The sequence below is a fragment of the Nesoenas mayeri genome (assembly GCF_963082525.1).
Source record: "Nesoenas mayeri genome assembly, chromosome: 1".
Lineage (NCBI taxonomy): Eukaryota > Metazoa > Chordata > Aves > Columbiformes > Columbidae > Nesoenas > Nesoenas mayeri.
In genome coordinates this window covers 140,708,411-140,938,005 of record NC_137541.1, presented here as the reverse complement: position 1 = coordinate 140,938,005, position 229,595 = coordinate 140,708,411, and the positions used below count along the sequence as shown (strand labels likewise).

The window sequence follows — 229,595 nt, the reverse complement described above, 5'->3', positions numbered from 1 at the left end:
AAAGGGAATTTAGAGCTCGATCTTATCGTGCCTGTGTGGAAACCTGTGCATTAGCCAGCTGCTGTATCATTTATTCACTCTTACACACCCACTGAATTATTCCTCCTCTTTTTATTCCCCCACTGCCTCAGGTGGAGTCCCAGAGGATGAGAAAGGCCACTGTTTCTCTGAGCATAAGCCCCTCCATCTGCTTAGCTGCAACTAAGTGAGGCCAAGATTTAAACTGGGTTGGGCTAACCATGGTGGGAGGCTGAGGCAACTCATAGGAGCAGCTGAGAGCTGTGGCATTCTGGTTTTCATAGGAACACAGAATAGTTTGGGTTGGAAGGGACCTTCAAAGGTCATCTAGTCCAAACCCCTGCAATGAGCAGGGACATCTTCAACTAGATCAGGTTGCTCAGAGACCCGTCCAGCCTGGCCTGGAATGTTTCCAGTGATGGGACAACTACCACCTCTCTGGGCAACCTGGGCCAGTGTTTCACCACCCTCATTGAACACTGGAACAGGCTGCCCAGGGAGGTTGTGGAGTCTCCTACTCTGGAGACATTCAAAACCTGCCTGGACGCCTTCCTGTGTAACCTCATCTAGGTGTTCCTGCTCCGGCAGGGGGATTGGACTAGATGATCTTTCGAGGTCACTTCCAATACCTAATATTCTGTGATTCTGTGATTCATTGTAAAAAATTTCTTCCTCATGTCCAGCCTCATGTTTTGCCAAGGTGCCACTGGTTTTGAAGGAGGAGAGGAATTACTTGACTGGACAGTTTGTCAGTATCCTCTCTCCTGGACTGACACATGTAAGACCAATGTCTGGTGACACATGTAAAACCAGTGTCTGGGCTTTGCTTAAATCTGGTGAGGACAGGGCAGCCCATCTGGACGGGACTGGTCCCAGTGTATGCCCCTCCAGTGAAGCACGCCTGGGGAAGCTGAGTGTGGAAGTCTCACTGAGGTTCTCATGAGGGTCTCGCAGGGTTTAACGTGTAAGTCAGTAGATGGCCTGAAGACACAGCCCTGGGGAAGCCCAGCAGGACTGAGAGGTGAAGCAAGGGAAGATGCACACCTTGGTCTTTGCCTGGGACACCCCAGTCTTGTCTTGTCTACCTTGCACAGGGATCCTTTTGCCCAGTAAGCTTTGTCCTTCATGTTGAGCGCAGATGAGTGATTTCAAGCCTGAGAAGGCCGCTTGCTAGCTGTATCCTCCTTGCTGCATTGCCTTCAGCTCCACACTTCTCACTGTGCAGCTCCCTCACCCTGTGGACCTCCCCTGGGTCAGGACAGGGTGTCCTCACTTCACACCTGAGCCCCTGGGCTGGGGTGGACCAGGTGAGATTGTCAAAGTTCGCCACAGGCTGCCACAAGCATTTTGCTGAGACTGACTCCTGGCCTGAATGGCTTAGGTGATCCTAGGGCTTCTTGCAGAGCTGCCATGGCCCGAAAGGACAAAGCTGTGTAAATTTTCCCTGGTAATGTTTCAACCTCTGTGGCCTTCAAAAAGACAAAGATGACATGAAGCTCCCAGCTCTCTAATGAGCAGATGCCTGCACTTGGTTTTCTGCTTTGGAATTTCAACCCTCTGCCCCTGCTGTTTGTTTCTGCCCTGCTGTCTGGCTGTGGCCTGGTATGATGCCGGCAACATTCCTCCTGGGACAAGAGACACGTTTCTCCTCATAGCTCATTAGTAGGAACTATCATATCATCTTCAGCCATCTGAGAAAGTATCCTCCTCATCTCCTTGCTTGCAACTGGCTTGCAAGCAGCTTCCCCACAGGGTTGGATGACAAAGGATCCTGCAGCTCTCCTGCCTTAACATGGACACATGAGAAAGAAATCAATCCTGAGTGCTTCACAGTAGGGATGTAGCGCTGGAAGGGATCTCCTATTTTACGATGGCTCGTCCCTTGCAATTGTCAGCAATCACATAATGCAATCTTTTGCACAAATATGAAGCTCCAAACAATCCTAACAAGTTTTAAGATTCTCCCACTACCCCAATTCTGTCTTCCAGAACTTGACAGCTCTGAGGCTTAAACCATTCTTATTTCCAGTCTCAATTTATTCCTGGCTAGAGCATGCCCACTTGTTCTTGCGCCAACATTGTTCCAGGGCTTAAATAGCTCTGCTCCCTCCCTGGTGCTTATCCCTCTGATGTGTTTACCAAGAACAATCATATCCATTCTCAGCCTGTATTTCGCTGTACAAAATAAATCAACAATCTCCTGCCCTGCGATAGGCGCCCTCTTCCCCTGACCATCTTGGTAGCCTTTGTCTGCATCCCCTCTCTTCTCAGTTCTTCTCTTTCCAGATGGAGGGTTCTCCATTGCCTGTTCCCTCAGTAGGGTCCTGAGCAGGGCTTGGATTTTTGCTGGTGCCCCAGCAGCCAGAGAAGGTCTGGGTGTGGGCATTTTTATAGGCACAAACTGCCTTGGCTAATGGATTCTGGTTTTGACCCTTGAGTGTTGTCCAGAGTGGTGCCTTGTCTTGGGGCAGTTTCTCGACACCACTAAGGAGCCCCACTCTGCTCTGAAGCTATCCTTGCTCAGCTGCCAGTGAAGCATGCACGGCTTTCTTGCAGAACCGTAGGTATAAAGTTACTCCTGAGGTTTTGACTCATTTGGTGGCACTGGCTGTTAAAGTTGGCTCTCCAATTTCCCAGCACAGCAAGACATCCCGAACTGCATCACTGGATAGCTTTAGCAGAAGGTTTTGTTTATCTGGTGGTTTTCTTACAGAATAAGAGATCCATGTAGGTTTTTCCTTTGATGCTTTCCTGGACACCCTGAATTCCTGTCAACAGGATACTGAAAGGCTCAAATAAAATTATAATAAGTGTGGGTGTGCTTTTTACATAATTTAGTATGTATCTGATCCCCTACCTCATCTATAACACTTGATTTTTCTCTTAGGAAAGGTGTGCAGAATGCAGATGACAGATTTTAGGCTAGGATACACTGCAGTACAAAGAAACAAACAGGTCAGCTTTGCAGTTAAGCCAGACCTGGGCTTCTGCATGGTCTAGCAGAGCAGGAAAAAAAACAAGCCAGTTTAGGCTCCTCAAACTGTAGGAACTCAGCCATGCCTCTGATTTTTTTTGTAACTCTGTGACTCAACTCTTCTACACAGGATACTCTATTAGTACCGTGCCCTTTTGATTTGGGAAGGGCTAGCAGCCGTGGAAGTACAGTGCAATATTACTTTAGGAACTGCCATTAGAAGTGACTGGCCAAAAGGGAGAGATACACAGGCTGCAGACCTTGCGGGTAGATGCTTCCCACCAGGTCTTGCTTGCAGTCTTGCATTATTCTCACTTTTACAAGGGTGATATGTAGAAGTCTTTTTCTTGGTGTTATTATTTTTTTTTTTAATTCCCCCTGAAATATCTTATTTTTGTCTGCAATGGACCTTTCCACCAGGTCTGCAGACTTATGCGTATCTATCACTATGCTGTTTTGAAGGTTTGGAAATAACGGGTTATGATACTGAGAGGTGTTGAAAGGCATCCTTCTTTCTGCAGTTGTTCTACCACCTGAGAAGCTACGAGTTAGAGAAATTTTTCCTTACTGTTCATCACTTTCATTCAATTCTGTTTTGTACATCTGTAACACCACTTCTTGTGTCTTAGTCAAAATCCTATCTTCTGAATTTGCTGTGTCCCAAGATCTCAGCAAACACTGTGTTACATAGAAGGAACAGCACAGAGATCTGCCCCTTGATGGATTGACTCGAGAAAATGGGACTATCTGAGAGGGCACATGTGGCTGAAACTGATTTGGGTCTTCCCCAGTGCCAAGCAAATGCTAGTTTTGCACAATGGCATGCTGTCTGTCTGCACAAGGAGGCAGAGGTACAACAGGAAACAAGACTCAGAAACCTAAAGAGCTTCATTTTTCCCCTGAAGTCTTTTGTTCCTGCAACCAAAGCACAGTAAATCAAGGGGTTCTGCCTTAAATTAACATGAAGTGCTCTTTATAATAGAAAAAAACAACCCCCAAAACAACCAAGTCCCCAAGTCCCCAAAAGGAAGAGGAGGAGAAAAAGATGGGACCTCAGAGAGGATTCATAAATCACATTTCAATGGACCTGGTACAGATGTTCCTGCATTCAGCCCACCAGGCAAGGCGCAGCACCATAATGGGAACGAGGGGCCACGTGTGAAAGCAGATAGAATGCAGCTGACTTGGAGGAGACGTGCTCTCTCTGGCACACATAACACATGCTCAGTCCCTGCCCCGGCCTCCCTTGGTTCCTCCTGCCAAAAAATAAACAAGCCAGATCAAACCTGTCATGGTCTGGAAGTCTTCAGCTATCCCTTTATTTTAACGCGATGCAGCATGGTCTGGTTTCCCAGTGCTTAACACTTTGGCACAGTGCTGAAAAGCTGTTAACTCTCCAGCACTTGGACTGTGACTCCCATGGGGTTGTCCAGGGAATGCCCTGGCCCTGGGCAGCAAGAAATTGGAAGGAGAGCAAGGAAAGAGCCAGGTGTTCCTCCACATCCAGGCTTTTCTCAGATTTTTTTTTTTTTGGGGGGGAAGGGGACTCCTTACTGTGTTGCTCAGGAAGCCCTAGCACTGCAGCACCCAAAGTCAGAAGGCCTCCATGCCCTGAAGCAAGCATCCAAAGGCTGAGGTGAGCACTGGACAGAACCATCCAGGAGAGACTGGTGGCTGTGGGGCTGTGGGCTGGGCAGACCCAGCCCCGCGGGGGTCCAGAGGCACATCAGACTGTGAGTCCATTTCCTGGGCTGGGGCTGCCCAGCGCTGCCACCGCTCTACCTGCACACCAACCACACACACAAAGGCACAGTCAGTCCCAAAATCCTTAGTCTCAAAGAGTCCTCATCCACATCTAAGGCTTTTGCAGCTCCTTCCCTAGCTCTCCAAGCAACCAGAAGACCACAGACTATAGAAGAAAACAGCTCACATATCATCCAGCAGCCATGCCCTCCATCTGGGAACAAGTGGAGTAGGTGGCAGACGAATTTTAAAGCCAGATTATTCTGTGGTTTGCTTCAGAAAATGGCTTGTCCTATTGCACTGCAGATGCCTGAAATGCTGCTGTTGTCAGAAATGGCCTCAGGACATTCACTACGGTTTCCCTCAGTGTCCTCTGGTGGGTACTCGCAGCAACCAGATTGGCAAGAAGCTAAACCTAGGTCTTACCTGTGCTGCAACAAGCTGCACAGCGATTATGATTATGTTTCTTGTGCACCCGGGTACCCACCTGCCAGCACCCCAGGGCCCTGGTGAATGCAGAGACAGGCAGCCACCTTGCCTTTGGCCCCCAAGAGGCACAGAAGCAGACAAGCATCATGTGATTCAGGCATGCCACAGTGGGATATGCCATTTTTCTCTGTTTTCTTTTTTTTTTTTTTTCCCTTTGATTTGTTCTCATTTTAGGAAGAAGGACTCGCTCTCATTGGGACTGTTTTGTCCTTTGTGTAAGGGGACGAAAAGACACATCAGGAATTCCAAGAGGCTCTGGGGCAGCCAACACCTGGGTGGTGCATTGTGTTTAAAATGATCTCCAAAAATAACCAGGACCGCAAAAGAGGAAAACTTAATAAGGATAATTAACTGGTTTCCATCTCCAAGTGCTTTGGAGACATGAGCTAATCAGTCTGTAGACACATACAAGCACACACAATGTCTGTAATTAGTTTGCTCTTCTACTTCCTTACCTCTTCCCCAAGCAGATTGCCCACCAAGATCCCTATCAGGCAGAACAGGTTTATTTCTGCCCCTTCTGCAGAGGCCTGACAGTCTTGCCTCTGCTCAAAGTGCACCGTCTCCCTGTCAGTCTGTCTGTCTACTTCCCTCCCCTGCTGGCCACGATCAGATTTCACTAAATGAATCATAGTCTAGTGGAAACTCCCTCCGATCTTTGCCAAGAATTGCAAACTTGATGAAAATGGGACTCACAGCCAGAGGGAGTTTAGCATGGTACCTTACTGATTCCAAACAACTGGGTTCCCAGGGCAGTTGGTTGCTTCTCATTGTCCTGTTTCTGCTTTCAGCCTGGCACCTTCAGCACCTGGCAGCCTGACACAAAGTGCCCACCTACCTATCCAGATCACAAGTGTGGGTTTAAACATCTTCTCTGTTCCCAGTTATCTGGTGCAGTTCTGCTGCTAAACCTTGCTTCCTTCTTTGAATGACTTTACAGCTCTGATGGTTCTTCATGCTAGATCTGCATGGTCTAGCAGAGCAGGTACCCTCTGACCAACAACCACAAGTCCTCTCTTGGATAGGGCCTGGATTCTTTGTGGAACCCTAGGCACCTCGACAATGTTACTTTGCTTTTCTGACTCTCATTTTCTCCACCAGTAAAATGAGTGTAATAAACTCCCTTTTCAAAGGGGAAGACACTGGATTTAGTGCTGGAGGGGTATCTCTGATGGAGAGGAACCTGTGTGGTCTCCTGGGACCCTCTAGCACAGATAGGAGGTAAGGACTCAATAACAATCTTTTCCTCAGCCCGAGGAACAGTAACAATCAGTAACAATCTTTTCCTCAGTCCGAGATGGTGAGGCAGAGCTCCTGGGGCTGTAGCACTGCAGGTCTTAAAATTCTCAGTCCAGACCAAACTGGAGTGGCAGATCATTTTGAAGAGCTACTGAGAGAGAAAAGCTCCAGTGCTGTCAGCCTTAGCATTTCCTCTCTGTGATCACCAGCAACGTGCTATGGAGTGTCACCATGGCCCTGCAGGAGAAGCCCAATCAGATTCCTGTCTGCTTGTACACTTTAGTTTCTTTGTGATGGTGTTGTCCACACATCCAGAAACAGACCTGCACCTCAGGCAGCTCCTGGGAAGTCATTTATCCTGGTTTCAGTGGAGACAGAGTTAATTTTCTTTCTAGTAGCTGTGTTTTGTATTTAGTATGATACAAATGTTGGTAACACACTGATGCTTTGGTTGTTGCCCCAGTAGTCTTTTTGGCTTTGGTGCTCCAAGTGCTCTTCGGTGCACAAGAAGCTGGGAGGGAGCAAAGCCAGGACAGCTGACCCAAACTGGCCAAAGGGGTACTCCTCACCATATGACATCAAGCTCAGTTTATAAACTGGAGTTGGCCGGGTGGGCAAATATCATTGCTCAGGAATCAATGGGCTATTGGTGGCACGAGCAGTGAGCAATTGCATTGTGAATCACTAGTTTTGTGTGTATATATATATATATATATATATATAATTTATTTATTTTTTACTTCCTTTGCTGTCCTATTAACTGTTCTTATCTCAACCCATGAAATTTTTTTCTATTTCCAATTCTCTCCTGCATCCCACTTGGGGGGATGGTGGGCAAGCAGCTGCATGGTCCTAATTGCCAACTGAAATTAACCACAACACCATTGAAGAGGAGCCCCTGGAGGTTTGCGTGTTCATAGGAAGTCTTCACCCCCGTGGCTCTGCAGTGGGGTCCCAGGGCTCCAGGCCAGGACAGCATGTACGATCTCCTTGGGGCTCCTGGACTCAGGGGATGTGAGGAGGCTACAGCCCACTCTGGCTGCTAGTGCAGCCTCTCTGGCCAGCAGTGTGGCTGTTGTAGGCTGCACAGGAGCAATACTGATGCACCATACCCCATCTCCTTCTTCTCCAGCCTTCACTCCTCCTCCTTGCCTTCTGCTCTTGTTTTTTCCCTTTGGGAAAACTCCTAGTGTCTCTTTTTCCTCTCAGCCTGTTTCTTTTCTTATCCTGCCTGCTCTCACCTTCCCATCTTCCTTCCCTCTTATTTTGTCTCTTCTGCTCTTCACCTCTGATCCATATTCAATTGCCTCAGCTGGCTATTCTTCTCCTGGAAGCCACCAGCAACATGTGACAGATACCACTGATCAACAGGGAGCAGCAGCTCAGGCTTGGGCCCTGGCTCTCAGCTCTTGTCCCTCAGCTCTTCATTGGGAAAGCTCGAGCCTCAGCTAGTCCAGGAACTGGTAAAGCCCAGGTATGCCACTGGTCTGCCTTGTCACCCCAACCCGAGCGTGAGCCTTCCCCTCGGAGAGGGGAGCAGCCCCTGAGGCAGGAGCGGGGGCTCCAGCAGGAGAAGGCAACGTGCCTCTGCCGCCTGCCCTCCCACACACGACCACCTCGCCCCGGGTGACAACCACAAGCCCTTATCAGGATTCAGCCCCTTGCTGTGAGGAGGAGGGATCATTTTCTTTTCTGTGTCTCCCTGCTCTCCCTCAAACCCTCTGCTCTCTCCTTCCCTCTCATCCATTTCCTTTGACACTGGTCCCAGGCCCACTGCCAAGTCTCAGATCCATTAGCGAGGTGCCTTGCTGACTGAAGCACAAATCAGGACAGATCCGGGTGCAATTAGCAGCTTCGAGCACCTCATCTGGAAGGCATTAGCTTGGCTTTTGGGGGAGGGGGTTATGGGTTGGGAGGAGAAGAGAGAAATAAGAGGGAATGGATATAGATGCCAAACAGAATAAATAAGTTATTTCTACCACTCTTAGGAACCACCATGCAGCATCTGACAGTAACACACAAACACATGTGCAACAGCCATCTGCAGGGGACAGAGTTACTGCACCAAGTCAGTGTGATCCCTAGACCTTCCCTCCCAGGAGGACGTGGTTATCCGGTCCAAGAAAGTACCAAGATGGCCAGAAGGTGTGCAGTTAGCCACAGCATGTGAGTGATGTCCTTCCGGTTTTTCCCTCACAAACCAAGGCTTGTGGTTATGGTGCCTGTAACACCACTTTGGTCCACCTTATCCTTCACTTCCTTTGATGCTCTGCTCCATCTGGCTCCCAGTGCACTAAAATCACTAACAACACAAAGATGTGGTGTCTGTCTTACACTTGAAGAGCCAAGATAGACTAGCATGTATTAGTTATGATGGCCCATATGTGTGTTGTAGACACAAGGCACAGATAATATAGTTCTCATCAAGTCAGGACTCTGTGCAAAACATACTGGTCTTAGTTTTCTTCACCCAGCAGCACAGCAGATAGGGACCTGGGGGTCCTAGTGGACAGCAGGATGACCATGAGCCAGCACTGTGCCCTTGTGGCCAGGAAGGCCAATGGCATCCTGGGGTGTATTAGAATTGGGGTGGTTAGTAGGTTGAGGGAGGTTCTCCTCCCCCTCTACTCTGCCCCGGTGAGACCACATCTGGAATATTGTGTCCAGTTCTGGGCCCCCCAGTTCCAGAAGGACAGGGAAATGCTGGAGAGAGTCCAGCACAGAGCAACGAAGATGATGAAGGGAGTGGAGCATCTCCCTTATGAGGAAAGGCTGAGGGAGCTGGGTCCCTCTAGCTTGGAGGAGACTGAGGGGTGACCTCATTAATGTTTACAGATATATAAAGGGTGAGTGTGACGAGGATGGAGCCAGGCTCTTCCCAGTGACAACCAATGGTAGGACAAGGGGTAATGGATTCAAATTGGAGTACAAGAGGTTCCACTTAAATTTGAGAAGAAACTTCTCAGTGAGGGTGACAGAACACTGGAACAGGCTGCCCAGGGGGGTTGTGGAGTCTCCTACTCTGGAGACATTCAAAACCCGCCTGGACACATTCCTGTGTAGCCTTATCTAGGTGTTCCTGCTCCGGCACGGAGATTGGACTAGATGATCTTTCTAGGTCTCTTACAATCCCTAACATTCTGTGATTCTATGAGATACCTTTGATGAAAACCCTGATATTGCTCTCAGCAGAGACACAAGCCATCCCCTGCTTCCTTGTCATCTTTCTCTGGTCTACAGCCAGGGTGCATGGATGCACAGGAGGCTGTGGCTCTTGGGCAACCTCAGTCCCAAACTAACAGGACAGAGCAAACACACTCATACAGTGTTGCCTTCAGGTTCCCAGAAAGGTCCTGCTCTTTCATGGACATAACAATGCTGTCACAGAATATGTCTGTGAGAGATTAAGATATTGCTGACCATTAGAAAAGGTGACCGTCATAGTGAGTTTGAAAGCATCCTTTTGCTCCAGAACAAGGGCTGACAACACATACACTTGTGCTCTGTCACCTCTGCAGAAAAACAGATGGTGCATTTTCCTTTACTTTGTCCTCTGTTCCCTACTTTATAAAAGGGGATGGAGCCAGTCCGTTCGTTCCCTCTGTGTTTGCGTTCTGCTGGAACTCAGCTTTGGAGAGAAGGCGTGTTGGAACTGGGGGAGCCAAGGCTGTCCTGCGCCCCTCTGCAGTGACGGAGCAGTCTGCGGTGAAGCGGGACCCCGAGGGCTCCGAGGGGCTGCTGGCAGCCAGGGGCTGCAGCAGCAGGTGGCTGGCATGCCTCTGAAATGGCGCATGTCAAGCTGGGAGCATTCAGGGGAAAAACCAAACACCGATCGCAGTCTGCTTGTGCAGGAGAGCCCACTAGACAGCAAAGCAAGAGGGGCCAGCTTTTATTTATTCATCTGGGTATGATCCCAGTACCCAGATGCCAGATCCTCCTGACTGTAGCACACACAAGCCATTCCACTTCCCAGGGCCACCTGCTGATGGCTAGGGACTGAGGAAGCCAAGGCTTCCTCTGAGCCGGTGATCTCATGTTATTCCTGTGCAGGCAGCAGCTGGAAGTAGCTGGAAACATCTTTAAGAGTAATTTTTCCTATACTGGCTGTTGCCAGGCAATGGTCTATGAAGCCCTGCTGGTTAGTGAGCTCATGGAAAGTGGCCTGCACCTGGGCTCAGGGGCCAGTCACCTTCTGAAAAGGCTTCCAGCCCCAAAACTGTGATACCATAGGCATGGCGGTGCCTGGGAGAAATGCAGAGGGCTGTTAATATTTGTTGGTTCAAAGAGTTTGGGATATGTTGTTATATTCTGTGTTCCCTGTTGTTTCTCCCCCTGGTAAATATGTGTACACCAAGGCAAAGGTGGTTGTGGTTTATCCTGCCAAGAGAAACAGGACTGGCAACGGATCGTGTTGGAGTAGCTTAGTAGGACAGTGAAGTGGTTTGAGGGACCCTGTGCAACTGCCCTCTCTGCTTTTGGTACAAGAAGGCAGAAATGCAAGGCAAGAGAAAAAGACTGTACCTCCTCTTGCCCCATCCATGCCTCTTGCTAGCAAGCTGTGGTGGTAGACGTGGCAAATTCCCCGAAGCCAGGGCCACCAAAACATTTTCTGTGAGGGCAGAAACTGTGACATGCATCCTTTCAGCATCCTTGTTCTTCTGCTCAATGTGACAAGAAGGTGCCCCTATGGTACTCTGTGTGTTTCCAAGCACACGAGCAGTCGGACACGCCTGAAGAAAAAGGGCATAAGACAGCATCTGGGAGCCTCCTCCAGGTGAAGAACACCGGGTAGATGGGAGAAGGGCAGAAAGTGGTGACTGGGTGTGCAGCGCAGGGCGTGAGTGCTGCAGTGGTGGGAAGCGCACCCATCCCGGGTGCTGCTGTGCAGGAGCAGGGGTGAGGGAGGCTGCGTGCCCCAGGGCTACTGGAGTGAGCCGCTGCCCTCCCTCTGGTTGCCACTTGCCCACAGGCTCAGAGACAGAGGGTGACACCCGCATATGCTCCGCCAGCAGCTGCCTGCACATACTCTCTTATTTTCCTGGCTGGGGTGGAGTGAGAAGGCCTGGTTTTGGTTAAGTGCTCAGTCACACAAAGATGCCTTTCCTATTACTCTTTTGTTTTTCCTTCTAAGCAACGCTCCCATTTAACTCTTTCCTCTTGGCATAGACTGCCCCGCCTGAGGGCCAGCCCAGGTCAGAGGCAATTTGGGAACAAGGGGGGAGGTGTTGTATTCTGGGGCTGGAACCCCCGCAGCCCTGCAGAGGGTCTTTGGGAAGCTTGGTGCATGGGACAGATGACACCATTGAGAAGAAATAGGAGGCCAGGATGAAGATACTCCAGTGGAGTACTGCTGAGCATGGTAGAAATACCTAAAGAGTCCTTTGTGGCATTATCATGACTGAAGTTGGCTCCAAACTTCAAATCTGCAGAGGGGGAGTAGGGCAGGCGGAAAAGAAAACATGCAAAGGCCTTTTCAAAACCCAAGACCACAAGAAAAAACTTCCTATAAACAAATCAAATGGAAATATTTTTTTAGTTCTATAAACATTTCCCCTTGAAGCGTTCAACCCAAATATTGCATCACTGTGCTAAGACATAAACAAATCTTGCAGTGAAAGAGATGCACACCAACAATAGACTAGCCTGTTTGCCTTGTCTGGGCAGTGAGAAGTGCAAAAAATAAACAAACAGGGCCAAGAGTGACAAGCAGAAGAGAGATGTCTGAGGAGTACTTGTTTGAATATTCAAGGGAGGGAGGACCACCTCCCCCCAAATCCCAGCGAGGTTCAATAAGGAAATTCAACTCCTTCATGGTACTTAGAAAGTCACAGCTCTGGCAGCTGGTAGGATACCAGCCAGATTGGTCTTTCAGAAAGCGAGGTAGCTTCTGTTTTTTCCCCAAATATATTTTTAAGAAAACATATTTGACACTTATATCTTGACACTTGGATAGAGATGTACTTATTTTTGCAGTGATTATAGTGGTGGCAGGAAGAACAAAACTGGCCAAGCTGTGCTGTGTTTTATATTGATGTCATGCTTCCCCTATGGGGAGCCCAGCCACTTGCCCATGGGAAGGCCGTTGTCCTCTGAGCTGCTGTTAGCAGCTTTCAGCAGGAGGCATGGGAGTTGGGCCTGGCTTTTGGTTGTTGAAAGTCTTTAGAAGCACTCTAGAAGAAAGAATCTGGCACAAAGTTAGAAAATGTGAGGTAGCCTACAATAAACACACACCCAAGGAACAGTGGCATAAGGTGATGCTGTCAGCTTCAGGGCTGCTGTTTGCTCTGTCTTCCTGGGGTATAGGGACACCTAATCTGTCTTCATCCCCCGTTTCTCATATTCTGGGGATGTACTATGACTCTGCAGATGGAGTACCTCATTGATGGCACATGAAGAGACCCGCTTCCAGTCCCTTCTCTTGCTCCTGTGCAGGGAGAGCTCTGTCCCTGTGTGCAAAAGGGGAGCTGGGCAAGGATGGGCTGAGGCGGAGGCAGCGGCAGAGGCATTGTCAGGCATTGGAACAGGCTGCACAGGGAAGTGGTTGATTCACCATCCCTGAAGGTGTTTAAAAGATGCATAGATGATGTTCTTAGGAACATGGTTTAGTGCCAGAGTTAGGTCAATGGTTGGACTCAATGACCTTGAGGGTCTATTCCAACCAAAATGATTCTATGATTCTATAGCATGCCTGCACTCAACAATTTAGGGACAGTTCAGTATCATGTGTTCAGTCACAATACCATGCTGGGACCAATATATGGCTCATCCTTCACACAGACACTGTAAGAGCTGCCAGGGATCTCCTGGCTTTGTGTCTCCCACCAAGAGAGAGGCGAGAAGCTGCACAAGTGACTCTGGTAGGAGGGGATTTTAGTGTGGGTCCAGTTCAGTCTCACGGGAAAGTTTCACTACCAGAAAGCTAGTATAACTTGAAACCTCTTGGGCAGATAAACTGGCTCTGTATTCCACTGAGATGAAACAGAAATATGATTATGCTTGATCCCTCAGCGAGGGTCACGCTGCTCTGTCAGTGCAACAAGCAGAAGCAGCTACGATATCTCTGGTGGCTTAACGTCCTCCTTTCCCGAGTCCTCCTGGCGCCGAGCAGTGCTGCACATGGTCCTCATCCTCAGCAACCCTGGCCGAGCTGCCCGCAGCGCCACAGGGAACAGCGAACCTTCTGAGATCATTTGATCTCCCTAGAGTCTCGACAAACCTCTCCATGCACGCTTTGGTCTTGAGAAAACGACTTCAGGTGCTGCTGCAGGAGATGATTTATGAGAGGAGGCTGAAAGAATAAAGGGCCTCGCGCACTTCTCATGTTACATTGCATCCATGCTGGTGTGAATTCAGGGATGTTTACACCCGGCTAACTGAGATAGAATTGAGCCCAGACCCGGTATATCTGTCTGACCAACAGAAAGGTTCAAAGACCTTTAAGTGCTAAGGAGGGGTGGTCCAAAAAGAGAATCAGAAGTAATGGGATGAACTGTACCAGACAAAACATAGGCGGTAGAGAAAAGATTGCAGCTAACATCCATTCCCTCAGCCATTGTTCTGCCTTCCATGAGAAGCTTCTAGGTATGACTGACATCAGTCAGGAAAGGGGATTAAATGGGTTTTGGGTTTAGCACAGTCTGGCATGCAGCAGGCAGACTAGATCGTGAGTATTTTGAGAATTGATGGCTTGCAAGCCTTCAGAAGGTGGTCTGTAAGTGGATCACAGCATCCTTTTCCAAATTCCTGCCCATACACTCATGCTTCATGCAATATCTAACACATGCAGTCAAACGAAATGGTGATAAATAAAAGCAGCTGGCAGAAATGAAAAATGCAGAATTTCAAAGCTTAACTGGATTTTTATTTGACCATAACTGCAGGCTGCTGCATGGTATCACTCCATGAAAGCATCTGTGGATTTCTTTTTTCTTCTCTGAAAGGTTAGTTTGTTCATTGGATTAAAAAAAAAAAGATTGGAAACACTAAGCTGTATAACCTTTTAAAAGTCCATCTAGCCCTTATTCTCGGAGACTGTAAATTCCCGAGCACCGTGGCCCTGATACTAGCTGTGATACTTCTTTCTAAAAGGAGACCTCGTTCCTAAATTTTCAAAGAAATTACTGGTAAGTACTTTGCTATCCTGCTCTTTAAAATGCAATAGAAATGTATGTGTGCACAGCCTAAAGAGAAGACAAAATTTGCCATATATGCACTAAGGCACAGGGCTGTGAGAGCAGCTCTTTCTGCCTTTTACACAGTTTCTAGGTTGCAGCAGGGTGACAGCATTCAGTGGAGACACCATGTAAAAGTAGAGAGGAGACTATTAAAAGGATACTGCAGATTGGCAGTGCATAGTCAGACTGACCCAAAGGAGAGCGACTAAAACCGCTTCAGAAGTCAGTGTCTGCAAGGGAACCAAAGAACCAGAGATATTGCTGAGGGTGATATAAAAGGGTCATACTAGGAATAATGGACAAAAAAAGGGAAATTGAAGGTTGGTAACATGTGTGTCTAACTCCAGGTTAGACAAGGGCACAGCAAGGAGCAGCCTGTCCTAGGGCAGTGTCTTCTGCAGGCTCCCCAGGTCAGGCCAGCTGCAGGGGCACAGCTGGAAAAGGTGTGTTTTGTGGAAGGTGGCACCCCTGACATTGCTTGGGAGGTCAGGAATGTCCTCTGGCCAGCTCTGGGGATAGGGGGCTTATCTAGGGGTGCATCCTCAGGACCTGAGGGCTTGTACAAGCCCTGATTTGGCCCCACGAGCCCTTTGCTGACCCCAGGGCCCCAGGAAGCACCAGCTTGTGCCCTGGATTGGGGGCTTCCCTGGGGGCCGAGCCCAGAGCGGGACCTGCCAGTGCCGCGGGGGCTCCCCCGTGCTCCCCTCGGTGCCCGGCTGTCTCCAGGCCCCGGCCGCCAGGCTGGGATGTGGGTTAGCAGATTTTTTCCACGCTGTTTCTCTGGGATCCCTGACAGAGCCCATCAGAGCTGCCTTTTATCAGCGCTGCACGCCTTAGTGAGCCTGTCATGACTCACACACAATGTGCTCTGTGCCGGATTAATCCAGGCGGCTTTATTGCTCGGGATGTGGGCGATGGGCAGGGTGGGGGGCATGCGGACAGATGCAGAGCTAGCAGGGGCCCATGAGACTGGGGATCCCCAGCCGTTTCACTTTCTGAAATTAAGAACTTGTTTGAGGGCTCTTTCAGGATACCAGGGAAGAACAAGCCATAAGCAAGAGAAAAGAAATAGGGAAAGGCAACAGGTGTGTGGGAAAGTGGTGAAGGAAGAGAGATTATAGGTAAATAATAGCTGAATAAATAGACTACAACAAAAAGAAAATGTGATGTAAAGGGAGATCTGCTTGCTTTAAAATGTAAGCTCCCTTGCTGATTGACATGACAGGTAGCTGTTTCACATAGGTGTAACTACTCAGGGACCGTACCCCAGCTAATGGGATCTTTTCAGCCGTCAGCATTAACTTGGAACACCTTTAAGATGCCTCCCTAACTTGACTGTTTATGTTTGTAAAGTCCCAATAACTTACTTCAGATGAAGGGAATCAGTAAAAAGTGTGAAACACTAAACTCATTGGAGTCTGTACTGATGGGAATAAGAATCCCATTGAGCCTTGTAGCACCAGGTTTCCATGCAGTCTCCACAGAGAAGTGCTTCATCTAACATGAGAAGAAATCAACTGCTTTTCCCAACAAATCTCTGCAAGCCTGAAAACAGAAAAGCAAAGGAAAATGATTGGTAAAAGCCACCTAACCGAACACTGCACAAACATCTCACATTCCTTGCCATGATTCTTAGCTGAAAGTGTGCATACACAAAAAAAACCTCTCTGAGTTTCCATGAGCTGTGCCTACACATAATGGTGAAGGCATATGTTAACACATTCTCTATATTGCATAGATACATATATATCCTCCAATTTGAGATTCATAATGTTAATTTGAAATTATCCAATTTCATTTTACCCATGAAAACTCTGTTTTTGACAACTACTGCCTAAGATCCCATCTCCACTTGGAAGGGTGAACTACTTCATGACATCCTATCCTTTCTGTCCACTGCACGTGCAACCTAAAGTTTCCAAATAATTGCCCACTGAAAGACCCGAATAAACTTGCCTGCTGCTGAAATGTCACCTTCTCTGGGGTAAAACACAACACCTATTTAATAGCACATAGCAACATTGTCACAGCAAAAGATGACATGCATGACCTTGTTTTTTTTACTCTGTCCATGAGGGGAACAGTTCATATCGTTACTCTGAGATGGATCTTGGCAAGGAACCCAAAGGCAGGAGGGCATGTCCTACTTCTTTCTGCACATAGCAGGTTCTTGGTGCTCTTGTATCCAGTCCCAGGACTTCTCACATCCAGCACCGGCAGTGAGGTGTGTGGTCATGATCACAAATGTGGTTGCATTGGCTTTCACTGCATGAGAAGTTTTAAACTGTAGAAGAGTTGTTGCTGAGTTCTAAGGAAGGAAAGCAGGATCGCGGCAGGGGCGGAGGGGATGGAAAGCCTATTTATTTAGGGCATTTGTCCAAGCTTCTGACTCAAGCAAAAGGTTTTACCCATTGCATTTGATAATTTCCAGTTAACAAAACCTTTTCTTAAATACCCTATCCTCTGCCCATGTTGAGTGACCTTGTGAAACACTGCCCAAACACAAGAGGATTTCTCTGACTGCTGATCCCTGAACATTTTAAGGCAAGGAAACAAATGGACCCGAACTGGGTCATCTCATAGCCCTGGCTGTCCAAATATCTCCTATCAATGAACTGACTACCAACAGAACAGTAGTTCTTTACAACATCCCCTGTAGATACACAGTACAGAGCATAGGCACAGCTGTACCCATACATAACACATTTTATACCAACATACCTATCACTGTGCAAAAAGGTAATGATACCTTTGCAGGGATGTTTCTTCGATATTGTTTTTACTGTGTCTGAAATAGGAACTGTACCAGTAAAACCATCCTGTTGCCAGACATCCTCTCTGACAGAAGGCAGAGCTAGCATCAGTTCACTGAGATTTATTTTATTTCAGAATACATTGGTTACCCCTTGTGTGCATCCATGTTTGCACATGAGGAGTAACTTCTATATTCTAAAATAAAAGAAATCTCAGTGAATGTACGACATTTCTGTCTGACATCAGAGTGAGCTCGTGACAACCAAGTCTAGGTCCCTGATTTGGAACCTAGTGGTAAAACTAAACTGACATTGAGTCGGTTTAGTTTACACCAGCACAGATTTCCTAATATAGACAGGCCCTATCTCTTGTCCTCCCGTCCCACCCCCTCTCTTTAATTTGGCTCTCTGAGTTTTGATGACTGAATCACTTCCCCCTTTGTTTCTCTGATTTCTTTCCTAATCTTCTGCTCCTGAAAGATGCTTAGTTCCTGAATCCCTGTACAAATACACTTTCCTTTCTAAGCTTCTCACCAGCCAAACAAGGTTTTATTTGTTTATTTAATTTGACATGCCGAGAGAGAAATGATCCCATTTCCTATGGATTATCGAAGTAACAAATAGCTTTACAAGAGGGTAAACAAAACTCATGCTGAAACTCCTTTGAACCAGGGGCTTCCCGTTCATGTCCCTTCCCAATGTGTGTCTTTCTCCTCTCCTCCTCATCACACATGGGATGGCTTACTGGTCGATTTGGACTATGGCCACTGCTCTCAGATCAGCCCGCTGCTGGGGCTGAGCTAGTCAACCCCTCCTCATCCTTCCTTTCACCAAACCCACCATGAATTTCCCACAATATGGCCAGACAGCTTCAAACTCGTTCTGTGAACAAGCATTTTATCTGTCTTGTCTTTGACTCCATAGCCCGATTACTGCCATTGATTTTTCATTTTTGCAAAGATTCATAGCTAGGAAAACCCTGGGGGTGAGCCCAGGAGCCTCCATGGAGGGAGGGATGCTGCTTGATTTTTCTTGGGACTTTCGCCTAACTCAGGCACCAGGCACAGACACCTGAAAGCATCACTCTGTGCACATGCCTCCTGCAATGTGTATTTCTGGAGAAAACTAAACAAAGCAACAAAAACCAGACCTTAGTCAGGGCTAATATTCAGAAGAACTTGGAGCCAGGGGTGCGGATGATCTCCCCCCAGGATGACACACACCAGCAGTGTGCAGTTCACATATTTTCGGGGTGCTTATGTTTGGTTGCTGGGGGGCCTGGCCCGCTCTCCCCCCCCGGCCCCAACGCCCCTCTGTGCTTATTACTCCTGCTGTAATTGGGAGGCATGTGTGGATGAATTAAACATAGCAGGACGGATGAGAAAACTCTCCCTCTTAGCTGGCTGAATGAGCAAATTTAACTGAGCCTGTTACCCACTGAGTATCGTGCCGACATGCCAGGGTCTGCTTTCCTTTGAGCTCGCCCTTTCATGCGGAGTCCCTCCATGCCCCCTGCCTTGCTCCGCACAATATCAAACAGCTGGAGTTTCTGCGGCCCCGAGGAGGAGCCTTTGCATCCAACGGCAGCAGTGGTGGGAATTTCGCCCGAGATCACAGAGGGATGGGGCCGACCTGGGCAATCTGGTAGCTGAGGATCGGGGGACTCTGGCCACGGGTACCCCCCCAAAAAAAGCAGCTTGTACCTGGTCAATGCCCACGATAAAAAGCTTCCTTATGCCTGAGGGAATGGGGCTAAAGAAAAGGTTTTCAGCTTTCATGCTACTTTGAGCTTCGGACAGGCCAGAAGTCAGTTCTGGTGGGTAGTTTGAAATAAAAGGGTGCCAGCCTAGAGCTGGTGTCCTCGACACAGTAACAGGGCCACTGCTGGCAAGCAGGACGCTGTTGCTGGCTTGTCCGGTGGTGCTGAGGGGACACCACCACAGGAACCAGCATCCTGCTTCGTGCCCAAAGCATTTCTTCCAGCATTAACAACAGAGGCAGGTGGGAAAAGCAGAGTACAAAGGGCACTGCTGCGCCTCGCATTTCCTCCTCCCTGAGGATAAAGGAGGAATGTAATCCTACAAGGCTGCAATCTTTTTTTTCCCTAGCATTAAACAAGCTCCGGGGCACTTCTTTGCACAAGGTAGTTCTAATTCTGCCCCTTCGCCTCTTTCTTCCCACCTCTGTAAGCCTAAAACTAGTCAGGGCTAATTCAATTCCTGCTTTAATTTAGGACAGTTTACGACTGCTCTAAATTAGGAAACCACTGTTTTTCAGATGAGGCAGGTGCTAGAGGTTTCAGCAGTTGTAAAAATTAGGCCACTTAGTGAGGTGTCTACATATGGATTTAGCACCTGAGGACTGTGTTACTGAGCAGCATAAAGAAAAACTCACGAATCTGGGAAACAGTTCTTTAAAAGATAATTACATGGCAACGTTAACATTGTGGAGGAAGGAAGTTTTTATTCAACCTGATAAGCCTACACATTCAAATGCAAGTTGAAGAGCCATCAATATGGCTTGGAACTCAAGAAACACTGCAGAAAAATCAGTGTTAACATATTCAGTACCCTGTTATAAAACAAGGAAATAAGAAACCCAAATCCAAATATAAAAAGCCTCGAATCCTTCAAATCATCCTTACGCATGAGAAATGGGTAACGCAGAAGTACGGGTCCTTCCTGCAGTGCTGCTAAGCAGATGTAACTCTGAAACCTAATGATGACATGAGGATAAACTTTAACTTTTTCACCACCTTCTCTAACTGACGGACTTCAGATTTAGAAACTACAGATCACATTTATCATCTATGCTCTGTGCCCGGCAGATATGTGAGAAACCTATCCCAGCCTTTCAGTGGCAGCATATTTGTTTCAAGCTATTCTTTACTGAAGGGCTGAAAGATTTCCCTGTACCTCTAGGTAAATTTATTTTTGGGGCATGTATTAATCTTTTGGTGCGGGAGGCTGAGGTGAGCAGGAGCTGGTTTGGTTTAATCCCAAGGCGTGGTGTCATTGCTTTTTATGAAAATTTGTGCTTGAGATACTTTTCCTGAGAGCAAGCATCTGCCAGGAGGGATGGCTGGAAGAGAAGGTCTTTTAGTTCTTGTCTTGGTTTTCTCCATGTCACCTCCAGGGAAGCTGCACACCTTATGGATTAAGAGGAGCCAGTCAGCCTCCTCGAAACAGATGGCTAAAATACGGTATACTATTTGACCTTCATGGGAAGGGACTGCCTTTAGTTAGCAAAGTATTAGCCCCAGAGCTTTGCGTGAAAACTGCAACCTGAAATGAACATTCGAGTGCATCTTTTTGAACCTAGTTGCATGCAAAGCTTTGCCTTTTACATGGCCATTTATCCTCCTCTCCTTCCCTGCCTTTGCTTTTGTTTCAGGTGTCCTGATGTCCTGATCCAGATGGTCTGTCCTGGGTCCTGCCACAGCCCAGAGGGGATGGGAACCCTCTCCTGGAGGGAATGAGCTTATGAGTGATGCCAGGCAGGGAAAGCACCTCAGGTCCCCTTGCAAACACTCTTTGTGCCTTGTGAGGCAGATAAGCAGGTGCTTGAACTTCAGTTGTGCAACTGGGGAAACTGAGGCACGTAGCAATGACAGGACGTGTCTCATCCCAGCCAGCAGCATGCCACCAGCAGAGCCTGGAGGAGGGCACGACCATGGGCTGGGCTGACATATGGTTGCTCCTACATCCTTCCAGCAGGTGCCTGGTGGTGTGGGGACTGATGTATAGAGAAGACATGGTTCCCCATGAAGCTCAAAAGGTGACTGGAGCCATTTCTACACAACTCTCTGGGCTCAATCCCTCCTGGGAAGAGGGGAAGGTCTCCCAGGAGGTCTAACGCAAAGCCTCTGAACACATTCATCAGCAGCCCGTTTCGTTACAGCTAATAACCACCCAGCGCCCTCGCTGTGATCAGAGCCGCCCAGTTCCACAGCCGGGATGAGGCAGAACAGCCACCGGTGCGGGGACACCCAGGGGACTGTGTCAACCGCCAGGCCCCGCTGGGGCGGCTGCTCCAGCCAGCCAGGCCGGCCGGCTGCTACCCCGCTGTGCCCCCCGGGGCCGGGGGAGCCACGGCCCCGCCACCCCCGTGCCCCACAGCCGGTCGGGGGCGCTCCCTCAGCCCGGGCCGAACTTTTCGGCCCAACTTTCCCGCTTCTGCCAGCCGCGGGGGGCGGCCCTGCGTTTGCCGGCGGCCTCCTCTGGGGTAGGCACCGGGCAGATGATGCCGGGTAGTATCATTATGGCGGGGAGGGAGGACGAGCGCGGACTGCCCAGCGCCTGGCTTTTGGGGAAGGGGGTATTATTTTGCGTTTTCTCGCTCCTCTTGGCTCCTCCTCTTCTTCCCTCCTCCTCAGGGGGAGGGGAGGAGGGAGGCTCTGGGGCAGGAGTAGGCAGAGCAGGGAATTGTTTGGGAGTTCAGTCATCCAAAAGCCGTCTCCCGTATGGAGGGTCTGGCTTCCCGCATCCCGGCGCTTCTTCCCTCCTCCTCCTACTCCTCCTCCCGCCGCGCCTGAGCTCTGCGCGGCCCCCATCCCCAGCGGCAACCCGCAGAAAACACACAACCACCACTCCCAAAACAAGGGACCCCCATCTTCCCCTTCCCCTCCAAAACAGGCTTCTCCCCCCTCTTTCTCTCTTTTTATTTTTTATTTTTTTTTTTTCTCTGTGTGTGTGTTGTGCTGAATTCCCCGCAGATCCGGCCTGGAAGTTCCCAGCTCCTGGAGTTAAAGCCTCATTGTTGCTTCCTTTCGTTTTGGGGGCATCTTTTGTGTTCCCCCGCCCCGCTACCCGCGCCTGCTCCACCGGAGACCGCGGTGAGTGAAGCGACGGGGCCCGGGGCCGGGCGGAGGGGCTGTGGGGGCGGCGGGGCGCAGGGTTCCCCCCACTTCTTCGGCCGGCGGCGGCCAGAGCTTTGTGTCAGAGTTTGGGAAGTTGGTGTGGGGATGAGGAGAAAGAGGGGAAGGCGGGAGATACGACAAGGACGGGAGCGGAGACCCTGCCGGCCTCCGCCAGCACGGGGCTTGTTTTTGGCTGGGGCAGGTGAGATGTTTGGGGCTCGGCCGCCTCCCTGCAGCTCTTCCTCCCGGGTCAGGCGGTAATGGAGGGCCCAGGGCTTGCACACACACACACACACACACACGCCGCCGTGCTCCGGAGCTCGCCTGCAACTTCCCCAAAAGCTCGGTCCACAGCGTCGCCCCGTCCTCGCCACCGGCGAGTCGTGGAGGGACGGTGAGAGGCGAAGAGAGAAGGGGAAGAGCTGTGCAAAGTAAACCCCAGCTCCATCCTTTGGTGCTGCAACTCTTGTCAAGAGCTGATGGGAGTTCGCAGGCGAGATCCGGCGCCTGCAGGTGCGAAGGCATTTCGGTGTGTGCTCCTTGAAAGGGCTGGTGCTGCTGCAAAGAAAAGCAGGGGTGGGTAATCTGCGAGTACGCTTTTTGCCTTTTACTTGCGCTACCGTAGAGTTTTTAACCCAGGATTTGATTCAGGGGAAGTAATTTTCTGCTCGGCGGTGGGATGCTGTAGGATTTGTGCATGTGTGCCTCACTGCTGGGACTGCGACTTTGGCAGGTCCGCTGGATGGTGATTGTAAATAGAAGACGTGTTGGGGAGAAAATGGGATGCTGAATTTGTAGCCGTGTTCAAGTGAGACTTCTTAAAGTGCTCTGAAGATATTAATACTTACTTTGAAAAATGGTAATAGACTTTAACTAATACCACTGGCTGGCAAATGTATTTAATACAAACCTTCTTTGGGCACTTCCCCAACTAATCTTGCTACCCCAAGTGTTATTTCTCTGGCATTGTGGGAAAGGCAGAGGCAGTTCAGGTCTATTAACTTTTTTTTTTTAATGCTTGCCTGTTTTAAATAAACTCTCTTGACCTCTCTGCAGCATTATGCGAGCGAGATAACAGGAATACACACACACCGTGCAGCCGTGCGTAATTCCAGGCATGTCTTAAATTGATTGTTTTTCTTGGTGCCCTTAACTTGGTGCTCTTCTTCATCGTTACCATGGTGTCTTTTTCATACGTTCGTTTGCAATCTGCCATCAAAGTTTCTTTTCCCATGAGCTAAAATACTACTGTGGAAAATATTAGAAGAATGTGGGCATTTTGTAAATAGGATTTTATCTTAGTTTTCTTTTGCAACTAACTGCCTCTGTGTGCATACATTTAGAGGAGGGGTCTTGCATATTTATTCATATGTATATACATGTACACACTTTTTTTTTTTTTAGTGGGTTGGATATTGAGGTTTATGGCTCCAGGAAGGATTTTAGCAGAAACACATCATGGGTTTGCAGTAAAGATTTGTTCTGTTTATTTAAGTGACCTAAAGAAATGAAGGTGAAATAACTTCCCATGCTAATGCAAGTAATCTTGGGATCTTCTGAAGTAAATAGGACAATTAGGGAGAGCTGTGAGCTCCCTGCTGCGTTCATGATATTCTCTGACAAAAAAATAAGTGGAGTTTTGTTCCATGTACTTTTCTTAGCTCTCCCCTCTAGATACAGTTATAGGGACTCGTCCTGCATGTACAACACAGACAAGGTCCCATTAGGTGTTTGCTGTGAGGCAGCCCTCAAATAGAGAGCAGTCCTCTCTGCTAATGTAGTTTGTGTTGGGGAAAATGATGCAGGTTCACCTGAAAGCTGCACAAGGGTCTGGTGCAGATATGAAAAAACAAGTTCAGTTTTCTCTCTCTGTCTCATACACACCCATGGGACCTTTCTTTGAGAGATATCCCAGGACAAGTAGCTGGATCCATGCACATCCCTGCTTGGCACAAAGGAGAAATGTTACAGGTGAATGTATGTGCTCATAACTGTCATGTAAATCTTACAGGTGCTTATATCCCTATGGTCTGGAAAATACATATTTTCTATATCTTGTGCTGACATGACATCACCCATTAGCACAGTGCAAGACGCTCTTAGACATGGTGAAGCAAAAAACAGTGCTTGGTGGTTGCAGAGGTCCTTCCAGTCCTCGGGGTGTGAGGCTCCTGGCTTGGAGTTTTGCTTCGTTGAAGAACAGGGGAATCATTGCCCAGTGCCCCTCACTCCTTGAAATTCTGCTCTGTCCTCAAAACTAACAGCATACAGATCTTTCCAAGCCATCAAGTCAAAACAGGCAGCCCTGCAGGGCTTCCAGGATGCTGGTACAGCTCCTGCCACCTGACTGGGGCCGGCAGAGGTGGCCCTTTGGGAGCCAGCTGGAGCCTCCTGCTGAAGAAGGAACATTGCAGGTGGGGCTGTGAAACGAGCAGCCTGCTTCATCCTCATCCTTCTCACTGACGCAGAGAGGAAATTTCCTTTCCCGAGTTAAGAAAAACTGACCCACTTAGGGCACACCCAAATTTTTGTAGTTTCTCATCATTGTTACAGAATGGCCACATTTGACTGAAACACCACCAAATCTACCTGCTAGTTCTTCCCAGCCTCTTCCTGCATCACATGTCCTCGGGAGCACAGAAACCTCATAGTCTGATACTATGCACAGCAAAACAAACAAAAACAGACCAATACAAAACCCAAACCCTGTTACTTCTTCTGCCCAGGCCATGGGAGAGAACATGGGTGACAGAGCAGGAAAGATACTCTTTAGTGGAAGTAGGGGCTTGGATATCGAGCTCTTTTGGCTGTGTCCTTGTCCTTGGCCGATCCACATGAGCTTAAAGGATTTTCTCCATGCAGAAAGCAGAGCTAAATCCCATGCTGACAGGGTGAGCAATGTGTCAGGGCAGATACCGCTGTCCATGTTGACTCTTGGCAGCTGACTCCCTCCTTTGTGTCTCTCAGAACAGAGCTCACGTGTACGAGGGAGGACCCACTCTGCTGTGCTGAGCATCCCCAGGGCTGCCACAGGGCTAGAGAGGCACCTCTGTGCTTCCGAAATCACTCCCTTTTCCCAGGCAAAGACAGGCTGTCTCCCAAAGGCCCCCCTTGGGTGCCATATGAAGAGGGAGAGCAGTGACACAAAAGAGTGCACTGGGGATTGCTTTGGTTGTTTGGGCCCAGGTTGGCCTGCAGGTGGGTTTTCAGAGACCTCAGGCTCAGTTAGGCTCAGTTTAGTCACTCAGCCTACAAGAAGTTTCATAGATCAATGTAACTCCAGGTTAACAAAGGTTTCTTTTGCAGTAAATAATGCTGGACTGGTTGTTTCAATGCCTGATGCTGAGTGCCTCAGAGGTATGAGGCACATTTTCCTTGGACTTCTTTAATGTCTAAAGATGACTTGGTGTATTACTGCTGGCATGTTACAGACAAGGGCTTGCAAATCTCTTGTTTAAACCGTTACCTCCCAGGCCAAAAACATTGCAGTGCAAAGTCTATGGTTGGGATGGGATATTCCTCAAGGAAAAAGCTTTCTTGCAAAATCTTGGGACACTTCCTGTTTCTGGTTAGACCGAAAACATCGTGAGGGAAAAACCTACTGCTGTGTATTTTGGTGTTCCTGTGGTCAGTCTTGGTTTAGGAGGTTGTTACATGTGCCAGTTCCTAGGCCACGAGGACAATTTAAGGAAAATAATGACTAAATGAATTGCAGGTCCTTAGGTAAAATGGGGGTGAATATAATCTCCCAGTTTTCTATAATAAATGTTCCTTGGGTAATTGTTCAATAAAAGGTATCGCAAGCATGTTTTTTATTTCCTGGTGTTTGGTTCTGTTCCTTTTGGCCCTGAATCACACAACGTTGTTTCTGGTGCTTCGTTGGCTGAACATAGTGCATGAAGCCCGGTCTCTGGAGGGAATGCTTGCAGGGTAGGAAGCTTTCAAAATTTGCTTCGTGTGCATATTTGCATGTAAGAGTTTTTTAAAATCTACTCTCCGTAGGAGCGTGTGCTCCAGCTGTAGGAGCATCCGTGGGAAGCTAAGACAAAAGGAGCGTGGATGCAGTGGAAGCAAGTTGGCTGAAGAGCTCAGAAAGATATTTGTTGCAGGAAAAAAAAAGACAAATGCTTAATGCTTGCACAGTCCCAAAGCTGCTGCAGGCAGTGCAGGGCTTTCTGAACACAGAACAACAGATCCTTACCCTGAGGATGTTGCATGCTCCTTTTATTAAAATAGCCTCTCTTCTTTCCTGCAAAAGGACAAATGGGATGGGAGGCTCAGCTGTGCCTGGTGGGGTTGTTAGCAGAGCACCTGGCTCGACGCAGACAGGGTGCCTGAGAGGGTCTCTCAGGGCTGCCATGGCATGTTGTAGGAGCTCTTGAGCAAGAGGCAGTGCCAATTTATTTTGGCTCTGGTGGGATCGATGGAGGGAAATGTGCTTCAGGGAGCGTGTGGGACGTGCTCGAGCTTCTTTGCCCTCCTCGCAGGCAGCGTGCCAGCACAGAGGTGAGAGCCAAGCTTTACCCTTGCTTTCTGCTCAGCTGCTCTGGGGGAGCTGCTGCCCTGTGGCCAAAACCCTTCCCTGAGCTCTCCTTAGGATTGAGGATGGCAACTGCACCTTGTGCCCATGCAGTGAGTCGTAGGCTTTCTGGGCAAAGTCCAAACCACAGCACAGCGTGTTGCCCCTGTGAAAACCCACTGTTGTTGAGTTCACAGAGGTTTTGGGCTGTGGCGTGTCTATATATGTCTGTGAAAGCCAGATGGTGTTTTGGAAACCAATCATTTCTCATTAACTTTTGTGCCCGGTTTAGGCAGTAAGTCTTTCACCCTGAGCCCTGTGGCGGCGATGCCGTTTTGGCTCTACAAGGTCCGCTCTGGTAATGAGATTAGCCAGCAGGTCGTACTCTTATGCAGAGGCACAGCCCCGGGGCCTTGCCAAATGCAAGGATGTGTTCACTGGTTGCAGCGTGCGAGTCTGAACAAGCTTGTGCGTCTGAAGACTCTGCATCAGGCCCTTCTGCTGTTCTTTGAATTGTAAGAGTGGAGAGGAAAAGGGTGTAAAGATCCCTGGCAGAACTATGTTGTCAGCTTTCAAATATCAACACGTGGTTGCTTTTTATTTTTCTTCTAACAAAAGGACAGGTTAGACAGAACCCTGTGAATCAATGTGTTGAGCTTAGTGTGGTTAAGAAAGCTTGTGGTGATATAAACCTACTGAGGTAGTCTTTGAGAAATAAACCTCAATTATGGATACACGGGCTTAGAATGTAGCATTTACATGCAAAATGCGGTTTCCTCTGATAATGTCGCTGTAATTTATCCTGGTACTTTTAGGCAGAGCAGCCACCTCTACTTAGTGATGCCAGTGTTTTAGGGCACAAGTCTGGGATGTGAGGAGAGCTGGGTTTGGTTCTCCTCTGCACCACAGATCTCCCCTCAGGTTGGGGCAAGTTGCTCTTTGCCTCTGCTCTCCACCTGCAAAACCTGTAAGCGGCACTTCCCTGCCTCCTTGTGGTGCTGAGGGTAGGTCTGCTGGAGATCAAGAGAAGACTGTAGGTTTGCTAGCCCTTGAACAGCCTCTCGGGTAAGGACCAGGGTTGGTTTCAGCAGAAAGCCTCCTGCGGTATCGCAGTTGCCTCTGGGGACATCCACCCTTGCACGCTGAGTTGATGTGGGCTCTGTGAGGGCTGCGTGATGCTTTTGGTTTGGAGACCTGGCTGGGTCTGTGGCTGTAGAGAAGCCCCTCTCTGAGCGTGACCCTCGGGGAGTCTGGTGTAGGTAGCGGCACGGCAGCTGCAGCGAATTTATGGCTCCAGCCAGTGGTGGTACAGAGAGGCCATTGTAATCCTGCCTGCTGTACAGTGTACATCTCAACAGGCAAAGTGCCTCCTGGGTTGGTTTCTTTTTTTTTTTCCCCTCTCCATCCCTTCACGTCTAGCTTTATGAAGTTCCTCCCCTTAAATTGCAAATTTGGCCTTATCTTCAAAGAAGGCCTTTGGTGCCAAGCTTTTAAAGGTAGGGAGGAGGTGAGAGCAAAAATGTCAAATCCATTAACAGCCCAGTTGCCAGAGAAAATGTTTTTAAAAATAAAATCTGAAACCTTAATGTTTGAGATCCAAAGCTGAGATTGAATACAAGTATGGGCCTTGTCCCTGGAGAGTCACAGAGCTGGGAATACGTTGGCAGAGACGATGGAGCGAGGATTCTTGTGCATGCACGCACACAAATAGACAATTATTTGGAAGCCAATAGCGTTCTGGATGCTGAATAATAATTTACTTCATCTAATGCCTTCTGTCCCAAGTTGCTCCCTGAGCCATAGCTGACGTGGGGAGCATTTTCGTCGCTCCAGCCCTCCGCCGGATGGCAGTCCCCTCTGGGGTAGGAACATTGCACATTCCTTGGCCGTGGGTGGTAAAAAGGACTAGCTGGCCCTGCTTCTTCAGAGCCTGCTGCTGTTGGTGAGAGATTCCTTTGGGCCTCCTGAATGGTGATGGGAGTGTGATTTTTATTTCCCCCCCTCCCACCCCCAGAAGAAAGCTGCTTGTTTATCAAACCCAGGCAGTGTCAGATTGAAGGGGTAGGTTTGAGTTCCAGTGTCAAGAAATGTTTTCAAAAACATGCTGGGTGGGATTTTTCAGAAACACCTGGGATAACTTTAATGATGTGATAGAGAGTCAATGAGACCTGGGAGTTGAGAGACCAGACATCTCTCTTTGCCCTTACTCTTAAGTACAAGGTCATGCTTGGTGGGTTTATGGGACAGTTTCACTGTCATCAGTGTAGCAGCTGCCCAAATTAGTCCCGACCACCTACTCTTGCATAGAAGCGGACTCCCTACTTCAAAAGTGGCTATCGGGTACATCTTGGCTTGCAAGCAGTTGAAGTGCAGCTTCTAAGCCAGAGTCATCTGGGCAGAAGAAGGGCAAGATGGCCCTGTTATCTAGCCATGATGGGGTCTGAATCCAATACAGAGCACCCCATCGCTGGCTCCTTCAGGGGCCATGTGACACGGCCAGCCAGACCACAGCAGAGCTGTGGGACCCTGATGGGAGGAGAGCTTGACATCTTCTAGCTTTTGAGTCCCTGTGGGGGCTTCCCCACCCCTCAGCTAACCAAGCAGGGTATCTGGCTTGTAACTGTCAGCTACCTCTGGAGGGTTGTAGGGTGAGACAGGGGTGTGAGAAGCTGGAGCATGGAGGGCTTCTCAGAGAGGCATGCCAGTTGCTCCGAATGTGTCCATCATCCCCGTTTCATCACTCTGATGTTGCTCTTGGGGTGTCTGTGGCTGGACTGAAGGGCTCAGGTGAAGAACAGAGCTCCCGGTTGCATGCCAGCTTGTGCCTGAACACTTCTTGTGGTGCTATAGAGGAAGAGTCCGAGGCAGCACAAGGGCTAGCTGCTTTTGAGGACCTCGCTGCTTGGTGTGCCTGAGCTGCTGTGAGTGTTGCAAGAGTAGTTTCGCACATTGGCACTCCAGTGCCAGGCCTTGCCAAAGATGCCTGCCCAGACAGAGGAGGGGAAGAAGGTCTTGGAATCATGGTCAACTGTGCCCAGCGATCATGCAGCCCATTACCTCAATGACAGACTCTGAGGAAGGGAGGTCAGTACCAACATATGGAGCTGGAGCTGCTGAAGCCTGTGTGTGTGTTTGCTAACCCTACTCCCCTCTTGGCAGGGAGGTGAGTAGCCAGTTTGGGGAAGAATTAGGGAAGAGCAGTATGGTTTACATAGCTACAGCAAGACAAGCCAGCCCTCTGTCTCTTAGTACAGGCATCAGTCTACAAGCAAGAGCTAACTGTGCTTGCCTGGAATTCAAATATGCAATACAAGCTGTGGGTTCCTGCTGATTGTGTCATGAAGCCTGTTGTCTTTTGTGGGAGCAGGGGCCAGGTGTTTGTCATGTAGCATGTTAGGCAGGAACCTACTTGCTGAATGTACAGTTGTCCAGTTTTCCTCACAATTGCCTGGACTGCAGGTTTGGGGACAAGGAAAAAAGAGCACGAAGACAACAACATCAAGAGCAAAGTAGCAAGCCATGTTTATCGTTGATGCCTGACTTGCACTCTATCCTATAATCTGTATCCCCTGGGATAGCTTCGGACATCCCTAACCTCTGAGCCACTTCAAAGAACCACCTTTAAAAAAATTTCCCAAACTAGTGACCAAGCAAACAAGCAAAAATTTCAGCAGCCACAAAAATGTGAGCATAACCCAGTTTTTGCATAGCTCTAGCACTGAAGATAAGTAGAGGTTTCTTAACATTGACTCTCTGGACGAAGGCCTGAGAAAGGCGTGTCATGCCATCTTCCCCCATCAACATATTCCAAAACCTAAATTATTATTTGTGTTCCCGTTGTGTCTACAAGTTTTAACCAAGGCTGGGACCTGGCTATGTTAGATACCATGCTGACTTGTAATGGGAGATGTTTCCTACATCCCTATTCAAAACAGCAAGACAAATGAAGAACAGGGGGTAAAACCAGGGCATGAAAAAGAACACACGTGCCTTGGAGTACCTCAGCAGGTCAGGACTGGAGCTTAGTACAGGCCCTGTGTTGCCTGATACCCAGTCCTGTGCTCTGTTCTCCACCTTGCCCTGCTCTTTAGATGAGGAGGTCAAAGTCGAGCATCACTGGGGCTTGACCCAGAGTTGTCTGCCTTAAAGCTGAGAGTTGTCCATAGCAGAATCTCATCCCTTAGTCCTCAGCTCACATCAGTTGATGAAGAGTGATATGGCTTCACATGCTCCAGTAAGTGGTTGCCCAAATGGGACACTTGGCGCTGCAGGTGTTGTCAGTAACATCTTGCCACCGTAGTTCGCCTTTCACTGGGACGGGCAGCCTCTCTCGCAGAGCTGTGACTCCTGCCTGTCTTCAGAAGGCAAACGATCAGGAGGTCTGCCTAGGCGTGACTGAAGGGGAAGGAAAGGAGCCAGTTGTTATATTAATTCTCTCCTGTCAGCTAGTTTTCAGTTGTGGCACCATGCTTTGAAAGATATCTTTGAGAGCAGAAAGCCAGTGTAATAAAAGTATTTTGCTTGCAGCATACAGTCTCATTACGTAAACATGGTGTGCCTTCTTTCCTGGGAGGGGTCTGGGACTGTGCTTTTCCTGCTCTGGAGGCACTGGCTTTCGGTGCACAAGCCAAGGATAAACTAACAGATGCTGCTGAGGCCAAGTCTGTGGCTTGCACTGTGGCCCAGGTGCAAGAGAAGATGTTGCTGAGCTCTCCACCATCAGCACAGAGGTACCTTATGCTGTAGGGAGGTGCAGGAGGAGGGATGAGGAGCAGCAGGGGTACAAAGAGCTGCTCTTCCTGAGAGCTGCAGGCCATGTTGTATGTGTGTGGCTGGGGACATGCAGGGGTACCCAAATGCTAACCTGATCCCTGTAGGCACAGGTAGCCCAGGATGGAGCAGCTGTGTGGCAATGGCAGGACATGAGCAAACTGGGAACTATCTCTCAAGGGTGTTAGGATTGCTTCAGTGCAACCTGGGCAGGTTCTTTCACCACTCCTTTCTTGTCTGACTTAACAGCACTATTTTGGGGAGCAGGTGGGGACGCACAGGCATCTTCTTCTGGTACCTGTTTCTTTGCAAAGAGCTATGGGCAAACTCTCCCGAGGGGCTGCTCGTGGTCATGCCCTGCTGCTGTGTGAATAACAGCCTGAACTGCAGTTGGAGACTTGTTGCATGGAGGAATGCTTTGAAACATATTGTTTTTAATGACAATGTGTAGCCAAGGGCTCTTGTGGCTGCATGAAGAGATGACTCTTTGCCCTGCTCTGCAGGGAGGGGAGCCCATCTGAAGCAGGACTCCTCTGTTTCACGAGTGGGTTTGATCTGCCATCTGCAAGCTGAATGTTTTAATTACAGAAGAGATTTTAGATGAGGTGTTTGGGCTCTTATGGTTTCCCCCTGGCTCAGTCAATGTCTTGGGAGTGGTTGGAGATGCCAGACAGCTGCACAGTTATGGCTTTTTTTGTCTCTGTTAGTCCCAGGTCACTTCTTGTGATGAAAGGCTTCCAAGGAGGCACTAGTGTAGCTGTTGCTTTCATTTCTGTCCAGCTGAATTAGGCTGGGATGGAGAAGGTGTCAAAAAATTGCTGCCCATCCCTCCTTGTGCGTTGGGAGAAAAATCTCTTCCTCTCTCTTGGCATGTACATCCCTCTCAGTTTTGCCCGGGAGGCTTTTGTTCCTTCAGACCCTGCAATGGGGAGGGGGAACAGGATTGCAGCTGAGGACGGTAGTGTGCCCCTCTTCCCCATGTGCATGCCACTTCCCAAACAATGCAGGGGCTGCTGCTGAGCCCTTGCACCCCCTGGGCCCTTGCACCCTCCTCCCTCCCCATTTTCTGGCTTTAATTTCCTCTCTTCTGCCTGAGGTCCCTTGTGTGCCAACAACAGTTGCTGGGGCTGAGAAAGGCTTGTTGAGCCGTATCCTGGATGCCCCTGTCCCTACTTGTTTTGGGTAAGGCTGATAAGGAACAACTGGGGGTGTCTCCCCAGGCGCCAGCCCGCTGCCGGAGAGGTGCTCTCAGCCCTCACCGACCCGGGGTGAGCGCGGGGCTCTGGCGTGTCGGAGCGGGTTTGGGGAGCCCTTGCCCAGGCAGGGCGGCTGCCTGCAGTTGCAGGCAGGGCTGCTGCCTCCCCAGAGGTTATTCTGGAGAAATACCGTCCTTGAAAGGAGAGCCACATCTCTCCTGCCCTTCTTTCCCCCTGGCTGGTGGATTGGGGCTTGGGGGTTGAAAGGAGATGTTTTTGGGTCTCCGCCAACATTTCTGATCTCACAGCATTTTGCAAACTGGGAGGGTTTTGTGTTGACCTGTCTCCTCACAGGCAACCAGAGGAGCAGCTCAGCGGGGCCAGCGGACATGGCGTGCACTGAGGTGCCAGCATCTGCAGGGGGCATGTGTAGGCACTGGGCCAAAGAGCTTTAGTGAGCTCTTAGCGAGTTCCAAATCTACAGCTTTATCTGGGAGCCTTCATCCTTAGACTTGTAGAGCTTTCTGGTGAAGAAATATATGAGTAAAAGCTGGTAGTAGGTAAGGGCCTGGAAGGAAGACCCTAAAATAAATATCCTTAGTAAGGCACATCTGGGGTGGACCTCAAGAGATCACCTCTGTCAGAGGCTCCTCATATGTTTTTTTCTGAAGGTTTTCTTAACTGCTTGGAGGCTGCAAAAAAAAGACTAACTTTCCACATAACACTTTTGTAGTCGATAGGTAAGACCAGCAGAGGTTTCTGTGTGGTTTTTACAGCAGAGACTGTCCAGAGGCTTTGCCTGGGGTACAAAGCCCCAGAGGCTGCAGTGGATGTGTTCCCCTCTTGCATGGGGAAGGACGCTCTCAACAGATGTTTATCGGCAAAGCAAAGTGGGGGAACAGACAAACTTCAGCTGGCGAGAAATTCAGAGGGTAATTATCATTGTTTCCCTGTTGGGCTTGCAGAGGGAATTCTGGAAGCTGCTTTTTGTCCCATTGTTACAGTTTATGTTTATATAGCTTATCTTTTTCTTGAGGGACTATTAAATCCTGCAGCCTGTTGTGGCTGTGACTATATGGGAACAATTTGTGTTACCCCTCCCAGAGCAGAGTGTACCAGCTGCACAATTGGATTTAAAATCATGGAGCACTGTGTCCTCAAAACTGAGCAGTGTTTTTAATCCTAAAAGAGTTTATGGTATTTTCCAAATTAAGAAATGGTCCATATTTTCCCTATAGGTAATTCTGAGATTGTATTTCCCCTATATAGCTTAGATTTGCCAGTTGCTACAGGGAGAGAGGAAGTTCTTATTCCGTTCCACATGTAATATTGCTTTTGTGGTCTGCAGCAAGTGACAGTATTTTACATAATTTGGAGGGTAGGTACTGACTGAGCTGGTCTACAGATGGCTGCACTGAACAGTGAAAGTTTTTTCTAGGGGTATTTAGTGCTGTGGGACAGTCACAGACTTCCCTTCTCAAAGAAAGCGTTGACAGTCTCTGTAAGCAATTAGAGATGAATGTCTTTGAGGCAGAGGATGTCTCTTTTACTGTAGTTTTGCAGGGTACCTAATACTGAGGTCTTAAAGGGGTCTCTGTCAAATAAGCGAGTCAAATGCTCCTTATGTTCCTTTACTGGGCAGTAACATAACAATCTTTGGAAGATCCAAAGAGCTTTTTTTTTTTTTCCCCCTAATAGGAAAGTGAGTAAATGTCAGAGGTTTGCTGTGTTCTTCCAGGACACTGCTGTGTGAGTCTATGGAGAGGATGATGTCATGTTTTCTGTGGAATTCTTGCTAGCACCTCTCAATCAAAGGTGATTTGTGCATTAAAAAGCCTTTCTAAATTGATAAAGCAATTCACAGCACAAACACATCTTAGTCCGTTGCAACAGAGGAAGAAGTAGACTTCTTGGCTTAGACCATTTCTGGGACTTTAAAGAATTTCTTGGAGTGAACAGTGTATGTTAATGGATGGAGAGCAGATTCACTTCTGTTCTGCTTCTCCTGTTGTTGCCCCTTAAGGCCCAGGGGCTGGTGTTGCTGTGTGTTCCTGGCCTCTTTACTGCATATGGTTTTCACCAAAAATGACTAAACATAAAATACGAAGATTGGGTTTTGGGATTGTGGTGTTTTTTGGGGTTTTTTTTTTTTTGATGTGTTTTTTTTTTTTTCCCCCTATTCTGGGACAGACACCAACCACAGTCATGTATTTGTTTTTTTCCCTTACTTCCAAATGCAGGCACATAACAATAGCCTGGAAAAAAAAAAAATTACTGGAACCAATTTGGTCATGAATTTGTTTCCTTTTTTGGGCTATAAGGAGCGGGTTAGCATTTGGATGAGGAGGCTGGGAGCTTGAAGCGATTTCTTCCAAGGTCGAAGGAGGTTTAAATGGGTACCATCCTGGTAAGACAAGAAGTACTCTAGAAGCGCAGCCTTTGGAGGGCAAGCACTTCCAGTGCTCCATGTGCAGAGCGTCACACTTGGGGCCCCTTTTCTCAGCTGGCCCCAATATGTTATTTTTTATTTACGTAATTGTGAAGTATCGTACAGATGCTGCTGAAGAGGCTTAGGCTACCACTGGCAGGCAGGGCCAGGCTAGAAGAGAAATGCTGCCTCCCGCATCAGGCTTCTTCAGAAGTGGGTGATTGTTTGCTTTCCTTAACAAATCGCTAATAGAAGGTGGTGGGTGGTGTTGTCTTATTTATTTTATGTAGGATGTCATGGCAGATGGTGATTTTGAACGTTGTCCACAGCTGTAGAAACTGATTGCTTTCTAAACCAAGCTGATGAGGGTGGAGGCATGGGAGCCGATGAGACAGGGGGTGATCTGCAAAAGAGGAAAACCCATCAGAGGACCCGTTGACTATGTTCTGTTTTCTTTCTCCTGAGGGGCAGGAAAAGAAGTATTTTGCAGCCAGGGTTGGAATATATGTTTCCAGTGTCCATATCTCTGGGTCTTGGGAGGTGGAATCACCATTTGCAAGAAAAAGGAAAGGTCATCAGGTAGGACAGAAATGAGTATGTGATTGCTGCACTGGTCAGGAAGGTGCTTGGTTGGTAAAATTCTCAAACAGTGCAGGCAGTGAAATCTCAAAATTTTATCCATGGTTCAATGGATTTGGTCCTTGCAGGAGAGAAAGTGAAAGCAAGTGGAGCTTATGCGTACCGGAGAGAGAATACCATCTGATAATGGCCAGACCAGTAGGTAAAGTTTTCAAATCGCAGGAAATTTCCTTAAAGTATTTATTTATTTATGGCTTTGCCGAAAAATTTTCGACCAGCTGTGTTTAAAAACATAACAGTAATGATATACTTTAAAAAAAGGAGTTAATCTCTCCCTCTCTTTGACATGCTGCAGAGCACCAGCTGTAGCACAAGCGAGCCCTGGGAAATCAAAATGGCAAAGCCCTGCAGCCGGCCAGCCAGAGTCACGCCTTGGGAAGCCAAACCCGGTTGGGAAACACTGGCCTGCGGCGGGTCATGGGGGTGCTGGGGGGTGACCCTCTGGCCATCCTCCAGGGACAACAGGTTCAGCCTGCCCAGCTCTTCAGGGCTCCCCAAATCTCCTTGGTTTTTGTAGTGCCCCCCCAGTTCCCCAGCCACTTGTCCTCAGGCCAGCAAGACCCAATTTTGTCTGTGCTGCTGGGAGGCCTTGAACTGTCTCTGACACCCCCGATGGGGAAACGCTGGAATGAGGAGGAGGGGAAACCAAGGGCTTTTGTACTGAGGGAACAAAAAACATCCTCTCCATGTCCCTGGATTCAGCTATTACAGACTCTCCAAATTGGGATGGTTTTTTTGGTTTGCTTTTAAATGCTTCTTTAGCCAATGTGATTTGTAATTTTTTTGTTTTTTCTGGCTGGAGGGTGTCTGTTTGGGAGACAGAGCTGGTCCAGGGCTCTTCATTTGGCCCATCCAGCTTTTCCACAGAGCGTGCACAAACCCTCTCCTCCGGGCTGCGTTTCCTGCAGGATTCCCTATGGCTTTACAGTGGCCAGGCCTTTGTGTTTGGTAGCAAAGGTGGAAAGGCCAGCAAGGGCAGGCCAGACATGCCATGTCCTCCAGGCCTCTGCCAATGGGGGATCAGTGCTGGGTGGGCCAACGCTGGAAGGGCTACAGCTATGAGAGTGGTGAAAAATATATGTGGTTATTGGCATGAAACTGTTTTAAGGAAGAAGATGCCTCTTCTGATGATGGTGGAGTGGCACATGGTGGACTGGAAAGGTAAAGCTAGGTTTGGTCTTAGGTGGAGGATTCTGTGGAGAAGTCTTGTCTCCTCTGGGCCTACTGGTTTTAGCTTCAAGATGACATACCACAAGAGAAAAATCTCCTCTCCCTACTGTTTCCTTTTTCCACCACTGGTAGCTAATCAAGGTTCAATTTTAATGACTTCCCTCTACTCTCTCGGCTTCCTTTCCCCCTGCCCCACACATGCCTTTTTTATTTTTATTTTTTTTTATGCATTTCTTTTTGGCAAGAGTTGAAACACAAGAAGCATTTGGACCAAGATGAAACCAGCGGAGGAGCATGTTGGGCAGTGCAGTGCTTTGTTCTGAGTTCAGGGGGAGAAGAGGGGGAAGTGAGGGGGACGGGATGTCATTTCCCAGATGGGGACCCTGCCAAAGATGTTCTTGCTTCAGAAAGCAAAGAGCGATTTTTGAGGTTATACCAGGTTTAACCCTTTGTCATCCCACTTCTGCCATGCAGGGAAACACCAAAGTCTTGGACCTAAACCTCTGTTACGTTACATGGCCTAGGTGACCTAAATGATCTCAAGCCAAAGTTTGCTGTCGTGACTAAACACTAATGACAGCTTGAGGTTCTTGGTGAAAATCGTAATGGGTGGTTGAGAAATCTGGGCTTGTTTCTCAGTGAGGGTCCAGAACTAGTGCAGTTGCGGTTTGAACAACAAAATCAGCATGCTCCCTGCAGGGAATCAGGACTGCTGTGCTGTTTCCTGCGCTGTCAGGAGCACCTGGTGGGATTTGGGACGCTGCTGAACCCTGTTTCAGCTGTTTCCATCAGGGGGCAGGGAGTACTTTTGCCTCGTGATGTGCAAGAAGCTTGGGAAACACCTTGTCCTTTGACCAAAGGAGTCCTGCGCTGCTGGGACCAGGGCACCAGCAAGCCCTAGCCCTGGGTAGCTTGTGGTTGTGCTGTGGACTGCTGGGAGGTTCCTCTTCTCTGTTTTGAGCCAGTCTCCTGTACGAGAAGATTGTGTTATTGGAGGGTATGGGGGTTGGAAAACCTCCACTGGCATATGCTGCTATATTTGTGACTGCCTGGGGCCATAAATATTGCACAGTGTGTAGGCTGCTGATTTAGTTGCCCCAGGGCTGTTGAATGGTAGCAAACTGAGGGTGGGGAATAAAGGAGGGGAGCAGAGAATAGAAAGTTAAAGCAACCCTATGGCTTCATTAAGATCTTTTCCAGGTCATAAATACTTGGAGCACTTGCGTCAGGACTCCAAAGGAGGTCATGTACCTTCTGATTCAAAAAAACAGAGGGTTTTGGTCTGTGATGGTGGACTGTTTGTTGATATGGAGATCTAGCGTCTTCAGTCTGGATGGGGTTCTCCTGGGAAGACCACAGTCCTTCCCTCAGAGCTCAAGGGGGCCAATGCTGTGTGCATAAAATGCATAAAGTCCCTTTGTGTAAACCCAGGTGGAGTCACTGTTCACAGCAACTAAACCTGCAGACTCCTTCTTCATGAGGACTGGCAGTCTCTCGGGCTCTCTCACAGTCCCTTTTGTCCAGCTAAGGAGATAACAACTTTCCTAACTCCTCCATGAGCCTCCTTAACGTAAACACCATCTTCAGCTCCAAAGAAGGTGGCAGTAACTTTGGGCTGGAGACCACAAGCTTCCTCTTCCCAGCAGCTTTGACTGTAGCATGTGAATTTTTGGTTGCCTACACAGAGTGCAGCTCGCCCCAGACATGTCAAGGAGTGGTTATAGCAGCGCTGCTGTAGGTGCATCAGTGGCCAGTGACTAACAGGCAAGTGATACATCTAGTGCTGGCCTCAAAACATGCCTTGTGTCTTGCACACTTCTTTCAAAAAAGCCAAGAGTGGTCTGATCTGTAGGAAATGAATATAATACCACTCCGGTGCAACCCATCAGGATGAGGTAGGTGAGAATAGGAGCATTCGGACAGAAGATCACCTGTGCAGGATCACCTGTGGTGGGTTTCAGCTTTATTTTTTTACATGTGCAATCTTGAATGATTTCCCGTGGAGGTCAGTAAACCTAGTTGGAAATTTCACACACACAAGTTACTGCACAGCATGTCCGAACTTAGATATTTTTCTTGAATTTTCTTGGACCCCTTAAGTCATCTATGGACCCTTTTCCACAGCCTTGCCAAACCGTGGGTGGGAAGCACTGACCGATGGATAGGCACTTGGGCGGGAAGCAGAACATCAGTGTTTCCCTTCACTTGCTCAGTGCCACCAAGAACCCCTGGTTTCAGCGCTGGGATCAGCTGACTTGCCCTTAGATCGTTATCTTGGAGAACTCCCTTCAGCCTGGCGTTTGGCTTCATTTCACTTGCTCAGGTGGTTGCACATGAGCTGCAGGAAAGTGTCCAATGAACCCACACAAGCTGCTGGTACCCACACCTACCCAGGCCTGCAAATCCTGGGCTAGGTGAAAATGTTTTGAAGGCATGAATTGGCTCCTTGTTCATCAAACTTGGTGGTGGGTCTTCCTGTAGTGGCTCAGCCCCCTGGCTTCACTAATGCCTGCTGATGGGCTTGGTTGGCCTGGGACAGCTGATCATGGGGTGTTTTGCAAATGGTGCCACATTGACTCTGCTGCTTCTCCTTCTCTGTTTACTTAGTTCTTGGCAGCTGCATGTTTGAATGTTTGCTTGACAAACACTTTCCCTGGAGTCTGTGATTACAGAAAGTTTAGTCTGACAAACCCCACTGAATTATCCTGTTCTATGTTGTCAATAATCTCTTTGTTGATGTCTCCCTTAACCACAATATTTTGTGTGGTGCAATTTCGTATTTTTTTCCCCTTGTTGTAATCAACCTGCCACTCCCTGCTTGGTTCAGTTACTGAGGCCTTATTTCCAGGATGCTGACATCTGCATTTTAGTACTCCAAAAATCCTGGGGCTACCAGGAACCAGTACAGATAATAAGACTGCATACCTGTCTAGCACCTTTCATCTCAGAATCTGAAATCTTCTGACTCATGTTTATCTGGTTAGTGCTTGTACCAGCTAGGATTTGCTATTCCTGTTTTTGCAGCCTGGGAAGCTGACACACAAGGCAGGGGTGTGATTTGTCCGACAGATTAATAAGCGATTCCAGAAATGTGGTGTCATAACCTCTGTGACTATGAGTTTCTAACCCTCTTTGTTTTGTAATGCCTAATTTGCCCCCAAAAGGAAAGAAATCAGAGTGGTTGGTTAGTTTTGAACAATGCTTTATTTACAACAATCCCCAGGCTTTTTTTTTTTTGGCACCCCAGTAAATTCCACCTGAGAGCAAAAAGGCAATTGGGAGATTTCTCCAAGGTAAGTTACCTTCCTTGGCTGCAATCAGGTGTCCATAATGTCTTTTACAGGAAAGACGATATCCAAATATTGTTTCTTGTCCCTTTGGTAGTTTGGAGTGATGTTGAGGGACAAGTGTTAACAGTGGGCCCAGAGAAGGGAAAGATCTTGCTGTGTTTTAGGGGTGGTAATGAGACTGGTGAAAACATACCTGCAGGTGGCTGGGTGGTCAACTTGGACTGTTAATCTGTCCAGCTGCTGGCCTGTTTTGAATGAGGTCCAAGACCAGGTAGGACACTGCTGTTTTTCTTACCACCTCCAAACACAGCTGAGTACCTTCCAAGCTAACCTGGGATGACTTATGGTTTTGGGTGGAACCCACAAGCAAACCACGTCAAATGGCTGGATTCAGCCTCAAACCAGGCAAAGTGCATGAACTTCTTTCGTTTCACTTAGAGATGACTGGGAGAAGAAGGACGTGGAAGCAAACCTGCGTGGGTCCAGCGCTGATGTAAGGCCATAGGTATCTGTTCCTAAAGCACACCAGTACCATTCACATGGCTAGATGAGACCGGTGACGGCAGAATAATACCCGAGCTGATGTCCCTTGGGAACATGGGTGTAAGAAGAGGGCCTTTTTGTCTGAAACCCTTCTTGAAAGGGGAGGGAAGAAATAAAAAAAAAAAAGGTGCTGATGAGGAGGAGGATTATGGTGAACGCGTGCCCTCAAAGTATGTAATCTCACCACAGGTGATGGGGAGGTTGGGTCACTGTTTCCTGCACTCTGGGCTCCTGGAGCCTAGTGTGCACGGGGTGTAAGAAACATTCAGGAAGAAAGGGGTAGAATTGCAAGCCCCAGGAGGTAAAAATGTTGTACTTATTTTTCATGCGTTGCATCAAAACACACAGATTTTGCCTGGGAGGGGGGACAAGCATGTGCAAAAACAGTCTGGCTCGCTAGGAAAGGGGTGGGGGAAGAGTGATGCCAAATAGCTCGGGAAACGTTGCTTTAGGCCTGTTCCTTCCCTCGGCATCCACGCAGGACATGGGATCAGCACCCCTACGTACAGACCCTCTGGTGGGTGCATGCCAGGGCTTTGTATGGGAGCCACGCACTCCCCTTGAGGCTGGGGCACCCCCAGTGCCCCCCGCCCTTCTCCCCTTCCCCCTTCTCCCATGTGCTTTTATTCCTTTCACAAACAGCGTATGCCAAACCCGGCTCCACAGCTGGCTCTGCTCCACGTGTTTGTTTTCTATGCCTGCACGGCGCTCGCCAGCTCCTCTTGCGCCGTGGCTCAGAGGTGGAGGCGGCAAGAGGGGGGGAGAGCAGGGCTGGTGGGGAGGGAAACAGGAGCAGGCTGCTGCTTTTCCAAGCCCTTATTTGTTTAAAGCTTAAGCCTGTTTGAGAGAGCCTTTTTGGAGTGAGGGGTAAGTAGCAGAGGCGGGATGCAGGGGGAACGGAGAAAGTAAACTGTGCGTCAAGGAAAGCAAACTTTGCAGCTGGAATTGCTGCTGGTGCTTGTTGTGTGAAGGGCCTGGGGAGGTGCCTCCGACTCTGTACTCGCTGTCTCAGCGCGGGTGCAAGTGTAAATGGGCCAGGGCGAAGAGCGGGGAGGCAACAATGGTTCTGTGCTGTGCCCCCTCAGTGGGTGCACAGGCACTGCTGCCTGGTGGGCATGGCAAAGTGGCCACATTGAACTTGGGTGCAGACGCTTGGCCACAGCTGTCACCAGTGCGTGCTGATGGTGGGCTGGGGTGAGGGCAGGTGAGCCTCCTTTCCCAGGCTGTGGGGCAGCAGTGTGGTGCCTTTGCAGCATGTCTCCCCATCCTTTGGTCCTGGAGCATCCCCCTTGCAGAGAGAGAGAAGCCAGGGACTGGTCTTGCCTGTGTCTGCAGGGTGTTGTGAGGTCTTGCTGCATCTCCTGCCCGCATTTGTGTCACTATTTGGACTGTGGTGTTCACAAGGTGTATTTATTGCTGGGATGATAAACAGGGCAAATGATGTGCAGACACAACATTGAAAAAAACCCTAAGAGATGCAACAGTCCCCTCTTCATCTCTAGGCAGGAGGAAATCTGTCACCTATCCCGAGACCCTGCTGCGAATGTGTCTCCCATCGTTTTTCACCTCCAGGTGGGCCCCGTGGGATTTTGGAGCAGCAGAGCAGCTGCTGGTCACAGCGTGAATGAAGACTGTGGCTCAGCCCATCTGGGTACTGGCACTCTGTGCCGAGACCCTGCGCCCCACCTAGACATTTGGCACCAGCCAAAGCATTTTTTTATGGGCAGTCATTTCTGTCTCTTTGTTTTGCTGGCCTCGAGCTTCCTCTTGTGTTTTTTGGAGTAGTGACAGGTCTTCCAGGGGAAATTTGTCCCAGCAGAGAGTCCTAGAGGCTTTTGACCTGCTCCCATAACCAAAATGATTATTGTTAGTGAAAAGCATTTAAGTGACAGCTATGGAAAGTAAAAGCTCCCATTTATTCTCAAATTTATAAAAGAGAAAAAAATAAACCAAACTTTTAAATACAATCTTCAAAGGACAAGAAAAATGAGCTTGTTCTCTTTTGCATCCCAGCAACAAGGCATTGCTGAAAGGAGTGCAAACTAGAAGGCAGTTTCTCTTTATGGTGGTGATGGGGATGTCTCTAAAGCCAGCCATCTGGGGATTAAACTTTGTATTGACGTTACTAGCGAGTACTTTGTCCGGTCTCTTTTGTATGCTCTTCTGGATTTTGATGTCAACTGTGTTAAACTAGCCTTGTGCTTGTTAATTCAGTTTCTAGGCCTGCTCCCATTGAAGTCATGGCAAAGATCAGGCTGATTTTGGAGGCGGCAGAATCAAGTCCTCTGTTATGATCTTCTGACTATGTTGTTTTAGCAGATATTCTGCTGTGCCACTGACTTGTGTTTAATATAAGCTTGATCAGTTTTTTACTGCAACTGTTGTAGGTGCCCCTTCTTTTCAAATACATGCTGGGAGAAGGCTCAAAAGCTGGGAAAGCTACCCAAGTCTTTGCTCTTTCTCCATTGCAACTGCCCCCAAGGAAGACTTAACAATATCACTGGCAGTTTCTGTTGGCTTTTCTGGGGTTTTGTTTGGGGATTTTTTGTTGTTTGTTTATTTCTTTTTTACAATCTATTATTGTTCCTAATTGGACATGGACAAGATTTTTCTATTGTTCCTAGACAATAATTTCTTTTTTTAATTTGATACTTAAAGGGTGGGTTCATGCTTTAGCACATAGAGAAGTGGACTGTTCTCAAGAAGCATCTGGCTGTCTGGCTTATGATCTGCTCTGAGAGTGACAAGTTCTGAGACCCTGTTTGGCGGTGGCCATAGCTGACAAACACACAAAAATGCCTTCTGCTCCTCGGGCACTCCTGCAGCGCTTCATGCAGATGCTGACCTGTGGTGTTTGTCTGGCATACTGCTCCTCTGTGCTTTGGTTTGTATTATATGGATTCTGCATTTAGAGAGAAGCATGTTTCATCTGGTGGTTACCAGCATGAATGGACACTGCGATATGTATTCTCTGTCCCGTTGAAAGCTGGACCCCATCACGAGGCAGAGACAATAATACAGAGATGAGTCTCTTCGGGGCAGCTCAGTGTCACACCTTTGCCATGATTTGTGGTCCTCCTTCCCTGGGGCCCCTTCCTGACTGCTGGTCTGGCTGCAGAGGTGTGGTAGGGTAATATTAGGTAGTGTAAGGTGCGGGATTTGTAGTGTTGCTTCCAGATCAATGATGAAATGCTTGCTTTGGTCAGCGTGGTGGTGTCCTGTGGTTGGGAGGGTTGGGGACTGACTGGGTGTATGTGCTCCCCAAGAGCTGTGGGGCAAGCAATGTGGAGCAAAGCTGAGCAAAAACAGCTTTGGAGGAGAGCATCCTGCTCTCCCCCTGGAAAAATGCTGTTTCTCTGGGATCAGAGCAGACTACAGAAGTGCATCTGTTGATTAAACTTGGAGCAGGATGGAGTTTCTGGTGAGAGCAGGAGTGGTTTTCCTGCTATCATGAGTAACCCAGGTTTAAACAAAGTGGAAGAGTGGCAGGTGGGGAGAAGGAGATTGGCTGGTGACATGGCGATCCCAGGTGACAGCCCCTGCTCTGAGGAAAGCAGGGCAAGGGACTGAGCCTGGGCTCACACCTGGCAGGTGAGCCATGGCATTGCCTGCTCCTCGCCTGCCCAGCCCTTGGAGCAGTGGGGACAAATGCGTAAAGAAATTGGCCAAAATCCCAACTCCCCCATTTCTCCTTCTTTCTTGATCATCCCGTCTCAATTTAATTTTCCTGCTTTTTCCTTTCTGCCGCCTTCATTCCCCACTTGCCTTTGGTATGTCACAGGGCTTTTACCCGGCATCATTTTCCCAGCGTCAGCCGGGCATGCCTCCTCTTTGACCTCCCCATAACCCAAGAGGCAATTAGAGCCTCAACCTCAGGCTTCAAGTTGTCTGTTGTTTTTTTCTTGTTGTATGGAAAGGATGAGAAGGGAAAAACAAAAGCAGTGCCCTGACTAGTGTAAACTAGCCACAGGCACATCTGTGCCTGCGTGATGACGGCTCCTGGTGGGAACTGCCCATCCCTGCCGGCGCTCTCCTCCACTGCAGTTGCTGACAGAGTGGGGAACAACCTGACACTCGGCTGGTGTTTGTGCGGGATTCGGCACAGTGGAGCCCAGACCGGAGCCAGCGGCATCGCCCAGTGCTCATCACCACTCCTGTGGGTCCCATGGCATCAGCCTCTGGCAGAGCCGTCCCCCAGGCTTCCCTTGCCCAGGTGCATCCTCTCCCTCATTCCCATATCCTTGCTGCATGCTTTGCCTCTGTGTGCTAATAGGAAGATATCGATAAATAAACTCTGTTACTGCTTGTGCCAAACATACTAAAGTGGGTAACCCTTCTAGCTAGTGGTGTCAAGTCTTCCGGACATGGGATGGTTTTCACCCTGTTTAGTACGGCATCTGTAGCTGTGACACTGATCTCTGGCTTTAGTTGTGATGTGAATGATAAAGTGGGTATTGTTTTCGTATGGCAAGAGATAGGATGCTTCAGGCAAGTAATACAGTGCAGTAAATCCCCTGCTTTTAAGACTGAAGGTGTGTTTTCACATCACACATGTGACCCTTTTCCTGCTGCCTCTTCTGCAGTGCTTCTCACCTCAAAGATACAATGTTGTCACATTGCAAAGCCTCAGATAAATCACACTTTCTTGCTGCATTGTGAGCTGAGTTTGTAGCAGGCATAAGGCAAACTGAAAGCGCTCCAGGGTAGGTAACTGGTCTCCACAAGTGCATGGCTACATTGATGTGGTTTTCTGAGGGGATCCTGACCCTTTCTCCCTGTGCCAACTTTGGCATGAGAGTAGGTTGAGCTACAACCCTGTGTATACTTGGTCAGGATCTCACAGGACCCTGATACCAGCAATTCTGCTGATTCTCTGACATTTGATGTTTAACCCCCCAGCATGCATGACCTGCACCCCTTGGTAAGCGCTGCAGATGTACACTCCCCTTGGGAGTCCTTGGCTCTTTAAATCAACTGGGAGACTGAGGAGTCTACAGGTGGATCAAAGATGAGAAGAATGGGGAATGCAGTGGAAAAGTTGGTCTAAAGCTACAGCAGCTCTCACAGGTCGGGACTGAAATTGGACTGAAAGGTTTTGACCGGAGAAGCATCCTGTCCCTGCTGCAGGGGCAGCCCCAGCGACTGCTGCGGGGCCGCTTTCCCCTCTTCGCGCGTTTGGGAGAAGGAGCCAGAGAGCAGCCAGCAGCTCTGGGCTTGTTGCAGCAACAACATCTGTTTCCTAGGTGCACTTTGTTTCTCAAGAGGCTGTGCAGCACGCTCCATCTGCGCCCTTCTCTCTTTTTTTTTTTCTCCTTTTTGTCGCTTGTGCCGCGTTCTGCAGACAAGGACGGGGGCACTTAGGGGAGACGAGTGCTTCCCCGGGCGGACCCTGCACCAGCCTCCGTGCCAGCGCTGGCTGCCGGGCTCTTTGCACCCAAAGCAGCATTGTCAGCATCTTGACAGCTGGCCGGCTGCATGCTCATTACTTGCCACTTTCCTCTTGCCCTCCACCTCTCCTGCAGCTCCACAGCCACCTCCACCCTCTCCCTTCCCCCTTCGTGCTCCTGCCCCACTGGCCGGCCCTTTGGGGAGCCCCCAGCCTCTCCAGATTAGAGCTCTCCAGGGACTTGGCCCTTTTGAAAGGAAGAAAAAGTAAAAAAAAAAAAAAAAAAAAAAAAAAAGGGGGGGGGGGAGGGGGAGAAGGAGGAGAGGAAAAAAATTTATTAAAAAAAAAAAAAAGAGAGAGAGAGAAAAGAAAGAGGGGGAACAGAAGAATGAAAACAGACCCAAGGGGCAATAGTCCCTCGAGCCATTTCACTGCATTACAATGAATATGGACTCTATTAAGCTCCGTTCTGCCTGTTAGTGTTTCCCAGGGCAACACAGCTCCCATATGGCAAGCATGCAGCAGATTAGGGTAGGCCTCCGGGCTTCATTGAGGGCCTGGGGCTTGACTGGCAGTTGAACCCCATCCTTTCCCCCCCCTCCTCACACTTGACACTGCCTGTGTTTATCTAAAGCAAAAAGGGCCAGGGTGGGAGAAGGGGGCATTTGGGGGGTTATTGTCCCGGGCAATGGGAGAGGGCAGGGAGAGGGATGGGGGGAGTGATGAGGGAGGGAGGTGGGATGGAGGAGAAAGGGGGTGGGGGGGCGCAGCCCCTCATACATATTCAGGAGGGGTCTTGAATGGGCAGAGGAGAAATAAAGCAGATGGAATTCATGTTAAAGAACAGCCACAATCGCCCTCCAAAAACAAGGAGAGAAAAGCGGGCAGCCTTAAAGGAGCGTAGGGAGCAGCGTTTATCCAATTAGCAGGGTTGTCAAATTGAATTTACTCAGAATGGAGGGGGAAGCCGGGGGGGGGAAGGAGGGAAATTAAGTGTCTAGGGCATGGGGGGAGCATGATATTGAAGAAAAGACGCGGGTTTTCTTTCTTTCTTTCTTACGCATTAGCCTTGTCTTTTCAAGGGCTGGAGCTGTTTTCGGGGCACACCAAAGGGCAGCGAAAGTCGGCATGCATACTCTGTTTTTTGCACAGGGCTCCTCTCATGGTAGCTGCGGAAAAAGGGAGGTGTATCCTGCAGGGCAAGGCCATCCTCACATCCCTGGCCCGCCGGCAGCAGGGCTGTCTCAGGCTGGTGGGTCCAGCCACCCTGGGACCACCATGCTGCAGGCATCACCCGAGGCTGTGGTGCCACCACTGCCGTGACACTGGGAAGCCCATGGCTGGCATGAGGGCGGCATTTCGTTTTTTGAGCAGCCTCACACTCACGGGCTGACAAAATGCCGACATGAAGGGGTTTGCTCAGTGAAGTCTGATCAGTGCCGGCTGGAAAGTGGCGCTCATTTCAGAGAAACTGTTGGATGGAGAGGTGCCAAAACCTGCAGGCATTTGGTCCTCGTGAGTGCAAGCAAAAGTCAGATGGGCAATAGGAAGGCTCTGTATCACATTGCTAATTTGAAGCCAGCACACCCTGTCACCTGCCTGGAGATACCACAGGCTGTTGTGGCAAAGAGCTGCCCAGAGCAGTAGCTTCATCTTGAGGAAGACAGGAAAAAAAAAGGCGCAAAAATCACTGTGTGTTTTATTTGTTTCATTGCTGGCTTGATTTGCATGAGCAGTACTGTTCAAGGAAAAGGAACAATTTTACCTGTGAACTTAGTTTAATTTTTAGAGAGATGCCTCTTGCCACTGAATTGCTCAGGACATGCTTGTGGAAAATCTGTGGTTCTTTTTTAGGGTTACCCAGTGGCCAAGCATGATTCACAGTTTGCAGGCGACTCGCTCATCTACATGGTGGTGGTGCCATGCCAGGTTTTGCTCTGGACATTGTCCTTCTCCCAAGTATAAGAGTGAATTTATCCCAGGCTTCCTCTGTTGTGGCTTCTTGATGGACTCTCTGAGCTCACAAGTAGCCAGTAAGAGAGCCTTTTTTGCTTAATCACTTTAAAAAAGGGAGGGGGGGTGGGAAACTCCTCACACAGTTAATCAAGGGCTATGTTAACAGAGCTAATGCACTCTGAAGTCAGAAGCTTTCAGTGCTACAGAGGGAAGCAGGCAAGCTTTTATCCTTGTTTTCACATAAACTGTGCTACCTCCTTGACTTGAAACATGGTGGTGTGACATTGGGTGCTGCCTCCTTCTACCTCCTCCTGACACCACCCGCTTCCTATTTGGGATCCTGCCTCTCCTTATGGCATTCGCACCCCTATCCCTGTTGGATGCTTGTGCTGTTAAGAGGGAGGGGGAGTGTCTGTCCTGCTGCAAGCCTCTCCTTTTCCAAACCCTTTCAGAGAGAGTAAGTGTAAGTTAACAGTGTGAAATTAATACTTTCGAGTGGGGATGGGAGTTGGAAGAGGTTAATTTTGCCCTCTGGGATGTTACTGTTTGGTGGTTTGGGGAGAAACAGTCAGAGGTGCCCAGGCTGCCCTCCATGCCCAGGAGTCACGTGGGAACTTTGCAGGTGACCTGCTCAGGCGTGTCACTGTGACAGTATTTTTTCAGCTGCAGGATTATACAGCTGTGTGGTGGCTTTTTTCAGATGGGGTGCAAAAGACTGGAGATTCAAGGACAACTTGGCTGATGGGATGAGGTCCCAGTCAAAGACCTTTGGATTTCCAGCCCTGCCATTGCTTTACTGTATAACCTTGGGCCAGGCTGGCTTCCTCTTCCAGACCTCATGTTCCCCCTTCTGTGAAGCAAAGGGGTGCTGTGGCTCTTTTCTCTTTTACATTTTATTTTTCAGTCTGTTAATCTCTATGGAACAACAACAACAAAAATACTGTCTTGCATTCAAAACTAATGATTACAAGTAAAATTGGCACGCTGTACTGTGTAAGACATTGCTTTTTCTGAAGCGCTTAAGTCTCAGTGGATAAAACAGAGTGCTGGGAGTATCATTGTCCCTACTTGACCCATTGGAAACAGAGACCAGCTGCAGTGGATTCTCCAGAGTTACCCAGGGTGTCCCCAGCTGGTCGCTGGACCTGAGTTGCTGTAGTCTTTCCCTTAGTGCAAAGCAGCCCCTTCCTGCTGCTCCTCCCTGCAAATAGAGGGGGCTCAGGGGCTTGCCACCTGCCCCAACCCCAAATCACCCTCGTGTGCATCAGCAAGTTTGCCCCATCTCCCAGTCTGCATCTGCATTTCCCCCTCTGCCTGCCCATGGAGCTGAGGTGTGCGGTGTGGGGATGCTGGTTCTTATTTGGGAGCCTTGTAAATCACAGACAGCGTGGCAGTAACAAGGGCTGCTTGGCTGGCCCTTGTTAAGCAGGAGGGGGGCTTGGGGCTGTGGGCAGCATTTCCTCAGTAAAACCTTCAGTTTCTAATCAGAAAACACCTCTCCTGCTGCCTGTGCTTAATTCATTCCCCTTTTTCCTTTCCATCTTTATCATCCCACCCTGCACACGCACACACCTTTCTTTTTTATATCTTCACCTCTGGTTTTCCTTTTCTTTCTCTGCTCCCTGTGCAGTGCCCTCTGTCGCGGCAGCACAGCTGGGGCCACGCTGGGCTTCAGTGTGTGGCGGGAAGCCGAGCCGACAGATTTTACACCCACACCATCCCCCCAATATCTAATGAAGCTCTCATTAATTTTGTTCTTCTAATGGCCCTTCCTTTGATTTACTGGGCTGTCTGAAAGGGACTTGGAGCCTTTGCTTCACTGACAGGAAATTGTTATTTTAACCTGGCAGGAAATAATTAAAAATAAATAAACAAATAATTTTTTGTTTTGTTTTGTTTTCCCTCCCCCATCAAATCTCTTGAAGTGACTTTTAACTCTTTCTTTTCCCAAGTAGCAATTAAGCAGAAGCTTTTAAGGCTGATTGTGTTGGTGGATGCAGAAGTGTTGGCAAGGAAGGGTATCTTGGTAGCTTACCTGCCCTGGGGAGAGGAGGCAGCAGAGCAGGACACTATCACACAGCAGCCCCACGGCTCCCAGTACAGCAGCCCCACGGCTCCCAGTACAGCAGCCCTGCAACTCCAGGAACAACGCCCTGCCCGGGACTGCCGGCTCTGGGAAGGCAACCGGGGTGCCTGGGGTCTCCTCCACTCCCCATCTCTATCACCTTTCCTGCTGCAGCCCGCTCTGGCAGGGTTTACAGGGACACCGGGCAGATCGAAAGCTGCCTGATTAATAAAGTTCTTTGCTTTGCACGACTGCAGGCTGCTTAAGGGCAGCGTTTTCAAAAGGGGTCAGCTCCCATTTAGGCATCGGAATAAGTTGGTTGCCTATTCAGGAGAGCTCAGCATGTCAAGAACTGAATGGTTTTGAAAATCTGGCTTCAATTGTGGAATTTCAAAATCTGGCCCTGGATCCTAATAGTTCTTTTGGAACTGATGTTTTCATTCGTTTTCCTCATTATTTTTATGCCGGCCATTTACTTTTTGTACTTCACTCAGCTGTGAAAGAAATGGCCACATGTCCCTATTTAGAGATCATATTCTGCCTGGAGGCTTGGGGAGGTACCATACACTTGTTGCAACACACCTTCTCTTCTCAGTCTCTGCTCAATACTCTTGAGTCTGCCCAGTGTCAAGGCCAAATTTTTTGATCTCCCCTTTTTTCTCCCTACCTATTGCCCTTCATCTTTTTACAGACCTGGGAGTAGCCAGTTTAGTCATTGCATCGATGTGCCTGGGTGGTCCCAGCTCACGAAGGGTCCCTTACATGCTTCTGCACTGTTGGCTTTGCCCTTCTGGCTAGAGGCTCCTCACGACGCAGAGCTGCAGGGAGGTCTGGTTGAGAATGTCTTTGCCTACCCCCTCCCACAGCATGGGCTCCAGGGACCAACTCTTTCCCATCCAACATTTTTCCATCTTGCTGCCAAACCCATCCAGATAAGGGGGAATGAGTCAGCTTTGCTCTGTGGGCTTCCAGTACTGAGGAACAAGACATTAAGTCCTTGCCCCAGAATGTTTCTTCTACATTGGTAGAAGGTTTTCTGTCCCCAGCAACCCCAATGGTGTGAGGTACACACTAAACCTGTTTTTTAAGTCTAAACTAACTCGAAGTCTTTTCCAGCGGTGCATCAATGGCGTTCAACGGTGCGTGTTCTGGTGCGGACAGACCATGGGCACTTTTATGGCCGTGGTCAGTGGTGTTTTGCCCAAGATGTCTGTGGCATAACGAAGTGTGCTTTGGTGGCTGTCTGACATGGAGAAATGAACTTGAGTAACTCAGATGGTCTCCAAGTCAAAAGCTAAAGGATCTTGTACAACAGTATGTGCTGGTTGATGGGGGAAACTCTTCAAAAACATATTGTTGGGAGTCTCTTCTCTCCTTGGAGGAAGATTGATACCAGGAAGGATGTGATGCGTGGAAGGAAAGTTGCTGTCTTGTCACTTTGGCATTGGAGGTTGCCCACAGAGGATTTTTAGATGTAACAGGGCTGTGGGCTGCAGTAGCTAGAGTAGGAGTGTAGCTGATCTTTCTGGCTACCTAGCCTGACGTCTGATGGCCAAGCTCTGTCCATGCTCCTGGCCACCTGCAAGCCACATCAGGCCATGCTGAGCTTTTACTCTGCCTCTCAGCAGGGCTTGTTATCTTGGCCTCATGGCCACACTAACCATGGCTGTGAGACTCCTGGGAAGGAGCTGCTGTGCCTTGAGCCTCCTGCGCATGTTGCTGAGGGAGCTCACGTCAGCCTGCAAAGTGCCACCTAAAGATGCTATTTGTGGCATTTGTGAAGCTCCAGCTGCAGGTCACTGTACTTGGCATTGCTTCCTTTTGAAATTGCCAGCTCAGGGGTGGCTTTTCTTTGTCTTCTCTCGTCTCAACTTCATGTGAACATCTTCTCCATGACTTGTTCCCCAGGCAGTGCTCTGGGATACGGAGAAGGAGACAGCTTGTGAGGCAGTCAGAGGGGTAGCCCACTTTGCAGAGGTGCATGCCAGCTGGCTGGTTGGATTCTTGCTGTCACCGTGTGGACCTCAGCACGGCCAACCACGGACATTGATCCTGCACTGCACTCTTGTACCTTTGCTGTCCCCAGACAACAAGCAAAGTCATTTGAGAGTATCTTGGTGAGATTTCCCCCAACACTGTGATTCCTTGCTAGCAGTAACCAGCCTTGTCTTGAACGACTTGCCAAACATCTCATGGAGAGTCTGTGGCAGTCCTTACCTCAGGAGATAGGAGGTTTAGTTTTGAAGGTTATGTTTGAAGGGACTCATTGCCTCTTTTTGACTGAGATGGTTGTAGAAAGAACATGCTCAAACAGGTGATGGCTCAATCAGTGACCAGAGTGGAAGTAGGAAATACTGCTCTGCAGAGTTCGGGTGTTCTTGAGGGTGGTGGTTGGAGCTAATGAGCTTGTTGTGTGTCGGGGGGGAGAGCAGGCAATATAACTGCTGTTTGGGCTGGCTGCCATGGCTTATTTGGGCTTCTCCCTTGCTAATGTGGACATGCCACAGGAACAATTCTGAAATGCCTTTGAGACTGGCAGGTCATCTTCTTGGTCCTACAGCTGAAGGAGGCTCAAAATCCTGTAGCTGCATTACAATGTCTGTAGAGGGAGGTCTGTCCTTGACTTCAGCCTTTTCCCTTGGTTGAAGCTGAATTCAGTCTGACATCCAAGGTGTTTCTTGGTGCAACCACTTAGATCTTTAATCCTCCTGACCTGCCTTGTCTGCTTTAGTGTTTGTTCATGACAGTCTCTCCAAAACAGCTGCTGCAGCGTGCAGCAATTCACAGCAACCTGGGTTGTGACGGGTGGCCTCAGGCTTTAGGTTTTTTTGAGGTTGTCAGTGCTTTCAAATATGAATGTAAAGGTTTGTCTGGACAGGGTAGTTCAACTCAAAATGGGCAGTGTGTTTCTGGCAGAACAGTTAATCTGAAATATTTCCATAGATTGCGTCTCTTCATTTAGAAGAAAGATGTAGAATCCCAAATTAGCGTAATCCACCGTCAGCTTGCTGCACTGAATTTAAACAAATTTAGAACTCAACATTTATTTTCTCTTGGAATTGTCCCCTCTATTTCAGAATAACTCCTTGCAGAAATGCCCTGAAAAACTTTCACATCTCCTAAGGAATCCCACCTGGATTGAAACATGGGCATGCCCAGTAGCAGCATGGCTGGTGTCTCAGAAAGAGACTCTGAAACTGTGGGATCACCTCTGTTTTCATATAGCTTGGGACTTGTACCCACTCATATACTTTTATGTTCAAACTAGAATATGTTCCAGACATGGCTAAGAAGGGGCAGCAACACTTGGTGAATATTGTCACTGGCACTTTGTTGGAAATGTTTGTGTTTTGCTCCTGAGAATTGCCTGGTGTGCATTGCTGACACAGTAGATGTGTTCACTGTGCCGAATCCGAAACAGGGAAGGGGAATACATGCCTGTACACGCACAGGTAGATTTGTACTGAGGGCTGAGGATGGGATATCTTGGGAGACTCATGACCATGCTTGGGGGAGAGGCTGGAGAAGTGCTCAGACCGCCAGCCTAGTGAATCCCTGGGAGTTTAGGGATGTTGGTAGGGAAGCCAGGTAGGGCTGGAAAGCAGAGGGAAGTCCGAGGGTTTCATCCATTGTGTCTCTTGTTTGCAGGATTCTGCTCCCGCGCTTCCACTGCATCCCCTGAGGCAGCTTATGGGACCCTTCCCTGGGCGCCTCTGCCCCAGGACACGCCGCATGGGATGTCAATGACACGTGGAAAGAAGAGACCCATGTCCCCCATCTCATGCCTCATCCTTGCAGCCGCTAGCTGCTTTGCCAGACTGAGTGAGTTTCTCTTCTTACCTGCTTTGTTACTGTTTTGCCTTGATGCTGGTTAGCACAGCAGTGCCTCAAACACAAAGTAGTTTTCTTTCTCTGCTGCTTCCTCAATAGCCTTGACCAATAGTCTAGGTTCAAACACTCCTCCAGAGGAGAAGGGGACACAGTTGGAGTTGGACATCTCTGTCTATTGCTGCCCAGCAGAAGTGGGGCTGGTGTGCATCTCAGAGCACTGGGATGGGTGTGTGGGGAGCTAAGGGGAAGGTGCAGCACAGCAGAAGCTATGGGGAATGCAAAATGTACCAGCCCTGCTGTTTTTTCCTCTGTCCTTTCTTACTGAGTCTCACAAAGCTTTCTTATTCCAATTTTTTCACTTTGTGCAGGTGAATCTCTGCAGGTGACAGTGCAACCTGCCTCCATTGTCCAAAAGCTTGGGGGCCTAGTCAGCCTGGGGTGTGTGGTGGATCCCCCCAGAGTGAACCTCACATGGAGACTGAACGGGAAAGAGTTGGCTGGATCAGACGAGGTGCTGGGTATCCACATTGAGCGAGGGAAACTTGTCATCGCAGCTCTCAACAACCGCACGGTGGGGCGATACCAGTGCATCGCTCGAGTTCCCGAAGGAGTCATTGCCAGTGTCCCCGCAGTGGTCACATTAGCTAGTGAGTAACTTAAGTCCTCTGTCTTCCACTGCATAGCAATGGCCATCACTCATGTGTCTTGGGAGGCTCATCTGCACCTACTCATTCATGCTCCTTTGGCTTAGGCCACTTTGGAGCATTTTTGATCATGGAGTGACTGTCATGTGGCCTAGCCATGACCCAAGCAGTCCTCATGCATGGTAGGCTGCAGACCTGTCCTGCAGTGACAGTTTTTGCAAGACCACAAAAAGCAGGAAAGACTTGAGTGATGGGGTTTGTGTGTATGGTTGGTTCCCCAGCCCTCGTGTTGCTCCATCTGGTTGCTGACGTCTTGATTGAGGTTACCAAAACTACCTGCTGGTGCTGATGTCCAAACCGCAGCCTAGGCTGCTACAGGGCTGTTGCCAGTGCTGGGTCAGTGTGTGCTAAGTTTTGCTGCCTTCCTGACCCACAGAAAGTGAAGTCCTTTGCTCGTGCTGTGGTGCATCCTGCATTTTTTGTGTTGCCCCTGGGCTCATCGTAACCAAAGTACCAGGTCATGAGCTCGCAGTAAGGAAAGGCTGGTGTGGTTTTGGTGAGGAGGCACTCCTGAGCACCTCCCTTTAGGGGCTGGTGGTCCTCTGTGTGCCATTGGGAGGATCCCTTGCTGAAAGGCAAGGTGAGGGAGATAGATGGTGGTAGAATGGCTGCATGGAGGTGTTGAAGGTAGTGGCTGTGCTGTCCTCGTTTGGTCAGACAGGCACAGAAGTCGGCAGGAGGCAGATACAGGAGAGCAGAATATCTAAAAGCACTTGTAACGAGATTTTTGTCTTTAAGGGGCAGGAGGCTGTATTCATTACCACTGCTGTGGGTCCCAGGAGGGTGTGCTCCCCCTTTCCAGGCCATTGTCATCTTCCTACCAGGTTACAGTGGCATGGCAGCAATGAGCCATCTTGTTTCTAAGCCGAGACTCTGAGTGAGGGACTTTGCTCCTACCTCCGAGCTTACGTGCTCCTCACTGCTGCCCTCTGGCATTGGCTAGGGACCAAGGAGATGCGTGTGCATGAGAGAGGGTGTCTTGGAGTGCGGAACTTCTCTTATGGGAGTCTGGTTTTGGGCAGATGTTATGCTCAAATGTGAGAAAGTGCGGTGTTTGGATGCATCTGAGAAAGGGCAGCCCACGCCTGCTTAGAGTTGGGGGGGGCTCTGCGTGGACCACCCTTGTTTAGGCAATGTGAAGAGTCTGATCTCCTCAGAGACCCGTGCAGTTTTTGGTGGAGCAAGTGCGTGCAGAGGAGACTGCCATCCCCTGGTGGGGACAGGCCCCAGGCATGGAAAGGGCTTCATCTTCCCAGCAAGGGGGAGTTTGAGGCTAAGTCTTAAAAAAATGAAGAAGTGAAGATGTTTGTGCGAAGCGGGGGCTGGCTTTGCTGTAAAGCCAAGAGCTATTGGCTTGTCACTGATACATTAATCAGGAATGAAATGTTTAGGCCAGGCTGGGTGGGAGGAGGAGGTGAGGGGAGGGTTGCTGAGCTCTGAAGCGGGGTGGGAGGGGGTTGTCACGGGGCCGAATCTGTCGGGGGATTTGGCCTGAGCCCCGTGCCGAGATTAAGTTTCGGAGAACACATTCCAGAGCAGAAAGGGGGCTGTGTGCGCTGGTGGCCTGACAGAGGGAAGGAGAGAAGGGGAAAGGTGGATGGGATTACCAAAGACATGGTTTGCATTTAGGAGAGCAGGGTGTGCACACCTCCTCAGCCTGATCGGTGCCTTCTTGGGCTGATCCTCTTTTCTTTTTTTCCCCTCACCCCCAACACACTACCGCCACCAGCTCTGTTTCCAGGAACACAGCATGGCTGTTTGAGCTGTCTGCTTTGGTCTAGCATCAGTGGTGGATGGGAGACAGGTCCTAGAAGACCGGAAGGTCCCACCATGTCCCTCAGGGCAAATCAGAGCCAAAACTGAGTAGTCCATCAGCCCTCTGTAGGAGCCAAATCGCTTCCTGGGGATGAGTGTGCAAAAGAGGAGGCTTGCCCATTGCTGCGGTCCCTGCCATGGCAAAGGCACCACCACTGAGGGGAGGTCAGGAGCACCATTCTGTGGCGCGCACGAAACTGGAGCCAGAAGTTGGGTGAACAAGCAACTAATCCATCATGGAGCAGCCCTGGGCTGTGCTGCATGGGTCCCTTGTCCTTTAGGGGAGCTGGGGATGGCAAAGGCTGTGTTCCATGCACCCAGACAGCCTCAGGCAATAGAGAGCTCCCAGGTAGGGAAGTCTTGGCAGTCAGCGAGTGGAGAGAGACAGAAGGCAGCCCATTAAAGGTATGAGGCTGAAGGTGTAGGAGGGAAACCTTCTGGAGGGGTTCAAATAACAAGTTTGTGAGCTGGAGGCTGCTTTCAACAGTGGCTTTGCAATGGTCTGAAATAACAGAGGGAACAGATTTGTGGTGGAACTGAGCCTGAAAGCTATGGTAGCAGATGTGCCATGGGTTCTCAGTCCAGCTCCAGACCTCCTCTACAGGACCTTGCTCTGAGCTGGTTCAGTGGGACTGCGGCTCTGGGAGTGGAGAGGGAAGCTCCTGGTAGGTCAGTGTTGCACTGGGTACATCTCTTCCAGATCACTTGCTAGGCTGAAAGTAAACCATCTGAAAGTCTTAGCCCCATCCAAAAATTATTTTGTGGAGCCAGGGGAACAGTGAAACCAGAAAGTGAATAAAAGCAGCAGGGTGGGGTATGGAAATATTTTTAAGGTTTAGGTTTGTTTTGGAAGAGGACCTGGAGTCATGGGAAAAAGTGTCTTGCAAGGGGGTGTAGGTAACATCATCTGGCCGACTTTTAAGCTATTTCCACTCCTCTCTCTCTTCCTCCTCTGGACAAAACACCCTCCCAGTGCCCCAGGCTGTGCATGCCTGGTCTTTCGAGGCCTCCTTGTGTTTTGCTGACGGTCAGCAAACAGATAACCATCACTGTCATGCTGGCAGCCACAGGGTAGCCTTGGGACCGATACCTCCTCCCGTCTGTGGCACAGCAATGCGGAGTTCTCTGCTCTCCCTGGCTCAGAGGGCTGGTTGAAACTAGCATTAAATTGCTCCAACTGAGATAAAATAGCTATTGTATAGCTGAGGACTGGAGAGAGGAGGGATTTGCACAAAGGGAAGATTTCTTAAAGGAACAAAAGGAGCAGCAATTCAGGCACTACTTGGGTACTTCTGAGTATGGTTAGAGCTGACCTGGTGCTCCATGATACCACAGTTGACCTTGGCAGCCTGTGGAGGGGAGATTCAAGCTGGACACAAGGAGGACATTTTTTACAATGAGGGTGATGAAACACTGGCAGTTTGCCCGGAGAGGTGGTAGGTGCCCCGTCCCTGGAGACACTCCAGGCCAGGCTGGACGGGGCTCTGAGCAACCTGATCTAGTTGCAGATGTCCCTGCTCATCGCAGAGGGTTGGACTAGATGACCTTTGAAGGCCTCTTCCAACCCCAACTATCCTATGATTCTGTGATACTTGTTGGTTGCTGGTGTGCTGCCCAAGATCAGCCCCTCATGGCCTCAGGTGCAGCCCTTCAGCTTGGCAGTAATGGGCTGGAGTCCGGGACAGCTTGACTGGATGGGGCAGAGATATTCCTGGTTGTCTGAGCCAGGCCCTAAGCCTTCATACAGCTGAGAGCTGCAAGGAACAGAAGGATACTTTTTTTGCCCACTTGCAGGTGGCAAATTTGCCATGACACCAGAAGCCCTGCTCCAGCCCCTCTCCTGGGTGGAGATTGTATATGAAAAAGGTATGGCTGCCCTGGGCTCTGGTGAGGCCAGATAAATCCACCAGGGACATGAACAGGGGTGCTGTGGGCTGGTCCTACAACAGCAAAAGGCTCAGAAGGTCGTGAGCCCTTGGTGGTGGGGCTGAAGCAAAGCCGGTGGGCAGAAGTGCTGAAAGCCGCGCGGCTCTCACCATTCAGCCACGCGCTTGCAAAATCAATGCAGGGAGCACAACAGCAAGCCTGACCTGGATAGACGTGACATTTAAAAACAAAATAATAGATGAGGGGTGCAGCAAACAGACTCCACCTGTTCCAGTATATCCGCCATGGCCAGGGACAAGAGGAGTGTAGGCCTCTGGTGTCCTGGGGATGGTGTGGGAGGAGTGAGGCTCAGGGGCCCCATGTCCCTCCGTCAGCACTGGCGGTGAGGGCAGCCCTCAGGTTTGGGGCAGCACGTAGGGGAAGCAGGGCCTCAGCGTGTGGCGCTGGCAGGCAATGACCCTGCACCAGGTCGGGCTGGGCATCCCCCAGGAATTTGCAGCTGCTTTCTGAAGACAGCCTCATTCATTTTCCTCCGCCTGGGCCTCTCCTCTGATGGCTCCCCGGAGGGGATGATGGGAGGATGGGAAGGGGGCTCCTGCACGCTCGAAAAGCATTTGCTGAGCAGGCACGGGGGGCTCTGGTGCTGGGGGCAGAGGTGGCGTGAGGAGGAGAAAGAAGGAAAACACAGTTGGCGTTGCTTGAGCTGGTGGAGCTGCAGCATGAGGGCTGTGCAATGGGCCCAGGGCAGCATGGGGGAGTGGGGCAGGGCAGGGGGGATGCATTTGGCGGTGAGTGAGCAGGTGGGAGGCCAGAGGGCTGTGCTTGTCCCCTCGAGGTGGCAAGGGGTGATGGGGACAGCACAGGTGCCCATGTTCCTGTGGCACTGACCAGGCAGTGAGTGACAGCCATAACCCAGGGCTGCTCTGTCAGTCAAGGGGAGATCAGTGAAGGGCGCCCTCCCTCAGGCTTGGGGTCCACCATCCCTGCCCATTCCCCTTCTCGGGGCCCCTGCCTTCCCTCCTTCACCCTTCCCTACAGCAAGGAGGACTTCCACCTTGAGGGCCGGCACTTTATTTACTACGGCTTCTCTGAAATTATTTATGGTCTCCCATTCATTTAATCTGGTCTGTCTCGCTCGCCTCCTTGCTTGGCCCCCAGCCCTGGGATTCAGCTGGTTTCCCTCCCTGATGACAGCGGCACAGCCAGCAGCAGGGCTGACCCTCCCTGCGCCCCGGCTCACCCCGACGTGCCTCAGAGAGGGGTGCAGATGGACACAAGCACTGTCCTTCGGTTGCACTCCCTTCTAAAGAAAACAAAACAACAACAACAACAACAACAACAAAAGAAAAAGGAGGGAAAAAAAAAAAGGAAGAAAAAAAATAAAAGAGGAAAAAAAATAACCCTGTTATCCCAGCACGGCTGGGATTGGCAGCACTGTCTGTCCACAGCACCTCCCAGCCGGTGGCTTGTGGATGAGGGCTTGCTGCTTGCCTGTGGTTAAGTGTGTCTTTTAAGGACAAGGACATGGGTTGGCACACCGGGCGCTGCCATATGGAAAGGAAAACCCGGCCAGTGGAGAAGGGGATGTGGTTTCTCCCAGCTGCGGTGGGAGTCAGACCCAAGGTGCAAATTGCATGTTAGACGTGAGGCACGGCTGCTGCCAGCTGGGCAGCCAAAGGGGTGAGTGCTGCATCCCCCTGACACTGATCCTCTCCTCCTCCTCCCCTGCCTTTGCTGCCTGCTGGGGGAAGGCAGGTGTTGGCTCCCCACATCTCAGGGGGGGTTCATTTGAAGCCCCCAGGGCAAAACTGTGTGTCCTAGCCCAGCATGGTCACCTCCGTTTTGCTGCTCTGGGGCCAAGTGCAAAGTGTTGTGTGAAGGGGGTCAGTGTCCCACATACAGGGGGTGCCCCCCACACAGGGCCAGTGGTGCCCCCAACCACCCCTTGCCAGTTCCAGCCGACCCATCAGTGTTAATGCAGGGCTGTATGTGCCCGTACCAGTGGGGAGCAGGGTGGTTGAGACCGCCCGTGGCCGAAACCCACTGGCAAATAAAACAGTCTTCTTGTTCACTGTGGGGGAGCAGGAATTTAGGGAAGTAGTTTGGCAGGAAGCTTGTACACTTGCGTATTGGAAAATAGCTTGTCCCAGTGCCGACCTGATGTTTTTCCCTTCTCCTCTGCCCATTTCACTCTGCTTCTCAAGCAGTTCCTAGTTTCTGCTCCCCAGGCCACCCCAGGATGCCTTTTCTCTGTCCTTTCCCCCTCCATCCACAGCTTTGCTCCTCATCCCCCATGGCTGCGCTGGGAGGGGAAGGCAGGAAGACTCGGGGGTCCCGCCACCCCCCAAGGGCTGCAGCACTTGCAGCTATGAGAGCCATGGGCTGAGCTGCCATCTCAGGGGCTGCATGTGAGGGACACCCATGTCCACCCAGTCGAAGGTTGTCCCAAGGGGTCTCCTGGCACGGGGACATCATTTTCCACCTCTGCTGTGCCAGGACTGTGGGTCTGCTCTTCCTCCAGGCTCCTGGGCCCTTTCTCCTCTTTGGGGTCCATGCGTGCGTGCACGCGTGTGTGTGTGCAGATCCCTGCCAGCATTGCCGGAGCCTGTGCCTTGGCTCTGAAATCTTAATTTGGCTGTGATGAATCCAGACCACCAAGGCGCACATTAATTTTCCTGATGCTCGTTTATATTTTGTTGATGGGAGAAATATGCGTGATGTGGGCAGACAGACACTGGGCTCTCTCCTCTTCTCCACCTCTTTCCATTTCTGTGGCTCTTGCTATTTTATTCCTTCATCAAATACAAAAAGCAAAGAAGAGAAAATATCCCGCACCCTTCCCCTCCCCAGCAATAACTTTCGTTGTTGGAGGAGTGTGAGGCGCTGCCAGCTTCTCACAAGTTAAGAGTTAACCTTCATCTGGCTTTAATACCCAGTGGAAACATGGCTCCCCTCCTCAGCTTGTCTTAAAGGATTAATCACATTTCTGAAGTTCACCCATATTCCTTCTTTTTCTTATTATTTTTTTTTAATTGAACGATGCCAAGAAATTCCAGAAGTATTAAGCATGTTCGCTGCAAATCATTTTTATGACATTGCAAAACCTCCCCTTTTTCTTTTTCAACCTCCTCCCCTTCCCTCAGATCTGGGCCCGGGAACGCTGGCTCCCCCAGCAGCCGCCCGGCTGCCCCTCCGCGCCGCGCTCGGGGAGGCTTTCTTGCCGCCTTGCCAAGAGAGCTGGTTTTTATTTAAACTCCATGAAGGATCTTGCTTTAATCAGAAAGTCTGCTTGAGAAATTTCATGTCACTTTTCCATGACTGTGGGTGGGAGAAGCTTGGAGCCAGAGTTGTCTTTTGCTCCTGGAGCGCTGCTGCATTTCCCAGAGAACAAAACCACATTTTTCTGCTGGCCAGGGCTGCCAAGGGAGGCTGCCTGCCGTCCGCCCGCCGACAGCCCTCCTGCCTCCCCCCAGCTCTCCAAACTGCCCAAGGTCACGGGCGCCACGTCCCGGGATGGGTTTCGAGGGGCGAGGGAGCTGTTGACAGCCCATGGCTGTGGCCATGCTGACGGATGCGAGGCGCTGCCTTAGCGTGGGGTTTTTAAAAGGAAATGTGGTCTTGTCCAGATTTAGTGGTGTGCCGCTCAGGAGACGTGTGTTAGCACTGGGTCCCAGGGAAGATGGTCCGGCTTGAGCCTTGATGTGACAGCAGGATTTGTGACTGACAGCAGGACGTGCAGTTGTCACTAGTGGTCGCCTGGGCTGGTGCATGGCACTGTAAAAATGTTCATGTGGTGGTTTTTTTTCTGGCACAAAGCTTTCTCCCTCCCAGCACAGATTGACTCAGACAAACTCTGGGCTTGCAGTGCCCCGGCAAGATTTGCCATCGTGCCCAAGAAGAGGGGGGACCGGTTTCATCTTGGGAGGTTTGGTGGGGACAGGCTGGCATTTTCCCTGCCTTGCCAGATGTGCAGGGTTTCACCTCAGTCCTCTGCTCGCGCTTTGAAAAACAGGGAAAAGAACACAAAAAGTCAAGTGCTCCTTCCACCCGTCCCTGTGCTTCCAATGCTGCTGCCTGCATCGGCCCTGCTGGTGGAGCGACTCACATCACAGCCTCAGAGAGGGACATGTGCTGGGACGGGGTGTTTTCATAGCTGCTTTAGGGTGGGGGCAGCTGTGCCCTGTAGAGGATGAGCTGCTTTTCCTTGCAAGTCCCTGTTCTTTAAGCTGGGGTATAGGCACTGCTGAGGCACATGCAAGGTCTCATGCTTAACCAGCCCTCAGCCGTGAGATATTTGATGGGAGTGAGAATGCCTGGAGCAAAGACGCCAGCTGCTCAGGCGCTGGAGGAGCTCAGGGCAGTGCTGGGAGCATCCAGCATTCACACACCTTCTCCCACCATGTCACTTGGCTTCTGCACACCCTTGAAGCAGCCTGGGCTCCCCAAGCTATGACTACAGTTAGATGCTTGGTAGCAGGACAGCAGCAATGTTTGAAATAGCAGGCAGCAGAAGGACCATTTTTGGCTGCCCTTTGCTGCAGTAATTTGGCTCATTTTTTCCTCTCAGGCCAAGTTTTTTCACACCCAGTTTCTCAGCCGTGGAGCAGGCAGTTTCTACAGAAGCTGTGTTTCAAGTTACCCATTTGTAGGAAGGAGGAGGAGAAAAAAGAAATAAAGCTCTGAAACCAGGCCAGTTTCCCTAGCTGCTGGGGACGTGGCGGTCCTCTGCCGGCACCACAATGAAACAGCCCCGGGTCTGCAGAGAGAGGATGAGCTGACACCAAAGTGGTGAGCCAGCCACTGAGATGCCCTGTCAATCACTCTTTCTGCAGATCTCAAAGATTTCAAGTTCGATGGCCAGCATGTGATCGAGGTGGATGAAGGGAATACGGCTGTGATCGCCTGTGACCTGCCCGAAAGTCACCCCAAGGCTCAGGTCCGCTACAGTGTGAAGCAGGAGTGGCTAGAGGCCTCCCGAGGTGAGTGTCACAGGGGTCTGTCCTGCTGGCTCCCCTCCCAGGACCCTCATTTTTACCCTTCCCTACTAGCAGTAGCTTTCTCTGCCTGCTGCCTCCTCATTATCCCTTTGCTGCTGGTCTGAGCACAGCTGAGTTTAGGGTCTCTGACAGGTCTCCCTGATGTCCCCTCTGCCTGGTACTGGGGAGCCATGCATAACACCAGCCTGCAGTAAGGTGAAAGGAAGCAGAATTTGGTGATGCACAGTGTCACTCTTCGTTGGGCATCTCCATATGTTTGTGAAGTGTTCTTCCAGCCCAGCCTGGATAAAGGCAACTTTGAATTTGGGGAAATCTTTAAATTTGGGTCTGAGTTTTGTGACTTCACTCCATCTACTGCATGTACCTGTGACAAGCTAACTTCACCTGAAGCTCTATTCCCTCAATCATTGCATCATTTCTCCCCTGATATGTGAACCAAAAGGGGTCATTTCAGTGCTGTTGGTGTTATCACGTTGTTTCTTCCTTTCCTGCTTGTCCACCTTTTCTTCACGGTCCTGCATGTCTTCCAGGAGTCTGCACAGAAGTATATCTTGTGAACATGTGCCACCTCCTCTTCTCTTTCTACAGACAATTACCTTATCATGCCATCCGGCAACCTTCAGATCGTCAATGCCAGCCAAGAGGATGAGGGGACTTACAAATGTGCTGCCTACAACCCCGTGACGCAGGAGGTGAAAACCTCTGTCTCCAGTGAGAGGCTCCGTGTGAGACGTAAGCTGCTCTACCTGCACTGCATGTCTTCTCCATAGTGCTTCCAGCCCTGGGCGCATGTACGAGTGCCTTCACAGCTGGTTTTCTGTGGGAACCAACATTATCAGTTGCTGAGAAAACTGCTTTCCAGCAGCAGAAGCCCCCAAGTTTACGCTCCTGGGATTGCTGTTAGATTGGATATCAGGAAAAATTTCTTCATGGAAAGGATTGTCAGGCATTGGAACAGGCTGCCCAGGGAAACGGTAGAGTTACCGTCCTTGGAGACCTTTAAAAGACACATACATGAGGTTCTTAGGGAGGTGGTTTAGAGGTGGACTTGACAGTGCCACATTAACAGTTGGACTCAATGATCTTAAAGGTCTTTTCCAACCAAAATGATGCTCTGATTCCTCAGGATTTGTTCTTGGTGATGGGCAAACAAAGGCCCTTTTCCAAGACCAGTTGCTGTGTGCACACATCCCTTGAGGCCTCTTGGCCCATGTTGCTGTTTATCTGCCCCAGCACAGGGGAGCAGCGCTCCAGCCCTACCATTACCCCTCCCTGCACTCTGCACAGGGCACTTTCCCATTGGCCACCTTCCTTCCCACTCACCTCCTTCCTCCTCCTCTCCTCACCAGGTTCCACAGCAGAGGCAGCCCGGATAATCTACCCCCCTGAAGCTCAGACCATCATTGTCACCAAGGGCCAAAGCCTCATCCTAGAGTGTGTGGCCAGCGGGATCCCCCCGCCCCGGGTCAGCTGGGCCAAGGATGGCTCCAGTGTCTCTGCATACAACAAGACGCGCTTCCTGCTCAGCAACCTCCTGATTGACCCCACCAGTGAGGAAGACTCGGGCACCTACAGCTGCACAGCCGACAACGGGGTTGGAGAGGCTGGAGCTGCATTCATCTTCTACAACGTGCAGGTGTTTGGTGAGTGCTACCATCGCCCTTGTTTCAGGAAGGGCTTGGACTTTCTCTACTGGTTTCAGAAGAAAATACTAGTGCTGCTGTACTCTTCCTCTCCCTGGACAAACCACAGTGTAATGCAAACCTCTTCTTGTGGTTGCAGTTTCTAGGAGATGGGACAAATTCTTCCTTGAGGGTGGTAGTTCCTCCCGCCTGGCTCCCACCATGGGCTGGAGATGGTGGATCCTCCCTTTCTCTGCAGAAGCTCTTCTCTTGTCATTTGTGGCACTGGGTTTGCTCTAACGCTTTCTAGTGGAGGACTGGGTGCTTCTTGGTCATATTTGACATTGGCATAAGGAAGACATCAGAGCGTCTTGCTTTTTTGTTCTGTTCTGTCAGGAAGCTCTCTATGATGTGGGAAATGTAAGGGATACTCCACCTTTGATATTTCTACCATGCAACCTATCCCTTCTCACAAGCATTAGGGAGGCCAAGCCTATGTTTTATTGGGTTGCATTTCATCCAGGTGCCAATGTGTTGTTTTGGCACAAGCGCAATCTTTGTGGAGTAGCTTTTCAGCTCAGAAAAGGTGGACTTGTAGGTGGCTCCTGTCATCTGAGAGGAGCAGATGGCCTTGGGCAACCTCTCCTTGCAGTTCACGTGAATGCTGAAGGGGAGGTGCAATGAAGCAAATACCTGCAGGCCCCCACAAGGGGAGTGGGTCTTCGGGATGGGGTGAAGTCCCATCACTCTGTCCTCGTCCCTTCCAGAGAGGAATGCACAAAACCATGACCGTGCTGTCCTCCCTGCCAAGTGACACTCAGCAGCCCTGCTTTTTCCCTGCACAGAGCCACCGGAGGTCACCATGGAGCTGTCCCAGCAGATCATTCCCTGGGGCCAGAGCGCCAAGTTCACCTGTGAGGTGCGAGGGAACCCCCAGCCCTCCGTCATGTGGCTGCGCAACGCCGTCCCCCTCTCCGCCAGCCATCGGCTGCGGCTGTCCCGCAAGGCACTGCGGCTGGTCAGCGTGGGGCCGGAGGATGACGGTATATACCAGTGCATGGCGGAGAACGAGGTCGGCAGCGCGCAAGCCATGGTGCAACTGAGGACAGCCAGGCCAGGTAGGTCCCCCTCTCCAAGCTTGTGACCGTTCCATCCCAGAAACTAAACATACAGGGAAAGAGCAGAGGCAGCAGCAGAAGAAAGTTGATGTGTAACCCCCCCTGCTTGTGTTGGAGCTGCCTTGCTCTTCCCTCCCTTTTACCCTACACTTTAAGTACTTTTTTGAGTAGGGTCTCCATATCTCCTTGTAGGAACAGATGGTAGGGGTTTTGCTTTTAAGTGCAGTACTTGAGCTCCTTCTACATGAGAGGCCATCTCGGTGTCGTGCCTTGCCCCAGGGCTTACTCAGCTCTGCCTCTGAGCTTGCACTGAGCAAGAGCATAAACACTGATACGGGTGGATTCACCTGGGGTAGAAGAGGTACCAGCTGATTCCTTCGACCCTGCTGAACTTACCCAGGGTAAGAGGGGCTTCAGAGAGGGAGGATGCCCCATGTGGCCAAGGGCTGTTGTCAGAGAGGCTCCGGTGAGATTTGTTAGGTTTACAGCAGGAGAAGGAGAGATTGTTGCCAGCACCTCCTTGAGTGACACAGCCGGCAGCACTGCCTGGGACATGATATGTCTGAGATACCTGTGCTGCAATGGGTGTGTAGCACCAGTCTTCTGAGATGTTTAAGGAGCTCTGCTTTCACTGCAGGCTGGGATGGGCACTCACCTTGCCTCTATACCTTGTCTTTCAGGAGCTACACGCAACCCTGGGCGAGATGCCCAGCTGGGCTCGGCTCAGCCTCCAACACCACCTTCCAGGGACAGTGCCTTAAAGCTGCCTCTGGATAAAGCTGCACTGCCAAAGCCTGGGACAACCCCGCTGGCAGCATCTGCACAGTGTACAGCCAACGGTGAGCTGGTGTCTCCAGCTGAGGCCCCCATCATCCTCAGTTCTCCCCGGACATCCAAGACAGACAGCTACGATCTGGTGTGGAGACCCCGGCCTGACAGCAGAGCCCCCATCCTCTATTATGTGGTGAAGCATCGCAAGGTATTGCTGTTTCACCCTGCTCCCATCTTTCCTCTGCGCCATTCCACAGGCGGGCCTGTGGCCTCACCACATGTTTTCATACCTCGTGAGCAGGTGTGTTGCGGTGGGGGCACCCATTGCTCACTGGTGGCACTGGTTGGTGGGACCTCTTCTGCTGCAGCCTCAGCCTGTTGAGCTGTGATGAGTGTAGGCTGCAAGAGGAGGTTTGCCGAGCTGTCCAAGAAGAGCCCATAGTGGTCCCCCTCTGCCTAAACACACAGAGGGCCTGTGCACACACAGGTATTTCCAGTCTGAAGAGCTTCCATTTCCCAGTTGTGTGCTTATACAAGTAGGAAGTCCCAAGGGCAGATTGTGGAGTGCCTTGCTCTGTAGTGCTTTTGTCTCAGCACAAGCCACTGGGACATCTCTGCCTTGAAAGGCTCAGGCTGCAGGACACAGAGCGGCAGCCTCTCGCTGCTGCATGTACCTGACCAGCTCAGCAGCTTTGAAGTACCCACGCTTGGTGACTGTGAGGAGCTGGCAGAGAGCTGTCATGGCCATGCCAAATCCTCTAGGAAGGTCCTCGACCACCGGTTTTATTCTGGAAACTGAAAGGCAGCGCTGTTGAGCATGTCTCTGAGCTGGTGGCACAGCATGAGCACAGGGTGCACTGCCGAGCCTTGCCGGAGCCCAAGGGCCCCTGCCCTCTGTAGTGCATCTCAGCACCACAGGCAAAGTGCAGGCAGAGCTGTAGCCCGGCAATTTCTCTAAATACAGCAGCACTGTTGAGGTAAAAATTCCGCTTTTGAGGTATAGAGCATCTCTTCCCATTTTGCTAGGGATAAGTGGGGAAAAAAGGAGCTTAAATTTATCTGTTCGCTGCTTGTATTTCCTTTGGGAAGGCAGGGAGTTGCAGTAGAGGCAGGTTTTGCTTTGAGGTTTGAGTATGTTCCAGATCTGGCGTGTTTTGGATTCCCAGCCACTGCAAGGCACCGTTTTCAATTATATGTGAATATATATATCTCTACTTTCCTGGAATTGTTTAGTTTTGTGAAAATATGGTATAATAGGAGTCTGTTATAATCCCTGCACATCCTTGATTTCTTTCTAAACAAAACTTAAGCTGAGGATTTCAGCTAACCGTCTCTTTAAAGAGCTCTTTAAAACAAAGGCAGGAGATGCCAACACAAGAACACAATAGGGCAAGCTTAAATAAAAAACAAAAGATGCCAAAAGCATCACCAGCCTATTGGCTCTGTTTGCCTGACAATAAGAGATTTGTCCCCCAATGACATATCATGTAACTACCAATTCTGCACACAATCTTAACTTGCAGGCTGGAGTTTGTCCATATTTTGTTTGTTTTTCACCGCTTCACCTGGGAGGGGCTGTAGGGCAGTGAAGGTCACCATGGCTCACTGCAGTTTGCAGTAATATGTTTTCAGTGTAGTCCAAATTCTCAGCTGGAGACTCTTTCTCAGGATGCTTAAGGATTGTGTGGAAAGGAATTAGTCCAAATAACCCTTAAACTTGATTAGAGAGAGTCTCTTTCTGTCAGAGAACCTTAGGATCAAGTTCTATAATGATCTGGTTTTGACATCTCCAATTGGAAAAGCTTGTGTGCTGAGAGGGAAGGAATCAATTCAGCAACAAATGAAAAAGCTCTTTGTGAAGGACGGCTATAAAGAAAGTACGATGTATTTGCACTGGGCAAGGGTCTGCTTCTCCTCTGGAAAATATCTACAGATGTCTCTTTTCCCCTGTTTTTCCGCTGCTTCTAAAATCTCAGCAGCCTGCAAGCAGACAGATGCCATGCAACTGTTATCTTCGTTTCTTAAGAATTTATCTTTTTCTTTCCTGGATACTAGCACTCTTCAGGGCTCCCCTCCCTGGCCTCACAACTCTGCAGACTGGAGAATAAAAATAAAACGAGGCAGGCATTAATCAGTCAGTGTCAAACTCTTGGAGAAGATGAATGATACGGCAGAGTCTTGGCATTTCCGTTTTGCTGCGTTGCCTGCATTGCTAATGCTCCTTTCGGCACCGGGTCACTTCAGTGTCCTGCCTATTTGCCTGCAAAAATATTATGCTTGCAGCTGGGAGAAGGAGGAAGGTCCCACCTTCCCTCCCCCTCTTCATAGGGCATCAATGAAAAATGAACCATATTTCCAAGCCTTTTTGGGGGCCATGGCCATACAGGGTCTCTCTTCTCTGGAGAAACCTGTGCTCAAACATTATGGTTCCTCATTTCAGCCAGAACGTACCAGCAGTGTGGCTGGATAAAACTGGATAAAAAGCTGTTGTTAGTCAAATGATTTAGGTCCAGGGTACCTTGTCCCATGGCAATGGCCAGTGTCTGGATGAGTAGCTCAGCATCTGGGCTGCAGGGGAGACTGGGCTCCTAAAGCAGCTCAGGCCTCAGGCTAATGCTGCCTTTTGTGGGCACGCCTGCTCCAGAGCTTTATGTGTGTTGAGGGACTGTGGTATCTGAGGGGACCTGCAGACAGCACAGGGCTGAAAAAACCTCTGGGGTCAAGAAAACATCTTGGTGCTTAGTGACTTGTCTTGCTTATTACTGAATTCCTCAGCTTTGCAAAATCAGGGTGGAAACATGTCCTTCTTTTGCAGGCAGAGAGGGTAGCCCTGGCTGATACACAACCTGTCATGGAGGCTTCTGAGCTCAATGCAGGCGAGAAGCCCAGCCTGCCCCCAGCTCTGCAACGCCTGCCTTGGTCTCTCAGCAGGTCACCAACGCCTCGGACAGCTGGGCAGTGAGGGACGTCCCAGCCTCGCAGCACCGCCTGACCCTCACCAGGCTGGACCCTGGGAGCCTTTACGAGGTGGAGATGGCCGCTCACAACTGTGCCGGCGAGGGACAGACAGCCATGGTGACCTTCCGGACTGGTAAAGGTCAAACCTTTCCCTGGGTGTTTTGCTCTCAGTCAGGGGAGAGCCCCTCTGAGATGTCCCACCCAGCCCTGAGGCACAGGCACCAGCCTTAGGACAAAGGGGCTGTTTCGGGTCTGGAAACCCACCTGCCCTCAGCTTTAAGTGACTTTGTCAGAAGGAAAAGTGGAGGGTGCGGTTGAAATGGGATGGGGGGAATCAGGTCTTCCCCTGTGCCTGGGTTGGATTAAGTCCCCTCCTCCCTCCGTGTCTCAGCTGGACACCTGCAGAACTGAAGAAAATAGGGATGGCAGGAGCTTGTTTAATCCATCCTGTGCCTGGCGGCAGGATCAGTCTGTGGGGGTTGTTCCCAACAGGTGTTTGTCTAATCTGTCCTTAAAAGCTTGTCCTGCACTAAAGGAAACTTTAAACTTTCCCATGCAGTCTGCTTGGTGCCAAGCTGTCTTTGCCACTAAAATGATGTTCCAAATGTCCACACTAAGTCCCTCTGTCCCCTAGCTGCTTTTCACATCTCCAGCAGGTGTGGGGAATGGCTTTCCCTTTGTAGCAACCTTCCCTATGATGGTGGGCTTGCTCACATCTCCCCTCAGGCCCCAGTCTTGTGCTAATTATCACCTTCTCAGGCAGAAATCTAGTAACATTTCAAGAAAACCAATTAAAAGTTTTAGAAAATTAAATATGAGGAGGGACCTATTAACAGTTTAACAAACGTGCTGCTTTAGGTTTAGTTCCTGCCTGCAGGTGGAGTGCTTTGAACCCCTAAGGCCATTTGAAGAGAATACTTACCTCGGCATCATGGCTGGGTTTGCTCATCACAGCAAAAATTAACTCTAGGCCGTGTCTCCGTGTCACTAATTCCAACTCTCCCTTCTGCACAGGCCGGCGCCCAAAACCAGAGATTGTTGCCAGCAAAGAGCAGCAAATCCAGAGGGACGACCCAGGCACGAGCACTCAGAGCAGTAACCAGCCCGACAACAGCCGTCTGTCCCGTAAGGCCCTCCCTGAACTGGGCAAGGAGGGAGGGCGAGGGGTGCTGCATCTCTTGTTGATGGCAGTGGCCAGACCATGCTGGGGTTGAAGTCTCTGCTGGATAATGCAAGACTGTGCGAAGCTGGATGGGTGGTCTCTAACTCCTGATGAGGAGAGGTCCTTCTCAGCTCTGCCACTGCACTTGGCAGGCAGACCGTCTTAGGAGAGCAGGCTGATTCTGCTGCCTGTCCCCACCATTAATGCAAGAACTTGTCAGAAACTCTGTATTTTGCCGAGTTTCACACGGAGGGTTCAGAAGGCCCTGCCCTGGAGTCTGCACATGTGCGGTGCACAGGAGGAACAAGCTGCTGTGCACCAGCAGGAGCTGGGGGAACGTGAGGAAGAAAGGGGAGACAAATCGCTGCAGGTCCTGGCATCCTCCTCGCTCAGCCAAGCCCTGACAAGGGGCAGTTAGTGCCCACTCTAAGGGTGCAGGGTGCTTCATTTGGGTATTTTGCTGTACTGGAGAAACTTTGGTTCCTTACTGGTTAATCCGATCCATTGTTTCTCACCTTATGTCTGCCACTACTGTTATTCACCAGTGGCATTCCTCTTTCTGTTAAATTCTGCTTCGATCCTTATCCTTTCTGTGAAGTCCCCTCCCTTCAGTCTCCCATACTTACTCATGTGTTGCATTTTCTTTCATCTCCACAGCTCCATTCATCTCTTTCCCTCCCATCTTTTGTTTTCCTATCAAATTACATGTCTACAGTTCAGAACTTTTCCCTATTTCCCCCTCAGCTGGTTCTTCTCACTCTCTCCTGTTTTCATCTCCTACACTCATCTGGCCCTGTTGTCAGTCTCCCTGCTTCCACATCAGCCAGGACTTTCGCTCTGTCTCCAGCCCTGCATCCACACCTCTTACTGCTCTGGATGTACACTCCTCAAACCTTATCTCATCTTGCTTAAGTTGGGAGTGGAAATGGAGCAAGAAGCGAGTAAAGGATGTTTACAGGGCACAAACTGAAAGGAGTGAGGAGGGTGCCAGCTCTAATGAAGAGACAGAAGGAAGAGGATGAGAGGAGTGTGTTTCATTTCCTTATGTCCTTCTGTACCCTGTGCAGCTCCAGAGGCACCAGACCGTCCAACAATCTCTGTGGCATCAGAGACTTCTGTGTACGTGACTTGGATTCCCCGTGGGAATGGCGGGTTCCCCATCCAGTCTTTCCGTGTGGAATATAAGAAACTGAAGAAGCTGGGAGACTGGGTCCTGGCCACCAGTGATATTCCTCCCTCTCGCCTCTCTGTTGAAATCCCAGGCCTGGAGAAAGGTAGGCAGGTGTTCTCCTCCCTGCTTCCCGGAGGTCTGTAGGAAAGCTGTGCGGTCCCTGTAGGATGGTCAGCCATCTGTCACGTCATGCTCAGCCCCGGCATGTGTGAGCAAAACAAAGCCTCCCCAGCTCCAGCCTTACGTGCATGGGGAAAAGCTGCAGATGCTTCTCCAATTTCTCCAGCTGCAAAGACCAGCATAGATTTGACCTCCCTCAGGGAGGCTTGTGCATGCTGTATTTTCTGTCTTACAGGATAGAGTTACTAAAGGCATTTGTTTTTGCCATTTACTAGACAGGCCAGAACTTTCCTTAGCCACAGGCAAGACAGATGGGCACACAATTCCCATTGCACTTCACGTGAGAAAAGACAGCATCACTGAGCTGGACAGCTTAAAAAGGCAACATATCTACCTCAACTTAAAGACAAGTTAAACAATGTTTTGGTAAAAATTATTTAGGCTTTGAGCTTTTAACTGATGTTTGTGTAGTTAGTAGTAGTAGAGGAAGGATGCCTTCTCATACCTGCTTTTGGGTCAGAACATCCTTTCAGGCATCTCTGAATCTACCACACACCTTCCAGAACTGCTGCCTGGCCTCCAGACCATCCGGACAAGAATTGGGGAAGGCAAAAAAAGCAGGGTGCATCTAGCACATGGCTGAAATCTGGCTATTCAGTGCTTGTACTTCAGTCAAAACCTCTCTCTAGGCTCTCTGCCTTCTGGAGAAGATGTAGCCCCTCTCTCTACAGCCAGGTCTGTGCTGACAGTAGAAGTCTTGGAAGACTCCCATCTCTGTAACTCTTTTATTTCCCGTTTTCCCCCTAGGCATGTCCTACAAATTCCGTGTCCGAGCACTGAACATCCTGGGAGAGAGTGAGCCCAGTGCGGCGTCTCGGCCATATGTGGTGTCTGGGTACAGCAACCGAGTCTACGAGCGCCCTGTGGCCGGGCCATACATCACCTTCACAGATGCCATCAATGAGACCACCATCATGCTGAAGTGGATGGTAAGGTTTGTAGGGGTGGAGATCTCTTGAGTGTGCAGGAGGCAGGTGTGTGGGTGCTACTTGCCCAGCTCACACATCTTCCAGGTCACTGCACTGGAGCTTGTCACCAGCAGAAATGGATCTGGGATCCAATAGCTCCCTTCAGCAAAGGAGGACTGGGCTTGGGGTGAAGTCAGAGCACCTAGGAGACCCTTTTTGTCTGAATCCAAGATTGTAGCCAGGAGACATTTCAGTGGATAACCTCAGGGTCTTCACTCATTTGTTCAACAAACACAGTTCAACAGCACACAGGGCAGCTGCTTGCTCTCCTCGCCAAGTTCCTGGAATCCATTAGCACCTCTGTGTGTCCCAGTAGTTTCCAACTGGTATGTCCTTCACTCTCGTTTGCTGAGTAGCAGTCCTAGATGCTGATAATCATTTACAGCAGTCCACCGCCGAGGACTTTTAGAAGTGGGCAGGATCTTTGGATCACAAGCACAGATCCAAGTGTTTCCAACACTTATTCAGTTTATTCAAGAGGGACGCATTGCCCTCTTCTCTCTTAGCTGCTTCTAGACAGAAATTGCTACAAGACAGGATGTGCACTGCTGTTTATTTACTTGCAAACAGTAGCTGAGGAGATACTGGTGAAAACCAGTACGTACACATGGAGCTGGAATGATACTGCCCTGGGTGGGGGAGGAACCGAAACACAAGACTCCTCCGGTCACTGGTTCATGGTAACATGCAGTTTGTCTGGAAGCCATGAGCCTACTGGAGTGGCGGTGAAGGTGTAATTGTGTCGTTTGAGGCATTTTTTCTCTGAAGCACTGGCTGTGGAGGCTGAGAGGGAACAGAGTACTGGATGCTTGAGGGAACAGGACCAGACTCATGGCTTGTCTGTTACCTGAGAGCAGCAAGATGTGAGAGTATACAATAGCACTGAGTTCTTGGAAGGAAGGCCTTACTGTGCAAACCAGTGGCAATACAAGGAAGATTCCCCTGCTGGATCTTCCTCCTGATCCATCCCATTTATCCCCACTGCTCCTCCTCACCTTGTACAGTATGGAGCACAGACATTTCTGCTAATTTCTGCTCTCCCTCTCCACAGTATATCCCAGCCAGCAACAACAACACTCCCATCCATGGTTTTTACATCTACTACCGTCCCACTGACAGTGACAACGACAGTGACTACAAGAAGGATGTGGTGGAAGGTAGGAGATACTGGTCCCAGCTGCTGGTACCTCCTGGAAGAGTACACAGCCAGAAGGGACACTGTACACAAAGGGCGGCTGCTGCTGCTGTCCAGGCCTGCTTTAACTAGCTGCAAGGCTGGGCCAGCCGCGTGTTCCCCGGGGAAGCTAACGGCCCCGTGTGTTTGTTCCCTCCTCAGGAGATCGGTACTGGCATTCCATCAGCCACCTGCAGCCAGAAACCTCCTATGACATTAAGATGCAGTGCTTCAACGAGGGTGGTGAAAGCGAGTTCAGCAACGTGATGATCTGTGAAACGAAAGGTAACCAGCTTCACAGGGCACCTCTGGGAGCGCAGCCTGCTGCCCTCCCTGCCTGCAGCTGTCAGAGCACAGCAAGGCAGGCACCATCCAAGCTCAGGCAAGGTGATGGGAGGCAGCACTGGGGAGAAGAGATGCATACATTTATTGATGCCGCTGATCAGTATGTGTAGGTACACGCACCAGTACTCACTGACACCTTATGCAAAGTCCACTACCGTTTCCCTCAGAGAAGTAGTTACCTCTTGTTTTCCTAAGTATCACACAGATGGTCGCTGAAACCAGAAGGGCTAACTTTCCCTTGCTGTGCCAAACTCCTGTGTTTGGTTATAAGCAGGTCCTGTATTGTCTTCTAAGCAGCTGCACTGTCGTGGTAGGAACAGCATTAAGTCCAAGTGTGTGTTTTGGAGAAGCGAGTTTCCTTTTTCGTTTTGCTTTAGCAGCCAGAGAACCTGGCAGATATGTAAGCTAAGCACAGAGGACTTGTCTCTACTCCAATATACATCAGCCTAGGAAATCCTCTGTCATCCAGGAGCACTTCTTCAAAGCCACCATCGAAGTCTGTCTAGTCCATAGCAGCATAGACATCCCTGGGGTGGGCTGCTATTCCACCGGCCATGTCTGTGTCTAACCCTCTCTCGGTTCTCTTCGCAGCTCGGAAGACTCTTGGTTTGCCTGGTCGTCTTCCACCCTCCACAGTGGCCCCCCAGCAGCGTCCCCCACTCAGTGGTGGGCACAGTGGCCTGGGGACAGGAGCCATGGTGGCCCGTTCCAGCGACCTGCCATACTTGATTGTAGGCGTTGTGCTGGGCTCTATCGTACTCCTCATTGTGGCTTTCATCCCCTTTTGCCTTTGGAGAGCCTGGTCCAAGCAGAGTAAGTGTTCTTTCTTGAGGGCTGATTTACAAGATCTGCTCTGCCTAGTGGGTTAGATATGACCCTGGGTGTAGTTGGGTTAAAGACCCAAAATGTGAGGGCTGCATTTTGTGGGAAACAGGGAGGAGGTGGGCAGAGGGTGAGTCTTAAATCTCCTGGGGAACCCCATAAGGACAAAGGCCACTGTTTGTCCCTTGTTTAGAAGAAACTCTGGGACTAGACCAGAGGGAAAGGGGCACCCCCTTTGCTTGCATATAGGGCACCTTTCCACCATTTGTCTCCAAGGGTGCTTTGGGTACCAAAGTAGCTGCCTGATAGGACTGCCTAACGCTATTCCTGCTGAGATTCAAGAAGCTCAACGTTACCTCAGATTTTAGCCTTAGACTTGCTTTTTCTTTTCTCTGCAGAGCAAACCATTGACATGGGCTTCCCAGGAGCTGGGCTGCTGGTATCGTCCTGCCAGTACACCATGGTGCCTCTGAGGGGCATCTCTGCTCCTCGTGCCAATGGCCACCCCTATGTTAACGGGCAGCCCTATGCTAATGGGGCACATCTGAATGGCATCTGCCCTTCTGCAGGAGTGGGATATGCAAGCACCAAGCCCCGAGATTACAGTCCAGATGAAGTCCCGCAGGTATGTCCTCACCTGTCATTAAAACTTGGTTTGACATGAACTAGAGACCATGGTTGCAGTGAGAGGACTTCTCCAGACGTGGCTGGCCTCCTTGGCAGCATGTAGGAGTGGCAAGACTGGCTTAAAAGAGATTTCCCATTTGTAGTGGAGTCTGAGACACAGGAGGAACAGAAAGGTCTCCAAAACACTAAAGAGGTGGTTTCTTGGGGCAATGGCTCTAAGTAAGGAGAAGGCAGTGAGCAAAGGCTGCTCTTATGGCAATGGTTCCTGTTTCTCCTGAGCAAAGGTCACAGGGACTGACAGGGCTGAGGACTCTGTATGTGCATAGTAACACAGGCCAAGGCAGTGCCACAGCTGAGACTATAAATTGGTTATCATCCCTGAAGATTCAGCAGTAAGCATGACGTGTGCTTTTGAGTGCTCAGTTGCGCTGTCCTCTAGCAAAAGAAACAGTTTCAGCTTTCTCTGTCTTCTGTCATAAGAGTTTCACTGGTCTACCCAGTGGCTCTGGCTCCCAGATCAGCACCTGCCTCTTAATGCTGCTGTGTGACATTGCTCTGCTGAGAATCCTTCTCTTTCCTTCCAGTCACACGAGGAGACCAACGCCTTGCTGCAGGCGAGAGTGCTGCACAACGGGAATGCCCAGCAAGACTACCAGCCCTCCAGGTTAGTCCTGGCTTGTGGAGGGGGAGGGTGGCACAATCCAGGGGCTCTCACAAGACTGCGTGTTCACAAAAGCTTGCCCTTGCCATGCTCCCATCTGTCCTGATTTACTTAGGAAACAAATCAATGTGCCAGTACTAGGCCTTCTTGGTCTAAATTATCTTTGTACAGCACATTCTTCTTATGATTTGAGGGAGGGATAACTTAATTGTAGAGATGGCCAAGACCTGCTTCCCCCTGCCCCCTTTCCCTCCCCCTGCGCCTAAGTAGGAGACTGAAAAGTAGGATGAGAGAAGCTGATGTCTATGACTGGGTGCTGATAAACAGCTGCACCCAGAATTGTGGGTGCTTTCTGTCTCGCTGTTCAGATGTCATTACTCCCATGCTCCCCAGGAGGCACTACTCCTCCCACCTCCTGTGGCACTCACTAGATATTGAATCATGGATACCACGTCACATCACCTCATTCCCATCCCAAAAGGACGTCCCATTTCTGCTCTTCTCATTTTGGAATGCTCTGTGTCATTGCATTGATGCAGCTGGCTGAGATGGTTACATAGGCCATATTTTTCAAGGAGGAAAGATCTGTTGAAAGTGCTAAACCTCTTTGTTTGCCTTCCCAGATTGCCTAACTCGAGAACAGAAGACAGCTCTTTCCTCTACAGTCTCCCAGATGACTCCACTCACCAGCTTCTTCAGCCACAAGATGACTGTCCTCACCTTCAAGAGCACTTTGTTGGCCTCCATCATCCAGTGATGGGCAGCAAAGTGGGAGGCCCTAGCCTGGATGCTCGACGGGATCCTCTGTTCCACCAAGGTCAGTGGTCTGGAAAATTACCTACTTGCTTTATCTCACCCTTTTAGGCTGATCTTGAAGGGAGATCTCATTGTAGAGCCTTTCTGATGGCTCTGTGCTTCTGCAGTGCAAGGACAGTTTTAGTGCTGTACAGAACAGCAGCATGGAAAGGCCATGCTAGCAATTAGAGACTGTAAATTGCCTTGGTTCTGGAGGACACATTTCTCATTTCTCCAGGAGCCTGAGCTGTATGCTGCTGGAAGGGCACATACCCACGTCTAGGTGCAGAGGTGCTTTCCTTTAGTCCTTCTTAAGATTTTCCATTTTCCAGACCGCCAGTAAAACAACAAGGTCCCTGAAAAATTATGTGAATCCCTCTCCCTAGGACCTGATCCACTGATCCACCCACGTAGTGTGGATCAAACTTGATGTGCACAAGTGTAGGATCAAACTCCCATGTCACTGGAGCTTTCAGAATGTACCTGTCATCATAAAGTGGACTGTTAACTAGAAAGCTACCACAGCATCTGTCATGTCTGGATGCATCGTAATTGTTTCTTGCTCCTTTCCCTTTCAGGAAGCCCTTGCTGCCTAGGCCTAGTGCCAGTTGAAGAGGTAGAAAGACTAGATTGCTGCCAATCCAGAGGAGATCTCCATCCCCAGAACCCAGTGATCGCATCTTTGGGTCAGGACCTACCAAGACATCTGAACAGCAGCCCGCCACCACTGAGGCCCTTAGAGACTCATTCTCCCACCAGCTAGTGACCAAGCTGCCTTTTGCAAAAGACATATTTTAAAGAGAAATAGAAAATGGGTATTTATTTTTGTATAACACCCCTATTTATATATTTATGCACTTGTATATAGATGTATATGTGCCTTTTATAATGCTATGGAGACAGAAGGCATCCTCAACAAGGTCACAGGAGGGCCCAAGAAACACGGCAGCAGCTATCCGTGGCACTGGACTGTTCATCAGATCACGGGATTGAAACAGCAGCACAAGAGACGTCACAGGACATGGGTCCAAACAGAGCTGCCACCACCCTCTTGCAGTGGGGCCTTCATGAAAGACACCGCTGTCAAAAAGATCTTTTCTTCTCCCCCACAGGAAGGTTTGTCCCAGGAACACACTCCTGTGAATGGACTGGAGTTATGCACTCTGCCTCATCAACCCTTCACATACACGCCATCTGCAGCTGCTTATCTGTAAAGACAAACCCACGCTTTAACATCTAAAATAAAGGCTTTAGTCATTTCTGTGGCTGGCTGTATATGCTAAATCCTCCCACAGAGGTATCTACTCTTTTTTTACTTACAGACATAGAGCAAGCAGGACACCTGGGGAAAGGTGATCTTTTCCTGCAGTTTCAGTTTTTCAGATGGCCACTGACATAATTCTTCTTAAGGCTGAGCTCAAGAGAAGAGGGACACCTGCTGCCTGTGTCAGTTCAGTGACATAAAACTGCCAGTGAGGAGCACAGCAAGAGGAAATTTTCATGTATCTCCAAGGACAGCTGCATGAGTTTGGTGATGGGGGGAGAAGCAGATAGACACCCAAACCTCTGCAAATGTTGTTTCCTTATTTTCCACCCCTCCATCCTGTAGTTTTCCAGCTTCGAAAGCTTTCAGCATCTATGCCTGTAGGTAAGGGTGGGGTTTTCCCCCATAAGGAAACAGAGGATGCTCAGCACCTTCATAGGAACCCACCAAAAAAAAAGCTGCATTCAATTGTGTTTGGGCTCTGGTTGGGTCCTGGCTGAGCACTGGCAAAAGGCAGGGAGTGGGGAGGAAGGGCAGCTGCAGGTTGTTCAGTTGATTGAATTAAACCTTAGCAACAAACCCACAGCCTCCCCATGGACCCCCAGAAGCTTTGCACTGGAAGAGCAACACAACACGACCCCTCTGCTTGAGGTATGAAGGAAGTTTCCACAGTAAGGCAGGGTAAGTGCTGTAAACAGTCACACACTGCTGCCGTACCAAATGCCAGGGGCAAAAAATAAGAAGACCTGAAAACATACAGAACCTGGCACACTCTCATTCTGATCAGGCAGGTGCAAGCCAGTGGAATTACAGGCTGACTTTGCACTTGCTACACTTTCTACTGCTACAGAGCAGAGGCAAAGTGCGAAAGTATTTGATTGGCTCCATACCCACCTGAGCACTGTAGGCCCTGAGCAGAAATGTGCCTTTGCTTTCTCCAAACAAACAGCACTTTTCCCTTGACTCTAACTAGCTCAGTTAGCAGAGAAGTGCTGTTGCTGCCAGGACGTTCAGGAAATAACAAAGCGCACCCTTGAAGGCACACCTCTCTTCCCATTTCTGAGAACACAGGTACGAAAGCTACGTTTGCCTGTGTGAAACTCATATCCGGCTTTCAACAGCCACTCATCTGAAGAACAGACATACATATCTGCACACACACAGGGCTTCTGCCCAGTGCAAATCTCTGCAATGGACAGATAACAGCATTCTATTGGTTGTATTTGCACTTTTTTATTCCGTATGTGTCACTACAGTCATATTTTGTTAGGGGAAACAATTACAGCCCTTTACAACTAAACCCCTGTATAGCCAAAGCGATTCGTTTCACACTTCTGGTTATGACTACCACCACAGTTAGCCTTGTCTGTTTTTAAGGGAGACTTGGACTGCCGATTACTCTTTCTGGTGTAAGAGCAGGAAATGATGCTGTTGTTGTCTCTGAGTCCTGCGATGCTGAAGCTGACCGTAGAAAGAGGCACTCATCGTTTCTGCTAAGGGGAGGGAGTTGTCCTCTAAAGCACTCACCTGTTCCATTTAGGAAATGGATTTCTGCTCTTAGGAGGGCCGTGTCATGAGCCATGTGCTCGACCCGTGACTGCAGCTTGGCCTTCCTTTTGATGTCAGTAGTTTGGGGGCCATGAAATTCTGCTCCCTGTAAGCAGAATAAAAAAATCTCTCCTGTAAAACGTTGGAGAATGAACAATGGAAATTTATTTCATTTCACGCAGGAAAGTGAAGCTTTCCAAAAGGCAAGACAGCTTCGTGACTTCTCCACTCTTCAGTCAGAACTACTTGGAAGTCAGAGTGAGGGACCACTAACTTAGACTGCCACAGGTGGCTGCCTTATTCCCTAACACAGAGCAAAGAAAACATTTAAGTTATTTGGCTGTTTCCATGTAATAAAGCAACAATTTTGACTTGCTGCAAGATGTTATTTTAATTAGAAATGAGTTTGTTCCAATATTAGAAAGCAGCTAAGCAAGAATTATGGAAAAACTCAGTTATGGCCTGCTTCAGGATCAGCTCATTCGTCTCCCTGTCTACAAGATCTGGAGCAGCCATTCGGCCTGTGCCACTCTGCAATATTAGCCCGAACTGGTGACCTGCAGAGCAGGATGCAACACCCGAGAGCTGGTGAGGGCCAGATGATCCCCTGCCCATTTCTGACCAGTCCCAAACCTGCAGGTATTATGGTCGCTAAAAGGCTTACCAGATCATTCTTTAGTGAATTCAGCTCAGTTTCAAGTTGCTGCGTTTCAAAGTAAAACTTTTCCAGCTGCTGCAGCTTGCTGGTGTTTTCCTGTGTGAGTTTCATTAGCTGCTGCTGCAGGTGTAAGATTCTTTCCTAGAAATACATAAAAGGTTGAGCTGGGGTGAGAGAGGACAAAATGTGTGAAGTGGGGAAGAAGTGCAAATCACAACAGAAGTGTCACAGAAGAGGGGTAAACAACAGACTGATCCTGCATACACCACCTGATTCCCACAGTAACTTTAGTGCATTCTATCATCTGTTTTAAATATTGCAAATGCCTAAGTAGGTAAAGCAGTTAGGCGAAAGTGTGGGAAAGAGAAAGCCATTAGGTACATAGTACTTCCATATGTGCCCTCTGTAAGAGCAGCATAAGCGTGTTGCCTGTTTGCACCACAGTAGTTGAGCCTTAGGCCCCAACCCAGAGAGAGACATGAACTTCAGACTGCACAGACCAGCATCCCAGGCAGGAGTCAGGGCTGCCCTGTAAGCAAATAGTTTGTCACCAAAGGCGGTGGGAGGAGGAAGTAAGTGCCAAATGTCAGCTGAAAACCAAAGGAACGTAGTCTGGAAGAACTTAACATGGGGACCGAAGGAAAAAGATGTATTTGAGGAAAAATCATTAGCTAGCTCCATAAGAGAATAGCATGTGCATCAGCAACTGGAGCAGAGGTAGGAATGATGGTAGGAAAAGGGGATTGGACATTATAGTCTATTAATGATGTATTAAAAAAAAAAGTTCACAAAATATTTTGGTGTAACTCTTCAGTCCCAGAGAAACAAAGCCATAACAGATCATCGCAACACATATGACTTCTTTCTTTTCCTGCTCCTTACCTCCCACTCTTTCAGCTCCTGGGACTGCATGTATTCTTTCTCCATTATTTCTACTTCCAACTCTTCCACACGTATGTTAACAGTGTGTGCTTGAACTGCTTCAAAATCAACCATCCGGCCAAACTTCTTCATCATCAGGTGATTGCACTTTTCTTCTAGTTCTAGCAGAAGAGGCATGGCACAAAGGGCAGCACTGTCTTTCACTGGTTAATAAGAATTTCTGCCTTACCCCCAATTTTTTGTCTGAGCTCTTTGGTATTTGCTCTGTAATAAATAATTCACACAAAACCACACAGAGCTCACAACTGCATATTGCCATTTGTCCTTGCCCATGCCCATGTCTGTGTGGTCACTAAGCCACACTCTAAGCCAGTCCTAGTATGCTACTCCCACACTGGGCTATATAGGATCTCCAGAGGTTTGGTGGTGCTAGACACATCTCTGGGTTTGGTCCTTGCGAAAGTGTTTCAAATAGAGCCTGTCTCATTCTTCTTGTGTTACACAGAGGAGGAAATTGCCAAAAAAAAGCTTATATAGTTTTGGGGAAAGCACTTTTTCCCTAGCAGTTCTGGTTTATAGCCAGAAATAGCAATCATGTGTCCTGACTTCCAGTGTCTCATGTCCATCAACTCTCCTTATACTAAGTTCCCAAATTATTTCACACAGCCTAATGACTTTGCAGTGCTGGCAAACTACCAGTACTTCATCCAAACAGTCCACTCAATCTGCTATTTCTGTTTTATTTTCTGCAGTGCCCAGCTGTGACAGCTGGGTGACTGTAAAGACAGCAAGGGGGACAGAATAAGCACTGGTATACTGTGTTGTTCAGAGTCTTTGTTACTCACGTCGAATTTTTATCTTCATCTCCTTTTTGTCCTGGATAAGCTGCTTATGTTGCTCCTGGGCCTTCTTATAGGTCTCTCTTTGCATTATCTTTTCCTTACGCAGTTCCACAATTCTCTTCTGCAGATACTCTAAGGACTGGTTGGTAAATACCAAAGCCTCAGAGAAGTCACTGGGCATCTCCCCATTAACCAAATACTCCACCTGTGAGAAACAGCCAAAAACAAGGCTCACTTTACTTATTGTGGGTGCTGGTCCTCTCTCTGGAAAACAAATGTGTGAGCCTTAGAGGACTAAGGAGCAAGGTAATGGTAAGCACAGGCACAGCTATCACATTTTGGGCCAGGGAGTCACTATCACTCAGCAAAGCTCGAAGACTACCTAAAGCTGTGAAGACTACCTACACATAAAGCTGTCTACCCTTCTATAGCACCTGGACCAAAGGTGCTTTTGAAAGATCTAGGAGCTGCAGGATCGCATAGTCTGACCTCAGACTCTTCTGTCTTTGTTATCAACCTTTACGTGAAGGGAGACAGAACAAATGGAGAGAGCTGAGCGGGCCTCAGGGGTATGTTAGTCAGAGCAGGCAGAGGCCTGTCTTCTCTCTCTGAGGGCAAGATCCAGCCCAGAGGAAATAACGGTATTGTCTTGAGTTTTCCTCTTCATTTTCTACTCCTCATCCCTGTGCTAGCAGCTGTGTAGATGAACGCATTGCATCCAATCCAGCATTCTTGAATTGGGCAAAACTCCCATCAGCTTCAATAGCTTATTGGCTTTTTTTTTAGGTTTGGTTGATTCTTGTTTTTCCCATAACAACATCAGTAGGTATGGCCTGAAGAAAATCCCATGCCAAACCTATAAGACAGCTGAAGACTATGCAGATTTGAGCAATGGACTGACCTGCCTGTCCTTACCTCTTTTCTGTCAGTGTAAGAGAAGGAAAAAAATCTAGAGGAAACAGCAGCACAGAGTTCAATTAATGGCACTTCACTCCCAGGAGACTATGGTGAGTCAGGAACTAAGGGCCCCAAAGAACAGTAACACCATTGTTTAGATGTACATAGGCCATTCTGCACCTGCAGATGCAAAACATCTTGAATTACCTGATGGAGTTTCAAAGGTACAACTACATATAGCTCATTCAGTCTCTGCTGTTTTTCCCACTGAAAGGTGTCCAGTTCCCTCTTTGCAGTGTCCAGACTGGTTTCCCCTGCTTTCATCTGCAGAAAGACAGATTGTGGACAAACAAAAATCCTGTTGTGTTCAAATATGTAAGGCAGCAAGGTTCTGTGTTAGAGCTCCTGATCCAAAGGGAAAGTAGTATAGAAAAAAATGTCTTTTTTTAATATGTACTATGAAAGACAAGATTCATAGGCAAACACAAGGGTCATCATATTCAAGCAAGATTCTGTCCTGAATACCTCTGTGCACATCTACACTCATAAATGTCTCCTTAGCAGAGAAAGCCTGTACATATCAAGAGACAGCTGCTTTGTTTAGTGTCTAAAACACTTCTAGATCTACAGAGCTTGCAAGATATTTTTTATTGTGTTATGCCTGGAAATCCTTATTGATTCTGCATGAGAAAGAAACAATTCAGACCCAAATGTCGGACCCCAGGGTGAATATGTGGCAGCTGGCACTTAGGAAAGCCTTTAAAAACTAAACAAAAAATGTTGTAAGTTAAGCATATTTGATGGAACATTTTTGAGACACAATAAAAGCAAGACTTGCATAATGTTATTTTGGCAGAACTCTCTATCCCAGATAGCCCTTCAAATTAACATATTTTTGAATTAATATAAATCATATGTCTTGCTGAATGCAGGCGCTCAAAAAAGCTAAAAGGAAAACTTGCACCAAGAAAGTTTATTCAGTGATTACTATGACAAAGAGCAAAAGAAAATAACTAAAAGCAAAAGAAATAGATGGAAGAACAGCAATTTGATGTGTTTGTTTTAACCTGCATTTGTTTTAGGATAAGTATTCTTTAATTTCTCTGTCCCTGTACACATGCACAGAGAATAGGCCCGGCTACACCAAGTGTTTCATCGGAACCAGAGAATCCTGTTTCCGCTGCTGTGTGATGGTTAGACAGCTGGGACGGAACTCGACCTAAAGGCTGGATCCAGCCTCATAACAGCTAAGGTCAGCCCACCTTAATTTACCCTTTTCAGGAGGACAGGTGACCCATGGTGAGCTGCCTCCTGCCTCTGGGCTACCACAGATCTCTCTACCCAAACTGAGGTCTCTCAAGGGGTTGGGATTTGTTTTTAAGTCTTAGCCAAAATCACTAGCACAATATTTTCATTGAACTAGAGCCAGCTGATGCTTGCCGAGTAGAAAACACTACAATACCTTTTTGGCAAAGGCATTGTATTTCTTTCTGAGGTTAGCAGCAACTTTCTTCTCCTCTGTTAAAGCTTTCTCAATGTGTAACCGCTTCTGCCGCAGCTTGAGGGTGTTTCGGAAGAGTGCTTCATTGCAGTCTGAGAAGGAAAGAGTCAAAGAACAGCTTAGTTTCTCTATGGCTCTACTAGAGTTACAGGCTTGAGCTATTAGCTTCTCCCACTAGACACATTGCCCAGTGCTCCCCCTAAGACCATGCTCTTGGCTCCCTAGAGCTTTCTCACACATAAACCATATGGGCCACCTTCCTCCATGAGGGAGAGAATGTCTCAGATGGATCTTTTTCCTTTACATTCAGTCAAGACAGTTTGTTTCCAGAAGTAAGACTAAATGCAGCAAAGCCCAGTATTAAAGCCAAGTACTCAAAAGTTAGCTTTTGTAAGTAATGCAGTCCCAGTAAGTAATACATGTTACAGTATAATCTTCAATTATGTGAACTCATAGCTGTTTATCCGTAGCACCCTTCGCTATAAATGATGAACTTGCTGTAGGGATCATTTACAGCTCTATTTTTCTTCCCAGCATTTCACTGAAAAAGGAGATGAATGAGGAGGTAATGAAAAATTAAGTTTGTGGAAAGGATGTTAAAATCCAATTTTAAAAATACAATAAGGTAATTTGTTGGTAGGTTCTAGCTGAAAATAAAGCAGTGCTGCTGCATAGTCATTGACATATCACTGAAAGATTTTTTTAAAATCCAACACCCTAAACTTGTTGAACTCATAGAGAAGAAAAGGGGAGGGAAGTTGCTTGCATTTGTTGAATAAGCCAAGATGATTTTGCAAAGTAAAGCTTCTAACTTTATAGGTATCCTTAGGAGAGCAGCCCAGCAACAGGCAATTGCTGCATAAAACCACAAGGTGGTAATAAAGAGCTTGATTTAACAGCATGGTCGGGTCCCTGCAGAATGTCCCTGAACGGGGATTCAGCGAGGCCAGGCAGCAGCTTTATAGAGAGCAGCTACAGCTCCACTCCTGAGGGGAGCTTTTCTCTCCAGAAAGCAGCTGTGACATGGTGAATGGTTCTTTACACAAAATAATTAATTCTTAGTGCTTAGCTAGATTTTATTTTTCCAAACTTTTTAATTAGGGTATCCTATACTAGCAGCAATTTCATTATCTTCACTGAGATTTCCTGGGGAGAAATGCTGCACTTGGGAGGGGTACACACATGCTGGCCCTTAATGGCATTAATATGCAGTGAAGAATGAAAAATTCAGTGTTTTCTTTTTAAATACACAATATTTCCCCTAAAGCTAAACAACTAGCCAAACCCAAGAAAATGATGGCTTAGGTACTCTTTGGGCAAACAGAATCATCAACTACTTCATCTTCAGATCCTGAATTTTCTTCATCAGCTCCCAAGCTGGACTCTTTATCACTCCCCTCTTCATTGTCATCTTCTTCATCTGGAAGAAAAGGACAGTACTGCTGGTTTGCAGAACACCCCAAGGCCCACTAGCTGTGCATTATGCCAGTGTGCTGGTGAACACCATCCCAATAAGCCATGAAAGATGATCTTGGTAATATGCCAACCCAGGCACCTTGTGCCCACTGCATTGATCTAATAATTTCACAGAAAGAAAAAAAAAAGAAAAAAAAAAGAGGGAGCAAGATCACCTGGTAGTGCCAATGGCACATTTTTGGGACTTCCTTTAAAAATGTTTCCTCTCTTTGTATGTGCTAGGAACTGAAACCTTGGGGGTTTACCATTCTATTATACTACAGAGATTAGTCCACCTAGGAAAATACGAAGGCACAAAACTGTCACAAAAGCATCACTGTTGTTTGCACTTTTTGCTAATCATGTCCCACTTGAAATCAAAAACCAAGGCAGAGAGAGCACAAGTATTTTAGCTCTGTGAGACTGCCTAGCCTGAACAGTTGAAAACTGAGTCACAAAGATAAATGAAATCCTTTCATAATATGTTTAGTCCTGTGACTAATAGACAATTGCAGATTAGGTCTGAGATCTCTCATTAGTCAATGGACAGATTAAAGGAGAATGTCATGAATGTGGCAGACTAATCTCTTATCTATAGCTCCCATTGGTACAGCATAGGAAGTACCTATTTAAAGCTTTGCCTATTCTTCATGCTAATTATCAGTCCTCAATACTGACTTACAGGAAGTAAATTGCAGGACCTGTCATCAGACCAAATGTAATCACTTTAGAGACTGAATTACATCATTGTTTTCATTCAAGATGGCTGCCACAGAACATGGGCTGGTATACAAGCAAATCTGGGTAGGTCTGATCTATGTTCTTTTGAACTGAGTTCAGTGTTGCATGTACCCACGGCTCCAGCTAGATTGAGAGACATTTACTCGACCACATGGAAGTATGTGTAACAAATCCATAAAACAAAAATAATGGTATCTCCAACCTGCTTCTCTTTCTACTTCTTTTTTTCCCATGTAGTCTATTTTCTTCTTCAGAACCTTGGTCAGAAAACTGGCAAACTCATTGTTTTCTCCAAGGGATGCTTGGAAGTTGGCATAAAGAGCTTTCTCACATTCCTGAAGCTTCACAATCTCACACTTTCTTTCCTCCAGCTGTGCAAGGTAGCTGTTATATTTTGGCTAAACAAACGAAAAACCTACTTCAGTTAAAAAGTACAACTCACATCTGTGTACATATGATGTATCTGTGAAGACCTGGAAATGTAACGCTTGTCTTCCTCTCTTTAGATCTGTGCTTCGATCAAGCAAAACCTAGAAGCAGGTTCTTAAATTTAAGCATATGATTCGTCACTTATTCAACATCATGAAGTACCTATTAAAATAAAACTGTTAAGATCACTAAAAGATTAACTACTGAAAGCTAAAAGTGGCCATCCTAGGTTGATCATCAAGACTTTCTTGCTTTTTAAAATTTAGCACTAGACACTGGATCAGTGCTAAAATGAAGTAAAAAGATGCCACTATTTACTTTGTGGTTTGCTTTTGTTTCAGGCCATGCATTACCGGTACTGGTAAATCCAGAGACACATGGCCTACTTACTTTCATGGCCTCCACCTCGCAGGTGAGGGCGTTAACACGCTCCTGGAGAAGGTACTCATGTTTCTCAAGGTTCCTCAGGATAAGCAGCTCTTCATACCATGTGATGTAGTGCAGGTCAGCACTTTTCATCTGCACATCCAGCTTCAGTTTCTTGTGCCGCAGAAAGCGAAGTTCAGCATCAAAGTTGATCACCAGTGCATTGACCTGGAGCATATGAGTGTCAAGTGAGAAACAGGGAAAATATTAGGAGTAGAGCTAAACTTGTGAAGTGAGAGAAACAAGCAGAGGGGAAAAATTCCCTCTGCCAAATCAACAATCCATTCATGCTGTTTACTATGGTCTACTGAAGCATTTGGAAAGACAAAGTTAGCCCCCTAAATGTGTCTTTGTTCTCAGCACAATAGTAGGAGAATTCACTGTGTCCTGCTCCACCCCAGAAATATTTTACTCTTCAGAGAATATAATACCTGCCAGCTCTTGCCTTAGACATTTACAGTTAAATCAGTACTAGCAGCTGCCAACATTAACTTATATAGATACGTGATGGTCACAGCAGCATTTGGATATTCTCTCAAAAACTTCACAAACATGAACACAAGGGTGTCTGTGTTGGGGTAGACCAAAGACTCAATGGCCAATAGCAGAAGTTAGAAAAAAGGTGGTAAGAAACAGAGCAAACAAGTCAACACTGGTACACCTCTAGCATGCTCCTCTCTGTATCCTCCTAAACTCTGACTTAAAGATACTCTGAGCTTGAAGTAGTATGTTTGTGCTCAACAGCTTTGAATGGATTTTTCTTCAAACTTTATCAAACTGTAGCTTCCCCCACGTCCTAACACTGAGTTCCAAAGCTTAGTTATTGTTGGATAGGCAAACTATTTCCATTTGCATGATTCAAGCTTTCCACATGACCGTTTCATTTGATATCTTTCATCCTCCCTCATCCAGGACAAAGATGTTTTATCCATTTAGATGTGCCTTTTAAAGAAGTTTTTCTATGACTAAGCATTTTGGTTACTCTCTTTTGTACCTTTTCTAATTCTACAAAATTGTTTTTGAGACCAAAGGGTTGGGACTACAGTTATTTAAGAGCTGAAAACATCATGAATCTACAAACTTGTAATAATGCTTCTTTTTTTCCTCTTTGTCACTCTTCAAGTAATTTCTAACATTTTACTTGCCTTTTTTGGCCACTATGATCATAGTTTCACAGAACAATCAAAAAGAAAGCTAAGATCTGTTTTCCAAGTGATTATAGTCAGCACACAGTTCACAGTTAGGGATTGATACTGATTTACACTGTAAATTTGCACCTGAACTTTGGAAAGCAAGAGTAGCTGCAATCCTGAGACAGGAGGGCTTTTGGTTTTATTTCTGATGCTGTGGGATTGTTCAGTCTGACAAAGGTAAATTTTGACTTCCTACCTTTTTAATCAAGGTCTCCTGCAAGTATAGATTTTTTATCTTCTCCCTCTTTAAAATTTCCAGTTCCATTTCCGTTGGCTCTGCCTTCTCAATTTCAAGAACCTTTCGCTCATCTATGACCACAGATGATTCACTTCTCATTGGGTGTGAACCCCCAGCCTGTACCATGGTGTCACTCTCTTTAATGGAAGGAGGTCGAAGAACCTCATGCTCCAATGCACCAGAAGAGGGAGACCCTTTCGGTTCTTTCTGGAGCTTTGCTTTGGCCTCCTGCTCCTCTTTGAACCTCAGCAGGATGTCACTGTCATACTCAAATCTTTTTTCAGGAACCTCATCTGAGTGTAACTGAGGGATCAGGGGAAGAGGGAGACGTTCTGATAAATCCAAGGCTGCCTGTATGGATTTCAATTCTTGCACTAAACACTTGATTTCCTCAATAACAGAAACCTTGAGATCCCGCAAAGACATGATCTCTTTGTTCATATTCACTTTCTTCTTATGCATCTGCAAAGGAAAAACATCTTTAGTATGATTCCCCAGGGATGCTTACATAGTATGCAGTCTTTCCCAACACAAGTAATGGTTAAGAAGCTTATCATACTGACTTTCCTTCTTTCCATACTAGCTTTCTTTTCTGTACCATCACCACACATTAGCATTTTTAAACAGCTGTCTTTCAGTCTGTGGTTTTAAAATCTTTGGAACCACCTCTCTTCCTCTCCTTCACAGAAAATAGCAAAGGTGTAAGACGGGAAACAAGGCTTCCCCATTCTCTCAGTTCCTGACTTGACTGTGAGTTTCCTCACATGACATGTTGAAGTAACACAGAAAGCAGACAGAGGCTTTGAAAATAACCTGTGGGCTGTAGAGGATTTGTCATTTGCGCTGTCTCTCAGTAAACACAGAAAGTATCTCAGCTTTGATATATGTCTCTTTTTTCAGGCATATAGTACAAAAAATACACTAACAAAAAGAAAATCAGATTTCTTTTAGTATTTTTTAAAACAAGATTCCATCCTTAAGACAAAAGAAACATACCTGAAAGGACGTTTACTGAACACTCTACTAAATGCACAGCTGTACAGAAACCCAGACTTTGACATAGTCATTGAAACAAAGCCATTATCTCACATAACCTCAAGGATACTGAAACAGTCCTCCATAAATGTAGGTTCTGGAAGGCAGATTAGATTCTTGTCTTTTGTATATGATGATGAAGCTGAAATCACAGCTACTGTAGGTCGTTAGAAGTTCTGAATTTTCTAAGTATAGTCAATAGTAATATTAAAAGCAAGAAAGTGACAATTTGCTGGATGCTTTTGGATTTCATAAAAGCCACTAGATGTCCAAAACAAATTCTCTCCAGGCCTTCCAGCAATCCAGAGTCCTGAAGTCAACTCAGAAAACTTTGGCATCAGCTGAAAATTTTTTCTCCAGCTCAAGATGAATATCCACTAATCTGAAAAGTGACACTTATAACAGATGTCAGAGATGGGAATTAAACAGCCAAGTGCAGCAAAACTGATCTGTAACAACTTGTTTGCATTTTGCTTGGCCTGTAGGCAGACCTCAGTAATAACTCTATATTCAGAATTCAGTAATAATAATTCTATTAAACATCATAAGTTATCTGGATGATGGAGTAAAATGTACCCTCAGCGAGTCTGCTGATAATGTAAAACTGGAAGGACTGGCTGATACACCAGAGGGTTGTACTGCCATCCAGAGGAGGAGGCTGGAGAGATGGGCTGACAGCAAACCTCATGAAGTTCAACAAGTGGAAGTGCAAAGTCCTGCATCTGGGAAAGAACAACCCCATGCACCAGTACATGCTGGGGACTGACCAGCTGCAAAGCAATTTTGCAGAACAGAACCTGGGGGTCTTCGCAGACACCAAGTGGACCATAAGCCAGCAATGTGCACTTGTGGCAAAGAGGGCCAAGATCATCCTGGACTGCATTAGGAAGTGTTGCCACAGGTCGAGAAAGGTGATTGCTCCTCAGCAGTGACGAGGTCACATCTGGAATGCTGTGTCCACTTCTGGGCTCCCCAGTAAAAGAGATGGCACTACTGGAAACAGTCCAGTGAAGGGGCACTAAGATTATTAGGGGACTAGAGCATTGCTTTTATGATTAAAGGCCTGTGACTGTTCAGCCTGAAGAAGAGCAGGCTCAGGTGAGGATCTCATCAATGTATATAAATACCTGAAGGGAAGGTGCAAAGAGGATGGACCCAGGCTCTTCTCAGTGGTGCCCAGTGACTGGAAAGAGGAGACAGACATAAACTGAAACACAGGAGGTTCCCTCTGAACATCAGGAAACTTTTCTACTGTGAGAATGCTGAGCACTGGCATAGATTGCCCAGTAAGGTTGTGGGGTCTCCATCCTTGGAGATATTAAGCCGTCTGGACATGGCCCTGGGCAGCCTGATCTAGATGGCCCTCCTTGAGCAGAGGGTTTGGACTAGATTACCATCAGAAGTGTCTTCCAACTTCAATCATTCTGTGATAAGGAGGTGCTGTATTAATTTACTTACATGAAATAAAAATCAAATGTGATCTAACATTAATATGTTAGGCAGAAACTTCTCTGATCATTATAAAAGCAAGCAAGCCTATACATCAGCCACCTGAAGTAACTGGAGTTCTACATCGGCATAAACCTGTAATTTAAAACAGGAATTGTTCCCTTTGTTTGTATTGGCTTGTCCTACAGAGTTAAGTTAATCACTGGGTATCTGGTAACATCAGCACTACAGCAAAGTACTGGGGTCCAAGCATGAGATTAAAATGATGCAACAAATCCCTTGAGACTGTAGCATTGCTTCTGTAATGCTTAGACCTTGCTATCAAAGTGACCCAGCCTAGAGGGTGGCTGAGATTAGGCAACTGGTTAATGAAGATAAGACTAGAGAAGACTGAGAGTATAATTTACACATTGCCAGACAAAGATAAACCATGCAGTGAAAAGGCTTCTCTGTCAGTAAGCAGGGCAAGAAATAAGCCTACCAAAAAGCAGCTAGACAGTTCCAAGTTTAAGAGATATTTCTTCATTGTTCTTTTAGCTAAAAAAATGTGTCAATCTTTTGCAGCCCAGCCAAATAAAATGAAAAACAGTTTCTATTAGAAGAAGGATGGGGGGAAAGAAGTCACAAGGAAAGCAACAAAGATACTGCACAACAGTTGAGCTTCTTGTGCCTTTGTGGTTCAAAGACATGTAGTAGCTGTAGGAGTCATATCACAGAAAGGTGGCTCCAAAAAACCTGATTTCCCAGGAAGATTCCAAAGCTTAGTAACCAGAAGCAGTGATTGCCAAAGTGCAAATACGGAGAGGCCACACTAGAAACATCCGTCCTTGCTCACACCTCTATTTTTGTAGGGGTTTTTCATGGCAGGGCTTATTTAGTTCAGTATTTTAAGAAAAGAACACCAGTTACTAGATGGTAAGACTTTCTGATTAATTCAAAAAGACAGAGGTTCTTGCTGAAGTACTAGAAAAGGTAAGTTCTCTTTCATGTTTAAAAAGATGCAGCTGAGAGCAATCCTGGATTGATTCAGATCTGAGTTTGGTGAAGCACTAACGGTTCACAAGAGAAGGGCTGATTTGTAATTAAAGCTGACCGAAGACAGTCTGTCCTTCAAGGCCTCTTCCCACATCTACTTTGATTTCCTTTAAAAAAAATCCTTCGGTGACTAATACACTATCCTCTCTCTCCCAAAAATGGGGAAATATACAAAACTATAAATCAGTTTACATACCAGCTCTTCCAGAGATGCAAGCTGCATCACTCTCTTCTCAGTGGTCATATGGTTGTGTTCAGGTTCTCTGTAGTTAGCGGCAGTCTTCAGATTATAATATCCCATATTTTCTCGTGCTTCTCTGATTTCCTCAACGTCCTTGGGATTCTCATAGTCATCACTAGGTTTGCTCTTGTATCTGGTAGGTACAAAACAAAGCTGAACTTTAAGACAGAAGCATACAGATGAACAAACAGGGTTATTTCATTCCTTTCAATTTCTGCAACAAGGCTCGGGAGGTAGGGATCAAGAATCACACACCTCTTTCAGAAATCAATGACCACTATGAGAAGAATATCCGTGCATATCTGAATGAAAACCTCAGACTAATTTTTTTTCCCAAAACCTCTTACAACATAGCTCCGCCATGGGACAAGTTAAACCTCTACACTTGGACTGAGTTCTGGGTTTAGTAAGTACATGCTGCTCTCAGTCTTCAGGAGCTGTGTGTCAATGCTCCACCAGCCCACAGCACAGAATACCTGATCCTAGTCTATACTGTTAAACACTTAACAATCTTAAAAAACCTTGTACTCTGACTTTACATTGGTCCTATTTCCTGGCATTCATCTCTTCATGAAGAATTTCTGTATTTCCATGAGCATTCGAAGATGTCTTGTCCCACTTTCTTGCCTCTGAAGATAAAGACCAGCATGGAGTGTGAAGGCACATCACAAACACTCACATAATGGCCATGATGTTAGCACAATTGACCCAATCCAGCTGTTACAGCATCTGCTCTATGTGGTGCTGATAGGGTTAACTGAGAGTTGACTGTAAGAGTCTAGGTGTCCCTCAGTCATGATAGATTTAGACACGTTTTCACTCCCTATCTGAAGACGCAGCTACCTAGCCAAATCCAAGTTTAATAATATAGAAGAACCATACAAACTAACCGAAAGATTTTAATGCTTTCTTGAGACTCAGAGATACATGAAAACACATCTATGTTAATTACAACCATTAAGAATATAAAAAACTAGGCAGAGAGATTGTAGTAACAAGTGACAGATAATTAGCACTACGTGGCCTTAGACAAGAAGCAGACCTAAAAGGTTACAGAGTCAATAGACTCACAATTCATCCCACTCTGCCTTTCTCTTCATGATCTTAGCTTTCACCTTGTCAGATTTCTCAACAATTCTTCTGATTTGCTCACGTTTGCTTTCTATATAACGTGTGGTCGGCTTTCGGATCTCTGTCTTCGGCTTTTCAGCCTCACCCTTGAAAACTGTGGCATCTGCATCAAAAAATAACTATGTGAAGATGTAAATACCATGCAGCACAGCACAGTCCCAATTACTGGAAACAACCTGGGATGGCTCCTGTAGAGCCAGTATCAATCAATATAGTTCCACTGCAGTGGGTGTTCTGAATGTATTCAGGTTCTTTGACTTGACTCTTGGACACATTCTGCCCACAGGGTTGACAGACAGTTGCTGACATTGATATAAACATGGAAAACTATGCATGTGTGTTACTACGTATGTAGGTACTAAAAAAACCCATACCACAGTTGAATTTCTTTGCCTGTACCTAAAGAAATAATAATTTCTTTAGCTTGGACCCACGAAAACAAACTGAGATGAAAGACAGAAACCATATTACTGAAAAGATTGAAATAATCATCATTAGTCATATGCGTACGCTTTGTCTCTCTAACAATCTTCTTTTCTTCTGCTTGTCTCCATCTCTTTTTAAGTACTGTCCTCTTCCATGATGGACGTTCCATATCTTGGTAGTATTTGTCAGACATTGCTAGAATTCTGTAGGTGGAAATTTGATGATTGCTTTGAATAGCATGAACAACAACAGTGTCAAATTCCAATGAGTCCCGAAACCTGAAAAGCCAAAGAAAAAACCTGTCATGTGTCAATAGGCATGACCTACCATTTTTCCTTGACCAAAAGGACAGGAATAATGTAGTTTACTTACTGCACATACAATCATTGCATGCAAATTCACAAGTTAGTAAAGCAATAGCACAATGACATCTGACACTATCTATGGACTGTTATCTAATCTATGAATGAAGATGCTCAAGAATAAACATAATAACACCTCTCTCAGTATTGAAACTTACACCATATTCTTCATGAGAATATCTTCCATCTTCCACTAAGGACTGATTAAAATATGTTCATTAAAGTATTTTTCCCAATGACACGCTGTATGCCTAGGGTGTTTTTGTTATTATGTATTATTTTGATTGTGTATTTATTTTTAGGAATTAATATTATGCTACATACTTAGTTTTTAGAAAACCAACCCAAAATGCACCTCATGCTCAAACTGGTGTTGTTGAGAGAATTCATAAGTTCATTTCATACCTTCAAACCATATAGGGAACATTGTGTTAGCAATGACACTAAAATATCTGATGAACATGCAACAGAGGTTCATTTCATAGGTTGCTCTTCACAGTTCCAATAAGAGCTCTCAATTCTTACTGAACCTACTGGCAAAAAGCCAAGGATACTTAGTCTCAAAAAAAACCCCAAGTTTCCTCCACATAGAAGTGAATCAGAATGACGTTACTTCTTTGATTTGCATATTTTAATTTTTACCAAAGATTCAAAAGAAGTACACCTAAACATCAATGTATACTCTTGTGTATTTTTCCAGCAAAATAAGAACAGAATCATAACAGAAGAAACACTGATTATATGAGGGGAAAAAACAAAACAAAACAAACAAAAAAAAACCACAAACAAACCAAAAAACCACCCAACCACATTCTTTTTCTTTGTGGAAGGTACAACTTCGTAAACAATAAGGCACATGAAAGTCAGAGGGAGAAGTAGAAGAAAAGTGGTACTTACCGATTCCGTAGTTTCTGCAGTCCAATCGAGTATTTTTCATGCTCCCAAGCCAGCTCTTTTTGCACTAACTGGATTCTCTGTGCTGTCTGCCTATCCAGCTCCTCAAAGAACCTATGGTCTATCTCATACTGCTGCAGAAAGACAGAAAACCCAGCATCACATTAGCTTGGCTACTAGATTTTGGTGCCAGAGTTCCATGCATATCTACACAATTCTTTATTTCAGCACCTATTCAGATCTCCACAGAGAACCACATTTTTCTCACATGCTTCTTAAATTGCATAAATAATCAGCTGTGACTCAGAAGTCCCAGAACTAGCTTGATCCACTGAGCTGGACATCTTTGCCCTCAACATGCCAAGTAGCAACATTTTAGAAAAAGATGCCTCTAAAGGTAAATGATCCTTATAAAAAACAGAGGTACCTCTCTGTGCAGCTGCATGTGCTTGGGCAACTCCTGATTCTTTTGAAGAAGAAGAAGAAACTTTTGCCTCAGTGCGTTTAACTCATCTCTTTTCTTCCTTTTTTTTTCTTCAGCTTCCTTCATTATCCGTTCATGCTCCTTTTTCTGTTTGACTTCCTCAATGCTGAAAATACATGAAAAAGGAAATGGTATTAGCTCAATGGAAGAGAAGCAAGGTTACAGTTTACATAAACTTTTATTAATAGATTTCCTTGACAGCTTTAAACTCCCAGTGAACTCAATGGCTCTGAACATAACTTAGAAATATTCTCTATTTGTACAATCCTATTATCATGGGGTTTTGACCTTGACCTTGTGTTGTCTCTGTAGTTGGATGTTAGCTAAGTCTTGGAGCACCATATTTGAGTTACTACCATAGGAAAGTACATGAAATGGAGGGAAAGGCTGAAAAAAGTTTGTGTGTAACAAGGAAATTACCCAAATTCAGGGTGATCAACTTCTCCTTGCTCTTAGGAGGCAAAAAGAAATTTGTGGTCTGAAGAAAAGAGCTACCGACACTTGAAAATCTCTTTCATCATTATCCAAGCATGTCTTACTTGTCAGCATTGGGATCCTCAATGTCCTCAGCAGCCTTTTCCTTCTCAAGACCACTCTGGAATAAAAATATTGTCTTGCCTTTAAACAAGCAATAATAGTTTCAACCGACAATATAGCTTTTACAAACATTAGGACATAGCTCCTATTGCTTCTCACAAAACCAAAAGAAACCTTCATAATCAATATTGCTATACAGGCCCTAAATACCAGGTTTTAATGTTTCAAGAAAGAAAAAAGGCAACTAAGTTGGTTTACAGAGAAAACAAATCCTATATCCTCCCAATCAACGTTAACCATTACATCACTGCTTGTCCTAATTTCGCTCTGTCCCAAACCCAATTCTCTTGTCTCCCCTCACTGCCAGGTTGACAAGAGACAACATATCCTGGGCTAATTCCAAGTTACATGTGTAATTCATCTAGTTTGCTTCTGCTGACTGCATAATGGGTTCACAATTATTAGCTGTGAAATCACTGATGAATGGACACTGCAGTCACACAGGCCTCATTTCCCTAGGCAGTCATGCTCTAAAAAAAGAGGGGGGCCTATCACCTTACAGGGAATACAGTTGTATTAAATTGATCTGTAATTTAACTCAATTAGTTTCAGAGGATTTGTATTTGATTCTCTAAGAATCCCATTAAGTTTAATGAAGATGGAATTTTTAAAATCTTCCACATGACTTAAAACTAGAATAGATACTTAATGAAGATAGACTTTGATAAGGGAAAAACTCTATTAGGATGGTCATTAAGCAGTATTGCTAGCCTGAACAATAGAAATGGACCATAAAGTTCTTTACATAGATCTACTTACATACTCAAAATTATAAAACTTTATATGTATACTTTATAATTGTATATTAATTGCTACTTGTAATATTGGAGCTGGCAAGGCTCTGATATCTCAGTTTCCAATCATTCACATAGTTTAAGAAAATAATTTTGTGCCTGTTCTAAGTGCTATATATTCTTGTGATACTGGTAAAGAATTCCAACTAGTTGTGAACAATTTAACTAAATTACCCAAATAATAATTTCCTCCCCCTCCCTTGTCAAGCATCTTTCAAAATGTAGTTACCAACTAATATTTAGAAGTTAAATTTGTTTTATATTAACACTTTCAAGACTTTTAAACTGTACTGAACATGTATCTACTCCAAAATTCATTGTGCATGATAGCACTTCTTTACTCAACAGGTCTCACTGCTTCTTTGAAGATATGTTTGTTTCATTCAGGCACTCAAGAGATTTTAAAAATGTGTTTAATTTTGATCAAGTCAATGAATTCTGAACATTTTTAGTGGGGGACTTGACACCTCTCTCTTCTTGTGTATTATCAGTAGAACTGTTATCCAGTTCCAGTGTCATCTGTTCAAACATGCTAAAGGTGATGAGCTCTGCAGTGATTACATGACACCTGTAAAATCTTTACTGCTAATGCCGTCCAAGAGTGAAAGAGCAACAGGATCAGCATCATTCTGTGCTCTTTTGCAAATTTTTTAAAAAGCCAACTTGTGAATTGTATATGAATGATACTAGATGCACTGAGAAACTATACATTTTACATTATCTAGCATTATTTCTAGAATCCACATCCAGAGTAGAATCATACTTTACTGGAATTAAATCCAAGACAGGTAATTAAGTATGACAAATCCTTGTGGTTCTTTCGTTCTAGGAATGTGCATGATTACACCCTTGAGTGGGAAAAAAATAGCAGAATATTACATATGAACAACACATAATATGCTTATTTGGAGAAAGGCACAAAACATTGAGAAGGAAAAATGCAGTCACAGCACCTGTTAGGGAACATTTCACAAGAGCTCTTCTTCCAAATTCTTTGGGAAACCTCAGCTTTTTGCTATGAGAGATCTATGATGCCCAGTATTTGAATGGGATTTTGCCCACCTGCAGTAGTTTCATTGTAAATAGGCCTAATTCAGTGAAAGATGGTAGCAACTTACCCTAGGAGAGGGGATTTTGGCCTTTAGCTCTTTGTGAACATCCTCTGGAGACAAGATGTCGAAAGTAAAAATGTTTCCATCTCCACCACAGGTAATCAGAAACCTATCATCATAACTAGAACAGATCCCCTGGATTTGGCCATAATCATTATCATGTATATTGAAGGACCAGTATTCCTTCAGGGTATCCGCTGAGAGCTCTTTTTCTTGGAGAGGATAAACACGCAGTGCACCATTCTGCATCCCACAGAACATCAGTAGTCTGCTCGTGCTGTCAAGCAACAAGAAATAGTAGTAACAGGTACTTGTAACAAGTAAGGCCACAGCTCAAAACGTGATACTTCTTTAGAAGAGCTAATATCTGAATAAAGTTAGCCTTGACAAGTTTGTAAGATGGGAGTGAAGTATTTGAACCATTTAAAGTATGTATGATACTACTACCAACTTTTTTCCAGCTAACTGGCTGCTCAGGAATGTTCCGCCACTTGCTGGGTATCATGGAACGAGTCTCAGCCCTGAGTTGTGCAGGGTAGCGAATACCAAGCTCAAACGTAGAAAAACAGCTTTCCCTCCCTGCTCTCCATCTGGTACAGATGGTGGTGAATGCAGCCAGTTGTAGACTAAAGCCTGAACTAAATCTGCTTCTTTAGATGCAGATCATGCCTAGCCTTACGGGGAACCTGATTTTGGGAGTCTGAAAATAGTTTACCCTTTTCATTGTACAGTTCACAGAATGTCATGTGTTCTTTGCACAAGAGGGATGGACTGACCCCTCCATGTTCTCCTTGAGGGCTAACTGTGGCCTCTCTTTGCTAACTACCAAGAAGAACTGCTGTTCTGAGGATCACAGTTTGCAGAGACTTCTAATGAGTGTCCTGGAGATCTACCATCTAGAATGTTTGAGTCCGAATCAGTACTTAATTAGAAATCAGACATTTTCATATTTGAAGGGCTTTTACAATTATTCTGTCAGACACAGTGCCCAACTGTGTCTATTGGGAATTTTAAGTGAAACTCAGTGCCAGGAGAAACAGAGAGAGTTCCTGTATATCACAGCTGACCCACAACTAAAAGGGACAAAGCAGTGTACCCCCCTCCCTTCCAAGTTCAATTTCGTCATGCTTTATCATGAAGCTAACTCTTACACTACAACACTTTACCAGAAGGAGATTCGGTGGATGGGATTGTTGTCTGTGCCCTCAATAGGAATCACTTCAAAGGGTTCATCTTGCCTGTTTTCAGGGTCTTCTTGGGGATCATTTGAGGAGAATTCGCAATGATAGAGGAACCCTGAATCATACCCACCCTGAAGAGGAGAAGAACAGGAAAGAAATGGTAACAAAAGAACACTGAAGCAGCTGGCCAGGTAAATGAAATTTTCAGAATTATTCTTCCTTTATTAAGGATCTATTATAGGTTAGAAAATGTCACTTCCAAACATGTAGAGATCCTATTTACCCACAGTAAAAAATCTATCTTAATCACTGGCACTACAAGCCATTGTACCAATAGGTTAAGATTCTGTTTTCTGCTTGTGAGGGAACAGCTTATTCTTTGTGCCCATTCAGGCATCACCAAGAAGTGTATCTATTGGAAATGTACTGAACCATCTGAACTGGAGTGACACTACTGATTTATTTCACAATTATGAAGAAGATTCCATGTCCTAGAGATAACATGTTTCAAATCATCAGTTTTCAAAGGCACCCAGATGTGAAGGGAAGGTTGCCACATCTTGCAATCTCATCAACATGAAATAAAAATTGATTTACCAAGGAAAGCCAAAATTTTCCTGGTGCTGAATAAAACCCACAGAGGATGGGACTGGGCTCCTCTGGTATGTAGAGAGGTGGCAATGGCTCTTCTTCAGGTTCCTCTTCAGGTTCTTCTACCTCCTTTCCCATTGCCTGTTGCTGCATTATCCATTCAAGCTTTGCTTTCTCCTTCTCCTGCTTTTTTTCCTCTCTCAGTGCAATCTCTTCTTCCAGCTATTGCAACAAGAAGAGAAACATGGAGACATGAAACCACTCCATGCATTACTGACTGAAAGAGTCTCATAAATGAAATCCAAGGTGGTCCTGGCATTATATATACAGAGTATCCTTCAATTAAGCAGAGATCAAAGAGACTTCATGGGAGTCTCCAGTGGAAATGCCCTCATTTCTCTCCTCCAAAGTACTTTAACTCATGGTTCTTTGAAACAGAAACCATTCTGCATTAGAAGCAGACTTCAGCATTTCCTCAGAGATATTATTCCAAAATTAACCACTATTAGCATACTAGTACTGCAGAATTCCTAAACCCTGTGCTCTGCCTGCCAAAAAGAAAGAAAAGCACTGGAAAACTGAACTCAGATTCCTGAGTTATACTGCAACATTGATGTAGAGTAAAAAGAGAAGCTGTAATGGACTTTACCTCTTCTGAACAACAAAGGGAAGACATTTGTAGATTTAGAAAACCTTTAAAATCCCCTTTCCAATCAAGTCTATTTTAGCATAAATGGGTATCAAAAATTCTCTAAAACAGGATCTTCCTAAGAAGATATTAGACAGCAAATCATAGAGAAAGGTCTGGAGAAGATCTCAAAAGAGCATTCATTTGCCTAAAAGCAGAATCAGCTAAACCTTACACACTATTGGCTGATGTTTGTCTGACCTACCCTTTAAAATCTGCTATGGGGACTCTGCAGCCTATGCAAAATATTTAAGTGGTTCAGCACCCTTACTGTTAGAAATCTTTCCTTACATCTTATCTAAAACATCCTTGTTGCAAATTATTAATTATTGGTCTACTCCTAAAGGAAAAATATAGCAATTAATGTTTTTGCTCTCTGTAGAATACTTTTTTATTTTTAAAGATTGATAGTGTCTCCCAACAATATTCTTCTCTTTTGACAAAAAAAAAAAAAACAAAATCCACACACATTCTCTCAGTCTTTCTTTATATATGTATGCTAACTTTGTGATCATTCCTGTGGTTCTTCCTGTGAGAAAACCACCAAGAAATCTTTCTCCTGAATGCTGACTTCCTCCTAATTTTACCAAGAAATGAGGCTTTGCCTGACATTCAGTAACGCACCACTCAGTTAACAGACTGAGCAGTTAAAGACAGGAGCAGTTAATAGACAAAGCAGAGAAATCACAGCTTAAGAACAGAATCAGAGAGGCTGTCAGATTGTGGCAGATTGAACATGGGACTGATAGTGTGCTCACTGGAGCTCTGCTCCTGAGCCTCACATCAGCTTGCTTTTTAATTTCACAAAATTAACAGTAGCCGAGAGCTGGCATAACTCATTTCCTTTGGCCCCAAATATCTTATAAAATGCTAGTTCTCATTCAAAAATAAATAACATGTCTTCTAAGTTGTTACAACATTAAAAAAATCAGAAATATATTACTGACAAAAAAAAAAAGATCTTTCATGTTTACCTCAAAGTGGTCACATAGGTGTATTATGACTGTTCAAAGGGATTTCTTACAGGGCTAACATCAACCACAAGAAATATGCTTTTTCTGAAAATTACCAAAATGAAAATATTTGAAGAACTAACATGCTATACTACCTTTCCCTTTCACTAAAGCTATCTTTTAAATCTAATCAAAATGTTGACATTCAGACGCAAAGGTATTCTACCTGGCCTTCCCCTTCAAGAAGCTTAGCAAAATTCCTATGATGCAATATAGGGACTAGAAACCTTTTTGGATAGTTTTGTCCTCTGGCACATGAAAAACATGAAGTTCCTCCACAGGAGAGTTCTTTACCTTGATTCGGGATTTAATACTATAGAAATGGAAGTACTGCGTTGGCAGGTTTTTTATGTGATAGGTGGATGATGTATCGTGTTCCTCAGGGATAGGAGCAGGAACCTGGAGAACAAAGCCATTCTCACAAAGGATGAGCAACATGCTGTTTGCCTGTACAAAAACAAAAAAATACAAGTACAGGGCAGATGAATACATGGAATTGAGCGAAGTGGGAAAGAGTTAGGCAGAAGATCCATAGGCCAAACTCCAGCCAGGAAGCATTAACTCTAACTGTGCTCTTATTTAAATGGACACTTTTAAATGGACATCAGAAATCAGCAAGTTTATTTTATATTGTGTATCCAAAGCTAAGGAGCTGAAGAAATCCTTGCCATATTCAAAACAGATATTCTGACAGTGTCTAGCTTGGAAGCAGCATGATGATATTTTGGGAGTTTTGTTAAATTAAAGGATCGACCTGACCCAAAAGTTAGGAGCTGAGGTTTACTTTTCATAATTTCTTGAAAGTTTGTATGTTTTTATACTAATAAATCCCTTATATCCTCAAGATTGGACTTGGAATCTTGCCAAATGCTGTATAGCTTTGAGTTTGGTCTGCTGCTCCCTGCCAGCTCTTTAAAAATGCAAAGTTGGGAAGAACAGGTGAGGTAAAGGTAATAATTATTTAGTGTTTTGAGATTTGAAAAGGCAAATTTTTATTTAGTTTCAATTTTTCAAGTGATCTGGGGAATAGAGAGAGGCTTATTTTATCTGACGCACCACTAAAAATGTGCAAAGGGACCATATTAGAGTTGCTATGGAAACCTTAACTAGAAATGATATGGTTCTTATGTCTGTAAAACCTCAGCCTTACAAATACATTCATTAAATGGATGTATTTAATGACCAAGGTATTTATTTTAAAGAGAAGAAAAGTAGCATAACACTTGGATGTTTGTACTGTGTTTAGTAAGTGTTCATATCTAGCAGTGGAGACCTGATAGCAGTAGATAAAATTACTCAGAGGGAACTTAACATATCAAAGATAGGATGGGTGCTTTTTTAGTAAGTAGGACTACCTTGTCCTCAAGGAAATAACTCAAAATGCAACTCTCAGATCAAAATCTGTCATTTCTGCAGTAAGATAAAGTTCATACTAGCAAGAGTTATTTTGCCAACACAGTTTTTATCAGTTCCCATGAATAAGCAATAATAGCTACACTTTGCCACTGTACACTAGTATAACATATCTTGCTGGCCACTTTGTCAGCATTGAAATATAATGAACAATCTCCCTTCTAAATGAGAATACTGGACCAACTAAAATTTCAGATTTTACTCTAACCTTATAAAACTTCTGAAATATTAGCAAGAATCTACCTGAATATGCCACTGACACACTTCAAACACAGACTGTGAATTCCAAGAAGCACCCAAAAACTTTCATAATGTGGTCTGAAAGGTTTGCAAAAGTCTGTTCTAAGATGGGCAAGAGGCACAGGCGATCATAGTCAAGTAACTTGTTTCTTCAAGGCAAAAACTCAAAAAGCTGAGCGAAATTGTGTGGTTTGCATATGTTTCTGCTATTTAAGTCCAAAACATGTCAAAGTGACTGAACTGGAGATACAGCTACACAGAACCTGTCATTCTCTAGGGTCACAAATCTTCATCAATTTTCATTGGAATTTCTTTTCAAAATGACATTTAACACTGTAAGGAAGGAAAGAAAACAAACATGCATTGCTCACATGAGAAGGTGGAGACCATTGTAATGCCTGCACAGGCCCAGGGACACAGATGAATCCAATTGGCTCATATTTATCTTCAACGGCAAAAAAGAAAACAGTTTTGTCTTTACTCTGAGAAGAAAAAAAAATCATGACTGAATCAAAGCAAAGCTGATGAAATCTTAGAAAGACTATAAGTACTTTGAGACATAAATACATACTTCAAATGTTTTGTGGCTCAACAGAGGGACTTAAACATGCCTTGAAACTTAGAATTGGATTTCCATGATGATTACAGGGAGGAAATAAAAAACCTGCCCACCTTACTCCAGGGCCCTGAGGGCGCCCACAGCCCTTAATTGTCCTGATGGGGCTCACCTGGTAGCCCCAGCCATGTGCTTTCTGCCCATTGCCTCAGGAGCTCCTTTAAAGCTCAGGCCATTTTGTTCATATAAGATAGCACAGGCTCATTTCTCCAGATAACAAGAAAATCCAGAACTGGTGCACAACAGCTTAAATCCTGCATTAAGTGAAATGCATGGTGATGCTCAAGGAACATGTAACCGTAAATGCACTGACCGTGGCTGAAGGCCAGTATTTAAAAAGAGAGACCACATTGACTGGAAATCATCTCAAAGACTAGCAGGAACGCTGACAAACCAACTGGTTGATCCTGTTGTAAGGCAGTGCTGGGTAGCAGCTGGAGTGCTGCCCAGGTGGTATATGAATGGACTTGCTTTTACTAATTCCAATATATTACTAAACTAATTCCAAAATGAACCAAATCCATCTGCAAAAGGGATTACAGTATTCACACTAAACAGTCCAGTAGTTCACAAAATGAATTGTATGAATTGCACAGGTGCTTTCCTTCAGAAAACAAATGTGAGTGCAAACAGATCCTTCTCTTCCCTCGGCACTGCAAAGAACTACAAGAAGCGATCAACAGCAGTAACAGGAGTATAACTGTGTTGTCAATAAACAACCTTAACCTTATGTCTTTAAATAATCTCTGTCTTTGTGGTTTAATGAACAAAACCAAAAGAAGTTATACATACCCCTGTGGCAAGCACTTCTCCATTTTGTTCATATGCCAAGGCTGTAACTGCAGTAGAATGAGGTTTGAAAGCTTGTTTGAGATTTATATCCGCATTATCTCTATTGGACATTCCTGCATATATGGGCAGTCCCTTGGGATCATAAACTTCAATTATGCGGACAACACCGTCTTCAAACCCCACAGCAATCAGACCTCCTTTAGGATTTACCTTTCAGTGGAAGAATGAGGAAAAAAAAAATCACAGTGTACATCTGAAAGCTCTGAATAAGAACCGGTATAGCACATGCTCTGCTGTTAACCTGTAACTTAACTTACATGGAAGTGTTGCTAAAGCACAAAGAATATTTCATACATGGGAAATGTTGTTTATTCTCTCTAATATGCTATTGTAAAGGGAGTGGGAGGACTGGGGGTTATTTTTTTGTTTGGATTGTTGGGTTTTTTTGGAGTTTTTTTTAATTGCTAACATGCCATTGAGACTGGGAATGTTAATGAGGATGTGGTTGTAATGTCTGAGGAAGAGGTAATTTGCACTGATATACAAATATATCAATAGCTTCTTCTTAAGGAGAAGAGTTGGAACTCAAAAAAGGAATTATTATATTTTTCTAAATACAATATTTGGCACCAAATGTCAGTATGATTTTTGAAGAGGTGAGGGCACAGACTTGGATCTGACTGACTGAGGCTATGGAGCCTTTATCACAGGCCCTGTAGGTAAACCAGTTGCCAACAACATAGACAGGTTTGAATTGTGAGAGCATTAGCAGAAACAGGCCCATGTTTTAGCTGGATCTAGCTGGACCTGCAGATTTAACTGTTATTAGCCACATATGGTAGTGTCTTGAAGTGATTTACAAGTCGAACCAGCTCCAGACATGACACAGATCAATATTAATGCACATCAGAAATAAGACCAGAAGGAGAATTGCTGTGTGAAGAGACATGGATGAATACATGAGCTCTGTGAGCACAGATTTTCAAAAACCTTTGATCACTTTAAGCTATGTGTAAGTATCCATACGGGGTTTAAATGCAGCTAGAAAGACTAAGACCCTTGATTTTTCAGACTCTGTTTAGCAACAACTTCTGTGAAACTGAACTGAATCAGTTTTGTAATGCTGTACCATTTGTTGTGGCAGTCAGCTTACCTCTTGCATGTACAGGTCATCACCTAACAGCATCCCTGAAAGTCTGCATGGCCAGAATTATAGTTCTAAGAGCAGTATCCCAGTTTTACTCTGTCCTTGAAAATTCAAACACTTTCCTCCATAAATTTGCTTATAATTAACCCACCAGGCTTGCTATGTTTCCTCAAGAACATAACTAAACACTATTTTAATTAAAATTAGCAAATATGTCAAAAAGTGATAGACTCCACACTCTACAAATGATCAGTTCTGGCAACAGCTTTTTATGATTTGTCTCCAAATGTTTATAGATTGTCTGGGTTGTCATTTCAAAATGTGTTAACTAACTCGTGTTAATTGACAATTAGTCTGTGTGGGTTAAATAGAAGCTGTTTTAGTCTATAAACTAAGACTATTTCCTGGGAGTGCACACAGATGTGATTTTAAAATCTCAGGAAGACACAAAGTAGGATACCTGATAATCCACAGTAAAGCCAAACTGTAAACATATTATACACATACATGCCACTCCACGAACTCACACATATATTCTACTACAGTAAATTCTACCATGGCCTAACAGCGACTTGTTTAAGCTCTAGTACTGTGAGCAACTTACTTGATGTTGGCAGGCTCATAGGCCCCTTATGAATTTTTGGTAACACACTAACAAAAACTCACAATACGAGGTGCCCACATCAGTGATGTTCCTCCCTGTTTAAACTTCATTTCACTCAGTTGCCTGTTGCTGATGAAATCATAGATACGCACTGATCCTGTGTGGACAGGAGACAGTAAGAATTGATTTCTTGCAATGTCACATTTTAAGATTTATGGAGAATTTATTTAAAGCTGGAGAGAAAGTTATTAGTTTTTCTCTTCGAGTATCAAATACCCGTCTGGAAAGACATGCCTGATGGTTACAGAGTACCACAGCTAGCATGGTGCTCATGAACAAAACATAAGTTTTGTTCACTCTTTAACTGAAACATTCCCAAGAGTTGTCAGGGCTGAGGGTTGTAATAAGCAGCATGCTGACCACCATGTGTAATTTTCGAGTAATCACAGAACTTTGGCATACTGTAAGGAAAATCTGTACTGACAACATAGGAAAAGATGACACGCTACTAGCCTAGGGAGGAAAATTTTAAATGTATGAAAATGGGAGATTGTCCAAAGAAAAGCCAGTTTCACAGAGATGAAATTAACAGATTCATAGACATACATATTGGTCTGCATAAAATTCCATTCCAGCTGGCAAATATCCTGTCATTTGCTCAACTGGTAGGAGTTTGTCTTCAGGCTAGAAGAGCATGTACATTGTATAACACAGACAAATTACAAGATACTGCTGACAAGAATTGAGTTAAAAACCTTGTAGAATTTTCTGAGAAGTGTAAATGACATTGTGAATGTTTTGGCCAGTGGTTCTTGGTTCAAAGCATGATACAGCTAACTGTGAGAGACCTAAATGGCAATATTTATAAAAGTTAAATAAATATGTTTATTATTTCATGTTAAGTGTTGTTGGGAGCATGATAGCTATTGTATTTGCTAAAAAAGCCACACATATTAATATTCACAATGACTTACACAATGCTAGAGATGTATGTAATCCCTTACAAAACAAAAATCCCAACACTTATTAGAGTCTGGAATACAAGTGCTGTTATTCAAAACAAATGCCTCATCTTTTCAGCCAGTTCCTTCAGAATGAAGAGAATTTACAAAGCTTCCTTTTAAAAACTTATCTCATTTATTTTAAATCCCAGGCTTTTAAGATGAAGCAGCCATACTGCATTATTTCAAAACATTAATGATTTGTCTTAATTATTAAAGTACTGATCCCTGGAATAACAATTGGCTATAAAGTGACATTTGACTTTTCCAAAGTGCAAACGCACAACTTCAGTTCAAAATGGAATAGTTCCAAACCAAGTACCATTACTCTTCAAAAATAACAGTCACAGTGGTATGAGAGGAAAGGAATAGCATACTTACGGTCAAGAGCAGTGGTGGCCAGGAGGTATGTAATGGGAGAGACACTTATGGCTTCAATTCTTCCAGAGTGAAAGGTACACAGGCACTCTGGATCACGGGTCTGCAGTGCAAAACAGAAGAACAGAAGTTCTGCTACATTCTGGAGCTGCACTTATGAGGTATTACCAGCCATACCTACAGTCAATCTCAAAAACAGAGACAGGTGCTGTTTGTATGAACAAAATTTGGCATGTATAAGGTACCTAGAAGCAATTCCCTCCCTTTTTTAAAATTTAAATGTTCATAAGAAGATCTTGAGCAAAATTAGTGTAGAAAGATTAAGTTCATTTAAAATACCATCATTTTCTATGTGAAAATAAAGAGGAATGCCTTTCATAAAGTGGTTTCAGGCTTGGAATCAGTATTTTTAACAAAGAGCTGTTGCTCTGAAGGCAAAGAAAATGCTCTCAAGCCTCAGGCTTATGCTGCCTGGGAAATAATTTCATTATCCAAGGAATTCTAGGGCTTGCTATACATTTTTTACATTACTTTTAATAGTATGCTTTGTATGTCTTTTCTTCACCATAAAATTCTTGGAACATAATTTTATCTGTTGCCACAGAATTTTATTCCACTCAAAGGGATTGTTCCCATTTACTGTAATATATTAGGGAGCAAAAATTAAATGCCCCCATTTTAACTGTGTCGCCTATTTCTCCATCAAAAACATCTCCAGCAGTAACACGAGTAACCACTAGGAAAAATGTGAAGTGCATTTCATCTTCTCCTTGCTTTTCCTAGTTCTTTATGTCATTTAGAGACAACAGTAAGGATTGTTTCAAATACCTATCTAGAAAGGATATATCCATAAATCCTTGAACTCATTTCCTGCATCCATGCAACTTTTATTACCAGTCTATGAGAACAAAACTCCTTTAAGGTAACTTGGATTTGGCAGCCAAATTTTCAAGAATCCAAAATAAAATTACTTTTCATAATCCTCCACAATCATCATAATAAATAACATTATGAAAATAAATTTTAAGAAAAATCTGTTTCAATGCTAAAATTTTTAACTGTGTACCTTCATAAAACACAAACTTCATTGCAGATGCATCCAGTATAGCTAAAGGAAGTTATTGCAAAGGAATTGAAGAAATTAGAAGAAAGAAAAAGAAAACAAACCTACCATATTTGAAAAAGTCAAATCCAGCTTCCACATTGCTCCATTGGCATCCTGAAGAAGAAAAAACAAAACATGTCACTTGAATACTTTCAAACTCAATTTGCAAATAAAACTGCCCAAGCTGACTTTTTAAAATTTCCTTAATGATTATAATTGTGAAACTGGAATGACTAAATGTGGTGATGTTGGTCCTATCAGTCCTATCCATCAGTACAGGATAACAGAACTTGCACATTACCTTTTGACATCCTCCTGTTCTTGTGCAGTTCTGGCTCTGAAAGCCAGAGTCTCACATGTTACTACACACTAAAAATTGGAATGGAATAATTCAGTTTGATGGAACTTACAACAATCATCTAGTCCAACTGCCTGACTACTTTAGGGCTGACTGAAAGTTAAAGCATCTTATCAAGGGCATTGTTCAAATGCCTCTTTAACACCGACAGGCTTGGGGCAACATGCACCTCTCTAGGAAGCCTGTTCCAATGTTTGAAAGAAGAAGAAAATCTATATATTTTTATGTATATATTTATATATACAAAATAAGATTATATATATATCCAGAAGAAAATGGAATTCTACAAAAAAGAAACATATTGATTTGTAATTGACTCCTGCTGTTGCTTAACATCACCTCCCTCATTCTGTGTTTCTCCACAAAGATGTATGTACTTGAGTGTAACTTACCTGAGCATACCAAATAGGCTGTCCACTGTCATTAATTTTTGACATGAAAGTCAAGCTGACATTCTTGCCAATCTGAAGTTCATTCATAGGCTCCACCTCCAGTAACCCTGTGTCATCCACAGAATCAGCAGCATCTATTACCTCAAAGTTCCACACCTTCACAGCAATTGGAAGCATTAAAAAAGAAAAAAGTGCTTTTATAAGGCCATGTTATGGTTTCATACGTGATTAATATGAAAATTCAAAATTATAAGACACCAGTGGAGTGTAGATTCTACAGGCAGCCTATGAAACCTGTCACATCTGCCTCACTGTTTTGAACATCACCTAGAATAGTGGCAATCAGCAACTACTACCTGATACACTTGGGTACAATGCAAAGTATATGTAAAATTTCGTTGTCCAATTCTGAAACAACAGTAGCTTAAATTCATCCCTGGCACTGGCAGAGCTATACATAGCAACCTCAGAACTATAGCGAGTAAATTATATTTGCCTTGCTTGTACTGAGGCAGTATAGAGAAAGACTGGGAGATCTAACATATTCATGTTCTGCTCTATGCGATAAGGATAAGACATCAGTTGGTACATTTATAACCAAGTGAGTTTTCCTAATAGGATAATATCATTTTATAAAACACACCACCACCATCACCACCACCAACAAAACATTAGGTGTTTGAAACCCTCCACTATCTGTTGATTATCTAGGTCTTTCACATGCCAGCAGAAGACACATCTTGTCTTCCCTTAAAAAGAAGGCAAACAAAATTACAAAATCATTTCTAATTGACCGGTGAGACCAAAAACTAGTGGTATGGATAAGGAAACTGTTTTGACCTTAATTTATAGAATTGTATGTTAACTTCAGGGTGTCCAATGTCTTTTCTTTTAATTGTTCCTCTATTTCAGCACATGTATCTCCAAGATACTAGTTAATTTCTATGTCATTTTAACATTAATAATCTGAGCATCCAAATAATCAGAAAACTGATTTCAAATATTGCAATAGTTTAAAATAATACTGAATGTATTAACAGGCCTGAAAATCGTATATGAAGATTAACCAAAACTAACATGGAAAAACATGTTAGATTGTAGGCAAGACCAAAGCTTTTAGAGAATCACTGAAAATTATTTTGATTTATGAAAGTAAAAGGTGATTTGTTTACTGCTATTAAACAGAACATTGCATGAACACTACCTGATTCAAGCATATACACTGTGGAGATGTACTCTTATTCTATTTGTTCTAAAAATTCATTCTTGGAAAGCAAATGCACTATAGCTTGCCTCCATAAATAAACTACAATAAAGAAAATATGTAACATTTACCTGCTGACCACAAATTTGCCCAACTAAAGGCAGAGTAGAAGAAAAACTCACCCGAATGAAGCCATCTTTTCCAACAGTGACAAGTTCTCCTTCCTCCAGAACTAACTGGCTGATAGGGCCACTGTGACAGGGCTTGTTTCCAGCTCGACAGAGCTCTACTTTAATGAGGCCCCCTTCCCAAAGCAGCAAGTTGCCCCACTCAGTCCCAGAGATAACCTTCAATGCAAATGAAGAGATGCACATAATCACCTGCACTTAACCATGCAGAAATATTGGCAAGAATCTGGTTAATGTTTGTGGCTTCCTTCAGTGCAAGCATTAAATTCATAGCAATGTATGGATATTTGCATAAGAAGGTGTAAAAGGTGAGAAGATTCAACTTTTTAGCAATGCAACAACATTTACATGCACTGAAACGGTTAAAGATCAAGGCTAACAGTCTTTGTAGTTTTTTACACTAACATTCTCACTATCCCATTTGAGGAGCCTCAGCTCTAAGCCAACAGAGATCTTTTGTCTGGGAATTACAATACTAACTGTACTTTTCAATTATTACAAAGCAAGCCAGATTTCTGGCAAATTAATGTCAATATTAGCTTATCAGAGCAGTGCATTGAGGATTTAATTCAAATCACTTTGAAGCAAATAGTAACTCTCCAACTTACTCAGTAGACTTTATATCTAAACCTAAGAGGAAACATGAAACCAATTAAACTTCCTCTTACTTACCTTCCCATCAGGCAGCTCCACATAGCCTATAATGTCAGACACCGCCGTTTTTCCAAACCTGCCCAAAGCTCCTTGTAACTTGAGACCAGTGAATGTGAGAGCCATCTTCCAGAACCTGAGTATAGAAAAAACATTGCTGTCTGATACAAGATTTCCTCAACACACTCTTCAGTCTCTCTCAGACATAATAATCTTACCAGGGATGCCTCTGAGGTTAGCGCTGTTCCTTTATTATTCTTTTTCACGGGAGACATTGAGTTTCTCTTTTTAAAATGAGATAAAGCTTCGTAACTACACAAACATTTCCCTATACTACCCCTAAGAAAAAGCTAGCAAAAGGATTTAGAGTGGTCATAATGAAGACTACATCAATATTTAAAAGTGTAAAATGTCAGGAATACCTATTTTACTCTTGCTGTCTACAGTGTATGATACTCAACTTTGTAAATCCAAGGGACTAAGATCTTCACTGAATTTCATACAAGTACCTACATGGGCTTGAGTTTGATGATAAAATTTCACTAAGCCAAATGTTTTATCCTAGATCTTCATAGCTATTTCTATTTAATAATTATAATTTAGCAGTATAAAACATAACTTTAAATAACTGCATTACAGAAAAATTAACATCTGCAATTAGGGATGGTTCACTGTCTGTGCAGAACACATTATACTTGAGACAGGTATTGGAAATTGGAACTGGAGACCACATTTGGGTGAAAGATCCTGTTTATCATGTTACAAAAGCTATGTCAGTGCTTATCCATAGTATTTTAGCTTGAAAGATTCTAAGAGATTTTTGCTCTGTCAGATTTCCATAAATAATATATTCTAAACCACATTTTTTCCAGGTCTAAATAAGCCATTTTCTATTTCAGACCCACCTTGCAAACAAACTACAGAGCAGATCTCAGATTTTTATCTGATTCCCTTGTTAAAAATCAAAGAACTTTAGACGTGTTATACTTTTAAAGGTATAATTTCTATCATGATAGTACCTAAGTCATATCTTAAGTCACTGCTCTATTAACATTGAACACCGGATAAATACAGAAGACAAAGCTAATCCCTGTTCCAAAGAGCTTAAAGTTGTAGTTTATTTTTTATTACAAAAGGATCCGTGAATTTACCAGAGAAGTGAGTGCATGGAAGTATATATGTTGTAAGGATTCCTTGCAGGCTTGTGGAGGTATCAAAGGGTTTCTGATCCATGACTTGACCAGTTCTAATGGCTGCCCAAACAGCAGATGAGTTCAAGGAATCAAAGGTAGAAAGGCCAGAAGGCACAAGAGGCATATATGTTATGTTATCAGCTGGAATACATTTTTATATATATATGCTTGTTGAAATTACAAGAATGCAGCCAGTCATACTGACATTCAACATCAAGCATCCTTCTTTTTGCACAGCAAAGGTGTTAAAAGACTTGGCTGACTGGCCGAAGGACTTGAACATTCTCCTTTTTGTAACTGTAATTGCCAGGTAAAACAGCATTCCTCATTGATCCATGTTTGTTAATGATACATTCCTGTTAGTCATCTTCTATATATTATGACTTTAGAAGTTATATGTATTAATTCTAATCACTAAAACTACCTGATGTGTCCTGATCCAGATGTAGTTAGTTGCTCTTCATTATCAGCAGAAAATGTGACCTTGTAAACATCCTGTGAAAAAGCTTTTGATCTCAACACAATGTTTTCTTGCTTCCAGTCCCAGATAGTAAGCATATAGTCAGGGCTGCTCCCAACACTGGCCAACAAAGTGCCAGCACGGTTGAAATCACCAAAAACATAGGCTTCCTCTGTGCCACCTGAAGAAACATGCAAGCCCAAATACACCCATACATGGAAAAGCAGAAGAAACAACAGGAAAATCTACTTAGAAGGAGCTCAACTTTTACTGCAATTATTTTTTTCACTAGGTAATAGCTCTCAGTTGGCTATTTCTACTAAATAAAAGTTTCCTCCCATGCAATAATGAAAAAGCTTGAAATCAGTGCTTTCTATTTTGCTGTGAAGGACCAAAAGGTCATATTTCCTTCTAAACTTAAAATGACACACTACTCCATTTTCTGGGATCTATAAACCCAGGCCCATTTGTGTAAGATGAAAATAGAACTTTTTACACTACCTTGCAGTATTCTGTAGGGCCTCAGTGAAGGGTAATCATAGATGGCGATGTTTGGCTTCTTTCCTTTTTCTCCTACTGCAAAGTACTGCTTTGTAGGGTGTGCCTTGAAAAAGCAAAAGTCCCATTGCATGCTGTAATGACACCTCTGTCTCTATACTGCTAGCTATTGAGTTGGGTTTTTTTAATTTACTCAATCATTAGTCAAAAGATATAGTAGATTGCCTTTTTATATGTGTTTATTCTAAACAACTGCCCACCTTTTGCTCAATATCAGAAAGAAGCCACTATGCACACAAAATGATAAAACCATTATGCAAACAAAATGGTTTATCACACATATAACGCAGAACCATAACAAACTGCGAAATAATTTGCTTTATTGTGCATTCTTTTACTATTCCTGCCTCTTTCAACCTACTAGCTGATCTTTCCATGAGCAGCATTTGTGCCAGCAGCCATCTACTTCAGCAGACAGCTGCAGAAAAGCCACCCTGAATGATATTGTTCTGGAGACATAGAGATGTACTGTGATTCCCCAGAAAAGGCTGCTAACAATGCAGCAGAACAGTCTGAGGCTGGTGTTCTGAAAGCCTTGCTCATGTAAAATACAACTGAGAGATGGCAGAGCCCTTCAGAGAGTAAGATGCTTCAAATCCAGAGGAAGCATTTGAGAGCTGAAGCTCTTCGTAGGAGTTTACTAGAGTGAAACCAGATACTTTTTCTCTTCATTTATCTAGGAACTTGATTTTATAAATTTTAACTGCAGGTAAAACACTATACTAATATTAGCTGTGACTAGGAGAGATGAGTGTTCAAAAAAAAAAAGTTAAATGAGCTGAAATATTTAAATAAAAATGTAATAGTTCTAAAAAATAATCTTGTGAGTGTCTTAAGGTACCTGAGCCTGGGACTTGGGTGTGCAGATATTTGTCCTCTGCCATTTATGTTGATGTGATGAGTAGCCCATGCTGCCTGGTCCACAAGTTCCCCTAATCAATACTATACTTTCTTATGCATATGTATGTGCAGCTGTAGAAATCTCCCATCAAGCAGCCAAGTGAACATTTCACTGCTAGAAAGTGACTAACATCCTAAAACACAAAACAAAAGCCATACCGTGATAAACCCAATTCCACCACCACCGCTGCTCCGGAGATATCTTTGAGATTTAGGTTTCAGGTCCAGGAGCACCACTTGGTTGCCTGCTATATACATCAGTGTTTGGCTATCCATCACCATCAGGTTTGCACTTCTGGTGCAGTCATATCCAAAAGAATGTCTTACAACAGTTCAATAAGGAAAAGATTTGACACTGCCTTTCTAGAAAAGTTTACTAAGTGGATGGAAACACTTAACCAAAATTGAAATGAGAACACTGAACCTGGTCACTAAAAGCCTGATGGTTCACCCAGAGCCATAGCTGGTCAGAATTCTTACCTGTGTCTCAACCAAAGGTACCCCACTAATGCCACATAGGCTTCTCCAAATTAGACAAGGACAGTTTTAAGAAGATATATTAAATATTCTTAGCTTTAAATTTGCAGAACCTCAACAGAAAGGATACTTAAGAGTAAGAAGGTTAATTGGTATCCCAGAGTCTTCAGTGACAAATGGACGTGAACATATATCTTCATAGTTATAGAAGAAAGTTTCTGAGATTTTCTTTTCTACCTTCTCAGGCCTTTTTTGTGCTTCTGAAGGTACTTCACTGTTATCTTCCTCTTCCAAATTGTCTTCAGCATCTCAGAAGTGGAAACATAAGTGAAATTTATATTCACCATAAATCTTAGGCTCTTTGCTGATATTTCCACCTAACTGCAAAAGGGAAGGATTCACACATCCCTTGCCTCCTACAGCAGAGTAATGGACACTCCATAGCTCAGAAAAGGGGTACTATGTCTTAGTAATAACTTGTCCTGGAACAGTCTCTAACAAGTGCTACCCCAGGCTTTTAAAAACTTCACTGTAAATATTCAAAACTGGAGAATTTGAAGAGGAAAAATTTTGAGGCTGTTTTACAAACATTGATTTTAAAGCTCAAATGCTACCAAAACTGTTCAGTTCAGCTGTGCTTGGTGTTTAGATCTCAGCTTTAGAAACCAAATAAAATTTAAAGTGCCTCTTTTCAGTAGCTATTGAATGCACATCATTATAGAAAACAATTAGTAAAAACAGATACAACAGTCCACCACTAGACACCATTGTCCTCAAAAAGTCATACTGCTAATGTGTGACCCAGTGCAGTTCTTCACTGGACTGCAAAGCAGAATACTGTTAACTTGACTTCCAGCTTGTCATAAGCACTTATTAAAAGTACTTTTCAGTTTGATACCTCAGGTCAAATTCCTATTACCTTTTTTGTAAGCTATTCAGCCTGTCTTGATATTTTAATCTCCTAGGCGTTCTATGAAAAACAACAAAAGGATTCAGAGACGAGGCATGGGAAAGAGCAAAATGAAGTACACAAGGTAAGTCAACTGAAAAGGAGTAGAGAAACTCAGTCGCTGTGACTTGATGGCACTGGTCTGAGGTGCTGTTCATAACAATAACAGTGAAAAAAACAAAAACTAGAAAGCAGTGGTATTTTTAAGGTAGTTCCAACATCTCATCAGTGGAAAATAATACTCACCAGCTTTCTCGATGTCTGATTCCACTTGTTCCACTTCTTCTTCCTGTTCCTCTGCAGCTGATGATTCCTTTGGAAGACTAGTTTTTCTTTCTTCTGCAAAGGACAATTGGGATTACTGTGCTAGGTATTAATTCCTATGACTAATTTGCTCATGCGTGACATGCTAAATAAATACACAGTTCTGTAGTAGTAAAAAAAATCCCTTCTGCCCAACAATGGACTTCCTGCTGTTTAGTATTAAGTGTAGGGAGAAGTTTCTTAAGAAAACCCACATATTTTAAAACCCAGGAAAAGGAAAGAAACGCATCCTATAACAGGAAAAAGGTATAATAGTAAATATAATCAAACAAAAGCCAAATGTAATGCACCAATATAAGCACCACAGTAGATTCACTAGTGGATTTTGTTATCCCTGCTACCTAGATCTAGTGTGTTAGATGACATGCAGAACTTCTGAAATACACACTGGAGAGGCACTTCAAGATGAAAATGGTGTTAAACAGAGAAATACAGGTCTCTGACTGAAAGACCCTGGCAGAGTTAATGAATCGGTTGCAGTTCTAGCTACAGAGAAAAGTCAAGTCTAAACAGCAAAAATTTTAAGGAGAGAGACTGTGTGCTGAGGGGCAGCGGGAATTCCAGACACATTGGTCAGCACAGAACTTCACTGGCATGGGTCATCTTGGACCAGAATCAAAATGAAACTGGGCAACACCAAGGGCAGCAACTGAAGATGAACACTTATTAGTAAGGAAAGGCTGAGTGGTGGGAGAAGCCAGAAACTACTGTAGGTTCAGTATTGAAATCACTATACAACAGTGGGAGACACCCACGGGCACCACTGTGATTTGCCTGTGCACCTTCTGCTGGCTTCTCATCAGCTCCCTCCTGTTCCCTTGGAAGAGATGGCATGTCCTCTTTACCTGGTGGTGGGAAGAGGAACTTTCAGAATTTTTGCCTTCATCTGCCATTTATGCCATTTTCATTTCCTCTCAAATGCTTTGAGATTCCCAAAGGGAATGTTTGTGTTCTGCTTGTACTCCACAAATATGGATAACCCAAAGATATGTCCTCATTTGTAGGGCAAATTCATTGGTTCAGGTTTTAGAACTTCAGGCTCTGAGTATATTGCTATAGAAAGACTAAATATTGCATAACAGGAGAAGCTGAAGAGAGATTTACATGTTTGGGGCTTTTCTTTGATATACTGGGTAGAAATTTGTTGGTGGACTTCACAAAAAATATCAGGAGATAGACATTCTGAGACCATCTAATATCTTGTACGGAGAAGCAGGAGAGATGAATCGTTAAGAAAAAAGGACTTTCTTCAAAACATTCTATATTCATGGAAAGTGAATTAATAAAACTAACACAATTTAAAAAGCTTTAAGCAGCTTAACTAACCCTCCAGCAATTTTTCAGCTTTCAGACTAGCATTTTCAGAGTAATACAATTTAACTAGTTACTCTTGTCCTCTGGAGTGAGAAAGCTCCAATCTTTTTCCATATAAAAAACAAACACTTTGATCATTCATATAAATGTCCCTGAAAGAAGCAAAAAAAAAGCACAAGCATTACTCTTCTGCTAAATTTGTTCTGCCTTTTGACTTCAAACATGGTCTCAAAACACCTTTAAATGAACATTGGAGCAATTTTGTACAAATACTACAGCTGTAAAATACTATCAGAAAACAGAAAATTCAGAAGTTAAATGTAAAGAAACCTAAATATTCAGAATAACAAATATAGGATGCAAATGAATCTCTTTTAATGTGTAAGTGTAGCTTTGATACCAAGAAAAAGTTGCTACAAATGTATTTCCTGTTTCTGGCTTCGAGTCAGAACCCATTTAGGAAAAGATCTTATAAGGCATTTTAGACTTTTCAGGCATTTTAGGAAAGGCAAAGTGTCCAAACGTAATGCTGTCCATCAGAACAATGAGGGCAAAGAAATATTGTAGACATATCACTCATGTTAGTATATAGTCAACGTGCCCTACTCAACCTTCATCCAAAGGTTCTGAGCCTCTGCCAGCATCTGACTCTCCTGCATAATTTCCCTTAAGAATTAAAATGAGCTTTTTATCCTTCAGGAGTGCTGAGAAAAATGTAAAAACAGACATGCAGAAAGTTTTTAATTCAGAAAACAAATCAAAAGAAAACAATTGCAATTTATCTCAATATATTTAAATGAAATTCATGAGTTTTTAATGGGGTAACAGAACTGATATCCCTGAAGTTGAAGAAATAGTTGCAGACTAGCTGCATAAATATATAGTGGAGTGTTCAGAGACCTGAATTCTAATTCCAGGCCTAGTAATGACGTGTACAATTTGTATCAGCCATTTCACCTCTGGCTGTCTCAGTTATCTCTTGTGAAAAATGAGATAATAATACTTACCCATCTTAGCAAAGTATTTTGATATCCATAGAGAAAAGTGCTATAAAATTTCAAATTATTGTAACTAATTAGCAATCATTTATCTTCTAAAAATTAAGACTATCATAGTTTTCATTATAAATTAATTCCTATCTGGAAAATGCTTTAGGCTGAAAGAGGTTATGAACATTTCCGCCTGCATTGATATCTAGGTTCTAGTTAAAGAAAGCTATCGCAATGTTCATTGTGCATGCTACTGTGATGGAGTTCAAGCACTGTGCCAAAACAAATTTTGAATTTAAGCACTCAGAAGAGGCTCATTTGGGGAACATGGCTACTTTGGTTGCAGATTCTCCGTTTCATGGATTGACTTATCCAGAAAACTTTTGTGTAGGTTCACTGTGACAAAGGTATGCGTCTCTCTGAACGCTGATTTTCTTTTCCTGTATATTTTTTCAGACAGTTTTCCTAAAAAAGCTAGAATTAAGGCTTTTAATACTGAAAACTGACATAGTGGCAGTTAGAACTGGTGTGAAGTGACCAAAGAAAAGCAAGTTGGCAACCAGACGTATTTTCCCAGCTGGAATTATACAGTATGCCTGATCAGAACACTAATATTGTTTTTTCCCTACTCCTAGTTATTCAAGATACTGATCTGAAGCACTATACAGATCCACATCAGTTCTGCCATTTAGCTTTCTAAGAACTCACTCAGGAATGAATTCAGGTTTTCTTTGGTTCAGTGGCCAGTGCTATAAGCTGTGAATTTCAGCAAAGCTCGATTTTTTTTTCAGATTGCCTTTCTCTTAGCTATGGTCTCAAAATCCACAGCTCACCTCAGAATGGAGAAATGTGTTCATTCAGGTATATTTTTTCAGTTATTTCAAAACAAAAATGTTTCTTGGCAATTTTGCTGCCACACAGAATCCTTGTATATAGAAGCTTCTTAAAAATTCTCAGTAAACTTGGACAATGAGAGATTTCTCATTCCAGACAATTGTCTCATTTATTCAAAATACAGGATAATTAAATCAAAATAATGTTTATTTGGTAACATGTAAACAAATACAATGAGATGACACAATTTTTTTTGTATTTTCTCTTCCTACAGTTTCCCTCTTTTCAGAAAAAAAAAAAAGTTGTTTAAATGTACAAGCTTCATAAATGCATTGCTTGCCTTCATAAAACCCATGACTGAAACTTCTGCTGCACAAAATGCATTGAATTAAATAATGATCAAAATGCAGCCTATAGTTTTACTTTAGAAACTGAACATATCTAGTAGTTATTATTTTAAGCTGTCTTTGCCTCACCATTAACCGTCTGACTGTGCTTAAAAGACATCACCTATCTCACCTCAGCTTTTATATCTACAGAAGACTGATAATGTTTTGTCCACTGATTCAGGATATGCAGAAATAGGGAACGATTACTGCAGAACATAACTGCAGTACTATCAGTACCAGTAATAAGCAAGAGTGTGCTACTTCTGCAGGATTTTATTTTTTCACTCCAAAATGTGTAATTTTTGGTAGAAAAGCTTTGGCCACCAGTAGGCTTTGAAAAAACAAAGTAACTTGTTATTTTCTTCAGAAGAGATTGACTAGTATGTTCTTCTTTGTTGTTATTTCACATGAAGAAACTCAGTTCATCCCAGAACTTTGGTTTGCTTTCTTGCTTCCAACCCTGACTCCTCTTAGCACCATACTATGAGCCTTATAGGCTACATTCTGCTGTCTTTCAGGCCTGGGGGTAACACTGCCCTAAAATAGAGACTGCAACATATGACTGTCGGGAGAGATGTCTGTCCCAGGCTGAGGCATCTTCTTCAGGTCTAGCTCTGCTTTGGATGTGTTGGATTTCTTCCAGTTTGCCAAGCCTGCTTGTTTAACTCATCTTCAGATACAGTCTCCTCAGCAGTTTTCTCTGAGTCTCCCATTTCTTTATGAAAACTAGCACACCATTGAACAACTACCTAAGCATTCCTTTTAGCCTTCAGACCACATCAGAGTACATCAGCAATTTACCGGGCTGCTGATGAGTGCAAGCAGCAGAGTTTTGCAAAACTTACTTTCATTCGAAAACATCTAAAGTCTTTTAGTGCTTATAGACACAAAGAAAAATATCCAAGTGTAAATCAGGCATAACTGTGCAGTGCTGTCTGCGTATCATTACCAGTCAGAATTACTACAAAATTAGTAATAAAAGTAAGTTTTAGGCAATCAATCCAAAATCCCAAGGAAGAAATTTTTTGTATTAAAGAATATTGCTGTCTGTCTTACAATAGCTAGAATACTTGAGAGCAAGCAGAATAACAGAAGATATCAATTCTCACAGCAGTTAAGTATATAAAATATTTATTACTCAGAGACTGATACAGCAAGGATGAAGCTACAAAGCAGGATCTAGACACATCATCTTTATCACAGCCCCACTGTCGCTTTTGTTTCTTCTCGTCAGAGAGATAAAAGAAGTGGAGAGGAGACCTCTGCTTAGAACCTCACTATTGCTATGTTGCACACATTCAAAGTATTTTCCTATAAAATTAGGAGAAATAAAACCTAACTCTAATTTCCAGCCTTACAACTAAAATAGTCCTCTGTATGATCTAGACGTCCTAGCTCTGTCTCATGAAACCAAAAGTTTCAAGTCTCTTAAAGTCTGCCTTGTGAATAAAGGTTACTAGGTTTTTATTACACAGAAACTGGTGACATCACCAGTTACTTATTAACTTACAATATAAATGCAAATAGTAAAAATGAACATGAGAATAGTGCTACAAATGCAACAGGTAATAAAATTAACTGACTCACACATGGTAAAGTGAAAACAACATGTCCCACATTTCAAATGAAGTATGAGATGCTCTACCTGAGCTACAGAACATTCACAGAATCATAGAATCATAGAGTAGTCTAAGTTGGAAGGGACCTTTAGAGGCCATCTAGTCCAAACCCTCTGCGATAAGCAGGGACATCTTCAAATAGATCAGGTTGCTCAGAGCCCTGTCTAGCCTGGCCTGGAATGTCTCCAGGGATGGGGCATCTCCCACCTTTCTGGGCAACCTGTGCCAGTGTTTCACCACCCTCATTGTAAAAAATTTCCTCCTCATGTCCAGCCTGAATCTCGCCTCCTTTACATTAAAAACATTACCCCTTGTCCTGTCGCAACAGGCTCTGCTAAAAAGTCTTTCCCCATCTTTCTCATAGACCCTTTTTAAGTACTGAAAAGGCCACAATAAGGTCTCCCTGAAGCCTTCTCTTCTCCAGGCTTAACAAACCCAACTCTCTCAGCCTATCCCCACAGCAGAGCTGTTCCAGCCCTCTGATCATTTCTGTGGCCTCCTCTGGCCCCTCTCCAACAGGTCCATGTCTTTCCTGTACTAAGGGCTCCAGAGCTGGACGCAGAACTGCAGGTGGGGTCTCGCCAGAGCAGAGGGCCAGAATCACCTCCCTCAACCTGCTGTCCATGCTCCTTTGATGCAGCCCAAGAGACAACTGGATTTCTAGGCTCCAAGTACACATTGCGTGCTCATGCCAAGCTTTTCATCCACCAGTACCCTCAAGTCCTTCTCTGCAGGGCTGCTCTCAATCCCTTCATCCCCCAGCCTGTATTGATACCCAAGGTTGCCCCGACCCAGGCACAGGATGAGGTTTGCATGGGCCCAGTTCTCAAGCTTGTCTGGTTCCCTCTGGATCCCTGTTTCACTTTTCTGAAGCTATGCAACTACATGAGAGTAAAGCCTTCTCTTTTCCAAAAGCCTGTTTCTAAGAAAATTGGTCCCACACAGACTTCAGCACACAAAGGTGATGGCACTGGCCTTGCACAGAGGTGCAGGCCCGCACTGCCTCAGCCTGACACTCTTCCAAGGCTGTCTACCCCCTGGACACCAGGAAAAGGTCATGGCAAGGCAGAAGCACCCCATAACAGGCTGTTTGGTGGGTGGATTGCAGAGGGGCAGGCAGGGAACACCTGGTGCTCCTCGGGGAGTGCGGGGGAGGAAGCCTCTGCGGGGCCATGGGGAGAGTGCCATAGAGGGGCACAGTGAGGGGATGCCCCAGCAGTGAGCAGCGCCGGGTGCATGAAGACCGAGGTGGTTACCGGGGACGTCCATGGGACGCGGGAACACACGGGGGCCTGCGGGCCCGTTGAGGGGCCCGTGTGGGGCCGCAGGGGCCCCTGACCCTCCCCACCACCCCGTACCTGGGGCCTCCTCCATGGCGGCGTTACCGGTTTCCAGGCAACCGCTCCCGCGGCGCGCGGCGCGCTCCGGGAGCTGTAGTTCGGAGTGAGAGCGCGCATGCGCGGCCCCGCGGGCCGCGGCGGGTGGGGGGGCCCGCCGGGCGGCGGCACGTGCTGACGGCCGTTGCCCGGTGTAACGGACAGGGCTGAGGGGTAGGCACCACAGCCTCGATTCCGCCATAAATTAGGAGGGTTGGTGGGTGGGGGGTGTTTTTCTCGTTTGTTTGTTTGTTTGTGTGTTTAAGCAACGTCTCTTTTGGCCGCCTTTGCGGTATTCTCAAAACTCAGCGGGAAAATGAAATTAATTCCCTGAAGTTTCTGCCCACAAGACGACGCCGGCGCTCCCGTGCGCCGGCCGGTCACGGCGTGTTTTCCCCAGAAAGGCAGAGCTCAGGCGAAACTCCGTATCTTCACATACACCTGTGTGCTCATTCATATATATATATATCTATATATTATTTTTTCAAAAATCATTTCTGCGGCTGGTGGCCGGTATTCTGTCTGGCTTTGAGGCGGAAGGCGCAGGTGCGGAGGAGGGAGGCAGGGAGGCGTACCTGCGGGCGGGCGCCGGGGGGCCGCAGAGGGAGGGGACTGCAGCCGGCCCTGGGACAGGTGCCACGGGAAGGGGAGGGCCTGTGGGCGCGGCGGGGTGGCCCGGCGCGACGTCCCAGGGCGGGCGGAGGAGGCAGCGCCATGACCCTGCACGGGAGCTGCCGGTGGGCTCTGCTGCTGGCCTGGCTGCCGGCCGGTGAGTGGGACGGCGGCGGGGTCCTGGGCCCGTCCCGGCCACCCGAGTGGCACAGGGGTCGGAGCCCGGGAGGTGCCCCCGTGTTTCGACCTAGGTTAAGGTGGTGCGGCGGTGGGGAGCGATGGCGGCGGCCCTGCGGCGAAGGGAAGGGGTGGCCTGGCCCGGGCGGGTGTTGTTCACCTCTTGGTGGCCCTCCCCGCCGGGCGGAAGAGCGGGGCTTTCCCAGGCTCGGCGCGAAAGCCATGTGGAGAGGAGTTTCGGTCCCCCAAAGGTGCGGCCACCTGTTCTCCTAAAAGGAAGTGGCCGCCCGCTTCCTGCCAGTCTGCAGTATCGGTCGTGTGCGGCCAGCTTGGTTTGGACCTGAGCACAGGATGCGAACATGAAGGGGTTCCCCTTTGGCCTGGCACAAGAGCCCACCCCAGCCTTTGCTGCTAGCTTATCAGCCCCAGCCCCTTTGGGGATCTGGTGTAGCTGCAGTGCTTCCATACCTGCTAGATATATGGAGAACAGGAAATCGCCTCCATGTCCACAGGTGGCCTTCAGCAAGCAGAGTTTTTTCAGCCAAGCTTTGCAGGTTGCCTGACAGCTTCTGATCTCCTGTAGGAAATACAGTGATCATTTTGCTTCTTGGATGCATCAGCCTTTGCTGGTGATTTAGCTTTAAATATCAAAGTTCGTTTTTTCAGAATTGGTAAAAGAAGAAAAAAAAAAATAGAGGTATGCTTGTTGATTGTATTGCTTGACAGCCACACTCCTGCATGATGTTCTAGCTAAAACTTGACATTGCTGGCTTTGAAGGTTAGTGTCTTCAATACAAAGCCATAGGCCTGAAGTAGTGCTAACTTAGGAGGTTGAGAGTGTCCAGATTTGTTCTTTCCAACCAGAGTAAGAAGGACAGCAGCACACAGTGGAGTAATGCAGTAGAAGTTTAGGAACCAGCCTTAATTTTACAACTTTTCTGTTTTCTTGGAGGAGGTTAGTATGAAACATCAGATGTGCAGAGAAATATTACTGTTCTCCCATAGAAACAGTAGACTTTTAACATCTTTACAGAAATAAAGAACTTATATTTCAACTTGGACTCTTTTGCAGAACAGAGGTAATAAGAAAGGATCCCTTTTATAAAGAGCTTTGGTTTCTGTAAGTGGAAAGCATGTAGTGATTTTGAGTATTTTACTCTCGCCTGAGAGATGCTGCTGTAGGAAACTCATGGAAAATTTGTTCTGTTTCCTTGAGCCTCAAGAGATCAGAATTAATATGGGAATTAATTTGATCACCAATGAAATAAAGGTTTTGCCAGTCTTGAGAGTCTGGGTTTTGGATTGGGTTTATGTGATTTCCTGCAGTAAGATTCTGTGGATCAGGTATTTCACAATGAAAACTAAAAGAAGATGTATTACAATGTAGTTAACTAAGAGCCATTCTAACTACCCGTCACCATCTTGACTTTACCTTACATACAGTATTGTAAAAATTAGAGATCCTTGGTTTTGCTAGCAGGTTGCACAGCTGCTAGTATTTCTATGTTTCAGTGCATCTGTGTGTATTTTATTTTTCAGAAAAGCCTTGGACTCAGGGCGTTCCATGGTCCTCTGTGTTCGTGTGGTATTTTTAAGGCAAATGAATTTGCTTTGCCTGTACTTTGAGTTGGCTGACCAGGAGTCTGTTTCAAACAAGAAACTAAGCAAGTACTGCATTGACAATATCGTACTGCAGAATTACTTGTTGAGGCAGTGTTGCACCTCTGCAACATGTTTTCCACCTGGTGGAAACTGGGTGAGCTTATATTTGCCTGGAATGTACTGTGGAGGTGCAGCTTAAGGGGACACTAAAAGAATGATGCTTGCAGTTGTGATACAAATGTTAATACATAGTGCCTTGTTCCCTTGTTCTCATCCTGAAACTGGAGTAGAGGGAAAATGTTTGAATATGCGATAAAGATCAAGTGCTGGTTCATGGTGACCCTTTCACTTGGTACCTTCGAGGCCTCCCCCTTCCCTTCTTTTCTGTGGTCGTATTCCCCAGTTAAGGAGCAACTAGCATAGCACTGCAGCCCCTGCCCTGTTCTCCTGGGTATATTCCAGATAGGGCATCTTAAACTCACTGTGTACTATTTGTATTGCCTTATCGAAGGCAACTGGTGATAACTTCGCTATTGTTAATGACAAGCACAACTTGCTATATTATCAAAGTTTAAATAAGATAGAGATGTCTCTGGAGTGTAGTTAAAATGAAACATAGCTTAGGAGAAACTTTGTAAAACCTTCCTCGGTGGATGCAGCTGCTTGGATAGAAAATGCTGTGGAGTTTGATACGGATGAGTTCTAAACGTACATAACAATAGCTTCACAAAAAAGAAAAGGGTAATTGACGTGTGCTGTTCTGAAGTGGCGATAAACAGATTAAGTTTAATTATGATGCTACAGCCCAAAAGTTGTATTGTCTTAATCCTGCTTTCCAATAGATAACTTTCTGATTACTGTCTTCGTGAAACCTTGATAAAATGGTGCTGCAGAACTTTTCTGGTTAGGATGACAAGCCAAGGCAATCCCATCCTGTGTGCTTTTGGGCCCAGTGAATTATGTCCCATGGGAAAATTTTCCCATGCAGAAGGAAAGCAGTGTGTGATGTGCTACATAATGGCTAGTAATAGTTGCCTTGCAGAAAATAATTCAGTCCATAAAATGGTCCTGTGCAGCTTGTTCAAGCTGCCTTCTCTCAGGGAAATATGGGACCTGCATTCTAACCAGGATTTATAACTCTGGATGGTGCCACCAGAGGAGCTTGTGAGATCCATATGTGCAGGTCCTGGATGAGGCCAAGGGAGCTGTACTTTGGATGCTAGTCTGGTATAGAGTGGAAGTTGTGACATGAGGTCTGTTCCTGCCGGCTGACTGCTTTCTGTGTTCCCGTTTGCAGGTTGCCTCTCCCTCCTGGTGACAGTGCAGGATACTGAGCGTTATACCACCTTATTTGCCACTGTTGTCCTCAAGTGTGACTATAGCACCTCAGCACAACTGCAGGATGTGGTGGTGACCTGGCGCTTCAAATCCTTCTGCAAGGACCCCATCTTTGACTACTACTCATACTGTAAGTGTCAGGCTTCTCCTCCAAGGAATCCTTCTTCAAATAGAAAGGAAGAGGAAAGTAGACTTAGTGAGGAATACAGGCTTTTGACCTCTTTCTGTTCACAAACCAGGCTGGGTGGTGGTATTTCCCTGCACTCTGAGGAAAAAGAAGTCGTGTCTGTGATTTCTTTTGGAATGTCAAGGCATTATGATATGATTTTGTAGAAATCACAGCCAATGCAGCTCATTTGTCCTCCTTGTCATCAACCTGAGTTGATGAGGCAGAGAAGCTCAACCATGTCTGAAACATGTCAGTCTTGACAGCCCCATTGTTTGAAATCAAGGGCCGTCCAACAAATGGACTTCATGATTCCATAGGGGACTCCATAGTTGGAGCTAGGTACCTGTGACCAGGTGTTACTGAGTTTGGGAGGTAGAAGAAACACGTGCATCTTGGAGGGCAGAATGACTTCTTAGTAAAAACATTTAGTACTGGTGGCAGAACTTCCTATGCAGATATTCTGGTGCGTGCAGCCTTAATTCGGGAGGGTTTAAGATGGTGTGCAAACTGTGTCCTGGGGTGCATCAAACACAATATAAACAGCTGGTCAAAAGAGGTGATGATCTTGCTATATTAAGCATTGATGTGCCTCACCTCGAGTACTGTGTGCAGTTCTATGCCCCACAATTTAAGACAGATCAAAGGTCTTTGGATGCCTCCAGAGGAGGGCAACAAAGCTGGTGACAGGGCTAGAAGGAATGTCCTATGACGAGTGACTGAAGACTTTGGGTTTGTCTAGTTTAGAGCAAAGGAGGCAGAGAGGCAACCTCATAGTTCTCTAGAGCTTCCTGAGGATTCAAGTTGGAGAGGAGGTGCTGAGCTCTTCTCCCTGGGATCCAGCAATAGTACATGTGGGAATCATTCAAAGCTACACCAGGCGAGGTTTAGACTGGACATTAGAAAGTATTTATTTACTGATAGGGTGATCAAACACTGGAACAGCCTTCCTAGATAGGTGATCTTTTTTTACGTCTCAGTGCCCAAACTCTCCTTTATGCAGTCTGGATTGGTTAAGTAGGCACGTTACCAAGTAATCTACACTATAGTCCACAAGCAGGTGGGTCACTGGCTCTGTTAATCCCAGTATAATGTGAGTGCTTTGAGCCCAGGCTCAAGCTAATAGCCCCCAATAAGGACAGAAAGCATAAGGTCATGGTGTTTGCTTAGTTGGATCTGCTGTTCGTGATCCATTGTAGATACAGCAATGGAGGAGCCTTTGACAAGCTTTGTCCTCTCCTCTCTTCATTGCAAGCCCTTTACAGACAATGCTGACTGTCTGTATCAGTTGTCTCCCCAAATCTCAGCTCCTGAATACCTGGAAAATAGTTTATATTGTGAGTCCATCATAAATGTATTGGACAGAAATTGCCTCTAGCCTTCCATTAATTCTCATGGGCCTCATTACACATAATCCTTAGCTGGAATCAGACGATGGATTCTTTTTTGTCTTTATGAGATACACAACATCTAATGGGATATAGGAGAGAAAGGGAGACAATCTCTACAGCGGTTCATGTATGTCTAGAGATTTTTTTTGGTAAATAAACACACTTTTGTTTTAGTTCCAATACTCCTGGGAGTTCGATGACTTTTTTTTCTTGCAGTTTATCTTTGTACTGGGATCTGCTCTCCAGCCTACCACCCGTTAGCTTCTTTCTACTGTTGATCTTTCAGTTCTGAGTACAGGACGCATCTCCTCTGCAACTCTTGCATTCTCAAAATCTCTGCCATTCTTGTGGCTCTACCTCTGTTTGCTTTTGAGTACTCCAAAGTAACTGGTCCTTGCTGGTTTGAAGCCATGCTTTGTATTACCAAACCAAATGCTCACATCTATTCAGGAGTTTCTCTGCTGCTCACAAGGGGATAGAAATTGGTCCTTTGAAATAACTTTTGGCATCTTATTTTATGATGTGTGTTTGTAGCATACCAGGCTGGTTTAGCTCTTGGCCAGGACCCATCTGATGACTGCAATGACAGCCAGCGACAGGTGCGCATTGTCATCCAGAAGTACGGGCAGAAGGACCCTGTGCTGGGTGTTGACTACCAGCAACGAAAGATCACCATCCAGAACCGTAAGTGACTTAGCCTCCCAGGCAGGGAGTGAACTCAGTAGTCATCTGATATCTGAGCCTGCCAAATGAAGAGAAGCATAAACATGGCTAGTGTCATCCGTAGCTTACATATTCTTTGACATGGCGATGAAATAAGAGTTGTGAAGGGCCCTGTCCCCAGCTGCCTTGAGGGTGTGGGAGGCATTACAAGCTAAGGCTGAGCTGAGGATGCCTGAGCATTTTGCTTAAGAGTGCAAAAGTAAGCTGAGGAACCCAGAGGCTAGGAAACAGTTATTTCTTCTAAGAAGTACTGTGTGGTTCTCTGGGTGCATTATATGTGCTCCCTGCTGTAGCTGCTGCTACTTTCAACCAGAAGAGTTATTGGGATGGCTGGCCTAACAGGGACAGTGATCTGTGTTCCAAAACGAGTAGGACTGGCAGCAATGGGTATCCGTTAACATCCAGCACCCAGCAGCATGCTGGTTATTTCACTTCACACAGAACTAGTCACACTTCTAAGTAGCGTTGCTCCAGCAATACAAAATCAAGGGCACTGGCAGCTGAAGCTATTTACAATTCTCAGTGGACTCAAATTGGATTGTTTGAAAGTGATGGCCATGCTTGGGAAGAGAGGAGATGTAGTACTATGTGTTACCTCTAGGCAGAGTTTGTCTATCAGTCCCAAAGAGCCCACTGACCTCTTAATCCCTCTCCCACAGGTGCAGACCTTGTCATCAGTGAGGTCATGTGGTGGGACCATGGTGTGTACTACTGCACTGTGGAAGCACCGGGAGATACCTCAGGTGATGCAGACAAAGAAGTTAAGCTGATTGTTCTCCGTAAGTCCTGGGTGGCAGATAAGTCCTCCTGTTCTCTTCTTCCCAACCCCAAGATGTCTCCAGCAGTGGAGAGGTGCTCAGTACCTTACTGTGGCCAAATATCTCAGGATCCTCTTTGTCTCTCTGTTTTTCCTATAGACTGGCTCACAGTACTTCTAATTGTTCTCGGTGGCCTCCTCCTCCTTCTGCTGATTGGAGTATGCTGGTGCCAGTGCTGCCCTCAGTATTGCTGCTGCCACATCCCATGTGTCTGCTGTCCAACCCGGTGCTGCTGTAATGAGGAAGGTGAGATTCAAGCAAATGTGTATCTATTAATGGCTTCTGTCAAGACAAAAGCTTGACTGGAAGCTTACTGAACTCTACTTTCTCCCTCCAGTTCAGCGTCCATATAGACTGAGACATTCCTTTGGCCAATGTGACCTTCGTGACCAGCTTATTTGAGTTTAGAGGAGGGTGGCTAGGTTACATGGAGCCCATTTTGCTCCTCTGTTTTTTGCTTTCAGAAATTTCTTCTCACACCTTGCTACAAACTTCTCTCATGTTATCCAGGGCATGATCAGTTCCCTTATGTGAGTATCTCAGAACTTCTCTGTCTTGTTGTTCATATGCCTGTGCATGTGAGGAAGGCTAGCAAATGCCTTGGAACTACTCTCTAATCTGGCCTAAGCTTTAAATGTGTTGCTCTGAGAGGTAATCATGTAAAAATTAGAATTTTCCATCTTCATATTCTTTTCACAGCTGCTCCTTCTACAAGAAGAAGGTTTTATTTGGTTTTCTTTGGGGAAGAAAATGAGGAGAAAGAAAAGAGAAAGATGGTCTCTTTTGGTGGTCAGCCCAGCAAATGCGTTCTGAGGTTTAAAGGGTCAAGAGAAACTTTGTGTGTAGTTTTTAGCAGTAGTAAAGATTCTGCAGCCAGACCCTGTTCTCTTAATAAGGCCAGCATTTGATTTTGGCTACTAAGGTTATATAACCTCTGCGTTCCTGTAACTGAAACTCAGTAGTGACACAATATGGAATACCCCCCCCTGCAATTTACACAATCTGAAAGGAACAAAATGCAACAGTTACATTTATTATCACTAAGATCGTCAGATTCTTCCCCAGATGCTACAAGAAGGGGATTTGTGAACAAGGAGCTGTGTTTCTTGTTTCCTTTTACTTGCCAAATAGCTGTTTGGTAGACCTTGGGTGTTCATAAACTGAGAGCTTTAGAATCATGGAATCATAGAATGATTTGAGTTGGAAGGGACCTTTAAAGATCATCTAGTCCAAACCCCTGCAACAAGCAGGGACATCTTCAACTAGATCAGGTTACTCAGAGACCCATCCAGTTCAAACTTCAATGTCTCCAAGGATGGGGCATCTGCCACCTCTCTGGGTAACCTGTACCAGTGTTTTACCACCCTCATTGTAAAAAATTTCTTCCTCATGTCCAGCCTGAATCTCCCCTCCTTTAGTTTACAACCATTATGCCTTGTCCTATCACAACAGGCCCTGCTAGAAAGTCTGTCCCCATTTTTCTTGTAGGCCCTTTGAAGTACTGAAAGGCCATAATAAGGCCTCCTCAGAGCTCTCTCCAGGCTGAACAACCCCAACTCCCTCAGCCTGTCTTCAGAGGAGAGGTGTTCCAGCCCTCTGATCATTTTTGTGGCCTCCTCTGGCCCCTCTCCAACGGGTCCATGCTCATTGTGATGCAGCCCAGGATCTATTTGGATTTCTGGGCTGCAAGTACACATTGCTGGCTCATTTTCAGTTGTTTGTCTACTAGTATCCTCAAGTCCTTCTCCACAGGACTGCTCTCAATCCTTTCATTCCCCACCCTGTATTGATATCGGGGGTTGCCTCGACCCAGGTGCAGGACCTTGCACTTGGCCTTGTTGAACCTGAGGTTCACATGCACCCAGTTCTTGAGCTTGTCCAGGTCCCTCTGGATGGCATCCAGTCCCTCAGGCATGTCAACCACACCATTTAGTTTGGTGTTTTCTGCAGCCTTGCTGAGTCTTCACTCAGTCACGCTGTGTCATTGAATAAGATGTTAAACAGTAGTGGTCCCAATACGGACCCCTTCGGGACGCCACTTGTCAGCAGTCTCCATCTGGACATTGACTTGTTGACCCTTTGGATATGACCATCCAACCAATTCCTCATCCACTGAATAGTCTACCCATCAAATCCGTATCTCTCCTATTTAGAGAGAAGGATGTTGTGAAGTACCATATCAGACGCTTTACAGAAGTCCAGATAGATGACATCTGTGTAGCTCTTCCCTTGTCCACTGATGTAGTCACTCCATCACAGAAGGCCACTAGGCTGATCAGGCGGAACTTACCCTTGGTGTAGCCATGCTGGCTGTCTATCACCTCCCTGTCCTCCATGTGCCTTAGCACAGCTTCTAGTAGGATCTGTTCCATGATCTTCCCAGGCACAGACATGAGCCTGACAGAATGCTAGTTCCCCAGGTCCTCCTTTCTACTCTAAAAGTATGCATAGTGTTTCCCTTTTTCCAGTCACCATGGACTTCACCTGACTGCCAGGACTTCTCAGATATCATGGAGAGTGGCTTGTCAACAACATCAATTGCCTCAGGACTCTGGGTTGCATCTCCTCAGGTCCCATATACTTACGTATATTCAGGTTCCTCAGGTTGTCATGAACCTGATCTTCTCTTGCAGTGAGAGAGACTTTGCTCTGTCAGTTCCTGCCTTGCCATCTATCCACTCAAGAGGTGTGGGAAGTGAGCTTGCTGGTGAAGACTGAGGCAAAAATGTTGTTGAGTACCTCAGCCTTCTCCTCGTCTGTTGTTACCAGTTTGCCAGTCTTACTCATCATAGATTTAAGCTTAGTTTACTTAGCCCTTGCAGAGACCAAACAGAGCATCCCTCACATTTGCTAAAAGCAAAACAAAACAAAGCACTTTCTGGAGGTTTTACAAGCTGTCAAGTAAAATGTGTGGTGTTGAGGAGCCTATGGAAACTTGGCAGAAAAATTAGTTTCCATGAAGCAAGGGAGAGGTGATAGGGATGAAAGACTCACACCTCCACACTTCCTAATTCTCATCAAAAAAGGGATTCAGAATATCTGCGATTTCTTTTTTGTTGTTGTTTTCTGTGCTGTAGGAGATGACAGCACACTCCAGACTGCTGCTGTTGTTTTTCTTGCCTCCTGTTGAGGATAGGTAGAAGGGATTCTTGTGGTGTTCCCAAAACCTCTCCCTGCTCATAACAGAAGGTACAGATGAGTCCAGCCTCCTCAACTGGGTACTGGATTCTGTGGCTGTAATTTCTATCCCAGCTACCTGCCCTCCATCCACTTTGCAAGGCATCCTTGTGCTTGCTCCCCTCTAATGCGCCTTCTCTTCACTTCATTCTGCCTCTGATTTACTTTTTTGGACTGCAAGAAATGAACTGGAGGACTTAAAAACCACAAGAAGATAGATCCAGGGGGCATCTTAAAAAGTAGTCCTAAGAAATAACAGTTCCACACAGCTGAAAAGAAGTCAGAAATCCTTAACCAAGTTTTAGCAGTTACAGAGAGAGCCGGGTATGGGCAATTTCTTCCCAATCATGGCCACTAGAGGGTAGCCTAGATCTGCTGAACGGGAATCGATGCCACTGAAGCAAGGTGATACTGGATGTTTTAAGTCGGGTCATTAACTAACGTGGCTATGAACCTAGTAATAAAAGACGTGCATTGTTTGAGTAATTCAGAATTGGTGTACAGAAATATTACGCATGCCCCAGGAACAAGCCAATTACATTCCCCAAGGAAAGCTCTGCAAAAAGCCCACAAGGGTAAATAGACACGTGACCTCTTTCTGTTTCTATTAGTTCCTTTTCTACTATGGACTTCTTCCACTAATGAATCAGTGCAAAATGGAATATTCCTGCACCTAGGTCTGACTAGATTGGATTTTTGTTTTGGTTTGGTTTGGTTTTTTTTTTTTCCCCCAAATAATTGGATAATTGGCCTAGCAGCTGTAAAGTCTGTCAGAGGTAAATAACCTTTCTCAGCAGGGAGTAAGTGGAGATAACAACATGACATCCTGCTAAAGTTTTATAGCAGGTATGAATTTTGCAATTAGGGTGAATCTGACCTGCCTCAGATAAATATGCTCTCTTTAAAAAGAGATGTGTAACCTTACTTCCATTTTGCAGGTGGGGAACCAGAGTACCGAGTTCAGTGTTGTATATATATATATTGTTTTCAAACTGGAAGGCAAATTCCCTGGGGAAGGAAGAGAGAGTGAGCGTATGGAAGGAAATCCAAGGGTAATTCTGCATTTGTTCAGCTGTAGGGGGAGACTACAGAATTACAGGGACAGGATGACTTTGGTTCTAGCGACTGCCTTCATACCCTAAGAAGGGGAACCCTAAGCAGATATACCCACAGCTGCTGGGACTTTCGCTCCTCAGGCAAAGACTGGTCAAAACCGAGGGATATGCAGTCAGCAGGTTCTAGGACATTCTCAGGGTGATAACTGGAGGAATGGGAAAGGAACAGATAAGCCCTTTCCCTTCTTTTTATCCTTTCTTCTTTCTCTCTTTCTCCAAGTTTAAAACCTGAACTGAAGGAAAATTCCTCGGGGAAAAAAAATAATGAAGCAAGTTTGACATAGTATGTTTGAAATCTGCTACCTCAAGCCACACAGCTTTGAAGAAAAAACAGACTATTAGGATTAAAAACCCTGAAGTTTCCAGCTTTGTAGTTCACTCTGGTTGGAGCCAGGCTGGGGAGTGGGAAGGAGTTTGGAGTGGAGAACAAAGTGGAGCTGTATGAACTGTAGGGAAAGAGAAGGATGTGTTGAGAGGCATGGTCAGTTCCTGTTTTGCTGCAGGTGGTGCTCTGTCTAAATTCAGTAGAACAGCTAAAGGGGGACATGTTTAGTAACTGCAGTGCTACCTGAAATTGAGAGCTCAGTCCCACAGAGCATGCAGGGTAAATGCTGCCTGCTGCAGGCCAACCCAAGAGACAGAATTAATTTGAGCTTAGCTGCAACCTGGTTTCTTGAAGAATCAAGGCTTATGCAGTCAACCTGACTGTCTGTCCCCTATCTCTTTCCCTCCAATAGCTTTTAATTTCATCAGCCAGCTTCAACCAGATTTATCAGAGGAGTGAAAGTCTCAAAGGCAATTAGGTTCCTATGTCTCCTGAACTGTATATTCAGGAATGTTCTGTTCATGCCTGACCAGAGCAGAGGCTGCAGTAAAAGCCTGCCACTTCTGAAACTCCAGAGAAAGCCATATAAGAGAAATTTTGCCAAGGCCCCATTGCAGAAAAGCTTCATCAAGTAATGACAGACAGACCATGCAGAGTCAGGCTTTGTAAGGTCTGAGGCTTGCAGAGTTTTCTTGCTTGTAATCTTGAGTTTTGATTGTCTGTGGTGGAAGAAGTAAGTTTCTGTGAGATGCTTTTAGGTATTCTCGAAAAAGAAGCTGCAATGAGTGATGATTCTGAAGATGGGGATGATGAGGTTGTCTGTGTGGAGGAGGTGAGACGCAAGTGCTGAAAAAAAGTGAAATGGAATTGGAGCCTGTCCCCACAAGTAGGGATCTGAAGTTAGCAGTGGTAGAAAAGCAGTGAGGGAGAGAAATTTCCACTGAGTTTGCTCTTTTGGTACAATGGACATTGATGTTGAGAACAGGAAATTTTGTTTGGTCACCAGTTTGACCATGGTGTCCTCAGGGATTTAATTTTAGTAGTCATGCTGAGGTAAATTACAGAGACAACAGAAGTGGAGAAGCTGGACAATGCATCTCTGAGTGCCCTATTTGTGGAAAAGATAGGAAATGATGGAGTATGGTGTGGAAAACATGGTCTGGGCAGAGCCTACATGAAAGTGGCAAAAAAGTCTTGCTTAGCTGTAAATCAAAGCCTAAAGGGGAAAGGACCAATGATGAGAGGAAAGAGTTCAAAGAGAGATAAAACAGTGTGGTATGTCTTGCTGTATGAAACATTATTTCCCACCTTTTTGCAACTGTATTGATAATGACAGGGCAGGTATAAGTCTTGCATTTTATTACATGCTGTGTACTTAATCACAGTGCCATTTGTTCCCAGCTGCTGGAACTGTACCCTGAACGTCAGGCAGTAACTCTTTTCTTCTGTTTTAGGTATCTTTCTGAAGCTGTACAACTTGTATTTGAATTTCCCGTGCTCTGTTTACCTTTGTAATAGGGTGGAGAGAGCTTTTTATTATGTGAATTTCCTATATCTGATCACAGTCTATCAAGCAAAATGGTATGTGGTCTGCAAGCTTTGCTCTCTGGATAGCTGCTGTAAGCTTCCTTCTTCTACTTTTACAGCACTGAAACGGTATCGGTTCATGAAGCAGGCTCAGGCACTTGCACCTTGGATGTCACCCAACGTGCTCTACGGAGGTGGTGACAGGAACTCGCAACTTTCCTCTTACCAGCTGAACCCTCTACTGCAACGAGGTGAGACCATGCCCCTCATTTCAGAGGGAAATCAGGATGAGAAACAGGTAACTTCTCAGGGAGGTTCAGCAGTGAGGCTTTAGCCTCTCTACTGTGAAAGAGAGAAGAATGTTCCTAGCCTGACTGCATGTCCTAGCATGACAACTCTGGTATGTCTGCAGCATCCTATGGGCTTGCCTGGGTGGATAAATCCAGCCTATCTGTCTTAAGTGTCTTGCTAGGTGCAGTGCTGGTTGAAGTAGTTTAACACTAACTGAGGTATATCTGTGCTACAACCCAGCAACTGCAGGGTAAATATACCCGGCTTATCTCGCTTCATGTGGTGGAGGAGGGTACTGTCTCTTTGTTCTGCTGTGCTGGTCACGGTCAACTCCTTATAGCTAGAACTGACGTGACAAGTGAGGTGCACTTTGTTTGAGCGCTTACCAAATGTCTAGTCTTCAAATGATTAAGGGCAAATTGCCTTCTGTACAGTAGATCTAGCCTGCGTGTAGCATGAAGGACTCTTTAATGAACCAGGAAGAATTTTCCACTTGTTCTGCCCCAAAATTGCTTTTTTTAATGGTATTTATATGTAACTTTAATGAAGGAGGAAAGATGGAGTCTCTGAAGTCCTAGAGAAAGAAATAAGTAATAAAATAACCTGTTACCAGTAATATTATTTAAACACCCAAGGAAAACAGGGGAATTCAACATAATGACTTCTCAAATAAATATAACATATTTTTCTTCTGAAATTAGCTTTTCATCATTATACAGCAGTCACAGATATACTCTGAGTCTCATAAGTCTTAACTGTTGTTTGAAAAAATTGTCTGCAAACATCTTAAATGTTAGATTAGAGATGTTTGAGTATTTCCTTTTTTAGCCTGCTAGTTAATTCTACAGTTACCATGATTCCTAGCCAGGGCACCAGTTCTCTTTAGGAAGATCTGGTGACTGAGCCACCATGATTTAATACAGAATACGCTGAGGCTCCTCAAGGAAATCTATGTGCATGCTGGCAGAAAGTGGGCAAGTAAGTTCCTTAGACAGTTTCTTAGCCTGTGTATTCACAGTCCTTGAATCTCCTGTGCTTGTTTCACTGAAATTTGTTTCAAGTCAGCTTTTTAGGGATGCTGGATAGAAGGGACCTCTAAGGTCATGTAGTCCTAGCTCTTGCTCAAAGCAGGACTGTCACCAGCCTCAGTCATATTAGCTGTGATTTTGTCCAGCCAAGTCTTGGTCACCTGCAAGGATAGAGATTCCATGACTTCTTCAGGTAACTGTTCCAGAGCTGGACCAGTCTCCTAGTGAAGAAACTTCTCCATTTGCTACTTATATCTGTACATACATGTGTGTGTATATGTGCATATGTAAAGTTCTTTTTCTTCTGCAGTATTGCTTCATATTTCTTCCAAATATAAGAGGAAACACTATTAACTCTCTCTTATTTTTTTTAAATAAAATTTGGTACCAATGCTGTAGGAAAGAAATGTTCCTCTCTCTAAATCCATCAACTATATTTCCAGGTGTGCTGGATGACTTTCTTACCTCCATGCTGCCCAAAACACAGATCATGCTGCCACTTACTAGTTACTACTCCTTGCACTATACCTCCTGTGGTCTGGATGTGCTGGTTGTGGTGCTTGAGATTTGTGCAGCTCTTGCAGTGAGGAGGAGCAGAAGGAGAGAGGCTCAAAAGGGACTCGGCCAGGATCATAAGTGCAGAAGGGCCCTATCTTTGTTGTTTCCCCTTAATTTGCTGCGTTCTCCTGTGCTTTTATCCTTAGATGTGTCTCTGCAGAACAGTCTTCCACTGGTGCAGCCACAAGCTCAGCTTGCCCCTAACAAGGGTGTTTTGGACTATCTGGAGTCTGAAATCCAAAACCTTAACACGTCACAGCTCCGGCCACCCTCCCACCAGCGGCAGGCTGTGCAGCCCAGCTTGCTGTCCTCCCTGGGCTCCGACATCATGCCACCTCCTCTTGCTGATCATGTCTCCTCTATCCACGGGAGCAGCAACTCCTCACGGCCACAGAGAGCTGCCCACACCCCCAGACCTGGGGACTCTGCAGCAGAGGACAGGAGGGAAAACCGGAGGTGGCCTGTGCCTTCCAGTGGGGATTCTCATTCCAGCTACAGTCAGGAGCCCTGGGACAGGCAGCGAGAGGACCATCCTCAGAGGCAGAGGACAGGTGGCTACAATGGCAGGCCCCAGCACTACAGACGGGATGTGTCTCCTCCACGCCAGGATGAGAGGGGCAAGAGCAGCAGCAGCAGCTCCAGTTTCTATCCAGAGGAGGCCAAGGAGCGCTCCAGCCACCATCGTGGCTGGAGAGATGACCCCGCAGGGAGGCGAGACTACCAGCACTACACCGGGAGGAGCAACAACTCAGGTCAGAGGCGGCACAGCTACTCTCCTCCTTCTCGACGGGGGTCATGGAGCTCCTCAGAAGAGCAAGTCCGTGTCCCAGTGACAAACCGCAGGCGACGGCACCGGTCTCGGGAATGGCCAGAAGATAAACCCCCCAGTTACCGCTCATTAGACATCATCCCAGGTCAGGACAAGAAGGACAAGGATGACAAGAAGGACAAGGGTGACAAGAAGAACAAGAAGCATGCAGGGCCACGCTCGGTGAGTCAACTGCCTTTTGGTTTTCCCATCTAAGGGAAGAGGTGGGTTTTGAGAAGTGAGAGTGATTGTTACTTTCTGCAACCTGTTGTCTTTTAAACAGAGGGCAAGGAGCACTGAGTGCCCTGCACAGCTTGGTTATGAAGAGGCTACTGAGTTCCCTGCCTTCAGACATGTGTTGCGTGGTGCATAGTGTGTTCAGGGACAAAGTGGGCAGTAGGTCCCCTATAACATCCCACGTCAGGTGACATGTTATATGCTCTCATTCCTGTCCCCACCAAGAGGCATTTGGGGCTATATGTAGGTGTTAGAATAGCTGTTCTCCTAGCATTGCATGGGGAGAGTGTACTTCTAGAGTAGGCAGCAGTACTGAGTATCCCTCTGCAACCCTCTCTGGTGTTAGTTTACTTCTGATTTCTTTTAACATGTGCATGATTCTCCTATTGCTGATCTCCAACATTTAATTTTTGTAGTATCTTGGTAATATTTTAAAAATGGTTCATATGAGAAAGCACCCCGATAAGATGCCTAAAGCTATATGAAATAGGCTTTAAGATCATGGGTGGGGAGAAGTGTGTGATCCTTCAGGCTAGGTGGAAGAGGATGACTCACTTGTTGAGACTCTTGAGAACTGAACATGGATTATTTGGGCAGTGAACAGCTATTGTTCACAGCTCATCTTGTCAGTTTACACTGGGATTAGACTACAGCTGGTGATTTAAGTGTAAAAACTTCACATCCAATTGCTAGTCTCCAAGTTAGACAGTGTATTTCCCCCTTAAATAATTAAGTTTTTTTGAAAATAAAAAAACCCCTACATGTCCCTTATCACATATATACAGAATTTTACCAAGTGGGAGTCTTCTTAAAGGGTTGCATTTTGGACATTACCATTTTCCCTTCTGAGTTTTGGAAGGAAGTGCAGTTCTAGTCCCCGCTGGGATATGTGTATGTATGAATGGTTTTGTTATGGTACTCAGAGCAGGTAGGAAGACATGATTTCCATTCGTCCTTCCTTGTTCCTGAACCTCTTATTTTCTCTTACAGGACAGAGGAAGTTCCTACAGTGGAAGAAGCATAGTCATTTAATGCCAGTCCTGAAAGAACTAAGATTCCCCCTAGACTCCTCTTAGCTTTTCTACTATGTAGGTTGGGATGGCTGCTTTTGATTGAACTGACAACCAGCAAAAAAACAGATAAAGCAGCTTCCTCTTAGACTTGTAATACTGAAGAATCTCTGTCTACTGACCGTGAAAGCAATACGTAACTCCTTTTTATTCTTGCCGTCCACTGAAGACATTCTATTGGAAACAGCAGATATTTTTAGTAAATGGTGTATTCCCAATCTTTAAAGGGAGGTACCAGTTGTCCTTTTTAGATGCCCTGGCACTGCAAGGAGCCCAGTCCATATAATGCTGATCCTTTGCATGCCAGTTACTGAAGAATGGCTGTGACAATCAGAGTTGTAAAGTCACAGGGCAGTAGAATAATTTAGGTTGGAAGAGACCTCTGGAAGTCATCTGATATGGTCCCATGGGTGTTTGGTGTAGGGGGGCACAACATCTCCTTTCTGAGGCCCTCTGTGGTACTTCACAAAGTATGATGTTTGCTGCTTCTGCCTGTCTACTCAGCACAGTTGTGGCAGTTACTTCCTTTTGTCCCACTAAGCCTCTCTCTCAAATGGAAGGATGACAGTGTTGGGAGGATGTTTGACTGCCTTAATAAGGGCTCACCAGCACGTCTGCAAATTGCCAGCTTATCTGCCCTATACTGACTGAAACAACCTGCCCTACTTTAAGCTTGGACCTTCGTGCCTTAAAAGATTCTTGTTCTAGCCTTTAACCCAGACTTGAATTTATTTGTAACCTTTAAGGGCTAAATTTACCAAGGTTTGGCCATCCTTACAGACTGAGCAAGTTATGATTACTGTCCCTCACACCATGCACCAGAATTTATTTCAACTCTAGGAAGCATGATTTTGGTGGATATATCTTTCCTAAGCCATGTAGTCTTTTCCATGCATTTTATAGTCTCCCTTTTCTCTCTGTGCCCTGTCACCATTTTTATTATTGTCCTTGATATTTACCCTGACATTTATACCAACTCTGCCTATGTGGTACATCTGATCTGTCACTAGATTGCAAGGTTTTCTTATCTCTTACCTTGCAGCTAGAATGCAGAATTTCTGCACACTCTGAGACAAGTTGCAAAGGAGAAAAACGTGCCATTTCTCCTTGGTATGATTCATCCACTGTTTTCATTTAAGATGTGCTGGAAAAAGAGTTGTTGTCTGGATGCTGGCTGCTTGCACAGGAAACTGGCTTGCCAAAGTCACTTCTTGGATTCAAGAGACTCAACTGTTGGCAAGGAGCTTTTGGAGCATCTTGTGAATTATTTTGTTACCCAGAGGCACTAGAGATTGGCCAGTATCAATGACTGTATTGCCTGGCTTATTTCCCAACCAGTGCCACTTGGGATACTTGCTACTATTTGTTCTTTAATGTTCCAGTTACTGATATGCTTATGCTTTCTCTTGGAAGACTGACTTGCAGAGTTTTTCACTTTGCCCACTTCCTTTTTTCTTTTTTGTTTGGACAATGATGGGAAACATCGCACTTGGAGCAAATATTCCCAGCTGGATGTCCAATGCAGTTGCTGGTCAACTAAAGGCTACTACAGAGAGTGCTCATTTTCCTACAGCTTCTCGGCTGACTGCTTATTTCTAATTCCTGTGTATGGACACAAAGGAAGAGGACCCACTATCTTCTCTGGTTGACTTTGTTTCAGAACCAGAGGCCTGCTTTTTGAAGACAGAGGGGCTGTTCACCAGCAGTCGATGGCTAGCACAAAACAGAGCTAGAAGAGCTAAAAGACCAATTCCAAAGTTTGAATTCAAGAAAGGCAGGCTGCATTAAGTGTAATCCTTGTCTGCATTAGACCCAAACTGTGAATAATGTGAACTGACCCACAAGCTACACCTGGAATAGCAGGAATTAAGTGTGTTTGTAGAACTTGCAAAGCCAGTATCACTCTTGAATCTGGTTCTCAGTCACTGGATGTGAATAATTTTACTTTTAGTGGCATGGTGAGGGATTTATGCATCCCCTCTTCTATTATGGGCTACTATTTATTTTTCATTAAGATTACTTTATGGTGACTACAATTACAAAATAATATGGGCCTTCTTCCAAAACTAGAATCCTGTTTTGACTTCAGCATTGCCCTCTGGTGATTAGTGGCAGGTACCCAGGGCTCTGCAGGTTCTCCCCTTGGAAGCTGAATTGGAATTTCACTCTTTCCTTATGCTTCCAGTAGGTCCATACATCATGTAGGACAACTTCTTAATGTCATTTCAACACAGCCCAAATATCTGGGTTTCAGGAAAGGGCTACCCCTTCTCCATCAAGTGTAGAAGCTGTTGAGACATCACTTGGGATCCCAAGATGGTAGCATGGGTGAAAGTTCACTCTCCTTCACGTTCAGTGTCTGTAAACCAACATGGGTCCAGCAAGTTTTCCCAAGAGCAAGAACCCCCTCACACAGCAAGAAAATCCAGATGACGTTGTGTAACAGTAGCAGCTGTTGAAGCTTGCTGCTGTGGTATGAGCACACTAACTGCAGAGGTTGTGCTTTTTTGTCTAAATCCTGTGAAGGAGCCCTGCATCTTTATTTGTTCCTCTAGTCTCCATAATTGAGCTAGGGTGACTAATTGTAGATTGTGCAAATTTACACAGTTTGTGCTGTGTGAAGCCTGAAGAGTTTTATCTTCATCATACTTGAGCTCCTCTTCAGTCACTTTGTTCATATTTATGGAAACATTAAACAAAACTCTTCTGGAAAGACTGTGTCTCAGTCTTAATTCTGTAACTTCCTAAATTGTGACAGAAGTAGATTAGGTTATCCAGCAGGGAAGCAGAAATGGTACCAAGTTTACTGGTCCGTAGACCATTGCGGTTCATAAAACACCAGCTGGTGGGCTGTGAAATAATTACAAAGGAAATCTATATATGCGTGCTTTACAACTGCAAGCAGACAGAAAAGTGGGAAGGAAATAGGCTCTGCTTCGAATACTTATTTCTATTTTTAATTGGCTATAAATTAAAGCCATTATGACAGCACTGTGCAAGACTATGTGGACTCTTTTCCAGTAATATTACAGGGTCTTTGACTTTTAAAAAGAGAGAGAGAATCGAGCAGCTCAAATAATGCACAGTGAAAGAAATAACAGTAGGAAATAGCCTAGCCTCACTCTTTCTAGGCTGTAATTATTAATGCTTAATTTTTCAGCCATTCCAAAGAGCTGATGTTTGTACGTCAGCCCATTTGTAATGAAAAAAGTTGAATATGTTTCACGTTTGTGAGTTATCGCCATTCTAGACTTTTGTTCTCCCTGTCTTGCAGATGAAGGAACACACCTTACCCCCAATAATGTATTTTTCTGTCTCAGTTTAAGTGCCTTGATAGCCACTGGAGTTACCCTAACTTACAATAGTAATAATGTAATGAGTAAGTAACCATGCCACATGGGGCAGATAAGGATGCCCATGCTGCTGCTGTCAGTTGCTTTCCACCTCAGACCAGAGATTCATAAGAGAGATAAAAAAACATGTAGTTTTTCTTTGATTAAGGAAGGACTTGCAATATCTGGCTTTCTTGCTTATTTGCAGAGCGCCCTGCCATTCTGGAATGCCGTTCCAGGAATGGAGGGCAAGGGCTGATTCTTGTGCAATCATTGATCTGGTCTTGGCAAGTGCCTGTTTGGCAGTAGAAAGTGCTGAAATGCCCAGTTGCTATCTCTGGGATTGTATTCATGATAGCATGAGCTAAAGTTAGGCTGACTTTGGTGGGATGGGAAGTTACCTTGTGTGATAACAACCAAAATGCAAAGCTCTTCAGCAGCATGTATTACTATGTAGGCAGCTAAGTCCCCTCTGTGTTACTAGCTCCAGCAGCACATCAGTTTAAAATACTCACTCAATATAGAGACTTCCATTTGTCGACCTCATGTAAGAGAGAAATGGCACTTGAGGTTATATTAAATTAACCCCCACAAGTAATGACTGTTCATTGCTCTTTCTGCTAAGTTTAATGCCTATAATGTGCCTTTTACTGGTCTTCTGAATATTATTCCAGCTGTAAAAGCAGATGGTAAATGTGTAGATGCTCTTCAATGACTGTCAAATGTATGATTAAAATATAAGAGAACTTTCAACCAGTTGCTCTTACGTGTTTTTCCTAGATCGTTAATTGCTTTTAAGTTTTTGCACCAGAAGTGGAACTGAAAATTCTCTGTTCCTACTTCTTGAAATGAACCTTTTTATACGTTAGTAAGAACGTATAGTTATTTTTTGGACAAAAATGCAAAACGGTTTGCTTGTATGAGGGATAGTTTGAATAATTAATTCACCAAGAGAGTAGAAAAAATGTCTGGGAAACCATTGGCAGCCCTCTTTAATCATGTGAACCACTGCAGCTTTCCCTGACTTGGCTGCCATGTCCATAAAACAAGAACAGCTACTGTTTGGGTGTAAAGTATTTTGAGCTCTATGAGAAGAAGAGTCCTCTAGAAAATTTTGTTTGGTTGATAAATGAAGATACTGGTTGAGTTTTTCACACTTTCCACATATGACAGTCACCTAATAAAGAAGTGGCTGACATAAGAATGGAAGTGTGTTGGGTCTTACACAGTAAACTTAATTTATGCCTCATGTCCTTCCCATTTCCCTTAGCTAACAGCCTTTGTGTCTCTTTCCCCTCGCTCAATGGTTGCATGTGATGAATACAGATGGTTGGCCTGACCTAAATACCCAGTGGGCACTTGGAACTTGAGTTGTGGGAAAACATGTCCTATAGCAGCAATGTGGTCACTTTTTGACTGGGACCAGGCCCTCAGGTAGCCTAGGGAGAAGTTACAATAGAATGATTTGGGTTGGAAGGGACCTTTAAAGATCATCTCATCTACCCTACCCTGCTTTGTCCAGGGATAACATTCACTAGATTAGGTTGCTTAAAGTCCCATCCAACCTGACCTTGACCTCTTCCAGTGATAGGGTGTACACAACTTCTTGGGGCAACCTGTTCCAGTGTCTCACCACTCTCATTGTAAAAAATTTCTTCCTTATGTCCAATCTAAATCACCCCTCTTTCAGTTTAAAGCTGTTTCTCTTCATCCTGTAACTACAGGCCTTGATAAAAAGTCTTTCTCTGTCTTTGTTTATAAGCCCCCTGTAAGTACTGAAAGGCTGCAATAAGGTCTCCCTGAAGCCTTCTCCAGGCTGAACAACCCCATCTCTCTCAGCCTTTCTCCACAGGAGAGGTGTTCCAGCCCTCTGACCATTTTCATGGCCCTCCTCTGGACCTGCTCTAAGAGGTCCATGTCTTTCTTGTGCTGGTGGCCCCAGAGCTGGATGTTTACCTGGGCAAGTTTTGACAGCTGACTCAGATGTACACTCATCTTGTCAGCCTGTGCAAAAAGGCTTGGACATGGGGAAAGAGGAGATACGAGAGGGGTGCACACTTACCCTTGTGCACAATGCATTTGTTGGAAATGGAGGGTGAAATACAAATGGACATGATAGCCACAAATAAATTCCAGCTGTCAGAGCAGCGGGGTTACGGCACCGGCCTTCCCACAGGAACAGTGGGAACAAAATTCAGCCCAGCTCTTGCTATTGTTAATGTGGAATTTGGTCAGCTTATGAAAGGGGTCTCTATGACATGGTTGCCTGCAAAAATAGGGGACTCAGTGACCCAGGAGCTGCCTTCCACATCTCTTGGGCTCAGGTCAGGCTGACCCTCCATTACCAAATCTCAATAACAGGTTCAGAGTCCTCCACGGCTTCTTGCCTGTCCCATTGAGCTGGATCTTCTTGCAAAAGAGCAAATGAGGAAACAAAGCAGGACCTTTGACCCCTTACTATCACTATATTAGCTCTGCATAAATGCTGGTGTCTCAGATGAGCATCTACCTCAGCTTTGGCCCGAGAAAGAAAGGGAAAGCAGGACAGGTAAGAGCTGAACTCTCTGTTTTGGATGGTATAGACTTTGTGACTGGTGTATCTAGGACATACAGAGGTGAGTGGAGGTGGTCTTCTATTCTGCCCCATTTCTTACTGCAAGCAAAAGTGTGAGCCCTTCTCATGCTCCATAACCAGGAATATTGCTGAAACAGAGGAGGAGGGTGGGAGTGCTTGAGGTGACCTAGATTGAAGCTGAGTGATGGAAGCTCTAGAAGTCACTCAGGAGGGTCAAGTCTGTAGTAGGGATTGCAGACTTTCAGTGCTGGAAGACATCTAACTTCTTCTTAGCTACCTTCACCACAGGAACTACAGGCTCTAAAGCAGGTAAGATCCTCTCTTTATGCCATTGGGGAGCAAATGTATACCTTTTGTCTACAAAGGGAGAAACTGGCTCTAGGATTAAAAATCAAGGAAGGGTGGTAAGGGAACAACTGCTGCTCGTCAGCAAATGTCTAGTGAAGATGGAGTGGTAGCTCTTGGAGGTAATCTGTACACAGAAGCAAATAAGAACAGATGGACATTCCCTTACTGTGCAATAAGAAGGAGCACTGGCTCGTAGCTACCTAGAACAGGATTTAGAAAAGCAGATACATGTAATAGACATTGCAGTGTTTTTGACATTACTATTCCTAGCATGGCAATGTTTTCTTCATGTTACTCTGGGTGATGCAGCCCTCTAATGCAGGCCATAAATCAAGTTTAACTCCTAATCATATTTTTAAGTGTAGTGTGTTTGAAAGGCTTATTTAGATGTAATGTTATCTTTTCAACATACCAAGTACCAACATCTCAAGAGTTCCTCTAATTCTGGCTTTTTAAATAGACAGAATAAAGGAGGTTAAGTTTAGAATTATTCCCTTTTGAGCACTTGTTCTGCCTGGGCTACTATCTGCTTTACCGTCTGCTTTGTTAATCCCAGTGTAGAAAAGATGAGAACCTAGCTGGATGTTTCCTCAACTACAGCAAGACAAAATACTCAGATCACTGAGATGATCATTGTATGTGATGCACTCACTAGCACAATGTTCTTTAGAGCAATTTACAAAAAACAAACAAACAAAACCGCATTATCTATTTTTTGGTTGCAACTGTCTGTGGAGGAAACCCAACCTCTGCTAGTTTTAGTGATTTGCTCTTATGCTGAAAAAAGGAATTTTAGCTTTCATACAAAAGAAGTAACTTTAATTGTCATATATTTCCTGGATGTCTAAAAGCTATTATTCATCGTGGATATTTGAGAATATATACATAAAAGTACACTTTCATTTTTATACTATTTTTCCTTCTTCAGAGGAAAAGCACCATGATTTTCCTGTTCTTTTCTTCATTTATTGGTTAGGTTTGTTGCAAAAATCTGGTGTTTAACTGATATGTTCTATTTCTCTGAAAACAAACAAAATATTATATCCTGACTCCAGCAGGTCTCTTGGTGTAGAGAGCGGAACCCGTACTGCAAACCATGCTGCAATCCAGGGCACTGCTGATAGCTCTGATTCTGCTCTTTAGCACCACTGTCCCCGGTAAGTCTGAAAAGTTTTTCTGTCTGCCTGAAACAAGGCTCAGCTCTACAGGTCCTTACTTGCCTTAAAGAAGTCTGAACCATCCATAAAGTAGGACTGAAGCCAAATAACACGGTTCATGACTATGAATACGTGGTGCTTGGCAGCATGAAACAAGTCAGCAGGGGCCCAGCATGAAAATTTGCAGCACCTGCTGAAAACACTCTGCCATGTAAGGCCTATGGCCTAGATGCCCAAAAATGAGTGATGAGGTGCTGCTGGATGCTGCTAGGGTGAATTCGGAGGGAGGCTTTGAATTGCGGAATTTCAACTGTCTTCCCACTATGCCTGCGGGAAGGTGTCAGAGACACAAGTGACTGGAAAAGCCTCATGGTTTTTTGCCTCCTCTTTCTCAGAAGTGCACTCAAAGGCCATCTTTGAAAAAGACCGTCGTGACTGGATGGTCATTCCCGACGCGATCGCAGCTTACATCCATGAAGCTGTGAACAAGGTGTCCCCTAGAGTTGCTCAGTTCTTGGCGGATGCTGCCCAGACTCAACCAGTTGTTGTGACCAGGTATGGAAAAATCTTCTGCACTAGTGCTGCAATAGCTATAGGTGGAAAAGGAAAGGGAAGAGTGGGAGAAAGAACAGATTAATAAAGTATCTATATGGGAGACCCAATAGGAAATGAATTGGCAACCAAAGTCTGACGTGACTGCGATGGGAGCAGGGTTCTGGCAGGTGGGACAGTGGGATATGGTTTCATATGAAAGTGCAACCTCTTTCCAGGGGTGCACACTGAACATGATGATGCTCGTGGGGGCAGCAGTCACTACTCTTTATACACAGGTGGTGAGGGAGGGGCCACTGGCTACTTGGGGATCAGCTGTTCTGGAAAGGGCTGGGCAGGTGCTGTGGTGCTGTCTGTGAGGGGCTGAGTGGTGAAGGTGCCAGGAAACACTGCTGTCATTCAACACAGAACACAGAATTTGCTCCAGCTCTAAATACAGATTCCTCAAAAAATGGGAAGGGGTTTCCTCCCAAAAGGAAGAGCTTTATGACTCAAGAGAAACAGGTTCATGGCAATCCCTGTCTGCTGAGGAAAGCCTCTCCAGGACTGCTGAGGAAGTTTCCACTCTCAGTGACAGGCAATGTGATAACAACAGCAGATAGAGATTGCCCTCACGTATTGCGTATCTTAACACACACACTCATCTCCTGCAGGAACTTCATCATCAAAGAAACAACTAAACTCAGTATACTGGCTGAACAGGTGATGGAAAAACTAAAGAACCTGTGGTATACAAAAGTCGTAGGCTACTAGCCAGATGAAGACAAGTCACTGTTTCCTGATGGGAGCTGGTAGCACCTCACGATGTCCTTTTTCCCCCTGCCGCTACTATGGACCAAGATCAGTCAATAAGACAGAATCGATGCTCCTCTTAATGCCACTAGAGGAAACCCAGCTTCAAAGACCAAAGGATGGAAAGAATTCGCTGAAGTCTCCCCCAAAAAGAAACATCTGCTGGGCATGGGGAAGACAATGAGATTGTCAAGCTCTTCTGTAGCCAAATCCTGAAAATTAATTCCTCCTGAATGGCTTGGCCATTGCCCCTCTAATAAAAGAAATGTTGGTTGTTACACTTCCTTAAGTTTCCTATTAGCATTAACTGTTACAAAATTACATCCTCCTTGGCATCCATTCTGCCCAGAATGCAGCTGTGATTCACAAGTTGTTGCAGGCAATGCTAACAAATCCTGACCATTCAGGCACATTTAACTAAGCTCAGGTTCTTCTCAGGTGGGTGGGGGGCACTACCTGAACATCTTTTGGGGTAGCCACAACATGGCAACTGTAACCTCACATCAGGAAAGGCCACAAAATGTTGAGGTCCTGCTGACTGTGCTCCTTGGTTAGGTAAGAAGCAGGTAGGTGCACCTGTACCAAGTGTTTGAAGATTTCAGATCATTTTGGAAACCAAGTGCTAGTAAACTGAACTGTCCATCAATCTGAGCAGGACTTTGAAAGTATGTTTCATCAGCCAATGAGTGAGGCTACTGAAAGTCTGTTTAGTAGGAGGAAAAATTTCTCACTGTCTTCAAGATGGAGAGTGATCAGTTTATGAGAGGGTTACCTATGCCCAGGACTGTCCTTGTCAGCTCTGTGTAACTGCCTCAACTCAGATGCCCACACTGGATAAAGACATTAATCTACCTCCATGCAATCAGAAACAATTAGGCAATTTGTCTGAAATCACACTGGGAGGCTGCAGCAGAGCCTAAAACAAAACCCTGCTAGCCTGAGATCTAGGAGTCACACGTGCTTGGGCAGAGCTACTGCTTAAGAGGGAGAGCATTGCTACAACTGGAAAAAAAGAGATTTGCCTAATAACTGCAAAGCAGTGCTACTGTCTTTTAAGGCACACCTCTGTTTACTTTCCCCTCACCGGGGTCTTAAACTTAAAACTCTGCTTCAGCATTACATTTTAACCATCTGTCAGGGCTTGAGAACAGCAATAATGGCCCCTACCTGAGACCCTCATCCACGCACCCTGCCTTTGGACTCAGGAGCCATATCTAAACTCAAGCTCTGAGCACTCAGACCTGTGCCTGGTCCCTGCTGTTCTGGCTTACTGGTGGTTCTGACTTTCTTGCATGGGTGCTGGACCTGTGTTGTAGGCAACCTTGTCCCATCCCTGTTTGTGCTTCCTGGGTGGACCTTGGAGCTATGCCATAGCCTTGCCTCCAGCTCTGCCTGCTGCCATCCTCAGTGAGCTCCCTGTCACAGTTTGCTACCTTACCTTGCCTGGGGCTGCTGAAGGATCCTGTCACAGTTGCCGCCTTGCCTCTGCTTGGGTACAGTGGGACCATGCCCTGGCTGTGGACTCTAATGGTTAAGGGAGTGGAGCATCTCCCTTATGCAGAAAGGCTGAGGGAGCTGGAGCTCTTTAGCTTGGAGGAGACTGAGGGGTGACCTCATTAATGTTTATATATATGTAAAGGGTGAGTGCCACGAGGATAGATCCAGGCTCTTCTCGGTGACAACCAATGATAGGACAAGGGGTAATGGGTTCAAACTGGAACACAAAAGGTTCCACTTAAATTTGGGAAGAAACTTCTTCTCAGTGAGGGTGACAGAGCACTGGAACAGGCTGCCCAGGGGGGTTGTGGAGTCTCCTTCTCTGGAGACATTCCAGACCCGCCTGGACATGTTCCTGTGCAACCTCATCTCAATGTTCCTGCTCTGGCAGGGGGATTGGACTAGATGACCTCTTGAGGTCCCTTCCAATCCCTAACATTCTGTGATTTTGTGATTCTACCTGTGCTGTGGTCTCTGCTGGCTCCTGGCTTGTCCTCCTTCTTGGAATATCCCAGCTCTTGCTGCTCCCTGACACTATTTCTAGATTACCAGGTAATCAACAACTGAGTAGACAAAGCAGGAAAAGCAGAAAAGCCCATGGAGGAATTAGGAGATGTCAGTGTCTGGCCTTTCCCATGGGAGTGTGCAAGAGTGCATGGGGAGAGATGAAGGGTCACAAGGAGGAGACGGAAGCAACAGAGATTGAAGGTAGAAAAAGAATCAGAAGTGATTGCTCTAAAAGCTGAATGTATTCCCTCAAGGCTAACCCTTCCCTCTGCTGGGTGTGACTATGGAAATTAACTCAAATAGCTGACAAAAAGCTAATTAATAGATGAAAGCTATATTCCATCTGGTTTCTTTGTGTCAGCCTCCCACTATCATTGGTGGAAGAACTGCCCTGACCCTACATACACAGTTCCAGGCCTTTATTTTAACCTGTTCTTCACATTTTACAACAGTATTAGCCCATCTCAGGAGACCAGGCTTTCCCATTGTCAGGCTTCAATATTTCTATTGCTTGGGCAGCACTAGGGGCAAAATGTCCTAAGCTAACAGTAAGCCTGTTTCTCCAACCCAAGGTGCTGAATACTGAAAATGTGCGTGTCCACTTTCTTTCTCAGTGATCAGAAAGACTGTCGGCAGTATCTGATTCTCCAAAGCTTCCACTGCCCTACTCTGAATTTTTTCTCTCAAGATCTTTGCTTCTGAGAGGAGTTTGCTTTGGCACAAACTTGAACATGTTGCAGCTGTTGTCCTGTTGGAGCAATGTGGTAGGCTATCAATAATATGGGAGAAACTAGTCCCCTATGTTTGGGGGCTGGTTTTTTTATTGTTTCGTTTTTGTTATTATCAATCAGATCAGCTATCAATATAAACTTGCACTTACCCGTTTGTATGGAATAAAGAAATCTCATTTCACATTTTCTGTGTCTCAGCAGCTGCTTGGTACCACACGCAGTTGAAATGAAATCAGTGTCCCCAGGCAGCGCAGCAAGTTCTTCCGTCTCTGGCTGCTTCACCACCTCTGCAGAGCTCTTTTGCAGATTTCTTTATTGCTGCCTGTTTTGCTTAGACTGTCTGTGCCTCCCTGGTCATGTATGAATGTGCACCCACGTAGGTATTATGTAAATGCATCAATATTTAGAGGAAGGTTTAGAAAAGCAGAGTTTGGGCTGATAAGAGTGTTTACCACATGAAAAAGCCAGCTCTTTCTGCTACAGAAATTATTTCCTACCTGCTTGTTTTTCACGTGTCTGCTCAGTCTTCCTCTCTCTCTCTTTTTTTTATCCCCCAAACGTAGCCCTTGTATGAAAAGCTCTGCAGCTTAAATCCCATCCTGCCTCAGGGAAGCGTTACGCGTTGTGAGCTTTCTCAGGATAGAGCTTGTCTTTTGGCATTTCAGAAGTATTTCTTTCTTGAAGAGTAAAAGTCATGAGTCATATGAAAGAGCCTTAATGTGCCCGTGGAGCCTGGTGTCCTGGAAATCATTGCTTTGGACTTTTCAATCTACTTTCATGCACTGCCAAAAAGGACAGGAAAATGTTTGGAAAGTATAGGTGGTTCATGTTGCATTTCAAGCCCATTGTGTGACTTCATCAATGCAACCCGGTGACATTTCTGTATTTCATCACTGCACAGCTGGAGCAGAGCAGTACCTGGTAGGAATTCCATGCTAAAACATAACAAAGTTTTGATATTTTATTAAATGTACTTAATTATAACCCATTTGTTCTTCTGCAATGTAACCTGCAGAAGATCCAAGCCAGCCACATTCTGATTACCTGTTTGAGATCTGACTGATTGTAGCATATGGGCAAATCTGAATCATCGCATAGATGTATTTGTTTATACTGAATATCTTGATCGTGTAGTTGTCTATGCATTTGTATGCTTTAAAAGAAGTAAACAGAAAACCTTCCAGAGAGTTAATCTACCATACAATCTACAGTGTAGGGCAAGCTACCAAAAGCAAAGTAGAAAACCTCACACTGCCACTTCTGCCCCTGATGTTACTGGCATCACCCTTTGGTAAGTTCCTTAAAGGCAGAAACTAGCAGCTGAGAGACAGTGTTCAGGCTGGGATCAGGTAGGGGGAGGAAAAAACAGGGGAGGTGAGCATTTTATCCCTAGAGGAATCCTGGGGCAAATTCATGGGACAGGTAATGAGGAGGCCATGTTTTGTCCTGAGAGTTAAAATATCTCACATCTTCTTCCACTTTTCAGTAGGAATAAAGAGCTTAATCTGTAATTTCTTTGTAAAATAGGAATGGAAATCACTTCCCCAGTGATGTCTGTGAAAGTTCACTGAGTGCTTCAAGATTCTTGGAGGGGCTTTGTAAGGGAAGCATTCATTTCAGTGAGATTCATGTCACAGAAACTTTCTTTGTGAATAATCATCACTTACCAGCATCGGGAAAGCTTGTGGTGTAACTGGTTCAAATGAGTCCACTGAAATGAAATCTTGTGAAATGTCAGTTTTCTGTTGTTTCTGAGATGGAGGAGTAACATCTCATGCATTCCCGATTTCTGCAAAAACATCCTTTCTCAAAAAATATCTGCTATGCTGAATACTTTACACCATTTTCAGTGGCTCAGAGTGTTGATGTCACAGAACTGTTTGGCTTTTGCCCCTCCGAGTTCCCCTCACATATCCCCTTTTACTTTTACTCACATTCCCCTTTTACTTTTAACACTTGGAAAAATCACAAATTGATGCTAACGAATGAATGCCTGGGGCTCTTCACCACTGTCAGCAGTGGCAGCTCTCCCTGTTGATGGCAACAAACAGCCCTTTGGCAGTAGAAACCTGAAGGTGAGGTGTTTTCTCCTGCCAAGGAGAGATGATGAAGGCTGGAAAAAGTCACATACAATATCTGAAATTTATGGCTGGCACTTGAAGACCCATGTGGTGATCTCCCCTCCACACTCGCACTTCCATCTAAAAGGCATTATACAGGTTGTTCTGAAAAGACAGACCCAATTTGAAATCACTATATCTTTGAGATTGGCTCAATCTTTTTGAAACACCCTGTATTTCTCCTCCGCTGGCGATGTCAGTGCACAGCTGTGTGGGCAGGGCCGGAGCAGCGTGACCGTCACAGCCGCCATGAGGGAGTGAGCAAAGACAGCTGGTGAGGTGCAGAGCTGACACGGCCTTTTTATTTTCTGGTGGTTCTGTGCTCTCCACAGGCTTTTTGTCAAAAAAAAAAAAAAAAAAAAAAACTAAATAAATTTTTAAAAAAATATATATATATAAAGAAAGAAAAAAAGTTTTTACAAATTTTAAAAGTAAGCACAAAAATCCCGGACGGTGTGCATATGTGAGATGTCACTAATGAAAACTGGCACCCAGAGAACACAGGTGGCTCCAGGGGCAGTCGAAGGAGAAGGCGGTGGCCAGGGGTCCCGGGCCGGCGCCGCGGAACGCGTCTGCCGGCGTCCAGCAGCGCGGATGGACGGGACTACCGGCCACCGCCCGCGGCGGCAAGAGAAGCGCTTCAGGCTGGGGCGAGGGCACTAAGCGGGGCCGGCCGGAGAGCTGCGCCGTCCCAACGCTGCGCGGGCGGGTGACAGCAAGCCTTGCGTGCCAGGCGGCCCGGCGTCGGGCGGCAGAGATCAGTCAGCACCACTCTCCGTTTCGCTCACAGCCCGCGGTCCCCCCGCCGCCGCGGCGAGCGCTGACTCAGAGCGGCACTCCCGCCGCGGCCGGCTTCGCACGCGATGCCGCCGGCCTCCCCCACCGACACCCCCGCCCCGCTCCCGGCCGTCGCACTCCCGCCCCGACCGGGGTCCCGGGCGGCAGCGCGGCCGGGAGCGGCCCGGAGGCGCAGGTAGGCTCGGGCAGCGGGAGCGCTGGGGAGAGGCGGGCGGCTGCTACGGCGCCTCCTGCCCGGCACAGACACACACAGACTCTCACATATTTATTCAATATTGCGGGGTGGGGGGGGGCTGTTATTTTTTTAGGAGGCTGCGGTACCCCAAGCTCCCCCTCTGTCAGGCACACATCGGGGGGCTTGGGCAGCCTCCGCGGTGTTGGACCAGCCCCAGCCTCCCAGCAGCAGCCAGACACCGTAACCCTCTCCGGGAAGGCCAAGCGGATCCGCAGCCCCAAGCTGGGCCTGCTCTAGGGGTCGAGAGTGCCCGGGGGCAAGGGAGGAGCAGCTTTATAGCAGTAAACTCAGGTTCTGTTGCAGCTGGGACGGGTAACTCACTCCCTCCTAGCCAGTGAGGGCCCACCTGTGGAAGGGTGTTTTGGCATGGGCCGAGTTGGGGTTGAGAGGCGGCAGCTGGGATGGTGTCGGGTGGGGAGGGTTTGAATGTTGTTTCCGTAACGTGCGGAAAGACCGTTTTTCACATACGTTTGCCTGCTTACCTGCATGCTTGCCAGTGAGATGGGAGTTCCCATCATTTGAGTGTATAATGACTATGCCATGCTTTGCAGACCCTCATTTTTCAGGTGGGAGGCAGGGTACACCAAACCAAATTATCCCAAATTACAGAATTCCTCTTTGCGCTTAGATTGGGGGGTGATATGCGGCTAGGTCAATTCTCAAAAAATGCTTTAAGAAACACTTCCGGTTTTCCTATTCAAAAACATTAAAAAATGCAGCACAAGTGCAAGATGTCTTGACAGCAGCTGTGATAAAACTGCTTTATTAAAGATACCCATAAATGTGGTGGCATTTCAGTGTGCGCCACAGCAACAGGTACCATCCATGACTTGTGGGTGCACTAACCTGCTTAGTGCTGCACTGGGAGTGCATCTGGAAATGCTCTGTAAAAGAAGTTGGTATGAACTCCGAGTTGCACTGGTTACTTAAGATCTTAACAGCACAATAAATATTTACAAGTACAGCTGTGACATATATCAGTGAAGAGCACAGATCTTTTATTTTCACAGCTTCCTATCTGCAGGTTTACAGCAGCGTCCCCGTTAAGTGGGTTCAGATACTGGGTTTGAGATTGCTTTATTCAGAGAGTCCACTTGAGAGACAAAAGCGGCAGGTGCAAGAGAAAACATGCAACTCAGTGTCTGCAAACAAGTGGATTAAACTCACTGCTTAGAACAACCGCTTCAAGATTTTTTGTTTTCTTTTCCCTAATTGTAACATTTTATCTTCTCTCCAGAGGCTCCATCGTCCCTTGCCTTTCTGCGGGGTGATGATGATAAAAGTCCTGCCGGTGGATATGGACCCTGCCAGGTAACCTTCCCTGCAGACATGTCTTCAAAGCAGCGTGCTCGAATCGGCTTTGCCTCCCGGAGAGCGCAGAGCTGTGAAACAGCCGGTGCGGCTGCATGATCTGCAGGACTAAGATGTTTTCAGTTGTGGTCAGTAAAGCGTAAAGTTCTTTTTCTTTAAAAAGAAAAAAAAAACACAGACAAAGCAAACCTTGTTAATAGCTACGGGCTGTTGTATCCTTAGTTTATGCTGTCTTTTGTCAGTTGAACTGCCACTGTAGCTGTCAGCTAATTCAGCGTTTTAGGTTTCCCCTGCTTCTGAGATGCTTTACTGGGCGTGAAAGTGTGAAGTCTCTATTTCTCCTTTTTGGGTATCAAAAATTGTTTGAGTTACAAACCTATGCAGTTACTTTAGCAATTTAAGTAACTCATTAAGTCTTTTTTGGAAGGTAAAAGCTTGTGGTGACCTTTAGATTTAAAAGGAGTTTTTATTACTCTAATAATAATGTTGACTCGATAGAAGTCGTATTTTGTAAAAATAACTCTGGTGGATATTTCTGGAGGGAGAGAATGCTAATTTTATTTGGAGTTACCCATTTTCCCAAAGACTACTTTGATACCTCAGAAAAACAAAGATCTACTATATAAAATCAATACACACATACAAGACATGTAATACTTCAATATTTATTGAGAAGCAGTGCTTTATCCTGAACAGTCATTCATCTGAACAAATTCTGTATTTGTAAAAATGTCCTTGTCCGTATAAAATCTGTCCTTTTTCTGAGGACTTCTTATTAGCAATTAGATTTACAAATTTTCCACTTCAATCGTAAACACCTTTAGCTCCATCATGTATTACCGTGGAGGGTGTGCTTGGTGGCTGAGTAAGTAAGTAAGTAAGGGAGGAAAAGAAGTACTTCTGTATTGAACTGACTCAATATAGGTCAGTAATTTTTGCCAGCTCATGTGCAGTGTTAGAAATACACCATGGGCAATTGTCACCTGTTAACCTGGAGAAAAATGCTTGTCGCAAAAGGCAAAATACAAGCATACTAGACGCTGTTACAAGTCTTTGGGCATCTCACTGGCAGCCAGCCACCCTAGACGGCTGGCAGGTAATGCAGACATTGCTAACTCATATTATGTCATAAAGCATAAAAGCAAAATATGGAGCATGAATCAGAAAGTTCTTCAGTACTCCACAAGCGCTTGCTCCCACAGGGTAACAGGGTTTATGATTGACTCCCTTGACCGAGTAAATCACAGACCTGACTTACACAGCTGAGTAAATTAAGAAATGTTTTTGAAGTACCTAAGCTGGTACATGGGAGCCTGTCCCGTCCCTCTGTGAACAGACAATTTGGTGATGCTATCAGCTGGTTATGTCCTCAAAGCCTCTTGGCTTTCTCTTTAAATGAAGTTTGTTTTCCCTCCTGTTTGCAAAGAAAGCACGTTGTTAAAGGGTAAACCTACAAGTTCAAAAGCAATTAAAATGATCTTCTGAATATATTTACATGGCATCTCATTATTTTCAGCGACTTTTGTGAATTCTGAGGATAATGATGTCCTACACTTATGTTTTTTGACATATCAAGGATAATCTATGTGTATTTGCTCTTAGTGAACTAGATGATTGTCTGAGATCTCCTCAAGTTGTGCTGCGCTGCTAATGCCACTTGTGTTAAAGCATGAGTCAGAATACAAGTTTGTTTTCTTAAAATAAAAAGGAAGATGACTATTTGTCCTCTCTGTGAACATGAAACACTATGTCAAAGACCGGTAGTATTCTACAGCTGTTAGCAGACACCTCAGCATTTCACAAATTCACACTACAATTTATGACCTTCACTCTTTATCTGTATCCCACCCATTGTGTGACAGGAGCCCTTGGTTTGTTTTCTATTTGATAAAAATGTGGACACTTCCATGTAGAAGCTGAATTCAGCATAAGATGGACTGATATTGTTTTTTGTTGTTGTTTTAGTTTAAGACTGAAAACATATACTTTGGTCCTTGTTCACTATGTGCAGCGTTTTGGAAATCCTGTTTATATTGTAATCTTCCTTTTTCACTTCCTCTGGACCTTTTCACAAGACTTGACTTAGGGCACATGCTTTTCTATCTGGGCTGAAGGCAAATACAGCTTTTTATTTATTATTTATTTTATTTTTTTGAGCCACTTAGCCTCACTCCCCACCTCTGACTTTCAAATATGGCTGTAGGGGGCATTGTCTGGGTGCCATGGCCTAGGGGGGCATCTAGGGGTAGAGCAGCACATCGGCTGTCACGGAGCTGCCTGTTGCCAGTGTCAGGGGTCTGGAGAGCCGGGCTGGTGGTTGGCTGCTCTGGGAGGGCTGGGTGTGCGGGGATGGAGATGCTGCTGGGGAAGGGTGGCTGCTTTCATTTGACGAGTTCACAGGGTTGGTTTAGATGAAGAAATGCCAGCATGCACTTCTGTGTCAGCTCGCAACCCAAACATACACTCCCAGTGCCCCTGAGGCTTGTCCATCCTGTGTTGATAGTCCTGTCATGACATCTTTGCTGCCCTTGGCCTGTGATCGCTGCATTTGGGTGAGCAGGTTCACAGCTTCTGCTGTTGCATTTGCCGGTGCAAGCTGTGGTGCAAATGAGATCTAAACCAGGCACAAACTGCAGAGGGACTTGCAGTGCTTGCCTGGGAGAGATCCTGTGCCTAGTGTTGCTCCCTGGCAGTGCTGGCTCACCTTCTTAGAGTCATAGAATGTCCTGAGTGGTAAGGACATTCCACAAGGATTGAGTCCAACTCTTGTCCCTGCATAGGACAACCCCAAAATTCACACCGTGTATCTGAGGATATTGCCCAATTGCTTCTTGAATACTGTCCCTGGGGAGCCTGTTCCAGTGCTCCACCTTAGCAGAGAACACAGGTGTCTAAATTGTCACAATCTCACTCTACACTTTATCCAAGTTGCTTAAAGGCAATTTAAGGAAGGTGCAGCTAATAGTATCAGGAAATGTAGTCCAGCAGCACAGCTGGGAGTATCTGTTCAGATCACTCTTCTACATAGATCTGTGAGGCCGTATACTTAGAGGAGTTTCATGGATTCTCAAGCCTTTTGGAGATGAATCATTAGCGTGATCTCTGAAAGAGGGCACACTAATCCAGCTGGGTTCACTGCTGGGTCGGTGGTCTGTGAGTTAGGCTTTTGGACATTTCATTTAGCCAAACGTCAACTCTCTTGAAGTTAATCGTATAAAACTCCAGTTGATTTCAACAAAACCAGCAGTTTCCCCATTGACTTTAATTGGTATTTGGGTGACAGTGAAGGTAAGGACCTATAAGCATCATTAGTCTAGTTGCATGAGTTCTTAAAATGAGAATAATAAGACGGTTACATCTACTTTCATGAATCAGCAAGGATTTCAGATATTTTTGACAGCTTTAGAGTGGCTGCAGCTTCTAAAGTGGGTGTGCAAATGTTAGTGTGCCACAGTACCATCCATTCATGCTGCCAAAATGTTAGCCCTAGAAGCTATTGGATTATAAAGCCTGTTCAAGGTCTGTTATCTCCTTTTCTCTAGCTAGATCTAGTCCTTTTTGTGTGCAGCAGCTCTGGTCTGAAATATTCTCTCAAGTGCCAGCTTAGTTTTTTATGGGTACCTTGTTTTAGCACATTTCTTATCTGCCATATATCCTGTACTGCTCTTGGAAAAAAAAAAGAGAGTGCTCTCCAGAACTCTCCTCACTTTTATTCTCTTGAGTTTTCCCTGACCCTTTTTCTCTCTCCTGGCAAGACAACCACAAGGGCTTTTCAGTTACTTAAGTGTTCATAAGTGGTCTCAAGTACAATGTTCTTTGACTACAAATCAGAATATCTGGCACCTTATCTACAGCTGAGCTGGTGTGAGATCTTGGGCACGCCACTGCACTTTTCAGTGTGTTTTTCTGCCCTCTTTTTGCTACTTAGAACCTCTCTAACCATGATTTCCTCATTAGTTATGAGAAGAGCAGAAGTTTATATACATATATGTACTTCTTGAAAGCTATCAAGCTTCTACTCTTACCTGTAACATGTCCTTAGGTGGCGAGATCGTATGTATGGCGGGTAACTCCCACAGATTCAAAGATTTGCAAAACCGAATATGCACCTTGTTGTTGTTGTTGTTGTTGTCTTTGTGTAATGGTTTGAATGTTTTGCTGTGTGTGAAGCATGGGTAGATGTTTCCGTGGTTCCCAGAGGAGGGAGGGTGAGGAGTGGGGGTGATGTGGTCATGCAGGTGTTTAGGCAGTGCATAGAGGGAGGTCAAGTGAGTGGTCAAGTCAGGTGCATGGTACTATACAGGGCAAATATTTGCTGTGTGTATAGTTATATATGGTGTTCCTTGGTGGAAAAACTGCTCTTTGCATTTTAAGTCTGACTTTCAGATTGTTTTGCGTACCCGTTTTAAAGCTAGGCTGAGAATTTGAATTGATTTAAAAACCACTGACCAAGTTTCATTCTCTAACTGAGCAGAGTGCCACACAGTTTCATAGTCTTGGTTTTCTGTGCCTCAAATTCAGGGTAAAAGAAAGGGCATCATTTGATCCTTTGCATAACAGCTGTTCTTCTATATTCATATTAACTAGTTTTATCAGTATAGAAAGAAAGAAGGCATCAGATTCTGGGATCTCTGTTGCACAGTAAGAAGTGGGTTTTTTTCCAGAATTGACTAGTGAATTTTGGACACATCCAGTTATTTCCTGATATTATCTAATTCATTAATTTTTGAAGGACCTGCTGTTTAGAAAGTGAGTACTCAGCCTGTTCTGGAAATCAGTGCTTTGCAAAGGATCTGAAGCTAGGCATTTACAAATGAAAGCCATTGAATTCAGTAATCACTTTGTGGGAAGCATTTTCTTTGAACACACGTTCTTACCTTACCTCCTGTGCCCATATCTAGTCCCTCAAGCAGTGAAATGCAATGCAAATTTAAAGAGAAACAGTGATCTCTTCTTTTCTTAGATCTGTTGCTGGGATGCCTCTTGTAAAACTCCATGTACTCTAGAAAATGCAAAAAGTAAACAGTAGAGGAAGTGTGTTCACTAACTAGACTTAGTGGGAGCTTCTGACTAAGAATATGTTCTCTTACTAATAAGGAAACTGTTTTGAAGTTTGAAAAGATGTATTTTGGTCACAATGCATTATTTAGATGATTGATATTGATCATGTTGCGTGCTTGCAAACCATAACACGTGACCTCTATTCCAAAGCCTCTGAAATCTCTTGCAAAAACGTAGGATTGGGAAAATGAAATGTACAATTCAATTCATATTTTAAAATAAATATCAGCCCAACCAGCCTGGCCTTTGTCAGGGCTTTTTTCATGTCATATGTGGAAGTCTGCCTTTCTTCTTGAAGGCTGTTGGTTTCCAACTCATTTCACTTTCTCATCTCCCATAGTTTGCATTCTTTTACTTTATTATGAACTCCTGTTGATCCTTAGATGTCTGGGTGTTTGGGGCCAAACTCTCTCTGGCTTTTACCAAGAGTGGGGTACTCCAAAGCCTCTTGTCACTTGCAGCATGACTCCAGCAGGATAGTGAAAATACACATCTGCAAACTGAGCAGGTGCTTGGGTTGTTATTGAAACGTAGAGTACACTATTTGCCAGCTTTGTGGTATAGTATTAAAATGTTATATGAGATGTTATGGGCTTTTTCTGGTTTTCTAGGGCTACCCAGCCACCTCAGTGTGTGACATTTGGTAGCTTTGTAATTACTTCCGAGTCCATTTAATGCATTACCAGTGCGTGTTTCCATCGGCTATGAATTCAGGTAGCTCTTTCTTTGTTTCTGTTTATTAATTGATCTCCCTTTCTCTGGTGACATATTTGGTAAGTAGCCTGAGTAAATGAACTTCCCATTGCAGGATTGTCCTTAGACCATTTATGCTCACTGCTTCCTGTTCTTCACTTGCCATGAAATGTGCTCCTTAACAGGGCAAAGCCTTTTAAACAAGAGAAGAACCGGAACTGGCTTTCAGTTAGAAACTTTGGAATTCATCTCTGTTGACCTCATGAGTGTAAGTGATGACAAAAGGATAACGAATTAGTATTCCAGTAGTGTGTAACTGCTAAAAGTGAACACAAGTGTGCCCACCTGTGAGTTGACATCTCTTTGTACTGTATGCCTTACAAGCAACAGAGAAATCCCCTTCTTTTGTCAATGACCTTACTGTTCCTGTGCAGTGCTCAACAAATGTATACTTTTGATATCTTTGCGAAGTCAGGAAATGTTCTTATTGTAATTCAGTCTCTTTGAAACCTGAGGCACCGCTGAGACATGCTGTGAGGAGTTTTTCATCCCATGAGTCTGACAGAGCCAGGACAAGACTTGCAGATGAAATCTTGATGCTCCTCAGTCAGTGTAAGCTTTCCTCTTAGCTTCCAAGAGCCAACCTTTGCTGCAGTGCTCATGGAGCATCAGTCCAGTGGAGTAACACCACCACTTACCTTACTTGCTTGAAGGTATTAAGTTGGCCCTGCTCAATTTGGATTTGAAGCTATTCCCAGCGTGAATCTCTCCTCAGTCCTCTGCAACTTGAAGTACTACTTAGCAGTGGTGCAGCTGTCACTGTTGTTAGCACTGAAATGAAGGCTCCAAAAATTCTTTGCCTATCTAAGTAAGCATCAGATCTGGGTACAATTTTTCTTTGTGCTGAGATGAAAGAATTTGTTTCTGAAAAATGCTGATTCATTGAAGCCAAATGGAGACCAAGACATGCATCTAACCAGGTCTTGATTCATATCAAGAAGCAGAGGCATTTCAACTTGATTATGCACTTCTCAGGGAAGTGCAGCAACCTCTAGATTGTTGAGGGTGGTGCTGGTGGTATAGCTGTTTTCATGAAAAACCTCAAAAAGTCTTGATTTCATTCCAAGGCAGTAAAAAAGCACCTCCGAAATCATCAAAAGGTTTGTGGGATGGGCAGATGTATGTTCCCATCCAGATCTGCTGACAGATATTTGCCACTTTGCCACCTTTTCATGACAACAAAAGAAGTTGGATTGCAAAAAACCAAACCGTATTTCTTAGCTGCAATCATATTGGGTTTATTTTAAAATAATAAAAGTGGGGAAAAAAAACAACAACAACAAACAACAGTCCAAATTACTTACCAAGGTCTTTGACAGGTGTCATATTGTAATCGCATCATTTACATTTCAGATAGCAAACCACTTTGTAGTCATTATGTTATTTTAACACAAATAAAATGGGCATCCTGTTACATCATAATAATTTTTGTGTCATTCTAAGCTATATTAGTGCTAACAAATGAACAAAGAATATTGACAAAGAATAGTCAAAATTCCAGAAGTTTGTTCGAGCATAGATTGCCTTTTCTTTGAAAGAAATAATTGAAAATAATGTATACACTGTTGTGAAAATGTAAAATAGATCTTCAGTTTACAAGAGTAAAATAAGCACCTTCATAGGGTATGGTCTTTTGTATAGAAGCCTGAAAGAATCCAGAGAGTTTTGTTTTGTTGAATTAGTTATCTCTTTTGTATTCTTTTTGCTCATGTGGAACATTTGCTGTGGCATTTATATGTGACCGTTTTCAAGCCTTGCAATATTTAGCAAGTTTATTTGCTTTTTCCAAATGCCAGTAGTAAAGCTTTAGGCAATGGAAGGAGATCTTGGTAGATTTCTTTCATCATTTGATCTGGTATTTTGAAGTACTAAAAAAAAAATACCAAAACACAAAAGAATCCAGCAGCCCTAACTTAAAATTGTTTAAAGTCTTGAAGATTGATTATATTCCAAAAATACTATTCTGCTTTGGGTGGGAATTGAAGAAATAATGAATGAGTCTGACTTAGTAAGATGTGATTTTTTTCTACAATACAAATCATAGGTTAGTTGAAATGCAAGTCTTAGGCTTCTTTTTGTAATTGAAAAAAATAATTTTCTTGTTACGTATGAGTGAAGGTAGAGGGAGGATAAGAGATTGAGAAGAGACTATTGAGACAGTAATTAATAAGATTAAAATTTGAACTGACTGTCTTCTGATTTTCAGACACTGGAAGGTCTGAAAATATAGTCGATGCTCTTCATGCATTTGTAAGCCTGAAAAAGGAGTTTGGCCATTTGATGTGGGGAGAAAAGTCTGTCACGTGAAGGAAGAAAAACAAAATATTTTAGAAGAGGTAGTGGGGGAGGGGGGAAAAAAGCGTGCAGTGAAGGGAGAGCAAAAAGCTTGTGTGCGTCTCTGTGCTGGCCCCCTTGTAGCTCAGGCACAGATCCCACTACCCATGTGCCAGCCAGCACACAGTGTCCCCAGCAATTGCTGAAAGATGCTTTTGGCTCTGCTGACCCTGTGGTGCCAGCTCTCCAGCTGCTCCAGGGACGCGTCCTCACTTGGGCTCTGCAAATAGAGGCTGGGGAGCTTGGCAAGATGTTCGTGCCTGGGTTTCTAGGTTTGTGCCGCCCATGGGTGAGGTACGTTTTGTTTCTCTGCCTACGTTAAACAGCACAACCGCAAGGTTCAATAAAAAATGCAAATAGCAGGATTTATTTCTAACACCCAAAATAGTCATCCCCCTTTACAGATCTTTAGAAAATACAAAGGTGTGAAAGAAAGAGCTATAGTGAATGTACTCGCACTGCACTTACATCACAGAATCACAGAATGTTAGGGATTGGAAGGGACCTCGCAAGATCATCTAGTCCAATTCCCCTGCCGGAGCAGGAACACCTGGATGAGGTTACACAGGAATGTGTCCAGGCGGGTTTTGAATGTCTCCAGAGAAGGAGACTCCACAAACCCCCTGGGCAGCCTGTTCCAGTGCTCTGGCATCCTCACTGAGAAGAAGTTTCTTCTCAAAGGGATACCTCTTCTGTTTACAATTTTTTTCCCCTGATATCCAGACAGTACTCAGGTCCTCAGGCTTTGCCAATTTATCTCTTTTTTTTTTTTTTTTTTTTTTTTTGTGAATTATGTTAGCTGATGTAGCTGTCTTCCCTTTCAAGCTTTGTAACAGGTCTGCATGGATGTAACTGTTCACCATAAAACTCACTGTGTCCTCTTCTTCAGTAAGAAGCAGTCTAGTTAGTTAGAAGAAGTTAGTCTAGTTAGTTAGACTGCTCCCTAGTTAAATAAAAGTAACTTTCCATAGATTTGCAAAGTGACTCATTCTTTTTCTAGGAATAATCCTCTGCATCTGATAGCCTAAAAAACAATTCCTAGCTTAAATAAAATGTAAAAGTCTCTCTCTTCTCTGATGTTTAAAGTGACGCAGGGACTATTGCTGCAAATCTTTTTGTTTATGACAGCCTTGTCCTGGTGAGCTACAGTATGGATTTGTGTGCCAGATTATTCCTTCCCTGGGAAAGCTGGGAGAAGGTAACACAGAACCAGACTCTTGAAACACTGCAGCACATTATAATTATATGGGATTTGCTGTATAAGAGTTTGCATGCAAGTTGTTCCAGGCTTATTTTGCTTCTTAAAAAGTAGACTCAAAGATGTATATTTGCTGACTCTTTCACTGGCAGAGTTGAATTTGCTTTATCTTACAGGGCTGTAAATACCTTTAAAACCTTTTGCTTTTTGCAATTCAGGTTTTGTTTCCGTGTATTTTGTTTTATCATTTAGTGATAAGATGACTTCTGCCTCTAGTCAACACCTTTGTGGGTTTTGTGAAAGCTAATTCAAGAGCTTCAAAAGGCTAAGTGAAAAAGAGAACAGAGATAAAAATCTCTAAAAATCAGGAAATACAAAAGGAAAGCTTCTAACAGTCTTTTGTCTTAGTCACATTACATATCCTGGATGCTTTTTGATACTGATTTATTACATTTGTGACAAGCAGTATTATATTAGGCTAAACATTTAACAAGAAATATAACAGAATATGAGATGTTGCAACATAGACAAAGTATCCAAGTGCAGTTAGAAGTTTCACTCTTATTTTAACTCTGCACTTTAAAACATTGTAACCTGGTTTCTTTGTTTTAAGCAACCATTTCTATCAACCCTTGGCATTTAGTGGGAAATGAAAGATTTAATAAAATAGATGTCATTCACCTTTATAAAAGTCCAGTACAAGTTTTTCAATGAGCTGCTTAACTCTTTGTTCCACTAAAGCCTGTAAATCTAGGAGGTACTTCAGCTGTTAAAAATACAGAGCTTTTTCTGTTCCCCCACCTCATTTGCTGTCACACTTGACACCAATTGGGCAGCTGGTGTCTTCCCCACAGCATATTAAATGCCAGATCTCTGCATTTCCCAAAGATTGCTGATGACCCAGGTTTATAGAGCTGTTTTCTTTCCAGAGTTCAACTCTATAAACAAACTAAAAGAACTGTCTTATTTACAGAGTTCAACTCTTTAACTGAAACATTGGTCCTTTTAAATTCCCTTTCTTTGAGCATTCCTGCACACAAGGTTTCTCAGCGTTCTCCATTATTCCCTGGCTAACTTTGCTTGTTGGGGACATTTGCATTTGACTGTGACTCCAGTGGGAGAAGGTAGCCATACAGCATCTGTCTTAATATAAACCGGGTTCAGCTAAACAAGGCAGACCTGGGCTTTGAATGGCACACAATCTTGTACTATTATACACGTTATACCACAACTGAAGCAGTCAGAAATTGTGTCAGAACCCCCCAAAAGTCTTAAAAAGAATGAGCGGAGTTTGTTTGTGTGTTTGATACAGGAAAAAGGTTAAATGCAAGATTTCTTTTTATTGTCTTTGGGTTTCTCTGCCTTCAAGTTGTTTGTTTGTTTGTTTTTTCCAGAAATAACAGGGGCTAGAAACTAATTATTGTGATCAAAATGAAGATTTAATGCCATAATCAAGAAGCTGAGACTTCCAAAAAAGAATGCACAAGACTCAAGTTATGAGAACTAGTAACATACGAATTAATTAAAATACTGCATATCTAAATTCATAAAACTTCCAAAAAACCAGAATTGATTGGGTTGGTTTGAGGACATTGCGACATGTTTGTGGGTAAGCGAGGAACCAAAGAGAAACACTTGTGGTGTTTTTCTTGCTCTATGCGGAATAAAAACATATATACATTTAAGTTCAAAGCTTGCTTTAGAGCGGGTTTCACTGAATCACCTGATTCTGTTCTGTAGTTTGTAGCATTCATACTGGGGTTCCAGTGTAAGCATTTGTGGATATTTCTCAGTACGATGGTTTCAGATTTACGCCGTGCAGTGACACAGCGATCACGGTGAACTGTAATTCTGTGGTTAAGGTTTCCTATTCCATCTGTCTGCGTATAAAGGGAAGCAGCGTTCCTCCCACCTGGCTGCGTTACACTGGCACCTCTGTCACTTGTCTCTTTTTTCAGCTTCTCTCACTTTATTCTTTTCCTGCTGTCTTTGGAGAGAGAAGTTCCTTTCTCCACATTCCCGGCTCACAGTCAGAGGGACACAGAGCGCTTCCTCTTCCTAGTGGCATATTCGCCCACAACAAAATTGGATAAGGAGTGGCTCAGGCGAGTGTCCAGAGTATCAGAGGTGCTGCCACTGCTGCTGATCTTCACCCACGGGCAGAGGCACCGGAGCATGGCTCTGCGAATGTAGTTGTCAAAGCAATAGTAGATGAAAGGGTTGGCACAGCTATTGGCAAAAGCAAAAGGACTGCTCACCTTCATGCCCAGCTGGGCAACCATGTTGGGAAAACAGTCGGGCTGCTTCAGGAGTCCTGAAAGGATGGCCATAAGCTTGAAAAGATTGAAGGGAACCCAGGAGATAACAAAAGCTGCCACTACAATGAAGACAATCTTGATGGATTTCCTCAGTTTCTTATCATGTTTCCCCGCTCTTTGATAATGCACACAGAGTCTCCTGGTGATGGAGTAGTAAAAGGTTAAGATACTCAACAGTGGGAAGAAGAAGGCCAGGATTAAAAGCACCAGTGACATGATCTGTTTGGCTTCTGTCACAGCTTTGTCTGTACAGTAAGTCTTTCCATATTGCTTTTTCAGTTCTCTGGACAAAAGGGTTGGCATCCCTAAGCAGCAGGATAATAACCAGACACAGATGCAGAGTCCACTGGAATAGGATCTTGTTCTGACTCGTCTAGCGATAGAGGGATGCATGATAGCAAGGTACCGGTCAGCGCTCATACAAGTGAGGAGGAGGATGCTGCAGTACATGTTGACTGAGATTACATAGGAACTAGATTTACAGAGGAAAGATCCTACCCTCCAGCTCCCGTCTGATGCCTCCTTGTCCACCCAGAATGGCAATGTGATGAGAAAGATGAAGTCAGATGCAGCGAGGTTGATGATAAAGATGTCAATCAGCCTCTGGACCCGTTGCTTGAAGGCCAGTGCTACTATCAGGACGGAGTTGCCGACGATGCCCACCAGGAACACAGCAGCATACAGAATAGGGAGAAAAGTAGACATATGTTGCAGGTGCTGATACTGGCAGTTGTCATCATAGTAGTAGTAGTCGTCATAGTTGAAAGTGACTGTAGTCACAGCTGAAAGCTGAGTGAGTTCCATTTCTGGCCAAGCTGTCCCCATCCCTGCTCTGAGGAAGGCTCTGAGCTCCCCCAACCCTTCCCCTCAAGGTCTTCTTAAAAAACATGTTAGTGAGTGATGTGGGGAGGAGTGACGGGAGGGAGGAGGAGAAAAGTGGTTTGGGGGGAGTAATTCATATACTTTTAGCCAATCACAGAGGCAACAGACAAGCAATGAGAGTCTCTGATTAGTCAAAACCCTGTCTTCAGAATAAACACTTGCTTCTTTTTTTAAAATCAGGTTTAGTTTTACTGATTTTATCTTCATTTTGTATTTGCCTGTATAAGTAAACCAAGTTTGGGGTTTGCTTTTATTTTGGGGGGAGGGGAGGTAGTTTTCAAGATTCTGAACTTTCTTGGGACAGGATATCACTAGTTTGCAGATATTCAAGATTGTACCAGCTCAGCAGAAGTCAGAGGACAGTGAATCCTTTACCTTTTCTCAAAATGTTTTGTGTAAATTGTTTATTGGCTCAAGTTCAACTTTTCTGAGGCTTGGAGGTTCTTACTTTCTTTGTCTATTTATGATTGTTTTCTTTTGAGAGTAAACATCTCATATGAAAATATTTAGGGAAAAATGTTTAAAACTACTGTCTCTTTTCTGCCGTGTGGTTATTTGTTCTGTATCAGTCCCAGGTCCTCCCAGGCCAGTGCCCCCTTCTCGCCCTGCAGCCCCTCCACTTTCCCTAGCCCTGGGTTCCTCACACTCGGCTTTATTAATGTGTTAGAAACTTACAGGACAGTTTCCAGCATGTTGTACATTCTTCTGCAATTTGAAATTTGACTTGATGTTCCTAGCTCCACACAGGTTTCCTTATCAGCCACAGTCCTGGTCTCCAAAGCAGTGGTTTGTTTCTTCTTCTTCTGACTGCACAGCCCACATGGCTGTTGAGTCGTTGTGATGTACCGTGCTTACTTCTCTTAAAGAACTGTGATTTCTTTCATCTTTCGTTTGCATTATCAATATGTCTCTAGCTGTGGCTTACCTTACAGACAATTCTTTCAGGGTTGCGTAAATCAAATTAAAGTTCTCACTTTTTAAACTCCTGAATTCATTACAGCTTTGTCAGTGCATTCTAATTTGAAACTTCTGCTACTGGTCTTCATCATCCTTCCTCTCTTCTGCAGATAAATTCATTTTCTCCTTCCCCTCTCTCCTGCTTGCATGTTCACAGACCAGGCTCACCTTCAGGATTCTCAAAGCTTTGAGCAAATTGTTTATCAGAGTACATTCGAGCCCCAGGCAGATAGATCACATCTGTGTGTGTCTACACACGCAAAGAGCAACTCCAAGTTGCATGCACAGCAAATTAGTCCCTCTAGTGCACTCTGGATGCACTTAGATTCACTCTGCCTATGCTCAGGTTATGTATTCCTGTGCAGCAGGTACCTGGTAGAACTTCAGGCACCTGGAAGAGCAATGAGCTCCTATTAAATGGGTAGCTGCTGGATCTAGGGATATTTAAGTGGGCACACTTTCTTGTGTAATTTGCTGATGTCTAATAAGGAATGCATTATATACAACTGCTTTCCTATCAGTAGGGCACTGGTGGACTCTAGCTGACTGCTTTTCATGGAATGTGTGAGGATTTAATTATCTCAATAAGTATAATTCAGCCATCACAAACTGTGAAAAAAAGATCAAGGTGTTTAAAAACACCCTGGTTTAGATTACCAATTTGTATGCCACCAATGCAAGTTTGAAGCTGTAAGGAAGCACAGGCTAAAAATAATCTTCTCGCCCTTTGAAGATCACAAAACATATATGTACTTTTCAGTTAAGAGTTGTGTAAAAATGCCCAAGTGTCTTAACAGTTTACAGAAATGACTTTTTTATAGACTCAGCGCAGAGGTGAGTTTGGTGTCATCTTTGCTTATTTCTGCTTGAAGGATTGTAGTTCAGGTTTGTTTTTTTACTTCTAGAAGCACTGGGAAATAGAGGCATTCTCTTTCCATCAGTACTAGAGTAGAAGATCAGCTGAACCCTACGGTATGTGGCACAATAGTTCTGCCCCACTTGCAGAGATGGATCTACATGTTGTTTTACTCTGCATTTGGATCCTAACAGCTTACATACAGTTGCAAGCTTTAGAAATCAGGCACAAACTTCTTTCCCTCCATCTCATACAGCTACATGTTCCTTCTTGAAATTCACTCCTTCCCTCTCCCCATCCTAGAGCAGACAAAAAAATTAGTAACTTTCAAAAAGGCTTAATGGAATCATAAAGATAAGCATATGTCCATATATTCTTGTGTTAGCAGTTCCTCACTTTGTTGTCTCCCTGTAGTTTAATAGCCTTACTTACTAACATAAAAAATTAGATAGTAAGGCTTTCCCAACAGGGATCAACTCTGTTCTCTTGAATATGCTCTGCATTTCTTGAATGCTCTAAATAGACTTGTGGATATCACTGTGTGTTGCCAAATTAAAAATGGGACACTTCCTTATCTAGACAGAAGATTTGCAAAGATAGTACAAGGCATTGTCATGAGTAATGAAGCAATCTGTATTTATCCCAGCAAAGCAGCAGCAGGCGTATTTGTTGGTAGTCTGTAAGCCCTGTGTTTTTTTATACGCGTTTGATTCACTTAGGCCTTCTTTTAGGGTCTGTCTCTTCCCAGAGCTCATTTCCCCGATGTATAGCCAAGCTCTCAAAAACACCCAGCACATGGAAATTTGCCTTATAGCCCTTCTGCACAGATATTTCAGAAAGCTCAGCATGTGATGTACTAAGATCCAAGTGATGTAGTGAGATGTTTTGTCACCAGGAGGACAGCCTTTACCCTCTCCTCACCCACGTCCTAGATTTCCCTGGCACTTTTTTCTTCCCAGACCTTGCCAGACACACATGAACCCTTTTCCTGAATAAATTTTCTGCTGAAGCCACAGCTTCTGGCTTGGTTTGGGTGTATGTTCTTTCCTTCAGGGTGCCCACCTTTCCAGCCCTTGATGCAGCTCTGAAAAAGGGCAGCTGCAGGGTGCTGAGTAGTTTTGAACATGAGAGTGAACCTGAAGCTTCTGTAACCACGCACTCACGACTCTAATCATGGCTGTGCATTTGGCCAGTTCTGCTTTATAGAAGAAAAAAAAATGTTTGTATGTTTCTCTGATAGTCCTGCCTTTCTTAAGTGCACTTACGAAGTTTGTCATGTTTGTGTTTGTGTCATTCCTTAACTCTTCCTCATAGGAAATACCAAGGTGTTTCCAACAGTAGCAAGGGAAAAGATTTCATACCTTTTTTCACAGTTCTGTAATGCTTGTGACACACATATTATGGCAGCCTTCTAATTTTGTGGCAAAATCAGTAAAACAGACATGCAGTAGAACGAACTGCACAGGAAGTGTGCAGGGTCATTGGTGGTGTTTGTTACACACACACACACACACACACACACACACACATGCTCCCCTTACACATTTCTGCCGTTGAAGCATTTCTGGTAGCAAGGTGTAGGTTTTGGTTTTTTCTAATTTTTTTCACATTCTTTGTTTTACTGGTAGTTTAAATGTGGTCTTATTTGAACTTGTACACATGAGTTATAGAAGCACAGGCAGCTAGGTAAATTAAGCTACTTCTCTGTAAATTATTGATGATGCTAAATGCTGAGAAGGACAGAGGTTCATTTGGCTGTAAAAGAAAGTGTAGTACTTTCTAAATGATTGTGCTTCAAAAACCACCTGTGGGGAATAGAGATTTGCAGACCTACTTAGATAAAAAACAATGAAAAAAACCCATCAAATTGGCTGAAACTGTGCTACTATGCCATAACCTGGGTGAAGGCAGGCTCAGAAGTAACCATATGAATGCTAACCAACAGAAGTTTCACCCCCGAACAAAGAGGGGAGAAGGCAGAACTGATTCATGTAAAATTGCGGGCACTGAACCAATGCATTGGGATAGGCTGAAATAGTTTCATACTGAGAGCAGTGATCTTCAAAGTGGGCTGTGAGAAGTAAACTTTTTTGGTACACTCAATAAAATAAATATTTAAATAAATAAACGAAAATGTATCCTCTTTATCTGATCCTTTTTTAGTTTATATTTTTGTCATATAATTTAAAATTATACATGTAATGGGATGCATGCTCAGAAAGTTTTTACTGATGGAGTGCATGATAAAGAGGCTTGGAGACCCCTGACTTAAGAGGACAAGTGGTTATCATTAAAGTGAACCTGTGCTATTTATTGTATTTGGAAGAAGTACACCTAAAAGGTCTTCTTTCTGTGAAACTTATAATTTTGGTAAGGTTTTCTTAGTGTGCCATGTTCTGTGCCACAGATTAAAAAAATACAGAGGGCAGAAATAAAAACAGGGAGACTGGATAAAGACATCTGAGGGGAATCCATGGGATTTTCTGCTGCTTTCTGGCTATATGAAATTCTCACAGATGGTGCCTGAAACACAAAAACTAAAACTGCTCTTTTTGTCGTTACAGAGGTAATATTTGTTGGGAGAGGCAATATCTCGTAGTAAATATCTAGTAGTATTGGAAGAAACATGCGGACTTTTGAGCATCTTTTTCAGGTTTGAATCAATAACTCATAAAGTGAGTGGGACGCATGGAGGTTTTTTCATTCCTCATACTCTACCAACTTCTTTTAATACAGATAGTGCTGCCTCCTGGAAGTGTTTACGTATTTCCTTAGACTGCAAGAGCTAGAAATGACACAAATTTTCTATGAAGATTCGCAACATACGAGGATTTTGTTTGCTTGTTTCTCATTTGCAGCACTGCTGTTTAATTCTCTTGTCAGTGCCTGAAAATTTCTGTTAGAGCTACTGGCTAATCTTGCACATGATCCAGGTCTGCTATCTAAGAAACTTCACTTCTGTAACAAGCAGGAACAGCTTCTAAGCTGTACCCATCAGCGTTAGTTCCTTTGTGCTTTCATGTGCAAACTGCCGCGGTTTCTAAAGCAAACTTTTACTTTGAAAACTTCCCAAAATGATCCTGGTTAGTGGCTGAACTGATCAACCAGTGGTTCTGTTGAAGCACAATGAGGAGGTGGAAAAAGAAGAGAAAACAAAAAAAAAAAAAATAGGTGTTAGGAATTAATGGCTCTCTGCCTTGGTTTGTAGTGTTGTTATTGGGTTATGCTTATTATACAGAGGGGTATTTTTCCAGGAAAAAAAAAAAAAGAAAAGAATCCAGCTGAAATCTGTAGAGAAAATTTGAAATTAAGTAAATAAAACGAAAACACGTCTTCCCTCTGGCTGTTTTCAAGCAGCTGCACACATTGTATTGATCAGGGCAGATTATGAAGAAGAGGTCACTGCAGTCTAATTCAATAATGAAAGTAGCAATGGCTGCAAAATTTTCCAGAATTGATTCTCATTTTTATGAGACCAGATCTTTTAGGAGAAAAACCTGTAAACTTGCCAGTGTTAGATAATTCACTACAATTTACAACAAATTATTCCAATTCTCCTTATCCCATGGCTTAGAATACAGAAGTTTGGGGGTTGTTTTGCCCTTTTTAAAAAACAAGCAAACAAAAAACAAAATAACAACAAGAACAAAACAACAACAACAAAAAAAACCAAACAAAAATATTTTCTAGCTTCAACTTCTGCTAGTTTTGCCAAGTGTACTGAAAAAAACTGTTACTGATTTTTTTGTTTCCTATTGCATAGGTCTTCCTATTTGCATAGATCTTATGGTTTTGCAACTCCTTAGCTCTCTCTTCAATAAATTAAATTGACTGACCTTCTGTGATGTGTTTCTTTGAGAGAGTTTTTCTCATTCCTCAGTGATTTTCATGTCCCTTTTCAGGTTTCTTTCTACCTTATCAGGACATCAAAACAAGACATGCTATTTCAGCAGGCAGCAGCAACTCCAGATGTGATATAACATTTTTCTTCCTCATGTTTATACATCTGAGGTTCCAGGGAAGTTGGTTTTTTTGGCCACAGCACCATCTTGCCAGTTGGCAATCAACCGTGACCCATTTGTCCTTTTCATTTTGTGCTTCCCAGGATAAAGTTATGTCAGGTTAAGTCTAGCCTCCACTCTTTGCTCTTAAATGAATGAGCTCATTGATGACCTTATTGAAATGCATGTTTGCTTGCCCCTGGCCACCGATGATCAGGTCACCCTGTACCAGTGCCCTCTCTGTTCATTATTTACCCTTCCATCAGGCTTCGTGTCATCTGTGAAGTTTATCAGTGATGCTCTGCTTTCTTCCAGACCATCGATAAGGATGTTAAATATTTCAGAGTCTAGCATAAATCCCGATCAGTCCCCAAAATATGTCCTTGCACACCGTTACATTATGAGGTGTTGGTGAGACGGTTCCATGGTCTGGGAAGGTGAGGTGTGTAGGCTAAGGTTTCTTAATCGTGGTGTTGGTTTGTTTTGTTTTAATAAACAAGTTGATGTTGTTGCACCAAGTTGGAGAAGTTTCTTACATCGCTGCTTTCACTTTTGCCATCCTAGCTTGCTACCTTGCTGCAAAAATGTTTCCTGGCGGCTCGAAATGAGTAATTGGACAGGACTGCTCCCCTGAAGTCCTCAGAGATGTGAAAACCTCAGGTGTGATTCTGTTTTTTTCCAAGTATTTGTTTGCTAATTCGGAGGTTGGTAAAATCAAAACTGGGTGTGGTGGTCACTCAGCAGGGAAGTTGTTAACGACTTTTAAGAGTCCCCTTGTAATTTGCTTGGGTATGAGTACCAGGGATGGGGGTGAATGTCCAGTTTGGGGTCTGGAGCCAATGTCTATTTTTTCCTTACTTGGTGTTCCCAAGTTGTTCCATCAGGATATCCTGATGCCGTTTTAACATGCAATCAAGCGAAAAAGGAAGAAACATGAACCTTATAGCCGCAGGGTGAAACCAAGTAGTCGAAATTGCTGCAATGAGAGTTTGCAAAGTGTTTTTTAATGTTTCTGTAAAAACTCGCGGCTGTTTCAGCAGGTACAGGACCTTGGCATCATGACTCCAGATTCCCAAGCACCCGTATCTAGCAGGTACTCAATGTAGTCATTAATTGACACCCTGCCTCACGCTGCTTTAAGGCCTGCAAGGGAGGTTGGTTGCCCGGCGGCGGCCGCTGGGCAAGCCAGTGGGCTTGGCCTTCCCGGGGGTGCCTGGCGGGCGGGCGGATGACTACAACTCCCAGCCGGCATCGCGGCGGCGGCGCAGGGGCGGGGCGAAGCGGAGAACTACAGCTCCCGTGGGGCCGCGCGGCCTGTGAGTCATGGCCGCTGCGGAAGAGACGGCGAGAACTACATCCCCCAGAGTGCCCCGCGGGGCGGGCAGGGGCGGACGCTGCGCTGGCCCTGGGCACGGCGGAAGCGGCGCGGCGGGGCCGGTGGTGCGAAGCGGCGATGGGCAGTGGGTGATGCGCCGCGTCTCGCGGGGCCGGGGTGGTTACAGCCGTTGAAGGGGACGGTTGCTGAGTGTGGGAGGGGGTAAGGGGTTGAGGCGCTCTCCTCGGGTTTGTCCCCTGCCAACGGCCCCGCCGGGCCGATCCCCCCCCTCGCTGGGCTGTCTCCTGAGAGGCCGGAGCCGGGGGTGTTGGAACGAGGTCGGCCTGGCCCGTACCTCGTCGTGGCGGCGGGGGTGAAGCGTGTCGGCACCGCTCCGGCGGCTGCGGCTGGTGCCGGAGCGCGGCCCGAGGAGCCCATGGGCTGCGGGGCGAGAGCCGTTCGGACGGTCGCTTACCCTGGCGGCTGCTGGCGCTGCCTGTCTGCCCGTGTCCGGGATCGATCCTGGTGGGGCACGGTGCTGTTTGCCTGAGGGCTCTTTCAGCCGGTTTCCCCCCCCAGACCCCGTACTTTTTAATATTTTTTTTCCTAATGGGTAACACTGGGATATTTCTGATAAAAAAAAATTAAAATGAAGCAATGATCTCAAATGAAGCAATGATCTCAATCTGTTTGGTTTGCTTTCTACTTCTAGATCACGTTTCTGTGAACTGGCGGTGTTGAAGAAACTGAATGAATGGAACAGTTAGGGCAGATAGGAAGTTTGCATTTCACGCTCTCCACTTGCCATAAGACACAAACAACACAGTCTCTGAAGTGACTTGGAATCATTGGAGCTGTGTGTCTTGGGGGATCTGAGGACCTCTGAAGGTAAAGAAGTGTCTGATAGCGTTCTTTCCTAACCCTCCCTTGGCCTGAGTATTAAAAGTTTGGTAGTGTCGCCAGCCCTCTCCCCATGTTTACACCTTCTTTTAGGCCTTCTGCCTATTCTGCTTTCCCAAAGAGCAGTCAGGTTCAAGCGTGTTTTTTGAGAAAATGCCATCTTACTCTCTTGTGATGTCAAGTAAAAGCAGTTTCTTAAATGTGGTGGTGAGCTGTTGGCTGAAGGGAGTGATCATTATAGTAAGATAAAAATATACATATTCTCTTATTCCCTTCTGCCATGGTACAGTAACTTTCTAAAATGCTTATCAGCTCTCCAGTCTTAGAGTTGATTTTTGGCCAGAATACTTGCTTTTGTGCTGTTCTGCTTATTCAGCTCTACTGGTTTGCCATTTTTTTCCCCTTCTATGAAGTACATGCATCTAGTCATTCCTTTGAACGTTGCCGCTAGTTTGACTTTTGCCCTCTCTTTTGTGAGCTGATGCTTTGAAATTTTTGTATGTCTCACTTCTTTCAAAAATGAGTGTAATTACAATGTCCTGTGGAACATGTCTGCTTGAGTGCCTGTTTACTACTGCCTTGTGTTGTCTTATATTATTACATAGCATAGTTTCAGCCATAACTTGTTTGAAATAACTTCTATTGTTGGAATAAAATGTAGTGGCAGTGCCATATGAACAAACCTTTTATAAAAACAATCATGGTTCTTGCTGACAGCCTATAGAGACAAAGCATTTCTATTTGTTATCAATCTTTCTGTCTTTATAATTAATGTCACTTTTGATAGTAGTAATGTTATTTTTTGGTAAGTAAGCTTATTCTAAGGCACCTCCAATATATTCTGCGGAGAACCTTTTGCAAAGTGCGGCATAAGCTCGTAAACATGCAGTGTATTTCTTCATGGTCTTCTTTTGTAACTATATCTTCCTGACTAAGCTTACTACTCCCATTGAGCTCTGCCTGGGGCTGGAACGATGGTTCTTTCTTAAACAGCAAAGAACACCTCATTTAAGTGGGGGCGTGTCCACTGTAAATGAAGATGCATTGGATATACACAGTGAACAGGCAGGGTAGTCAAGCCTAGTACACTGTGGCAGGAAGAACTTCTAGTTCAAAATTTGCCTAAAGTGCCATAAAGTTCTTAATCTCTTCTGTAAGTAGTTGGTTGAAGTGTTAGACAGAAGCATGAGGAGACCTTTATTATAAGGAATTGGGGGTGTGCTCTTGCCCTGGCACTGTTTTGTCCATACTGAAAATCCATGTGTGTCCCTTCTGGGACAAATGATACACAAAGGCACTTGCCAGATTTGGGGGACCGTAAACACCTCAGCTGTTTTCTACCTATCCCTAGAGCTGTGTATTACGAGGATTGAACGTCAGTAGGTAGACATGTCTCTTTTACCAAGTAGGTAATGAACAATGGACAGTGCTTTAATTTACAGTTTCATGTTTAACCCTTAAATTTGCTTGTGAACTGCTGTTGGTTGCCTGCTGAAATCAACTCTGCCCAGTCCACTGTATGTATGAAGGCTGACCAGAAGTGTGTGGTTGTGTTTTAGTGATGCTCTGATAGGATTATTTCCAGCACCAGTATTCTGCATTTGCAGCAGTGATGTTGGATCTGAAAGTTAGATTTTTGAGCCAGTTGTTTTCTTTCTGTATGTTAGGTACAAAGTTGATACATTTGTTACAATAACAAATGGCTGCTATTGTAAGCATTTACATTAAAACGCGGTGTCAGGAAAGCGATGGTTTAATAATGCCCTGGTTATGTTCTTTTTCACCAGACACTATTCTGAGGATGGAGCTTGTAGGTTCTTATGATTTCTCCTTCCAGAGAGAGCCCTCTCTAAAGAGAGGAGTCTGTTGCAGAGGGTTCCTCTTGCAGTGAATGTGACTGCAGTATACTGGAAAATCCAGACCAGCCTGCTCACCAGCCTGTTCTGCTGCTTGCCCTGAGACTGAGTTCCCAGAGGATCTGCTCAGCTCAGCTCTGAGCTCAGCTGGGCAGGGAGCCGTGCAACACAGCATTGGCCCTAGAGACTCCACTTGCCCCAGTTGCTTTGTGAGAAGTTTGTGAAAGGGAAGGGATCCCTCCGCAAACGCAGTGGGAATGAATAGTGAGGTCAGCCCTATTCAGCAACTTGCTCTCTCCCTATTCTGCTCATTCAGTGTCCTCTGGACCTTGGGCTAGATGCTGGGATATCAAAGGAGAATGAAAGTACATAACCAGGAATTAAACACTGCACAGAGTGTTTGCTTTCAAGTCTAGATTTGCTTCAATGTCTTCTAGATAAATAAGTCCAGATATGAAGCCCTCTCAGTATTTGACCTAACTTACAAAAGTCCACAGATTGTGGATTATTATTTCAGTACAGGTGTGGTATGCAAAGTTTGCTGCATTTTAAATGGGTGCTGCTTGTCAGTTCACCAAAAATCGCTTATAATCATGCTCATTGCTAAGTCTGCAGTTAAATGACTCATACTCTCTGTAATATTCCTCCTTGAATATGGAAAATAAGCATGGGGAATGATATGGGTACACATCATTTCTCTTCCCCAGCGCTGTTAGCCACTTTCAACCAAATACACGAACAGATGTGAGGGAAAATAAGAATGACATTGTTAGCAACAAATACCTGTCGGTGCCTTTGAAACTCCCTACTTTAATTTGCACCTTTTTTTTCATAGTTCAGAATTTCTTACTGGCAGGTCTGACTTGAGCACTCATATTTTTCCTTGTGCATATTGTGGTTTAAGGCATTTGCTGTTTGCACTTGTGGTTCATTCAGCTGCAAAGAACCTAAACCAAAATATTTTGATCCAAGTATGTGGGAGAAGGGAGGTAGAACAAGCAATAGACAAGAGCTGATTAGATAGTAGCTGGTGTCGCCAGAGTGGCTCTAGCTGCTGAGTTAACTTCAGTTGATTTCTTTTTTTTTTTTTGGCAAGTGTATCAAGCCTGATTCACCATAATCCATAAATTTAATCAGGTACAGAAAACACATGAGCACAACAGGCATCTGAGAATCCTCTGACGTATTGCACTATTCACAAAACATTCCATGTATTAGCAATCAATTCCTCATTAAAGTCACAGTATTTTCATAAGTGTGTGTGGCATCTGTATTTTCACATGCTTCCTTTGACCCTGAATTTATGTGATTTGTGAGTATGACCCTCCAAAGGATGGCATAAGTGACCTCCTAATATGAGAAACCAGAGTAAGGTCCTTATGCCAGCATGTGAAGGCCTTTCAGTTTTGGAAGCTCTTGCCATCTTGTTCCCATGGAACAGGGCACGCCCCTTGCATTGTTCTAGTTCTTCAGAAACGCCGCTGTATGTATTTTGGCATTATTGCATTTACCATAATTTCCAAATTTGTCTTTCAGTGCTTCCTTCGTGTCCTGTCTTTAGTGCCTAGACACATTTCTCTGCTTCCCTAAAGGCATTCCAGCACCTTGGCATGGCTGCCCTTTGTGAACAATCTGGAAGAGCTTTTTTGGTATGCTTGTGGTTCTTGTCTTTGCTGTAAACACAAGCTGTGAAAGCCGTATGGGGTGGCAGGCTAAAAATAACTTCTGCCCTTGGTAATCTCATAAGGAAAGATAAGTCTTCTGCCTGGGCACTGTGGATGGATTCTGTGCAGTTCCCTACAATCAAGATCACAAATGGCAGTGAGCTGTGCCATCTGCTTTGGGGATGGAGTTGCTGTTGCTCTGTCAATTGCTGTCTCAGAGATAGCGCAGCATGGCTGGGAGAAGGGCGATATCTGTGCCTTGAACTTGGAAGATCCAGCGGATGCTGACTAGTACTGTAGACTTGTTCAGTATTCATTTGATTCCAGGATGTCGGAAAAGGAAGACACGCATGTATCCTGAGGGGACATTGTGTAAGAGGAATGATGTCACGGTTTGATGCTGATAGGATAACTTTGTGTTTACTGTCAGAGGATTTACTCACTTGGCCCTCTCTTTCCTTACAGCAGCAAGGACGTCATGATGGATAACCGTTTTGCTACAGCACTAGTAATTGCCTGTGTTCTCAGCCTCATCTCCACCATCTATATGGCAGCTTCCATTGGCACTGACTTTTGGTACGAATACCACACCCTGTCCCCAGCTGAGAATATTAGTGAAGCTGGTAGGAGCATCTGGGAGGAATTTGTCAGTGAAGAAGCAGACGAGAAGACCTATACAGATGCGCTCTTCCGGTGCAACGGCACGGTTGGATTGTGGCGGAGGTGTATCACTGTACCCAAAAACTCTCACTGGTACAGCCCACCAGGTATCTCCAGAGCAATTAATACTTCCCTAGCTTGCCTGGGGTGGTATGTCCTAACTCCTCATAACATATTCATGCCACTTTGTTCCTCCAGAAGACCTATTTCTAGCTTATGGGGTTTTGTTTGGTTTTGATTTTTAATAAAGGCAGTCTAAAATTTTAAAGAAGTGAAAGGCAAAATGGTCTGTGGCTGACAGTGCTACAGGCTCTAGATTTGACACATGATACTTGATCTAAATTTAGTCTGGTGTTTCTTCATTTTTCTTTTGTATCTGCTGTCCAACTGGGGGTACTATTATAGTTGCTCTGCCAGTCACTGTCTTTCTAGGAGAGGTCCTGGGATCCAGCAGTGAAATAAAGATATTACTTTATCGAGGGGGCACTTACTTCTTTTAGCTAGTCATTCATTTTGCTCACTTGTCACAAATGTCCCACTGTCAGCACATTTGACCTCCTTGTACTGTAGTATTGGATAGAGAATGAAATATTTGTATTCTTGTTCACAGTGGTTGGGGCCTAAAAAAGTGTGGTGTGCAATTATTGTAGTTGCTTCAAAGTAGATTTTGGACACATATTGTGTGTGTGAAGCCATTCATTTTGAACCTGCTTAAAAATGTACTTTCAAACACTTCTTCTGGAGGAAAGATATTACATGAAATACTTTTCTTTTTTTTCCTCTGATGAAAATACTTAGCTTGGAAGACACTTATGCCAGCTCTCCTCAACAGTATTCTCAAAGCAAAAATCTAACTAAGGTGTAAAAGGGCAGAAATTTAGTGTAAAGAAGCAAATATTTTTTGCTCTTTAAATAGTCCTTTCTATCCCATTTTTTGAATGAAGCATTTAGTATGATACATGCTGCACATGGAGATAAGCGCAGCTTAGTTAAGGGACTCTGAGTACAGGGATACGTAACAACATAGTTGAGCATCATGTGCCACATTTCTTTCCTGATCTGTCAAGCATGGCACAGTTCTCTGGATAACCCAGGTAAACTTGAAGATTGTTCATGTTTGAATGCTGTCCCTCACATGCTATGCTAACTACGTTATGACAAGGCATCCTACAAATTTGTTTTGAGAGGTAATTTTTTCTCTAAAATGGGACTCTTGAGAAGCTTCTCAGCTTAAATGGTTGGGAAAGGAGGAATTGGAGGGTGGAGGGATGGGAGGCAGTCGACTAATGGTAATTTTTTCTTTTTTACCCCAGAAACTGACTTGACTACAAACTGCATCAGTTTTTCCCTCTCTGATCAGTTTATGGAAAAGTACATAGAGCCTGGAAATCACAATAGTGGCACGGATTTGAATCGGACTTGTAAGTGTCTTCCACTTCTGAGAGGTGAAGTGGATTAAAAAGTGGATTAAGATTAAGAAAAACCAGATGTTTCTCAAATACAGTCACTAGTGAGGAAAGCATCTGTGTCTTGCATTTATTGTGTTTTTACAGTAGTGCAGGCAGTAGGTCAAAGTTTAAAAGCAAAACTTAGATGTGTTAGCAAAGGTTTTGCCTGTGAATGCAGTACAGGAATTTGAGAGTTAAGAAATGAAGTTCTACCTACTTTAGTGGAGCCGTTGGTCCTTTTTAGCTATGCATGCAGAATGTCTGATGGAGCATAAGCAGCGTGGGTAGAAGGGAATGTAAGATGGTGGGAGAAGATCAGTTTCTAACACATTTTCAACAAACTTGTGTGTTTGTTTCATGTGCAGATCTCTGGCGATTGCAGTTCCTGCTGCCCTTTGTCAGCCTTGGTCTCATGTGCTTTGGGGCTCTGATTGGGCTCTGTGCTTGTGCCTGTCGCAGCCTTTACCCAGCCATTGCTACTGGAGTCCTCCATTTCCTAGCAGGTGGGTCTACTGCCATCTATCAGTTACCCCCTCTCCCGCCCTCCAGAAGCTCACAGTGAGAACCAGAGCACTTCAGAGGTGAGCTCATTGTGCTTTTTCTGCTTCCTCCCGCAGGGCTTTGTACACTGGGCCTGGTTGGCTGCTACGTTGCTGGGATTGAGCTGCTGCATAAGAAGCTGCCCCTGCCTGATGATGTGAAGGGTGAATTCGGCTGGTCCTTCTGCCTTGCCTGTGTCTCAGCACCTTTGCAGTTTATGGCAGCTGCTCTTTTCATCTGGGCAGCTCGCACCAACAGAAAGGAATTTACTCTCTTGAAAGCGTATCGTGTAGCATAAGTGCTGCTAGGGAAGTATGGGATTTCTATGTTATAGCCTCTTCTCCCCTAGCCTTTACTACTTTTTTCTTTTAGTCAGAATTTTACCTTGTACTGCATGCTTCTTGCCAGTTGAGACAATTTAGCCTGCAGGCCCTGAAGACAAAGACCTCTGGGCTAAATGACCAAACTCTGCCAGAAGTCTGCATAAATTGAACAAGTTTTTAAATTGTTGTTTTGTTTTTTTAATAATATTATTATAATTTTTTAAGCTTCATTTTGTTGTTGAATATCCCCTTAGTTAGATGTACATGCCTAATTTTATTACCCTGTTAGCCTGGAGGAAATAGGAATGGTTTTGTGGGGTGGAAGAGAGATAGGAAAGAGGCAAGAGTGGGAACCTCTGTGCACAAATAATAAAGAATCATGAGCTGTCTGCTGTGTGACCCAAGCAGGCAATACCTACAGAGGGCACTTCAGAAACATTGGGAAGCCTGGAAAACTCTGTTGTGGAAATAACTGTAGCTAAATCAGTCCTATAGCTTCATTTTGGGTCTCTTACTCTCACTAGTTTGCTATTTTTTCTGGCTTCTGCCGAAACTGATGCAGGCAGAGCAACCAGCTGTGGGAGGGCCTGTAGAGCACAGCATCCCCAAAGCAAACTCTGTGCTTCCATTTGCCAAGGAGCGGGATGAGTTGGCCCATGTGGAGCTTTGTGCTGCTCTAGCTACACTGCTTCCAGCACCCCGGCTACTTTGGTATCTGCACTACGTGTGGTTGTGCACTCTAAATCTTAACTTGTGGTGCTTTGGCTTGCTGTGAAATAAGGCTTTCCCCTCTCTTGTGTTGAAAACAACTCCTCACAAATCTTTGGTTTAGTGTATGTGTGTATATGTACATATATAAACTTAACTTTTTTTTTTTAAAAGCTCACCTATTTATCCTACATAGCACCCAACAGGGTTTTTTTTAAAAGGTGCTGCTCTTTTCCCATCTTGCCCCAAACCTATTGTTTAAATGAAATAATTATAATAATAATAAAAAGCTCAGAAATTTTTTGCATTGTATGAATCTGATGGGAGGGTGAGGGAATGGTCTGAAGTTAATTTTACTAGGGGAAAGAAAAGCCAATATCTAGATTGTTCTCTGTTTTCAGGGAAATCTCACCAGAAACAAAGAAGCCTCTTTTTTTTTTTTTATTTAAATGAAACTCTTGGACTTCTGTAAACTTAATTTTCTTCTGCTCATCATTGGGGACACAACACCCCATAATTTCTAATAAGTTCATAACTTCTGCACATATTTCTTGTAAATCACTGCAACTCTAGCCAGACTGGGTAGTATGTCTTTTCTAGAAAACAATGTTCCAAGACTGAATTGTTTAATTCTGAGGCCTTAACTCCTCTCATTTCCTTACTCCATGCTTAATATAAGAAGTAGGTCTTAGAAGAAATAAATCCTGACAAAAAGAATAAGTCTGTGATGGCAAGGATTCTGAGAGATAGTTTTTATAAGAATGGCACAGAAATAGGCATTTTTATTTTTTTTTTTTAAATTTTGATTTGTGAGGTTTTTTTTCAGTAGGTACTTCTACTCAGGCTGTGTTTGCTGGGTCAGCAAACAGGCCTGGTCACGAGTTCCCTGAAGATGAGGGATATCTGCTAGTGTCATTTTTTTATTATGTACGTGATAGGGATCAACCTACTTCTCCTGTTATTATCATCATTGAGATCTTTACAAAATGGAACAAGGATGCTGAAGGAAACCAGGATCACTGATAAAGCAGCCGTGGACTGTTCGAGATAATCCTCTTTCTCCTGCTGTTGAGTAATTTTTCACCTTTCCACCTAAAACAGCTTTTCCCCTCTCTACAATGTCTGGGCCAATTTTAACCCTGTGAGAGGGGATGTGGTACTTTTGTGCACTGAGACAGTGAAAATCTGTGCCACTGATATGTTATTGGTATGGTGCTTTTTCAGAGTTATTGGTTATCTCTGACATAGGTAGATAAGGCCTAACTGCTCCGCTTGTCTGGTTCCTCATTTGTCAGATATAGTAGGGCATGCAAGCCTCAGCTCAGGTCAAAAGGACTGGAAGGTGCTATTCTGCACTTTGAGAGGAAACACTACGGGTTAATTCATCTAGTACAGCTTGGGTGAAATTTTTCCTTTTTTCTGGAGCTGCCAGAAAAATCATATTCTGTGATTTTAATCTGAACAATGGGAATCCTGTGTGCTTGCTCTCTCCTCTGGTATCAGTGCTTATTTTTCTGAAGTGTAAATCTCAGTTTTTAAACATTAACATTCTTGTTTCCAAACGAAATATTTTTATGGAGAGAAAATGAAATGTTAGAGGTGCTGTCAGTCCTTTCTTGATCATTTTAAGTATCAGCAAAAACAAGATTGCTTGCTTTGGTCTGCCTCAGATAAATGCTGCTGGTTTTCTTGGCTCTGAAATGAACAAAACAGGCTTTAGTTGGTCCTTGATTTGGAACATTTAACTAAAATGAGTGTTGCCTTTCAGTTTTGGGGTATTTTTGCTTCACTTGTGTAGAAATTTTTTCATCAGAATGGATTTCAGTGACAGGCAAATTTCATACAGAATGAGAACCACCCCTCTCTGTTGTCTGGGGTGTTGGATCTTCATATAGCTATCTTGCTTTGGAACTCCTTTGCCCAAGGTGTAAAGGGAGCAAGAAGAGTTCTTGGACTGCTACCTTGGGTCTGCTAAATGGCGTTGAAGGAGGAGAGAAAAAAGTGAGTAGACACTGAGGATGTAGTAATTTCATTTAAAAAATGATTAAGCGCAATAATGAGGCAAATCTTGACACAGGATGTATGGTACAGGCCTTCATACTGGCAGATCCTCATGCCACATTCAGAGGTTGGCTGCATTCAAGAGAAGTTTGAGGCTTGTACGTGTGTTTGTGGTCACATATGTATATGCAAATGCAGACACCCTTGCTCAAGAAAGTGAAGAGTGCTCCAGCTCTGGAAGACAGTGGCGAGATCGAAGGCTGATTTATGTCTGACTGTGAGAGATGTTTACTGGTACTGGTTTAATGTTGGAGGTATGGATGAGGCAGATAAACATAGTGAGATCAAAATAGATGAAAAAACAATGTCCTTGTGTGTCTGTGTGCTCAGGGGAAATGGCACCCATCTGTAACACTCATATGGGCTGGTGAAAGTGAAGGCATATCAAAGGACGAAGATAAACAAAAGAGAAGGAAGAATCCCATTAGACTGAGTGTGACAACCAAGGACTCTTGACACTGCACTGGAGCAAGCTTCCAGGACTCCAGCGTGAAGTCCTGGTGTAGTGCTATGTAGGCAGCACAGCAAAGGCCAACCTCCACTCCTCCACCACCACCACCACCTTCCTGCCCACCCACAGCACTATCACAGTGGCAGCATAAGCAAATGGGTGAACTCTCCTCTAATGAGAAGCCCATAAAGGTTCTGTCGTCCTTCAAATGTGCCCCTGGATGACAATGAAGAAGAATATTCACAGGCTTGGGCTTGTTTTCCTGCCAACGCTACACAACCTCTAGGAAAGCAGGACTAGCAGAAAGCTGCACAGAGCAGTACAGTGTTCAGTTTAGGTAGCAGCTTCTTATTTTTTCTTTGAAGTGGCATTTGCACTGTTCTTTCCTCCCACCCCAAACAATTCTGAGAAGGGGCTGGTCAATGAGTCTGTGAAGAGGGGTTTTATTGTTGTGGCTGTAAATACAGCTCCCACTGGTATCAGGAGAGATTGCTGAAAACAGGAGAATAGACGATCCTGTTTCCTTACTTGAATAAAAAAGCGGTATAGAGCAGACACACAAAAAAACCTTGGGTAAAGGGAACGGTTCATCACTTAGGAAAGGAATTATATGTCATGGGCACAAGTGATAGCGGAGTCACAGACAACCCAAGAAGCTATGTGCAATGGCCTACTTTTCCTTCTGGACTGTGTGCTGGCCAGGTGGACTTTTCCTCGTGGAAGATCTGTTGCAGTCTTTTTGCTACGGTGATAATGAATGTCTCCTCTCCCCTAATCTAAAGTCCTCTGAAGTGTATTTTGAGAAAAGTGTTTGGAGTTTTTTTATATTTTTTCTGTTCTTTGTCACTTACAGTTGGCACCAAGTTATGTACCAGCTCGCAGTCTGTCTCTTACAGTGCTGTCATAGTTCAGTGATTCAAGGCAATGACTTCTGAAAAGGTCTTTCCTGCTCACTAGTGTTGTGTGTATTCAGCCAGCGCCTGCTGTTCAAAGAGAAAATCTTAAATGTCAGCAGCTTGTTATCGTTATATCTCGGGCTGATTGTCCACCTCTATCTGTGTGTATTTCCTGCTTGAGTAGATGGTGTATCTCAACAGAAAGAGGATAACATCTTGAAGCAGCTTTAGGGTTTTTTTTCCTATTTCCTCAGGAATAGCTAGATATTTGTGCTATAGAGCTTTTTTATAACCTGTTTTTTAATTAGAAAGGATCAAAAGTTTTAGTGTTTACTCCTCGAGATAATATTCTGCTCCTGTAGAATATTATTCTTGCCCTATATTTTTAAACTACAGCTTTCAAAACTACAGAGTGCAAACTTTGTTCAAGTTACAGTTCAGATCTATGACAGTGGAAGAATGGATGCTCTGTAACTGGAAGACTGTATAGGTATCTGGATATGGCAATAATGGCCATGTGCAAAATTACACCTAACAAGCACCTGTCTGCCTGCTGATACATGCCAAACCTTCATACAAACTGACGACCACTGAAAAAAATGAGACAGTGATAATGTATCCCACTCCTCTCGCTCCTCCTCCCTTCTAAACTTACTGCTTTTAAAAATAACCATAGGGACAATGTTTTATTTATTGATCAGGTTAGAGCATTGAGTGTCAGATATCTGTGTGCTCCATGCTTTCTGTGTACGGACAAGGGTGAAGATGATAATTGATTTTTGCAGAGGATCCAAGCATCTCTCTACATTTGGGTTTTCTAAGGTGAAGGCTGAAAAATTTAAAGAAAACTAAAATAATTGTTTAGTTAAAATTAATTATTACTTAATCAAAACTCTCCAAAAAAACCCCCAAGTTAGTGATTTTTTTAAATAGCCTTTTTTATTTTTCCAGCTTTCTCAAGCCTTCGATCTGCCTCTTTAATTTTCTCTTACATTAAATTGTTTTAGAATATTTTTTTCAGATTGATGTTTGCAAAGAAGACAATCTACTACCGTATTATGTATCACTATCTCAGAAGAGGAAATCCTCATATATGTAACTTTTTAATGGAGGTACGCATTACATCTGTAATTTGGGCTAGTTCTTGATATCAGACATGCATTTTTTTTTAATTTGGAGTACCTACTAAAAATAAGATTGATCTAAACATCCTTAATAGTCTTTAAAAAAACTAAAAAATGCAGAAGTGTTTCCAGAACTCTTTGTTAACAAAGACTCCTTCTGTCCCATGCTATGAACTACCATGTGTCTGGACCTTTACAATCTGTCCTTTTTTTTACTCAGCTTCCATGGCTGGATGCATGAGCCTATTTTGCTGCATATTAACTTGATTGAGCCGTGGCTGAGGACCATTCCTTGTTGTAACTTCCCCTTTCAACATCCTCATGATAAAAGGGTTGCAATACGATGCTGCTATTCTTAGAAAGATGGAAAAGCCCTATGAAGCAGCAGCACGTGGTCTCTTTGTGGAAGACCCATCCTCTGTTAGCTATCTGCCTGGAAGAATGCAGACAGACTTCCTGATAGAGGGAGTCCTGCTCTGCCAGTTCCCCATCATGTTTCCATACCCATCATGTTGACTGCGGAGACTCGTGTTACCTGTAAGTGTCAGCGTGTCCTTCACACTGTGTCAGTTGAGGGTGATTAGAGCCTTTCCCAGCAGTGTCCAACTGTGATGTGCCATGAGTACGCTCTTGGGCTAAGCTATAAAATCAATACTGCATTGAATGTTGGGGGTTTTCCATCCTCTGAGGCCAAGTGCAGCTTGTACCTTTAGGTAATTTGATTATCTGGGAGATTACTCTCCCGAGTCTGATAGCTGATGCTGTTGGCCAAGTGCCACAGCAGTACCTTTTTACGTTAAATGGTTTCTATGTAAATTCACTGAGAAACCTCCCTCAGTCCTCAAATGATTTGCCTGTGACAGACACACATGTAAAGAGCAGCGAAGCTGACCATCCGATATGTTTACACTGATGGTGACATAATAATTGATTGAATGTAACAGTTAATCACCAAACTGATGTGGTGCATTTTGGAGTGCTGGCTGGATGAGAGCAGGAGTGAGCTGAAGCATGGCAGCACACAGCAGGTGCCCTTTTTCTGTGATGCCTCAGCTCTGCCAGAGCCTTCCTGCCTGCGAGCCATCTCGATAGCAGATTCTGGAGAACTGGTTCCATGGCCTCTCCAAATCCTTCCTGGGTCTCAGCCCTACACTGTACTGGGCTCCCTTACCACTGCTGATCCCTTCATTTGAAGAAACTGTGTGGGTGATTTTGTGATCCCTGTGACTTTACTCGAGTAATTTCCTCAACCTTCATTAAATTGCTTTGGTTGAGAAAGGGTTGGTTTCGACTTCACCAGAAATAAGCTCTGCTTTCCGAGTGCCTTCTGAGGCTGTTGAAGGAGTTTCTTTTGCAAACAAAAGCCTTTGTCATGCACTCAAGTGACCCATTTAAGTGATTGGCATTTTGATATTTACTTCCACACAACAGCAGCAGAGGTATAAAACCATAGTGTTTGTCCAGTGCTAGAACTGCTTGTGTTCACTGAAGATCTTTGCGTTCTGGGAAGTGATAAAACCATTCACAACTGAGGATATCACAGATGGTGTCAGTAGTGAGATGCTCCTGGAGCAGTCACCCCTGCCTCCCACTGCTGAACTGGGAGATGAGGCAGGAGGACCTGGCAGGTGCAGTGGGACGTGAACAGTCTCTGAGAGCGGGTCATGGGTTCTGAAGCAGCTTCGCTGTTCTGCTTGAGCCACTGCAGGCCTGCCTGGGAAAAGCACTTGCACAACTGCGTCAGCCGTGCGAGAGACAGTGTGGAAAATACACAGTGATTTCCCCTGCAGGCCTGGGGTTGAAGAGGAGGCTGCAGCAGCGAGGCCTGTCCCCTGCAGAGAGCACAAGGAAGTGTGTAGCGTTATGGGGAAAAGGAAGCCAAACCTGTTATGGAGCAGACAGATGTGTTTTACCTCCAGCCACCTTTGTGAGCTGACAGGAGTGTCATCATCCAGGCAAGACATGTTCTTCCCCTTCTGTGTCTCCTCGCTTCCTTCTCCCAGCTCCTGCACTGATTCTCCCCTCTCCATTCTCTCTCTTTCATAGCCTCTTTTACCACAATTAATAAAAAAAGCTACACACTTTAGAGGCATGTTGGGTTGTACTCAGAGGACCTTAAGTCTGTCCGCAATCCTGTTATGCACCCAGTTGGGTGTGTCTGGAAGCCTGAAGCCAGCTAATTGGAAAAGCTGGGCACAGGAGCATTTGTTAGGGCATGTAGCTGTGCCCCAGAATCCCTTTAAAGCACTGGCACCCTTCCTAACGTGGCCTGGATGCTGTTGGCTCTACTCTGCCAGGCATTCAATTTATGCTTTAAATTATCTGTGTCCAGTGTTTACAGAATGAGAAATCAGACCTTACCTTGCAGTAAAAGATTTATGTAGCACAGTCGGGGCTAAAGGAGCTCTTTTTCCTGCCAGCTGTCTGCTTCTGTTATGCTCCCTACCCCGGGTCATCTTCACCCCAGGAGATGGCCGGTAGGGAACTGACAGTTTCTTGATATTTGAGCATTGTTCATGTTCCACAAGCAGGCAAGGAAACATGGATCAGCTGATGGAGCAGTAAAGAAAACCCCCATGGTGCCATCATGCACAATACAAAGATTCTGGTCTACAGGTAATGACAATTTGTGGGAATTATTTTCCTCCTATTTTTTCAGGTGCTGTATCACATATTCAGCTCAGGTTTTTCCATTATTGTCATTAACTTTTAGATTAACTGCTAGAGTTTCTAAAAACTACGTGGGTCACCTTTTTCTTCTCATTGAAAATATAAGATTTTCAACAAAGATGTCACTAATTTCAAGCTCCTTAACCCAAGTCAAAATCCTGAGAGTTACCAACCAACAGTCTCCAACCATGATGATTCAGGAAGATTAATTTCAGGCAAAGGTGATGTTGTCTGGAGGTTTTCTGTTCTGGGATGTAGTAACTTGGGAGATGCGTAAAAGATGCAGGAAATAGTTGTTCTTCATTTGACCGTGTTCAGCCTTAGCTGATGTTGTGTCTTGAAGTTGTAGGCAGTTGCAGCTATCCTGAGAGAAGTGAACAGCACCTCTAGAAGGTTTAGAAACCATAACCTACAGGATAGGGAGCGGTGGAGCTATTATGGAAAGGAGGGACTCTTTTGGTGGGGCAAGTAATGCTTTTTACAAAAGGAATTGATGCAGACAATGGCTAGTAGTTGTCCACATCCACTGCTGACAGGACAAGAGTTAACCAGTTTAGTTTATAGTAAAGGAGAGTTAAAGTGGTGGACAGAGAACAAAATCTTGGTCTAGGCATGCCTGATCCTTCCAGCCCTATGCTGTTATATTCATTGTTCAAACCATCTTCAGGAAGCATTCCATCTACCCAAGGGCTGATCTGCGGCATGTTATCAAGAGATACAATTTCTGAGGAACTTTCTTGGCTAATTCTGTCATAGAATTTATGAAATACAAATACTGGAAAAGGCAATTGAGCATGGACACTCACATGACTGTTGCGAAATTCAGTGGTGATCCATCTACTTGTTTTACCTGAGGCACTGGCTCAAGATGTGTTCCAAAAGGTCATTCATGTAGACTTTCCTAAAACCCATTTATTGTATTTGTTTGAGGTGTGTTTAGCTTGGGGTTTATTTAATCTCGTTTCTAAGTGAGACAAGCCTGAGGAAACTGCGATGTCTATGTATTCATGATTATTGTCCTTCCTTCCTCTTCAGAATTTATTGGCCAGATCAAGCGAGATTTGCTGAAATACTGTTTCTTACAAGTTTCCTGCAAAGAGGCCTCATAGAGGACAGGGACTCTCTTAGTGCTTCCACTGAAGGAAGCATCACCATCTGAGTGCTTGCTAGACAGAATAGTCCTTTGTCTAGATTACAGTTCATGATCATCTTACCCTTTTTTAAAATCATTGATACCAGTGTTACACAGTGAATGAGAGGTGTTATGTATTGTTACTTCTTTAGGTGATTTTTCTAGGGCTGAATGAAGTGCACTGGGACTTGCTTCTCCTGGTTTTAGAACAAACAGAAGACTAGCATTGAAATCCTGCAGATGCTTGAGTGATGCCATGCAGATTTGACCTGTAAAATTCACAGTCACATAGATATCTAACAGTTTTGAACCTCGATGCAGCATTTTAAGGAAGCCAGTCACTTAGTGTAATGAAGAATCTCACCTACTGATTCACTTTTCACAATATATCTCACATTAGACTCCTGTCCCATTTATAGCATTTCCTGTAGGGGTGAAATGAGAACACACGTACCTATTGTTTGTAGCACAGAATTGCTTTCTTTTAGGCACTGATGAATTAGTTCATATGGAGTGACATTAAAAAAATATCATAAATAGGAGAATAAGAGCAAATGTTTGATATGCAATGAGACTTCTTTTTGATGTTTGTTCTACTGAGTCAGACTGAAATGAAAGTGATCAAGGGAAAGCATGAGAAATAAGAGATGACAGAGAACTTGACAAAAGCAAGGTTTGGAAAATAAGTCTGAACTGCAAATAATAAAGCTGATATTCCTTCTGGCCTTGCAGGAAAGAAAGTAGCTTCATGGTAGTGATATATTAATATCTGTTCTGAGATAATATTTTACTTGAGTTGTTCACACAGAAGCACTTGTCAGCTGGTTCCCTAAAAACATCTTTGAAATTTGCCTCTGAAAATGAGGTTAGTTAAGCAAGATTTCTTCATTGTTACTGATTTCTGAGGCAGAATTAATTACCTTTCAAATAGGAAATAATTTGTTTCTCATCATATTCACTTTCTATCAGTAGATTCTGCTCTATCTCAATTCATTGTGTCCTATCATCACTCCAGTCTTGAGTTCTTCTTTGTTCTCTTTGTTCTTTTTTATCTAAGGTTCTTTCCACATACGAATGGCTTATCTCAGATGAGATCTCTGAACTCTCTCTCATTCATGTTATCGAACATGGCACAAATCTTCTCATAGTGACAAAACTTAACAAACAAGAAGAGAAAGGGTAATGAAGAGGTGAGTGCATTAAAGCCATGAGCAGTTAAGCCCAAACAGAAGAGCCAGATCCAACTAGAAATAATGAAATTTGAAGTGAGTTGCTAACATCTTAATGCTATGGTGGTGGGTACTTTATGTTCTTTGTGGGTACCTGAAGCATATGAAGCTGATGCAGTAGCTTTCATATTCAGAAGTTACAAGGAAATGCTGTGAGTTTGACTCTGATATGACATACTCACACATTTAAGGGCTTTAAATATAAATTAAAGGTTTTAGTTGCAGATGTTAATTTTGTTTCAAAATCTTTCCCTGAGGCTTGCAGAAGAATAAGAAGAAACTTGTTGCTTACCTAGAATCAGTGGTATAGGAAATTTGTTTTGAAACTGTGTTGTGGTTTTTCAGCTTATTGGGTTTGTTTTGTTTTGAGTTTTTGGTTGGTTTTGAGGCAAAGCAAGTCCTAGTGTTTGGTTCTAAGCAGGAGAAATGTCTCCTCAGGGACCACTGCACATTTAATATCTAGGATTACATTGCTTTGTACACTGTCAGAGTGCATTGAGGCTGACAAATTACCTTGTCTGAGGCTTTACCCTATGAAAACTTATGAAAATATTGGTGAAGGGAAAGTGTCAACCAATTGAACATTTCTAATCCTTACTTTTTCACAATGCATACTTTTGTTAGCCTGTTGAAATCAGGCTTCCAGTTATAGCTCTGTGTGATGGTACAGAGATCAGCAAATAACACAAGGGAGCCTTGAGTATACAATGAAAAATAAATGCACATGTACAGAACGACAGCAGTGAGCAAAACCTCAGACTTGATGCGATCTCCACAATTCCACATGTAGGAATGAAGAAATACAAATTCAGAAATGTTCTTTTACTAGCCAAGTACACTAATTGTAGCCAGAAAAGGTACGCAGAGAAGAAAATGAAAGAAAAACCTTTTTTTATAGAAAGTAAGCATTGACTCAGAAAACAAGGTTTTGATCATATCTGGCATTAACATAGTGCAGACAAGCGAAAATTAATTCAGTAGTAGTCTCAGAAAAAAAAAAATGCTCCCTGTACAAAGAGGAAACAAAGCACCAAACGTGCCATTTGGCAGTAGTTGCATGTGTGAAGACGTGCTCAGCGCTGTGCAAGAGAGGGTAGCAAACTTGTCAAGCCAAATTTAAACTAGGCAGTGGCCTAACTATCACTCCACCAGGGAAAGCTAAACTGCAATACAAAGGAAAAACATAAAGGTTAAAATAACAGAAAACACAGAGATTATGGAGAAATACATTTTGATTTATTTACAGTTAAACTTAGTAAACCAGTGAGAAATGCCGCCCTCAGCAGATCTACGAACAAGTGCAACTGGAAGAGTATGCATGCGATTTTGACTTTTCTGTAACGAAGCTTCAAAAAAAAAAATCAGTGTTTTGGAAAGAAAACAAGTAACATCTGAATAAGTTACTCCAAGAAGTAGACTGCTTCTGTCATTCACTTCAGCAGAACTTTATGGAGTACTTACTGAAAAAAATAAATAAATCTGAATTTCCAACTAAATGGAAGAAATTAAGCAAATATAGACAGAATTCTTGTCCTGAAGTACATAAAGCCAGGTGACCAGCTCTGATAGCCCTAGGAAACTCAGCCAAGGTGGACCTTTGCCTAGGCCCAACCAGTTTAAACAAAATGCCCTAAAGAGTCGATTGTTGGATGCATGCAACGAAAGAAATATGACCTGATTCAGGAAAAAGCCACATTAATTTTACAGTTTGGTGCCAAAAATTACTATCAGCAATTTGGATAGAGTGGTCCCTTACCATGTTAAGAACACTATTAACAGGATGGAGAGGTTGAGAATGCTCCTAGGGACCTGATTTAGGGAATATATGAATCCTCACAGCACAGTAGCTGTGATATTAGAATGTCATCTATTGTGGAAATCTGTATGACTGTGAGGACAACTGGCTGAATGATTCTTGTGTCTCCTAGAAGGAGCCAATGAAGCAAAACTGAGGAATAAGTGCAGCATCGTACATGGCAGACCTGCTCATCACCAGGGTCTGTGACACAAGTCTGGAAAAGTCACCACAAAAAGCCCACATCTGCAGCTCTTGTCATATTGTAATACGCTGCCTGCCCAACAGGAAAAGCTGACAACCAAACAAATCTGTGTCCTCAGTCTAATAGAAGTAGGAGTAAATATCAGTCAACCCACCTGTGAGCTAATTTCCAGGCACGAACCAAGAAGAAACTGTGAGTAGGCAAAGAAGTGGCACAAGCTTTACAAGTGTTCACACTTGTTCTTCTGACTGGAGGAAAGCGAAGCCTCATCTTTTTCTCATGTGTCCCAAAATATCACTATGGATTGAGTGTCCAATATAGCACCACTTATTAAGAGAATGAAACCTTCATAGATCTTATGTCAGAGAGTTCAGGAACTGGTTGCAAGATGTATCAGAGCTGTTTGGAATGAGAATAATGTTTTCAGGCAGAGACATACACTGCTTAATGTGCAAATATAACTGATAGCTGCAAGGGACTTGATGTCCAATGGTATTTATGTATGGCACCAAAATGCAAAAAGAGACAATGAAAATGCACAACTTCCAAACATACAATGGAGCAAAGTGTGAAGGATGAGTCGCTTAACTGTGGGAAAACACACTGAAGTTGAATTTAGCAATTTTAGCTAGGGCTATACAGAGCTGACCTACTTTTTGCTGCCCAGCCTAGAGGGCAAGATACCCTACATGAATTTACACGCTTTTTTATCATTGCAGATCTTTTTCTGCCAAGTATACAAGTATTTTTATTGTGGCAGTTTCTTGATGTGCTGGGAACTGGGTGAACTCCTGAACTCCCAAGCGGTGACTGGCATCCCTGAAGTGATAAGGCATCTCAGCAGGCACAGCCTGCTATCTCATTCCACCACACCACCACCACCAACATTCTAATGAAAAATTAGCATGTAAAATTATAATTACACTATCTATGTCCTTTAGTGTGGTCTTAATTTTACTGTAAGTATTGGGAATGGTATAGAGAAACAGGCAGGTAAATGTTGAGATTTTCCTATACTTGTGATCAAAAGAATACATGACATCATAACTGAAGTTCCTCCTCACGATTGTTTGCTCAATGTAAAAGAGGCAGTTTGACTGGCAATGAAGGAGATCTCTGTGAGCCTGGGAGCTTCCCATGTTGCAGCTCCTCGCTGTGGCTTGAGGGCTGTTGGTTGCATGAGGCACTGGGATATTCAGCATTCAGACCACAACAGCATCCAGCCTTCACCTTACCTGTCCCCAGGCGCAAAGGTGCAGGCTTTGATCAGATAAATCCTTGTCATGTAAGGGAGAAAAGGACTGGCACTGAGACTGGAGAAGTGATCGGTTACCCGCCACAAGTACAAAGCCTGAAGATGAGATGTAGTACACACAGCATGTGCCCTCAGCTGGGAAGTGGTCAGACAGGAAAGAAGCACAAACCAACTAGGTGACCACAGCGACCAGCGTGAGCATTGCTTCCCCAGCAGAATAAATTGCAGAGCCATCTACTCTTCTCCTCCTGACAGGTGGAGCTTTTTTAACTGTCATGATGTTTTTTCCTTTTCATTTTTTTTTTCCAAACCTATTTATATACCAAGTATGAAACCCAGAAGACAACAACTTCCACAACAGTGAAGAGGTGATGAGTCATGAAACAAAAACAAGGTCGCAGTGGGAAACACAAATATTGGTGCTGAGGTGTATACATGTACAGAGAGAGAGAGGTTTTGAAGGCCCTGTGAAATTATATTAACTATGTAAGCAGAGTACAGTATTCAAACTTGGGCTTAATAATTCTAGTTGTGATTGGGGAAATAGTAAAGAAGAATTTCCCAGTTGGGTACTTTAATCAATATAAGCTTAGTCATGTGTGTCTCTCTGTGTTAACAAAACCCTGGCTTAACTAACAGCAGAAGGATTCCAGGAACACTTGAAAACTTGCCATATACAGTGCTGGTTGATGTCAAGAAAATAGAGCAGCTAAATCCTTGTTCTCCGGTGCCCCTCATGATAAATCGGCAGCAGTAACCTTGAGCTCATGGCCAGCCTTCAACAGTACTACAGGAGAGCAGATTGTGAATCATCATAGTGGCACTTTCAAGGGAATGCTTGATTTCTCATATTTTGTAGGAAACGTTACCCCGTTATTGGCTTTCTCTTTATATACTCAGGTATCAAACATAAAAGACACTAGGCTGTATACTAGGTGCATCCCAATAAAGCAATCTGGATGATAGAGAGGAGGTAGTGTAACATATATCCTCTTTTCTTCAAGAAGTCTCTAATTGCCCATCCTCTTAAAACAGTGGAAGATTCAGAGCTCCCAAGTGCTTCATAACCTAGACAGGACTGACTGCTGTTATAAATGGAGGCCTTAAATAAAAAAGCACTTTTCTGTCTCTGTTGGTACCTGAGTCTTAAGACAGTACCAGTGTGAGTCCAAGGTATTAATGATGTTGTAGGTGAAAATGGCAAGTTAAGACAAAAGGTAGAAGGAGAGAGATGTGAGATGGCAAGGGCAGAAGCAGCAAAACTTTTAGCACGTGGGAAAAAAAAATAGGGGGAGGGGAAATGAAAACTGAATAAGGGGGAAATAAGAAGCCAAAGTAGACAGCATTTGGAGGAGATGGCTCAGTGCATAGCAGACTACATAGATAGGCAACACTGGAATATACTGGCAAAGCTGAGAGAGAATGGTAGAGTAATCAGGGTTGAAAGGTACTTGCAAAGGTGGAATAAGAATTTTATGTGCTCCTAATCTGTATTACGCCTTCCCCACCCAGGTCATCCTTTTCTCTGTCTCATGGCAGGAGCTGTGAACACACCTCTGTTTACATTATCTTTACAACCAGAAAAGAAAAATGTAATTTTGCTCTGTTGAGGACTGCCTATGAATTTAAACAACAGATTTCAAAACACTGACTTGTCAATGCAAGTACTTCAGTGGGCTTCAGAGTCTGCATGAATATCATGAATCTTGGTGTCATTGGTATGAGCTGGTATAATGGATCTTCCAGCTTTGTCTCTGAGAGGGGTACCTGTTAAATGGACAGAGACATTTATTTTAGCCATTTCTTTTCAGAGAACTCAGAGAAATTTCAGGGACTTGTGTTGAATTTCAGAGTGTATGTTCATGTCCATGTTTGTGTGTTCCCTGGGCCTCCTATTAGATGAAGCAGCCCAGCCTCTTGGTGGATCTCATAAACTAAGCAACCTGAGGTGCTAACAGTATTTAAATAAGATACCTCTATTCGGCCTGTTCCTGTTGTAGATGTACTTTAATGCTGGTTATATTTCCACCGTTTTAAGTGGGACATGTCACTAAGGCTCTAAAACTAGAGCCAGCTGGCTAAAAGTGCTCAGTTGATAAGGGATTCCTCTTTTCAGCCATCTCTTTGGAGCCACTACAGGCAGTGCCTAGCGTGGCTCCAAAGAGATGCCCTTCTCCCTGGCTTGGACCCATGGCAATGTCTCCAGGTGATGATGGCTGCAGGTTCCTCATGCCAGGCCATGCTGTGTTTCTGATGTCCTGGGTACCTGTGACACGAAAATCTTCTGGAGTCATGGCCTCACTGCCCTGACAGATGCAACAGGTTATGTGATGTCCACCGAATCCTGATGGTTTCTGGAGGACATGAGAGGCTCTCTCTTACCGAGCGGGCCTGTCCCACAGGCGCAGGACGACTGCTGGCGCTGCAGCAGAAGGGACAGACCAAACTAGGAAATGGATATTTCTGAAGGCTTCGGCATAAAATATAGTGTCACTAACACTTAGGATAAGAAGACTGTTAAAGTCAAGAAAGCCTTGACAGTTGTGGTGACGAGAGAACAAGGCAGCTGGGCCTGTCCCCACTGCAGTGACTGCATTCCCTCACAGCCTGTCTCCACCTAATGAGAAAGCAGGAGGACAACCAGGGAACACATGCACTCCACCTCCCTTCCATGGCTTGTGTCTCCTCTTCCCATGACTTGGGAAGGGATATGTGGAGGGATATAACTCTGGGTTTTGTGTGTTATGAACAGAGTTTGAATGGTAACAGATCCTCACAAGGGCTGGAGGCAGCCAGGAGGAGGGAAAGGAGCCCCCTGCAGTGGTGTAACTCTTCCCTAGCACAATGTTTACCTCACATCCAGCAGTGCTAATAAGGAAAAAGCTGCTGCTCCATCAGCACCTCAGATCTACCCCCTGCTTCAACTATCCATCATTTCCTTTATCCTGGGCATAGGACTCGTGTCATCTCTGCCTGCCTTCCTTCCAGCACCCTTATATGTGCAGACCATGAGGTAAAATCTTTCATGGCAGGACAACAAGCAAGTGTGTAGCAGGGGAACATTTTATGTAGAAACAACTTCAGAGGAGAAGGTCCCCCACAGTCAGCTCAGGACACAGCATCTTCTGAGACTGTGCTGGAAGGAAACTATGACAGCAAAAGCCTGAGAGAAGTGACCTTACTTCTTCATCACCTGGGATTTATGTGCATGACTCACTATAGACAAAAAGTAGGCACTGACTTTGAGAGGGTGCTGCATGCTAGAGCCATCCAGCTTCACTATCCAGAAACGCCACCATCGAGATGTGCAGCAGTGAAGTTCAAGGAGAGTCCTGCATCTGGGCAGGAACAACCCCAGGTTCCAGTATAGGTTGGGAAATCACATATTAGAGAGCAGTGTAGGGGAAAGGGACCTGGGGGTCCTGGTGGACAACAGGATGACCATGAGCCAGCACTGTGCCCTTGTGGCCAGGAAGGTCAATGGCATCCTGGGGTGTATTAGAAGGGGGGTGGTTAGTATATCGAGAGAGGTCCTCCTTCCCCTCTACTCCGCCCTGGTGAGACCACATCTGGAATATTGTGTCCAGTTCTGGGCCCCTCAGTTCCAGAAGGACAGGGAACTGCTGGAGAGAGTCCAGCGCAGGGCAACAAAGATGATTAAGGGAGTGGAGCATCTCGCTTATGAGGAAAGGCTGAGGGAGCTGGGTCTCTTTAGTTTGGAGAAGAGGAGACTGAGGGGTGACCTTATTAATATTTATAAATATATAAAGGGTGAGTGCCATGAGGATGGAGCCAGGCTCTTCTTGGTGGCAAACAATGATAAGAAAAGGGGTAATGGGATCAAGCTGGAACACAAGAGGTTCCACTTAAATTTGAGAAGAAACTTCTTCTCAGTGAGGGTGACTGAGCACTGGAACAGGCTGCCCAGGGGGGTTGTGGAGTCTCCTTCTCTGGAGACATTCAAAACCCGCCTGGACATGTTCCTGTGCGACCTCACCTAGGCGCTCCTGCTCCAGCAGGGGGATTGGACTAGATGATCTTTTGAGGTCCCTTCCAATCCCAAACATACTGTGATACTGTGTGAGATGCCTACTGGACACCCTCAAACCAGGAGCCACTTTTAAAACTTTCTTTCAAGGCTGAGTTACAAACTGGAAACAATAATAATAATGTTGTCTTTTCTCATGAAAGTTCAACTAGGCTGTATCATCACTAAAGCACAGACAGACCTTCCGTGCAAGATGATATCAAATAAGACTGTTTACTTATGTTGCTATATTAACTCTATTACTCCTCTAACTGGTTATGTCACCACAAATCATGTGGCAGTCTTAGATTTTTTTTTCCCTGTGGACAGGTAGTGTAGAATTTGTTTCTGTTTAGAACGCATTTTCTCTCCTAACTCCCAGTACTCAAACTGTCATTCTGTATCCATGAGTCTCTTTAGTCATCTTCCTATAAACCATTCAGGGGGGGCAGTTCCTTTAGGGAACGTCTAATGCCCATGCAAGAAAGTTTCCCCTGCTCCTCACAGGAAAACCCTTTGGCCTGGGCAGCAAAAGCATAACTGAACCCACTGGTGCTGAGCAGAGACCTCTTCGTCTGGTTAGGGATGACAGCCACAGAGATGGCTGGGTATTTCATTTGAGGAAGTACAGCCTCTATGGGATAAAGGACAGCCCAGCTTCTGCAAGAATATCTGACATCTTTAACCTCATTGGGTAAACATTGTTAAAAACTGTGAAGTCCTTATAAATTCTTCTCTCTTTCAACCAAAGACTTTTACTTAGTAGTGTCTTTCAACAACATGAAGCCACAGAGCATGAAGTTGTATCATTCCTGAGGGCCCGCTGCTTTGGTGGTGCAAACCAAGGGAACTCTGTTTACAACAGAGCTGGTTCATCTGAAGAAATAGCCCTCCAACTGTACAGATTGATTGCCCCACACAAGTGACATAAGGCTCAAAGTAAGTTTATTGCATGTGTAGTTTCAAACAGCTGGTGGTCTGTATAGCTGATTTTGCTGAAACAATGTCTAACACCCTTGTGTGCTGTGTCTTGCTACCAGTGAGAAATGAAGCTCAAGCAGGTAATGTGCAAAACGCACATAAGGGAGTGGGATCGGGGAATTAATTTCGCTTCCCTGAACAGCAATAAAAATGCCCTCATGATACCAGTGCACTTGCCATAATGTAGTAACACCACAATTAGCACTTAATGCAATTTAAAAAATATGCTGATTTAGGCAACAGTAATCAGCAACTGCACAGATAAATAGCAAACTTGACCAGACAGCAGTTTGAAACAATCATAAGTAAACAATACATTAATTTTGCTTTCCATTTTAAGGTTGAATTTGGACTTCCCGCCCTGATATCCCGCGGAAGTCTTCTTCAAACACTGCAGATAAATTTGGGTATCAAATGAGTCTGTATTTCTTTATTTTGTACTTATTGCTGAATGTGGGGCCAAAAAACCAACCTATTTTGGGGGGTTAGGGGGCTGTGAGAAAGAGAATAAGAGAATTAACTTGTGGTCTGGAAATTTATAATGCCTTTTTTGATCAGGTTTGTAATTCGGGAAGGCTTTGGAAGAACAATGTAGGTTCCTAAACCCAAATGACTCTGATAAATCCAAGTTATAGAGTAGACACTTTTGGCACCTGAAGGCAGTTCCCTGGGCTTAGGCACCCCATGAATCCCATAAAGCATCTGCAGAGGTTCCTCACACCTTCCCCTTGGTCCTCACTTAAGAATGGGGCCCCCCAGGTATGGGGCCCCATCAGGGATGGAGCTTTCTTGAGCAGGATGTCTTGTCCAGCCAGGCCCTACACGGTGCTTCAAAGCCTAATGACTTCTTTGCACTTCCCATTTTGAGGACCTGCATCCATAGAGCCCTCAAATACAGCGCACTTGCCCTTCAGCATCCTCCTTCCGCAAAGTTATATTCTTTAGGTTAAATATTAGCCAACGAGGGCTCACATATATAGGATTTGGCATTATTACTTGAGTAAATATATAAATACTGAAGGGAGTTTCTGAGGAAGGGGGTGTAAACTGTGCAGCTCCTCCTGGCCCCCTCAGATGTGTCAGAGGAGCAGGGGCTCACTTCCCCCTCTCCCACTGCCAGCACACAGCCCATCACATGGACGGAGATGGGCAGGGAATCTCAGGCTCACTGTTGTCATGAGATTTACCCAAGCCTGCCGTATTGTTTGCCATGTATCAAAGGCACCCGATACATATCACATCTTGAAAACATGCCCAGCAAAGAGTGCCAGCTGCTGTGGTAGGGCTGGTCTCAGCAGAAGGCAGCCCCGTAAATGACTTTTGATTCGAGTATCAATATTTGGCAAGCAAATATTTAAAACCATGCCATTAAGAAGGGAAGCACAGCTTTACCATGGGAAACTCAGGCCAGGAGCACTGCTGAGAAGGGCCCAGGCTGTGCAGAGGAAGAGGCAAACAGCCTTCTTCCCCTCCTCTCCCTCCCAGCAGAGCAGCTGGCCCTGCCCTCTGTGCCCACGCCAGAGAAGGGGGAGACGCTTAGACCCCAACAAGGCAGATATCTGGCTGCTATACCAAGCAAGGCAGAAGTTTTAAGGCCGTGAAGGGCTGGATGAAGCTGTTTCAACCCTGAAGGCAAACCAGCCATGGTCATCCCTCCCACTTGACTTGCCCGCTACACCAGACAAGCAGAGGTTGTGTGATGGGGAGGCCACCTGGCCAACCTGGCTGCCTGGTGTGACCAGGGCATGGCTGGCCCCAGAGGACTGTCCCCAGCTGCTGATATGTTGCAGTAACTCACATATTGGTGCGTTTTCAGGAAATTAATTGGTCTTGGTCAGGTGCAGCAGCAGGCTGAGAAGGTATTTTTCCTTCAGGAGTGGCACAGAATTAGCTCTGTTGGTCTGTTTATAATTAGATACTTGCATCTAACAGTATTCTTTCTGTTGGATTTTTATAGTTTTGTCTCTTCTTTTTTAAACATGAAAAATAATCAGTCTCAAAATAATATAATTTTTTTAAAAATTACCCTGGAAAGAGTGATCTATAAAAAGAGAAAATCCTTGCCAAGTGGATGCCACAGCAACAAGCCCAAGCCGCAGAAAGCCTGGTTTCAGGCTTCCCTTTTCCACAGCTACTCAGAGGTTAACCAGGGTCTGTAAGCAAACAGCTTAAAGAAGGAGCCCAGCTTAGTGCCTGGGTGTCTCGGGCTGTCTCCGGGGCCACCAGCCTAATGCCCTTCCAGCAGCCCCTCCCTCCCAAAGGCGATGCTGGGCAAACAGAGCCACCCCTCACCCTCTCCCCGAGCAGCAAGGAGCCAGCTGTGGGGACAGTCTGGACCCCGGCTGGGGCTCAGGGAGGTGGCAGAAGAGGGTGTTTCACTTCAGACGGGCACAGAGCCATGTCTATATAAACCCTGGAGCAGCAGCAACTCAGAGGACTGTTAAGCACACCCAGACCTCAGCTCATTTGGAAACGCGGCAAAGTGCTGCTGGCCGTCCCGGCGGCTGAACCTCCGGCGGTGTAGAGGAGCACAGGAGTGACCTGCCCATGGGCTCTCGCCTGCTGCTGATGCTGATGCTGCTTCAGGGAGGTGAGTACCACCTCTGGGTCCCTCTCGCTCCCCGTGCCTCCCCTCATACCGGGACAGCCTCCCCCCCATGCCATCAGCTTTGCCTGCTTCTCAGCAGGCACCTTGGTGGGGTTTGGCCAACTGAGAAAAAAAAAAAGGGTTGCTTGACTCTTTTCAACCTTACAGTGAGGGGCTGTGTAAGTAATTGAGCTGCCTGCTCGCTTTGCTTCCCTGGTGGTTTACATAGCTGGGGCTGTATAAACATGGGTCTTTTTCTTTTAGGCTAGTTCTTTGTGTCTTTTCTGCTCCAAAGTTGCTGGCGTCTGTGTTTCTTCAAAGAAAGACCCTCTTTTTATACCACTGACTGTGGCATAAGCAGTTTTTAATTCATCTGAATTTAAATTCACTTTTAAAAGCCTGTTTAAAGAAGCCATAAGTGTCTGCTAACATAAAGCCCCTACACACAGGGGCAACACGACACTAAATTGACAGGTCTGAGGTTGTATCTGCAGTACAGCTTTAAAATGAAACCCCAAACCTTGCCTTAATCTACAGCAAAGGCTGCCTGTTTAAGCAGGAAATAGAAAGTGTAAGCTGTCAGACCCACCTCCACTCACCTCCCTGCAGGTATGTTCTCTGCTAAGATGTCCCATCAGTAGTAAAACTAATGACTGGACATGCTCCAAATGAGAGATGTGGCTAAGTGCTATCGAGGCTTAGATTTTTTCAAGGTTTTCCCAGCTGCGTTGGCTTGTCTGCCTAGCACAGAAAAGGCAATTTCAGTTCACAGTCAAGTTATTAGCTGTGTACCTGAATATTGAAACATACTTGGCTGGAGGTGACCTCTCAGCTGCAATGACCCACCACTGGCTCAAAACCCAGCCAGCTTTCAAGGAATGAAACAGGGACATCAGAGGCTGCCTGGGTGCCCACGTTATTTCAAGCTCTTGCAGAGCACGCAGCCCTAAGCACCGTCATTTGGGCTCAGTTCCCCTTGGGGCTTTCTCTCCGCTTTCATGAGCAACTCTACACTGTAATTACAGTTCCTTGATCCTCAGAGATATCCCCAAGAGAAGAATGGCCTTTCTTCTTTTGGGTGAGGTGCAGTTACCTTACACCAGCCTCAGCTTTTTTCAGCCAGCAGCCAACAGACCAAGTCCAGTGGATCTGGCTTAAGAGGTCAACAAAAGACAGCAAAAAGAAATGCAAGCTGCTCATCAGGAGGCCTGAATGCCTACAAAGAAGATTTTGTCTCCATTGGAACATTTTCAGAGTCTGCAAACTGCAACAGGTTGAAAAAGCATGATTTTTAACCTAAAATCCAGAGCAGCTCACTGCTTGTAATTTCCCATGGGGTGCCTGAGAGCTGAGCCCACTTCTAACTCTGGAGCCCCCACTGTTTAGACAAGGGAAATAGCTCGTCTCTTTAGTCTCAAATAACACCTGTCTAATGTGTTTTTAGCACGAATCCCAAACACTCAAGCAGTGTTTAGGTGAGCAGAGCAGTTACTTTTTCAGGAATGTGCATTTAATCCCTAAGGAATGCTCTGGGAAACATAAGGAGGCTGTGTAAAACCCCATGATGGGACTGCCTGACACACTGACCACAGAGGCAAAAATGGTGGAGGGCAGCACTTGTTCCTGCTGAGAGCTCAGGCTGCAGAGAGGGAGCAAAGCCCTCCCTTGTCCTTCACGGGGAGAAACCCTCCTTGTCCTCAGTGGGAGTTTGGATCAGGCTGGGAGGGTGAGCCAGCCCAGGAGATTCAGGGAGGGACCCAAGCAAGGGGATTAGAGGCAAGATTTAAAAGGAAAGCAACTGTTTTAATAATAGTATTGAGTCCTTGGGTGGTTTAGGGGATTAATTATCTGTGTTTGCACAGCATTTTGAAGAGGTCAAGTGTGCTGCAATAGATGGGGGTAGGCAGCAAAGCAACTTCAGTGGTGGGTTCCCAGCTCCCAGGTGCCACCTCCCCCTCCATCCAACCATGCTGCAAAGTCCCCCCATTTCAGCAGGCTTTTATTTTTGGGGTGCCTCTGCATGGGTGGGATGAGCAGATGAGTTAGGTAGTCAGTCTGAGGGGTTTGATGCTACTGGTGAGCATTTGCCATGCATGATAGAACAGCGCAAAGCACACTTGGTCCTTCACAGTAAACCTGTGTAGTAAATACTCCTATCTGTTGCTATCATTAGCATGATAAGCATCAGTGTTCGCAGCTGAGCATCATAGTGGTTTGAGTATTAAGGGCAGGGTACTCATGGTTTCCATAACAGTTACTGCAAGGTAGAGTCTGTGGTTTTTAAAAAAGTTGAGAATTAACATGTGAAATCACAACACTGTTTAAAAGACTTGTAACTCAAAAAAGTCCAGGCTGACTTGGGTGGCTACCCGCACACTTCAGCTGACACAAAGCTCCTTTTATTTTTTTTTTCCAAATTAATGCAGCCAACTTAATGTTACAGCTTAAATGGAATGTGAAAGCGGAAGTGGATGTAAGTGTTGCCAACACTTTCAAATGCTCAAAAGAAAGCAAATATACATATATCTAGGCTAATGTAGGCACTTGATCCTTGACAAAGAATACCTTATGGGCTCAGGGACTTGTAGCCATCCCTGTATGAAAATTCATAGTACTGTTAGCTCTTTGCCATCTGGAAAATGGGTTAAAATATCGTAAATAGGAGATGAAACTCAGTCAATATAAGACATCTTGGGCAAAATAGAAATTGCTTTTTTCTGTAGAGCCCAGGTTAGGACTGACTGTGTGCTTTTTGTCTGCTATTCCCCGTCCCATTTGGGATCACAGTGTAGCTAGCAAGCTTTCCCAGGTTTGGGAGCTCTGGGGTACAGCAAAGCCCAGCTGGCTCTGCATGGTGCTGGCACAGGCCCTGCAACGCTTAACAGCATGGGCTCCGTGATGTGCAAAAACTGTGCACTCTGCTCCCAGATGCAATATAGCTGCAATCACACACTGGCAGAGCAGAGCTAGTAAGTGTTCCATGAACTGAACTCCCTGAGCATCCACCTCCTGGATAGCCCAGCCCTCAGATAAGGCCCCTGCAGAGTCCCCTTTGTAGGGTGAATGTCTAATAAAGGCTAATTAGACTGTCAAGGCTGCACCCTACCAACCAGTCAGGACCAAAAAAATTTCCCCTTTAAGGATTTTAAGAAAATCAGCATCAGGCATGTTTAATTCATGTCTCTTTGTTTAATCCATGTTCTGTCTTTGTAGTTTGGAAAGATGCTCTAGGAAAATCCCATTCACTGCACACCCGAGGAATCATTGAATTGGCAGGAGCTATATCGTGTGGCACGGGACGGTCTCCCTTGGCATATATTGGCTATGGGTGCTACTGTGGACTGGGAGGACGAGGCTGGCCTAAAGATAAAACAGACTGGTAAGAAGAACCTCAACTATGTGTCCAGAAGCAGTGCAGATTTCCTCCCTGTTTGTACTACCGTGACTCCACAGACTGGTTGCTGCCTTATGGAGAGGCAACTTCTTAGTATATATGAACAGCACTGAGGAATTGTGAGTGCGGACTCACATGTCTCTTGGGGTTTGAAGGAGGGTTTAGCCACTTTCTGGATGAGACCAAAGCTCTTGGCACTTTTTACTATGTGGGGTGGACAGCAAAGGAGAAAGCAGGATATGATTTCCTGAAAGAGCTGCATGTTTATTCATAGAGAGCAAGCCCTGCCTGAATAAAGAGGAGTGATCAAGGTATTTGGAAGATTATTTCATCCAGTTCCTGAAAATCGCAGTGATGGGAATATTATTGTTTAAACTCTGGGAAACAGTACAGATCATTGCAAGGATTAACCAAACCTGTTGCCTTCATTGTCTGTTAGCTCACACTGAACCAAGGAAGAATTCCACCATGGGAGAGCAGGGTGTTATTTCCCCTTTTTGTGTTAGTGGGGAATATCCTGTACTTGTTATTCCCAAGGCTAAGTGCAATGAATCTAGAAGGTGTTGCAATCACAGGTTTCTTTCTTGTACTTTGCAATTAGCATACATGTAAACCTTGAGCATGGAGGACTCTTGTGTGCTCTGAGCCTGTTATTTGCAATCTTGTCTCATTCTAAACCTCAAAGACAGAGCACACAAGTCTGTCTTTTACTACAGTCTACTTTCCTGGTGTTACTGATAAGCAAACACTGAATTTAATTAGGGTGAAGGCACTGTACTGCTCACTGGGAAGGAAACTGAGCTTTCACAGAATCACAGAATCGACTGGGTTGGAAAAGACCTCAGAGATCATCGAGTCCAACCCTTGGTCCAACTCCAGTCCATTTACTAGATCATGGCACTTAGTGCCATGTCCAATCTCAGTTTAAAAACCTCCAGGGACGGTGAGTCCACCACCTCCCTGGGCAGGCCATTCCAATGCCTGACCACTCTCTCTGTAAAGAATTTCTTTCTGATATCCAGCCTAAATTTCCCCTGGCAGAGTTTAAGCCCATGCCCCCTTGTCCTGTTGCTGACTGCCTGGGAGAAGAGACCAATCCCCACCTGGCTATAACTTCCCTTCAGGTAGTTATAGAGAGTGATGAGGTCACCTCTAAGCCTCCTCTTCTCCAGACTAAACAACCCCAGCTCCCTCAGCCTCTCCCCATAGGTCTTGTGTTCAAGTCTCTTCACCAGTCTTGTTGCTCTTCTCTGGACCCAAATTTCCAGAATGCCCAGCTGTTGGAGACATTTCACATTGCTACAAAACCAAACTTTGCTGAATTGATAGGACAGGAAAAGGGAAAAAAAGGAAGATGCAAAGTTAAAGACCAACTCCTCTGTGGGCATGAAGAGCAAGTCTTTAAAACTAGCAGAGTGAGACATTTCACTGCCAATTCCCTCTTGTTCATGTCCCTGTTTTGCACCTATGAAATATTCCATCTATGAAACAGTCAATATGGGACTTACAAATGATGAGTAACTACCTACAAAGTGTAGAGATTTCAGCACAGAGATTTGTTTTATTTTCCAGTATTATCTCTTGACCTGATTATCACCATCTACAACAGCATCTGTAAGGTGGCTATTATTTTTGTTAGCCTTTTACAAGTTCTCATAATCAGGCCTTTAAAGTAAAACATGACTTCACTAATCTGCAGTGCTTCTTTTACCGAAGTGTTCAGTGGAGTCACCTAAAAGCTGTTTTCCACATAGGTTGAGTGACCCTCAAGTTTAAGCCGCTCTGGGAGATGCAAGTGGTCAGCACTTCTGAAAAACAGACAGGGAGAGTAAAATATGGCCATGTGTTTATCATCTAGTGTTTTTGTCACTGTATGATTTCCATGGGACATGGATTTAATCCTCATGGCAGAAAATGGACTCTGCAACTGTAAATGCCTCAAAATACCGGATAGTTTGTAAAACAGAAGCTTGATCCTTTAAGTGCATTCATAATTGTTCTTTAGCTGCAATACTTGGCTGAAAAAAAACCAAAACCAACAAAAAAATCCCCACACACAAAAAACCAGAAATGTTTTAAGTTAGGTTCTCAGCTAGGGAGAATAGGTAATGCCCCACTAGATTTAGCCCTAAAAATTTCCACTTTATTTTTGCTAGAGAAATCTTTTGATATCTGTTTCTGAGAACTACTGCAAAAATCAGTCTGGCTGAGTTCCCCGTGCCTGCCAAAGTGACTGTATTATTTTCCATATTTGCCATTCTAAAAAAGAAATAAGTGGAGTGGCAAAACTAATGGCTGCGAGTGACAAACACTGTTTGAAATTACTCACGTTGACACTTTTAGGTTTGTTACTGAGACCCTTACAAAAGGAGTAATTTTCTTCTGACTAATTCAGTCAATCTGTCTAGACAGGGCTAGAGTGCTTGTAAGCACCTCTCTTTCATAGGAAAAGAAAAGAAGCCATTGAGTGGGTAATCCTTTTATGAGGTTTATTCCACAGACTGACTTTGATGTGGCATTTTCAGTAATTACCTTTTCCTTTTTGTTCTGCTCTCACAGTCCTATCACTTCAAGACATAGTGGTATCTTTTCCGCATAAAGTCAATAGGTTTGTTTCTCCTTCCCCTTTCTTTTCCCCTGGATTGCTGCAGCTCCCATTTATTAAAGCAGGACCTGAAGGCACTCAGCATCTCCCTGAAAATACCGAATGTTGTGAAAGGCAGGGTGGCATACATAGTTCGTCTAAGTCCTGGCAAACTCATAGGGAAGACTAAGATTTCCTCTCAGTTCCTGAGTCAAAGCAAAACAAAAGGACACACAGTGGTGACTGTGCTGTTAACGTGACAAACGCAATGTGACAAATTCTTACCTTAATGACATTTGCTAAACGGCAGGGGTCTGGGCAGAGGATCCTGGCAGGCCAGCTGAGCTGTCTGTAGCCATTAGGGCCATCTAGTAGCCCAGACGTGATGAATATGTTGCTTACTAACTAGAAGACAGAGTTTTATTTGTTTTCCATACCTGTTGATGGGTGCTCTGCCATAGTGTTGGCCAGCTCTGTTTGCGTGGGTCTAACTTAATGTTAGCAGCTTATTAAAAAGCTGGACACCATGCGCTGACCCAGGTGCAGGAAAGGGTATTTGCAGACAGGAGGGGACCATGTGAAGGTGGCAAAGGACAACGATAGGTTTCCTCAGCCTTCACACCCTGGCACTTCTTTCAGCGTGTCCGAAAGAGGTATTTGTAAAATACGAGCCAAAGTCTTCTTGCTTTGTCTTGGTGTAAGCTACATGTCGTCCTGCTACAGTTATGGATATCATCAGGAGGAACTGGGGTAAGGAGAAGCAGAACTGTGCCCGAGAACCTGTGGTCCTGCAGAATTTATGCAATCCCCCTGATTTTGCCAAGCCAGCTAAGGAGCAGTGAGTTCTCACAGCTCGCTAGCACACCTCTCCAGAGCTCATTTACTTGTCCTTGCCTGATTCACAGACTATCTTTTGCCTCCCCCAATATCTGTTCTCACTTCTTCTACCTCTTTTTCTGTTTGTTCCCTCTGTCTCTCCATGAAGAGCAATTTCATTCCCTTGGCACACAGGGTCCTAACTCCTCCCTTTGTCCATCTACCTTCATATTGTTCCTCCTCCCCACACTCCTCCATCACTAACACTAGCGTTACTAATTTGACTACTGATTCACTCTCCAGACCTCACAGACCCTGCTGTTTCCACAGCTGGCACTCTGCCTCAGCTCAGCTTGATTTGTGGCTCTCCACCATGCCCTCTTGTCCCATATACGGGACACCAATGATGGGCCTGCTCTGCAGCTTCAGGTACGTCAGCCAGGATGCCCTGGGCTACAGCAGCTCTTCCAGATGACACACACCCCAGTTGTAGCTCAGTGCCATAGTCCATCTCTGTCATATCTTACGACACATTGCACAAACATTGGAGAAAGTTGAGACTTTCACACCGTCCACAAGCCTGCAATTTCTTCTCTCCTTTCTCTTCCAGCCTCTTCAGGACAAGCTGAGGAGGGAGGCATTACCAGACCAACAAGAAATCTGACTCACGGCCTGTTACTGCCATTGTACCCAACAAAAGCAGCTTGGCTGAATAAACTCTACTCAATTATAGCAATTGCTGTAACTCCTTCTGGGAAAGCTTCAAGCTATGTATAACCCATAGGGCTTATTCCCATCCTGAGGTCCTTTGTGGAGGCAGCATGTAGGGTGACACTAGTCTGCTACTGCTAACTTGTATTTCTAGGTTTCATAATGCAGTGAATAGTTTGGTTGTAATCATCACACAGGTTTCATCTTTGCAAGCCAAGAAAAAAATGGCATCTAGTTTGCAGACTCATCTGTGGGATTAAATTGCTACTTTAACTACTTAATCAGGAGCCCAATGAGTAGGGAAAGCACACTGGACTAAATTCAGCCTGTATGTTATCACAAAGGCTACTTGAAGGCTGAATTTGATCTGACTGGTCTGATTCTGTTTTATCTTTCACATGATTTACCTGATTTAGTTCCAGTCACTCTATTAGAATTTGAGTCACTGGTAGATCTTCTTTGCACTTCAATTTTTTTTTTCCAGGGTTTTATCACACAACTCACCAGCCTCATATCTGTAAACCAATTTCTAAAAGGACAAAATCCTCCTGCAGCAGAAGGTAATGAAGATTGTGATGTTCCTGAGCTCTCAGATAAGGTACTGACAGCTCCTGATGGGTCACCAGAGAAGCCTCACTTCCTGCACAAGGAACCTTTATCCTTCTTATAGGATTGTTTCACTTTTCCAGAGGGATATAACAATGCATCCCAGACTTCTATTGGCTTTTCAGGTACGCTGGCCTCAGGCCTTGAAGCTAACAATCAAGGTCTTCAACTGGATTTAGTAATTCATGGGCAGCCAGCACAGCCATGCTCCCTTTTGATAAGCTCATCAAACTCTTGAAAACATTCCCATCTAAGACTCAAGAACTTCTCTAAAAGCTGTGGGCTCTTCATTTATCCCTAAGATCAGCCTGCCTCAATGCTTCCCACTTAGTAGAGCTGTTTCTCTATAATGTCCCTGTGATCTTTCAGGGGCAGCTTCTGGAAATGCAGATTACTCCTCTCTGGATCCAGCTTCTGACCTTGCATTTTTGCTCAAACACCCTTTTTTATCAGGCAGAGGATGTGCTGAATCTTTTCTTGACATATTTTGAGTCACTAAACTACCAGAATAAAATTCAAGTGTGGTCAGGTTTTCCTATAAATCCAGAAATACTCAATTGTGTAAATTATCTCACTGACTAGTCTGCAGGGTGGATATCGTCAGCTAAGCTAGTCACCCTCAATTCCCTCTATGGTCAATGGAAAGTAATTGCACATTCACATGCAATGTTTTTCACCTATGTTAGCTCTCTTCAGTCTGACAATGTGAACTGTGCCCCAAACATGCCTAAAAGCATTATAGAGAAACGCCTTAAATGTAGATGTTTACATTTAGGGATCTGAAGTTAACTTTGAGGCTGATGGGTTTGTAGCCTCAGAAACTGGATGGGCCAAAGGGCACACGGCAGGTCCAGGTGAACTGAAAAGATGAAGCTGCTTGGTGATGCTGAACAAAGCAAAAACCATCCTGACTCCAAATTCTGAGATTGGTCTAAGCCTAAGCTGATGACCCACAATCATGTACCTCGTAGGAAAATTTCAGCTCCCTTTCTGTGGGGTTACCATGTACTGTCCACACCTGCCTTTCTGAGGGCAAAAGCTTGGAGAAAGAAGCACAATGGTCATGGGAGCAAATAAGGCATTAATGAGGTCCTGAGCCATGTGAGCTTTCATGGAGATGCCAAGATGCTTGGTTCCTCTACAGACAATTTACTGACAGGCTGAGGCAAACATTGCTGCTATGACTGGGGCATGAGTGAAGCACTCCTGGAGTACGTGCAAACACCCCTGAGCAAAACGTGCAGGAGGGTGCCCAAACTTCCCCTTTTATTCTCTCGCAGGTGCTGCCACAGGCACGACTGCTGCTACGACAAGGCAGAGAAGGAAGGCTGCAACCCCAAGGTTCAGCGGTACCAGTGGGAGTGTGAGCAGAACGCTGTGCGGTGTGGTAAGGAAACGCTGGCTCGCGTCGGGTTTGTTTTGCTCCCTCCTCCGCTGGCTAGGCTGACTGAAGAGTTTTGTGGCTCTCAGAGGTAGGTCTGTGTATGCTGAGCTGTTTTTAAAGCTGCTTTAGGGAGCGACTGTTCTCTGAGCTCTCTTCCCATCCCTTGTCAGGAACACTAGGCTTGCCTAGAGTTCTGACCTGGAGCTGGGAGGAATGCTGTAGCCTCAGTATCACTCTTTCCAGGTAATGAGTCCTCTCCAGTCTGAAGCGTGGGAGTGGGGGCCATGGAGCTGACAAATCATCTCTGTTTGGCAAGGATGCAGATGACTCTCTGGAGGCTCTCTGCCCACCCATATTGCCTGTTCCTCACAGTCACCTTCCCACAGCTGTGCAATGGTCTGCAGAGGTGGTCCTCCCCTGGCAGTTTTGGCCCTCCCTCCAGCAGAACTGTTCACTTTTTTACTTACCATATGTAAAAATCCCTGATGGGATTCATCTGAGGGTACTGAGAGCTGGCTGATGTCGTAGCGAGACCTGTCTCCATGATTTTTCAACACTCTTGGGAATATGGAGAGGTGCCAGTTGACTGGAACCTGGAAAACATCCCAATCTTCAAGAAGGACAACCGGGATCTGGGGGTTCTGGTCAATGACAAGTTGAACATGAACCAACAGTGTCCCTGGCATCCAAGAGGGCCACCCATGTCCTGAGGTGCACCAAGCTCAGCATTGCCAGCTGGGCGAGGGAGGTGATTGTCCTGCTCTGCTCTGCACTGGTGCGGCCTCACCTGGAGCACTGTGTGCAGCTCTGGGCGCCACAGGATAAAAAGGATATAAAGCTGCTGGAGAACGTCCAGAAGAGGGCTACAAAGTTGGTGAAGAGTTTGGAGAGGAAACCATATGAGGAGCAGCTAAAGTCACTTGGTTTGTTCAGCCTGGACAGGAGGAGTCTGCGAGGAGACCTCATGGCAGCTACAGCTTCCTCACAAGGGGAGGAGTTGGGGCAGGCGCTGATCTCTTCTCTTTTGTCACCAATGACATAACCCAAGAGAATGGCAGGAAGATGTGCCAGGGGAGGTTCAGGTTGGACATTAGGAAAAGGTTCTTCACCCGGAGGGTGGTGGAGCACTGGAACAGGCTTCCCAGGGAGGTGTCATGGCCCCAAGCCTGACAGTGTTCAAGAAGCAATTGGACAACACTCTCAGACACATGGGGAAAATATGAGGGTTGTCATATGCAAGAATAGGAGTTGGACTCAATGATCCTTGTGGGTCCCTTACAGCTCAGACCATTCTATGATTCGACCATTATGTACGACTAGAGAAGGGCCATGCTGTTATGCATGGCTGCAAGAAAGGTTAATTAGGGCATCATCCTGCATATCTACCTCTGCCCTAGGGCTCCAGCAGGGATTCTGAAGCTTGCAGAACTGAATGCTCCTGAGTGTCGCAGGCATCCAGCGGGTGTAGGCTGTGCTCAGCCCTACAGCTGATACCCAGTCAAGGTCTTGAATTGCACAGTCACAGCCCATCAGTGGCTCGCACCAGTTTGTTTTGACATACACCAGATGACTTGAGTCATAGAATCTGTCACTTCTATTTCTAAGTCTCAAAAATGTCCCTAATGGTAAAATCCATGGTAGAATGCTTGAAAAGTTTGAAAAGAAACATGCGAGAGTAAAACTGTCCCCATAGCATCAAAGCTGCTTGCTGGAACATTAAAAAACTCTTTCTACCTTGTCAGAAGACCATGTTCTACTGGTGTAATCATCAGCCTCTCCAGCAGCTGAAAATGTGTCAGCAGATCCAGGATGTGGCACAACACATCTGCAGTTGCTCTTTTCCAAGTGCCAGAACATCCTATTAAATAGGAAGTGCTGGCAAAGGAATGTGTTGCTTTAACGTATAGCAGCTCTCCCTCCCACTTACCCATATTCCCACAACTGGCTGATATTTTCTGCTAGCTATTTGTATATTCAAAAAGAAATCCTGTTTCATTTTGCTATGAAGTAACAGTCCTAGTTGCTGATTTAAGACGCATTATCGAGTCTATGAGACGTGTGCAAAGTATGTCCCGCGAGAGTGCACAGGGCTGCTGTTGCTGCAACCTGGGTAACAAACATTAGTTAATCAAATGCCATTAATTCCTTAACTGATGTCCAGGCAAGGCCTGAGAAGCATCCACCAACCAGTCTCCACAAGCCCTCAGCAGGCTTTGCTTCCCCTGACATCCCCTGTGGGGACAAACAGTAGAAATGCACTCTGAAGGCAAATTTCCTACCCACAGCAGGTTTTACTGAGGTGCGAAGATATAATGTCTGCTCTCATTCAAACAAAAGAGGTAAAGAATTAGATTTCCAGGCGTGCTTTCCGGGCCTAGGGTAATGATGTCCAGAAACATTAGAAGCAGATCTGCTTGCAGTGTCCTTTCCTTTTTATGCAAGAGGAAGTAAAAGCCTGTTGCCTGGTACTGTACCATAAACACAGATATTTTCAGGTAAATAAAACAGAAACTCATTTTTACCTCAGACTTCTCTTCCTTTCGCAAATGCCGGGCAGTTTTGTTCGTGGAATGAAAAAAAATGGCAAAACCGTATTTTTCAGTTCAGACGTGCCATCACATGTAGGCGAATTCCATTCAATAAATATCTGGAATATAGAAAAGGCCGTAAATTGTGAGTGCTGGTCAAAAAAGAGAATTCTGCTCTAACAGAAATGTCTGCCAAGCCAGACTCTTGTATTCACATTAGACTGACAGTGGTTCACACAGCATAGGAAGGACTCAAGGAGCAGAGGGCAGGGAGAAAACCAGGCAGGACTGGTAGCTAAGAAAAAAATGGACATTGTGCTGAGTCCTCATCAGTGAGACCTGTGAAACACTTTTTACTGGTAAACATGTGATTCTCTTCAGAAAAGCGTAATACATATGGGCTTTTCTTATTCATCAGATACAGGGCTGATCCAGCAAAGTCCAGTGAAATCTGGAAAGATTCCTGTACTCTTTGCAGTTGGTTTTGGAGCTAATCCCATGTCCATCGGCATGAAGTCACACTTTCAACTTTGCCTAGTGCAGTGGTTTGATTTAGATAATCTGTAATAGCAGCCTCAAATAAACAAGGCACTATATTTTGACATAATATTAGCCCAAGGGCTGCATTATAACCGCCAAAGATGGAATAAGGTTTATTAACCCCAAGTCAGTCATTTGCAATGTAGCCACCTGAGCTAGTTGCTTTGATGTTCCTTATAGTCCTTACCTAGTCATGTAGCCATATAATTGTATTATAAATAGTTCCATACATAGAATTTTGATCAGCTTTGTTATCTGATGACTCATAAAAATCAGGTACCTGGCCCTGCTGCGCCATTCCTTGGCTCCTCTGCTGTGATCAGAGAGATGTAAGAGCAACTCACGGAGCACAAGTGAAGGAAGCCCAGTGGATGCTTCTGTGTCCACAAGTTTCCAAATGTCCCTCTGGGAGACTCTTCCTTTCAAAGCAGCATTTTTTTCTTTTAAAATTGGTCTGATGTGCAGAGCGAGGAGTTAAAAGGGAAGTTGACTGACTGAGGGAAAATTGAATGTTTTTAGACCAGGCTAAGCTAAAATAATTTTCTTTTTTATCTTTGGCCACTGCACTAAGTCCCCATTGTTCACACAGCTCTAGAAGTGGGGAGTACTCTGCTTTGTGCAAATTTTTATAAATATTGTCAATTTGCATTTAGCTGCTACTTTCTGATGCTCTTGGTCACTGTTAAGGTCAGACATGTTGGCCTTCCTCCATTCTTCCTTCCATTCCTTCTCCCACAGCCTCTGTTCCCTAAGAGTTGCTTTATCAGGGAATTGTTCCTCTTAAAATTGTTTCTCGCCTTTGTCCAATACAGAATGTCTTATCCTCCACTCACATTTTCTTTTGCAGATAACCTGACAGATCGATGTGAAAAAATGGCATGCCTGTGTGATCAAGAAGCAGCCAGGTGTTGGGGAGCAGCCCCATACAACCCACACTTCATCCTCTGGCCAGACTTTTTATGTGGACAGACTCATCCCACCTGCCATTTCAGATATGGGGGACCAGAATAGTCTTTTTTGGACCTTTCTTCTAACCCTTCAAATCTGAAGGTGCTGGAATAAAATTTTACTTATTTTACCAGAGCTAACACTAGTGTGAGAGAATTTCTATCAGGCCAGGGTTTATGGAGAGGAGATACATTGTAAAACATATGCTGAAATAAGGTTAAGATCCAGCTCTGATCACTGCCTTTGTAGAAACAGAACGTTTGGTCTGCAAGTGCAGTAAGAACACATTACCTGACACCAAATGACTTCTTTGCCTTTTCACATTGCCTGACCTTCAGCTTCCACACATTTGCACATGATCTGTAAAATATGTAGGGACTTCTGCTGGACTAGTTTGTAAAAAAATAAAATACCCATCTCTCTGGAAAGATACACTGGCCTTCAAAGGCCCAGAGCATGCTAGTCTGGAAGCAAAGTGACCCACTTTATTTTTCTGGACCTGCAGGAAGAGTGAGGGAGGATGGATGCCTCCTTATTCCTTATTTGTGCTTGGAGGAGTTCTGCCTTCTACCAAAAGAAAAAGCAGAGTCTGGCCCAGGGGAGGGCTCCATCCTTTCTTGTGGGGTGTTGGTGTGTTTTTCTTAGCTTATGTAGCCAGCTGTCTTGTCCTTTATGTTCCTGCCTCACAGCACTGGGGACACTTCTGAGGCACATTCAAAAGTAAGCAGAGTTACAGTGGGCTATTGCCATTGCAAGGCCAGCAAGGGTTTCTGACTTTCGCTAGTTGGCACACTCATACTTTGAGAAAGAATATATTGTTTACCTGACACACACAGTTCAGAGCTGACATGCTACTCTCCTAACCAAGTATTGGCATAACCCCAGGTCTCTGACCACCTGGGAAGCAGTTACTGTCATGCCAGGAAATTCGGGCTGTGGATAACACCAGTCATGTAAGCAAATCTTTTGTCTTTCCTTTTTCTTTTTTTTAAAGTATTAGGGGTTTAAATTGAAACACCACATTTCCCTCTGGCAAGAGTAAAACAAGATGCCATTCTTTCAGCCAGGGCTAGATATGTTCAAGTGGGCCTTCTTTGCCTCTTCGTTACGAGCCTGTAGGCTGGAGCAACCCAACATTACAAGAGCTTAAGTACTGAGAGGCACAGACAGATGCAAGCTGTGGTTGCACCCCCAGAAGAAATGCATTCCATTTCCTCAGGTGGGTTAGGGGGCCAAGAGGCCTGGCTCCTTCTGTCTCTTCTGAAGCACAGCTGACACCTTAAAAATAAGAAGTAATGGCAGGGAAAGACCCAAGGTACCTTATCAGAGTCTAGATTCAGAGATACGTGGCCAAACTAAGTGGGGTTTTGGCAGATGATAATATAAATTCCTTTACAAAAGGCTGTTTTGCCTCATGGTGCAGGAGGATGATGAATATGGTACTGTGGCTGACAAAGCTGCAGAGAAAAAGAATCAGACTGAAAAAAAAAAAACAGTTGAAGACAACATGTACAGAGTTGAAAGTTTTTATTCAATCTAGAGCTCCACTTCTGGCTTCCAGGGCATCAGAAGGCGTTGCACTTGCAGGCTTTGCATCTTCCAGCAACTCGTGTAACGCTGCGCCTCAAGCTATGCTGAGCGAGAAAGGAGAGAGGGCAACACAATGAACTCTTCCAAGGCTTTCTGGCAAGTAAAGAAGTTGTGAGCTCTGTTCAGGCAGAGGGTTTGCAAAGGGATGATGCTGCATGGGCAGCATAAGCCTAGGGGTGCGAGTGCCCTTCTCACCACGGGCTGGAAGACCCTCCCCGGTACGCGGGGCAGAGCTCCCGGCCATGTCCCTGTCCCTTCCAGGCTGGCCATCAGGTGGCGGCAGCACTCCAGTGCACGACAGGAGCGACTCTTCCCTCTTTCCTTCAGGGATGGGGATTTGTTTTCAGCCGGACAAGATTTTTGAGTGCCGGGAGAAGAGGTGCAAATCACACGACTTCCCACTGAAAGCAAAAAGTCAGCTGAGGTCGGTCTGAAGCACAGACCACATCTTGGATTGCACGGAATGGGAACTGAACTTGTTTCTAAGTCCAGCCTTCGGTGCCAGTCTGGCTAGACCAGCTGACATAGGTGGAAAAAACAGGCAAGTTTTCAGGTACATCAGGCTCTTCTCAGGTCATTACTTTGGCTCATGTGTGACGAAAACATCAAGTTTTTCCAACCTGATCAGCTGATCTAATAAAAGATATTACTTGGCTTTACAAACTACACCTCAAATATACACTTAGGCCACCACAGGCTTTCTGTACATGAACATTACGATACAGATACAAACATGTAGTTGGTGGGAGGAAGAACCATCGTTCATCATAAATCTAAAAGAACCAAAGGAGACTCAGGACTTTGTTAACAGAAGAAGCAGCATCTAATTGAACAACTCTTTGCCAAAAGTGGAAATCAAAGAAGATCCTATTGTTTTGTTTATAGGTAACTCATTAGGCCCTTGCATGGAGCTCTATCCAACATAACCGAAGAACTATTTGAAAAACAGACAGAATATAGAGCCAGCCTTGTTAGAGTTTCATCCACGCTGCTTATTTCCTGAACCAGATGCCTTGTGTGACCAGAAGTAAGTAAATGGCTAATTCTTCCTTCAGTTAAAAACAAACAAACAAACAAGTACCTTTGGAAGTAGGCAATTGGGTTCATCTTTCTAGCAAGGGATTCCAGATTTGGGGTTGTGTTCCTTACCTTGGCGAGAGCTTTGTCTCATGCAGAGGATGCACTTCCTCAGCTGTGGGGTTAAAACAATGATCAGAACCACTACACCTCCAATACCAGCTGCCACAACCCCAATGATGGTTCCAATGGATTCTTCTATACCAAACAAGCCTGCGGGAGAAGAGAAGGTGGAGTAACATAAAATGTTGTCCAGGCAAGCATACACACTGCAGCCAGCACATTTTCTGCAGTGGCTGCAGAGGAAGCTACTTACTAAGATACCGATTGTGCTGATGTCTTGTCTGACATGCAGGCATGGGATTCTACATGGGAGAGAGTGTATAGCTCTGTGGAATTATTGATTTTTTAAATTCCTTTGTAGGAAGCTGCTATACTTTCTCAGGATTTAGGGATAGGACAACCCCATGTCCCTAGTAATCGCTCTTAACAACTGGATGCTATTGGGATGGCAAAAGATGCTGCTGCCTGAATGAATGGGCCTCATGCCTGTATGATGAATTTTAAAACGGAAAAAAATACTTTGACAATTTTGAGAAAGTCACCAGTGTCCCTGTCTACCTCCAAAGGAGACAGAACCAGTGGGTGGGCAGAGCTCCATGCAAGTCCTTTCTATGATTTGACACTCTTTGGGAGTGTGACACGGCAAAGGTGGAATAATCCCATTTTCTTTTAGATAAGAGCACATCAGCATTATGGCTTTTTAATTTGTCAGGACTGAAAGATGATTCAGGAAGAGGCATTTTAGATAAGCTTTTGGACAGTCTGGATCTGTGGCACTTCACATTTCTTTATGAATTGTATTTCTCCTATTCTCTTGTCCCTTTAATTCAGGCATAGTGAAGAAATTACATATGTCATCTCAGGAACACAGAAAGGCAATTACACTGGCCAGGGTGCAGACATTGCAAGAGTAACCTGCACTACTGAGACTATGAGACCAAGCCAACATGAGACCTCATCAGACATATGACCAAGACATTGAAGGGAGCAGAGTTTTCTTGCCTTGTTAGTGCCATGGTTTAAACTGAGTAGTTGTATAAAAATTAGTAATGGAAGAACTTGGGCTCAAAATGGCAAAGGCTCAGTGAACCTCTATGAGCTAGAAGCTTTGATAATGAATAGGGGGGGAACTACACTTGAGTAATTTACTCTTGACACAGAAAGTGCTATTTTTTGTTAATTAGATAATAAGATAATAAACCTTTCTGATGTGTTGATTTGTTGGGACTGAAATGTGTTTAGCCTGCATAAAAAGGAAGGCTGCTTTGACGTTTCCAGCTGGTAAAGGCAAAGTGAATTGTATCCTTACTTAATATGGCCGAGTGTCTATTTGTGAGGCTATGAAAACACAGCATGGGACTTTTAATGCAACTTTGATTTTAATGTGAATGAAGTTAAGCAGAAATTATATAATGTGAACCTCATGTTTATGGTGGGATTACTTCTGTCACCTAGATTTAAGGTACGAATATGCAAGATAGTGAGTTGGAGAGAAATAATGTCAGAAAGAAAGGAGTCTGAAGCTGTTGCCCAAGACAGAATGTTGACACCTGTCACTCATGGGGGTTCTGCCAAATAGAGCTGTGAGTATAAGAGAACTTGTCTGGCTGTTTCATTCTTGGCACTGACTTTCTTTTTTGTGATAAAATTATTCCTTCTTTTTTTGGTTGTAAATGCCCCTCCTTATAATAATACCTGTGTGACTGTTTATAGAGGCAAGCCAATCAAAGTTAGCTAGCCTAATGAAAACAATGAGAAATGCTACAGAGCAGTTATGCTCCGTGACACCAGGCCCTACCTGCTAGAGGCCAAATGGGCCAACTTCCCTCTTTCTGCAAGTGTGTAGACCAGCTTTGGAGGAGACAGAGGGAGAAAAGAAGTAAAGAACATCAAATATTACCCAGAGACCTCCTGATCCTGAGTTTTGTGCCATCTCCTGTCACCACCTTCCCATCTGGAAGTGTAACCTCACAGAAATAAATACCATGGTCACTGGTTGTCACATTGAGTATCACCAGGGAAGCATCCCCATGGGACAAGTCTCCACTCATGAAAACCCTGGAGTTATTTGGCAAGACGGTCACATTGTTTTCTAGCAGGTCCATCTTCCCATTTTCATCTTCTTTGTACCACTTCACTGTCAGGTCAGCGAGGGAGGGATGTCGTGGACTGTTGACGTGGCAATTTAAGATCACAGTTTCACCCTCTTTGGCTTTTTCCTTGGCTGGTATTTGAGCCACGGAAAGGTGCCATGGCTCAGATGTTGTCAAAAATGAAGGCTGGGCAATTATATGAGTTACAGCTGCATTCTCCTTGCTCACATTTCCAACACTAACAGCAACATCTGTACCAGGAAAGAGAAAGAAGAGGAGGGTTGAGGGTGATCGAATGATAAACTTTCTGGCTGCCCCTGACCTGTAATCTGTGCAAAGAACACCCCTGGAATTAAGACTTGAGCGTAGTCACTATTATGCTGATAGGGATGTTTTTCCTGCCTAGATTATGTTCACCAGACACACTTTCCTGATCCTCAGATCCTTTCTACTGGTATACTAGAGGAAGATAATTGCCATTGTCCTGTGGATTTGGGTGAAACTTAGAGTCCATTCAGCCACATTTCCACCTGGCACACCAACCTCTTTCTTCCCAGCCCAAAAGGTCTCAGGGCTTGATGTTCCTGTTTCAACTGCTTTTGAGGCAAAGCAAAAAATGCATTTAACCTTACATGCAGGCAGCTCTGTTCTGACATATATAGTGTATATGTGTGCATCCTAATGCACTTGCCTGCATCCCAAAACATAACGTGAACTTCTTAGAAGTTCTGGTATGCACTTCCAGTTTCAGGATAGAATGTTTTGAAACTGTGGGAAGCATCTCCATTGCCAACCGATGCTGTTAGCAACCTGTGGGATGGCATCTCAGCATTCTGTGGCTGTTGATACTGCGCACACAGGCACCAGTGAGTTTCCCTAGCATGATAACACTCTGCTCATGAAAGACAAAAAGAGATTTTATAATGCAGAAATTCGTGTACCAAGGGAAGCTCATGGTGAGAGGCACTGGCTGAAGTTTCTCACACATCTGCTTTACAAATAGAATGGGAAAGTACAAAGATGACATTTGATTTTCTGTTTGCCTAGCAGAAAGTTAGTCAAGTCATTCTGCCTGGGCAGGCCACTTTCTGTAACTGTTTTTTGATAACTTTGAGTTGCTGTGAGTTTCGACATGGGAGTTTTGATAATTTCAGAGTTGTTGTGAAAACACTCAGCATATGAAATAGCCAACCCCATTTTGACAACCAGCATCCCACAGGACATGGAAGATGCACCTGAAGACACTGTTATACTACTATGTTTAAAATCAAGAGGCCTCTTGACAGTACACCGGGTGACATCTATTCTCTGTGAAGGGACCACATTGTCCTGCTACTCTTTGTTAGAAAAATATGGACAACACGCCTGTAGTAGAGATTCAAAGCTGCCTTTTCCCATGCAGCTGCTAATCATAGTATCAAACAGCCTCGAGCTAAGGGTAGTGTGCGTGGATCTCATTTCTGGAAACAAGCCTGGGCTTGGAAGATGAGAGGAAGAGCTGGTGTCTCAAATCCCCGGCTGGAACACAAAGAGGGGAAAACAAACTCTTAAAAATAAGCCAACAGCTGTCACCAAGAAAGAGTTCAAACTATTTTTTTTAAGGTTTCTTCTGTTTCTTTTTTTATTTTCTTCAAGTGAAATAGTCCTCCTTCATGCTAGTTGGTACCTTCCCATGGACTGCAGACCATCCCACGGTGAAGGTCTTGATTTTCCATAGTTTTGAGTCTGTCTTTGCCATCCCAAGGGTGTGAAATGCAATTGTCTGGGTCTGGTAAAGATTCACAATGACAATGGCCTGAATGCTCAGGCACAAATGTCTCAAGGCAATGGAAAACCAACCCCTTGAAGAGAGTCTGAGAGTTATTTGAATGGCTCCTCTAGGCATGCTTGTGCATAAAATGACAGTTGTATTCACATTTATTATTATTTATGACTCGTATGGGAGTAGCACTGACAATTTCTGTCAGACAGCACGGCTCTGTTGTTCTAAGCGCTTTATAAAAGGATGGGGTGCAGAGCTTACAGTTTAAATATCAGATGAGAGATAACTCACGGATGCAAAAATATAGACAATACAAGCCAGCTATGAAACTAGGCAACAACAAAGCATGTGAAAACCCTTCAGAGCTGTTTGGTGCTCTGTGTTTTTACCTCAAAGTAAAAATTTTAGTCTCATAACTGGAATATTGATCCATGGGCATTGGGTGCCTGAGAATTTCAGACCTAAATATTATTGTAGTTCTGGATCCAGTCCCTTGAAATATTATCCTCATGTTCATACATAATCTTACCGATGAGCCCACTGGAGCTATGTGAGGGAAGCTGAGGTCAAGTTTTTCCCTTTCCAGTTAGAAAACACTATTTTGATGCAGTAGTCATAAAGGTTGAAGTATCTTGACAAGGTACTTTGATGAAGTACAAAGTATAGCTGAAATACCTGACAAAGCTGATGGTAACTTGATGTATTACAGCCTTTGTGCATCAAATATTCTGAAGTGATAGATTTGGTTATTCATTAGAGTGAATTTTAGCAGTTTTTTCATGAGCACTCTCTTAAAATCTCTGTTCATTAACCATTATCTCCACTGCATACTGCTGCTTTAGCTAGAACAGTATGTGCTACTGCTATCTTGTTTTTGAGGAACAGCCACAGAATTTCTTCTCCACTATAGCTATTCCAGTCTCAGACACCTGCAACAAAATTGTAATTTTTGCTCCATTTAGTGATGTAAAAGGTATCATTTATTTGCATGTTTTATTTGCATTTCCTATCATTAAATAGCCAGTCTTTTAACCTGTGTTATCCCATATCTTTGATTAAATACATACCATGTAACTTACAGCTAATTAGGAAAACCAAAATGGAAGAGGAGTAAGCTGTACCGTTTCACCCAGCTCTGTTTGGGGGGTTTCACTGGAAAGGCCACAGCACAGCCCCTATTTTCCATTCTTCCTTTCTTTTTCTTTTGTAAGGTTGCAAAACTGGAACATACTAGTTCACTGGTATTCAAATACACAATGCTCTTATCATATTGGCATCTGGGAGCATACCATGCCAAATGCCTTGTTGACTCTGCTTCAAAGCTCTTTTTATGTCAATCGCTTCATTAGCAGAGTGATGTGTAGGTCCCCTCTCATGTGGGCTCTTGGGCTCAGTCCCCGATGGAGAGGAATGCAGAGCTTTTTGGTGAAAACACTCGAGATAGACAGAGTACAGAGAAATAAAGCATGGCTGACCTTGTCTTGAACTGGAAAAATGATTAGATGATCTAATAGGTCATTGTCATATGAAGTCGGTAGTTCATGGCCAGTTTTCAGCCATGAGGGGAGAAAGCTCTCTGGGACTCCCTGTAATGTGAAAATGTGCTCCACATTTGGCAGTACTAATAGGACACCTACTAAGCTACCAGCTTTCCGTGTACGTAATCTGCAGGTTGATACTTTCCCATGTAAGGCCATATCATTGGCTGTGAACAATACACAAGACAGACTAGAGGAGGAGTGGTAACAAACGGAAAGAATAAAATATACCTGTGCTTTCCTCCAGTCCTGGAGCCTCTAACTCACTCTTTGGTGATGGAGCAAACCCAAGCAGCCTTGCAAGCTGCTTCTGCCAGCTGCCAACAGCATTGGGGAACCAAAATGGTAGGTGGAGGTCAGTGCAAAATTTGACCTTTCTTGTTGAGCCTCATTGAGGCTCCTTTATTCACACTCAATAGATGGAGGGGAGGTTGAGGGCAAATAGGACCCAATTTACAACCCACATAAAAATCCTCTCATGCTAGAATGACTGTCTTTCAGATGGTTTTATTTGCTTTAGAGCTCAGCTTCACACTCAGCTGGTGCCATGAGGGTCTTCTACAAGCTGTATCCAGTTCCCAGTCATCTATGACTAAATGATCAATGAGTGCACGTTGCTCAACTTAATTCATATGACTTTTGCCCTGGGCTGAGGTTGGCTTTCACAAATGGATGTGAATAACCACCTTGTGATGATAACTGGTTGCTAATACATCAGAGAACCAAAATAGAAATGAAGCTTCTAGCAGTGATGATACACAGCCCTTCTTCTTGAAAATGATAGGCAAATATACACTTTCTGAACATTTTTATTAACTAAATAGGAATGTACCTACAAAGAAAAGTATGCTTTAGTGCAGTGCACAATCCTACATACAGTTTTCCTGCATCCTAAGGAAGCCCTCAGTGGAAAGTTGCTTTTTGAAAAACAATGAAAAAACCTCTTAAGCCAGGCTCTAGGAATAAGCTATATTTCTTCTAATTAAGGAAGGTGGTTTAGTACTCACCCACCAGCAAGTAGAGGATGAATGAAGACACTGCAGATCTATAGAGCTTCTCAATGTGCTGGCTCATAGTTGCTGAAGTATAAGGTCTCACCGTCTCTCCCTCCAGTAGTACAGACAAAAAAATATGTGTGTGTTATTGCAACAGGACATTGCATTCTGCCCAGTGAATGTCACACTTACTAAAGTTACCACAGCTTCGAGCTCTGCCTGCTGCCTGGATGACAGCCACGTTTGAAGTGACAACAATGACTTCCCGGGGGCTGTTTTGATCTCTCCCAGAGAAGATGCTGAAAACACTTTGAGGGAAGACCAAAGATAATCCATTATTTTTTGCTTAGGCCTTGTATAATCCAGAACTCTGGTCTGAGTACAGAATATGCAGATATTCAAAAGGAGATCTCTCTTCTGATTGAGCCCTCCCTAGAGAAGGTGAAAAGGGAAAGAGCATTGGCTTAATTTTCTGAGCAGCTGGACCCTTATCATCCTTATGCGCCATGAAAGGAACTTACAGGTATTGAGTATCTTTGTGGTTATATGCATATGGTATTTATAGGTAAAATGTATTCCCCAAAGTATTTTTTTAGTGCATTCCTTATTTGCCAAAAGCCAATTACTTAGACTCCATTAAGTAAAATTCATCTATGCCACCAGGGGGAGGGGGAAACTGCTGAAGCTGGTGGCCTGTCAGCAGAATTACCAGGTGTGCTCTGGCACAGAAAGTCTGGGTTTACGCAAAGGCACATACACAGGCAGCACTGCACTGTGGGAAGAGCTCCCGCAGCCCCAAGCCCTCACCTGTGGCATCCAGCCCTGCCGGCTGTGCTAACGCTGTACCAAGCACCTGCCACTCTCCCTGGCTGGCCAACTCCATTCCCCTCAGATAGGGGATTAGGGATTACAGCAGACCTTATCGAACAATTTTGCTTATCTTTATGACTCTTCAGATAATGGAATTGTACTTAAGTATCCAGTAAAGACTCAATTCCACATTTGTTAAAACATAATGCACAATTCAGCTGAGAGAGGCACAAGCATTTAGGCCCTTTTTTCTTTCTTTCTTTCTTTTTTTTTTTTTTGGTATTCAAAAGCAAAAAGGACCCCCAAAAAGCCCCATCACACCACGAGGAAATCTGTCATCATGCTACTGTCATATGGCTTTCTTGAATGTGATTTTAATACATTCTGTGATCTACATCTTTGCATGTGGATGCTCCACAATAACTGTTTCAAGAAATTCCACATCTGATTTGCAAAACTCTGCTGAACAAACAATGCCAAGAGGAACAACCCATTCCTTGAGTGACCACTTATTGCTCTGGCTTTGATGTGGTACCACCGCTATCAGTGAAAGCAGGACACGCTACAGGGAGTATAGCTAAAGGAACCTAAAAGGCAAATATATATTTTCTGAAATGAGCAGGGAGAGTAGGGAGACCTGGGATTATCAGGCAGG

The 229,595-nt window shown here is 44.8% G+C and overlaps 7 protein-coding genes across 9 annotated transcripts; 5 read left to right on the top strand and 2 right to left on the bottom strand.

Moving 5' to 3' along the window:
* Positions 1-53,947: 53,947 nt before the first annotated feature.
* BOC (BOC cell adhesion associated, oncogene regulated) lies at positions 53,948-78,581 on the top strand (the record flags this gene model as incomplete). The annotated part of the gene is made up of 18 exons (XM_080352995.1): positions 53,948-54,032; positions 54,410-54,688; positions 63,280-63,426; positions 64,033-64,176; positions 64,794-65,087; positions 65,912-66,184; positions 66,865-67,163; positions 69,884-70,046; positions 70,928-71,038; positions 72,143-72,349; positions 73,174-73,355; positions 74,446-74,551; positions 74,731-74,853; positions 75,505-75,726; positions 76,134-76,360; positions 76,947-77,026; positions 77,647-77,844; positions 78,401-78,581. The coding sequence occupies 18 exons, from the start codon at positions 53,948-53,950 to the stop codon at positions 78,579-78,581; spliced, it is 3,321 nt and encodes a 1,106-aa protein (XP_080209121.1).
* A 416-nt stretch (positions 78,582-78,997) lies between these two features.
* CFAP44 (cilia and flagella associated protein 44) lies at positions 78,998-124,394 on the bottom strand (the record flags this gene model as incomplete). Its single annotated transcript, XM_080360849.1, has 34 exons — positions 78,998-79,026; positions 80,610-80,736; positions 81,295-81,429; positions 82,171-82,331; positions 83,016-83,217; positions 84,117-84,233; positions 85,372-85,502; positions 86,720-86,830; positions 87,809-88,004; positions 88,426-88,629; positions 93,608-93,785; positions 94,724-94,886; positions 95,294-95,508; positions 96,469-96,596; positions 96,893-97,055; positions 97,489-97,544; positions 99,459-99,729; positions 100,619-100,764; positions 101,231-101,446; positions 103,220-103,372; positions 104,950-105,060; positions 105,987-106,196; positions 107,800-107,894; positions 109,120-109,219; positions 110,288-110,335; positions 110,972-111,127; positions 112,358-112,522; positions 113,036-113,150; positions 114,632-114,848; positions 115,169-115,271; positions 116,285-116,447; positions 116,733-116,910; positions 117,798-117,890; positions 124,379-124,394. 34 exons carry the CDS (start codon positions 124,392-124,394, stop codon positions 78,998-79,000), a joined length of 4,872 nt encoding a protein of 1,623 aa, XP_080216975.1.
* A 716-nt stretch (positions 124,395-125,110) lies between these two features.
* On the top strand, positions 125,111-141,321 carry ILDR1 (immunoglobulin like domain containing receptor 1; the record flags this gene model as incomplete). The annotated part of the gene is made up of 8 exons (XM_080360750.1): positions 125,111-125,165; positions 128,085-128,255; positions 130,217-130,366; positions 131,065-131,184; positions 131,323-131,469; positions 137,487-137,618; positions 139,391-140,235; positions 141,280-141,321. The coding sequence occupies 8 exons, from the start codon at positions 125,111-125,113 to the stop codon at positions 141,319-141,321; spliced, it is 1,662 nt and encodes a 553-aa protein (XP_080216876.1).
* Positions 141,322-148,710: 7,389 nt separating this feature from the next.
* On the top strand, positions 148,711-150,076 carry LOC308051522 (apovitellenin-1-like; the record flags this gene model as incomplete). The annotated part of the gene is made up of 3 exons (XM_080361970.1): positions 148,711-148,771; positions 149,167-149,326; positions 149,977-150,076. 3 exons carry the CDS (start codon positions 148,711-148,713, stop codon positions 150,074-150,076), a joined length of 321 nt encoding a protein of 106 aa, XP_080218096.1.
* An 18,614-nt stretch (positions 150,077-168,690) lies between these two features.
* On the bottom strand, positions 168,691-169,803 carry GPR15 (G protein-coupled receptor 15; the record flags this gene model as incomplete). The annotated part of the gene is made up of 1 exon (XM_080363785.1): positions 168,691-169,803. The coding sequence occupies one exon, from the start codon at positions 169,801-169,803 to the stop codon at positions 168,691-168,693; it is 1,113 nt and encodes a 370-aa protein (XP_080219911.1).
* Positions 169,804-177,066: 7,263 nt separating this feature from the next.
* On the top strand, positions 177,067-186,227 carry CLDND1 (claudin domain containing 1). 3 transcript variants are annotated; one of them, XM_080350531.1, is made up of 6 exons: positions 177,067-177,114; positions 177,702-177,877; positions 181,875-182,176; positions 183,383-183,490; positions 183,883-184,020; positions 184,135-186,227. In XM_080350531.1, the coding sequence occupies exons 3-6, from the start codon at positions 181,888-181,890 to the stop codon at positions 184,353-184,355; spliced, it is 756 nt and encodes a 251-aa protein (XP_080206657.1). In that variant the 5' UTR covers positions 177,067-177,114; positions 177,702-177,877; positions 181,875-181,887; the 3' UTR covers positions 184,356-186,227. The 3 variants fall into 3 exon arrangements, with proteins under 3 accessions (XP_080206657.1, XP_080206656.1, XP_080206655.1); XM_080350530.1 differs by having other exon boundaries at positions 177,086-177,138; XM_080350529.1 differs by having other exon boundaries at positions 177,101-177,134.
* A 19,234-nt stretch (positions 186,228-205,461) lies between these two features.
* On the top strand, positions 205,462-219,075 carry LOC308047152 (phospholipase A2-like; the record flags this gene model as incomplete). The annotated part of the gene is made up of 4 exons (XM_080355441.1): positions 205,462-205,504; positions 208,715-208,880; positions 214,893-214,999; positions 218,912-219,075. The coding sequence occupies 4 exons, from the start codon at positions 205,462-205,464 to the stop codon at positions 219,073-219,075; spliced, it is 480 nt and encodes a 159-aa protein (XP_080211567.1).
* Positions 219,076-229,595: the final 10,520 nt, after the last annotated feature.

Excerpts from the sequence above, each read along its gene's own strand:
- CLDND1 (XM_080350531.1), top strand. The coding sequence starts at position 181,888 with ATGATGGATAACCGTTTTGCTACAGCACTAGTAATTGCCTGTGTTCTC. Across the intron at positions 183,491-183,882 it reads CACGGATTTGAATCGGACTT|ATCTCTGGCGATTGCAGTTC; the intron begins GTAAGTGTCTTC and ends TTTCATGTGCAG. Across the intron at positions 184,021-184,134 it reads AGTCCTCCATTTCCTAGCAG|GGCTTTGTACACTGGGCCTG; the intron begins GTGGGTCTACTG and ends TTCCTCCCGCAG.